This window comes from Phacochoerus africanus, chromosome 1 (assembly GCF_016906955.1).
Source record: "Phacochoerus africanus isolate WHEZ1 chromosome 1, ROS_Pafr_v1, whole genome shotgun sequence".
In the NCBI taxonomy this organism is placed as follows: Eukaryota; Metazoa; Chordata; class Mammalia; order Artiodactyla; family Suidae; genus Phacochoerus; species Phacochoerus africanus.
The window spans coordinates 19,865,753-20,154,110 of record NC_062544.1 but is presented as its reverse complement, the minus strand read 5'-3'; the positions used below and the strand labels follow the sequence as shown (position 1 = coordinate 20,154,110).

The 288,358-nt window shown below is 37.1% G+C and overlaps 2 non-coding genes across 2 annotated transcripts; one reads left to right on the top strand and one right to left on the bottom strand.

Annotated features, from left to right (window-relative positions):
* Nucleotides 1-92,051: 92,051 nt before the first annotated feature.
* Nucleotides 92,052-92,155, bottom strand: LOC125114518 (small nucleolar RNA U13). Its single transcript, XR_007131833.1, has one exon. It is a non-coding gene; the product is annotated as a small nucleolar RNA U13 (small nucleolar RNA).
* A 98,317-nt stretch (nucleotides 92,156-190,472) lies between these two features.
* On the top strand, nucleotides 190,473-190,577 carry LOC125114190 (U6 spliceosomal RNA). The gene has a single exon (XR_007131729.1). It is a non-coding gene; the product is annotated as a U6 spliceosomal RNA (small nuclear RNA).
* Nucleotides 190,578-288,358: the final 97,781 nt, after the last annotated feature.

Below are 288,358 nucleotides of genomic sequence, written 5' to 3'. Positions count from 1 at the left end.
GCATTTCTATATACTAAGATTGAAATATTGTAAAAGGAATATAAAAAAAAAACTAATTGCAGCAAAAAATTACCTAGCAATACACCTGACCAGAGATGAAAGACTTATATGCTGAGAAGTATAAAATTTTAATTAAGGAAATTAAAGAGGATTCATAAAAATGGAAAGACATTTTATGCTCCTGGAAGAATTAATATTGTAAAAATGGCCATACAACCCAAAGCCAAAGTAATACATATTTACAGTGGAATACTACTCAGCCATAAAACAGAACAAAATGCTGCCATTTACAGCAACATGGATGCAACTAGAGATTCTCATACTATGTGAAGTCAAAAGAGAAAGACAAATACCATGTGATATCACTTACATGTGGAATCTAAAATATAGCACAAATGAACTTATCTACAAAACAGAAACAAATTCATGGACATTGAGAATAGACTTGTGGTTGCCAAGAAGGAGAGGGGAATTTGGGGTTGGTAGGTGCAAACTATTACATTTAGAATGGATAAGCAATGAGGTCCTACTACATAGCACAGGGAACTATACCCAATTTCTTGGGATAGACCATGATAGAAGATAACATAAGAAAGGAGTGGTTGGGGGAGGGGGGGCACTTTGCTATACAGAAGAAATTGGCACTACACTGTAAATCAACTAATACTTGAATTTTAAAAATAAATAATTTTTAAAAAGAATGAAGACCCTACATGGATCAAATAAAATATAGCTTTAAAACTATTATAGCCAATGGAATAGATTTGCACTTGAAATTTCTACAGTTTCTATGCATTTCAAAAAGACCAACTGTTTTTACTCTGCATTCTGACAGGTATCCACATAAACATAGCAGAAGACTGTAATTACCCAACTGTCTAGAAAATTGGCAGTTAGTTCAACTCATTCATTTTACATGTAAGAAGATTGTTATCTAAACAACTGTAGCAAGATCTAATGGCAAATTGATAACAAAATTGGAACAAGAATTCAAGGTTCATCCTTCTCAGGAAAATTTTTGTACATTCTAGCCTTCTTCCTTATTTTTCCAGTATGTCTCTGATAGACAGAAAAAGACTTGCTTTCAAATTGCAAACGTGATCTTCTCATTTATGGAGCTACCTTTCCTAGGATCACTCTGTACATTATTCGCTTTGTTAATTTATATAAAATTTAATATGTAATATTAAATTATACAAAAATTATAACAAAATGTGTACTTTATGATACATCTACTTTATGTGTACATAAACTATATACATTATGTAAACTGCATAAACAACATGAGGATTTTTACCAATGTGAGTTCTCCTCAAAAAAATCTTCAATTCTGCATACACCTAAGACTTTACCTTCATCACATTCTCTGTTGTGAACAACCCAGCTTTCCTCTTCCTAAGTTCTTTTCATGAAATACATGGTTTCTCCCTCTTGGGTACTATTTAAATCACAGAGGAAGAAGACTAATCCTGACAGTTCAGTAAAATCACTTGGATAAGTCAAAATTGATCCATCCTTTTAGATGCCTTGTCATTTTAAACCAGTGGTTTGAATTTGACTTCTCAGATACAGACCACTCTGAGAAACATAAGTAGTTGATGCATGTCAAAAATTGGAAAAAAAAAAAAAAACAGCATGTCAACAAAAGATGATCTTTATTTTTCCCTTTAAAAAGTGTTTCTATATTCAGTATTTTTTAAGCCATAATTATTCAAACACTACAGGAAAAAAATGTACACATAGGTCCTTTTTATAGAGTTGCTCAACAAAAATGAAAATTAATGAATAGTAGAAATTGAAATGATTATTTTGGGGAACATTCAACCTACTTGAACCATTTTTAATCCCATTAAATTATATGAATGTGCTCAAACCTAGGGGACCAAGAAAATGTATTCCATTTCTTTTCCTGTTTATCTTTTGAGTTAAGTACTAAGTCAGAGAATGAAAACAAGGAATCTTCAGGCTAAATCTGAGCTATAAACATTTTTCTATGAATTATATATCATACAAAATATATTTATATATTTATTATATATACAAACTATATATAATCACATTTTTATTTTTGTGAGGTTATTTTTTTTGCTGAAGTTGTTATTGAAATTATTCAGTTGACAACTTTGAAATATCAGATTTTACCTATGCATTGAATCCTGACTGCTCTTAAATAATTGGAAAATCTGGAAACAACTAACCAAACCTAAGACTCCATTCCCTTTAAATGGAGGGTACACATCCAATTCACCACAGTCCTCAGTTTCCATGGTTATGTCTCCAGTAATGAACTCATTTAATAGTTGCCTTATGCTCACATCTTATCACTTATTTACTTGATTTATGTGGGACATCTGTAAGGATTTACAATTGTGAATTTTTTCTCAAATGAATGTATACTTTACTAGACCATAATTAGGCAATGTCCACACAACTCCAAAGCAACCAGCTATTTCAGTATAGAAAAATAAGGGTTAACACCAAATTGAACACTTATTTTAACAAATTTTTCAATCTATTCATTCCAGGTGGTAAAGTAGGGAGATAATTTTCCATGGATCTCTTACATCTCTGTACATCTCATGAGTAAGGCATTGAGTGCTCTTTCATTCTGGGCATCATGTCAAAGACAATTGTACAGTGAAAAACTTTGGGAGAAAGAGAGAATATTTTCAGCCATAGTGAAGGACAGTGAATCTTACAGCATATTAGAAAAGATGTATGAGTTTCCGTCTTACAATGCAACCCACTGTGTGTGCAGGCATCAACCTGGGATCATTTAGGATGCCTTCCCCTGTGTGTACAAATAGCCATAAAACTATTGCAGGCTAACTTGCTACCCTGTAAATAAAGTAAAATCTCAGACTCTTCATAGCTTTTGCCAAATCACCCCATTCACTAATTTGAATTTATGAATTAAGTGAACTTGGAATCAAGCTATATGATTTCAAATGTGTTAATTACTTTTTGTGTTCACATAAGGAAAAAGATTTAAAAAACTCCTCCATAGGTGTTCAGAATATGCTGGATGAATTGGTCATGATTAAGATGCTGATGCTGTAGGGGTAGTATGCTACAGTGACTATGCACACAAGTTTCCAATCAGATAGACTACATATTAAGTCATGGTTCCCCCAAATATTAGCTGTGTGAATTTTGAATTGTTGCTTCCTTTCATTAAGCCTCAGCTTCTGCATCCATTAAATGGGGGCAATAATTCCTATTATAATATTGTTCTAAGTATTAAATTGAATATTTTGAAGCATAATAGAAATTTTCTTTAGAAATTCATCAGTGGGATAATTTGTTGACAAAGTCTTTCTTGCTATTATAGATTTACTAGGAAGGAACCAAATAGAATTTGTAAGCTTCCTTTTTTTTTTCCTTCTTCCCTCCAATGTTCAGGCCTAGATCCCCAAGTTCTGGGTTTTCCTTAGCCTTTGAGGGTATTTTTCAAAGTTGTTTTTAAAAGACCAAGAAGTCAAATCTTAACAGTCCTTTAAGCCTATGATATTGGCATGTTCACTTGGGGAAGCAAAGGTCAACGAATAGAGGTTCAGGTGAGTTGGACGTCCTAGAACATGACACTGTGAACAGAGGAGCCCTGAATCAGACCAAAAGCCATACTCTTATTAAAGTAGCAGACACAGCAAAGGCTTTTTAAGTTTGGGTGAAAATGAAGACCAGACTATCTAGTCTTGGCATCTCAGAGAAGGCTCTCTGACAGATCTGTCCTACAAGTAGTGATGCACCAGTGGAAAAGCTAACCCTTAAATGACCACATGGGTCCTGGGAAAAGAAAAGTTCAAAGTGTCAAAAGTGGGTATAAAAACCAAGATTTCTCATTTTCATGCACTACACAAGGGAGAAAAAAGATGACCAAGGGAAAATGGCAAATATTGGAACTTAGGCCAATTTTGGAAGTAAGGCCATCAACCTAGATTTATGTTGATTTGGAAAAAAATTAAAATTGGTATTTACTTTATGAAGATAATCCTACAGCAATCTAAATCTGCTTAGCTAAGTGCCTGGGAAATAGTATGTGCTCAATAAATTGGGGCTTTTACTAATACTATTGTCCCAGTTGATACACACCATTCTCATCTGAAGATCTCAATTCTGTTACATATCTCTGCTTTATTCTCAGACAGGCATAGTTGTAACTGCTTTAAGAGACTGTCAAAATCAACCTCTTATTCAATGGTTCAACTACTTTTATAGCTTCTCTGACACATGGTTATAAACCCTTTCCTGGAATATGTTCATTGACTGGGACTACATAGTTTTACTAAGTATTCTATGTTAAATTTCCATCCACCTACTTTTTAAAAAAAAAAAATAGAATATTTTTCATAAGGGAAGAACACCAGATTCCTAGATAAAGATCATGTTCATGAAAATGTTTTGTCATAAAACATGTTGAAGATTTGTTTCTACAAAATAAAAACAATAAAAAGAAACTATGAATTTTAGTTCATTCCTTAAATGATTTGTATGAATCAAATGTGTAGGCATAACTTTCTTATATTTAATGTTACATAAATATGCATGAGCTTTGATGTGCGTAAAACTTGGGATTCTTTCTAAAAACAGCACTGAGTATAAGGAATTAAGAAACTCTGAAGCAGGATAGAATATCATTTTATCTGACAGATCATTTTTGATGTAAACTTATATAAATCTCAGTAATAACTGAAGATAAATAATAGTACAGGGAAGTCCAAAGAGGAACAAAACCATCCAATGTGAAATTTATAAATTAGCTCCCCCAAAGTCTTCTGTGACTTGAATCTAAGTCAAGGTGAATTTGGCACAAGATATACCATTGCCCAAGATAATATCTGGGCATATGGGAGTATAAGTATGAAAGTTCACCTCCTAGGGGTCTTTGTGACAGATCATATGTACTTTATTTCCAGATGGTAAAGGGAATCATGTTTAAAACTGATGGAAGTAGAAATCATTTGCACTGCATTAACTTATTTCGCACAGGCTCTGCTGAAACCTTGAGAAGTCATTTTATTGGAGAAAAAGCTTAAATTATAGGTGGTGTAGTTCCTGTACAATGAACCAGAGTTATTAAAAGCACTAACTAATCTTATCAGCCACCTATTGTTAGCCAAATTGTGAAATCCATTATAATATTTTCCCACATAAAACTTTCAAGCAATTCAACCAAATGAAGTTATTTCAATTCACCGCCTTTATTACCTATTTTTACCCTTACTAAGGCGTTATGGGGAATGTACAGATGTATAAGATTTGTCCACCCTGCCCCTCCCTACCTTTTCCCCACCTTTAAGGAGTTTTAATTTAGCTGAGGAAGTTTTAAAAGGGACACCAAATACCTATATTAGAAGGCATATTATGGAAAAGACTGTTATCTAAGAAAGTATGGGCTTCTCCAGAACAAAGCCTTGGTTTCATGCACGAGTTTATTCTATTCTCCAAGCTTAAGGCCCAATGTGTCTGTTGAAAGAAGAATTTTAAAACTGGAAGAAAGAAATAGGGACCAAAGTTGGGTAAGAGATGAAAAGCAGAAGAAAGGTCTCCAAGTGTAACTGTGAGAGAAACATACCATATGTATTTGAGCTAGGTTTTTGAAGAATGAGGAAGACTTTGATAGGCAGTTATTAAGGGAAAGGATATTTAAATGAGGAAATTCCTAAATAGGGGAAAGAACAAAGCTAATTCAGTGAAGAGCAGGGAGTTCTTTGACTAAAGACGTTTAAGACGCTCTAGAAAGGTACCACTGGGAGGTATCACATGCAGATTTCACCTGACAGAAGGCCAGGCAGTGTGCATCTTCTTCACTTTTCTTTTTCTTTTTGTCTGACCAGCATCTGTTTAACTTAATCTTATGACAGAGCTCTGATATGCCTGAGAATACCATTTCTTCCCTATATTTAACAGTTTTTGTTTTTTTCTTCAAGTTATATTGAGACGTAATTGACATACAGGACTGACTGTAAAGCTGAAGGTGATGTATGCATGACTTACACACCTCATGAAACGATTACCACAAAATGTTTTGTGAACATCCCTTATATTGATATACAATAAAAGAAAAATTAAACCATATGTTTCCTTGTGATGAGAACTCTCAGGATGTACTCTCTTGACTTTCATATATAACATACAGCAGTGTTAATTAGTCACATTGTACATCCCATCCCTAGTACCTATTTATCTTATAACTGAAAGTTTGTACCTTTTGACCACCTTCACCCAATTCCCTCTCCTCCCAACTCTGGAAACCACAAATCTGATCTCTTTCTCTATGAGTTTGTTTGGTTGGTTGGCTTTTGAAGCAAAAATGACCTACAACATTACATTAGTTCCTGGCACACAACACAGCGATTCACTATTTCCATACATTACAAAATGATCATCAGGATAAGCCTAGTTATTATCTGCCGCCATACAAAGATATTACATTGTTATCGACTATATTCTCTACACTGTATATTTCATCTTGTGATTCATTTATTTTGTAACTGGAAGTTAGTACCTCTTAAATTCCCTCCCCTATTTCTCTATTCCCCCCACCACCCTCTTCTCTGACAGCCGTCTGTTTGTTTTCTATATCTACGATTCTGTTCCTGTTTTGTTTGTTCATTTATTTAACACAGTATAGTACCCAAGTCACAAGACAATGAATTTTTATACATGTATAAATATTTATTTACCAATCAGATCAATATTTCTAGAATCTTACAGGGTCCTCTTGTTTTGTCTATTAATACTCTTAGGAGATCCACAGAAAGATCAAATATTTAACTTTCTCTGTGGCTTTCATTTCACATATATACACTTTAAACATAAGAGAACAGAACATAGAATACATTTCCCTAAAATCATCAGTAACATCTGCATGTTTACTTTTTTACCCTTTATATATAGCTCTATTTACTTTGAAACATCTCATAACTGGACTTGATTAGGCCATTTTCCTTTTATCCAGTGCATTTATTATTGATGCTGTTTTAAATTATTGATTGTGCGATTTATTTGGTATTCTCAAAACTGTTAAATAAAAGGATTTTTCCCCTAAGTAACTCACATTTAACTCCATCCCTATCTCCCCTGTAAGCATTAATTTAATCAATTATTTCCACATGTATTATGTATTTCATTCACCACCAATGAACTGTGCATTGAAATACCTGTTTTTAATTTCTTCTGAATATATTCTTTATCCTGGACCTCAAGCTTAAGTGTTGATGATTTTTACTGTTATAGAGGAGTGCCACAGATATAAATTTGTTACCATTAAAATCATATTACTAAGGATTACTTTTCAATCAGTTTGTGAAATTTAGCCTATGCACACTAGAAGGCATGAAAAATTGGCAAATGGTAAAAGCTTGATGGTCTGACTTAACAAGGTGTTAGTGTGCATTCATAGCAAAGCTATTAAATGGATTTAGAGCCTCAAAGGGGTGTTCAAAGAGGCCATAGATAAAAGGAAGAAGACTAGCTAGACATAAAATTGTGAATGACATCTTCCTAGTTGTGTTCTGACAAAAGAAAAAAGCATTGGAAAACGTCTTTTAAACTAACAATGGAGAGAAAAAGGTGCTCTTCTACTTTAAATAACACATTATTACAAAAGTCACTCCATGATTTTGGAAAAGTCCAATATGAAAATGGGTGATGAGATTTGCAAAAATAACAACAAAGGAAACTTCTAATCTCTGTTTGTTAGGGAGATTTTCTCCTGAATATAAATATGTTCTAATGGAGGAATTTACCTTTATTTATCATTTTTTTAAATGACTGAGTTTTATTGCATTTAGTATAAATGCACATCCCACAAGTTGGTGGGGTTTTTTTGTGGAATTTACCTTTAACATAGTAGGATATAATATAATATTTATAGAGAAAACAAACACTATCCCACATTATCTATTTATATATTTCTCATAAAATTATTTTGAGATCATTCTTAACCCTTTATTATTTGCTGCTCTTTTCCTTCTTGCAACAAAAAATTAATCATGTAGCACTTCAAACTTCAAAGAATCTGAAGATACAGTTTGGTTACTGATAGATCTCGATAGAGCTAGAGGTAAACTTTTCTTTCCTGTTAGGCTTTTACTAAATAAGCAATGTGCCTACGTTCTGTATTTTGAACTTCATTATATGTTATTTAATCCAACACTCTTTCAAGTTAATCCAAATGGCCAAAGCTTCCAACAATGGATCTTGAAAATGAATTTTATCCTGTGTCTAAAGGTACTCTCTCCAGGAATTTTCATATGACCCTGATTAAAGTGCTGAAATTTTATAGGACACATTTGGAGCCTTTCCCTAAATATCAATCTGTAGACCTCATCTCTGCTTAACTAAAATCACTATTTCTAGAGTTAGTCATGGCTAATAAAAAACACTACTTGGAGTTGCCATTGTGGCTCAGTGGAAACAAATCTGACTAGTATCCATGAGGACGCAGGATGATGGCCCCGCTCAGTGGGTTAAGGATCCGGTGTTTCTGTGAACTGTGGTGTAGGTTACAGACATGGCTCTGATCTGGTGTTGCTGTGGCTCAGTGGGTTAAGGATCCAGTGTTGCCATGAGCTGTGGTGTAGGCCAGTAGCTACAGCTAAGATTCGATCTCTAGCCTGGGAACTTCCAGATGCCATGAGTGTGACCCTAAAAAGACAAAAAAATTACAAAAAACATAAAAAGCACTACAAAATTTCAAGTTTTTTTTCCCCCATAAGGAATTCTCTGGTATAAGATAACTAATATAAATTCTACCTCTCCTGAAAACAGGAAAACACCGTAGATAGTCTCATTTATGAATCCTTGACCGCAGCTATTCAAGCATGTTTTTCAGCATTTTATAGCCTCCCTCTCCACACCCTCTTTGGAAGATTCCAGTCTTTTCTGATGTTAACTGACCTCATTAGTCAGAACCTTCTCCTGACCAACATAGATTTTCTTAGAAGGAGAATGACTTTTGTTCCTTTGGAAACATCGAGAAAACTTCCCCCCAAATTTATTTATAGTGTTTGCAGGAAAGGCATATTTAATAATAATAATAATAAATAATATTAAAACAATAAGAAATTGAACCCTCACAAAATGCTATGGGATACACAGTCACTTTGGAAAAAAATGTGGCAGGTCCTCAAAAAGTTAAATGTTGAGTTATCAAATGATCCAGCTATTCCACTCCTAGGTATAAATCTAAGAGAAATAAAAACATGCATCTTCACAAAAACTTGTCCCTGATTGTATTGTTCATAATACTCCAAAAAGTAGAAAACAACACAACTGTCCATCTACTGAGAATGGATAAATATAAAATGTGGCATATTCATGCAATGGGACATTATTTGGCCATAAAAATGAAAGAAGTGGAATTCCTGTCATGGCACATGGTTAAAGAATCCAACTAGGAACCATGAGGTTGCAGGTTCGATCTCTGCCCTTGCTCAGTGGGTTAAGGATCTGATGTTGCCGTGAGCTGTGGTGTAAATCACAGACGCAGCTCATATCGGTGTTGCTGTGGCTCTGGCATAGGGTGGCGGCTACAGCTCTGATTAGACCCCTAGCCTGGGAACCTCCATATGCCGTGGGTGTGGCCCTAGAAAAGGCAAAAAGACAAAAAAAAAAGGACGAAGTGCTGATACACGCTACAACTGGGATGAAATTTGCAAATATGTACTAAGTGAAAGATATGGACTAACAACAGGCACATGAAAAAATGCTCAACATCATTAATTATTAGAGAAATGCAAATCAAAACCACTATGAGTATTCACCTCACACCAGTCAGAATGGCTATCAATAATAAGTCCATAAATAATAAATGCTAAAGAGTGGGTGGAGAGAAGGGAACCCTCCTGCACTGTTGGTGGGAATTTAAATTAGTATGACCACTATGGAAAACAGTATGAAGGTCCTCAGAAAACTAAATATAAAACTACCATATGATCCAGCAGTCCCACTCTTGGGCATATATCCTGACAAAATCTTTGAAAAAGATACATATGCCCCTATGTTTATTTCAGCACTGTTCACAATACCCAAGACATGGAAATAACCTAAATGTCTCCCGACAGATTAATTTATTAATATATGGTACATATTTACAGTGGAATACTACTCAACCATAAAAAGAATGAAATGACGCCATTTGCAGCTACATGGATGCAACTAGAGATTCGCATACTAAGTGAAGTAGATCAGAAAGAGAAAGACAAATACCATACAATATCACTTAAATGTGGAATCTAAAATATGGCACAAATGAACCTATCTACAGAACAAGAACAAACTCATGGACATAGAGAACAGACTTGTGGTTACCAAGGGGGAGGGGGAGGGAGTAGGATGGACTGGGAGTTTGGAGTAAGTACATGCAAACTATTGCATTTGGAGTGGATAAACAATGAGGTCCTACTGTATAGCTGTATAGCACAGGGAACTATATCCAACTACTTGTGATGGGACATGATAGAAGATAATATGAGAAAAAGAAAGATATATTTGTAATGGGTCACTTTGCTGTATAGAATAAATTGACAAAACATTGTAAATCAACTATAATAAAAAAACAAAAACAGACAAAATATATACATAAAAATTTATCCTATTTCATTCAACTTCACATGTTTAAAAATCAAAAAAGAATACATAACCATATTAGCCATACCTGTGCACACTATAGTAGAAAAGCATTAGTGTCTAGAGCAAAACTAGATAGAGTGTCAAAATCAAAACTTGCATTTCTAATGTTATACCTATTACCACTGTTTTAAGGAAGATGTTTTATTTCTATCCTGATCAATAATGAGTGAGTCAATTTTGTTTTTCCCTAAGAGTGTTTGAATTCAATAATTCTTTTTTTTTTTTTTTGTCAAGCAACTTCATTTTCAACTCACAAAGAAAACACACTACGCTAATCTTTACTCTTTGATTTGCAGAGCAGTGAGTCCAAAGACCAGGTGTGCCTTCCTTTTCTTTGCCTTGTGACCCTGGCAAGCTATTTTACCTTCATCAGTCTCTGTTTCAGCAGCAGATGCTGCAAGTTGACTACTCAATATCTATTTTCCCATTGTCCTTAAACATAAACGCCAATTAATTTGGGGTATCAGTGTGCTCAGTTAATACTCAGCTTCCCCCAGGTTGGCTCTAGTCGTGGATAATTGAGAAGTCCTTAGTGGGGCTTCTAAGAATGCTTTCAAAAAGGGGCAAAGTCAGCTGGTATTCCATTCTGGTCCTTTGCTCTCCACACTTCCCCCTCTGTAGTTTATCTAGACTGTAGACACAATGCCTGGAGGAGCAGCAGCCATACTAGGCAGAGGAAGCACCTCACACACCACAGATGGCAAAATAGGGAGGTCAAGGGATTTCTTGTAATACCATGTAGCAAATGTACCGGTCCTGGACATTGCACCTAGAAAATAAATCTCATTTGCTTAAACTCCTGTTTTATAGGTTTTCCATTGCTTGCAGCAGAGCACATCCCAAGAGTTTCTTTTTCTTATACTATTTGAAGATAATAATTGTACCATTCCCTGTGATTTTTTGATTGGCACAATGCTTAGCACATGGTAAATACCAGAAAATGTTTACTGCTGTTATTAACAGGTATTCTATCATGAACCTTAACTGGGAGATATCTCTAAGATACCAAATGTCAGAGGTAAGACACAAGTGAGAGAGAAAGACATGTATATGAAAAACCAAATACAGAGATACACTATTAAAAATTTGATTTGTTGTTAGTTATACTTCACTCAGCTAGGGAGGTTTCTATATTATGCACTTTGGAGCTACTGCCATTTTTCCATAGTCGAAGTAGTCAATAAGTAATTGATAAATTTTCTGTCACTGTGGGCAATTAATAGGAGTTACACAGCATCGGTTATATCATTTTTCCTGTATCTGAGGAGCAAAAAATTGATTTCACAAACTTACTGGTGCATACTGATTCAATGACTATCCCTAGGCCATTTCTATTTAATGCTTTTGTTCAGTCATTGAAAAAAGTCTCAGGACTGTCAAATAAAATCTAGTTCTGCAGAGTTTTTATCTATTACTCTGCTTTGCAAGTATTTTTGGTATCAGCAATGTACTTTCAAGCTGAGGGATGTGGACCTTCTTTCTCAAAATATTTTCATATCTGGAAAATAAGAATAGGAAACATCAAAATTATTCATTTAAGTCTGAAATCTCAGATGACATATTCACAAAGGTATTAGAGCATGTGTTTTTGAAAAAGAATAGGATTTGTGTGTTTTAAGCCTCTCTCTTTGGTTTCAATAAATGGTTTGAGATAAAGGAATACAAATATATTTCCAGTACTTTATTTTTTGGGGGAGTACTCTGCTTCCTCACCTACCCAAAGAGACCTGAGGGAGTGTTCCAAGAGAAGGGAGGCATCCAAAAATATATCTGAATATATATTATATTCAGTAATAATATCTTAAAAGTAATTCTAAAAATTTATTTATTAAATTATTATCTTATCAACAAATGGAGATGAAGTATCCAATTTGTGTCAGGTACATTCTGGGTCATGGGACAGGACAGACAAGAACACTGCCCTCTACAGCTTATATTTAAGAGACGCACAGATAGATGGGGAGGGAGAAGACAGAAAAAATTAATAAACAAATAAATCACCATAATTTCAAATACTATTAATGCTGTGAGGAATGGCAATGGAATCTAGCAATGGAAGAGACAGAAAGTTGTGGAAGTGGGAATTTGCTCTCTAGATAGAATGGTCAAAAATACTTTTCAGGAGTTCCCACTGTGGTGCAACAGGATTGGTGGTGTCTCTGGAGCAATGGGACACAGGTTCAATCCCCTGCCTGGCACAGTGGATTAAGGATCCTGCATTGCCATAGGTCACATCTGTGGCTTGGATCTATATGCCACAGGGGGCCAAAAACAGAAAGAAAGAAAGGAAAAAAAAAAGAAGAAAATGTTTTTTTCAGAGGCAATGAGGAGGTGACACGAGATAAACTCCGAATGACAAGGAAGGAGCTGAACAAAAATGGGGTAAAGAACATTCCAGAAAGAAAGAAGAGATTGTGCAAAGGCCCTAAGGCAGGAAGAAGTCTGGTTGATTCAAGGAATAGACAGAAAAAACTAGTGGTTGGAGTGAGAAGTGGTGAACAGTGTAAAATGAGAGCTATCCACAGAAACTAGATCATAAAAATCTTCATTCTTAGAGTGGATTTTATTTTATATGATGTGAATAGCCACTATCAACATGGAAGTTACTAGACCCAACTCATATTTTGTTTCTTCAATCCCTATGTCCCTAATTAACTTGATATTTCATTAATCCTACATTTCAATCCTTTCTCTCTCTCACATGGGACACAGAGAGAAAGCAAGCCAGGAAGAGAAAAATCTTGATCTTGGGCTTTCCAACCCCCAGTATTGTTAGAAAATAAATTTCTGTTGTTTAATCTCCCCAGTCTATAGTATTTTGTCCTGACAGTCCCAGTGAGGCAGGAGATAGATCAGTCCCAGGCTGAGCAACTAGAATCCATTCCCTATGAAAAGACAACTTCAAGATAAAGATTATGGCAGGAATTTACAGCAACATGGATGGAACTAGAGACTCTCATACTGAGTGAAGTAAGTCAGAAAGAGATTCACTTATATCTGGAATCTAACATAAGGCACAAAAGAAAATCATGGACTTGCAGAATAGACTTGTGGTTGCCAAGGGGAAGGGGTAGGGAGTGGGGAGGTTGGGGAGCTTGGGGTTAACAGATACAAACTACTGCTTTGGAATGGATTGGCAATGAGATCTTGCTGTGTAGCGCTGAAAACTATGTCTAGTCACTTATGATGGAGCATGATAATGTGCAAAAATAGAATGTGTACATGTATGTGTAACTGGGTCACCATGCTGTACAGTACGAAAAAAAAAATTGTATTGGGGAAATAACTATTAAAACAATAATAACAAAAAATTTTAAAAATTAAAAAAATTTTTTTAAAAAGATTATGGCAGGAGCAAGGAGGAGCTGCATGCTGCTTGGATAAAAGATAGAGACCATCTATTTCTCATTCCTGAAGTCAAGAAGGCCTCTAGGAATACACATGCACAGAAAGTTTCCTCAGGGTTCAGAGAAGGGAGGGGCCCAGACCATAGTACATCCTGTCATCTTCCCAGAAACCCTCGCACTAGAATCCACCTTGGCTAAAAGATGCACACACAGGGGAGGACCCTGGGTCAGGCTAGATAGGGACTCAAGGCCAGATAAAGCAAGGTTTGGCCAGAGGAAGCCCAGAAGGACCACTCCTGTGTGAGTGATTTAAACCGCTTTCAAAGCATGTGTTGCTCTCTTCCTCTATTGCTTTCTCTCTGTCTCTCTCTCTCTCTGCCCTTCTCCTCAGCCTACTCTTATTTTCTCCACACCTATCTTCTCTCTCTTCTCACTTAATAAACTACCCTCAGTCTCTGACAAATTCTTTCTCCCAAGGGACAAGTTGTGAGGATCTACATCAAATGGTTAGGGTTCAGCATTCTCACCCCACAGCAACCTGAGAACACAAACATGCTAAGGTATTTGGATATGAGCTTTCCAAAGAGTGACCAACATAGAGAACAGCTTGAGAAACACTAACCCCTGTGATACATGTCAAAGTCATAGAGACTTTCAAGCCAATGCTCATCAAAACTATTGCATTCAATTTGATAGATAATCAAGAAATTGTCTTCCCAACTTTGCTCTGGGATGGAAACCCTACATTTATATAACACCCCTTGACTTATTAACAGCAGCACCCTCCTGAAACCAGTTATTTCCTTGATGATGAGGCAAACATTCAAACATACGGGCTGCATTCAATAAAGTGGCAGTCATTTTAGAACAACTAAATTTATAGTGTGGTATTTATTTTCTAAATGAAATTTAATATCATTTCTGCCTGAGAGTTTTCCTTAAGATGTAAAAGTATTTTATGTTTCAACAAATGCAGTTTTATTCTTCTTAATTAATAAGACAATTTTCGTGTGTTTCTCATTCTGATGCATTACAGGATCCTTGACAGTTGGAAGAGTTTGCAAAAGGTGTTATGTTGTGTTGCTTAATACTTTATTAGGAAAACTGTCTTGCCTCCAAGTTAGTTCCATTTGCTACATTACAATGAGACCATAAGTTACTTTGACAGGGGAAACAGGAAAAGGACCGCTATACTTATTAATAAGAACACAGACAAAAGAGAAAATGTAAAGTTATTCCATAACCTACATGATAATTGAGAATCCTGATCAGCATAAGCATAAAACTCAAACACAAGGCTGTTTTCTTTCTCCTCTGATATCTTTATGAACATAATCAAGATTTTGATATAGTCCTTACTAGCCAATATTATAAACACCATTAATGTTCATGACTCATTTCCATTTTTAGCATTTACATATCTCTAAAAATAAATGCCCTATAATTCTGCTCAACTTAAATATTGTTAAGAATCTACCAGAACTTATTCTTCTCTGTAAGAATAACAAAATAATCTTATTTCATGGTTATGAGTGATTATTCTAGTGTAAAATATTCATGAAATTGATTGTAATATCTTCTTCAACATACAGTCTACGAAAAAAAGAGGGTAGGAACAGTAAAATGTTGCTCACAAGGGGGATTTATTATTCAACTAAAATAATAGAAAATTAAGTGAGGGACTTTTAGGCAAAGGGAAACAAAACATCCTGATTTCCTAATGCATTATTACAGTATTAAAGTTAATCAATTTTGTTTGGTAAGTGCTCTTGTGCTACATTGTAGAGTGCAACATTAATTAATCATTTTTACTCTTGAAAAAAAATCCTTAGTTTCTGCTTCTCTTCTCTAGAAATACAGAAAGAAAAAAAGGAAAAGTATGGAGGGAGGGGAAAGAGGAAAAGGAGAGAGGCTGAGAGAAAAATAGGGAGGGGAAGAAGGGAAAGGAAAAGGAAAAAAAGAAAGGGAAGGAATGGAGAGAGAAAAGAAAGAAAAAAATAAGAGGGCTGGGAAGAAGAGCTTGGACACAGATTTAAAAAAAAAAGAAAGGGAAAGAAAAAAGGAAACAACTAGGTTTCAGGTTGCTTTAGGAGCAAGAAAAAAGTTATAGAAACCATGAAGTTAGACTGCAGTCAACTCCTCCCTTTTAGTAATGACCATTGCACCACAGGGCTTGTCAAATTTCCCAGCCTCCCGGCAGCAATGATTACATTAGCCATTATCAGATGAGTGCCCAACGGGGGCCGGCCTGCTTGGGGAGCTGATAAACCAGGTCTGCACACAAAGCTTCAGATAATTTGGATAACAAAATAAGATCTGGCCTGCTTACCTACAGTGGCTTTTGGATATCCTGCATTGCTGCACAATATGTCAGTCTTTAAAGATAAAGAAGTAATATGTGCCAACAATCGTCTTTCATCAGTCATTTGAGTCTCAGTAGAAATTAGGTTCAAGTTGCCAGGGCCTGGTGTGACTGTTCCTTTGTAAACATACCTGGGCTTCCTGCAGCTTTGTTATATGGCTACTTACATAATTTATAGCCTCAATACTTGGGCCAAGACTATAGGAAATTTTGTTCTCTCATTGGCTGAGCATGTAATTTAAAAAGAAAATTTTAATAATTCTATGTTTCCCCTTTTCTTTTTTTTTTTTTGGAGGGGGTGCACCCACAGCATAAGCATGTGGAAATTCCCAGGCCAAGCTTCAAACCTGAGCCACAGCAGTGACAACAATGAATCCTTAACCACTAGGCCACCAAGAAACTCCAAGTTTCACTTTTTTAACAATTGCTTTGTTGTTTAAACAAATTCAGGGGCTGGGGGGTGTTTGTTTTTGTTTTTGTTTTGCTTTTAGGGCTGAACCTACAGTATATGGAAGTTCCAAGGGTAGGGGGTGAATCGGAGCTACAGTTGCCGGCCCACACCAGAGCCACAGCAATGTGGTTCCGAGTCATGTCTGCGACCTATACCACAGTGCATGGCAATGCCTGATCCTTATCCCACTGATCGAGGGAGGCCAGGGGTTGAATCCGAATCCTCATGGACATCAGTCAGGTTTGTTATCACTGAGCCACAATGGGAACTTCTGTTTAAACAAATATTTAGTGCAAAAAATATATATATAAGAACTTTATTCTCATCTTGATTTTGTACCTTACTCAACTTGGCTGAGTCCCCAAGGTAGGCAAAAAGAAAAATTTCACTTATTCATGTTGCATGTTGCTTCTTTTAACCACAGGTTGATTTTTTATTTTCATAGTACAATCTCCCCTTGGTGAAAAACATGTGTCTTTTTATAGGGAGTGATAGTCCTCCTAACATCCCATGTGCCTTTCTCAAATAATGTTTTCTTTTAAAAGTACTAGGGCTCATTGCCAAACCATTAAGAATTAGAGGAAAAACTCCAAAAATGTATACATCAATGGGGTAGGTTTAAAATTGAGGTCCTGCTAATATTTATGTTGTCTAATTAAGACTGCTATAACACATTGCAATAAATTGGGTGTCTTAAACAACAAACATTTGTTTCTCAAAGTTCAAGAGGCTGGAAATCTACTATCAGGGTGCCATCATGGTTGTGTTCTTGGGGAGGGCCCTCTTCCTGGTTTAGAGATAGTGGTCTTTTCCTGTGTCATTAGATAATAGGAAAAAAATCTAGCTAGCTCTCTGCCTCCTCTTTTAAGAATGTCAACCATGTCCATGAAGCCTCCACCCTCATGATCTAACTACCTCCCAAAGCCCACACCTCCTAGTCCATCGTGTTGGGATTAGGGTTTCAACATATAAACCTGAGGGGGAGGCACAAACATTCTTTAGATAGATTAACAGAGAGATACTTTGATTTCAAGTGCAATGGGAAATAAAGGCAAAATTATGAAATATCATTGATACCTTTTATCTACTACAAAAATCATATTCAGTGCTTTTGTATGGAATCTACCACTCCCATCTTAAAAGAAGTATTTTGCTATTTATTATTACTTTAATTGCACTTTACTGAATTTTGCAAATGAAAGTGCCTCTTTTGGTAGAAATCCTTGTATATGTAAGATGATATTAGAAAAGATACAGTTTTTATCCTTAAGAACTCTTTATCTTCTCAACTAAAAGTACTTAATTTTAACATCATGTTATCCAAGCAACCAATACAAGGCTGAATAAAATGATCAAAATGTACACTCTTTTATTCACTCTTTATACAGTTACAGACTCTTGTCTGGTACACTGTCATTAAAGACAGGTAAACAAACTACTGTCATGTGGTTACTGATATATCAACACATGTGTGTGACTATTCATGTGAATTAATAGGAGAAAATGGAGTCCACTGTTCTTTTAATTTTGATTTTCCACCAAGATAGAAAAAAATATAAACTACCTTAGAGATAAATGTAATATGCAATAAGAGATAAATCACTGGCCTTTATCCAGTCATTTGCCACCATAGTACCTTCTGTAAAGGTAGAAGCAAAAATAACAGGACTGGCAAAAATCAAGCTTCCCAGAAAACTCTCCCTGAAAAAGAGTTAAGAACTAAAAGCTTTCTCATTACTCTCTTGCCAAGGAGTGAAAACATGGCCACTGTTGCATGTTTCAAGATTTCAGATAAGTGGGAAAACCAGCCCCAAATGTACAACTTCACTTCAGAACTACTGCTCATTTAGAATCCTTCTAAACATAGACATCACATAGCCTCCTATCTTTCCACTTCACTTGCTAGTCTCTTTGAAGAGTTGCACTTGACATTCAGTGACAAATCACCTCCCCTAAGGTTCTTAAGTCCCATATAACCTACTGCAGATATGAGATTTAAGTCCTGTCCAAGAGACTCACTCTCTACCATGCCAAAAATATGCTTTCTAGGAATTCTTACCTTCTCCTCCAAACATGAGCCCTGCTGCAATAGGCTTCCTTGAAGTTCTTTAAAATATAAAGTAGCTATGTTCCCCTCTCTCACAAAAGAATTCAGTACGAGGTAGTCTTTAAACTATAGTCATGGACTTTTTCTCACAGCAGTACAATACATATTAAAATATGAATTTACTATATGCTAATTACTTTCCTTTATAGGAAATTAATTAAGATTGGAAGTGGGCCAAGATGGAGGAGGAGGAAGCCTCTAAACTTACTTCCTTTCACTTTTATACCAAAGTTTAGTTGCTCTGTATAGCTGTTATTTACAGAGAAACCATTGATGAGAGAGATCAGAATCTAGCAGAAAATATCTCCTACAGCTAAAGTTATAAAGAAGGAACCATGAAACAGGTAGAAGGGGTGGAGTCACAGTCAAGCCCCATACCCCTAACCCTGCCCAGGTGGGCAACTCACAAACAAATGGGATGATAATTACAAAGGTAGAGGTCTCCCCAAAAAGCAACAGGTCTGACCCCTACATCAGACACCTTGGCTTGGGAGTCTTGTGTTGGAAAGATGAGCCTCAGAATCTTTGGCTTTGAAGGCCAGTGGAGCTTACTTTTAGGAAATACAGAGAGCTGTGGAAACAGAGACTTCATTCAAATGGTGCACACAAAATCTCATGCTGCAGAACCCAGGGCAGAAGCAATAATTTGAAAGGAGTCTGGGTGAGACTTATCTGCTGATCTTGAAGAGTCTCCTAGAGAGGCAGGAGGCAACTGGAGAAAATCCTGAGAATATAGACAATGGTGGCTGCTGTTTGGGGAATTTATTCTATCACATGGAAAATGATGTGAGCAAGCACTATTTTGGAATCTTTCTTCAACTTATTAGCCCTGGGACACAGACCCACCCACTAGCAGGTGGGCTGCCTTAAGATGCCCTAAGCCCACGCTGCTCCTGGACATGGGCCAGCCCACTAGAGGGCCCAGGACCCTGCCCCACACACCATGTACAATAAATAAATGAATGAATATAACAAAAGAGAAACAGAACCATTGATAGAGAGAAAATCTAGTGGTTATTAGGGGAAGGGGATTAGCAGGTAGAAATTATTTTATGTATAAAATATATAAGATACAAGAATGAATTGTACAGAACGGTCATATAGCCAATATCATATAATAACTTAACTGGAATATAATCTATAAAAACATTGAATTGCTATGTTGTACACCTGAAACTAACATAATATGTAAATACAATGTACCTCAATAAAAAATAATTAAAATCACAGGATCCTTACACTCTTTCTAGACAAAGTATGTGAAATAAAAAACTCAAGACAAGGAAGAAGGAACACTCTCAAAGACATTCTATGAAACCACCATCACCCTAATGCCAAAAGCAAACAAAGATAGTACCAAAAAAGAAAACTACAGACAAATATTTCTGATGAATATAGATGAAAAAATTCTCAACAAAATTTTAACCAACTGAATCCAACAAAATATAAAAAAGCTTATACACCACAACCAAGTGGGATTCATCCAAGGGTTATAAGGATGGTTCAACATACGTAAATCCATCAACTTTATACACCACATTAGCAAAATAAAAGTCAAAAACCACATGATCTTCTCAATAGATGCAGAAAAAGCATCTGGCAAAGTCCAACATCCATTCATGATAAAAACTGTTACCTAAGTGGATGTAGAGGGAACATACCTTGACATAATAAAAGACATTTATGACAAACCCACAGCAAATATAATACTCAATGGAGAAAAGCTGAAAGCCACCCCACTAAAATGTGGAGCAAGACAAGTATGCCCACTTTCACAACTTTTATTCAACATGGTATTGGAAGTACTAGCCACAGTAATCAGTCAAACAAAAGAAACAAAATGTATCTAAATTGGAAGAAAAGAGGTAAAATGTCACTGTATGCAGATGACAGGATACTATATATAGAAAACCCTAAGAACTCAACTGGAAAACTACTTGAACTGATCAAAAAACCCAGCAAAGTAGCAGGATACAATATTAACATTCAGAAATCTGTCACTGTATGCTAACAATGAAGTATTAGGAAAGGAATATAAAAATACCATACCTTTTAAAATTATACTCCAGAAAATCAAATATCTGGGAATAAACCTGACCAAGGAGGTGAAAGACTTACATGCTGAGAACTATAAGACATTAATCAAGGACATTAAAGAGGATTCAAAGAAATGGAAAGATATTCCATGCTCTTGGGTTGGAAAATTAATATCATAAAAATGGCCATACTACCCAAAGCAATTTACACATTCAATGCAATCTCTATCCAATTACCCCAGACATGTTTCACAGAACTACAACAAGCAATCCAAAATTTTATAAGGAACCACAAAAGACCCAGAATTGCCAAAGCAATTGTGAGGAACAAAAACCAAGCAGGAGGCATAATTCTCCCGGACTTCAGGCAATATTATAAAGCCACGGTCATCAAGACAGTGTGGTACTGATACCAAAACAGACATACAGACCAATGGAACAGTAGAGAACCCAGAAATAAACCCACATTACTTACAGCCAATTAATCTTAAACAAAGGGGGCAATTATATAAAATTGGAAAAAGACAGTCTTTTCACTAAGTGGTGCTGGGAAAACAGGACAGCTGCCTGTAAATCAATGAAATTGGAACACACCCTGACACCATTCACAAAAATAAACTCAAAATGGCTGAAAGACTTAAATATAAGACAAGACACCATCAAACTCCTGGAAGAGAACATAGGCAAAACATTCTCTGACATCAACAGTACAACTGATTTCTCAGGTCAGACTCCCAAAGCAGCGGGAACTAATCAAATCAACAAGCCTTTGCACAGCAAAGGAAACTAAAAAGAAAACAAAAAGACAACTTACAGAATGGGAGAAAATAATTTCAAGCAATGCAACTGACAAGAGCTTAATCTCTAAAACATACAAACAACTCATAAAACTCAACAGCAAAAAAGCCAACAACCCAATGGAAAAATGGGCAAAAGACCTGAATAGATAGTTCTCCAAAGAAGATATACAAATGGCCAAGAAGCACATGAAAAAAATGCTCAAAATAACTGATTATTAGAGAAATTCAAATCAAAACTAGTGTGAGATACCACCTCACACCAGTCAGAATGGCCATCATTAATGTGTTCCCAAATAACAAATTCTGGAGAGTGTGTGGGGAAAAGGGAACCCTCCTGCACTGTTGGTGGGAATGTAAATTGGTACAACCACTATGGAAAACAGTATGGAGGTATCTCAGAAAACTAAATATAGAACTACCTTGTGACCCAGCAATCCCACTCTTGGGCATATATCTGGACAAAACTTGCCTTGAAAAATACACATGCACCTGCATATTCATCGCAGCGCTATTCACAATAGCCAAGACATGGAAACAACCCAAATGTCCATTGACAGATGATTGGATTAGAAAGATGTGGTATATATACAGAATGGGATACTACTCAGCCATAAAAAAGAAAAAAATAATGCCATTTGCAACACTTGGATGGAATTAGAGACTCTCATACTAAGTGAAGTAAGTCAGAAAGAGAAAGACAAATACCATATGATATCACTTACATTGAGAATCTAATATATGGCACAAGTGAAACTTTCCACAGAAAAGAAAATCATGGACATGGAGAACAGACTTGTGGTTACCAAGGGGGAGGAAGAGGGAGTGAGATGGACTGGAAATTTGGAGTTAGTAGATGCAAACTATTGCCTTTGGGATAGATAAGCAATGAGATCCTGCTGTATAGTTCTGGGAACTATGTCTAGTCACTTATGATGGAGCATGATAATGTGAGAAAAAAGAATGTATATATGTATGTGTGACTAGGTCACCTTGCTGTACAGTAGAACATTTACAGAATGCTGTAAACCAGCTATAATGGAAAAAAATAAAAATCATTAAAAAAAAAAAAAGACAAGGAGTTCCAGTTGTGGCTCAGTGGTAACAAACCCAACCTATCCATGAAGACTCAGGTTTGAACCCTGTCCCCACTCAGTGAGTTAAGGATCCAGTGTTGCTGTGAGCTGTGATTTAGGTCACAGACATGGCTCAGATCCTGCATTGCTCTGGTTGTGGCATTGGCCGGCAGTTGAAGCTGGAATTAAATCCCTAGCCTGGAAAGTTCCATATGTCATGAGTATGGCATTAAAAATACCAAAAAAAAAAATCAAGACAATACAGTCTTCCCTCCAGGTCTGTGTGAATTGCCTCAGGACTCCAAAATTCTAAAATACAGACATACACGGGTCCCTTATATAAATGGCATAGTACAGTCAGCCCTCAGAATGTGTGGTTCCGAATCTGTAATTCCTTCAACCAAAGATCGAAATTCTGTGGGTTGAATCCACAGATATGGAACCTGTGAATATAGAGGGGCAACTACATACAGTTCTAAAAAAGAGGAATATATCATACATCTTTTTTGTACATGTGTGGTGGCAGAGGTAGAAGAAATGACATAATCTACATTTTTCCTTCTAATTCTAATTTGAAATGTACAAGCAATGATGTGAACAGAATCTTTCCAGGGCTTTTGCTATTCTCAATAATGTTCTTCATGTTCTTCCAAGCATGTGGATGATTGTGCCTAAATAATTTCATATCAAATTATTCAACCAGTCCAACTACTCCATTGGCTGCATAACACAGATGGCTTGTGTAATTTTGTGGGTTTAGAAAAATGAACAAACTGAATATTTTAGTTGCAGACAGGCATTCACAAAAAAGGCCAAGAATGTCCTTGGAAACATAAGAGATAGGAGCTTCTGGCAGGAGTTCTGTTGGCCTCTCCCTGTAAAAAGGCAAGAGTAGGAGAACATTTGCATGAGGTTCCCAGTTTCTGCATCCTTCTCACATTTACCACCTTGCTTGATCATCTGTTACAACTTTTTCCAAACCAATCTCTTTCTTATTTTTATGTTAGAAGAGAGGCATTCCCTAAGGAAATATACAAAATCAAGGTATTTTATGGGAGCAGTCAGCATGTAACAAATGACTTATGGCAACCATCTGAAATGTAGCAATTTTGCATTCTCTACATCCATTTACTCTACTCTGCTATACTCTTGAGACAGGACCAAGACCCTAAATGTTTCATCATGTCCAGAAGACACTCAGAGATGAACTTTCTATAAAGTAATAAGTTTCCTTGGGCATATCTGTTGCTCCCAGGTAAACTTAACTATGATAGTCATTAATATAGGGGTTGGTGGAAATGTCCTGAATGTCTCAGCCCCAAGTGAAATAAATAAAAGGATGCCAGGGGTTGACATATGACCCACTTTATCCTTTAGGGTGAACCACTTTCAAGATCTGCCTGGCGTACTTTCAATCATATGTACCTTACTCTTTAGCAAGATAATTATATATAAGAAAGACAACTTTTAAAAAGCAGCTGTTGCACAGAGAACTCGACCCAATATTCTGTGTAGATCTACATGTGAAAACAATCTGAAAGAGAATGTATGTATGTACATGTATAACTGAATGGCTTTGTTATACAGCAGAAATTGCCACCCCCTTGTAAATCAACTATACTTCAATAAAACAAAAAAATATATAAAATATGTATGTCATAAAAAATTAAAAATAAATGAAAAGCAACTGTTACTGGCAAAATCAAAATTTCAAATATACGTAATAGTTGGCAGCTGTAGCTACATTAAAACAATGACATGTACCTCTGATAACTTCATTAGTTTGTTATTAAATTGATCTTCCCAATGTTGATGATGTATCAACTCCTACTCAGAAACTAATGCTTCCTCACTAGACACTGGATAAATTCTAATCTTCTCATTTAGATCACAGGATGTGGCAGGTCTACCCTACCTACCTCTCTGAATGTAACTCTCACTGCTACACTGGATAAACTGTCTCAGGATACTTCTTCTACTTAACTACTGCAAGAACAAGATGTCACCATTCCCTTAGGAACTTTGCTTACATGATTCCTTCTGCTTTTTGGCTCTTCTCTTCTGCATTGAAAAGCATTACCTTTTCTTCAAGACTTCCCAAGATGACATCAGAGTTTGGTGATGGTAATAATAACAGCTTCTCAGTAAAGAGAACTATTATCCTTATTATCAACCAGATGCTCTGCTTAGAATATCCTCATTAGAGAAGAATTCTCATTCTCAGTATGAAGACATCACATTAAAGTCATTTCCAATTCTCATAAATTTCAGTCATGTAGTCCGCGTGTAATTTTTCAATGGCCTATTGCATAGCAACATAATATAGACCAAGACTGACATGGGCCTTGTCCTCATGAAGGCTCTCATGGTCAATGATGGGAAGTAACAGCTAAACTGTGAAGGAGGTAATATTATTATTTAATGCCAGATATTGTCAATACAAGGTTAGAAAATAAAAGTAACTTAGCTAAGTCTACACACTAAGGAGAGCTGGATTTCCTTGTCCATTTTTTTTCGATTTGTTTTCTCATTCTTTGATTTAAATGCTTTATCTAAATTCTCATGGTATGGTGTGCATGTGATATTCATTTAGCACTTACTACATGCTATTTTGAACTTATATTTAAACTTCTATATGTTCATCCTGTTTTCCCAAATAAAGTGTCAAGACTCTTGAAAGTAATGACCCCATCATATATCCTTTGCACCCCTGAGGCATAAAAAGCAGATATTCAAAAGCTCAATGATGATATGAAGAGTCTCCCACTTGTAGTTACTATCAACAGATACTATAATAAATTTACAATAGGTAGTATTTAACCCTTAGCAAGAATAAAGAACATCTGCCTAGACACTTTGTCAGTGTCAAGCATGTGATTTTAAAGCATATCAAATACATTGTAGGGCATATTAAATTATGAAAACAGTAACACAAGGCTATTTGCTCATCTATAGACTTTATTCAGATTTCGCCAAAGATTCGAGTAATATTTTTTATAGCAAAAGAATATCCAAGACTATATATTGCATTCAGGTCATGTCACTTTAGTCTCCTTTAATCTAAACAGTAATTGAGTCTGGGATTTCCCATTGTGGCTCAGCAGAAACAAACCCAACTAGTATCCATGAGGATGTGGGTTTGGTCCCTGGCCTTACACAGTGGGTTAAGGATCCAGCATGACTGAGCTGTGGTGTAGGTCACAGATGTGGCTCAGATCCCACATTTCTGTGGCTATGGCATAAGCTGGTAGCTGTAGCTCCAATTCAACCCCTAGCCTGGGAAATTTCACATGCTGCAGGTTAGTCCCTAAAAAGTGGAAAGAACAACAAACAACAAACAGTAAGTCTTTAGTCTTTATATTTCCAGTGAGTTTTTAGTCTTTATATTTTCTGACCTTGACATTTTTAAAGAGTACAGTCTAGGCAGTGTAGAAAGTCCCTAGTTTAAGTTTGTGTGATGGTTCCTCATTATTAGATTCACATTATGGACTTTTGGCAGGAGCACTTCAGAGGAGATAAGGTGATGTAACGTGCTTCTTAAAGCCTTATATCAAGAGGTTTATGCTATTGATTAGTTTCGGGCTTGAGACTAATTGGAAAAAAGTGGTGCCTGCCAGGATTCTCTACCCAAAGTGAATATTTTACCTTTTGTAATTGTTAAGTCTCATGAAGAGACACATTGAGACTATGTAAATATTCTGTTACTCCTAAAGTTTTCACCCACTGGTTTTTATATCCATGAGTAATTCTTGCCTGAATCAATTATTATTTTGATAATTGCCAAGTGATAGTTCTAACTCTGTTATTCTTTCTATGCTTAGTTGTTTGGAGAAAACAAACTGTGAGGAAGGGTTTTCTCTTTAATGTGTTTAGTTAGTTATGCCAATTTTGAATTTGTGTATTCATACTCAATAGGTCTAAATCCTTTTGCTAGCATTGTCATTTTAGTGTTCAAATTGTCCAGAATTTGGCTAGAAGAGGTGTCTTCCAACTTGCTCCTGTATCTTTTGGAAACATCCATCACTGATTACACCCTCACTTTCTGCCAACATGATATTCCATGTTCATCTTCTACTTTCTACCTTCCAGCCCTCTGGAATCAGATATTTCTCCAAGGAGCCTTGGTTCACCATTTTAGTGGAGAATGGTATTTAGAAACCAACAGGGGCCGTTCTCTTTGGAAACATCTCCAGTCAGGGTGAACAAGAGACTCCACCCTGGAAAATCAAATGATCCTTTCTCAATCTTCATCCTACATGCTCCAGCAGGAACATCTGATCTGAAGATTCACTCACTTGAAATATGCTCCTTCCTTGGCTTCCCAGATGATACTTTCTGAGTTCTCATTAGTCCTCACTGGTATCCCTTCTCAGTTTTCTTTGCAGGTTCTTCCTCATTTTTCCTGACCTTTGTTGACTGTATTACCTTAGGACAATACTTAGAGTTCTCCTCTAAATATACATAGTTCCTAGAGATTATCACCTGAGAGGCATTACAGAATGATGCTAGAAGTCATTCAGCCAGAGTCTGCAACCCAACTCAATTACTAAGTGAAAGTAGATCATAGGGAAGATACAAACCTTCCTGTACCTCAGCATCGCTATAAAATGGAAATATTAATAATACATACCTTATAAGGTCATTCTGAGTATTAAAACAATTCCTGCTCTTTCGTAAACTCCATATATCATCAAGTCCCACATTTAGAAATACCATCTTTGTATCTCTCCAGCCTCAACCTCCCCCACACTCAGAAATATTTCCATCAGCTGGACATAAAACAGTGACTAGGTGTCTAACACAAATCTCAAAATTAACATATGAAGAACCAAACATTAAACTTCACTGTAATAATTCATACCTATTGTTCCCCAGCCTTCCATCTCAGAAAATAAGAGCCAGAGGGATCCATTTGAAAATGTAAATCATATCAAATGATCGCTTGATTCAAAACTTTTAAAAGGCTTACTGATAGGTTCCCAGGAGAACTGAAGAAGCCCCCTCCCTTGGAATGTGGCCATTAGAGTTAGACAGCAAGAGACAATGGTCTACTTGGAAATAACTGCCTGCAAAGATTAACCATCTATAAAGAGTAACTACCCACTGCACATCAATTCCTGTTGTTGCAACTTATCTGGTCTTGAGACTCAGACCCAACCACCTTCTCTCATTGTTCTAATTTTTCCCATCCCCTATAATTTTCCCTACCACGATGACTGGGTCATGGGATTTGACCCCCCACCCCTTCCCCAAATTGTGGAACCTTCCTTTCCTTGTTCTTGCCACAAGTTCCCACCATAGACCCTCACCACAGATTCTCACCATGACCCTTTACAAGACTAAAGTCTCTTCACAGTCAGTGAACTCAGCCAGTCTATTTCTGATGCCTCAATAAATTTCTTGCTTTACTGACTTGGTCTCTCATGCATTCCTCCTTTGGTGAATCTAACACTTACCTTTCTAAAAACTAAAACTAAGTCCCTTACCATGACCTACAGGATCTGTGTAGCTCTGCCTCAGCTACCTCCAAACCCTCACATCTCTTCTTTCCTCCCCATTCACCCAGGGCCTTGGCACTCTCTATTCCCCCCTGCCTGAGGCTCTCTTCCTATCGGCATCCAAATGTCTCATCTGCTCAGTCTCTGTTAGTAAGGGTTCCTTAGAGAAACAGAACCAACAAGATATATACATAATTGCCAATTCAAGACCCAAGAAGAGCTAAGGTTTCAGTTTGAGTCCAAAGGCAGGAAACCCCATGTCCCAGCTCAAAGGCAATCAGGCAGGAGGAATTCCTTCTTATTCATGGGAGGTCAGTCTTTTTGTTCAATTCAGGTCTTCAAATGATTGAAAGGGGCCCACCCACACTAGGCAGGGCAAATGTTACTTGGATACAAATGTTAATTTCATTCAAAAACACCCTCACAGAAACACCTAGAATAATATTTGACCAAGTATCTACATAATCTGTGCCCCAGTCAAGCAGATGTAAAATTAACCACTATACAGTCTTTTACAGTTTTGCTGAGATATTACATCAGATAGGATGTCTCTAACCATCTATATAAAATCACAACCACATTCTGTCTGTTTCCTTTGCTTTTTATTTTTCTTTCTAGTACTTATCACCAACTGATTTATTATGTATAGGTGTTCATTGTTTATTGTCTCTTCCTTCCTACCTCCCACCCAATACATTTGATTATAAGTTCCATGAATGCATGGATTTGCTTTATTCATTGCTTTATTCCTCATGCTTGGAACAAAGAGGCAATCCTTATGCATTTTTTCTTTGATAGGTGAATATTTTTCCTCAACTGGATATTATTGAAAAGGTAAATTATCTTGTTCTTGTATCACAAAGATGAGTAATATAGCATAGAATTTAGTCATTCATATGTGACATCTTAGAAACAACTTTCTTTAAGGCAGCCATTGGTAATGCATGAAGCTGCTTTTTTTTGTTTTAGAATATTCACATTTTATGGATTATCATCATCACTGTTAAATATTCCTTAGTATTCTCTAAGGCAGTAGCAAAATCTTTTGATGAGCTCTTAAGAGATTACCAAGTTCAGCATAATTATCAAAACTATGGGTATTAATTTCTATCTTAAAGTCTTCGCTGATTTTTTTAAAAAATGGTAAATTTCTCACCTACTCAAATAACATTTTATACCAAACAGTTGTCAGTTGAAAAGTTGTGATGACTACATTTAAGTTAAAATAAGCTGGTACAGTGATCAGTTAACAAAGAGTATGTATAATGCACCTTCAACTCTGATTTCTTGTTGTTTGTCCTGACAGCCATCTCCATTCTACTGCCTAGACTCATTTTACAGATAAAAGGAAAACATTTTTCTTTTTCATTTTCCTTCTCTCAGATGCTCTCTCTTTCATTTTAGCTCATTTCTACTTTTGACTTCTGTTGAGAAATGGAATTTTCCGTATTCAATCAACCATGCTCTGTACCTTCATCAATATTACTTCAATGGTACACGATCAGGAAACTGATAACTGTAGGCTATCAGAAGGTATTTCTATAATAATGCAGAAATGTCTACAGTTCATTTTAAGGGAAGTTTCCTAATAAATTTTTAAAGCATATTTTTTTTTCATTTTTAGCATCAAAGTCTATTATTTTCATAAGCAGTTTAGGGAATGGTATACCCACATGTGAAACTTTGATAACATCCTTTATTATGTTCTTAACAAATGTAGAACTCAATTATTTCAAATCTGTTCAATTAACTCTCTATTGCTTTTTCATGCTGGTCAGTCAGTCCTTTAAGCTCTTTGCAGAAATAACAGGAGCTTAAACCACATAATACTAGGTGTTTGAGGAGGGGGTATGCTTTGAAAGGCTCAATTCTCTGAGCAAAGTAGTTCTGAAAACTGTTTTCATTTTCATGATGATAATCCATCAATTTCTACAGTCCTTAAAATAATATAAAGCAGTTAAGCCATGGAGTATCAAGCCTTACCTACCACTGGAAGCAAGCTTAAGTTCTGTTTGTAAGGATGTAAAAACATTTTTATACAAAGAAAAATTAATAGCCTTGAGCATTTGGATAAGGCCAAAATAATCCATAAACTCTAATGTTTTGGTTTACTTGGGAGGCCTTTTAAAAGCATCAAAATGGAAAAAACAAATATCTCAAAGATATCTTTAAAGAAAAATTCTAGAAATTAATTTTTTCCATCAAGCGATATAAGTATTCAGTTATATAAATATAGTTTCAAAGAATCAGAATCAAAATGGACTGTCCTAACTCAATAATGGCAGAGAAAACAGCTTGGTTTGATAATTGGAGAAATGGTTCAAGAAGCTAAGAAACAGAGACTACGCTTCTCCTATTATCTGTCAGAAATTTCAGCACAAAGAGTTCCCATCATGGCTCAGCAGAAATGAATCTGACTAGTAACCATAAGGATGCAGGTTTTATCCCTGGCCTCACTCAGGATTAAGGATTAAGGATCTGGCATTGCCATGAGCTACAGTGTAGGTCACAGATGTGGCTTGGATCTGGCATTGCTATGGCTGTGGTGTAGGCTGGCAACTGCAGCTCTGATTCGACCCCTAGCCTGGGAACCTCCATGTGTCATGGGTGTGGTCCTAAAAGGACAAAAAAAAAAAAAAAAAGAAAGGAATTTCAGGACAAGTCTGTTTTAAGGCAACAAGAACTCCAAGCTTCTAGACAGAGGGAAAGGTCAGCAAATGATGGTCCTGAATTAAATTCAGCTTAGGGCATGCTGCAGAATGGTCTTTACATTTTTTAAGAGTTGTGGGGGGAAAAAAAGTAAAAGAATAGGAATATGCAAAAGATAACTGTATGTAGCCTGCCAATCCTAAAGTCTATACCAGGCACTATACAGAAAAAAGTTTTGCTGATCCCTCTTCTGACATGCAGTCTGAAATTTAAATTTAATGCCTCTTTTTCCTTTAAACAAGAAAGAAACAAACTAGGAAAAACAGAACTAGAACCAGGAAAAAGTGAAAATTCCACACCCACCAGAAAAAAATTACCCAGGAATAAGGATTAAACACAATGATATGCTTGAGTTGGTTCATACTGGCTTTCAAGAACCAATAATTCAATTTTCAGAAGTTTTGTGAGTTAGCTGGTATACAATTGCTAGTTTGAAATCAGCCATGTGTGAGAGTATTTACACCATGGAAATTAGCAAACACTATACATAGGGCTTTGGGGGAGAGGTGATTTTTTTTCCAATTTTTCCTTTGTTTTCCAGCACGCTGGTGATTGAATGTCTTCACTGCATGAAATTTTTTTTTTTCCTTCTTATGGCTATACCTGAAGCATATGGAAGTATCCAGGCTAGTGGTAAAATTGGAGCTGCAGCTGCAGGCCTATGCCACAACCACAGCAACACCAGATCAGAGCCACATCTACAACCTAAAGTGCAGCTTGTAGCAACACCTGATCCATAACCCACTGAGTAAGGCCAGGGATCGAACCCACATCCTCATGGAGACTATGTCAGACCCATAATACATTGAGCCACAATGTGAACTCCATTTTTAACATGAATTATAAGGTGAGATTTCTGTCAAAGATTCTCAGCATTGAAATAATCTTCCCAAACCATCTATATACCTCTAATGAAGTGATCCTCAGCCTTTTTGCATGTAGGTATTCTGTTTGAGAACTTTCTTTTTGCAAGGTAGCCCATTCAATTCAGGATTTGTAAAACAATATCATAGACTTCCATTTCTACAGTATTATTGACGGAAAATCTTCTATTACCAAATTCAAAGACATTCTATACAGAATATAACAAGCACACATAAATTATGACATGCACAGACTATGTGCATGTGTTTTGTGCATGCATTTGGACCTTCCAAAGGGACAAAAACAAAATGAAAACTGGAATGTAGAGGGTATGGCATTTAAACTGACTCCAGAGAAGCTGGATGGAAAGCTACTGCTCTCACAACCAAGGGACTTAATATTTAAAGGTTGTAAAAATGGAGTTCCCATTGTGGCTCAGCAGAAACAAATTCAACTAGTATTCATGAGAATATGGGTTCAATCCTTGGCCTTACTCAGTGGGGTGGGGATCCAACATTGCAGTGAGCTGTGGTATAGGTCACAGAAGTGGCTCAGATCCCACGTTGCTGTGGCTGTGGTGCAGGCCGACAGCTATAGCTCTGATTCGACTCCTAGCCTGATAAATTCCCTATGCCACTAGTGTGGCCCATTTAAAAAAAAAAAAAAAGAAAGAAAGATTATGGGACACCAGGCAGCTCTGGCACAGGCTGCAGGCAGCAATAAGCCACCCACTAGTTTATGGAAGACCAGGCGGCTCTAGCACAGGCTGCGGGCAGCAAGAAGCCTCTTGCTTGGTTTACAGGAGACCAGGTGGCTCTGGCACAGGATACAGGTGGTGAGAAGCCCCTTGCTCATTTACAGGAGACTGGGCACTTCTTGTGAAGTCAACTGGTGGCCAGGAACCTCTTGTGTGGGCTGAGGGCACCAGGGGGCTAAGTGTGACATGGTTCCCACCAAGCACCATATGCTGTTGCTCTCACTCCCATAGGAACACACCCACCCTGCAGCTGTCACTGTCAAATGCTCTGGGCAGTGCCCAGACACTTGGTCATTGTCCCTTCCCAAGACCATACAACTAGGAGCAGCTGGTGTAGCACCTCCAGCGTGGGCTAAATGGGACAGGGTGCTTCTTGCAGGATCTGCAGGTGATGGTGGCAAACCACCACAGTTATCTCTAACTCCAGTGGTAGGCATGGTGGACGGCCACTGGGGATACCTGAACAAAAATAAATTGCAGTCCCAAGCACCTCAGAGGGCACCACAGAGAAGGTGACTGAACACACAGGTGATTGAACACCACCTGTTTTTGCTCTGACTTCCCTGGGAGCACACCAGCCCTGCTGCCGCCACTGCAAAATGCTCTGGGCAGTGCCCAGACACTTGATCATTTCCCCTTCCCAGGAAGCTGCAACTAGGAGCAGCTTGTGCAGCACCTCCTGTGGGGGCTAAGCAGGATGAGGTGCTTCTTGCATGGTATACAGGAGGCAGGGGCAAACAACCACAGTTATCTCTGGCATCAGAGGTGGGAGTGACCTGGCACCACTTGCAGCCCCAAGGACACCACAGAGGAGGGCACTGTGACCAAACACCACCTGTTGGTGCTCTTGCAGCCCTGGGAACACACTGGCCCTGATGCTGCCACTGCTGAATGCTCCAGGCAGTACCCACAAGCCTGATCTCTGTCACTTCCCAAGACTCTGCAACTAGGAGCATCCTATGCAGCACCTATGTGGGCTAGGAAGATGGGGTCTTCATTAACGGTCTACAAGTGGTGGGGGAAAACACCACAGTTATCACTGACTCCAGATTCATTTGTGGCTGCTACCACTAGAGGTCCCCGGACGGGCACCACCTGCAATTCCAGTCACCTCAGAGGAGGGCACTGCAACTAAGCACTAGTTGCTGCTCTTACTCCCCTGAGAATTCACACACTCTGCTGCTGCTACTGCCAAATGCTCTGCTCACCTTGTAGATCTGCCTAGAGCTCATTACTACTTTCGAGAGCCCTGCAACTAGAAGTACCTGTGCCACCTTCCTGCAGGTCCTTGCTGCTGTTGAGACCCCAATGACCAGGCACTGACTGCTGACCCTACCCCCTGGAAACACTCTGAGCATCCTGGGTATAACAGCTACTGATACCAAAGAAAGAGACAGCAAATACTCAAACTCCCACACCAAAAATAAATAGTAATCCCCCCAAAAAAATACAAAGGCATGCTCTTGAATAGAAGTAGCCTTCTTACAAGACTAGTTTTGCTACCCCAAACTCACAGAAAAAGAAAAACATAAGCAAGATGAAGAAGCTCAGAAATCATTCCCAGGTAAAGGAACAGGAGAATTTTCACCTAAAGCAGTCAACAATGAAACAGACCTCTGCAGTCTGATAGACACTGAGTTCAAAAGGGAAATAGTGAAAATACTGAAGGAACTAAGGCTGAATATCAAGATATTAAGAGAGGATATGACCAGTAATGCAGATTCTTTTAGAAAGGAACTAGAAAATATAAGGAGGAGACAAGAAAAACTAGAAAATTCATTTCTAGCAATGCAAACTAAGCTAAAGGCAATAAAGAGCAGAATGAATAATGCAGAGGAACGAATTACTGACATGGAAGATGGAATCATGGAAATCACCCAATCAGGACAGCAGACAGAAAACCAAAAAAAAAAAAAAAACATGAAAGCAATATAAGAGATCTATGGGATAATATAAAGTGGGCCAATTTACACATAATAGGAATTCCAGAAGGAGAAGAGAAATAAGAGGGGATTGAAAATACATTTGAAGAAATTATGGCTGAAAACTTTCCATATCTAAAGGATATTGATATCAAGGTACAGGAAGCAAAGAGGGCCCCAGACAAGTTGAACCCAAACAGGCCCACACAAAGACATACTATAGTAAAAATTGCAAAAGTTAAAGATAAAGAGAGGATTCTAAAGGCAGCAAGAAAAAATCAAAGCATTAATTATAAGGGAACCCCCATAAGGCTATCAGCTGATTTCTCTGCAAAAACACTACAGGCCAGAAGGGAGTGGCAAGATATATTTAAAGTGCAAAAGGAAAAAATTTACAACCTAGAATACTCTATCCAGCAAGAATATCATTTAAAATAGAAGGGGAAATAAAGAATTTCCCCAACAAACATACGTTAAAAGAGTACAGCAATACTAAACCCATTCTAAAAGAAATACCGAAAGGGATTCTCTAAATTAAAAAGAAAAAAAAAGTAAGAAGAAATAGGATGGGGAAACCATAATTGGAAAGAAATCACTTTAGAAAGCCAGCATACAGATCTAACAATAAAGATGTAAAAAAAAAAAATCAAAATCATGCAATGTGGGGAAGAAAAGTAAGAAACCTTAGATTCTTTTTTTTAAATTTTAATGATGAGTTTGAGCCAATATGACTATCAGGCTAAAGCAAGCAGATATAGGAAGGGGTTAACATACTTAAAAAGCAGGGCAACCACAAATCAAAATCTAGCATTACATTCACAAAAATTGAAAAGAAAAGTATTCAAGCATAAAATAAATGGAAACCATCCAAACAAAAAAAGAAAGGAAGAAAAGAGAAACAAAGAATCAACTGGAAAACAAGGTTTAAAATGGCAATAAATACATATCTATCAGTAATCACCTTAAATATCAATGTACTGAATGCTCCAATCAAAAGACACAAAGTGGAAGACTGGATAAAAAAGCAAAAACCATCAATCTGCTTTCAACAAGAATCTCACCTTAGGGCAAAGGACACATATAGATTGAAAGTGAGGGGATGGGAAAAGATATTTCATGCCAATGGACAAGACAGGAAAGCAGGAGTTGCAGTACTCATATGAGACAAAAAAGACTTTAAAATGAAGGCCACGAAGAAAGACAAAGAAGGACACCATTTAATGGTTAAAAGATCCACTCAAGAAGAGGATACTACAATGGTCAATATATATGTCCCTAATATAGAAGCACCCAGATACCTACAACAAATACTAACAGACATAAAAGGAGAAATCGATGGGAATACAGTAATAGTAGACTTTAACACCCCACTCACAACAATGGACAGATCCTCTAGACAGAAAATCAGCAAGGCAACAGAGATCCTAAAGGACACAATAGAAAGTTAGACTTAATTGACATTTTCTGGACATTATATCCAAAAAAATCAGAATATACAATCTTCTCAAGTGCACATGGAACATTCTCAAGGATTGATCACATATTGGGACAGAAAGCTAACCTCAACAAATTTAAGAGTATAGAAATTATTTCAGGTATCTTCTCTGACCGCAATGGCATGAAACTAGAAATCAACCACAGGAAAAGAAACGAGAAAAAGGTGACTACATGGAGACTAAACAACATGCTACTAAAAAACCAATGGGTCAATGAGAAAATCAAGAAAGAAATTAAAAAATACCTCGAGACAAATGATAACGAAGATACAACCACTCAGAATCTATGGGATGCCACAAAAGCAGTGCTCGAAGGGAAATTCATGGAAATACAGGCCTTCCTCAAAAAAGAAGAAAAATCTCAAATCAACAACTTAACCCAACTCCTAAATGAATGAGAACAAGAACAAACAAAACATAAAGTCAGCAGAAGGAAGGAAATCATAAAGATCAAAGAGGAAATCAATAAAGTAGAGATTCAAAAAACAACAGAAGAAATCAATCAAACCAAGAGCTGGTTCTTTGAAAAGGTTAACAAAACTGACAAACCTCTGGCTACACTCACCAAAAAGAGGAGAAAAAAAATCCAAATAAACAAAATAAGAAATGAAAAAGGAGAAGTCACAATGGATACTACGGAAATACAAAAAACCATGAGAGAATACTATGAAAATTGTATGCCAACAAATTTGACAACCTAGAATAAATGGACAATTTTCTAGAGACTTACAGCCTGCCAAAACTGAATCAAGAGGAAATAGAGAAACTGAACAGACTGATCACTAGAAATTAAATTGAATATGTCATAAAAACACTCCCTACAAATAAAAGTCTAGGACCAGATGACTTCACAGGCGAATACTACCAAACATACAAAAAGGACCTATACCCATCCTCCTTAAACTTTTCCAAAAGGTTGAAGAAGAAGGACCACTCCTAAAGACATTCTGCGATGCCACCATCACCCTAATTCCAAAAGCAAAGATACTACCAAAAAAGAAAAGTATAGGCCAATATCTTTGATGAATATATACGCAAAAATTCTCAACAAAATTTTAGCCAACTGAAATCCAACAACATATAAAAAAAGATCATATACCATGACCAGGTGGGATGCATCCCAGGGTCACAAGGAGTGTTCAATATATGCAAATCAATCAATGTCATATACCACATTAACATAAGAAAAGTCAAAACTCACATGATCATCTCAATAGATGCAGAAAAACCATTTGACAAATTCGAACATCCATTCATGATCAAAACTCTTACCAAAGTGGGTATAAAGGGAACATATCTTAACATAATAAAAGCCATTTATGACAAACCCACAGCAAATATAATACTCAGTGGAGAAAAGCTGAAAGCCACCCCACTAAAATCTGGAACAAGATAAGGATGCCCACTCTCACCACTTTTATTCAACATAGTATTGGAGATACTAGCCACAGCAATCAGACAAACAAAAGAAGTAAAAGGCATCTAAACAGAAAGAGAAGAGGTAAAATGTCACTGTATGAAGATGACAGGATACTATATATAGAAAACCCTAAGGACTCAATCCCAAAACTACTTGAACTGATCAACAAATCCAGCAAAGTAGCAGGATACAATATTAACATTCAGAAATCAGTCACATTTCTGTATACTAACAATGAAATATTAGAAAAGGAATATAAAAATACCTTTTAAAATTACACCCCAAAAAATCAAATACCTGGGAATACACCTGACCAAGGAGCTGAAAGGTTTATATGCTGAGAATTATAAAACATTAATCAAGGCAATTAAAGAGGATTCAAAGAAATGGAAACATATTTCATACTCGTGGGTTGGAAAAATTAATATTTTAAAAATGGCCATACTACCTAAAAAATCTACAGACTCAATGCAATCTCTGTCAAATTACCCATGACATTTTTCACAGAACTACAACAAGCAATCCAAAATTTTATAAGGAACCACAAAAGTCCCAGAATTGCCAAAGCAATTCTGAGGAACAAAAACCAAGCAGGAGGCATAACTCTCCCAGACTTCAGGCACTATTACAAAGCCACAGTCATCAAGATGGTGTGGTACTGGTACCAAAACAGACAGACAAACCAGTGGAACAGAATAGAGAACCCAGACACCTATGGTCAATTAATCTTTGACAAAGGAGGCAAGAATGTAAAATGGAAAAAAAGACAGTCTTTTCAGGAAGTGGTGCTGGGCAACCTGGACAGCTGCATGCCATTCAGCAAATAGTGCTGGACAATCTGGACAGCTGCATGCAAGTCAATGAAACTAGAACACACCCTCACACCATGCACAAAAATAAACTCCAAATGGCCTAAAGACTTAAATGTAAGACAAAACACCATCAAACGCCTGGAAAAGAACATAGGCAAAACATTCTCTGACATCAACCTTACAACTGTTTTCTCAGGTCAGACTCCCAAAGCAACAGAAATAAAAGCAAAAGTAAACCAGTGGGACCTAATCAAACTGACAAGGTTTTGCACAGCAAAGGAATCCAAAAAGACAACTTACAGAATGGGAGAAAATTGTTTCAAATGATGAAACTGACAAGGGCTTAATCTCTAGAATATACAAGCAACTCACACAACTCAATAGCAAAAAGCCAACAATCCAATAGAAAAATGGGCAAAAGACCTGAATACACATTTCTCCAGGGAAGATATGTAGATGGCCAACAAGCACATGAAAAAACCTTCAACATCACTGATTATTAGAGAAATGCAAACCAAAACTACCACGAGATACCACCTCACACCAGTCAGAATGGCCATCATTAATAAGCCCACAAATAGCAAATGCTGGAGGAGGTGTGGGGAAAAGGGAACCCTCCTGCACTATTGGTGAGAATGTAAGCTGGTACAACCACTATGGAGAAAAGCATGGAGGTACCTTAGAAAATGATACATAGAACTACCTTGTGACCCAGCAACCCTACTCTTGGGCATATCCACACAAAACTTTCCTTAAAAAAGACACATCCACCTGCATGTTCACTACATCACTATTCACAATAGCCAAGACATGGAAACAACCCAGATGTCTATCAACAGATGACTGGATTAGGAAGATGTGGTGTGTGTATATATATATACATATATACACACAGACACACAATGGAATACTAGTCAGCCATAAAGAACAAACTAATGCCATTTGCAGCAACATGGATGGAACTAGTGACTCTCATCCTGAGTGAATTAAGTCAGAAAGAGAAAGGCAAATACCATATGATATCACTTACATTGGGAATCTAATATATGGCATAAATGAACCTTTCCACAGAAAATAAAATCATGGACTTGGAGAATAGACTTGTGGTTGCCAAGGGGGATGGGGATAGAGTGTGATAGATTGGGATTTTGAGGTTAATAGAGTCAGACTATCACCTTTGGAATGCATAAGCAATGAGATCCTGCTGTGTAGCACTGGGAATGATGCCTAGTCACTTATGATGGATCATGATAATGTGAGAAAAAGGAATCTATACATGTATGTGTCATGCATGGGTCAGCATGCTGTACAGTAGAAAACTGACAGAACACTGTAAACCAGCTATAATGGAAAAAAATCATTATATTAAAAAAAAAGCAAGAAAGTAAAGGTCATGAGAATAAAGAAGAGAGAGATGTTACCACAAAAATTCTCAGATGAAGGCAGGATATTTAAGTGGTTTTTATTGCAGTAAAGTGCTATTAAATGAGTTACTATGGTTCAAGAAAGTCAAAAGAAAATTTAAGGTTGGATTTTGATTGAAAAAAGTCCTCCTTGAGAAGTCACAGTCCAGAAGTTCAGCTTTAAACTACTTGCTTGATCTGGACCCTAGCAAGCTGAAACATTAACATTAAAGAAGGAATGATAATCATTAAGGGCATTTGGCAGAAGCAAATGCAAACCTTCTTAAAAGATTAGTTTTTAGAGATCAAGGTTTTCTAGCAATAATCCCACAAAGCATAAAGATAAAGAATATGCATAGAAACAACAGACCATGACGAAAGTCAGTAGACCTAACAAACAAACAAAACCTTCAGACAATAAAGCTATCAGAGCTAAGTATTTTGAAATGATTTTATTCTCAGAAAAAGAAAACCAAAGGTACAAGTTATTTTTAAAAAGACATAATTTAAAAACTGGCAATATTTAAAAAGAAACAAGATAGGAAATTCCCATCATGGCTCAGGGGAAATGCATCTAACTAGTAATCATGAGGATGCAGGTTCAATCCCTGTCCTCACTCAGTGGGTTAACGATCAGGCAATATGGTGAGCTGAGGTGAAGGTCAGAGACGTGGCTTGGATCTGACATTGCTATGGCTGTGGTGTAGGCCAGTAGCTGTAGCTCCTATCCAACACATATGACATTTATTTAGCATAAATAAATAAATAAGATTGTGATGATGGTTGTACAACTATAAATATAATAAAATTCGTTGAATTAAAAATTTTAAAGCAAATTACCCAGGTAATCTATTATTCTAGAATGACAAAATATTAAAAGAATTTTCAGTAAAGAATAAAAGAGAAATAGAGAGATAAAGGGTTTGCTATAAGAACTACTGCTACAATGTATTTCATGGAAGAGGAGGTTAAATTCAGAAGGAATGAGTAGCAGAAAGGAGTGGTGAGGAGTGAAAGTGATGTGTGGACTGCTGAGTCTAAACAAGGCAACTATATGTATTAGTCTAATCTGGCTACTGTAACAAAATACCACAGACTGAGTAGCTTAAACAACAGAAACTTCTCTCAAAGTTCTGGAGGCTGGAAGTGAAAGAAAAAGGCACCAGCTGGACTGGTTTCTTGTGAGGTCTCTCCATGGCTTGCATGGTTTTTTCTTTATGCATGCCCACTCCTGCATGGTTTTTTCTTTATGCATACCCACTCCTGTTGTCTCTTCCTCTCCTGATGAGGACATCATCCTGTTAGACTAGGGTCCCACCCTTATGCTCTCTTTTACCTTAATTATCTCCTTAAAGGTCTTATCTCCAAATACATTTACATGCAGAGTTAGGGCTTCAACATATTAGGGACTACAATTTGGTCCCTAACACTATATAAGATAATAACAGAGGTAATTTCTAATGGGAAGGGAAAATAAGATAAAATTACAGAAAACAACACATAATAGTATTTATTATGTGTTTTCAGAAGGAAAAATATGTAAACTAGCTTTAGATTTGAGGTAAAATATGCATGTTAATTTTTTTGTTTGTTTTTTATGGCCTCACATGTGGCATAAGCAAGTTCCCAGATTGGGATTCAAATCAGAGCCTCAGCTGCCAGCCTATGCCACAGCCACAGAAACACAGGATCCAAGCCACATGTGAGACCTACACCACATCTCATGGTAATGCCGTATACCTAACCCACTGAGCAAGGCCAGGGATCCAACCTTTATCCTCGTGAATATTAGGTTTGTTACCATTGAGTCACAACAGGAACTCCTTACATTAAATTTTTAAAACACAGATATAGAATGTATAATTCCATTAAAAATATATATGTATATATGTACACATACATATATAAGAATATGTATACATATATGTGCATATATATATACATAAACACATACACATATATATAACTTAATCACTTTGCTATACAGCAGAAATTAACACAACATTATAACTCAACCACATTTCAATTTAGAAAATGTATAAATTCCAAATACAGGATAGAAAAGGAAAAGGAAAAAAAAATCCGCTCAATCTAATAGAATAAAATACAAAGAATCATAGATATAATACATTTAGTCACCCTAAAAATTCTAGATGAAATATAAAAATATCTTAGGTCTATTGATGATTTTACCAGGAAGTTTGAAATATTCAGGCCCCAAAATAAACAAAGGCAGAGCCCAGAAAGATCACAGAATACTGAAGCTCGCTTTTACTTTGAAGGACTTTTCTGAACCAAGAGAACTTAAGCTTTGGTTTTTATAGCTTCAAGAGGTGTGAGGCAAAGAAGAAGGTAAGCTAGCAAGTGTAGAAGTAATGATAGAAATAGAAAATCAGAATTTTCCAGCTCCAATACAATAACGAATTCAGACAAAGACTGTCAAGTTCACAAGGTAAGATATTGCTGTGGAGCAGTATATTTGCCTCTTGCTGAACAATCATCCAACATTTAAGTTACTAATTGAAAAAATAAAACCAAAGTGAGCCTTAACAGAGATTAAATATGATGGTCCCACTTTAACCAGAAGAGTAAGACTTGCATCATTGACAATGTGATCATCTCAGTGCCCCTGATGAGTGCAACAGGAGCACTTGACATTACCTATGAGGTATTCTTGCCCCAAATTGTATCCAGAATCCAATAATATCTACAGATTTACCTTCCAGTTTATAAGAAAGACAGGCCATAGACAAGTTCACACTATGGGAAAAGACAGACCAGTACGGAATAGAGATATTCTGCATAATAACTGGTCAGATCTCTTCACAAGTCAGTATCATAATGTGGATGAGAAATAGTAAAAACACTGTATGAATAATATATGTATTTTAAGAAAGAATAAAAAAAAGAGTTGCCATATGATCTAGCAATCCCACATCTGGGCATATATCTGGATAAAACTATAATTCAAAGAGATAAACTCATCCCTATGTTCACAGAAGCACTCTTAACAATAGCCAAGACAATGGAAATACATTATCCATTGACATAGGAATGGACAAAGAAGATGTGGTACCTATATCCAAAGGAATACTACCCAGCCATAAAAAATAATGAAATAATGCCCTTTGCAACAACATGCATGGTCCTAGAATTATCATACTAAGTGAAGTAAGTTAGAAAGAGAAAGACAAATACCGTATGATATCACTTGTATGTGAAATCTAAAATGTGACATAAACGATCTTACCTGTAAAAGAGAAACAGACTCATAGACATAGAGAACAGACTTGCAGTTGCCAAAGGGGAAGGGGAGGGAGGAGGGATGGATTGAGAGTTTTGGATTAGCAGATGTAAACTACTACATATAGGATGCATAAACAATAAGGTCCTACCCTATAGCATGGGGAACTATAGTCAATACACTGTGATAAACTATAATGGAAAAGAATACAAAAAACAATATCTATATATATATAACTGAATCACTTTGCTGTAAATCAGAAATTAACACAATATTGTAAGTCAACTACACATCAAGAAAATAAAGAAAATAAATAAATAATAAAAGAAACAAAAAGAAATATTAGGGACTGATCTAGATTAAATGAAACTCAGAAAGTTTGAATACAGATGTATTTAGATGATATTTTTAAATTGTTTTTAATTCTCCTAGATGTGTGAAAATTATATTTGTAATATGTACACCATGATATTTAGGTGTGAAGTGGTTTGATGTTTGGCAATTTACTTCAAAATTATACAGCATAGATAAAGTAAATATGGCAAAACATTAATACTCTTAATGTGAGGAGTATAGCGTTAGAAGTAAATGAGTCTGATCACAAGTCTTACTTTCAGCTCTCTCTAGTCCTGACTGAGTTTATTATTGCTTACAGCATTGTTGTTCCAGAAAGTGAATTCACCAGTGAATTTATCTGTGATCCAGCTTCAGCCTGACACACAGCCATTCCTGACCACTTTGCCTTCATGGGTCTCTTCCTGCAGCCATTCTTCATCACAGAATGGCCTTAAATGAGATGGGGGTTGAACACTCCCCTAAATACTACTCTGTTTACAATCTTATGCTTCAGAGGTGACCGTGACAGAGAATAAGACATGGAGCAAGGCAGGGTCTCAGACGCAGAAGCCAAGACTCTCAGTTACTCACACTAGACCATGGTGGGGGTAACAAGAAGGCATAAGAGACAATACATATGAAAAAGTCAGCTATTAGAACTAATATTTTCTTTCTAGACCCATGATTCAGCAGGCAGGGCAGGGCAAAAGCATTGGGGTGCCACTGGGATGAACCACATCACCCCTACTTGGTCCACCCTTCTGAGCATGAGGATCGCCAGTGGTAAAACAGCAGGTTCCAAGGGGCTTTCACTATACAAGGCTTTTTTGGGGGGGGATCCCACAAAACCTTTGCCTCTTTATTTGTGGTTTCCATCCTTCTTCTAACATCTTGGCCAGCAGCTGCTACATTTAGCCATTCAATACCTCTGTCTCAGTGTACATGGATGAAGATGAGAAAACATTTGGTGCCTTTGATCACTTTGGCCACAGTGGGCTGAGTAAGGGTCCAACAGGAGCTACAGAAGCACTGTGCCCTCTGGGACAGGTATAGGACCTACTAGGGCTGCATGTACGTGAAAGACACCTACCACGTTTCTATCAAACTCATGAAGATCACAAAGCAAGAGTCTAATAGAGAAAATGGGGACATTCTGTGCCTCCAAATCACCTGGTTAATTCTATCTATTCCCACTCTGTTTCCTAATTTCCCATTCAGGGTACCCATATTTTTAATTGTGATGAATAACACATAATATAAAATGGACCATCCTAGCCACTTTAAGTGTACAATTCAGTAGTCTATCAAACAACAATTTCCCACTCACCCTCCCCCCAGGCCCTAGCAATCACAATTCTCCTTTCTGCTGCTACAAATTTGATGGTTTAGATACCTCATATAAGTGGAATCATGTTGTGTTTGTCTTTTGGTGAGGCTTATTTCACTTAGCACAATGTATTCATGGTTCATCGATGTTATAGCATATAAGAGGATTTACTTTGTTAAGGCTGAAAAAGATTTCACTGTATTTATATACCACATTATTTTATCCATGCATCTGTTGATGGACATTTTGGTTGTTTTCACTTAGTAGTTAATGTGACTAGCAATGGAATGAACACAGGTGAACAAGTATCTCTTCAAGATCCTGCTTTCATTTCTTTTTGGATAGATACCCTGAAGTGGAATTACTGGATCACATGATAGTTATATTTTCTGATAATGATTTTTATTTTTTTCCATCATACCTGGTTTACAATGTTCTGTCAGTTTTCTACTGTACAGCATGGTGACCCAGTTACACATACATGTACACGTTCCTTTTTCTTACATTATCATGATCCATCATAAGTGACTAGACATAGTCCCCAGTGCTACATGGCAGGATCTCATTGCTTATGCATTCCAAAGGTGATAGTCTGAAGCTACTAACCCCAAGTTCCCAGTCCATCATACTCCCTCCCCATCCCCCTTGGCAACCACAAGTCTATTCTCCAAGTCCATGATTTTATTTTCTGTGGAAAGGTTCATTTATGCCATATATTAGATTCCCAATGTAAGTGATATCATATGGTATTTGCCTTTCTCTTTCTGACTTAATTCACTCAGGATGAGAGTCACTAGTTCCATCCATGTTGCTGCAAATGGCATTAGTTTGTTCTTTATGGCTGACTAGTATTCCATTGTGTATATATATACCACATCTTCCTAATCCAATCATCTGTCGATGGACATTTGGGTTGTTTCCATGTCCTGGCTATTGCGAATAGAGCTGCAATCAACATGCAGGTGGATGTGTCTTTTTCAAGGAAAGTTTTGTATGGATATGCCCAAGAGTAGGGTTGCTGGATCACAAGGTAGTTCTATGTATCATTTTCTAAGGTACCTCCATGCTTTTCTCCATAGTGGTTGTACCAGCTTACATTCTCACCAATAGTGCAGGAGGGTTCCCTTTTCCCCACACCTCCTCCAGCATTTGCTATTTGTGGGCTTATTAATAATGGCCATTCTAACTGGTGTGAGGTGGTATCTCGTGGTAGTTTTGGTTTGCATTTCTCTAATAATCAGTGATGTTGAAGGTTTTTTCATGTGCTTGTTGGCCATCTACATATCTTCCCTGGAGAAATGTGTATTCAGGTCTTTTGCCCATTTTTCCATTGGATTGTTGGCTTTTTGCTATTGAGTTGTGTGAGTTGCTTGTATATTCTAGAGATTAAGCCCTTGTCAGTTTCATCATTTGAAACAATTTTCCCCCATTCTGTAAGTTTGTCTTTTTGGTTTCCTTTTGGATTCCTTTGCTGTGCAAAACCTTGTCAGTTTGATTAGGTCCCACTGGTTTACTTTTGCTTTTATTTCTGTTGCTTTGGGAGTCTGACCTGAGAAAACAGTTGTAAGGTTGATGTCAGAGAATGTTTTGCCTATGTTCTTTTCCAGGCGTTTGATGGTGTTTTGTCTTACATTTAAGTCTTTAGGCCATTTGGAGTTTATTTTTGTGCATGGTGTGAGGGTGTGTTCTAGTTTCATTGACTTGCATGCAGCTGTCCAGATTGTCCAGCACTATTTGCTGAATGGCATGCAGCTGTCCAGGTTGCCCAGCACCACTTCCTGAAAAGACTGTCTTTTTTTCCATTTTACATTCTTGCCTCCTTTGTCAAAGATTAATTGACCATAGGTGTCTGGGTTCTCTATTCTGTTCCACTGGTTTGTCTGTCTGTTTTGGTACCAGTACCACACCATCTTGATGACTGTGGCTTTGTAATAGTGCCTGAAGTCTGGGAGAGTTATGCCTCCTGCTTGGTTTTTGTTCCTCAGAATTGCTTTGGCAATTCTGGGACTTTTGTGGTTCCTTATAAAATTTTGGATTGCTTGTTGTAGTTCTGTGAAAAATGTCATGGGTAATTTGACAGAGATTGCATTGAGTCTGTAGATTTTTTAGGTAGTATGGCCATTTTTAAAATATTAATTTTTCCAACCCAGGAGCATTGAATATGTTTCCATAACAAGTGCCTGCACCTGCAGCATATGGAAGTTCCCAAGGCAGGGGTCGAGCCACAGCCACTGTAGAAGCAACGCCAAGTAGTTATGCTGTGAGCCACACGGGAATTCCTAGAGTTGTATTTTTAATTTTTTAGGAACCTCCATTCTGATTTTCATAAGAGCTGCACAATTTTACATTCTCATCAACAATGTAAAAAGGTTCTAATTTTTCTTCATCCTCACCTGCATTTCCTTGTTTCTGTTATTGTTACTTGCCGTAGTCATCCAAGTGGCTATGATGAGGTGATATCTCACTATCATTTTGATTTTCATTTATCTAATAATCAGTGATATTGAGCATATTTTCATAGACTTGTTGGTCATCTCTATATTTTCTTTAGAGAATTGGATATTCAAGACCTTTTCCCAGTCTGAAGTTCGGTGATTTGGTTTTTTGTTGTTGTTTCTGTTGTCATTGAGTTAGAAACTCTTGGTAAATTATGGATATTATCCTCTTATAATACATGGTTTACAAATATTTTCTCCCATTCCATAGGTTGCTTTTCACTATACTGTTTCATTTGATGTGCAAAAGTTTTCAAGTTGGATGTAGTCTCATTTGTATATTTGCGCTTTTGTTGCCAGTGATTTTTGGTGTTATGTCCAGTGAAGCAATATCAAATCCAATTTCAGAAAGTTTTTTCCCTATGTTTTCTTCTAGGAGTTTAATAATTTTACATATTTTTAGGCATTTAATCAATTTGGGGTTAATTTTTGTGTGTGGTACAAGCAAAGGGTCCAATTTAATTCTTTCATTTATGGATATTTAGTTTTCCCAACACCATGTGTTGAAGATACTGTTCTCTCCCCCTTTATTGGTCTTAGAACACTTGTTGAAGATCATTTGGCCATATACACAGTTTACTTCCATACTATTATTTCTTTCCATTGGTCTTTATGTCTGTCTTTATGCCAGTATCACACCATTTTGATTACTATAGCTTTGTAATAAACCTTGAAATCAGGAAGTATAATGCTTCTATCTTTATTCTTCTTTCCCAAGATTTCTTGGGTTATTTGAGGTCCACTGAGATCCTATATGAATTTTTAGGATACTTTTTCCCATTTCTGCAAAGAACAACATTGAGATTTTAATAAGGATTCCACTGACTCTGCAGATAGTGTTGGGAAGTATGAACATTTCCAACAACATGATGTCTTACAATCCATGAACATATGGTGCCTTTCCATTTATTCATACCTTCTTTAATTTCCTTCTTTTTTTTCTATTCTTTTATTTTTCTTTTTATGGCTGCAAATGCAGCATACAGAAGTTCCCAGGTCAAGAATCAAATTGGAGCTGCAGCTGAGGCCTACACCACAGCCACTACAATACCAAATCTCAGCTACACCTGTGACTTATGCTGCAGCATGTGGCAACATCAGATTCTTTACCAACTGATCAATACTAGGGATCAATAAAATAAAGATTCTAAAACAGTAGGAAAAAAATCAATAAAAACTAGGGTTGGTTCTTTGAAAGGGTAAACAAAATTAACAAATCTCTGGATAGACTTACCAAGAAGAGGAGAGAAAGAACTCAAATAAAATAAGAAATGAAAAGGGAGAGATCTCAAAAGATACTGAAGAAATACAAAAAGGAAGGAAGGAAGGAAGGAAGGAAGGAAGGAAGGAAGGAAGGAAGGAAGGAAGGAAGAAAGAAAGAAAGAAAGAAAGAAAGAAAGAAAGAAAGAAAGAAAGACAGACAGACAGACAGACAATACTATGAAAAATTATATATGCCAACAAATTTGACAGCCTAGAAGAAATGGACAAATTTCTAGAGACATAAAGCACACCAAAACTGAATCAAGAAGACATGGGTCAACTGAACAGACTGATCACTAGAAATAAAATTGAATATGTAATAAAGTCTAGAACCAGATGGCTTCACATGCAAATTCTCTCAAACACACAAAGAACTTATACCCATCCTTCTTAAACTTTTCCAAACGGTTGAAGAAGGCACACCCCCAAAGACATTCTATGAAGCCACCATCACCCTAATACCCAAACCAGACAAAGATACTACCAAAAAAGAAAATTATAAGCCAATATCTTTGGTGAAAACACACATAAAAATTCTCAACAAAATTTTAGCCAAACAAATCCAGCAACATATAAAAAAGATCATGCACCATGACCAACTGGGAGTCATCCCAAGTTTACAAGGATGGTTCAACATATGAAAATCAATCAATATCATACACCACATTAACAAAAGAAAAGTCAAAAATCACATGATCATTTCAATAGATGCAGAAAAAGCATTTGACAAAATCTAACACTCATTCATAATAAAAACTCTTACAAAGTATGTACAGAAGGAACATGCCTTACCATAATCAAAGCCACTTATGACAAGCCTAAAGCCAATATAATAAATACTCAACAGAAGGAAACCAAAATCTGGAACTAAATAGCATTGGAAGTCCTAGCCACAGCATTCTGACAAACAAGAGAAATAAAAGGTATCCAAGTTGGAAGAGAAGAGGTAAAATTGTCATTCTATGTAGATAACATGATACTATACATAGAAAACCCTAAGGACTTCACACAAAAACTACTCGAACTAATCAATGAATTCAGCAAAGAGGATACAAGATTAACACTCTGAAAGCAGTTGCATTTCTGTATACTGACAATGAAATATTAGAAAAAAGGTATTTAATATAATACCTTTTAAAATTGTACCCCAAAAGACTAAACACCTAGGGATAAGCCTGACCAAGGAGGTGAAAGGCTTATATGCTGAGAATTATAAAACATTAATCAAGGAAATCAAAGAGGATTCAAAGAAATGGAAACATATTCCATGCTCCTGGGTTGGAAGAATTAATATCATAAAAATGGCCATACTGCCCAAAGTAATCTATAGAGTCAATGCAATCTCTATCAAATTACCCATGAGATTTTTCACAGAACTACAACAAACAATCCAAAACTTTATATGGAACCATAAAATACCCAGAAATGTCAAAGCAATACTAAGGAACAAAAACCAAGCAGCAGGCATAGCTCTCCCAGACAATATTACAAAGCCACAGTGATCAATACAGTGTGGTACTGATAATAAAAAAAACATACAGACAGACCAGTGGAATAGAATAGAGAATCAAGAAATAAACCAAGACACCAATAGTCAATTAATCTTCAACAAAGTAGGCAAGAATATAAAATGGGAAAAAGACAGTCTTTTCAGCAAGTTGTGCCGGGAAAACTGGACAGCGGCATGTAAATCAATGAAACTGGAACACACCCTCACACCATACACAAAAATAAACTCAAAATGGCATAAAGACTTAAACACAAGGCAAGACACCATCAAATTCCTAGAAGAGAGCATAGGCAAAACATTCTCTGACATCAACTGTACAAATGTTTCTTAGGTCAGTTCCCCAAAGAAATAGAAATAAAAACAAAAATAAACCAACGGGACCTAATCAAATTGAAAAGCTTTTGCACAGCAAAGGAAACCATTAAAAAAAAAAAAGACAACTTAGAGAATAGGACAAAATAGTTTCCAATGATGCAACTGACAAGGGGTTAATCTCCAAAATATAGAAACAACTCATGCAACTCGACAACAAAAACAAACAAAAAAATAATTGAAAAGTGAGCAGAAAACATAAATGGACATATCTCCAAAGAAAGCATACATATGGCCAAAAAGCACATGAAAAAAATGCTCAACATTACTAATTATCAGAGAAATGCAAATCAAAACTACATTGAGGTACCACATCACACAGTCAGAATGGCCATCATTAGTAAGCCTACAAATAACAAATGCTAGAAAGGGTGTGGAGTAAAGGGAACCCTCCTATGCTGTTGTTGGGAATATAAATTGGTACAAGGACTATGGAAAACCATATGGAGGTACCACAGAAAACTAAATATAGAACAACCATATGATCCAACAATCCCATAATCCTAGGCATATATCCAGACAAAGTATTCATTGAACAATATGATCCAGCATTCCATATAATCCTGGGCACTATTCACATAGCCAAGACATGAAAACGACCTAAATGTCCATAAACAGATAAATGGATTAAGAAGAAGTGGTACATATATACAGTGGAATACTACTTGGCCATAAAAAGGAACAAAATAATGCCATTTGCAGCAACATGGATGGAACTAGAGACTCTCACATAGGCAAAGTAAGTCAGAAGGAGAAAGACAAATTCTATATGATTATCGCTTACAGAATCTATGGCACAAATGAACCTTTCTACAGAAAAAAAAAACAAACACATGGGCATGGTGAAAAGATCTGTGGTTGCCAACAGGGAAGGGGAAACAGTGGGAGGGACTGGGTGTTTGGGGTTAGTAGATGCAAACTACTGCATTTGGAGTGGATGAGCAATGAGATTCTGCTATTTAGCCTGGGGAATTAGATCTAGTCACTTGTGATGGAAGATAATGGAGGATAATGTGAGAAAAAGAATGCATATATATGTATAACTGGATCACTTTGATGTACAGTAGAAATTGACAGAACATTGTAAATCATCTATACTAAAAATTTTAAAAAGAAGAAATAAAGCAACCTATAAAGTATGTATTGTTTTGCCAATTCACTGGTCTTTGTACCCCCTGGGATGAAACTGGGAATCAGTATGGCATATATGTGTCTGTGTCATGCACTAGAGGTATCATTGGCTGAGAGTTGCTCCCAGATATCATTAAATCTTGTCCCTCTCTAGCCTGCCAGGGCCATAGCCAGAAGAGCAGGCTATGGCCACTAGAGGGAATCTTCAGGAATTGGAAGCCAAGGCAATTGAGCTTAACAGTTTTAATTCCCAAAGGCATAAGGCAGAAAGCCTTAGGTCTGCTTCACATACCCTGACATATATTTAGTCTAGTTGTATACTAACCTCCCCTAGATGAAGTTTCAAATGCATCTTCTCTCTAGTTCCCTGATTCATCTACTTCTAATTGTTGAGTACTGGTCAAGAGTTCAGCCAGGGTTTTTTTATAAGGGGAATAACTATTCTGAAGCCAGGTAGACAGCAGATGAAGCCCAAATATGGCTCCATTTTTTATTTGCCTACACAGATATTCTGCTTCCAAAATCATCCTAAGTTTATTTGGCAAGTTACCTCCCACCCTCCCTACCCCCAGCCTCCATTCCCACAAGTTCTCTCTATTCCATGTGAATCAGGAAAATAAACAGGAAGTTTCATTCAGGTGTTAAAAAAAAATCAGCTAGAGCAAGTGTAAGCAAAATTTTCTGTAAAACCTATACAGTAAATATCTTAGGCTTTATGAACCAAGAGGCAAAATGAAGAACATCATATATGCAGTAATATAATAACCACAACAACAACCAATCAAATTTCTATACCTTTGTTTTTCAAAATTGAAAATATGAAAATAATTTAGAATTTTTGTAATAGAGGTTGACAAATGGAATTCTCTTCTTTTGATGGAAAGATAACATTTCACTTCAATGGTGTTCAAAGTTACTATTCCCTATAATAAAAGTCAGTTGCAAATGTTCATCAGCTAATGCTGATCTATAATGAGACTTTACCAATTTCATCTTTAAAAATGTCCTTTCACACAGATAGGTATTGTCAAGTACTGATACTAATTCGTGAACATATAATTTTAATTGTGGATATTCATCATTTGGAAGACATTTATAAATTCTATTAGATTTTTCTCCTGGTATTTGTCTTTCAGTATGTCATTAGAATGTAGATTAATCACTTGCAATCGAAGGTTAAGTGGAAGCTCCTCAGTTGTGCAATTAAATGGATTTTGAAATATGGAAATTCTCTTTTCACTTGCACTGAGATCTGAAAAATGCTGCTAGATCTGTAGTTTGAGCCTATAAAATGTATCTGCTATAAACGTGTGTGAGATTTAAGATCTTACTTGTTTAACTCTTAATAGTACAATAAAGATCTAAAGGAGCTGCTGATTCAAGCAATGTTAGCTGTCAAAATATTTTTACTGAAGTATGAATTTCATATGTAAGAGTTTTTGTAATTTTAGTTTTAATTTATTATATGACATTATCAAGTCTTCAGTAAAAGTGAATTAACTTCCAAAATGTGCAGTGTTCTGTAATAGTTGAAGATGGTTCTTTTTGTTTAGAGAAACCTTGCTCTCAGTCTTGAGCTCCCACAATTACAATGGAACATTATCCAGGTTAAGTCATCAGACTGCTGAGTGGTAGAGTAAGTCAAGATACTTAGTTTCTATTTTTGACAAAAATTCACAAAATGATAAGTCCCTGAGACTGAATGAAGTTTACCACTGACATAACCAGTTCAATAACACATGATAAATTCAAGTATTTTCCAAAAAGTTACCTGCCAATAAATAACATGACAAACTACCATGGGCTTTATATACTTCACAATCTCACAAACTTTATAATTTGTCCAACTAAAACTATTCCTGTTCCACATATATTTTTACCACCTTCATTTATAGCACATCTTAGCAGATTCCATTTCAGGTAGTACTGAATTAGTATTTTCTTATATTCCTTTAAAAAATTCTGGCCTGTAAATGTTCCATAAAGACTAATTCTTCAGTCTCTTCAAATTTTAGGTATTGTTTCCTAAAATAAACAACTGGGTACTATGGTAACATCTAAAATTCACCAATAACAAAAGAAATCCATTAAAAATTATTTGCTGGGAGTTCCCATCGTGGTGCAGTGGTTAACGAATCCAACTAGGAACCATGAGGTTGCAGTTTCGATCCCTGCCCTTGCTCAGTGGGTTAATGATCCGGCATTGCCGTGAGCTGTGGTGTAGGTCGCAGATGCAGCTCAGATCCTGCATTGCTGTGGCTCTGGCGTAGGCTGGCAGCTACAGCTCCAATTAGACCCCTAGCCTAGGAAACTCCATGGCCCAAGAAATGGCAAAAAGACAAAAAAAAAAATTCTTTGCTGGAGTTCCCATTGTGGTGCAGAAGAAATGAACCAACTAGTATTCATGAGGATGCAGGTACAATCCCTGGCCTCACTCAGTGAGTTAAAGATCCAGTGTTGCCCTGAGCTACATGGTTCAGATCCTATGTTACTGTGGCTGTGGCATAGGCCAGCAGCTGCAGCTCTGATTTGATCCTTAGCCTGGGAACTTCCATATGCCACAGATACAGCCCTAAAAAACAAACAAAAAAATCATTTGCCTTGTTTTATAATTGACTATTGACGTTGTTCCAAATGTCCTCAAATCTTTAAGCAATTGTTCTCACCAAAATGCTAATAGTCTTAAACTACTTTATTTTCTCTAAATATATTTCATTAGGTATTTTGATTGAACATGATTTAATTAGCTCACTAGCAATAAGTGACTTTTCTTACTTAGTTAACAAATGAACTATTTGAAAGTTTACTTTCTTTACAGCTCCATGTTTAGCTTTCACTTGTGAAGAATCTCCACTGAGATACTGTCTTATAAAATTTTCTAATTTTCTTTTTTTTTTCATTTATTTATTTATGTAATTTCCACTGTACAGCATGGGGACCAAGTTACACATATATGTATACATTCTTTTTCCTCCCATTGTCATGTTGCGATGTAAGTATCTAGACATAGTTCTACAAAGCAGGATCTCATTGTAAATCCATTCCAAGAGCAATAGTTTGCATCTGTTAACCCCAAGTTCCTGATCATTCCTACTCCCTCCCTCTCCCCTGGGCAGCCACAAGTCTATTCTCCAAGTCTATGATTTTCTTTCCTGTGGAAATATTCATTTGTGCTATATATTAGATTCCAGTTAAAAGTGATATCATATGGTATTTTTCTTTCTCTTTCTGACTGATTTCTCTCAGTATGAGAGTTTCTAGTTCCATCCATGTTGCTGCAAATGGCATTATGTTGTTCTTTTTTATGGCTGAGTAGTATTCCATTGTGTATAGATATCACATCTTCCTAATCCAATCATCTATCGATGGACATTTGGGTTGTTTCCAGCCCTTGGCTATTGTGAATAGAATTGCAATGAACATGCGGGTGCATGTGTCTTTTTTAAGGAAAGTTTTGTTTGGATATATGCTGTGTATTGGGAATATTGTCATGTGTGCTTATTTTGGTAATAACATGACATATTGTAGTCTTTTAGCACCTCTATATTGTCATTGCATAATAAACACAATTTGAGGCATCTAATTCAATAATAAATTAATTTACACTCCATTGTGCTTTAAAAGTATGTTATTCCGTATTAGTTTCCTCTGTAGCTGCTCTAACAAATCATCACAAACTTAGTGGCTTAAAACAACAAATTTACTCTTATAGTTCTGGGAATCAGAAGCCTGAAATAAGTCTTATGGGGCAAGACATCAAGCAGGACCGGGTGGAAGCCCTCAGAGAGAATCCATTTCTTGCTTCTTCAGCTTCCAGAACCTATGGGAATTTATTGGATTGTGGTTTACATTACTCCAGTCTTCTTCTGTTGCCCCATCACCATCTCTATCTGACTTACCTAGAGCTCTCCTAGGACTCCTGTGATTATACACACTCACCCAGATAATCCAGGATAATTCTCCCTCTCAAAATCTTCAATAAGATCACATCTACACAATCTTTTTTGCCATATAAGGTAACATACAGGTTCTGAAAATTAGGATGTGTGCATTTTTGAGATATTCAACCTACTACACAAAGACCACTTTTCTCATTTTGATGTAATGAGTATGCACTCCTAAGAGAAAGTTAAAAAAAAAAAAGACAATCCATAATAACGTACATTTTGAAATGCTATCAAGTTATAACAGCATCATTGCAATTCGTAGTACACTGAATGTTATGAGAATATGTTACAACTGCTCAACTCTACTCTTGTGACATGAAAGCCTCCATAGACAATATGTAACTAAATAAGCATGGCTGTATCCCACAGTAAAATTTAAAGTTCATGTAATTTTCACATCATGAAGTATTAATCTTCTTTTGATATTTTTAAGCATTAACAAACCTATCTATCAAGCCATACCAAATCTGTTGGCAGGGTAGATTTGCCCTGGGTAGGCCAGTTTGCTAACTCTTGGCATAACAGACAACACAACAGCAGGCAAGATCTAGACTTATACTTTGGAACACCAGGCGTTTAAAAATATATATATATTCCATTTAAAAATCAGGCAAGTTCATGTATAAACATCATTTTATTCTTCTCTTACAAAACCTGAGGATCTGGCAACACTGGACCCACATGACAAAATTCCTACCATGAAATAATATACCACTTATCTGCCTACTTTAATCTTATATTCCTTTGGGTGTGCGGTCCAGGTTTCTTATCCCCCTTAACTTCCTATTCAATTCTTTCAACAATTCCTCAACCTTCTGCTTTGTCTACTCCTTTTCTTTGTACCAGCTCCATTCTCCCCTAAAATATGGCACCCAGTACAAAATGAACTGCTTTACTCACAGACTTAGAGCAGTTATCCTTAACGTGGCTTATATATTAAAATAACCTGGAGATACTTTCAGGGTTAATTCTAATGCTTGGGTCCTACCTTAAACCATTTAGATCAGATGCACTGGGACTGGGGCCCACATGTCAGTTTTTGAAACACTCTATGTGAGTTCAGTGTGCTAATTCAGGGCACAGACACACTGAATTAGAGTAATTTAACACTATATCATCTTCTTTTTCTGGGGGGCTATGTATTTAAACCAGCTCTGAGATTTTAAACTGAGAAAAAAATGTCCAGTAAACTTCTATTTATCTAGAATAGCTAGAAATTACAGAATACTTCTGTCTAAATTGTATTTCCCAATTCCATTCATTCTTTCATTCAACAAGAATTTTTTAAGCACCAATTACTTTTCCACACACTAGGCTTGATTAGATCATTACAATGAGAATAGCTTATTAATTCAATCCATTGACTGACTGAATTTATACTACGTTAACAGCTACCATCTATTGAACATATGCCTGGGTTGCAGACTTTTACTCAGGCAAGGCACCTTTCATAGATTTCTCATTTTCTTTTTCTTTTCTTTTTCTTTTTTCTTTTTTTTTTTTTTTTGACCACACCCTTGGCATGTGGAAGTTCTGGGACCAGGTATCAAACCCACACCACAGCAACAACCCAAGACACTGCAGGACAACAGCAGATCCTTAACAGCCCCCTTCACCACAGGAGACCCCCTCTCAGTTTCTTCTAATAGCTACATACCACTGTATAGACATGCTTATTATCTCCAGAATATAAATGCTGATCCTGAGGCTTGATGAGATTGCAAACTTCTCCATGGATCCACAACTAATCATCTGTACACTCTGGAATTTGAAGCAAGATTCCAGAGCCAAACTATTTACCACTCTGCTAAACTCCCTTTCCATATGATAAACTATATCAGACTCTAAACATAATGTTTTTAATGATATAAAGTGCATCAGCATCAGGCTCAACTCTGACCAACAAGCATATTCATAGGGAGGTCATACACCCTTGTTTGCCTATGATACACCTCGTTTTATTTTCTTGGCAATTATATTAATAGACCAATCTTCACCCTCAAAACTTTAGGGTGTCTAGTTTAGACAATAAACTACAGTCACCTAGATGTGGAAGGTGAGCCAACACAGTGCCAGTAAACTTGAAGCAGTTAGGATTTGTTGTTATTTCACAAATAAAGGAATGATGGTGAAGGAAAGAACCTAGATCCTGCATTCTGCCTGTGGTTTGCCAAGTTTATTTTGAAGATAAATCACCCACAGCAGTGTGTTTATCATGTGCTGTTCTCAAAACTTCAGTAATAAGGTGTTTCTAAATATTTGAGTATTCACAAAAAAAAATTCAGTGGAGGAAGAAGAGTTGCTTTAGTTATTACGACTGCCTGTTTCTGTCAATGAAATCAATGTTATGGCTCAGCAATGCATTTGAAACGGTAAATTTTAGGAACTTCCTGCCCTCAGAGAGTATTACGCTGTTCCTGGAATTTTCCCATGTGGGAACAGGGATTTAAACATGTACATATCTCCTTCCTGCAGTGGCCAAGGAGACAACGTAGTAGAGAGGGAAGTTTTTTCACTCACAAAAGATGTTTCGTCCTGGGCTACGCCTCACACCTGCATTATAATGAGAGATACTGTCAGGTCTGCAGATGCTATCTCTCAGCCACAAGCTAAAGAGATTTGCTATTGAGTATTCCAATCACTCCTCAGAACTTATCCTCAAGTACTGTAACCTAGCAGGGTCCTGAGCACAAAAGCCTTTCTGCGTTAGCCATTTCTTATTCTTAGGAAACGGGCCTGATTCAGACTCCATAGTTTTCCCTGAGTTCCAAGGGTCAGGTTCAGAGAGTTGCTGATCAGGGAAGGAAGAGCATGCAAAGACATGGGAAGAACAGTTAAGCAACAATAACATAGTTTTGGAGCAGGATCCTCGTTCCTTCTCAAGGGATACACATAATGATATAGGCATCTTATACACCTAAGAGAAAAGTTGCTTCTTTTAGAACAGAATACTTTAAAAATAAGCAGCTTGGAGCCCTTCCTTATGCTTCTCCCTCATTGAATAATACCCTAAACACAATCACATGTATGCTAAAGTTAGGCACCCAGAGCACAATTGCCTGTGGGTTAAAGATTATTAGCACATGATGTTTCTCAGGAACTTTCCCACTTTGTTCTAATCTCTGATCAATATGTATTTTTCACAAGTATTGTTTTTCTAGGCTATAACCCAGAAGACCACCACCAGGATCACGCTGAGCTCTCTCTTTTTTTTTTTTTTTTTTTTTGTCTTTTTGCTATTTCTTGGGCCGCTCCCGCAGCATATGGAGGTTCCCAGGCTAGGGGTCAAATTGGAGCTGTAGCCACAGGCCTACGCCAGAGCCACAGCAACGCGGGATCCGAGCCACATCTGCAACCTACACCACAGCTCACACAGGATCCTTAACCCACTGAGCAAGGGCAGGGACCGAACCTGCAACCTCATGGTTCCTAGTCGGATTCGTTAACCACTGCGCCACGATGGGAACTCCGCTGAGCTCTTCTGACACCAACTGCGATGACCAAGATTCCCCCAAAGAAGGAAGGATGCATGTTTGCCCCAGTCCTCATTTTTATCCGAAACCATGTTTTTCTCCTTTTAGACTATGAAATCCCCTGCAACTCTTCCCCAAAAGAGGGCCCAGTCTTTAACTTATTGGCCTGCTTTGCCTGGCAAAGCAATAAAAACTACCATTTTCTCCTTCACCCAAAACTCTGTCTCTGTGCTTCTATTTAGTACCAGTAAACAGAGGCTACATTTGGGCAACAGTATTAGACTATTAATAAAGGCAAAAAAACAACTATCGGTGTGTTTTTAAAATCATTAAGTACTTGGGAGTGGAAAATTTGCATGTGAGTCTGCATTTATTCATGTTGTAGGTGTTTGTTATATAATGAAACAATGCACTTTTCAGAGTTCTAAGAATGTCATTGTCGGAAATTTTATATTTTCTCACATCACACTCCCTTCTCTAAAATTGTCCATATTCCTATTTGACTTGTGTTTTTCACCCTGTGACTACAATTGCATTATATATTAAAAAGTAATAAAGTGTTCGCACTTGGAAAAAAAAAAACGCAGAAAGATATGTTTCTCTAGTCACTTATGATTAGCTTTAATCTAGCTCTCCAGAGGGAAAGGACACGACATTGAACATCGAGTCTCTCTATTCAAAAAGCTGATTCTTAATAGTGCTGAGGAAAAAAAATGATTCTTTTGATCTTGTATTTTAATCTTAAATTTTAATTTGCACCATACAATTTTAATAACTGTCCTCTAGGTTTCAAAGCGAATTGAATTAAGTATTTTGCGCACGCTGCATATTACACATGTAACTTCAGATTCCTTTGTATCTGCAAGTGCTTTGAAGGCTGCTTATTAAATTAGTAATGACCACCAGTAAAGGGCTGTCAACCTCTTTGTACACTCATGAGCCTTGGCCACAAATCAAAAATAGATGCTGAACTCCTTTTTGTTCCTAAACATTATATGATATGGCCATAATTAATAAACTCTACATTTCATGTAGGGTTGTAAATAACCATATCTCTTGCTTTTTTTTCAGGCTTTGATTGACAGTCTGAAAGTATGATGTTCAACTTCAAATGCTACAAAAACAGGACCGCTCCTGGGCACCATCTGCCTATCCTTATTATCCTGAGCTAAAAGCAAAGCTAATATCCCAACGATGGAAATATATCCATACTCCAAGCTTATTTAGAGGCGGCTATTTCACTTTTTTGTTTTGCTTTTTGGTTTTAGGTAAAGATTAGATCTATTTAAAAATTAGAGAATACAGTTTAAAGAAATAGTCTCTTACATGAATTTAAAGAGTGCAAGATGTAATATAGTCTCTTACATGCATTTAAACAGTGCATTTAAACATGCATTTAAAGAGTGTAAGATGTAATATAATCTCTTACATGCATTTAAACAGTGAAGGATGTAATTATTTTAAACTGTATTCTTTAACTTTTAAATAGATCTAATCTTTACCTAAAACCAAAAAGCAAAACAAAAAAGTGAAATAGCTGCCTCTAAATAAGCTTGGAGTATGGATATCTTTCCATCGTTGGGATATTAACTTTGCTTTTAGCTCAGGATAATAAGGATAGGAAGATGGCGCCCAGGAGCGGTCCTGTTTTTGTAGCACTTGAAGTTGAACATCATACTTTGAGACTGTCTAGGTAACTGACATCTTTATTCGTTTGTATATAATAATCAAAGCCTGAAAAAAGCAAGAAATATGGTGCTCAGAAGTGGTCCTGTTTAAAATATATAAACTCTGGTGCTCAGAGTCTGAGTTTGTATATTTATAATTCAATTTGGAAGAAAACATTAAAAAGATACAAATATGTAATACAATTGACAAATATTTTATATCTTTCCAAGAAAGTACATTTGTGTTCATTAGTTCCCTCAAGGAAAATACCCTGAGAACTTGCTCTGTGATATGCCCTGTGCTAGGATCACTATAAAAAATTTTATAAAATAAGGAGTTTTGTTCAGTAATCCACTGTTTACTAGAACAGATAAACATGGAATCAGTCACATGAAAGTTTTGTAAGTGAAAGAATGGAGCAAGGGCAAGAGACTTAAAAAAAAAGGTGATGTAGTGTTGCTTTGAGGAGGCAAGAAGCTTCAGGAAGAATGGAAAGTTTTACTTAAGCTTGAAAACCTAAGGAGGAGCTCACCAAGCAGAGAAGTGGAGCAAAGGCATTCTAGCCAGATCTGGGGTAAGGGAAAAGAGAGAGGGCCATGGATATAAGTCCCATTAAGGGCTTTGGGGCTTATTAGTACTTCTGGAGACAAAGGGGAGAAATAGGAGATGATACCGGAGAGGAAATCAGTATTCTGTGTATGGAGTCTACAAGTACAGATTTTAGTTTCTGAAAAATAAAGTGGCTACATAAAGTCTCTGTATATTTAAAGTGTAACCAAGGTCAAAGAATAGGAGGAAAGAAAAGAATTCTTCCTGCCTGAGCCAAGCAAATTCTGGGCAGGCAGCAGAGAAGACAGCCAAGGCTCTAGGAACATCCTGTGAGTGGTTTTCATGGTGAACAGAAAGCAGGTTAGCAGGAATGAGCTCTGGACAGCTAACTGGAGGCTTAGGTTCAAGCTCTATCTCTGCAAACATCTGCCTGGGAAATTTATATAATATCCTCTAAGCTTCTGTTTATTCCTCTGTTAAAAAAAAAAAAAAAAAGAATGGTAATGAGACAGTGTCTACCTTAATAGAAAATAAAATGTAACCATATAGGAAAAAAGAGTGAGTGACTGCTATATGTTTCCTTCCCACCCTTAATGCCTCAAGGGACCCACCCCTAACACACATATTGTTGGCCCAGAATAAGATATTCAAGGGACAGCATCCATATCTACTAACGACCTGGTAAAACACCAATTATAATTGACTCAAGTCTCTGTTATCATGACGATTAGCAATAATGTTGATTCCACAAATTATCTGGAGTTCTTGTTGTGGCTCAGTGGTTAACGAATCTGATTAGGACCCACGAGGTTACGGGTTCAATCCCTGGCCTAGCTCAGCAGGTTAAGGATCCAATGTTGCCATGAGCTGTGGTGTAGGTCGCAGATGTGGCTCGGATCTGGCGTTGCTGTGGCTGTGCGTAGGTTAGCAGCTACCACTCCGATTAGACCCCTATTCTTGGAACCTCCATATGCTGCAGGTGTGGCCCTAGAAAAGACAAAAAAAAGAAACAAAAAACTATGTGATATAATTTGTTTATTGAGTTATAAGTTACACATTGTAAAGTTAGATATTTTTAAGTTTCTATGAGTTCAAAAAAAAGTCATTGTCTTAAGTATCATGACAATCAAAATATAGTTCTACCACCCAAAACAATTTCCTTGTGCCCTTTTTAATCACTTCCCTTTTCATCCTTCCCCACCTAATGGCAACAACTGACCTGTTTCCTGTCCCTATATTCTTACCTTCTCCAGAATGTAGTATAAATTTTTTAATTGAAATATAGTTGAATTACAATGCTGTGTTAGTTTCAGGTATACAGCAAAGTGATTGTTTTATATGTAAAACATATACACACATATATGTCTTCTTTTTTAGATTCTTTTCCATTGTAGGTTATTACAAGATATTGAGTACAGTCCTCTGTGCCACCCAGTAGGTCCTTGTTGGTTTTCTGTTTTATATATAGTGGTACGTGTATTTTAATCCCAAACTCCTGATTTATCCTCCCCTTTGCCTTTCCCCTTTGGTAACCATAAATTTGTTTTCTATGTCTGAGTCTATTTCTGTTTTGTGAATAAGTCAACTTGTATCTTTTCTTAGATTCCACATATAAGCCACATCATACTTTGTTTGTCTTTCTCTGACTCACTTCACTTAGTATGATAGTCTTTGCAGTCTTTTGAGTCTGGCTTCTTTCAAATAGCTTAATTCATGTGAGATTCATTAACACATCATGTATGTTCCCACATATGTAACCCAAAAATTCACTCACTTTTTTTAAGTTTTATTGAAGTATAGTTAATTTACAAGTCTGCAATAATTTCTGCTGTACCACAAAGTGACCCAGTTATACATATACATGTATTCATTTTTATTGCTGAGTAGTTTTCCATTCTACAGATCCACCACAAAGTTTATCCATTCATTACTTCACAGATATTGGGTTATTTCCATATTTTGTCAAATATTAATAAAATCACTATAAAGATTACATAAAATTTTGTGGGGAGGGGCAAGGCTACTATGCATCTGTTGAGCACCCCAGCTTCAGACCCTGGCAGCAGCAGAGGTGGTGAAAAAATTTTTGTAAAGATTTTGTGTGTGAACATATTTCAATTTTTTTTAAATAAGTGTTTTGGAGTAGGATTTCTGGGCTAGAGAGTAAGCATGTTTTCAACTATATAAGCAATCAACAATTTTTTTTCCAAGGAAAAATGGCTATACCATTGTTCATTCCCACCAACAATGTATGAAAGGTCCAGTTACTCTGTATCCCCCCCAGCACTGGGTTTTATCATATTTGATTTTTAAGCCATTTGCCTAGGTATACAGTATCACAATATAGTTTTAATTTGCAACTTCCTAATGAACTTCTTTTCATGTCCTTTTTGCCATCCATTTATCTTTGATAATGTGTCTATGTAAAACCTCTGCCCATGTTTTCAAATGGGCTGTTTTCCTGTTATCACATTTTGAAAGTTCTTCACATCTTTGAGTGTATGGCCTTTATCAGGTATGAACTTTGCAAAGATTCCTCTTGGCTGACAGATTTTGAGTCTCTTACTAGCATTTTTCATAAAGCAGAAGTTTTTAATTTTCATGAAGTCCAATTTATCACTTTTTTCCTTTATGATTATGTTTTAGTGTCATATCTATATTTACCTAATCCAAGATCACGAAGATATTCTTCTATATTTTCTTCTAAAAGTTCTACCATTCTAGGTTTGACACTTAGGTCTAAGAAACATTTTAATTTAATTCACATGTGAAGTACAATGCATGGGTCTAGGTTCATTTTTTTGCACATGGACATTCAATTATTCCAGGGCCATTCTTTGCAATGACTCTTCTTTCCCCCTGAATTTCCCTTTGCATCTTTTTCTAAAATCATCTGGGTGCAGGTAGAAGTGGTTTTTTACTTTTTGAAATACTTTTTAAAGTGTTAACTAATAAGATAATAGAATGCACTCTAGTTTCAAGCAAACTAATCAAATTGTGTGGGAAAATGAGAAGCCCAAATAGGTAAATGAGGAGATGGGAGAAAAAAGGCTTGACAAAACAATGATGGGTCCAAAACATGAGATGCTCTAGGCAATAACATGGAGCAATCCTTCTTTGTTAAACTGCTATTTCCAAGCATCTGGGCCACCTCTCTTTCTTAGAAATATCAGTTTGGATTGGTCTCCCTCAAAGTCACTGACTTACAGTGAAGATGATACATGACCCAGGAAAGCAGCAGATCTGACTCATGGTGAGCAGAGCCATTAGGAGGCAGCACACACCTGAGCACCATGGGATGGATTAAAAACAGCTTTTCATAGCTCTGTGCACAGATCTTGCAAGGTGTTGTTTGGATTTGGTTTTTTTTCCCCCTTTCTCCTGACTTATTTTACATACATCTGTAGCATGATGTCTCAAAGAGTATTCCACTGAAAGATTTCTCAGATTCAAACCCTCTGAGGCAACAGATTTTGATACTTAATGGTCCAAATTCAAATCCTCAACCAATTCCTATCTGTACGCCATATTCCTTTGTGTGGTTAAGGAAGTAATTCATATAAAAGTCATCTCTTTCTTTCGTAGACTTAATTAGATTATAATTAAAGGCAAATAAAAAACCATACAGATGAATAACTTCATAGCTTTTTTTTCTCTCAGAAAATAGCTACTTTTTTCTCATATAATCAGCCTAAAATAGAGTCGGAAAATGGTCTTGAGCATTTTGATCATAAATCACTGCTGCGTGCGTGTGTGTATGTGTGTGTGTGTGTCTTTCCCTGAAAGGCACTCACAGAGAGAGCATTTTAATTTTCCATGGTATTGCTATTTTGACCTCTGAGACCTTGCAAAGTAAAGTATTTATGATCCTGGGCTTTTTTATGGTATTGTTTCAATATTTTTGTAACATTTGTATTTCTTGCTGATGTTTTTGGCATTAAAAATCACTCAAGCTGTGCTGAAATATAATGGTATTCACTGAACCATACCACAGAAGGATAATTCAGTTCAGTGGGGTTATTCTAGCTCATCGTGTACACAAAGGATTGAGAGAAACTGTAGAAGATTCTCAGTTCTCTACACAGGCAGTATTGAGTCTCCTTTTTTCTCCCTCTAATAACTTGACATAGAAAAACCCTCACTTATATATAGAAATATCTAGTTTTAAGTCTTTAGAGCAAACCAAAGGAACAATACAATGGCTGAGGCTTAAGAAAGCAAAGTACTGGTGAACAGTTGCCCTAGATCACTAATTTCCTTTCCCTGTTACCCAGACAAAAATCAAAACTCAACACCTAGCTTTCATGCCCAATTTCAAGACATCTCCCTAAATAAGCCCCCAAAATTTTAAATATCAAACTTGATTAGAATAGTGGACTATGCTATAAAAGATATTAACCTGGGATGATTTAATTTCCTTATATTTAAATGATCACTAACTATAGCTATCCATAATGTCTAAGTTTGAATGCTATGCTTATACCATTTTGTATCCACTCTACAACTTCAGTCCCAAGAATGGACAAATGTAAAGCCTGTCTGTCTCTTGTCAAACTCAGCTTCAAATGTTGATTACAACAGCACCCAACACTATTTAACTTATTGGATATTTTCTCTTTGATTAGACTATAATTCAAGTTTGGCCTGATTACACAACATAAACTCCTAAGGGATGAAGTAAAAAATCTCACTGGTAAAAACACTAATATTTACATGCCAGAGAGACAGATATATAGATATACAGATAAATACAGATATGGAAATATATAATCATGTACATATATGTGTATGTATGTGTGTGTGTGTATATATAGAGAGAGAGAGAATTCCATTCCACAGGACAGATCTATTTTAATCTACAAATGACTGAGGCCTCACATTTAGTGAACTCACCTGACAGAAGCTATAAATTCCTACTGAAGATGAAAAATAGGTCTCTCAAATTTTACTCCCTGTAGATACGTAAAAGAAAATACTGTCACAATATTCAAACGCAATAGAGTGCTTAAACACATGGGCTCTGGAATCTGACAAATCTATGTCTAAATGGTGCCACTGCTATTTATCTGCTGAGTGACTTTGGACAAACATCTTTGCCTCTATAGTACTCAACTCTGTCATCTGAGAAATGGGTATAGTAGCAATTTGGCTTCGGATTTAGTTGCCGTAGAACACACTATTAAACAATATTGACTCACATAAGACCGAAGTTTCTCTCTCAAATAATATGCTGAGCATAATATTCTCATATAGCAGCTTTATAGTGCTTGGGACTGGGCTCATTCTATCATGATGCTCTGCCATCCTTAACACTGAGCTTTCATATTTTGGTCCCAAAATTCTGATCAAGCTCTTGTTATAAGGTACATGTACCATTCAATGAATAAAGGAAGAGAAGGTGAAGTACACTACAGAAATGATTATCATTCTCCACTCTCCCCTGTATTCATGCCTCTCCACAGAGTGACTCTGCAGTAACTCCCATAAAGCAGTTGATGTCCCCATGCTTTGAGTCCATGAATGCCTTATGATTATTTTAACCAAGAGAATGCACCAAAAATGACATGTATGAATTCTGATCTCAAGAGGTCTTGCATTCCTCCCCTTGCTCTCTTGGCACACTAACAGCAACTGTGTCAACAAGCCCAGGCTATCCTTCTGGATGAGGAAAGACATGGAACTCAACCATCTTCATTTCCTCAGCTGATGGGCAGCTCCCAGCCAATCTGATAGCTAATCAAATATCCATAAGCACAGATAATGCCAGAAGAATCGATGAACTGATTCTAGCCCAAACTGCCAAACTACAGAATTATGAGAAAAATAAATCATTGCTGTTTTAACTAACAAAACTTTGGTGTGGTTTCTAAGGTAGCAGGTGATAAAAGGGGAGGGGGGGAGGCATGATTTTCCTTGTAATGCCATGATACAGAATCTGTACATATCCCTGCTATTCTCCTGCCACCGATGAGAATTTAGTCATATGACCATAGTAGCTGCAAAGGAAACTGGGAAATGTAGTCTTTCACTGAATAGTTGTGTGTCCAGCTACAGTAAGGTTCCTGTTACTAAAGGAAGAAAAGGGGAATCTAGGGAAACTGTATTGGGGACAACTAGTTACATCTGCTATCTCTACCTCTTCAGCTGGTTATGAAGATTAAAAGTGAAATAAATGTAAGAGTCTCAGCCCAATAAACCCAGAAAGAATCCAATAAATGTTTGATTTTATTTATATTCAGAATCAGAAATTGATGATATCTGTTTATCAAAGGGTCAGAAAAAATAGTCAGAAGCATTAGATTCTCCATATATATTTTTAGTTTCTCTGTTATCTTCCAGCAACCCTTCCCTTGAAGCAAACTAAAGTTGGGAATCACACTGGAAGAAGATTCATAGAGAGACTACAGTGACATTGAAACACTGTGTCTACTGATATGATGTGACAAAGCCTGGATGTCTGTTAGAAAAGATTAGATGGAGCTTATGGCAGAAAGCCAAGGGACAGGACTGTCACTGTAAAATAAATAGAGAATGTCACCAGGCAACAGTCAGAAATCAGAGTGGGAAGGGCTTTTCTTTATGTCCTTTTTTTTTTTCCTGGTACTAGGTATTTTGTTAAAAAAAAAAAAAAAGTGTGGTAAGTGTGGTAGTAAGCTATTTTGGCCTTGAAGAGAGTGGGAAAAAAGCAGGTGTCCATCTCCTGCAGCCAATTATGTACCTTCCAATTTTAAGGGAAAAGAAATGAAAGACAAGAAGAAATGGGAGACGGGTTATTGGAATCTGACAGAAAATAAATCTAAAAGGAAAGCTTTTGAAAATAGTCTAACGGATATATAAAAACTAAACCCTCCAAAAAGATGATCATCACTTATTAACCAGCTAGATAATTACCTAAGAAAGCAATAATTAAATGAAACTTAATCAAGAATATCTGTTCACCTGTTTTGTTTTGTTTTGTTTTTTGAAATCTGATGTTTGGAGTCATCCTGCAGACTTCTGGATGACCTCATATTTGGTAAACAATTATTATTGCTGAAATCTCTGCAAATCATATCTCTCTCCTTCCAGAGTTGCTGCCAATTAAGAATTTGCAACAGAATTTGCAGTCAAATTCTAAAACAAGCTGAACAAGTATAATTGAGGGACACTGGATAGAAGAAAGATTAAATAATCAATAAGTAAAGTGACACTTGCACAAAAGAATGAGACAGCGGTGAGATGCAGGGCAGCTGTGGGCCATCTTCTGAGTGTCAGTATTCACTGAATATGTCCATCTGAAATGTAAGGCAGGGCTCAAGGTCAAAAACAACTAGAAAAACAGAAAGCCCTAAGACAGAAGGTTGTTTTTTGTTTGTTTTTTGTCCAGGGCCATATATGGATAAGACCCAAAAGCTGAGAGCGGTGTACTCAAAGGTGAGCCAGAAAGTACAAAAGACATTCTGGAGAGAAACTTCACAAATAAGAGAAGGATCATAGACTAAGATAATGGTACAGAGGAGAAAAGGATGAATGGCCTTAAAATAACATCTACAGAAATATTTTTACACTCAGTGTGACTAAGCAGCAAACACCCGGGTCACCTACAGTAGTTGACATCTTAAAATATTAGAAAACATCAGGATAATCCTATCAAAGGATAAGGAAATGGTAATACAAAGCATAGGAGGGATCCAATCCAAAATTAAAGTGTGATGCCCAAGCGATATGAGTCAGTATTTCCAGAGGATGTTAGAAAGAACACAAGTCTCTCCTAAGGGTAATAGATAATACATATAAAAAATGTCCAGGTTACATGTGGTTAAACAGGTTTCTTCCCTGAAGAGAATAATCAGAGCTCATGTGCACTGTGATACTCCAAAAAGATGATGTGTGGTAAATGCCTGTTGTTTGTTCCCCCATCATCGCTTACCACTTTTCCTTTGGGAAGCAAGGTGGTAGCTTGCACTGAGATTTTCCATCATTGATCAGGGCATAGGCCTCTCCCAACGTGGTAGATACATGACCAGGTCCAGCCCAGTCTGGTTCTCCCTCCTGAGAATGTGCCTCTTTGAGCAGATGAACCCAAGAATAAAAAAAATTGGTCTCATACAACATCACTGCTTTGTTCCCATTCATAGGCTTCCCCTCCATCCCAAATCCTGGTAGTTCAGATTTCCTTCAATGTTCTAAGCAGTCTCATGTCCTTCTAGTCAATTTGACTCAGGCACAGTAGCCAGAGTTGCTTTGTTTGTATTGTTTGTAACCAAATTGCTCTGAGGGGAGCAGGCTCCAAATATATTTGACTACAGACTTTTTTTCTTTTCATTCTTTCTTTCCTTTTTTTTTTTTGGCAAAATAACACTGTACAGGTTGTCTTCGGAATACACCCTGCTCTAGATAATAATGGAGGGCTTGGGGAACATATTGAGGGAACATAAACTGTACTGGATGCTTATATTTACTCATCGAAAAGCACCAAGCAAGGAGCAGTAGCACCTCCCTCTCTGTGTATTCTTGCCAGAGAGAGTGTTAAAGTATAAAGTAGCCTTGTTAATGATGGTGAAACTATCACACAAAGACAATGTACTGGCACTAAGATCATTAAAGGTCAGATGACTCTCAGTTGAAGGAGAAATGTAATGTCCTTAGCAAAGTATAGGATCTACCAGGGCATCTTATTTTTAAATGACTATAAAAGGGAAACTTGAGCTAACCACAAGGCAGCTCCTGCCTGGAGAACAATAAGTCCCCCTTAAGGGAAAACCACCCTCACTCTGGAAGGGTGTGGGGGTAGGGGGGAGTACCCCTGGCAGGCCTCTTCCTAAAGCCTAGTAATAATAAGGTGTTGCATATATATCTGAAGAAAAAAAAATAATCTCTTAAGAAAAGTAAAATGTCCCTACTATACGGCACAACAAAGGAATATTCCTAAATAGGAAAATAGAGGGGAAACAGGGTCCAAGTGGAAAGAAGGAATAAAGAGGTACTAAAAGCACATACCACATCATGTTAACTCAATTTTTGTGTTTCTTCACAATTTCTACAATGACAAGTCCAGAAACAATAGGAGTAACAGTGATAGCAAACACAAGTACTATGATGTGGTTTTTATTCTATTCACTTTACAACCCATTATCCCTGTTATAAAGATGAGAAAACTGAGGCAGGAAGATAAGTCAACTGTCCAAGCCTGCCTCTTGAGTTATTTAACTTCCCCTCAGCTAGTTTTCTTCCTATGTCTTCAACACCCTACAAAAAATGCAAATGTGATATAATCACTAATGGTGATGCAAGGAAAGTGTATATAGGTTTGCAGACATATACATATATGTGTACACACACATACATACATGCTCATACATATTCAAAAGCCCGCATGAGAAAGAAGAATAACGGAAGGAAAAAACAATGAATGGATTGAGGCCCTGCAGGGGGCAGGAAGGAGAGACGAAGAACAGTCTTGCAGAGCAATTGGGAACATATTTTTCTCCGTGTCTGCATAACAACAAAAAAAAAACTGTTTTGCAATAGGTAGGAATTTGGGGGAAATTCATATCTGAAAGCAGTCCATGGAGAAGGATCATGCAGAATGATCTGAGGAAAAAACTTGTTTTTCATCTATTTATTGATACTCTTGGTCTGGACTAGCTTCCTCTTTGCTAACAATCTGTCTTCTATCCACATAGGATATAAATATTTGTCTATGATGGAGGTTAGATGAATGTGAACAAAGTTAATCAATTGGCTGTGGTTGCACCATGTTTACATAAATTCTAACAGCCCTTACCAGCTCTTACCAGAATACTTTTAGAAATGTTACAACTTTAACAGAAACTTTCAGTTTGGTCAGGCTTTGTCAAGGGTTCCAATGTGTTTGTTTTACATTTATTCTAAAGGCATGAAGAATATTTCAAAATTGGATGTGATTTGCACCAGGTGCCCCAAATGAGATAACCCAGATCTAGGTAAATAGTTTAAGTGAATGAAGAAAATGATATGTGAAGAGAAAAATTAGATGGTTGTTTTGGTCTTGCCTCTTGTTTGCCTACTCTTCATTGTGGCCTGGAAGCAAAAAAAAAAATCTCCCTAAGAAAAGTTACCACAAAGTGCAATAATAATGACTACCCACCTTGGTATTAGTCTCAAACAGATAATAAAGAGTGGGTAGGCACTAACACAAACTGGCAAATGCATGATCATCTACAGCTGGCAGCTGCTACCCAGACTTACTTACTAGTGCCATGCCTGAAATGTGATTGGAACACTGTCAGGTGTTCTGAATTTTCAGGTAAAATATGTCTATGCCCTTTGTCATGTATCTATATGGTGCCATCATAATCTACTACAGAATCACCTATGTCACTTGCTTTGACCAACAGAATAACGCACAAGTGACAGTAATGCCAGAGTTTCTAAGGCTACAGCTTAAGTCTTGCATGTTTCTGCCCACAGACTCTTTTACTTTTACCATTAGCCTGAGAACACACCATACCTAGCCTGATGCATATGAGACAAGGATATGCAGAAAAGACAGATTGCCCTAGCTGACATAGCCAGATGAGTGAGCTGCCAAGATCAGTTAGCCACATACCTAATCCCCAACTCACCTCACACTCATGAGCAATACACTTATTTTTATATGCCACTGAAGCTTTGTGATTATGTGTTATGCAGCATTATCATGGTAGTAGCTATCTGATACACAAAACCAGGTTTTTGGGTAAAATGATTTGATTTTTTAAAATTCATGCCTGAAAGAAGTTGCTAAAGAATTATCATATGGGGAAAAAAATTATTTCCATTTGTTTATTGAGTCTATTGATCTGGACTAGTGTGCCTTTTTCTAATAACCCATCCTTCATCCATGTAAGATACAGATAATTGTTTATGATGCAAGTGCTTATTTTCCTTTTTTCGGGTTAGCAACCATTCATGTTTAAAAAAAAAAAAAAACACAGAGTTCAAACACCAGATTTCTATGGATCTGATCCAGGCCACAGACTACTATTTTATATTCTCTCTTACAGTCTTTCATTTTATAATTAAGATATTCAAAGAAAAATCAAGTATCTTTTCTAACACTAAATAATTGGACCTCAGATGTGTTACTTCACCTATTTCAGTCACTTTTTTTTTTTTTTGTCTTTTTAGGGCCGCACCCATGACATATGGAAGTTCCCAGGCTAGGGGTCTAATCAGAGCTATAGCCACCAACCTATGCCACAGCCACAGCCACACCAGATCCAAGCCACATCTGCAACCTATACCACAGCTCATGGCAATGCCAGATCTTTAACCCACTGAGCAAGGCCAGGGATGGAAACCGCATCCTCATGGATACTAGTCAGATTCGTTTCCACTGGAGCCATGACAAGCACGCCTCAGTCACATTTTAAAAAGCTGTACCTCCAATTCGATCCCTAGCCTGGGATCCAATTTGATCCCTAGCCGCACCCATATGTCACGGGTGCAGTCCTAAAAAGCAAAAAAATAAAATAAAATAAAGTAAAAGAAAAGAAAAAGAAAAGCATTTTAGAGCCCTTCTTTGAGTGCGTGGATATCTCAAAAACCATTCAAGTTTCCTCTCCCCATCCTTCCTGCCACTTTGTTTTGTCCAGAGGCTAGATCCACATGAAGGAGCTACATTGTATTCCTCTCTGCAAGCCTCATCTGAGTCCTGTCAGCTACCATCTTTTGAGAAGGGGATTTGAATTCTCTTTTTCCAGGGGAAGGTAACATTTCTAAAAATATGCTTGAGGCCACAAACTTAGTATCTTCTTTCCTTAAGCATTAAACTCACACGACGCCTTTCCATAAAACAAATGAATAAATGATGCCTCTACTTTAAAATGGAATAATTTTTACACAAAGCTGACTAAAACAAAATTCCCATGAGATTCAGAAAACATCAGTCTTGGCCAAGCATCAATTCAAGGACAAGAGCAGACAGGCAAATTCTAATAGAGCACATGTCCATTCCCTTAGCAAAACATGGTTTCTATTTCATAGAACTACTGAAGGAGAAGCCATATTGAAAGTTGTGATTACTGTTTTAGCTGGAATTCATAAGGAGATTGAACAGCTGCACACTTTATTAGATCTAATCTAAATACCTGCTCCTTGTATTTTGTGCTGGGAGATATTTATGTTATCAATTCAACTTTATACTAACCATCAGGCAGAATACTCCCTGCAGTTGTGCTGACTCAAAATAATGACTTGTAAGGGAGCCCTAATGACAGAACAAGGGGCAATTATAGACACAGCAAGAGACTTGGAATAACTGTGTGATGTATTTTGCGCACTTGATTGACCTCATGTTCAAGTTCGTTTGTGTCTCACTGTTGTAGATACGGCCTATGCCTCAGGGTATACGCCTTGTTAATTTCAATATAAGAAGACAGAATGGATTAGATCAGATGGCTCACGAAAAAAGCTGTACCAGTGCTTGGCGGAAAAGTGATGGCACATTGGAGCCTACCAGAAGGAACCATCAAATATCTTTCAGGTTTTCGAGATTGTGAAGTTAGGATAATCAATATGGAGTGTTAATTCATGTCTCCTCTTGGGATAACGACAACCATGAACATCTTCTTGGGTCTTTATGTAATTGTGAGAGGGCTTAGAATTTATTGTAAAATGAGAGAGGACTAGGAAAACAAAGAGAGCATAAGAACTCAAGATAAAATAAGGTTACCATGAAATGTCCATAGATTGTATTGCTTCAGAGTAAAACTATTCAGCCGTCTCTTCCATACATGTCATTTTGAAATACACTCCTGCTGTGCTGTGATTCACTGAATGAGAAGGGAGGTAGTGTGTCTTTTCTGATGGGTTGTTTACAATCCCAATTCCAAATATGCTTACTAAAATGCTGTGGCGGGGGGAGAGTAAAAGAAAGGGAATATAGGTGAGGGACTGCTGCTTGTTTTTTTATCAAGGTTAACATTTACCACCACACACAAAAGAAAGAAGAACAAATCTTCTTGTTTCATTGTGTACAAAATTATAGAGGAAGTTCAAGCATATAACAATACTGCAGACTGACTCGAAAACAACATGGAATAACTGGTACTTATGCAATTTCTCAGAAATATAGCTTTGATTCTAAACTGGCTGAAAAGAGGCATTCTGAAACAGTTGTTTCATCAGTCTTGGTTGTTTGCTAATAATACCATCTAGGCAACCCCACCTCCACTTTCAAAGTGGCTGTTCGAAAAACCCACAAAAGCATTGGTGAAAAACTTGAAATCGATATTTTATAAACGACCCTGGGAACTACATTTTTGCTCATCTATTGTTAACCAGGTAATCTTGGAGAAAGTGCATAGCTAATATCTAATATTAAATAAGGAAGCTCTTAACTCAGAATATATAAATAAAGTGCCAGCCTAGCAAGGAATATAGGCAAACATTGCCAAGTGATTACGCACTGGAATATGGGAATCTATTCCATATATATCTGGCCTCAAAAATTCAGGCTGAAAATGGGTCATATCTGAAACTATGTAGGAATATAAGAGCTATTATAAAAAGGGACAAGATGCTGATGTTTTCCACACTCATTTTTGCCTCCAACATTAGGAAAAGAGCAGGAAATATATGCTCAAACATGCAGCGCTTTTTAAAAAATTGATTTTCAATAGAGTTTATTTTAAAAACTAGTATTAGTAAGTTCAAGACGCTAGTCAGATAAAATATACTGATTTTAAACAGTATATAGAAGAATGGATTTTCTCTGAGAAAACAGATTTGTGACTAAAAACGGTTACTTTAGAAAAGACAGTTCTTCTCCACTAAGGCAAAGTCCTTTACTAACTCAGAGTAACTAATAAGATACGAGTAGTCCAAATAAACAAGTATAGCACATATGACTGATTCATTGATTTGAAATCACTGTCTTTCAATTTGACTTTAACAGCACTACATTCACTTGTTCTCCAAATTAAACCAAAGAGAGAATTCTCAGAAATAACACAGATAATGGTATTATTTTGCAGTATATATTTTTAAAGAAGTAGAAACTCACTCATTTAAAGTCAATAAGTTACAAAAGTAAAGCTACTTTCATGATATCAACAATTAGAAAAAAGGGATGCAGATAAAAGTTTAGTCATATAACAGGTTTTGATTGGATATATTTCAACATTTTTTTGCACTAAAGTAGAAGAATCCTAGATCAAAAACAGTCTATGATTTGGACATTTTTTGACTGGGAGGCATCTGTTCGTCATTCATCTGGCAAGGTGATTTTCCTCTGGAAACCAGCCGCCCAACTTTCAGTTCATGCATTTGGGGATATCCATGGCTCCACCTCAGCAAGGGACTCAGATCTAGCCTACCAGACCTTTCTTATTTTTCTGGGTGATAGTACTGCTTCAAAACAGAGTATCTGACACAATTAAGATCCAGGAAAAAGTCATACCCTGAAATTTTTCTACACTAATTGGGTCACTAGATTTGAACCTGGAAGTATTCAACCTGGAGCAAAGTATAGCCATTGTAACATTAAATAGTGTCTGAGAACAACTCCATAAAAATAGCTCCCCATGACAAAGTGAAAGTAAATTCTGATACATTCATTTACTTATTCAACAAATATCTAGCACTTACTTTAGACCAGGACAGTTAGAGAAAATGTAGTAAATAAAATAAGAAATGCTTTTGCCTTCATGATGCTTACTTTCTAGTGGAGTTAAGAGCACAGTTGACCCTTAAACAACACAGAGGCTTAGGATGGCCCACCCTCCGCACAGCCAAAACTTTGCATAGAATTTTACATTTGTTTAAAATAATTTCAGAGTGATGTGGGCCTGGTAATGAAAACGGATACTAAGAATGAATGATACAGTGGGTGTGCTATCTGTCAAAACATGGGTTGGCAAAGATCAAATCTGGGTTTCCACATTTCTAAAAGGCTGTTGACAGAGAGAGAAAATATTCAACAGAAACAAGATTATACATGGCTATAAAATATATACTATTCAGCCCTGTATAGAAAAAGTTGCTAGTCTACCAAGGTGGTTGCCAAAGACTTTCTCCTGTCCCTATACAATCATGCCATTGATGCTATTTTTAAAAAGGAGCCTACTTTCCCACTTTTTGCATCTTGGTTGTGCTTGTAAATAGCATTGGTCAACAGAGTGATGTAGAAGCAAATATTCCAAGACTTCTAAGCCTATATCTTAAGAGGCCTTAATAGCCTTTGCTTTTGCTTTCCTAGACCCCATATAAAGATGTCTAGGCTATCCTACCAGATTGAAAGGCCATAGAAAGAGACGCACAAGAGGATGAAAAACTTCATGAATAGAAAAGCCACATGGAGGAGAGCCGAAGCATCCTGGGTAATACTGAGGCCCTCCTCACATTAGTGAAGCCATATTTGCTCCTCCAGCCCCAGTGGAGGCACTCCAGCCAACAGCCATGATGTGGAACAAAGACAAATCATCTCTAATAAATCCTAGTAGAATTCTTGACTCAGAATTGTAGACAATAAAATGATTATGGTTTTAAGCTATTATGTTCGGGGGTGCTTTGTTTTACAGTCACAGGTAAGTGAAACAGAAATCAGTACCAAATTTGTTGCTTTGACAAAAAACTTCAACACATAGCATTGCCTTTGGAAATAAGTAACAGGCAGAGGCTTGAAAGGAAGTGAGGAACCCCATTAATGGAGGTTTGAAAAGCATTTTATAAAATGCTGTTGAAGACCAGAGAAAGAATGCCCTGTTATATACAGAGGTAGAACATTTGGGAACATTTCTAGCTAAGATTCACATAGACTGAATATGCCAATTATGTTCTTGTAATTGTATATTATAAAATATAGGAGAGAAAGAAATTAAGAAGAAATGTTTCATTTACAAACAGAATTTAGGGAAAATGTGGAAGACCCAGGACAATGTTTCTAGTCAGAAAAATGTGCTCAAGATGAGAAACTGTCCCCAAGCACAAATTAAATCAAGAATGTGACCATAAGAGCCTTTATAAAGAACTCAGATGAATTAACATGTTTATTGCACCCTTTGGCTAAATTAAGACAAGATTCTTAAGATACTGTCCCAAATCAGCCTGATATGCCCAAAGTAGAACAACAGAAAAGGTTATCAGTGTAACTTTGGGACATGGAGTGAACCCTGATAAGATATGTGAAAGGTCCACAGACATTTCAAAAGCACTACATTGGCAGAAGCACACAGGATCTCATGAGATTGAGAGATATAAAAATGGAGACCAGCCACAGGGGCCTCCAACTTTGTGTAGGTAGAAAGCAGAGGGAGGCAGGAACTAAACTGCAAACACAGGAATTCTCAATACATGTAGCCATGGGTCAAGGAAAACAATGAACCGAAGAACCACTCTTACGGAGCAGAAGAACCAGGCCCTATTAAAGAACCATTCTTTTGAATAGGAAAACAGGTGACATGTGCCTAGATGGATTTTAGAACTGCTATGGACTAGTGACTGCCATGTACCTTCCCACTTCCCACTGTTGAATGGAGTGTCTATTGCAGTTGGCCTGCCCATCTCACCATGGTATGTTGGTAGGTAAAAAGGAAAACTTGATTTTCAGTTTACAAATCTCTAGATCAATAAGAACTATATTCAAGGAATCTTACTATCTCCAGAACAAGTGAAGATTGCCAAACACCTAATCTAGTACCTGATGCTATATTTGGAGGCCATTTGGGGGTTTGAGAGAGTGAGTATATTTTACATGTGAAACAAGTGAGAAAGGGTGTAACCAGAAGGTAGACTGTGGTAGATTATCTGCAGATATGGTCACCAACAGTTATCTAATCCCTGCATGCACATGACAAACTGTACTTCCCAACCTATATAGGTTCTTCAGCTGCAGTTGATCCACGCAGCCAACACTACATAGAACAGAGACAAACCACCTACTGAGTCTTGCTTGATCAAGTCTGACACATAGAATCATGAGCAATAAGTGGTTATTTTAAGCCATTAAGCATTATGGTGGTTAGTTAGAAAGGAATATATGAAAGACACATAGTCTATTTTAGGTAGCCAAAGAAGTTCTCTGCATGAATGGCATCTGAATCAAGACTAAAATGATATGGATGAGGAAACCATGATTGAACATCCCAGTCAAACAAACATATAATAAAGCTTTATTGACTTAATCTATTCTGGAAACCCCAATAAGTTTACTAAAGCTGGAGTAGTATGGATAAAATGAGTAATGGAAAGAGATGGGGTAAATGAACAGGGAGAAACTGAAAGATATCAGATAGTATAAGGCATTTTATTCCAGAGAAAGGAATTTGAATTTTATTCTGTGTTAGAAATCCTGAATCAAGAATACTACTCTAGAACTTCTAAGTTTTATGAATCTCTAAATCACCTTCCTCTCTCTTTCTAAATTTGTTATATTTGTATCTGAAAGAATCCTAGCCAAATAATATGATTCACTGAGATTTAGTTGAAAATAGGAGCATTTTAACACATTATATTGAAATCTCAGGATAGTATTCCATTAACTATGAAAGGTAAGATAAAAATTTATCCAGATTTCTAAGTTCTTTTCTTTAATTAATTTATTTTTTAATTTTTTCACATATGATCAAGTATGATAATGTGAGAAAAAACAGATTCTAAGTTCTACATGAAAATGGGATACCCTGAAAGGAAGAACATACTTGTGATCTCCAGTGTATTCAAATTAGTCAGATCATATATGTAGGTACTTTCAAAGTTTATTTCAATTAGTTTCCAGACATACTTGTATTAGTTTCCTGTGATTACCATATCAAATTACAAATGTTGTGACTTGAAGCAATAGGAAGGCATTCCCTTACAGTTCTGGTGGCCACAAGTCCAAATTCAAGGTATTAGCAGGGCTCTCTCCAAATTTTCTAGGTGAGAAGCCTTCCTTGCTTCTCCTTGATTCTCATGGCTTCAGGTGTTCCTTGTGACTACATTACCCTAATGAGGGCCTCCATTTTCAAAGGATCTTTCACCCTCCTCTGTCTCATATGAAGATACTTCTCTATGGATTTAGGATTCAACCAGTTAGAGAAGGATGATCTCATCTCAAAATCCTTCATTACATCTACAAAGACCTTTTCTCCAAATAAGATCACAGTCATAGTTATCTGGGGCTGGAATTTGGACATAGTTTGGTAAGGCCACCAGGCAACCCACGTTGACACATTTTTAAGTCAAAAGAAAAGAAAGAAAACACTGTGGCATGCCTGAAGCGCCATTACAAGGAACCAAGTTTGAAGATTATGGCTTTAAATTCAAAGGCATATGTTACTTCATTTTATGTTTAATTTTAGAATTTCACAGGATGATGAAAAATTGAGTCTAAGGGGGATGAATAAATGGAAGAAACCAGCTTATACTTTATGAATTGTACCCAGCTTACTTAAAACATCTGAAACTGTTGAAAAAATCATTTTGAGAATCCCGATACTTCAGACGCCAACCTCCATCTCCACACATAAGAAATTTTTATGTTCATCTTGCTTTCAGTGGAGCCATCCTCACTCCATTTACAAGGTGAAATACAATTTATATTGCTGCCCTTACATGCCTGAAGGTGACTCAATAGAGAATAGAAAACGGAATCACTATAATATAGACAAGTTTGGTGCCAAACAAAAAGAACATCCAGTGAATGTTTACTGACTCCTTTTTTTATGATGCATCCACTTGAACAGTTGAATCAGAAACAATTGTAGAGAAATAGAGATTAAAAATAATTCTAAAAAGCAGTATGCTATAATTACACCAATTTAAAGCTAAAATAGCAATTTTCATTTTTGACTACAAATGCAATAATGGGTTCATATTCTTAACTTAGGAAATGTGTACATAAAACTTATTTTTTCACATTTCCCATTCTCATGTCTAAGAATACTGTTGGTCCAAATGATTTCTGTTGCAAGTGACCAGATAATGAAACTCAAACTGGATTTAGGAAGAAAAATAGAAAACAAACAAACAAACAAAAACTTTAGTAGATAAGTTAATGAAAGAGTCCAGACTTAGTAACTGACTTAATGAAGGAGTCCAACATTTTAGTTATTGGTGAAGCCGGGTCCCAACTGGAGTCTCTCTTCATATTTTAAATTGGTTTTCCTATTGTATTAGCTTTATTCTCAAAAAGGCTCTCTTCATGATAGATTTTTGAAAGTCTTAGATCACATTCTTTCATATTTAGATCCAATAGGAGAGTAATATTTTTCTCTCAAACACTCCAGGAAAATTCTCAGGTTTATTGTGGTAAGTCATGTACAGAACTCTGAACCAGTCGCTGACTGGCCAGAACTAATAGACGTGTCCAGCTTTGGAGACTTCACTAAAGTCAGCCCATCACTGGTGAAAATTTAGTTTGTTCCCTTTTACTTTCATTATCGATACCTCTTCAAGGAAGTCCCTTATGTATGCCTATGTATTATTTTCTGATTATTTTAATAAATATTAAAACTGGTATTGCCACACCAGAATAGACATATATATTTTGAAATTTAAGGTAAATGTACAAAATTGACTCCCAAGAAAGTAGTATAAATTTCTGTTTCAGTGAATATTGTATAAGTGTACTTTCACATGGTCTCATCATATCCGAATACTATCATTTTTTCTAATATTTCCCATGTTAAAGATTAAATAAATTCATGTTTATGTATCATTAAGCACACACATTTCTTTGGTTGAAAGTTTTAAAAGTCAGTTATAGACATTAAAATATTTTATATGCATCAGCAAAATTCTCATCACAATAATCATAACCAATAAATTTAAATTTTATTATATTATTTAATAAACAGTCCATATTCAAATTTTCCCAACTGAACCCAATGTCTTTCATAGCTTTTTTCAAAATCAAAGACTCAATCAGGATCACTAATTACATTTTTTTTCTTTTTAGAGCCATACCTACAGTATCTGAGAGTTCCCAGGCTAGAGGTGAAATTAGAGCTGCAGCTGCTGGCCTACGCCACAGCCACAGCCACAGCAATTCCAAGCTGCATTTGTGATTTATGCCACAGTTTGTGGAAACACCACATCTTTAACCCCTGAGCAAGGTCAGAGATAGAAACCACATCATCATGGATACTAGTCAGGTTCTTAACCTCCTGAGCCAAATGGGAGCTCCATGAATTACACTTAGATATTATGACTCTTTATATCTTTCTTTCCAAACTGTATTCCTTTTATTTCTTTTTCTTGTAATACTGCATTAGGTAGGACTTCAGTATGATACTGAAAAGAAATGATGAGAGGAATTATCCTCATCTTTTTCTTGACATTATAAGGAAAGCTTCTAATTTCTCACCATTAAATGTGATATTAGCTGTGAGTTTTTGTAGATGTTCTTTATCAAACTGAAGTTACCCTCTATTCCTGCTTAGAGTTTTTATAATGAATGGCTGTTGGATTTTGTTAAATGCTTTTTCTACATTTATTAATATGATCATGTGATTTTTCCTCTTTAGCATGTTGATGAGATGGGTTACATTAATTGTTGCTCAAATGTTGAACCATTCTTGTGTGCATGGGGTAAATCATAGTTGGTCATGGTGTATAATTATTTTTATACATTGTTAGATTTATTTTCATGCATTGTTCAGTTAATATTTTATTGAAAATTCTTACATCTATGTTCATAGAACTATTGGTCTGTAGTTTCCATCTCTTGTTATGTCTTTATCTGGTTTTGATTGGCCCCATCAGATGAGATAGGAAGCAAGCCCTCTACAACTGTCTTTTCAAAGAGATTGTGGAGAACTGGTATAATTTCTGTGTGAAATATTGATAGAACAGTGAACCAATCCGGGCCTGGTGCTTCCTATTTTGGAAAGTTATTCAATATTGTTTCAATGTCTTCACTATATATAGGACTATTCATATTGTCCATTTCTTCTTTTGTGAGTTTAGCAGAGTGTCTCTTTGAGGAATTTGTCCATTTCATCTAGGTTTTCAAATCTGTGGGCACAGATTTGTTCATTATATTCCTCTATTGTCCTTTGAAGGATCATGAGATATATATAATACCCTTTTTTATTTCTATTAGTAACTTGTGCCATTTCTTTTTATTTTTCTTAATTAGTCTGTTTAGGGGCTTATAAATTTTACTAATATTTTCAAAGAAACAGTTTTGGGGTTTTATTTTTAATTTTCTTAATGACTTCCTGCTTTCAACATCATTGATTTCTGATCTAATTTTTATTATTCATTTTTTCTATTTTTTTGGATTTAATTTGCTCTTATTTTTCTAGTTTCCAAATGTGTAAGCTTAGGTTATTGATTTTAAATCATTCATCATATAGACATAGATATATAGATGACTACAGTGCTCTGAATTTCCTTCCAAGCATTGCTTTCACTGCATCTTACAAATTTTGATAAGCTATATTTTCATTTTGTTCAACTATTTTTTCTTATTTTTGCTTGAGATTTCTTCTTTGACCCACATGTTATTTAGAACTGTTTCGTTTTTATCTCTAAGTACTTGGGGATTTTCCAGCTATTTTTCTGTTATTGATTTCTATTTTAATTCCATTTCAGTCTGAAAGGACACATATGTTTTATACTCTTTTAAGTTTTTTAAAGTGTGTTTCATGGTCCAGAATGTGGTCTTTCTTGCTGAATGTCCCACATGAGCTTGAGCAGAATGTTTATTCTGCTGTTGTTGGATGAAGTGGTCAATAGATGTCGATTATATCCAGTTGATTGATGGTGCCCTTGAGTTCAGCTAGGTCATTACTGATTTTCTGCTTGCTGGATCTGTCCATTTCTGATAGAGAGATGTTAAAGTCTCCAACTACAACAGTAGTTTCATCTTTTGTTCCTTGCAATTCTGTCAGTTTTTGCCTCACTTATTTTGACACTTTATGGTTAGGTGCACACACATTAAGAATTGTTATGTGTTTTTGGAAAATTAGCCCCATTATCATTATATATTGCCTCTCCTTACCCCTAATAATTTTCCTTTCTCTGAAGTCTGCTCTGTGTTAATATAAATAGTCCCTCTTTCTTTTAATTAGAGTTAGCATGGTATATCTTTCTCCATCCATTTGCTTTCAATCTTCATGTGGCTTTAAAGTGGGTTTCCTGTATAAAACATATATTTGGATCTTGTCTTTTAATCCACTCTTACAATCTCTGTTTTTTTTTTAATTCATGCATTTAGACTGACGTTCAACGTGATTATCAATATAGTTCAATTACTAGCTATCATAGCTGTTACTATTATTTATTCATTGCCCTAATTCTCTGTACTTATTTTTGTCTTCCACTCTTTATCTGCCTTTTGTGGTTTTAATTTAGCATTTTAGTATTTTATATGATTCCATTCTCTCTCCTTTTTAGCATATCAGTTATACTTCTTTTTTGAGGAGGCCACACCCATGGCTTATGGAGGTTCCTAGGCTAGGGGCTGAATCAGATCTACAGCTGCCAACCTACGCCACAGCTTCAGCAACGCGGAAGCGAAGCCAGTCGGCAACCTACACCACAGCTCATGGCAACACCAAATCCCCAACCCACTGAGAGAAGCCAGGGATCAAACCTGCATCTTCATGGATACTAGTCAGATTTGTTTCCAATGTGTCACAATGGGAACTCCCAGTTATACTTTTTTATTTTTATTTTTAGTGGTTACTCTGGAATTTTCGATACACTTTTACAACTAATCCAAGTCCATTTTCAAATAACACTCATCTCCTAACAGATTAGTGCCAGTAATTTATAATAGCAAATGATGGAAATTCTTCCCTCCCATTATCTCTTATATCACTGTTGTCATTCATTTTACTTATACATAACCACACATAAGTACTTAACCAAATATATTGATGCTATTATTATTTTGGACAAATTATCTGGTAGATCAACTAAAAATAAAATAAAATAAGATTTTATTTTACTTTTATTTATTCCTTCTCTTATACTCTTCCTTTCTGTACGTAGATCTGAGTTTCTGACCCATATTATTTCCCTTCTTTTTACAGAACGTCTTTTAACCTTCTTGCAAGTCTACTGACAACAAACTCCCTTGATTTTAGTTTGTCTGAGAGTTATTTCACTTGCACTTTTGAAGGATAATTTCGCAGGGCAGAGAATTCTAGATTGTTGGGTTTTTCATTTTAACGTTTAAATATTTCATGGCACTCTCTTCTTGCTTGCATAGTTTCTGAGGAGAAGCTGAATATAATTCTAATCTTTGCTTCTCTATAGGAAAAGTATTTTCTCCCCTCTGACTTCCTTCAAAATGTTTTTTCTTTATCTTTGATTTTTTTCTGCAGTTTGACTATAATATGCCTAGGTGTAGGTTTTGACATTTGTCCTGATGGTGTCTCTAAGCTTCCTGGATATGTGATTTAGTATTTAACATTAACTTGGGAGAAATTTTCAGTCATATTGCTTCAAAGATTTCTTTCATTCCTTTCTCTATTACTGGCATTCCAATTATGTTATGCTATACCTTTTGTGGTTGTCACAATTCTGAGAAATTCTGTACTTTTTTCAGTCCTTTTTTCCATTTGCTTTCAGTTTCAGAAGTTTCTATTGTTGTTCCCTCAAGCTTAAAGATTCATTCCTCAGTCATGTCTAGTCTACTAATGAGCCCATAAAAGACAGTCTTCACTTCTGGTACACTGTTTTTGATCTCCAGCATTTCTTTTTAATGCTTTCCTAGAATTTCCATTTCTCTGTTTACATGGCCCATCTGTCCTTGTGTGATGTCTACTTTATCCATTAGCATCTTTAGCATATTAATCATAGCTGTTTTAAATTTCCAGTCTCATAACCCCAACTGGCTCTGATGCTTGCTTGGTCTCTGTAAACTGGTGTATATGTGTGTGTGCGTTTACCTTCTTGTATATCTTGTAATTTTTTTTCTTGATATCCATCCCTAATATGCTGGCTAAAAGGAATTGCAGTATATAGGTCTTTAGTAATGTCATGATAAGTATGGAGGACAAGAAGAGAAGCTTTCTATATTCTTATGATTTGGTCTCAGTCTTTTATGTAGCCTGTGCCTCTGAACTGTGAATTTCCCAAATGCTTCTCAGTTTTTTCTCTCTTTTTTAGGTAGATAACATTGTTAGGCTGGAGTTGGGTATTTCCCTTCTCCCAAAGTGGAAGACAAGAGCAAGCTAGAGTTGAGTATTTCCCATTCCCTATGTTGGTTAGGCTCTAAAAAAATCGTATAGTTTAGGCTCTGGTAAAATAGTTTCTTTTTAGGATGAGTCTTGTTAAGAAAAACACAATGCTCTGGTATATGTCAAAAACCTATCATTTTATCTTCTTCTACTTGAAGCATGAAAGGATTTTTCTCCAGTACTTATTGAGGGAACCTGTTATAGCTCGTGGAGGTAAAGCTCACATATCCCTAATGACTGCCATCTCCCACCTTCCACTCTGAATTTTCTGGCTCTCACACTGAGTCTCTAGCAATTCCTCAATTAATTACAATTCAGGTTTCCTAGCCCCACCACTGGTTTCTGTAACTTCTGCTCAAGAGTTTCTGCTTCAGTAAATTGCTATTCTTGGTCTATCTGTCTCTTCAGTTTTTTTGGCGGGAAGAGCATCAGTTTGTTCCATGACCTCCTATCACTGATATATCTATAAGAAATTGTTGATTTTTCAGTTTGTTCAGCTTTTTACTTGTGAGAATGGAGTAGTGGCTTCAAAGCTCCTTATGTGCTGGATTGGAAATTGCAAGTTGCCAATTTTTATCTACTTTACCATTTTCCTAATTTCTAACAATCAACTTGAGATAGTCTGTGGCCTGCTACTTGCTTTATAACAGATATGCCTTTGCACATGACAGATATATCTTATTTCTTCTACCACAATATCTGCATTGCTGCAGGTCCAGGATTTGCTGACATGCTGGAAAGTTAGTAGTAATCTCTGATGAGAATTTAGTCTCTTTCCTACCATGAGGAACTGTAAGAATTGTCATCCCCTTATATGCCCTCTTCATGTTGGCAGAGCATACTGGAACTCAGCTGTAGATGACATAAAGTCCAAATCACATGATCTTGTGCCTATTGGCTCTTGTGAATAGAAAAATCAGAGGTGTGGAGCTCACTTCAGATACAGCTTGACATTATATGGACACTCTTCTGACCCAACCCTGTTCTCTTCTGCACATTAACTTTGTTTTTACACAGCTCTTGCTTTATGTTTCTATGATGGAGCTATCAAATTCAAATTTTCTCTTCTCAACTATAAGTCCAGGAGGAAAGAATGAGAAACGCTCTTCCAGAATTTCCAGAAAGGTTTCATTGTATCATTGATTCTGAATGATTCTAAATAGGCTGTGGACCCACACTTGATCCAATCACTGTTGCCCAGGGAATGCAAGATGCTCGTTAATTATGGTCCAGGCTATATTATCCATTCACGGACAAAGAATGAAGTCAAATCTCCTGGAAACCCTTGGAAAGAGCTGGGGTGTTGGGTAGCTCAGAGGAAAATAGGGATTCAATTAATGAAAGATGGATGAATAATACAGGCCAGCCAAAGTAACAGATGTTGTCTACCCTGGAAAACTAGGATTGATTTGTGCTTTTTATATCAGCAGGTCTTGGATATACAACTCAAAATTAATTTTACTAGTTTATGACATTTTAATTATTTTTATCTTCAGATTATATTTATGTGATTATATTGTTAGAATTTAGGTATTTATTTAACTCTTCATTTATTTTAAATTATTATTTCCCACCTCTAATAACAATGGTCTACTCATGATTAAATTTTACTTTGGAGGAGATTCTGATACCATGAACTGAAGATTACAACTACAGGTGAAAAATAAACTTTAAATATGATATGTGATTTATTGGTACCATTGCTTTTAAAAATACATAAACACTTTTCTTCATTTTCCCCCCCAAGGAAAGGATGTTGTAGTAATTAATAATAATTCATAAATGTTCAATTGCTTTGAATTTTGCTGGCACTATTATTATTTTTAATGCAAAATATGAAATAAATTGCACTATATGTAAACAATTGTTTGTACTAGAAAAATTACTGGGTTGATGAAATCAGTAATTTTGACAGGACACGTGGTCTGTAAGAACAACAACACTAAAACAGGTAGTATGCCAGGGAAAGACTGAAGATATTTTCTAATAATCAATTAAAATTCTGATAAAGAGAGTGAGGAATAATAATATAAATTAATAGGCTTCTTATATTCAGTATCACTGACATGGTTATAAGTTGTGGAAATGATGGACTACAATAAAAACTACCTCTGACAAAGAAAGTCCTGAGCAGGGGTCATTAGTGTTAAATAAATATTCAACACTCACTTTCTACAGTATTGAAATGCTGGCAGGCTGAATCCCAACGGCCCTGCAGACCTAACTCTCACAGAAGTGTGGTTTTGAATTAACAAAATATAGTGCTCAGTGAAAGTACTATAGCTCTCAGGCCCTGGGGCCATATAAGGAAAAGGGGGAGATATGCTGAGATGTCAAGTATTGTTCCTGTTCACATCCTATCCCATCAGGGGAAAAAAAGTAAAAATGAAATTGCATTCTCCATAAGCCAATGAACTATGTGCATCTTACAAATATTTACCGAGCCCCTAATACACATCAGGTGCAATTTCCAAACGTGGTAAAGTTTGAATTCGCAGTACACTGTAATCTCCACCAAGATCTCAGGATGATTTCTGGATAATGTTCATTGAGGAGACATCAGGTTGACCAAAGAGGAAGAAGGAAAAGAAAAAAGGCAGCTTTAGCTCTTCCAGGGAGTCCTCTCTAAGTAACCAACATGCCAGTGTGTTGTGATGTAGCAGGAAGAGTGAGACATTTGGAGTTATGCAGACCTGAATATGAGTCTTGACACCCACTGTTTAATTACAGACTGTAAACTCTGGTCAATTTTCTGAACTTCTTCTGAGCTTGATTGGGATAACTCATAAACGGATAATCGTTCCAACTTCAGAAGGTTCGCTTAAGACATCCCGCTGTGTAGCACTGGGAACTATGTCTAGTAACTTATGACGGAGCATAACAATGTGAGAAAATAGAATGTGTACATGTATGTGTAACTGGGTCACCATGCTGTGCAGTAGAAAAAATCATTGACCTAAAATTATGTGGGAAAAAAAATATATCTGCAAGTATATTATTTTGGATGGATAACTACATCATTACTTTTACTGGTATATGATACTCGACCAGTGCAATAAACTAGCATATTTAAATGTTGCCTATCTTTGGATTTTATTTTAAGGGGTATTTTATGTACCTATATGGTAATTCACCATCTATCCCTCTATTTCCAGAAGAGAAAAATAGACCATAATGTTACTCTATGTTGTCAAAAAATTCCTAATATCTCTGAGTTTCTGAATATAAGTTAAGGATTTGGAGTATAGGAATTCCAGGAAGCATCTCATTTTAACCAGCACCTAAGATTATTTTCCCTATGTCTAAAATATCTTACCCAGTAAGGATGAGAGGGAAAAGAAACTTTTCCATTTAATTGCTTCTTTGATTGGTATCAGCTGCCTTAGCTTTGTTGCCAATGCCACGCATAGTTAGAAGATTTGGAAGGTGAGAGATAACAGAAGAGTAGCTTCTGTATGGCTTACAAATGCAAAGCAAAGCATCTTTATTGATATTCTTTTTAAAGAGTTCACTGAGGTGCAGCTCACAGTTGTCGAATGGAATGGAAAACAGAAATCCCTTTGAAAATAAGAGATAGAATTCAAGGTCAGTCTCCCACAAGCCGGTATTCCCTCTACCCTCATCTTTTTGGAAATGGTAAATCATTTATCTGGGTTTGTTCACTGCATGCTGATGGTATCGCACCTTATCACTGTCTAAAAGAACACTTCATGAGCCTATTTTTAAAACACCAATTTATCTTCTCTTGTCCCTTAAGCTAATGTGAACCCCAAAAGTCTCACTAGAAAAAAATTTATAAGTTGCAACACTTTTGATAAAAGCTAAAACTTTCTTAGATCTGTCATTCAAAGTTAATGAATAGTAGATCATTTATAATAGATATATTTTCTCTTAGATGAGCCCACTGTGCCTTCTCCAATGACAATATTCACAGGTTTCAAGACAAGAGGAGAATTATTATACTATTCTCATGGGGATGACAACATGTTTCTAGTCATCTTTTCTCCATTATATTTTGTGTGTGTGTGCTGGATCTTTCAAGAGAGAAAATGCTAGTGATGAGTTGCTGAAACGTTCATATCACCAAAGCACGAGATACCTAAGCCAGAAGGGCTCAGTCCTTAGCTGTACACATATTTCTGATTCAGTAGATCTCAAGTAGGGCCCAAGAAATTACGTTTCTAACAAGTTTCCTGATGCTGCTGATCTGGGGACCCTACTATGATAATCATTTGCTTAAGGTATAGAGAGATAATACATTAAACACCAGCATTATGATTTTAAGGTATTACTTCATTGTAGGTTAAGGTATTTCTAAAATAAAATTTTAGAAGATAAAGTTTTTTTAAAAATAATATTTCTAAAAATGCTGAATAAAGCAGAGCCAAACCCATATGATAACTATGATAAAGTCAGTACAGTAGATGTGATTTTTTAAGATTATTAAAATATAGGTGTGCTGCATTTTAAGATTTTCCACCAACAGGAACTTAAGATACAAACCGTTCCATTATGAAAAAATAAATTATGTTGTCCTGCATACCTGTTTTGTGGTCTAAAACAGTGTTAATAGGTAAACTGAGGTGCGTTAAAATTTTCAAGAGTTTATTTGAGCTTACATTGATTCAAACTGGGCAGCACCAAAACAAAGGTGTTTAGGTGCCACTGACAGGAGCTAGGGAAGACTTTTTCTCAAGAAGACAGAAGCAGAACAAGGGAATTATTTGATTGGCTATAGCTTAAGCAGTTGCCTTATTTAGGGAAGCCTAATTGGATATCTGTGATTGGTTGTTCTTAGGTTTCATTTACGCAGATTTGAATGTACCGACTTTGGTTCAGGTTTTGGTTTGCTTATGTAGATTACCAAGGCATTAGGGCCACCCCTGTCTAGTGGCCTCCACATTTAATTACTTTAATATTAATGCAATTGGTTCATTCAATTTTAGGTGGCAGTTATTTACGGGTGCTGTCCTACTAATGGCTAATGTGGTGATTTTCTATCTCTGTGACAATTTTAATTAGTGTGTACATTGTGTATTTGCCTTGTCAAATCTTGATATATAAATTTTACATTTTACATAACTTGATGATTCGTATTATTAGATATCTATAAGTGTTTCTGTGATAAAGACTAGAGTACATTTTTAGCCAAAAGAATAGATAAGAGGCAAAAGGTTTTTATCTTTTGGTCCTGACTTGAAGTTACAACAAGTAACAAATAAAAAGCTCATGTTTCTGAAACACAGAAGGGCTCTTGTCATTAGTATGCATGAGCGAGCTGTAGGGGCAGTAGCAGTTCTCATCTAGAACAAGATGTCCTAAAAAACAAACAAGAAAAGAGGATGATTCCTAAGGATGTTTAAATTTAAAGCAAGACAAAAAGAAGTAATTAATTTATCTTCCACAGTTACAATTCAGTGTTTTGAGTCTTTGAAGCTTGCCTTGTTCCCAAATCTAGTATCATTCAAAAATACCCTAAGCACCTAAGGATGCAGAGAGAATTAAGAACTATAGCGGTAAAGTTGAATTGCATGATTTATTTAAACACAATACTACAGGAAGGATAAAGCAGCCATCCCTCACCCTTTAGTGAATATTGCTTATGAAAACCAAAGATCCTTGAACTTTGCTCCCAAAGAATCTGATTGATTTTGGGGTAGGCCTAGGAATCTATATTTAAAATGATTTCCAAAGACCAACTTGGAAACTCTGAGAGAGATGCTAATCTTGGAAAGTTCTTTCCTCTTCTATGCCTTGCTTTTTATTCTACTGTAATCACTCTCCCATCCATAAGGACTCACTGCTGGTCACTAGACTTATATTTAGCTATATTACTAGAGATAAATGTTATACTGTATATATGTTCTCACTCTTGTAGGCATTCTGCCAATTGAAATGACTACACATCAACTTTGTATTGCATAGTCCCTCTAAAAAAAAAGACAAGCAGTTCAAGACATCCCTTTCTCTGAAAAACTCAGCATAATGCTAAGGTTTGCCCAAGACTTTTCTGCTTTTAGTATTAAAAATCTTGTGGCACAGGAACCCCTTAGTTCTGGGCAAACTTGAACAATTGGTAACCCCACCAATCATCCTGTAATTGAATGCTCATGTTTTTCAGATGCTTATATAGAAGGTGAAGCAATAAAAACAAACAAAAACTCTTCAATATAGAGTTCCTTCTTCTTTTTCAATTGCTCTCTTGCTCCTATTCTGCTGATAGCCTTCACATATTTTTCAGAACAAGGAACAAAACATTAAACAGCCTAATCCAAGAGTGACTTGAGGGCAAATACAGCATTGTACTCAACTTTCTATCCTCAATGTCTAGCCTCGTATCAGACACTGTGAGAGGTATTTAATCAAGTTTGGTAGATGAAAGAGGTTAGAAGACTTTAAGATATTGTTTTTCATATGTATGAAAGAAGTCATTTCCTTCTGTGAATATGCTCAGAGTTAATTCTTCTCACTGTCAACTACCAACAAATGTATTCTGCCAGTCTTAAATTATATTCAAGGTGTATGTTCCATTTGCAAACTAGGCTTGCTCCTCCAAATGATCTTCATAAAATATTAGCTTTCAAACGTATGTGTCAGAAGAATTGTTTAAGTGCTGGAGAAGATATCTGTTATCTGTTGTGAAGTTTGCTTCAGGAAAATAAATAAATGCATGTATGTATACAATCAAAGATAAGGGCATTCATCTAAGGCTTTTTGATGTCTATCAATAAGGATACCAGGAAAGTCAGGTTAAGTTTAGATGCATTTCTCCTGATTCCTAGTGACAGACGGGAGTCATTTGACAGCCAGTCTGACAGCGGAAAAGTTTCTTACTATGAAGGAGAAAACTACAGCACAAAATAGTAAGCTAGGACACTGAAGTGCACACCCTAAGGCTTTCCAGATACTTTTTTTTTTTTCATGTCAGATGGGTAATGTGCCGATGTCGTAGCAAGGTCTGAGGAGGGCACAAGTCACGCAGGTGCGTGAACACCCAATCATCATGCTTATGAACTACAAAAGGATCCTCCAGATACTTTTTAAATTTTATTTACTTTTTAAATTAAAGTTTAGTTGATGGAGTTCCCGTCGTGGCGCAGTGGTTAATGAATCCGACTAGGAACCATGAGGTTGCGGGTTCGATCCCTGCCCTTGCTCAGTGGGTTAATGATCCGGCGTTGCCATGAGCTGTGGTGTAGGTTGCATACGAGGCTCGGATCCCGCGTTGCTGTGGCTCTGGTGTAGGCCGGTGGCTACAGCTCCGATTGGACCCCTAGCCTGGGAATCTCCATATGCCGAGGGAGCGGCCCAAGACCAAGAAATAGCAAAAAGACAAAAAAAAAAAAGTTTAGTTGATTTACAGTGTTACCGTGTTGTATCAGTTTCTGCTGTACAGCATAGTGACCCAGAGACTTTTCAATGAAGAGGCTTAGGAAGAAATTCTGACTCTTGTTTGAAACATGTATCACAGAAACAATTGAAAATTCAGAAATCAATAAAACCACTATCACTAATCCATATCACTTGAAGGTATGAAGACTTCCAAATATCCAGGAGTGTGTGTATGTACACATAGGGGGAACAAATATGCTTAGATCTGGGAAGAAAATGTAGTAGGACTTTGAAAATGATACAGGTCCCATTCTGATACAGAAGACAAATGATTTGGTAGTTGGCAGTTCACACTAATGTAGCAGATTTGAAAACTCCATTAGTAAATGGCTCTTGTTCCCAAATGTTAATATTCATCCTTGTACCAAGCACACAAATTTCTTTACACATTTCAGTCACCCATTAATAACGATGAGTGCCCTTGGAAAACATCCTTCGAGCCATAGCCTTTCAATGTGTTCTTTCAATATTCTGTTGCTCCAAATTCCACCACTCATATTTTCCCATCACCTCTGCCTGAAACTACAAGTTCAAGGCCTTTCCTCTCCCTCCCACCCATGCTTCATCACTCTGAAGCCTTTCCTTTAGCATCCTAGCTTTTCTTGGTCTTGCAAACAAACTCATGAAAGACAGAAACACATGGCAGCCACTCCCATGGCATATGGAAGTTCCCAGGCTAGGGGTAGAATCAAAGCTGTAGCTGCCAGCCTATGCCACAGCCACAACAATGTCAGATCCGAGCCTAGCCTGTGACCTACACCATAGCTCACAGCAACGCTGGATCCTTTAGCCCACTGAATGAGGCCAGGAATTGTACTGGCATCCTCATGGATACTAGTTGGGTTCTTAACCCACTGAGCCACAATGGGAACTCCTGCACATGGCTTTTATAAAGTCTCTTCACTTAGGTGGTATAGGATGATGTAACCTAGTCAAATCCTTCCAAAGAATTAAATAGGCACTGAGAATATTTCTGTTATTTCTCCCATTTCACACCCCATCTCTCTGTGCTGACAGCTGGCTTTGACAGTATGTTCCATTCTGATTTGTCACCCTAGGCATATGATAGTTAGGTCAGATCTTTAACAAGAGTGATTCAATCTGGATGAAGAGGAAACATATTGGTAATAAAATTCTGTGTGCATTTATTTGATACAACAGCCTAAGATGATGGAACCATTTATTTCTAAACACAAACAATTACTTTAATAGTGCCTCTACTATCGAGCTGTGTGTTTGTTTTGTTTTATTTTGCTTTGTGGGAGGAGGGGGGTGTTTTTATTTTGTTTTGATTTTGGTCTTATCACTCAATAGTAAGTTTTGTGATTTCCTTGGAGCAGACTAGCACCACTCACCAAAACTGCTCCACAGATTATTTTTAGTTTCCCTTGCAAAATATGTCATTTGCGTGACTTGAGAATTTCCAAGATGAATAGCAGTTTTTAGTTAAAAAATAAATAATAAAGTTTATATGCATTCTGCAGAAAACACTGCTTGCACATATTAGATATTTAGGGATAAGTCTGATTCTTTATTGTTAGAACTTTAAGACTATCATAGAATAAGAAATAATCTCACTTATAACACATCTTAGTTGCAACACAAGACTATAGGCTTGTTAGAGTCAGGAATTTTTATACATTTGGTTTAGAAAAACAAAAAATGTCTGGTCATGCATAAAATTGACTGCTATAGAGCAAAGGAGATGCAAAATTTTGGAATCTGCATGTCTACTCCTTACTAAATTCAAGCTTATCCACTCCTGGGTTAAGATGGTAAGTGAGAAAGACCCTCTCCTTTACCAAACTCCAGCCAGTCCCCTCTAACCTCTTTCTGTCCAGGTCCTGGCCTTGAGTATGTCCTTAAGAGCCAATTTTAGCAAGAATTCTGTCAAATCAGATTAGCAAGAATCCTTCACCTTTAGCCCTACTATTCCCCCAGGTGATGGCTAAGTACACTGGGTTGATCAGTAAGAATCCTGTTAGGTCAGTTTAGCCAGAATTCCTCCTTATTCCTGATGTTTCCTCTTATAAAATTCCCACCTTACGTCTTGGTCATACATTCCCATTTTTCTTGTATTCAGAGTGGAGCCCATTCTTTCCCCTAACTGCAAACCCCATTGCAGTGAGTTCAATTTCTCCCCCCAACTACAAAACCCCATTGTAGGTATCCCTATACCTATCATGACAGTCCTTCATAAAGTCAGCCTTAGTGTCTTTTAACATAAGACACTCAAAAGATATTTTAGGAAACAATGATTTTTTTTAACTTAATGCTCCAACAAACTGGTGGGAGGGTTGACTGGTAGAAAAACAAACAAACAAAAAAAATGTGCTTATCTCCCTGGGTGTATTTTTGTTGTCCAAGAAGAAGATATAGTCCTACCAAGAACAAGAGACATAGAGAAGGAGAGCCACATAGCCCTGTAATGAGTCTACTGTGGAAATTTTAGAATGAATGACAGAACAGAGAACCTAGTTAAAGTCTCTCTTGCCCAAGCAGATACTCTGGGCAATTATTAGGACTTGTGATATCATATGGAAATGATGCTGCTTTGGAAAGCAAGGGTTGTTACTAAAGTTCAAGTCACATCTCTGTCGCCATTTTATTAGAGACAGTAGTACGAAAAACTAATTTTTTCTGGCCATGGACTGAACCCAAGCCACAGCAGTGACCGGAGCCATAGCAGTGATAACACTGGGCCCTTAACCACTAAGCCACCCGGGAACTTCTGAAAGTCTATTTTAATTTTTCTATTCTCCTTCACAAATGAACCATAGCAGATTGGGGAAGGGGAGATTTATAGGTTTGGGGGAGTGAAAATGGATGATTTTTTTCAACTTCACATAGTATATATCACTACTGAGTTCACAACAACTTTTTGTACTCCTTGCCTCAAATTAATTTGGGGGAGCTGGGAATTCTTCATTTAATTTTAAATAATACTTGGATTTCAAAAGTGAAATCTCATAGAGCTGGAGTCAACTCTTGTGAATGGACAAGACTAAATCTCAGTTCATGAAGGATACAGCATTCCATCTTTGGCTTCCCTACCATCTATCGCTCTTCTGAGGTGCTAGGGGGACATTGAAAGAATATTTATGCTGTACATGTTTTGGAAGTCTATTTTCCCTCATTCTCCCTTTACTAAGAAGCTTTGATTAAGTTTCATTAATTGGTCTTTACCAAAGCCAATATTAGAGGTAAGATTACTGTTGATTCACCACAGCTGTTCCAGCCTGTGCTTCTTCCAATATTTTCCCATTTCAGCTGTTTTAAACTATGTAATGTTAATTTCATTGGGGTTTTTTGGGTCATTTGAGGGAGGAAGGAAGGAAAATATATGTTAGGAAATATTCCCATACACTACAAAAGTTCATTATAGTTCAACAATTTGCATACGTGTGTGTGTGTGTCCCATTCAAAAAATTCATGAGACAGGGGGAATTACAATATTTTATTAAAATACAAAAATTTGATGCAGATAACATTTAAATGTCCCTTTCGCTGATTTTTTTAAAGGCTTTTTATTAGTCCCCTATAATCACTATTTCATTAGGGAACATAAAATAAGTCATGGCCCTTGATCTGGCATAAAACAGACAAATATATGCACATAGAACAACTGAAGGACAATAAAATCAAGTTCAGGTTTCTGTGCTTGAGTTCAAAAGTGTAGAGAATCTTGGAGTAAGCGCTGTGGTGCAGAAGGCTAAGGATCCAGTATTGCTATAGCTATGGCATAGGTCGCAGATGCAGCTTGGCTTTGATCCCTGGCCCAGGAACTTCCACATGCCATATATGTGGCCAAAAAAAAGTGAAGAGAATCTTAATTCCATAGTGACCCTCCACTTAATGAAGTCATGATAGAAAAAGACTTGATGTGACTGACTAAAGGGCAATCCAAGGAAGATACACCATAAACACAAAGGTACGGAGGAGGCTAGAAGAATGGTGTGCACATTTTAATATATTATTGTACACAGGAGCAGAGGCCTGGTAATGGAAAAGTAAGAAAAGAAGTACAGCAGAGAGGAGAATGGCTATCTATACACTAAACATATTAAAACTAAAAATGAATTGGAAATCTTTTCATAAATCTCTACCCAATTTAGAAGCATCAGTGTAAGTTTTTCATTTGTTTGCAGAATTTTCTGCTTTTTGTGTGCAGACTCTACCATTCCCAACTGTGACCTTTATTTTTTTCCTAGGTCTTCATTTCTCTGAGTCTATGCCCGATACCCCCAAAGCAAAGATTGAGGTATATTCTCTTTTCTTTGTTTTAGCTATTTACATGGCAGCTAAAAATGCTCTCCCTTCTAAGGAAGTGAAAGTCTAAAGTTATCCATTCTTTCTCTGATTCCACAGTCAAAAGCAGCTGGAGTTTATACAAGGTCCATACAATTCAGACTCAACTGGAACAGGTTATTTTCCTTTTCCACTTCTGACTGTGAAAGACCTGGTGCCAGGTTATCATTTCCAGAAAACATCTATGCCAGAAAAACCTGCAGATAGAGACTTCTTTTTTTTTCTTTCTGAATTGTTAGTTGGTCTCTCAGCACATTTTGAATGTAACCTTTTTAATCCCTGCATTTGCAATTAGAGATTAAAATTCCATTCCAAGAGCCATTCGGCAGATGGCATAGCATGAAAAAACTGGAGGTAGTTTAAAATTGTATTTATACAGAACACCAGATGAATTTGCCAGGCTGTTTCTTCCTGAGCTGATATGTTCACTTGTGAAAATTGATTGTTTAAGATGTAAATTTCATTTGCTGGGATTTAGCATTTTTATAGGATTTGAAAGCATCAATTAATCCATCTATTTTGTTCAGCATGGTTGCTTTAAATATGGGAGTAAAAATCTATATTTAAAGAAACTGCTTCTTAAGGGGATTAAATCACCTGAGCAAAGGTTACCAAGGTCAGTTCAGAGAGGCCACATGATAACAAAATGGAAAGGGCACTGAACCAATGCATCTGTTAAGGGGAGGCCTCATTACATCTTAGGCCATTTAGGTAGTTTGATTCTTAAGAAAGATTTTTTTCTTTAGCTTCCTCCAAGAGCTTTGTAAAAATCTTTATAGCTTTTAAATGTTTATTGACATATAACATATCCAGAAAAGTGTGCAGATGATAAATGTAAAGTAAGTGTACCAATATAAACAACTCCCAGATTAAGAACCAAAAAATTACTCAGACTTCAGAAACCTCCCTCAGGCTCATTCTCAAGTGCTTTCCTCCCTATTACACAACCACTATTTTAATTCTAGTACCCAAGATTAGTTTATATCTTATAGAAATATACATAAATAGACTTATCTGGTGTTTACTATGTGGTGTCTAACTTCATTTGCACAACATTCTGCCTGAGATTCATCCATTCCATTGCATGGAGGGGTATTTTGTCCATTGCCATTGCTGAACATAAGCATATTTTATAAATATTCAACAATTTATCCATTTTACTATTGATGAACTTTTAGGATTTTTCTAAAATTAGAAAATTACAAATACGGTAGACTCCCTTATCCACAGTTTCACTTTCCACATTACCCAGAGTCAACCTCAGTCTGAAAATATTAAGTAGAAAATTCCAAAGATAAATAATTCATAAGCTTTATTTAATTGTGTGCCATTCTGAATAACATGGTGAAATCTCACACTGGCCTGGGCCATCCTGTCCAGGACAAGAATTGCCTCTTTGTCCAGTATATTCTACTTGTTAGTCACTTAGTACCCCGTCTCTTCTCAGTTACCAGATCAGCTGCCATGGTACTGCCATACTTGTGTCCAATCACTTTTATTTTACTTACTAATGGTTGGGAAGCACAAGAGAAGTGATGCTGGCAATTTGGATCTCCCAAAGAGGAGCTGTAAAGAGCTTCTTTAAAGTGAAAAGGTGAAAGTTCTTGACTTAAGGAAATAAAAAATAATATCTTGAGGTCGCCAAGATCTACTATAGAAACAAACCTTGTATCCATGAAACTGTGAAGAAGGAAAAAGAAATTCATGATAGTTCTGCCATTGCACCTTAACTGCAGGCATGGCCACAGTATGTGTTAAATGCTCAGTTTAGATGGAAAAGGCATTAAATTTGTACAAGACATTTTGAAAGACAGATAGACCACATTCACATAACTTTTATTATAGTATATTGTTAAAGATCATTCAATTTTATTATTAGCTATTGCTATTAATATCTTACAGTGCCTAATTTATAAATTAAACTTCATCATAACTATGTATATAAGGAAAAGGCATGATATATACAGGGTTTGGTTCTATCTATGGTTTCAAGAAGCTACTGGGAGTCTTGGAACATATACCCACAGAAAAGGGGGACTGCTACAGTTCTTCTGTTATCATATTTATACATGTTTTTGGTGAACATACCTATGAAATTCTGACAGGATTAGATATACCTGTGAAATTGGTACAGTTTTCCAGAATAACCATATTCACCAGCAGCACTTCAGTGTTTCAGTTGCTCCCCATGCTTAACAGCACTGGACACTGTCAGTCTTTTTCACTTCAGCAATCCAGTCAGTATGCAGAGGCTTTGTACTGCAATTCTAATTTGTACTTCCCTGGTGACTGATAAAACAGAGCACACTTTCATTATTTATTGGTCACCTTTGTAGTGTCTGTTGAAGTCATGTGGCCATGATTCAAGTGAATGCCCTTTGCAGCAACATGGCTACAACTAGAGTTATCATAATAAGTGAAGTAAGTCAGAGAAAGCCAAATATCATGATATCATTTATATGTGGAATCTAAAATATGACACAAATGAAACTATCTACAAAACAGAAACAGACTCATGGACATAGAGAACAGACTTGTGGTTCCCAAAGGGCAAGGAGTAGGGGAATGAATGGAGTGGGAGGTTGGGGTTGGCAGATGTCAGCTAATATATACACAGAATGGATAAACAATAAGGTCCTACTGTATAGCACAGGAAACTGTATCCAATACTATAGGACAAACCATAATGGAAAAGAATACTTTAAAAAGGATGCCTATGTATGTGTATATACATGAACAATCCAAATGTATGTTTGTATATGGTGTCAATAGGAATTATAATCAGGAGTTCCCATCGTGGCTCAGTGGTTAACAAATACGACTAGGAACCATGAGGTCGTGGGTTCAATCCCTGGCCTTGCTCAGTGGGTTAAGGATCCGGTGTTGCCATGAGCTGTGGTGTAAGTTGCAAACGCGGCTCGGAACCCGCGTTGCTGTGGATTTGGCATAGGTCAGCAGCTGCAGCTCCGACTGGACCTCTAGCCTGGGAACCTCCATATGCCGTGGAAGCAGCCCAAGAAATAGCAAAAAGACAAATATATATATTATATATATATATATATATATATAATATATATATATATATATGGAATATGTGGAAAATGATGACTTTAATTCCTATATATATTATATATAGGAATAAGTGGAAAATGATGACTTTAATTCCTATATATATTATATATATATATAGGAATATATATAGGAATATAATATATATAGGAATTAAAGTCATCATTTTCCACTAGATTTCCAATTGATCTAGCACCTTTTATTGGAAACACCACTCTTACCTCTTATCCTCAAGGCACTGTGTGACATCTTTTTCATAACTCAATAATTCCTATACATGTGAGTTTATTTTTGACTCCATTTTCTATACCTGTGTCAACTGAACACCACTTAATTGTGTAGCTTTATAAGTCTCAAAGCTGGGGAAAATAACTCTTCCAATTGTGTTCTGTTTCAATAGCTCACTAGCTATTTTGGTCCTTTGCCTTTCTATATGTATTTAAGAATCATCTGTGAATTTCTACAAGAAAATAGTGCCTGGAAGGATTTTGACTAAAACTGCGCTGCAAATAGGTTATTTTGGTGAGAACTGACATCTTTGCAAAACTGCATCTTTCCTCTGTTAATGTGAGTCTTAAATTTCTCTCAATAACCTTTAGTTTTTGTCCGTGTAGGGTAACTATACATCATTTAATAAGCTTATGCTTAGTTTTGCTATGCTTTGCTATTGTGCATAGTATAGCTTTAAATTGTATTTAATCATTATTTATTGCTAATATTTAGAAATGCGTGTGTGTTAAATTTGATTTCCAAGAATTTGAAAAGCCCACTCATTAATTCTAATGGTCTGCCTGCGGATTCTTTTGGATATTCTAAGCATGCAATCATATTTGCAAATTATGACTTTTTTCCTTTATTTCATATATTTATACATTTTATTTCCTTTACTTTCATTACCCTGGACATAACTTCCAATAACAAGTTTAACAGAAGTAGTCATGGGGCAATCTTTATTTTACTCTGGATCTGAGGGAGGAGGGAAGATTTCAGTAATTCTTTCTACAATAAGATGTTTATTATAGGCTTTCCTTTTTTCTGGTTTTTCATTTTAACCCAAAGCTAACTATAGGCTTTACTATACTCTTAAAAACTGTGGAAGTTCCTTTTTAATCCTGATGTATGACGAGCTCTTATCATGAATAGGAATTCACTTTTATGAAATGCTATTTTTTGCATTTATTGTGATAATCACTTTTTTCTTTTTAATTCTATTAATATGAAGTTCAGTGATTAATTTTAAAATATACACACCCCACATTATTAAATTATACATGACTTTGTTGTGTTGTATAATACTTTATATATTGTTTGTTTTGGTTTCCTAATATTTATAGCATTTTTCATTTATGTAACATAAAAGAGTTTGGTCCATAATAGGGCTATCCTGTATTACCCTTGATGAGTTTTGATATCATGGTAATGTTAGTCTTATAAAATGAATTGAGACGGAGTCTCTCTTTGTCCATCCTGTGGTAAAGTTTGGAGAAATTTGGTAATATTTATTTCTTAAATTTTTTAGAAGAACTTACTGGTAAAACTATGTATTTAATGTTCTCTTCTATAACATGTCATTATTTGTGTATTTTTTGTGGGTTCAATTTTTCCTTTAATATAGAATTGTTGAGAATTTATTTCTTCTTGTGTCACTTTTTACAACTGTATTTTTATGGGCTTTATCTATTTCACCTAAATTATAAAGTACTGTTATGGTTATTTTATAATACATTTTTTAATATTTTCAAATCTATGCAGGCTTGAAGGAATTTGATTTTCTTCATTGCTGATATTGGAAATTTGCATTCTTTTTATTTGTTAAGAGTATTTCAATTATATGGTTTTTTTAGAAAACAAAATTTTTGCTTTACTGATTTTTCTTAAAAATTTATTATTTTACTAGTTTCTCATCTATTATTTTCTTTTCTTTCTTTTAGTGTATTGCTTGTTTTTTTCCCAATATTTTTAATTTTATAATAAAACCATTGTCTTTTAAATTTGTTTTTTCTGTGTAATATACACAGGAAATAGGCTAGCTATTTTGCTATAAGTATGGCTATAGCTACATCCCACATTTTAATAAGAAGTATTTTTATCATTTCTTTTGAAATGTTTTATAAATTTTATTTTGCTTTTGCTTTGTTCCATGGTTTATTTAGACATGAAAGTTATCTTTCAAAGATATCTATTTGTTCTTGATCTTCTGCTAATTTCAGTCTGCTTGTAGAATACACTCTCTATAAATGTAATCTTTGGCATGTACAAAGGTTTGCTTTAGGAACCAACCCTTGGTCTATTTTATGTGCGTTTGAAATGAGTTAACACCGTAATGTTGGTATAGTGTTCTACATACATCAATTAGATCATGTCATGCATTGATAAAATTTTCTTAATTTCTTCTAACTTTTTATTATATTATGCATAGAGGGGGTGACTAGCTGATGTGAAGGTAACTAACTCTTACAGTTTTTCTTTATGTTATTGTATACACAAAATATAATTCTTATATTTTCCTGGTAGACCAATCCTTTTATAATCTAGAAATGTCTCTGTATATCTAGCTGTGTTTTTTCTCCCAGCCTACTTTTTGTAATGTTAGTCTAACTATGCCAGGATTCTTTTATACAGTGTTTGCCTCTTCTATCTTGTTTTAAAGTCCTCTAACTTCAGTATTTCTCTGTCCTTATATTTTATGGTATATCCCTTATAAGTAATATCCAGAAAGGGCTTGTTTTTTATCCAGACTGACATTACTTTTTATTTGGGTGATTTAATCTACTCACATTTAATGTGATTATTAATACTTTTGTATGTATCTACTCTCTTATTCTTTGATTTCTAATGACCTAATCTCTTCTCTTTTTTTTAACCATTCTAAGAGTGCTTTGAAATAACCAACCATATTTTACTCCATTTTCACCATTATCTTCTTATTTATACTTTATTATTTTTTAAAGATTATACTACCCTCTTTGACCTATTAAATGCTACTATAAGGTAGTTCTTTTGCCACTACCAGGGAAATGCATGGATGTTAGAACTCTTCAAATCCATTTATTCCTCTCCAATCTTTCTTGTCATTCTCATATATTTTGATTCTAATTGTATTTATACTTTGTAAGCCAATAGATACTGAGATTTATCCACATATTTGCTTTCACTGTTCTTCATTATTTATTGAGCCTTCACACTTTTTAAGGGATCGTTTTCCTAATAGCTTGAATAGCTCCCCTAAATATTTCTATTAGCATGAATCTGCTAACAATAAATTCCCTTTTTTTCTAATAATACTATTTTATTCACTTTTGATTTTTAAGGTCAGAAGTTATTTCCTTTCAATATTTTTTTTTTGGTCTTTTTAGGGCTTCACCCATGGCAAATGGAGGTTCCCAGGCAAGGGGCTGAATCAGAACTACAGCTGGTGGCCTATGCCACAGCCACAGCAATGTCAGATCTGAGCCACTTCTGAGACCTACACCACATCTCATGACAATGCCAGATCCCCAATCCACTGAGCAAGGCCAGGGATTGAACCTGTGTCCTCATGGATACTAGTCAGATGCATTTCCACTGAGCCACGATGGGAACTCCTTCCTTTCAGTAATTTAAAGACATAATTTTAATGTATCTAACTTCCATTATCTATGCTAAGTATCTATCTCACTCTTGTTATTCTTTTGAAAGTTTTGTATATCTCTTTCCTAGCTATGCTTAAAATATTCTCTTTATCTTTGGTTAGATCATGAACCTAGATGTGTAGATGTGTGGGGTTTTGATTTTTGGGTTTTTTAAATTGAGTCTAGAGAAAAACTTACTATATCTGTACACTGATGTAGTTCATTAGATTTGGAAGATTCCTGGCCACTATACATTTTTAAATGTCTTCCTATCTTATTCCATTCTCTTTTCTCCTTTTAGAACTATACACATTGACAGAAGTTTTTGTACAAGCCCATACATATCAAATGTTCATTTATATTTTCCCTAATGATTTCTATCTGGTTATTTTCTAGTGACCTGTTTGTGGTACATTAGTTTTCTCTTTTGCTATCAAAACAAACTATTGGGTTTAAAATTTCATTTTTACTTTTCAATTCCTGAATTTCCATCTAATTATTTGTTATTTATTCAAGTGTTTAATTCTCTATATTCTTATTTTTTCTTGAACATAATAATAAGAAATTTTAAAGTATTGAACTGTAATTTTTGTATTTCTAAAAAAAGGATTTCAATAGAAACTCCAATTAGATTTTTATCCTCCATTCCTTTCTGCTTGGGTTTTTATTTAGCCTTCTGCCCTACCCAGAATCTGATTCAATAAATTTTTCACTTGGGAAAGAACCATTGCATGTAAGGTCTATTTAGTTTTTGTTGTAGTCTTCTCTCTATAAAGTTGACCTCTCAAGTACTGACTTCCTTCAAAGCCCTGACTTTCCATCTTTTATCTACGCCATCTGAGGGGACAACCAAAAGCTCTGAGCCATTCTTCTCTTTCCATACTACTTAGGAACCAGAGAATACTTTTAAGGAATGTCCCTGTTGTGGCTCAGTGGTTAACAAATCTGACTGAGAACCATAAGGTTGTGGGTTCGATCCCTGGCCTTGCTCAGTGGGTTAAGGATCTGGCATTGCCGTGAGCTGTGGCATAGGTCGCAGATGTGGCTCGGGTCTGGTGTTGCTGTGGCTGTGGCATAGGCCGGTGTCTATAGCTCCAATTAGACCCCTAGCCTCCATATGCTGTGGGTGCAACCATAGAGAAGACAAAAAAAAAGAAAAGAAAAACTTTTAAGGAATGTAGAGGAGAATGTTAGGGTTACCTCACCTCACCCTTCTCCTCAGTATCTTTGACACTCAAGTCCTGAATATGTTGGTTGCTTTACTATGCCTTTCATATTTTTACTTATCTTTTATTATTGTTCTACAAAGTGAGTTTGTCAGATACAAGTTATTCTATCACAGCTAAAAGTAGAAATATCCTATCCTATCTCAGAGATTTGCAAAATTTCAAAGTTTGAAACTATAAGAAAGACTGGGAGAAAAATCAGTGTGCATTGGGTCACATCTCATATTTTTTAAGTCTTAGTATAGATTCAAATATACGTTGAGCCACCTCACACCAGTCAGAATGGCCACCATTAATAAATCCACAGATAACAAGTGCTGGAGGGGCTGTGGAGAAAAGGGAACCCTCCTGCACTGCTGGTGGGAATGTAAACTGGTACAGCCACTATGGAGAACAGTTTGGAGATACCTTAGAAATCTATACATAGAACTTCCATATGATCCCGCAATCCCACTCTTGGGCATCTATCTGGACAAATCTCTACCTAAAAGAGACACATGCACCCACATGTTCATTGCAGCACTATTCACAATAGCCAGGACATGGAAACAACCCAAATGTCCATCGACAGATGAGTGGATTCGGAAGATGTGGTCTATATACACAATGGAATACTACTCAGCCATAAAAAAGAATGACATAATGCCATTTGCAGCAACATGGATGGAGCTAGAGAATCTCATACTGAGTGAAATGAGCCAGAAAGACAAAGACAAATACCATAGGATATCACTTATAACTGGAATCTAATATCCAGCACAAATGAACATCTCCTCAGAAAAGAAAATCATGGACTTGGAGAAGAGACTTGTGGCTGCCTGATGGGAGGGGGAGGGAGTGGGAGGGATCAGGAGCTTGGGCTTATCAGACACAACTTAGAATAGATTTACAAGGAGATCCTGCTGAATAGCATTGAGAACTTTGTCTAGATACTCATGTTGCAACAGAAGAAACACTGGGGGAAAAAATGTAATTGTAATGTATACATGTAAGGATAACCTGGCCCCCTTGCTGTACAGTGGGAAAATATATATATATATATACATTGAGGAATTACTAAGTCCAAATTGGTAATCAATTTATTCATTATAAATATGGGGTATGGGAGGAATTATATCATATAAAATAAAAGGGCCTATTTTTAAATCTTAGTAATAAGATTCACTAGCTCTAGGATGATGGGTGGTCACATGAACTTTCTAAGGGTTGGTTTTCATCCATAAAGAAGAAGAATTAATGACATTAAATAATATTTTCATGTGAAAAATCATTTGTAAATTGAAAGGCAAGATGAAAATATGAGCTAACACCAATGTGATGCCAAAGAAATACAGAAAACTTTAGACATATTTATATTAAAAAGGATCAGATTTTGAAGATCTTAAATTGACATATACTAATCTATTTCACACCTAAGAGCAAGCATTTTATGAGTTCTAAGGAACTACTTGTCAATAGGTTTTTATTGATTCAAACACACCTAACTAAAATATAACCTATATAAAAGTATATAGAAAATATGAATATACAAGTAAAGATATTAAAACAGTACTCAAAAATATACCCACAGAAGAGAGATCAAGATGACAGAGCAGTAAGATGTGGCGCTCACATCATCCCCCAAACACATTAAAAAAAAAAAATAAACTACATGTAAAACAATTGGCATAGAACATCTACTGAACATTGGCAGAAGACTTTAAACTTCCCAAAAGGGCAAGAAACCCTCCATATAAATGGGTAGAACAAAAGAAAAAAAATAAAAAGACAGAGAAGAGGGTGAAAAACAAAAAGGGATCAGGATGGGGACAGCACTTCTGAATGGGAGGTGTGAAAGAGGAAAAGAACCTGCATCCTGGGAGGCCACTGTCCTGAAGGGTGAACCTCAACGCCTCAGAAAAAAATCAGAGCAGCTGGACTGAGGAGGGTAAGGCAGAACAAGAGCTACAGATACCATCAGTACCACCACCCTCAGACACCACAGCCTGAGAAACTCAGGAGGATTGAAAATATATTTGAAGAAATTATTGCTGAAAACTTTCCAAATCTAAAGGAAACAGATACCAAGATACAGGAAGCATAGAGGGCTCCAAACAGGCTGAACCCAACAGGTCCACACCAAGATATATTACAGTAAAAGTGGCAAAAGTTAAGCATAAAGAGAGGATTCTAAAGACAGCAAGAGAAACACAAAAAGTTAATTATAACGGAACCCTCATAAGGCTATCAGCTGATTTCTCTGCAGAAAAACTTCAGGTCAGAAGAGAGTGGCAAGATATATTCAAAGTTCTAAGGAGAGAAAATTTGAAGCCTAGAATACTCTACCCAGCAAGACTATCATTTAAAATAGAAGGAGAAATAAAGATATCTACAAGAACCAAAACCAACTGAATACAGCAATATTAAACTCATTTTAAAAGACATACTGAAAGGTCTAGGAAGAAGTAAGAAGATATAGACGGAGGAAATCACAATTGGAATGTAATCACTTAAAAAAGCCAGTATACAAATCTAAAAGGGAAAAAAAAAACCTATTTTTAAAAGTGACAATAAACACAAGGAACAGCAAAAGAATAAACATGAAGATGTAAAAAGGGACATCAAAATCATAAAATGTGGGGAAGGAAAATAAGAAATTATAGATTTTTTTTTAAGAATTTATTTGAGCCTACATGACTATCAGGCTAAAGAAAGCAGATATAGGAAGAGGTAAACATTTTAAAAACAGGACAATCACAAATCAAAACCAAACAATACATTCACAAAAACCAAAAAGAAGAGGCACAAGCACCAAATAAAAGGAAATCATCCAACCAAAAAAGAAAAGAACAAAGGAGAAACAGATCAACTGAAAAACAAGGTTTAAAATGGCAATAAACACATATTTACCTTAAATGTTAATGGAATGAAGTCTCCAATAAACAGACATAGAGTGGCAGACTGGATAAAAAAAAAAAAAACAATAAGACCCTACAATATGATGCCTACAAGAAACTCAAAGGGCAAAGGACACATATAAATTGAAAGTGAGGGGGTGGAAAAAGATGGAAAAGAAAGGAAAGTAGGAGTTGCGATACTCATATGAGACAAAACAGACTTTAAAATGAAGGACATAAAGAAATACAAAGAAGAACACTATTTAATGATAAAATGATCAATTCAAGAAGAGGATGTTACACTTGTCAATATATATGCCCCTAATATAGAAGCACCAAAATACATACAAGAAATACTAACAGACATAAAAGGAGAAATTGATGGGAATACAATAATAGTGGGAGATTTTAACACCCCACTAACATCAATGGACATATCCTCTGGAGAAAATCAATAAGGCAGCAGAGATCCTAAATGACACAATAGAACAGTTAGAGTTATTGATATTTTTAGGACGTTACATCCAAAAATTCAAAATGTACATTCTTTTCAAGTGCACATGGAAAATTCTCAAATATTGAACACATACTGGGGTACAAAACTAACCTCAATAAATTGAAGGGTATAGGAGTTCCCCTTGTGACTCAGTGGTTAACAAATCTGACTAGGAACCATGAGGTTGCAGGTTTGATCCCTGGCCTCGCTCAGTGGGTTAAGGATCCAGCATTGCCATGAGCTGTGGTGTAGCTCCTACATTGCTGTGGCTCTGGCATAGGCCAGCGGCTACAGCTCTGATTAGACCCCTAGTCTGGGAACCTCCACATGCCAAGGGTGTGACCCTAGAAAAGACTAAATAAATTAATTAATTAATTAATTAATTAATTTAAGGGTATAGAAATTATTTCAAGCATCTTCTCTCACCACTATGGCATGAAACTAGAAATCAAACACAGGAAAAGAAATGAAAAAATAATTGACTACATGGATACTAAACAACATGCTACTAAAAAACAATTGGGTCAGGAAGGAAATAAAAAGGGAAATTAAAACATACCTCAAGAAAAATGACAATGAAATTACAACCATTCAAAATCTGTGGGATGCCACAAGAGCAATTCTTAGAGGGATGTTCATAGCAATACAAGCCTTTCTCAGAAAAGAAGAATAATCTCAAATAAAGACTCAATCCACTGCTTAAAAAAATTAGAAAAAGAAGAATGAACAAAACCTAAAGTCAGCAGAAGGAAAGAAATCATAAAGATCAGAGAGGAAATCAGTAAAATAGAGATTCAAAAAAGTAGGAAAAAAATCAATAAAACCAAGAGCTGGTTCTCTGAAATGGTAAACAAAATTGACAAACTTCTGGCCAGAGTCACTGAGAGAGAGAGAGAGAACACAAATAAACAAAATAATAAATGAAAAAAGGAGAAATCTCAATGGATACTGTAGAAACACAAAACACAATAAGAGGATACTATGAACAACTGCATGCCAAAAAAAAAAAAAATTGATAACCTAGCAGAAATGTACAAATTTCTAGAGACATTCAGCTTGCCAAAACTGAGTCAAAAAGAAATGGTTAATTTAAACAAACCCATAACTAGAAATGACATTGAATATATAATAAAAATATTCCCTATCAAAAAAACTCCAGGACTAGCTGGCTTCAGAAGCAAATTCCACCAAACATACAAATAAGAACTTATACTAATCCTTCTGAAACTTTTCCAAAAGATTGAAGAAGAAGCAACACTCCCAAATATATTCTATGAAGCAACCATCACCCTAATACCAAAATCAGACAAAGATACTACTAAAAAAGAAAATTTGGAGTTCCTATTTTGGCACAGTGGAAACGAATCCAACTAGGAACCATGAGGCTATGGTTTTGATCCCTGGACTCACTCAGTAGGTTGAGGACCTAGTGTTACCGTGAGCTGTGGTGTAGGTCACAGACACAGCTCGGATCTGGCATTGCTGTGGCTGTGGTGTAGGTCAGCGGCTACAGCTCCGATTTGACCCCTACCCTGGGAACCTCCATGTGCCACAGGTGCAGCCACCAATAGACAAAAAGACAAAAAAAAAAGAAAGAAAAAGAAAATTATAGGCTAGTATCTTTGATAAGTATAGATGCAAAAATTCTCAACAAAATTCTAGCCAACCAAATCCAACAACACATAAAAAAGATCATACATTACAACCAAGTGGGATTCATCCCAAGTTCACAAGGATGGTTCAACATATGCAAATCAATCAATGCAATAAACCCCATCAACAAAAAGAAAATGTCAAAAACCACATGATCATCTCAATAGATGAAGAAACATCATCTGACAAAATCTAACATCCAGTCATGATAAAAATTCTTATCAAAGTATGTATAGAGAGATTAATATCTTAACATAATCAAAGCCACTTATGACAAACCCACAGCCAATATAATATTCAATGGGGAGAAGCTGAAAGACTTCCCACTGAAATGTGGAACAAGGCAGGGACGCCCACTCTCACCACTTTTATTCAACATAGTATTGGAAGTCCCAGCCACAGAAATCAGACAAACAAAAGAAATAAAAAGTATCCAAATTGAAAGAGAAGTAAAATTGTCACTTTTTGCAGGTAATATGATACTATATATAAAAAACCCTAAGGACTGCACAGAAAAACTACTCAAACTATCAAGGAATTCAGCAAAGCAGCAGGATACAAGATTAACATTAAAAAATCACTTGCATTTCTGTATACTAACAATGAAATATTAGAAAAGGAAGATAAAAATACAATAACATAAAATCACACCCAAAAAAAATTAAATATCTAGGAATAAATTTGACCAATGTGAAAGACTTATATGCTGAGAACTATAAAATTAATCAAGGAAATTAAAGAGGATTCAAAGAAATGGGAAGATATTCCATGCTCCTTCATTAGAAGAATTAATATCTTAAAATTGCCATAGTACCCAAAGCAATCTACAGATTTAATGTGATCCCTATCATGTTACCCTTGACATTTCTGAATAACTAATACAAACAATCCAAAAATTTATATGGAGCCACAAAAGACCCAGAATTGCCAAAGCAATCCTAAGGCTAAAAAAAAAAAAAACAACAACAACAACAAGCAGGAGGCATAACTCTTCCAGACTTCAGACTATACTACAAAGCTAGAGTAATCAAGACAGTGTGGAACTGGTATAAAAACAGACATTGAGACCAATGGAACAGAATAAAGAACCCAGAAATAAATCTAGACACTTACAGTAAATTAATCTTCGACAAAGGAGGCAAGAAAATAAAATGGGGAAAAGATAGTCTCTTCAGCAAGTGGGACTGACAAAACTGGATAGATGCATGTAAATCAATAAAACTAGAACACTACCTCACACTATGCACAAAAATAAACTCAAAATGGCTTAAACACTTAAACAAAAGACATGACATTTTAAAAATTTTAGAATAGAATATAGTCAAAGCATTCTCTGACAGTAACTGTACAAATGTTTTCTTAGGTCACTCACCTAAGGCAATATACATAAAAACAAAAATCAACAAATGTGACCTAATCAAATTTGCAAGCTTTTGCGCAGCAAAGGAGACCATTAAAGAAAAAAAGACAACCTAGAGAATGGGAGAAGAAAAGTCACAAACCATGCAACTGACAAGGGCTTAATCTTCAAAATATGTAAACAGTTCATACAACTCAACAATAAATATACAAAAAAAAAAAAAAACGACCCCATGCCAGTCAAAAAATAGCCAGAAGACCTGAATAGACATTTCTCCAAAGAAAACACACAGATGGCCAACAGGCACATGAAAAAAATACTCAACATCACTAATTACTAGAGAAATCCAATTCAAAACTACAATGAGGTACCACCTCACATGGGTCAGAATGGCTATGGCTAACAAGATTACAAATAAAAAATCCTGGCAAGGGTGTAGAGAAAAGTGAACCCTCCTTCACTCTTGGTGGTAATGTAAATTTGTATACCCACTATGGAAAACAGTATGGAGGTTCCTCATAAAGCTAATTATAGTAATACCATATGATACAGCAATCCCACTCCTGGGCATGTATCTAGACAAAGCTACCACTGAAAAAGATATGTGCACCTGTATGTTCACTGTGGCACTACTCACAATAGCCAAGAAATGAAACAACCTAAATGTCCACCAACAGATGAATAGATTAAGATGTGGTACATACACAGTGGAATACTATTCAGCCATTAAAAAGAACAAGATAATGCCATTTGCAGCAACCTGTTTAGAACTAGAGATTCTTCACTTCTCTTATTAAATGAAGTAAGTTAGAAAAAGACAGATACCATATGATATCACTTTTATGTAGAATCTAAAATATGACACAGATGAACCTATCTACAGAACAGAAATGGACTCACAGACGTGGAAAAGAGGCTTGTAGTTGCCAAGGGGGAGGTAATGGGATGGACTGGGAGTTCAGGGTTAATAGAGGCAAACTGCTACATTTAGGATGAATAGACAGCAAGTCTTGCTATATATAGCACATGCAACTGTGTCCAATCACTTGTTATGGAACATGGTGAAAGATAATATGAGAAAGACAGTGTATATAGATGTATGACTGGGTCAATTTGCTGTACAGCAGAAATTGACAGAACAATGTGAATCAATTATAATAAAAAATTACACACACACACACACATATTTCCACAAAGAAGAGCCAAGATGCAGATGATTTCATTGGATATTCTACAAAATACCTGAAAAAACATGACAAGTTAATAAAATTTAGACTGATATCTCTTATTAATAAGACAAATTATCAGAATATCAGAAAATCAAATCCAACACTACGAAAAAAAAATTACACACCATGACCAAGAGAAACATATCCCAGGAAAACAAGGATGGTTTAATATGCAAAAATCAATTACTGCAATAATCATGTACACTGATAAAACTGAAACCCAAAAACCATATAATCATCACTAAAGTGCAGAAAAAGCATTTTATAAAACTCAGCACCCTTTCATGATAAAAACACAAAACAATCTAGGAATAGAAGAAAACTCACCCGACATGATAAAGGGCATCTATGAAAAACCCACAGCTACCATCAATTTAATTATGAAAGACTGTATGCTTTTCTCTAAAGATCAGGAACAGGTATGAACATTTGTTCTTTCCTTCTACTAAACATTGTACTTAAAGTTGCAGTCGCGATATTAATACAAGAAAACAAAATAAAGGGCATCTAGTTTGGAAAAGGAGAAATAAAACTAACTATATGCACAGATAACATGATCTTACACATAGAAAATTCTAAGGAATCTACTATTAAAACTAATAAATAAGTTCATCAGGGTTGCAGCATAAAAGATCAATATAAAAAGTCAATCACATTCCTTAGATAGGAACCAAGCATAAGCAAAATTTTAAATTTTAAAAAGATAAATTTAATTCTATCAAAATAAAAAACATTTGTGCTTCAAAAAACACTACTAGGAAAGTGAAATTATGACCTACAGAGTAGAAAAAAATATTTGCATATCATATATCTGACAAATTACTTATAGATAAAGTATATAAAGGGCTCTTAAAACTCAATAATAAAAAGACTAATAACCCAATTACAAAATGAGCAGAAGACTGAACAGACATTCCTCCAAAGACCAAAAAGCATTGCAAAAGATGCTCAATTTCCTATTAGGGAAATGCAAATCAAAACACACAGTGAGATACCACTTTCTCCCCACTAGTATGGCTACAATCAAAAAGTCAGATAACATCAGGAGCTCATTAAGATGGAGAAAACTTGGAACCATTGCTTGTGGGCATGTAAAGTGGTGCAGCTTCTTGGAAATCAGTTTAGTTAATCATCAAAAAGTTAAACATAGAATTATTATTTTTACCAAGCAATTTCACTCAGGTTTATAATGAAGAGAAATGAACACATACATCCACACAAAAACTTATACTCAGATGCAGTATTATTCACAATAGGAAAGATGTAGAAACAACCTAAATATTCATTAATATGTAGTATAAGTGGATAAACAAAATGTGATACATCCATGAAATGACATATTATTCAGCAATAAAAATAAATAAAATCCTGAAACATGCTTCAACATGGATTAACCTTGAAAACATTAAGTTATGTGGAATAATACAGTTACAAAAGACTACATATGATTTGATTCATTTTTAATGAAATGTTCGAAAAGGCAAATCTATGGAGACAGAATGTCAGTTAATGATTCCCTAAGGATAAAGAGAGGGGTGGGGATTGGATACTAACAGCTAAAGGGAATGGGCTTTCTTTTGGGGGTGATAAAAATGTTCTAAAATTGTGGTTGTGATGCTTGCACAGCTCTGTGAATTTACTAAACATCATTGAACTTTATAGTTTAAATGGGCAATTGTATGGTATATAAATCATATTTTAATAAAGCTGTTATCACCATTCATAAAAGCACTTATATATTGAGCACTGGTACCAGGTACTGCAAGAGCTTAAAATATATTAATCTCTGATTTTGATAAATATAAGATAATCTACAGAAAGAAAATATAAATATGACTTTTAAAAATTCAACACAACACCAACAAATACAAATTTGCCTCACTTTTTAAGGGGTTTTAAAAATCTTCACGTGTCTAAAAGTAGGTTATATCTTAAAATCAAGATATGATTTAATGCATGCTTTCACAACTCATAAGAACTATGAGTTATTCTTCTTCAGTAACTTAGAGTCAAGTAAATACTGAGGGATGTAATGGAAAATAATTTCTATTTTACAGATCTAATCTCATTGTGAATTCATGCAAGAAGTCCCATACCACTGAGATTTGAAATGGTCAGAGAAGCCTTTGTCAAGATTTGTGCTCAAAGAAGTCTTTGAAGACTGGGCAAGACACAGATTGGAGGAAAGCGAGAAGAACTTTTCAGGTACTTTTCATGGAATTTTTGCAAATGCCTTATACTTTCATTCCTTTTTGCTTCTGTTTCTATGCCCTTGCTTTTAACCATATTGGACACACACATCTGCTGCATATAATTATCCAAATAAAAAATGAGATCCATATCTTTTCTTTTTATAAATCATATATATAACCACACAAATACTTCATACTGTTCAAGATAAAATGAATAAAAATAGAGAATTTTAAATTAAAAAGGAGGAAATTACAATGATGCTCTGATAGTCTATTATTTTATTCATACATGAGTGGCAATTGTATTTATAGAAAATCCAAATTCATACAGGGATTTTACATTTTACATAATTTAAATGTTATACTACCAGCTACACAACTAACTAATCCCACAGAACAATATAGGGTAAGTCCAGGCATTCCTTCCTTTAAAAACTAGACAGAGGAGTGTAAATGTTAAGAGCTCGGGCTGATTTCAAAGCCAAGATTATGTCATTACTATCTGTAAAACCTGTGCATATTCCCTCATCTATGAGTCTCAATATTCTCATCTTAAAAGTGAGAAGAATGATATATCCAGCTGTGAGGAAATGGATTGTTGTCATGGTCCTCATAGGAACTTAGTATCAGAACCACACAGATAAAACACTATTACGCCTTGAAGTTCCTGTCGTGGCACAGTGGTTAACAAATCCGACTGGGAACCATGAGGTTGCAGGTTTGATCCCTGGACTTGCTCAGTGGGTTAAGGAGCCGGTGTTGCCGTGAGCTGTGGTGTAGGTCGCATACGTGGCTTGGATCCCGCATTACTGTGGCTGTGATGTAGGCCTACGGCTACAGCTCCTATTCAACCCCTAGCCTGGGAACCTCTATATGCGGCCCTGAGAAAAGGTAAAAAAACAAAAAAAAAAGACTATTATGTCAGAGTTGAGGTAGATTTCAGAGAAATGGATTTATGTTGTTCGAGAAAACTGAAGGAAGCTATAAATCTACTTTTTGCTTCCAGGTGAGAATATGAATTTGATATTACTAAGTCTGGATTCAGAATAATGAGTGCCCCATTATTGTAAAGATTCCCTTTAAAAGGGAACATAGATACTGTTTGTGCAATTTTCTGAATGGTAACAAAAAAAAATGACCGTGGCACAGCAAAGATAATAATCTCAGTCTGACAAAATCTTATCAGTTGATCTGTGTTAGGGACTATGGAACACAGAGAAAACTGTGCTAAGATATGTCAAAACTGGCCTGGCTTTCTCTCAACATCCATTCTCTCATTATCCAGATCAGTTACACAAAGACTTGGCATCCTTGACTAATTAATAACTTAGGTTCATAATATAACATTAAGAGTATGTCTGGGTAAGAGCCAATCTCTTCCCTGGATCTGTCACCTCATAGGCTGCTGTGCACACATAACCAAATAATGCATTTAAAGTGATTAGCAGGATGCCTGTTATAGAGTAATGCTCAAAAGAAATACTCATCAGGACTACAATGAAGGTGATGATGTTAATTATGAAAGGAACAGATGCATAGATGATGCCAGCATTCTATGTTGGTGGATGATCAGGAAGACAGGGGTAGGGGAGATGCCGCCTTCACTCTTCTAAAGCTCCTGGCATAGAAGAATAGGGATTTTCATCCAAATCGTACTCACCCTCATTTTGTTAGAATTATCTTTAAAGTAAGATAATTAAAGGTGCTGTGACGTGATCCAGAGATGACATCAAGGCACACTTTAAATTTCCTTGGTTTTTAAACTAAAAATGGAGTGATGTATATTAAGTTGGACTATGACATTCCAAGTGTGGTCATTTTGGTGATTCAGAGACTGTGTTCAATGTTTAATACAATGGTTCACTCACTCACTAGACAACCCTGCAAGATCATCTGGAACACAGAGACAGATGATCTAAAAGCCCCCTCAGAGTAAAGAAATACCTAGGGAAGAATGACCACAGCCCTCTGCCTCTGTCTCCTCTTATGTTAAAGCTTTGCCATTACCAGCTCTGTGTCCTCAGACAAAATACTTCACCTCTCTAAGTCTCATTACACACTTCTGTGAAGTGGGGAAAGTAGAAGCTACCTCATAAGGTGTGTGTTTATTATTATTACCAAGTCACTATTGTAAGTATTATCAAAATGTCTTAATTTAAAAGGATGGAATAAAAGGAAACCAATATCATTCAGAAGTCATGGCATAGGATCCATTCTAGCTTCATCCATAAAACAACCCTCAGAATATTAGCTGTTCCCATAAAGAGAAAAATGTTGCCCACCATCCAGTTCAAGCCATTAGCCACTGCAGGTGCCCACCAACAGTGCACCCCATTCAGGATGGAGAAAAACAGGAGCCGTTACATTCTATGGATATACTGGCCATTACATAATTAAAATACATATCTAAGGAAATTTTTCACTGACCCCCAGATTCCTTCCTCTTCCCACATGTAGAAAAGCACTAAAATCATTAACTTGAGATGTCTATTCTTAGTGACTTGCAATAATCTTTTTATGCTTGACTACACGTTTTTCCCTGCAGCAAAGAAAAGTCATACATAATTTGGCTCCTCCCTTATTTCTTGGAAGCAATCCCTCAGCTATCTGAGAGGATATTTCCTGTGCTTTCATCCTGGCAAAGTCCACAGACAAAATTTAACTCACAGCTTTTACTTCTGTGTCTTTATTTCAGACACTCCTTAATTACACCTAATTCATTCATTCTCAAACATTAGTTCAGCACCTACTATCTTTCATGGCACTGAAATACAACAGGGAAACAACTTGGACCCTGTCCTCAGAGAATTTACAATCTAGTAAAAGCCAATTACTATACCATTATTGACTGTGCTCTGAATTGAAACATAATTCTCTACTGCCAAATCCACTCAGGAAACATTTTACAACACACCCAAAGGGTCTGGATCTATCCACCTCCTTTTCTTATAACATTTTACTTTGACTGTAGCACTTAAGACACTGGGTCATACAGAACAGTTAACAGTATATGCAGTAAATTCCATTATGGAAAAGATGATGTCTTTTTTCTATGGGGTCTCATTTCTGTGTATTCAGCAGCACTAGGAAACTATATCTATCAGCAAGACATTACCCTTAAAAAAAATATATGCACTCAAATAATAATACCTATATTCCTTTGGAGCTTTATATTTTCAAAACACTCTTCTCACACATCTCTTCTCTTAACCTCACAATAACTTCTAAAATGTATTAATGTAAAAGAAAATAAGGCTGCTTTAACGAGTTGCCAAAAGTCACCAAAAATTAAGAGCTGGGAAATCTGGAACAACAGATTTCCAACTCCAGTTCAATGGTTTTAATACCTTGATCCCACTGCTTTTAAGAGCCATCCTACAAATTTGGCAATTTTCAGGTGAGTTTAAAGAAACATTTAGGCAGGAGATGGGAAGGTAGAAATGAGAAATATCAGGAGAGTAAAAGATTTATTATACTCTTGAAAAGGATGAAAAGTCATTGTTAGCATATGACAAGACTAAATGTGAAATGTAATTCTAAATAACTTCTGGCACTGTTTACCTAGTCGAATATGATGTGAATCCAAAACCTTTCCACCTGTAGGAGCTACTAATATTTTTGACTTTCTATCTCTAGCCCCAGGGTTCAAGACTAGGTTCATTGCCCATTAAAAAAACTTATGATACCAGTTACTGTGTTCTTAAAAGATGACTGGTTTCCCTATATATGTATACATATATGTATGTGTGTGTGTGTGACTTTGTCATTATACAGAAGAAGAATTAGACAAACTACTAGTTCAGAGGGCTCTCACACCAATTACCTCCACTTACAACAGTGTAATTCTCATTGGAGAAAGCGATTAACTGAAAAGAACTCAATGACCTGAGCCTAGAAGTTCCTGTGCTAGGAGTCAAATCAGAGCTACCACTGCCAGCCACAAACACAGTCACAACAATGCCAGATTTGAGCCATACCTGCAGCCCATGCCACAGCTTGCTGCAACACCAGACCTTTCCTTAACCCACTGAGCCAGGCCAAGGCTCAGATTCACATCCTCATGGACACTACATGGGGTCTTTAACCCACTGAGCCACAGTGGAAACTCCAAGAAAATTAGTTATGATTTAAACAGTGACTTTTCAACAGGTATGTCTTGCCGCTTGATGTTGGTACTAGAAATGTATGCTTAAGGAGGAAAGGGGAATATAATGAATTTTAATAGACTAGGATGGTATTGCCAAGCTTCTACATTGTCAAAGACTAATAGGCATGGACTCCTGAATCTCACTGACCTCTGCACTTCCACCTAGCCACTGTCTCTATAGGCACTAGGACAGGCCCACCCCATGAAGTAGGAAATTCCCATGGATGCCAAGCTCAGCACTTTCACTTTAATTTCAGAGTGACAGAGAGAATGCTACTTTATTGGCTGTTTAAAAAATGGCTTTGAAAAGGGATAAAAAGAGAGAGATACAAGTATAGATTCTAAAACAAGAAGATATCCCTACATCTTAAAAATGTGCTAGGTTCAATCACACTCAATATTGTTCGTTATTCTGCCTCCCTAACTCCGGACATCCATTTTCCAAAAGGATCTTTGTCTCCAGGTGTTTTTCTAGGCTCTCTTACGGTTTAATTATCAATTTCTATGATAGGTCAAATCAAGTACACAAACAGATTTACTGCTATGGGGACATGGCTTTGTACAGAGAAGAGCAGCCCTGTTGGCCAACTGGCCAGTCTTTTCATACACTCTTATAATTACTTTCAGGTCACTGGGTCCATGTTGAGTAGATATTTTACCATCATTAAGAAAAGTGGTGTAATGATTTCAGTGATTTCATGATTATGGCCATAAAAGAGGGTGAGAGGTTATAAGAAAAAATATTAAGAAGGAAATTAGCATTATTCTATATTAATTATCAATAGAGTGTTTTATTCAACAAAAAATATATTGAAAGTCTACGGTTAGCCAGACATTGTTCGAGGTACTAGAGGATAGAGCTATGGAGAAGATAGACACTGTGCCAGAATATATTAGTTTTAAGTTGCCATGAAGAAAATAAAACTAGATGATGTAGTAGAAAATGACTAGGGAGCTAATATACTTCTCCCTAAATCATCACAATGAAACTTAGACCCAAATGACAAAAAGTTCCCAGTCATTTGGAAATCAAGTAAAAGCTGGGACAGTTGATAAAAGCCTACAAAACAGGTTTAAGTTTAGCATATTTTAGGAATAATAACCAAAAAAAAAAATCAGTTTGGCTAGAGAATACTGACCTAGATGGAAGTACTGGAGAAACAGTCATGGACTAGATCATTTAAGGCCTGGTAGGCCCAAGTAATTGTACTAAGTATTTATTGAAAACCTATGGCGTTCCTGTGGTGGTGGTGTGGTGGAAACTAATCTGACTAGGAACCATGAGGTTGCACATTGGATCCCTGGCCTCACTCAGGAGGTTAAGGATCCGGTATTGCCATGAGCTGTGATGTAGGTCACAGATTTGGACCTGATGTTGCTGTGGCTGTGGTGCAGGCTGGCAGCTGTAGCTCTAGTTAGACCCCCAGCCTAGGAACCTCAATATGCTGCAGGCCCTAAAAGGCAAAAAAAAAAAAAAAAGAGAGAGAGAGAGATAAAAGAGAAAGAAAGAAAGAGAGAGAGAGAGAGAGAGAGAGAAAGAAAGAAAAAGAAAGAAAGAAAGAAAGAAAGAAAGACAGACAGACAGACAGACAGACAGACAGACAGACAGACAGAAAGAAAGAAAGAAAGAAAGAAAGAAAGAAAGAAAGAAAGAAAGAAAAGAAAGAAAACCTAGTATGTACCCAGGCAGTATTTTAGCAGTGAACAAAAAGAGCAAATTTCCTGACCTCAGGGAGCTCATTTATAATTGTGAGAGACAGACAATATTTTTTTTTAAGTGCAAGGCTATGGGAGTTCTCTGGTGGCCTAGAAGTTATGGATCAGGCATTGTCACTGCTGTGGTTCTGGTCACAGCTGTGTTGCAGGTTCTATCCCTGGTCCAGGAACTTCTACATGCCAAGGGTACAGCCAAAACAAACAAATGAAAAAATGCTATGGCAAAAAATAAAAACTGGGTTAAAAAAATAGCTGGTATTTGGTGGGGGAAGGCATGCTAAATTACATAGACTATTATGGTAAATGAAGGATGACTGTAAATTCTTTGTCACCCCATCTATGAGATGTTGAGTCTGATTCACTGATTCCATTACCCTTGAACCTGAGCTAGCCTTAATGATTTTCATGAAAAACAGGGTCCAGTGAAAGTGATTTTCTGAGACTTGTGAAGCTAGAACCTATCAATTCTTGAGGCTACTGCCCAGGTCTCTTGAGATACTCTTTCCAGGAACTCTGAGAGCATCACATTGGGTGGTCATATGTAGATACTGTGGTTATGGTAGACAGCCTCTAAACTGGCTCCCAATGATCTCAACTTTCTAACACTCATACCTGTGTATATTCCCTTCCCTTTGAGTATGGGACTAGACCTAGTGAGTCACTTCTATATAAGTACTGAATGGTAACTGACTGCACAACTGGAGCTCTGTGACTCACTCTAACAGAGAATACCACACACATGTTGAAATGACACAGCCACTCCTTAGGTTCCAAAAAACCTCTTGCTTGATTGGTCTCCCTCTTTCCCCAACACCCTTCAGATCCCTTACTCCAAGGTATGCAAGTTCTCATGTAGTGGTCAACCTATGGAGAGGCCAATGTAGCAAAGAACCAGCAACCATCAAGGACTTAAGACCTCCCCACAGCTGCATGAGTTTGCATGCAACTTCTCCCCCAAGTGAGAGGAGATGACTGCAACCCCAGAAAATACTTTGATTGCCTTCTCTGTGTGAAAATCTGAGCCAAAGAACTCTGCTAAGTTCCATCTAGATTTCTGACCCACAGAAACTATGAGATAATAGTATTTGTCATTCTAAGCCACTATGTTTTGGGGGTAGTTTGCTATACAGCAATAGCTAACAGAAATACCTGACCAGGAATCCCTCTTTAATAAAGTGACATCTAAGCAAACATCTGAAGGAAATAAGGGAGTAAAACACGCCAATATCAGGTTAAGGGAACAGCAAGTCAAGGACTGAGGGGAAAGCATGCTAGGTATGCTTAAGGAACATCAAGGAAGTGGCCCTGTGGCTGACGTGGAGTAAGTAAAGAAGAGAGTGGTAGGAGATGAGCTCAGAGAGGAAGCAAGATAGCAGGTCACAAAAGCCATTTAAGGACTGGCTCTTGCTGAGACTGAATTTCAGAGTTTTGAGCAGTGGCTCAAATTTTGAGTGGAACATTCTAGCATAAAATTCTGTCCAACTCCCTTCACGTATAACAGCCAGCCATGTCCAAAGAGTGAACAGTACAAGCCTGTAACAGACACCTTTCATAGCATCAAGCACCCCACAACAACCAGTCATTTTCAAATGTTCCCTAAGGAATGGCCCATGGACCCTGGAGTCTGTGTGTGGCCTGTACCTTTATTTCTTCCCAGTCTTCTTCTTTGCCCAGCCATATTTGCAATTCAGCACCTGGCGCTTTCATTTTCCTAGTGTTTACATTAACTTGAAGTTGTTAACCTAGTTGTGTTGCAGAATGTTTCAGACAGTGCCAGAGGCTATAAATAAATAACAGTTATTTCAGGTCTGCCTGGCAAACAAGCGGCCGGATTCTGCTGAGGCCCCAGAGACTACGACTGCGGCAGTGCTGAAGACCTCAAACAGGGCTAAAAGCAGGTATTCTCAAGGAATACTAAGCAGATGCACTCCAGGTGACACAGTTATGTCTCCCATCAACATACATCTCCTGATTGCCTTGGAGACCAAAAAATAGACCTCTCTGTCATACCCACTCAGAATAAACCACAGCTACCCTGAGACCATATTACTGACCAGATTTCTTATCTCTCCTGGAACTTTAGCTGAAAAATAACCAAAACAAAGTCTTTCAAGGAATTTTTTTTAATGTGTACTGTCATCTGGAGCAGTGGATTCCCCAGTTTTTCAATTAGGAAGACCTAATTTCTAACATCTCATTAATTACCGTATATAATCCTATACACATGGACCTGCTAATTCATCTCTCTATGCCTCGATTTCTCTACTTGAAAAATGGAAATGAAACTACATATGTCATAGTTAATGAGAACTTAAAAAATACAGATAAAGTGTTTCAGAAAAGTGCATGACCTTTAGTTAGCAGTCAATAAATATCAGTTTATCACCATTTAAAAATATTACTGACTGTTCTCTGCACAAAATAGCAGTTGTGCTTAGATCCAGTTTTTCTAAGGAAAATTGTCATGACCATGTTACAATGAACTTAGAAACACTTTAAATGAATTAATAATTATCCATTAAAGAACTGCATATACTTAAACCACAGGACATGTTGGAAAAAGACCATGTCTATCAAGTAAGCCATGCCTCAGGGATACATGGCCGTCACTGAGTCTGGGAATCTCTGATCCAGAGGTCAGGGCACATTTATCTCCATTCACTTATTTATATCTCAAGCATTATACAATGAAAATTACTATTCAGAATTAAAATATAGTGGCCCAGGAAAAGTCTCATCTTACCAAAGATTAAAATTAAAAATTTCATCTAGGGAGTTCCTGTTGTGGCCCAGCAGGTTAGGAACCCAATGTAGTCTCTGTGAGAATGTGGGTTTGATCCCTAGCCTCACTCAATGGATTAAGGATCCAGTATTGCCACAAGCTGCACTGTAGGTTGCAGATGCGGCTTGGATATGGTGTTGCTGTGGCTGTGGCGTAGGCAGACAGCTACAATTCTGATTCAGCCCCTAGCCCAAAAACATCCTAATGCTGCAGGTGTAGCACTAATAATAATAATAATAATAAACTAATTTAGTACATTTTAAGAGAAAAATGCAGGAAATTTGAATGTGGATCTCGTCAGCAACAAAACTGAAACAAAAAATATGTTCTGATTCATTTTCCATTAAGTAAAAAATTCAACGAATCAGAGCTCCTCTTTCTTTGGCCATCTAGCTGGTTAAGATTTTGTAACAGTACCATTTCACTGAAGTACCTCGCGATGCAAACTGGCAGACCATTGGTTGGTCTATATACTTTCTAGTTTTTGCAACTCCACCTTTTAACGAAATATCACTATACAGACTAAGGGCCTTGGGAAATGGCTAAGGGTGGTCAATTCTCTCCTTTGGTAGATTTCTGATCTGCTTATAACTAAGTACACTATTTATGGAAAAAATAACATCTATTTCACCCCACTGTTAGTTTCCATATTAATTTCAAATAGAAATAGAAGTAAATACTTTTTCCAGTTTACTAAACATTAACTAGGTTTCCGTGTAGGAGGGAAAGGAGAGATAAAGAACTGAAAATGTCATGCAATTCGTATTCATAAGTTTAGCAATGAAATTACATAATATAATTGAAATTGAATAAAGGCAAAGTCTTAGTTACTAGGTAATAATTGTCTCTATCTAATTTAACGTCATTAACATGTTTTTGGACTTAACTTTTCATGGTAGTGGAGATATATAAGTGTATATCTCCCAATTAATGGCAAGAGAACAAGGTTGTAAAGGAGCAAAATACAATATTTTAGAAAAAGGGGAAAGAAGACATTAATAAGGTTTTAGAGTAGTATCATTAATGAATCTACACATCTTTAATAATATTTCCTTCATAACCATTTTCACATTTGCCATTCTTAGGAATATAAAGGATTCCTTATAGATAAGCCAAAGTGCAAGATTAAAAGCTATCATGACATCTCATTACTAAGAATAACTCTGTTTTATGAATAAGGGAACTTACTACTTCTAATCTTCAGTCCTAACCTGGATCAAAACACTGTTTTTTCTTTTCCAAATTTGCTGACCATACCCATGTAAAGTCCCTGCCTTTCTTTTGTTTGTTTTTGTTTTTGTTTTTCTGCTTGTCTTGGAATGCCTATATCCCTAGTTGCTCTTTGCAGGCTAAGGTTGGACCAGAAATGTTTCACCCAGGTCATTACTCTGAGAAACTCTTGATAGTATGAGTTACTAATCTCTCATATTACCTCCCGTTTCCACTCACTCAATTAAATACAATTTGAACTTAAAAAAGCAGTTTTCTTCTCACACAAATGTTTGTATTTAGCCTAATGTACTTTGTAAGTAACGGGTTGCCATGGTGGCAGGCACTTTGGACAAAGTGAATGAAGATCATTAAAAACGACTAATTAGCCGTCAAATAGAAAGATGCTATTTTCATGCTCAGGTGAAAACCAGAAATTCTCCTTGCATATTTCATATATATGCACATAAAATAGGAGCGGGATAAAGGTAAAGACAACATTTTCTCTTATCCTTCTTTCTTCCCAACCAGGACTCTGTATCAAAAACATATTATAGGCTACAAAAATTATTTAATTCTCTTGGTTACCTGAGTAAAAATTACTGCTGCCTTTCTAGAATATCTATCAAGTATCCACCCTTTCATGGGTCAGTTGCTTGTGAGGTATATGAAAAGAATGTAGGCACTGGTACTTCAGCAATAATTAAATTCTGCTACTCTCCTCAGCAATTCAAAACTCACGATTGTATTTCCAGAGAAATGTTTCAAAGCACAGGTCATAAAGACACTACAATTTCAGTTTAACCTGCCTCTTCAATTGACTACTTAACTGACAACTCTAATTGTCCACTAGTGGACACATTTATGCATTAAAATGTCTGGTTACATTGTTCTAAACCAAAGGATAATCTGACTTCAATAATCAGGTCTGAATTTAGAGGCTAATTGCATCTCATCCTTTAACCTCTAAAATGAGTTGCCCTTATAATTTAGCAGAATCCTCTGCACATTTGTCTAAAACTAAGATTCTAAAGAGATGAAAATGAAAAGAAGAGATTATTCTCTGTGACTGAAAAGCGACAAAGCAATGACCCCCTAAGTCTTCAATTTCAAAAGGGTTATGGAATCTATGTTCATATTGTGTACTTGCTGGATTTATAATTTGTTCATTGCCCATTGCTTTGATTTGCATGAAAAAAAAGGAGGGAAAGGTCAATATGTTCCTTTTAAAGTGTCTAAACATCAATTTCAGAAAGTGCTGTTTAATGGATTGTCTCTTTCCTCTCTTTCTCTCACTCTGTCTCTGTCGCTTTCCAAAAGATACAACTCCACGATGTAGATTTATATTTAGTTTCCAAAAAACAATGTGAGTTTTATCCTAACATTACCTTAAGTCAAAGAACTCAGGGAAAATACGGTTTTTTTCAATATTATTTGTCTCTAGAACATAAAGATTATTTCTATTCTACTCAGTTATTAGCAGTATCTTGTATATGGTTAACAGATTCGTTAGATGTCTGTTGGCTGCCATATCATTGCGTACATCTGTAAAAACCTGAATTGAAATGAAGCAAATTATATATGTTTATTAGGGATCACTGTTGCTGGCTGCCCTCAAAACAGATTATAACCATATATCTATCCAGAGTAAGGAAACAATGAAAAGTGTCCTCAGAGAAGGCTGAATCCATATTAAACACTGGTGAGTACTTTAGATTTCTCTATCACTTGTCTATGCTGCTATACAAAACAAACAATAACTCACCATACACACACTTTTCTTCTGATTCTTGAACTGACTCTAAACTGTAGATTATATCATTCTGATTCTTTCCATATGCAATTTAACTTTCAAGCAGGTAATAGTGGTGGGGGAAAAAAAGAAAGTAAAGTACAAATATGTCTATGCCTATTTACTTGGACCACTGAGTTGAATGTATTTTGATTTTTTGATATTTTGCCTATTTGAATGGAATTTAGAGAATTCCTCTTCTCTTATCAGAACTCTACCAAAAATCTAGGAAAATCAAAGGGAAGGGGAGTTGCTGTTCCATAGGCATAAAAATTTGGTCATGCAAGAGGAGAAAGTTCTGGGGATCTGCTGTACAAGATCATGATCATAGTTAACAATAATATAGTATACACTTAAATTTTTGTTAAGAGGGTAGATCTCATGTGTTTTTCAATATAATAAAAACATTAAAAATCTAGAAAAGTCTTGAATCCATAGATGATTTAGAAACCACTGGGATTTGAAGAAAGCATTTAAATAATCAACTATTTATCACTGATAGCTTTAATGAAAATCTGCTGACCCCCTTAAGTGAAAATGCTATTATTTTTGGTCTCTCACAATGAGCTGACTAGACTTGGTTTGCTTGATTGACATGTAATTTCTAGAACTCCCCAAAATTCTATTTCAGTAGGTCAGCTTAATGATTCCCACATGTGCATTTTCAACAGCATTTCAAGGATTTTTAGGCAGAGGTCTATAGTTCATGCTTTGAAAATTCTGGGGGTGGCACATGCCCTTCTTACCCCAAATGCCAAGGGGTATTTGATGGATTCATTTATAATACCTTTCAGAGTTTCTGCTGAAACATGCACTTAGAAGACATTGGCCTGCACATACTTGGTAGTATAAAATAGGGTAATATTAAGGGGTCAATTCTGGGAATAAAATCCATAACTCTAGCAGTATTAATACCAACAACTGGTTGCCATGGTGATAGGAAATATGGTCAAAGTGCCTAACATAGAAGGAAAACTTCATTTAAAATGACTAACACATCATCAATAGGAAATTTGCTAAAATAGCTATAATTCATGGGCAAGTTAGCTAAATAAAGGAAGAAATAAAGAGGAAAGAAATGAATCTTGCATCTGTCAGATCTCAGAGCCTCTATTTTTTTAAGCTCCTATAAATACAGTGAGGTATCTGAATGGTGATACTGCAAATGTAGCTGTTCATTTGGCTCCTTTTCGTTAAGGCACCACTAACTTTGATTAGAATATTAAAGTTCCAGGAGTTATTGCAATTTAAAAAGAAAACATATTAAGACAGGCAGATGATAACAAAGACAGAGATAAAATATATTAGCAGGCCATAGGACATTTCAAGATTACAATTCTCTTCTTTTTTCTTTTATTAGAATGAAGACCTTTTTCCATTCAGAAATCTTTAAATCACATTCATTACATCTTGGTATTCTTGGAATATCCTTCTTTTCTATATAAGGTCCAATGACTATAAATCAAAACCATCAAATAGAATCTTACTCCTAGACAATAATTTCCTGGATAACTAACCTTGTATATTTTAAGATATCTTAGAATATGTAAAAATTCTCCTTCCCTAATCAGACTTACTTCAGCAGAAGTCTAAGAAAGTCTTTCCTACCATGGGTGATTAAGAAACCATTGGAATGTGAAGGAAGGATTTAAATAATGCAATCTCTACAATGCCCAATGCCAGAAAGTTGTCAAATCATTCACAGATCAGTTGCATTTCTGTTCTTCATTCTTTGTATATGTGAGCTTCAGCAACACTCACAAGCTCAAGTTATCAATTAAAAAAAAATCAATCTCAAGCAAAATTTACATCTAGATTTTGATGGATACATGGGACTGATTAATTTATATTTCTCTGCCTTTAAAAAAGTTTGTCACAGCTTTCTACTTGTCAAAAATACAGTACTACCATCAAAAGAGATGTTGCAAACCATAAACGCTATAAATGGAGTCTAAAATTCATGTTCCATCTTTATAACCCAAAGTAAAGGTTTTTCAAATTAAAGACAATAATTTAGCTATTCTAAAGATTTTGCTTCCATTAAGATAGCAGACACTGATTAGGAAAATAATGCTTGTTGAATGATGTAGATGTATTTTATGTTATCTCCTACCCACAATGCCCTTCTTTTTCCACTTACCCAAATGCCATACCCATTTCTGTCCTGCAGAATTAACAGAATTATCATAGAAAGTGGTGGGAAAAAAGTTGGAGACTATAAGACAAAGGAATAGCATATAACAATACTTCCCAAAGTGGTTGCCTGCTCATCAATGTTCTACAGATTATGAGTAAGTGTGTTACAAAAATGGTCTAGCTCAAATATGCTTGAGAAAGGCTGATTTAAACTGAGTAAAAGACTTCTTTATGTTATTGTTTTGTGTGCGTGTTTTTTAAAACAATGTGGGAATTTTCAGAGCCTTCAGCATGTTCTTGCACAATGGGAATGTATGAAAGAAGGACAAGGTACAATATTTCCCCAAAATAGTTGACCATGGAGCTCTAGTTAACATAGCTTGAAATTAATAAGCCATAGAACACAGTTTGGGAAACACATTAGAAAAGAAAAAAAAAACTCTCAGAAGTTCCCATTGTGGCTCAGTGAGTTAAGAACCCAACTAGTATCCATGAGGATGTGGGTTCAATCCCTGGCCTCACTGAGTGGGTTAAGGAGCTGACATTGCCACAAACTGAGGTGTAGGTCACAGATGCGGCTCAGATCCAGCATTGTTGTGGCAGTGGCATACACCAACAGCTGCAGCTCTGATTCTACCTCTAGCCTGGGACCTTCCATATGCCACAAGAGCAGCCCTAAAAAGATGAAAAAAAAAAAAAAAACCCACAGAGGTGAAACAAGCATTATCTAGGGAGACACACACACACACACACACACACACACACAAACAGAGAAACTTAACTAGAGCATCTATAATGAAGATTTGTGAAATCTGATGGGTAGAGGGTAGGAGCAAAACCTTCAAAGGGAGTTGTTCTTGATGTGTCCACGAAGAGACCATTTTCATGGAGTATACTATTATAAAGTATTCAGTCATATGATGATACACAAGTTTGGCTAGACTACCTGTATATAAAGATCCTGGTATATCACTATTGTTTTTATGCAAGCATAATACAAGCAAAAACGCTTGGCCTTCTGACATCATTTATTTCCTATGCTGCACAAATAATTCTATAAATTTGAATTGACAACAGAAAAAAATTGGTTTGTCTGTTCAGTGGAAAATGACATTATGACTTTATTCAGAAAGGTTGAGGTATAAATTAATTTTTCAGATCACCAAATGAAAACTAGCTATTGCTTTCTGAAAACAAATAGGCATGGAAGATAGAAGACTTTCCAAATTGTCATTCTTGGTATAGCTATATCATTTTTTTTAAAGGTATGCAGGCTAATCTTGTTATTTAAAGACACGGAGGTAAATCCCAGATGAAACAGCTAGAAGAGATTAAAATAAATTTTCTGGAAAGTGATGCAGCAGCAGGAGGTTGGTAGGGAAAGATCAGGGTATAGCTGTTTTAGCTGTTAGGTAGTTGAACATGTGTAAATTACTTTGTCAAAGAATTTAATACCTTTTGAAATGTATTAATGTTCATTTGCTAAAACATTTAAGTGCAGAAATATTTAACATGAAGATGATATGGTTATTATATATGGCTAATGCTGTGATATGGGGCTAATTTAAAGTTTGATTACCAGTGCAATATCTGCCCTCTCTTTAATGAGCGAAGAGTTTAAAATAAAGTCAGTGATGTAGTCCATTTGTTTAATCAAGAAACTTTGAAAACTTGAATAACTTCAGATGCAGCTTTCCCCATTCAATTTGAGAATATAATTTACTTCTTTCTCCCTAGGCTTTTATTATCTGTGTTATTTATCAGACAATTAATCCTTTACAATTAGTCCTAAAGCCCCTTGATGAAAGGTTCATACTCCCTTCAATTCTCATCTCATATAGTCACTTCAAACTGTAGATGTAAGATGAATGATGAAACAAAGGAGAGAGGAAGGGCAGTTACAAGAAACAAGCTGGGCAGTTCCTATGAAGGGTTTTTATGAACAAAAGTGTTTTAAAACCATCTTGAACTTTAGCAGCATGGCTTTTTATTCTTTGGGTGTTTTTATTTCATTATACAAAAATCATCTCTGAGGCTCATGGTTTCAATTTATCTGATAAAAAAACAAGAGAATTACTCTTCATAATATTTAATTAAACATTTTTATCAATTACACTGAATAAATATACAGTCACAAGTACCGCTGGTTCAGTTGATGTTTAAAAAGCTAGCATATATTAAAGCCCCAGTTTGGCTCTGCAACACATTAGTTTCAGATAGCAAACATAGCAATTTTTTTCCTAAGAAAATTGTTTCTTTTAATTAAAGCATTTTCTCTTCTCTTAGCACTCTACAATGTGTGACGCAAAATAAACATAAAATACTGACTACAAGATTTTTCCTTAGCTTTTTGAGTCCAGATTTTTCCTTAGCTTTTTCAGTCCAGATTCAGAATAATGTGATTCTGAATATTTTCTCAAGGGTTTATATACTTGGAATGGGAGGAAAAAAAATACTACTGGTAATTCTGTTAATCAGCAAAGCCACTTTATCAATAAAGCATACTGCTTAGCAAACTCCTATAGAAAACATGATGAGAAATTATGAAGTGGGATCTTATACCTCCTTTTCAATAAACACCTAACAATGAAGTCTCCAGTTATATATTTGAGATGTCTGTTGAAAAAAATTGAATCACCTGGGAACATGACTGTTTCAAACACTGAAATCAGGTAAAGACTAAAAAAAAAATGCATCTTGAAACTAAGGTTATTTACCAGAACTGGGTGTTCTTTCTCTTTGAAATATTGCAATTAGTCAAGGGTGAACTACTTTTGAGTTCATTTTGATATTTTAAACTAATCTCTGATCATAACATAAACTGACCTATTCTTCAATTACAATTTAGAAATAACTGCAATTCTTTCGTCTCCTGTCTCTTTCTTTCTCTCCATACATATTTAACTCATGTTCCAGATCCACTTTTTAAACTTGAATATTTGATGAAAGAATGTTCATATAGTACGCTTGAAGAAATAAAAAAAAAGTGGCTTTTCTCTTCAAGTGGATGTAAGAGATTTTAGAAACTCTGGAATCAGTTCCTCCAATAGAATCACTTGCAATGGAAACAAAGTATAGAACTGTCAGTCTATACACTCACCTGTGCAACTGATGTTTTTAGAGAAAAAAAATTCAATGAAAACATTTATGGTCCTAGGTAATGCCAAGTATAGGATTGACCCTTTAAACAGGTTTTTAGAATTCACTGGACATTTTTAACTATGAATGAAAGAAAAGCCCACTCCACCCTTCAACAATGTGTTTTTGTATGTGCATAAAGCTAAAAAAGTAGGTCACAAAACTAGAGACACAAAGTGCATCTTCTCTGGTAAGAACCAATTAGAACCAGAAACTAGACCTTCTGTCTACCCCCTTTCTAGGGGCAAGCACACCGGCCACCTGCCTGTGCCTTTCGCTTTGCCCATTCTTTCTGATTCTCTCTTCTAGATAATGGAAGGAGAGTCTCACTTTTCATTCTGAACGAAGCCTTACATTTACTCCTTCATCTTGAAAAAACAAAATTGGAATGTGTAGAGTTTGTTTTACCACCTAATACAAAAAGCTCTGTCAAAATTCCAACGGAGTTAAACCAAGTCTGTGAGCACTGTGGTGTCCAGTCGAGAGAGTCACTTGAAACAAGGACTAGGTGATATAAGATGGGCCTTTCATGGACTCATATTCTGCAGATGCCAGCCACACATGAAAGATGACCTATTCCTCTTATCCATAAAGAAGACCCCCCCACCCAGGCACTACATACACTCCACAAGCACAGAACTAAAGGCATGTATGACCCTAAAGGACTATAATGGGACTAAAACAACAGGAATCCAGTTTGAGGTGGGACAATTAGCTCTAAAATTAAAACAACTTGGATTCAGTTTCTGACTGAATTATTATTAGCCAAGTAAACCCTGGGAAAATAGCTTCACCTATGTGTGTGACTGTTCCAACATTTGTAAAATGGAGATAATATGATCTACATGGTAGAGCTGGTGAAGTAAATGAGATGAGGCACATAAAGCTTATGACACAGTGACAGTCTTTACCAAGTGTATGAACGGGCTCGATGGTGGCAGAGGTACACCATCAAATGTCATTGAATGCAGAAGAGTATGTGGCATTCCCTAATCTAGCCAAGGCCCTCTAGATTGTCTGTCCCTATAATTTCCTCCCCAAAGTGTATAAAGTCCAGAAGAAAGGGCACTTGTACAACAGGCAGCTTAAAGACCACATGGAAACACCTGTCTTTAACAACCCCAAGATTGGCTAATTTCTATTTGACCTTTCACTCTGAGCTTAAGTATTCCAAGATACTTTATCTTATTCACTGGCTTGGCTCCCAAAAAGGCTAGGCCAGTGATTCCTCTAGTTGGTCCAGAAGCTATACCCTGTGCTCTAATATAAATCACTATTCTGTCCCATCTTTTTTAACATACTGGGAGATTTCTTTAGCGCATAGAATATTTCTTGGTCACTACTGCATCTCTAGCAATCCAAACAGAATCTGACAAATGAGTGGCCAGAGTGAACATGCGCCATTTGTTTTTTAGTAAATCTGGCATCCCCAAACCCTCTGACTTTTGGTGAAAACACCAGTTCTTGAGTATCGGTAGTAGTGAGGGCTGATAGAAGCCACATGGTACCAGAAATTCTAATTTTCTAATACCTGGAAGTTAGGCCTTGATCATGACAACTAGGCTTGGCCACCTGGACACTCTTGCCCAGGACTCTGAAACCACAGAAAAGAAAGCAAAGCACGTGAGACAGAGATTCTTCACTTCAGGAGTCTGATACTAGCAATTTTAGTCATAAAAAGACCACAGACAAGTTCTGGCACCTACCTTGGCAAGGTCTATGCTGTCATCTGCCTTCTGTCCTCAGTCCAGGGCTTTGATTCTATGAATTGAACAGTCTTCCACAAAGAAGTTAATTTTGCTTCTATTACTCACTCGTGACTTCCATTAAACAATACACCTAAATAAGGAAAGAATTCAAAACTTCCATAACCGAATGGTCATATGGAGAGATGGGTGCACAAATAATTAAATCAGCAAATGAATAAGTAAAATCATCAAAGGAAGGCGAGACTCAATTTCCATGGTATTTGATATTATTTCTCTCCCTCTTCCCATGAATTGGCCTCCCAAAACTTTCCTTAATAACAATTAATTTTTAAAACAAATAAACCTTCTAGTTTCCTAGAAATCCTTAAGGTTTTTATATAACTTATAATAATGATTCCTAAGATATTGGTTTAATTATACTCAATTTGACTGTGAACTATTTGAAGGAGAAGCCCTGCGTCCTCTCCTTGAAGTTCACTTATCTATCTATATATCTATATTTATATGGTATAAACATGGGAGTTTTTTGGCCACTCCCATGGCACACAAAAGTTTCCGGGACCAGGGATCGAACCAGAGTTACAGCAAATCATAACCACTTGGCCACCAGAGAATTCATTTATATTTTTGAAACTGAGGAAGAGATTAGAAGAAAGGAAAGGAGAATCTTTTCATTTGCAAAAATGAGCTAAGCTTCATATTATGTTAAAGCTTGAGTTTCAATAAATAATTCTATTCATGGTTCTAAACAATTAGAGATCTTCCTGTGAGTATTCCCCAGGTACCTTAAATTCAATAAGTCTTTGAAAATTAATTTACCTCTTTGATTCTAAACATGGTTTAAAATTGTTTACTCTTCATGTTCCAGATGAAAACATGAACCTACAGACTCCACCACTTTTTACCTTCAAATTTCCTTAAAATTAGTTAAGAAGTGGGATAGAACAAATCTGTATTGCTACTAGAAGAAAAAATATATTTTTAACTGCTTCATACAAGTGCTAAATATTTTGAGGCAACTATGTAAATACTGGAAGGAAGGAATAGAGACTGGAATTTCCATTATGTGAAGAAAATGCCAAGATGGGGAGTAAGTGAAGGAGTCCCCAGGAGAACCATTCTTAGACCTCATACTCAGAAAAGCAAATAGACTTGGGGAAAAAAAAATCAATCCTATTCGAGCAGACTTTTTACATGGCAGCACTGAAATGCAGGGATCTATGAAATCTCATTGTATTTATTTATTTATTTGTTGTTTGTTTGTTTTTATGGCTGCACCCACAGCATATGGAAGTTCCCAGGCCAAGGATTGACTCCAAGACACAGCTGCAACCAGGCATTCATGCCAAGGTGCCAGACGTGTGACTAAATCCAGTATTCCCAACGAACTCTTTTACTAGCAGAGTAACATGGAAGTGACCTCCACCAATGTCCTTTTTGTGAAAAGAAAAATCAAGCCATGCCTCTTCTAAATGCCTGACCCAGACATTTGAGAAGTAATAAAAAGGCTGGTGGCTTAAGTCCCCAGGTTTTGGGGTAGTTTGGTATGCAGCAACAGAATATGGTAACAAAAGTGGTAAAACTGAAGGTACATGTGGCATGGATCTGGGGAACAGGCAATGAATGAAAGCAAGATAGGACTTGAGCTGGCTGTCAAAGGGCTTGGTAGAAAGAGAAAAAACATGTTTTGAAGACTGGAGGAAAAGAAATGGTTAGGCAATAGCAGAAAATTTGGCCACACTGTCCTCTAGAGTAACATGGGAAATAGGACATAATACTTAAGGAATTTGATGACTTACTAAGGAGATTACTGAAGAGTGTTGGAGATACCATCTGACCCATCACCAATATTTCTACTAAAATGAAAGGGGAACGCAATACATCAAAGAATAAACTCTTCGGTTTTTGAATAGAATTTGAAGGAAATATAAAGGGTCTAGGATATTCTTTCCAAGCAACCCAATGTTCTCAAAGATAGAGCCTTGGGGAAAAAGTCAAATTTAGAGCATTGCAAATAAAACACAGCCTCAAGGAATCCAAGTTTGGGCTGAAAGATCCTTTCTTAAGATGTGACAAAGATTTAAGTCAATACCCTAAATACCTTTTCACTTATATAGGGAAGCTTCTAAAGAACACTAAGAGTGTGCCTTATATTGTCAACTAGACAAAAGTGTTTCTAAGACTCATAAGAACCCCCAATTCTTAGGAGGACAAATGAAGAACGTTACTTAGCTGTGATATTGGCCATGATTTAGGGAAAGTACTATTCAGAGGGTAGGACTAAGAGTTGCAAAATTTCTGCCCAGAGACCACTTGTGAAATTGACATTACTCAACCGAATTTCAAAAATACTCTACTGTGACTGCCACATACCTCCCATTCCCCTCCTTTATTGAATAGGGGTGTGTAATGTGTCTAATTCCTATCATTGTGTCTTGCCCATGTGTTTGTTGAGGATGGGAGGGAGACAAGGCATTATTCCTGAAGTTCACAATTTTTCAGAATCAGAATTATACCCAAGTAACTGAAACTCAAGGAGTTTCATCTGCTCCTGGACATAATTTAAAATGCGATCCTGGACCTCAAACCAGTTCGAAGGCAAATTGTGATAGTTTAAACAGTGGATGCAAAATCTCGAATATTTCTCTCATTAAGAAGTCAGGCATACAAACCCTCCCTCAGAAGTGAAGTAATCAAGTGGATACTTCAACTAATAGCATATAGTAGAAGTGATGCTAAATGGCTTCTAGAGAGTAAATCATAAAAGCCATGCATCTTCTGCCTTATTCAATGGAAGTCTGACCACTGTGAGGAGACACCATCTATGAGCAATCAGGTGGACAGTTCCAGCTGAGTTCTGCCTTCCAACCATCCCCACCAGGGCTCTGGAATGTCAGTGAAGCCATCCTGGAGTTGCCACAGTAGCCCTCCATCTGCTGAACACTGTGAACACCGCCCTTGACACCACATAAGCATCACTCAGACAAGCCCTACCTAAATCTGCAACTCAGAAAATCATATGATGTAATAAAATGTTATTGTTCAAAACTGCCAAGTTTGGGGGTCATTTGTTATGTAGCCACAGTTAAGTGGAGCACTGAACTGAAGCTTCTAGGGTGTTTACCAGGCACTGCAGGCCATGTATCAGAAGTTTCACTGTGAAGATCACAACTAGTACCTGTTACAAATAATAAACTTGTTGCAAACAATAAACTAAGTAATACAGGGGCTGCTGCTGGTGATGCCAGTAAAACAAGGAATTTGTCCCAGATAATTTTAGCAAACCACAAATAAATCCTTTTCTCTTTGAAGAATCACTGCCCCCCCCCCAGATATATCCAGCCAGCTACAATCTTCTGTACTCTTCACCAAGCTTCAAGATGGGGAAACTAAATTACAGAGAATTCTTCTCTTTCTCATTTTTTGTATTTTTTCAAATAAATGCATAAGTGTTCAAAAAAAAAACCTAACAGAATTGAATTTAAAACTATATTCCTGTCAAATATCAATATAAACAAATAGAAAATAATCTCTGGTCTATTGGAAAGCTTAGAAATTTAAAACATGGGGAGTAACTTCCTCCCTGACCCTACTGGATTAGTTTACTTTGGAAAAGCCTCCTCCTGAGAAGAAATAGAAACCTGGATACAATTTTTTATCCAGAGTCCAACATTCGGGGTCATTATCAAATCATCTCTATCAGCATTTGTCAATAACTTCTATCAAGAGGCAAAAAACCTGAAAATCTGAATAGAAATTTTTATTTCAACTCCTTTATGCATCCAAGAAGAAAATCTGATGGATCATAAAATCAAAAACAAAAAAAAATTCGGAGTTCCCGTTGTGGCTCAGTGGTTAACGAATCCGACTAGGAACCATGAGGTTGCGAGTTCGATCCCTGGCCTTGCTCAGTGGATTAAAGATCTGCTGAGTCCGTGAGCTGTGGTGTAGGTTGCAGATGCAGCTCAGATCCCACATTGTTGTGGCTTTGGCGTAGGCCGGCGGCTACAGCTCTGATTAGACCCCTGGCCTGGGAACCTCCATATGCCATGGGAGCAGCCCTAGAAATGGCAAAAAGACAAAAAAAAAAAAATCAAGAATATTTCTGTGATCAAAAACAAAAAACTTTAAGAATATAGAAGAATATTTCTGTGATAGGCTTGGGCAGAACACAAAAACACAAAGAATAACAAAAACTGATAAACCAAACTTCAACAAAATGCCTGCCCATAAAAACACACGAAATAAGAAATAAACAACCCAGAGACTCAGAAAAAGATTCACAGTACATATATTTGACAAAGCACTTATATTTGAAAGAAAGAAATCTGGCAAATTACCAAAGAAATGCCCCCAAAATTCCTAATTTATAAAATAGATATAAGGAGTTCCCATTGTGGTGCAGCAGAAACGAATCCAACTAGTATCCATGAGGATGCGGGTTCAATCCCTGGCCTTGCCAAGTGGGTCGGTGATCCAGAGCTGCCAAGAGTTGTGGGGCAGGTCTCAGATGCAGCTTGGATCCCACATAGCTGTGACTATGGTGTAGGCCAGCAGGTGCAGCTCCTATTTGACCCCTAGCCTGGGAACTTCCATATGCTACTGGTATAGCCCTAAAAACAAAAAGAATAATAATAATAACAGTTATAAGACTTAAACAGATCTTTAACAAAATAAATTGGCCAAGAAAAACAAACAAAAAAATGTACTCAACATTATTGTCACCAAGGAAAAACATATTAAAAATCACATTGAGACACTACATTAAACCTGATGGGTAACTAAAAACAGAATGTTGGTGAGGACGTGGAACGACAATCTCTCTTTCTTTGGTGATAAGAATGTGAATGATACAACCACCTGGGAGGGCTCTTGACAACTTTTTGATAAATAAAACATAGGTCCACCTTATGATCCAGCTGAGTCAGCATGTCTTCTCACAGGTATCTACTCAGGAGAAAAGACTTGTACAAGATTAGTTACAGCCACTTTATTCATAGTAGCCAAACAACCGAATTGTCCAGGAACCATAAACGTGTGGTTTGGCCACACACTGGAATACTACTCAACAATAAAAAATAAAGGACTGACACACTGATATTCTTTGTTTCATAAATTCCACTTCTAGAAATAACAGAGGAAATGAATTAGGAAGATATACAAAATTTAACTACAAGATAGTCATTACAGAATGTTTATAACAGCAAATAATTGAGTCAATTGAAGTTTCTCAAATTAGGAAATGGAAAAAATTAACTCTATTTTACACATGCAATGGGAACATAAAAACTAAAAAGCGGATCCAGTTTCATGGAAAATGGATCACAATGTATTAAATGAACAAGCCAACTCAGAGTATAATATATATAGTATAAAATGTTATAGATGACGGGTGAATGGCCATATAAAGTTATACTTAACAATATTTGTGTATTTATATATAAGTATGTATCCCTGGGTGTGATGTACTTGTGTCCCAAGCATAGGTGTGTGTGTGTGCACTTGTGGAGAGGCTGAGAGATGAAGATAAGAAAGTCATGCTAGAATAATGTTTTGGAGCTTCTTCAGTAACATCGCTGAATCTTGTTTTGTTTTTAACAGATGTTAATTGCCAATATAACAAAAGCAAACCATAAACTAATAAAAATTCACTGTACATGGCAAATAATAAAATATGCTTAATTATATGTTATGTAACCTATTCAATAAAATGAATCATAACTTTTTATTAGACACTTTTTAGACAATCTATTTACAACTGTCATTTCTCCTAAACCTGTCAGGGAGGCAGCCCATATTTGTACTGGTACGTCTAGCAGGCAGAAGGTACCATTTTCATTGACTGAATTCTCCTTAGAAAAATCACCTGTCCCCTACACAAGGGTTGGAAAACTTTTTCTGTAAAAATCAAGACAGCAAATATTTTTGTCTTTGCAGGCTATCTATCAGTCTCTATACAATTTGGCATACAGGCCACAGTTTGCTGACTCCCGCCCTATATAACATAAATAATCACAATAATGATACAAAGAGTAATGAAAGGGCAGAATGCAGAGAAATGACATGGATAAATAAGGATTAATAAGTTAAACAGATTTTAAACATTGAATACTCATTTTGTAGATGTGAAATATTTTACAAAAATGTTAGTAATGTGTTTTTTTCTTATATTAACATGCAACCTTTAGCAAACATTTAAAAATTTTTACATCAAAGTCAGGATATTATACTCAAATGTAAATTATATTACATTGTAAATGTAATTCTTCTTCTGACTATAAGATCCTTCCTTTTAAATACACATACAAACTTTGAAAAGATATATAGCTATTTGCTAATGGCAATCATCTCAAAATGTTAAACTAATGAGTTACATGTCCATGTAAAATAATTAAAATAATACATTTTGAAATATAATTTATTTATCAACAATTTTGCTTCATTAAATTGTTAGACTAAAAATAGTTCTATTTAAAGCTTATTCCTAAAAATGAATAAAATTATTTCTAAAACTAAAAACATCCATGCATGTTAATTTAAGCAAATGTGTTTCTATTAGCTGTACATTTAAACACAGCATAAGAAGAATAATCATTCTTACTTGATATAGCTCTCATATCATCATGTCACCAGTATTGTTCTAAGTATGTAATTTTCCAAAATAATCTTATTACTTTATTAAGAAAATTAATTACAATCTTCAAATTTGCATTTTACACTTAATAGATTTTAAACCTGTTGACACTGAATTGATTCCTGTCATTCTCTGTTTAGGTCCCAGGGTAAGCAGAACAAACTCTGCTAAATGGAGAACATTCTCCTTCTTAACATTTCAAGTTGAACTTTGTGCATATTTCAGCCCAATATATTTATAGGTACAGAATTTTTGCCTCTATTAAGAAAATCTTTCTTGACAACCATTTTTACAAAATGAAAATCTTCCAATAAGTATTCTTTCTGTTTAGTTATTCTTTACATCCTTCACTAGGTATAAATGCTGAAAATTCACAGAACTACTCAAAATCGATTTGTTTCAGTACAGAATATAAACTTATATTCCTATTCAGTTAAAAATAGGAGCCCCATCAAAAACATTTCCCACAGTTTGAAATATTCCAAAGTATAATTACAGAATTCAAATTGAAATCCTTTGGGGAATAATACTGTATTTTTTTCTGATCATCCCTTGTTTTTATAGATACATATTTTTTCAATTTTATGGCTGCACCTGCATTATATGGAAGCTGTCTGGCCAGGTAATGAATCCAAGCCACAGCTATGACCTACACCACAGCTACAGCAACACCAGATCCTTTAATCCACTGCACCAGGCTGGGGATGAAATCTAAACCTCCGCAGCAAACTGAGATGCTGCCATCAGATTCCTAACCCACTACTCCACGATGGGAACTCCTGTAGATATACATTGAAATTGTTTCCTGTTCAAAAATTTTGTTTCAAACAATTACAATTTGCCAAAAAACATTGACAGCTGATGTTTCCTGGTGCTTCATTCATACATACATTGAATAAATATATAATTTTATTCAAAACTATGATTTTGAATAAAATTTAACAAAATTTAGATGACTCATTATCAAAAAAAAGTTCAATATCATGGGAGAGCATTTACATTTATTTCCAAATATTTCAGAGCCTAAAACATTTCTAATACCTGATTGATGGTGCGTAGCAAAAATGGAAAACACATCTGCCAGTTGAAATTACTTTTTTGTTCTTATTCAGAAGAGCTTCCCACATAAAAATTTTGTAGTTCAGTTACTCTAAATTGTGTATGTGTTTAAATCGTATCAATTTGACAACTCTTGCTTCTGTTACCATTGATAGACCAGGAACAATGATAAATTACATGCTTACTATGACGAATACCAACCATTTTGCTCCAAGTTCTCTTAATTTAGTAACAATGTTGTTTTCCTGTGATGCTATGCTCCACTATTTTTAGTAATTCAGCAAAACTGAGTAATTGTATTTTGAATGGTGAATCTTTTAATTGAATGTTACAAAAGCATTCACCATAATATCAGACATTTCACATTTGACAGAATGAATGTACAAAGACTTTACCTTGATTCCATAAATCATATAGGGGAAAAAACTGATCAATTATTGGAATTAACTATTTTTCTACCTGAAGGACACTCTGGTATAAATCTGACCTCATTTAATGACTGGAGATAGTCTTCTGCTAATACAGCCAACACATTCATAGCTACTGCCTTAGTTTTCAGACATGCACAAAATAATCCAGGATAAAAACTGAATAAAAGCTATTTTAAACAGCCATTTAATCTAAATGATAAATGATATTTCACAGAGTGATATGTAAACATACCATCTGCAGCTGCATATTAAATCACAGTCTTCAGGCACATTCTCCTTAATATAATTATTAACTTTTGAAATAATTCTGATGTTTCCTCAGCATATTTGTATTCTGTTTACTATTTAGTCATAGATACCACTGTGGGCCCCATGGCAGGTAATAACTGTCAACAAATATTTTGCATAAGCTAAATGTTCCTCATCAACTTTTTTGAAGAACAGAAATTTAGTACTTAATTTTTTTAAGTATGTAGTTTCAGTTTTTGAGCTCATTGCACCCAAAAGGATTTATATAAAACTTAAATATTATCAAATAATAAATACATATTTGTATATTGTCCACATAATAAAAATCAATATCACTGTAGCAATAATGTTCAGAATATTTTCAATATTCTCGGCCTATTTTTCCTGAATATATTTCACATACACTTAACTAGTAATTGTCTATGCTACCCAGTGATTCCTCCAACTGGTGGTTTGGCAACTATTGGTCTCATTTGGCACACAAAGTAGGGAGAACAATGACTATTTCTTCCATCTGTACCAAGAAATGAGCTAGCAGTCCTTAACTAAACTTGGGAGGTAGTTGTTACCAGGTAAAGGAAAAGAATTAAAAAATATAAACAGATCATAGCTGAGTATTTTGTCTTATTTTTCTGTCTCCCATATTTAATCTTGTAATAAAGCAAAACCTCTACCACATGGTATAAACTGGAAGGTCAAAGTGGAAGTCTATAAAACCTTAATAGGTGTACTTTTCTAACAGCTGGAAATTGGAATTAAAGAAATAATCCCATATATAATAGCATCAAAATAAAAAACATACTTAGGGATAAATTAAACAGGATATATACAAAAGATATACACCAAAATCTATAGAGCATTGCTAAGAAAAAAAAAATTAAAGACCTAAATAAAGGTAAAGACCCAAGAAATCAAGATCACAGTTTAGAGGAGTTCCTGTGTGGTACAGCAGGTTAATGAACCAGCTTGTCTCTGTGGCATTGCTGGTTCAATCCCCAGCCTGATGAAGTGGGTTAAGGAGCCAGTACTGCAGCAGCTGTGGCGTAGGTCACATAGGTGGCTCGGATTTGATCGCTGGCCCACGAAATTCCATATGCTGTGAGAAAAGCCATAAAAGGAAAAAAAAATCATGGTTTAGAAAACTCATTATTAGTAAGATGTCAATGCTTCTAAAGTTGGCCTATAGGTTCACTACAAACTCAATCAAAATATAAGCAAATGCTTTGTAGAAACTGAGGAGCTGATTCTAAAATTAATGTGGAAAGGCAAGAGAAATTAAAAGCCCAAACAATTTTGAAGATGAAGAACAGAGTTATAGAATTTATATGACTAGATTTCAAGATATCCCAGAAAGCAAGAGTTATCAAGACAGTGGGGTACTAGACAGACACATAAATCAAGAAACGAATGGAGGGATATACATATATATGGATATGCATAAATTCTTTAATGTGACATTCTGAAAAAGGCAAAACTATTGGGTCAGAAAAGAGATAAGTGATTTCCAGGGACTAGGACTAAGAGTAGAAGCTTGACTGAAAAAAGGCAAAGAGAACAATTCTAAGGTGGTGGAAATATTTTATCTTGGTAGTGATGGTGGTTATGCAACAGTATACATTTGTCAGATCATGGAACTGAACACTTGAAAAGGTGTACTTTATCGTCTATACACTTTACCTCAACGAACTTACTGTTAAACAAGAACAAGAGAAAGGAAACCTTGACTGAGTATAATTTCCTCTCGGAAATATTTCTTGCCTTCATTATTTTCAGCCTGGTGTCTCACTCCAGCAGTGAAGCAGCCACTCTCTGATGTGCCTCTAGCCTCCTGCTTAGTCCTCCAGGTTAAACTCACTGCTGTTCCTATCTGTTCTCCCACTGGATTGGGCTCTGTGAGAGGTTTATTTCCCCAAAGCTGCATCCTCATGCTTAAATTCACATCTGATACATAAAAATAATCCCACATTGTTGGGAAGGAGAAGAAAAGAAAGAATGGATGAAGGGGAAAAGACTCTCTTTTCATTACTCATTTCTCTCCCAACTACCCCTGGGTGGGGGCGGGGGAGGGCATGTTTTCTTCAGTCATTCCGCACATACCAAAGCTAATTAACTATAAAAATGTCCTGGATTTATGTTTATAAATGAATCTGAGACAGTGTTTTCATTCACGTACGGTGAGGTCAACAATTAGGAAATGATTGCTGTTGAAAAGATAGCTTGTTATTCACTGTTCCCAAGAGGAGGGTGCATGTCATGCCAGGCAGGGCCACACAGAGAAGCACCAGGGTCAGTCAAGAGGTAAAATGAGTGAGGGAGTAGGAGGAAAAGGTGAGCAAAAGCCTTTATGGTGGTTACCAGGAGGGCATGGGCAAGGCCAAGTAAGCTGCTGAGTTAGCTTTGAATTGGATGGTTTGAATAACTTTGGTGGGCTGTGGGATATAAGGAAGTTTTTCAGTTTTTCTCTAGTTTTCTAGTTCCTGGTCTTGAGTAAGTCAGTGCTAGCGGATTGTGTCCCAGATTTCAGGAACCTGATAAAAGGAGGAAGAAGGGGGTATGGACACAAGATTGGTTGTTTTGCATATCAAAGGGATGCAGACAGGCAAGTGTCCCTGTCTCTAGGAACTGGGCAGTCTCTTTCCACCTACTCCCTCACCCCCCAAGTTCCGTGAAGTCCCATACATCATACATGAAGAATTCAGAAAATATAGTGAACACAATTTACATAGGATCATTCCTTTATACATTACAGTTTATTCCATAACCTTAGAATAAAACTGGATGTGCACTGCTGATTATCTAGGTGTTATCACTATTTTCAGTCTATAAAGTCTGTCTAACATCTTGCTAAATATCAAGTAAAAAATTGCTTAGATGATGTGCTAAGACATATTTCTCTGTATTCTGCAATAAGCACTTTGTAAACACTGAGAAAGATATTTAATTTGTGTATGGAAAGATGGATTACATAGTCAACTTCTTTAACTTTTATTTCCTACTGTGAATCAACAAAAGCCACGCTTTAGTGCCTCACAGGATAAGTAATAGAAAATGCCACAGACACAAACTGCTGAGTTATCTTCACCCTTGTTCTCTTAGTTAATATTATGTTATTTCATTTAATAAAAGATACAAGGGCTGAGAAAACACAATAGTGTGTCTGTGCATGTAAAGATATAGGAGAAATCAATTACAAGAAAATAGAAAGCATTATATTTTCTTATATACATTTTGTTTCAAGTATCAGGAAAAGGCCACACTATACTAGACTCCAAAATGTTTACTTTAATATAAACTCCATGAGAACAAGATAACAAGGTATTTATCACTGTTCTAAGCCCACTGTTACGTTTTCATTTCTGATGTCTCTTCTACATGTCAGTTTTTAGCATCACTCAGGGTTTAAGTTGAGAACAACAATAATTTAAATATAAAACCATCAAATACTTTCATCATAAAGTTCTCAACCGCTGGGTAAATGCATAAAATAACATATTCATTTAGGAAATTGTGTTTTGTGCCTCAAATGGCCTCTCTCAATTGCCCTCTCATTTTCAAGAACATAAATAAGAAGGTTGGCAAACTCTAAAAAGAGTTTTTAAACATAACCTATAATAACAATAATAATATTCAACAGCTAATACTTGATATCTTACTATGTCTTATTAAATGATTGACATGTATTATTCCATTTAGTCCTCCAAAGACTGCATGAGGGGTGTACTTATGCCATCCCCATTTGCAGATGGAGAAACTGGAGGACAGTGAGATTAAGAAACTCAGTGTCACTCAGCTACTAAGTGGTAAACCTGGGATTTAAATGAAAGACTGAATTACACAGTGAGTCTGAACCTACACTTTTCACCACTCTATTATGCTGGATCTCAAGTCTGAACTACTTGTTTGGAGAATTTTCCCCTAGAAACAGTGTTTATCACCCCATGATTACCCACAAAAGCATATTGTACTGATATAAAAATATGAATACTATTATTAAAAATCTGACCATAATGTGCAGTGTTGCTTCTGTGAGACAATATATTCTAAGATTTTTATTCCTGGCATAGCACGAATATATTTTTGTATTTACATAACTGGACAATGGAAACTTCCCCCTTTCCCCTGTGCCCTATTATACCTGAATTCAGGTGATCTCATGGGCTTCTGCAATATGAAAAGAAAGAGAAATAAGAATCATTTTCCCCATTGAGGGGACAGAGATAGGTAATTCTGGAAAGACTATAATATATACTATAATTATAATGGGTACAGCAGAAGATGAGACTAGTACAAGTTTGTTTTTGAGAGAACACATTACTGTCATATATTACGTAGCTATAGTTTCTAAGCTCCTGGTAGATATTGTAGATACTACTTCTAATCCTCACAACATTCTTATAAGGTAATATAGATATTCTTATTTTATAGTTTAGGGTGAGTTGAAATGACCCAAATGAAAAAGTGGTTCATATAGCCACAGAACCAGTAGAACCAGTCTCTGAATTCCTGGTGTGTCCAGAGCCAAAGTCTTCCCTATGGCATGTCACTGCTGATGAAAGATCTCTGATGAGGGTGGTTAATTTTCAGCCTGAATGTCAAGGTTGTTCCACAGTCATATTTTACTTGGTGTACCAAATGCTTCAAGTAATTTTTAACTTAAGTTCCCTTGTTCACCAATATATTACAATTCCCCCACACACCATCTCTTATACTCAGCTTCCAACCCAGTGGCATTGAGATTGGGCTCCCAAAGAACTGAAGAAGGCTGGAGGAAGATGATGATGATGATGATATTAAGATACTATACAGAAGCTCTTCACTAAAGGCTTTACATGGATTATCCCACATTTTTGTTTTGTTTTGTTTTGCTTTGCTTTTTAAGGGCCTCTCCCATGGCATATGGAGATTCCCAGGCTAGGGGTCTAATCGGAGCTACAGCTGCTGGCCTATACCACAGCCATGCCAGATCTGAGCCATGTCTGCAACCTCAGACCACAACGTCAGATCCTTAACCCACTGAGTGAGACCAGGGATCAAACCCACAACCTCATGGTTCCTAGTTGGATTCGTTTTCACTGCGCTATGATGGGAACTCCAATTATCCCACATTTAATCATTATAACCACCCTATGTGTTATATGAATATTCTCATTTGACAGATAAGAAAATTAATTTGCCTAAAACCACACAATTCTCTAGCGATGGAACTGGGATTTGAATCCAAGCCTATATCATTTGGATTGTGTGCTCTTGATTACTAGCTGTATTGCTTCTACTACAGAACTATGTTATGTTTCTATTAAAAACAACTCTGAACAGAGTTCCCTGGTAGCCTGGTGGTTAAGGATTTGGCATTGCCACTGCTGTGGCTTGGGTTTCATCCCAGGCCTGGGAACTTCTTCATGCCATGGGGGCAGCCAAAACAAACAAACAACTTCTGAACAACAGCTAAAAGCATGAGAATATGCCCTAAGAACTAGCAAAGAAAGATGATTAATCAGTGGACTCTCCCTTCCTTTAAAAAAGAATCAACCAAAATTTCAATTTCACACACCTTCCATGGAGAAAACCTTTACCCAGGGAGGTTGATTTAATTGTCCAGAGGATATAAGGCTATACATTCTGTCCTTCGATTTCATTCTTGAATCAATGGCCCTTGTGTCCTTCTGTCATTGTGAAGACGACAGCATCTCATCTCCAGACAGCAGAAAAGCAAGTGTGCTAGGAGGGAGGAGGCTGATGTATTAAAGAGAATCGCAACCTGGGCAGAGGATTGATGGTGGCTTCAAGAGAACGTGCTCTCCCATCCACTCACAAGTGTAATTTAAAGAGGATTTTTCAAGGCGTGGATAGACATCATTACTCATATCAATTCCCACTGCCTTCTCCCTCTAGAACTCTTTACCAATTCTGGTCCACAGTTACTCTGCCCTGTTTAATCAACAATATGCATTTGAGACGTATTCTCCAGCATCCCCAAATGAATTTCTTATAACACAAATTGAGTGAAGTGGTGAAAATGATAAATATGTCTACAGTGTAACAGATTTGTTTCAAGCTGTAAGATCTGCCCGAGGGTAAAAGGGACTTCCCAAACAAACTATGTCAACTTCAGATCTGAAATGATCTATTTTGACCAACATCTTACTCTCAGTTTTTCTCCCATGAATTGTTTTCTTCTGTGAAAGTTTTTATCTACAATGTTTAATGATACTGAGGTCAATTCTTTGCTTTGAAAGCAAGTTATAAATAAGTACAAGGATATCAGTTCAAGCAAGAAAAATATTTCATAAACTAAAATGCATTTGCAATTTATGATGTTTTCTAACTCTTTCTCTATGTGAAAATTGTGGTAGACAGAATAACATACCCCCAAAGATGTTTCATATCCTAGACCCTAGAATCTGGAAATATTTTATATTACATGTCAAGGGTATTAAGATTGCAGATGGAATTAAGGTTATCAAACAGGTGACCTTGAGATAGAGAGATTATCCTGGATTATCTGAGTAGGTTTAATGTAATCACAAGGGTCCCTGTAAGTGAAAGAGAGATCCAGGAAACTGAGCGTCAGAAGGATGTTAAGAAAAGCAGGTGCCATGAGCTGAAGAAGGTAAGTGGCCAAGAGAATCTGGAAAGGGCAAGAAAACAAATTCTCCCCTAGAGTCTTCAGAAAACAATGCAGACCTACCCACCCCGATTTTACCAGTAAGATCCTTTTAAGATTTCTGATCTTCAGAATCATAAGATAATTTTTTAAGCCATTATGTTTGCAATAATCTCTTAGAGCAGCAAAAGAAAACTTAACACAGATACTGGTACCTGGAAGTAAGATGATGCCATAATAGACATGTAAAAATGTGAAAATGGTTTTAATTGGGAAATGGAAAGAGTGGAATGGATGGGGAGTTTGGGGTTAGTAGAAGCAAACTACTACTTTTGGAATGGATAAGTAGTGAGGTCCTACTGCATAGCACAGAGAAACTATATCCAATCTCTTGGGCTAGACCATGATGGGAGATAACATAAGAAAAGGAATATAGATACAGATAGATATGTACAACTGGATCACTTTGCTGTACAGCAGAAATTGTCACAACTTTGTAAATCTACTAATTAAAAAGATGAAAGAAATTTGGGGATCATAATGTAAATCATTACCACTGGGCATTACAATGCATTCGAAATTCCTTCCCATAAATGTGCACATGTGTCTCTTTGTCTACTTATTTTTAATTAGAATATAGTTGATTTACAGTGTTGTATCAATTTCTACTGTACAGAAGAGTGACTCAGTCATTCATATGTGTGTGTGTGTATATAAATATATATGTGTGTGTATATATATAAATATATATATGTGTGTGTGTGTATATATATATAAATATATGTATATGGCACAGGAACTCCCATCACGGTTCCCTGACCCCACTCAGTGTGTTAAGGATTCAGCATTGCTGTGAGCTGTGATGTAGGTCACAGATGCTAATCCGATCCCGCATTGCTATGACTGTGATGTAGGCCAGCAGCTGCAGCTCTAATTTGACCCCTAGCCTGGGAAATTGTATGTGCCATAAGTAGGGCTTAGAAAGAAAAAAAAAGGAGAGAGAGAGTGAGAGAAAGAAAGAAAGAGGCACAAATGAACCTATCTACAAAACAGAAACAGACTCAGGATATAAAGAACTTGTGGTTGCCAAGGTGTAGAGGCGGGGAGTGGGATGGAGAGGAGTTTGGGGTTGGTAGATGCAAACCATTACATCTAGAATGGTTAAGCAAAGAGGTGCTACTGTACAGCAAAGGGAACTATATCTAATCTCTTTGTCTACTTTTAAAGTCTTTAATTCAGAGAGCATTCTAGACACGGAAACAGCAGCAGAGAATAAAAGCATTCTAAAATATGTCGCTGTGTCCATTATCTCTGTGATATTGGACTTGGCCGCCGCAGTTAAAGACACTTACCTAAATAGGGAGGGACGAAAGGCCCATGTTTTTCAAGCAATAGCTCTTCCACACATAGTGCACATGAACAAGTGAATAATTATAGACTAATAGAATCATACTTATTTGTCCTACAAGTTACTGAACTAATTCTTCCATCTCTCAGCAAATGAATATTACATGGCCGTTATTATCTCTAGTAGCAGTTTCAAGTGCCCAAAGAATAAAGCCAAAAAACCCAACTGTCTGATGAGACCTTTAAATGTATTTCCTTGGTACAAGGGAATGCAGTATCAGTATTCCATGTGTGAATAAGTTCAATTAACAACAAGGTATAATTGCAAAGGGAGATGAAAATTAGTTTAAACAAGTCAATTAAATCATAAACATTTCAGAAATAAGAGGATGTGTTTGTAATCCAATTAGTGTGTTAATATACTAATAGATTTACTTATTTGAATGGTATCTTAATTGTATAGTAGTGCACCAGAAGAAAAAAAAAAACAGTATATCTTAATTGTCATAAAGGGAGCTTTGGCTGCAGTATGACTACATAAGTTTGGAGAAAATTATCCATGCTAATGAGATCAAAATGTTTCTATCTAGAATAATAAATAAGGTTACTTGATGGTTTGGCTAATAAAAATGCATCCAAGGGACAGGGGAAATGACTGAGCACAGTGTTGTCTGCCAGACACTAATTACACTAAGTTCCTGAGGAGAGAAAATGGGACATTTTACACTATGACCAAAAAAACCATTTTCACAGTTTAAACACTCAGATGATCATGGGAATAAAATATTCCAGGGACAATTCTTTATTGCTACCTCAATTACCACAAATTAAGCTGATATTAATATACTTTACTGCTGCTCAGCCTTAAGTGAAATCAGTTGCACTTCACATATAACTCAAGGGAATGAGCTGATCTCCTAGTTCTGCGTAATTACCTGTAATTTATGGAGCACAGAGAGACCTGAGAGCAGCCTAGTCAAGGTCACCCAAGAAAGTTGACTTGCATTGTTTTTAATCACCATCTGTGATCTGGGCTGAGGCTGCCATCTCTCCAACTGCCATAAGAAGTGACCCCTCCCCAACGCAGAGGTCACAGGACCAAAATCTTTAGTCTAAGGGGCAGAATGATCATGAGCTTGATACAAAGTGTACATTTTAATGAACGGATGGCATTCTGATGAAAAGGCTGAAATAGATAAATAATGGGTTTTAGTGCTAATTGCAACAATTTAAATCAATTGGAATGCCTGCAAAGAATTTTGACAATCTGTTCTAGATAAATTCCAACACACTCTTACAAATCTGGCCCACTTCTCAAGCTGTCCACTCTATTGCAAAAGATATGCAGCATCCCCCCCAGATCTCCCTGACTCAGCCAAACCTCCAGCTATTCTGAACATCACCAAAAGACACTGTTACATATAAATATTTCTCAGTCTTTGCCTCACTCTAATAAAATCCATTATGAATATTTTCTATTTGCTGATATGCTTGCTTTCTTGCTTTATGGAAAAAAAAAAGTCAAATGGAAAAGCATTTGGGAAATGACATGCGGGATCAATCACTAAACCCAATGAGGAACCAGAGAGTAGCTGAATGTGTGGGGAAAAGACAATCTGGGGTTTCTTGGTGAGCACTAGGTGCAGCATTGTAATAAAATGATAGCATTTTCAAAAAATGATGGCGTTCTGTAAGCCAAAATCAAGGTAGAGAATGACCTCCTATTAATTAATTTAACAAATAAATAATAAGCACTTGCTTTGTGCTGACCACTAGACCACAACAGGGCCCATAATGACCTGGGGTTCACAACCCCAAGTTTCTGGCTTAGACTACAAATGGTAAACAAATAAACAGGAGTAAATATAAAATATAAATGATAAATGAGGAGAAAAATAAGATAAGGAAGAAAGGAAAAGCGATGGGGGAGGGGTTATTTATGGTGATAGAAGAAGGCTTATCTAATAAGCAATACTTGATCACAACTAAGAGAGAGAGCCATGTGCCTACCAGAGAAGGGATGTTTCAGTCGGAAGGAAGAATATGGGACGTTGGACCATGATGTGGAGTGAGCTTGGCAGGTTTGAGGGAGGAGGTCGGTACAGCTGAAGTTTGGGAGGCACAGTGGAAACTGAAGGACATGATATGTGAGAGATTACAAAGGACCAGACATCAAAAGATGTTGTAAGCCACTGTAACGAAGCGTTCTTTTGCTCTGAAACGGTATGCCTATGTTATTGGAAGCCACTGGAAGATGCTGTGATCTAATGTGTTTAAAAGAATCACTCTTACTATTGGGTTGCAAATGGGTGTCAGTATAAGAAAAAAACAGGAGGCTATAGCAATCATTCAAGTGAGAAATTATGGTTGTTTAATCAGGAAGATAGTAGAGGAAGTTAGAAAATTCAGGAATTCCGTATGTAAATTAAAGGTAGAGCCCACTAGATTTTTTTCGTTGGAAGCAGGATAAGAGAAAAAGTCAAGTGTCATGGACAAATTCAAGATTTTGTGTATAAGCAGCTGGAAGGTTCAAGTTATTCTTTACTGAGATGGAGAAGACAATAAACAGGTTGGGATGGAGAGAGGAACTGGCAGTTAAAGTGTGGACACATACAGTCTGAGATGCCAATTTGTCGTCCGAATGGAACATTTGAGAGAGCAGCCAGATAGATGAGTTCTTTTTGGTCCAGGCCAGAGATACAGAATTAGAAATCACTGGTTTTTTTACATAGTTTTCAAAGTAAGGGTCCAGATAAAATCACTCTGGAGTGAGAATAAATACAGAAGGGAAGAGAACCAAGGACTAAATGAAGAGATGAGGAAACATTAGCAAAGGAGATGAAGTACCTAATTTCTAAGAGGAAAATAGGACTCCAGAATCTACGTGTTATATCTGAGGTTAAGAAAGATGAAGATGGAGTTCCCAATGTGGCTCAGTGAGTTAAGAACCCAACACAGTGTCCGTGAGGATGGGGGCTTGATCCCTAGCCTCACTCAGCACATTAAGGATCTGGTGTTGCTGCAAACTGCAACTAGGTTGCAGATGCAGATCAGATCCTGTGTTGCTGTGGCTATGGTGTAGGCCAGCAGCTGCAGCTCTGATTTGACCCCTGGGAAGTTCCATATGCCAAAGGTATAACCATAAAAAGACAAAAAAAAAGGGGGGGATGAAGAAGAAGAACAAAAAGAAAGATGAAGGCTAAGATGTGACCACTGGATTTAGTGAAGTTCACTGATTTCTGACAAGAGTTTTCCGTGGAGTGGTTGGAATAAATTGCTTTGAATATGCTGAAGGAATTTGGGAGCAAGGAAACAAATACCTCTTTCAAGGAGTTTCAGAGGAAAGAGGGTTAAAAAATAGGGCAGAAGATAAAGGGAAATGTGAAAACAGGAAATGATTTTTCAGAGGTGAGAAATCAGTAAAAAGGAACTGAGAGCATATACTAACCAGAGTAAGTAGGGATTTAGTCAGGGTTAAGTGTTACCATTTAAACACATAAAGGGAGAGAGGAAGAAAAGGTAATTTGTTGAGAGTACATTTGGGGATATGATTAAAATGGCAGACCTGTTAAAGCACAACCAAAGACCAGAAATATCAAAGCTGAATCTATTAGTCTGCCATGCAAGGGAAAGTCACTCTGGAGTGGCCAGTGAGTTTTCTAAGTGTGAAGTCTGAGGATAGATACAGAGCAAGAAAGAAGAACTGCTATCCAAAGAAGATAGGATTCTGAAAAGCACTCTTTGATTATCATCAAAACAACAATCAAAGAGGAAAGCAATGAAAGCCTTTCTTAGGATTAATCATTATCCCAACATGACTGATCATTTGTGTAAGAATAAAACAGAGGCCTAATTCTCAACAAGTTGGTATAAAGTAACTTAGTGTCAAACTAGTTTAGGGTTAAGAGTAACAGTCCTAATGAGCAGGTACAAGACTGAATCCAGCCTAGGGTCAAAGCAATGGTCAAACCCAGATGTGCAGTACAAGGTGTGAGCAAATATGCAACATTCTTAGGCCAGAAAACTCAATTTAGTTAAGGTTTGAGGGAGAGAATAACAATGAAAATGTGATATTAGTGTAAAAACAATGGAGTGAACAAATTGTAGGTGAGTATATTAGAGAGCATGAACAAGAAAGATGATGGCTGGAGAGTAAGATACTTGTAATTTAAGTTAGGGAAGGAGTATAATTTTAGAAAATCTCAGAACTCCCGTCATGACTCAGTGGTTAATGAACCTGACTAGTATCCATGAGGATGCTGGGTACGATCCCTGGCCTCGCTCAGTGGGTTAAGGATCCAGTGTTGCCGTGAGCTATGGTGTAGGTCGCAGACGTGGCTCAGATCCTGTATTGCTGTGGCTATGGCATAGGCCGGAGGCTACAGCTCCAATTGGACCTCGTGCCTGGGAACCTCCATACGCCATGGGTGCAGCTCTATTTAGACAAAGAGAAAAAAAAATTTTTTAAAGGAAGAAAATCTCAAAGTCTGGGGTTTGACTAAGGGAGTATATAGTTATAGACAGTAGAAGAGAAAATCCCTGGAACAGAGTCAGGTGGTAGAAGAATTATTAGTATAAAAATGAAAATCAATCACATTGATGATGGGAAAGTATTAGAGAAAATGTCAGTGCACTAGGAGCTAAAATCTTCACACAATGAGAAGTGATGTGTCTATCAAGACTACAGCAAAGGATGGGTAGCAGAAGATGCATTCTGACCCTTTGGACTTTAAGTCTGCAAACATTTGGGAGGAGAGAGAGCCAGTAAACTCTAACTGACGATAATACAGACACTACAGCTTTAGAAAGTAGAAAGAAGCCAAAGAGGATGAAGATGATCTAAGATTGGTAGATATACAGAGCCAAATAGAAATGAGAGTACAGGTCAGGAAAGATGACCTGGGAAATCTTCCTGAAGAGTCTGAAGCATGTTAGAAATGAAGAGCATATGGGATTATTCCTCGTGGACTCAAGTCATATTGCAGAGGAGAGACTACAACTAGGGAGAAAAAGAGAGAAGTGGAGCTCTTGACATATCGAGCTCTGGAGCTCCATTATGATGTCTTTCAGCTCTTCTCTTTTAGCTTTCACTGTTTACCCCTGGAAAAAATGATTCAATACTTTGTTAAGGGTTTCCCATAGTCCTAGGCAAACATCCCCTGCCTTAAGAAACCCTTTGCATAAGAAAACAGGTTCTTGTGTAGAATCAGATATTACATACCCTCAAAAGAGGCCTGAGTTACTTACCACTTTTGTCCAGAGCCCTTGAATATGCATTATTAAACAAGCTGCATCTTATAAACCCATATTTTTCACCAAAGAGAGATGAAGAATTCAACTAAAATCTGAATCTGTAATTTCGAGTTTTCTGCCTTTTACTTAATCATTATTCAGTGAATTCTAAACCAAATTTTCCATTTTATTTCCACCTCTTAAAACTTGTCCTCACTTTATCACCTCCCTAAATGTAAAACTTTGTGGAATGTGACATAATAGAGGATGTCAAAACACAGGTTATCTCCAGACTCCAGAATTGACTTCAAAATTGATAATCAAAGTTTTTATTGCCTTTTTAAAAAACTTATTGGCCATTTTCTAAGTCAAAATAGAAAATATGACTTTCTTCTTTCTTGTATTCAATGCCTTGCTTGTTTATAGCAAGAATCCAGAGTTCCAACACCCCCAGTTGTGCATCCAAGACTACTTGTTGGCAATTATCAGCCATTTAACCCCTTCATACAGGTTTGAGTAATTACAGAAAAAAATAGAGTGGAGGGGTGACATCAGCATCACGGCAGTATGAGACACTCTCTTGGTCTCTCCTCCTCAATCTACAACCAGTAAAACACTCAAAACTCAATGAAAGTGCCTCTGCCCAACATACCAGAATGCCAGTGAATTCCAGATATCTATACATCTAAAAGTGTGAAGAATGGGACACAAAGAGCAGGCAGAACCAGTAGAAAGGTGGAGAGGGCCTGTGATCCCAGACCTTCGGCTTTTGTGGCTAAGCCTGCAACCCTAAAGAACCCAGGGGAGGCAATGGACACAACTCTGGTGTCTCAGCCACAGTGGTGTCCACAGCCACAGAAACTGGGCAGTAGCAACAGAGGAACTTGCCATCTCATCCCTTTACTTATGGAGGCACTCACAATTCTATCTCCCCACTCTACTCACAACTGTGGCACCCCGGAACCTGAAAACCCCAGACAAAGCAGAGGCACCCACAATACCAGCTCTCCTTCTACTCCCTCCTCTCCAGCAGCAGTGGAACCTGTGACTCAGGAGATGGGAGGTGTGGAAGAAGCACCCACCATCCCAGTGTCCCAAGATGTGATACCAGTGACATCACCAGCAGCAAGACATCAATGAGCCCAAGGGCACAGCAGCAACAACCAGGGCACTGTGTGACAACTTTGATGGAAGCAATGCAGTATTTGAAGTGCCAGTTCTCAAAAAATATAACAACAGGCAGCTCAGGAAAGGGAAAACAAAACACGTGCTATAACATACCTATTGGGGGAACAGAAAAAAAAAAGAGGCATCTAATTTCTAACTTGTTGAACCTTTAGAATCCAGTGGGGAGAGGGGCTAAAATAAATAAATAGTTAAGTAAAGACATAAGTACATAAACTGAAAAAGATTTACCTAAAAAAGAAAGGAGTTTTCAAATTCAAATGTGCTGGCACAGAAATAACCCATCAAGCACCATAAAAAAAAATAGTAATACTATATCACAAAAGAAAAAGACAATTCCTCAGAAACTAAATTTAAGTTACAGAATATTATGATCAAATTGATAAAGAACTCAAAATATCTGTCATGAAGAAACTCAACAAGCTATAAGAACATTCAGAAAGACAATTTAATGACCTCAGGAATGAAATTAATGAACAAAAAAAATTACCTAACCAAAGAGATTTAAACCCTAAGAAGAAGCAAACAAATTTTGGAAGCTAAAGAACTCAATAAATGAGATGAACACATTAGAAAGCACTGGAAACAGAAATGACCATGCAGAAGAGAAAATGAGCAAACTCAAGGATACAAATCTAGAAATGATACAGGTAGAAGAGGAGAGAATTAAGAGCTGAAAAGAATGAGGAAATATTAAAAAGAACTATACCAAATGCTTTTAGGAAGGATGATATAAAAAAAAGGGTATCCCGGAGGGAGTGGAGAGGGAAAACAGAGTTTATTTAAAGAAATATTAGTCAAGGCAGTTCCATTGTGGTGCAGCAGAAACAAACCAGATAGTATCCATGAAGATGTGGGGTTGATATCTGGTCTCACTCAGTGGGTTAAGGATCCAGCATTGCTGTGAGCTGTGGTGTAGGTTGCAGACACAGCTCAGATCTCACATTGCTGTGACTGTGGTGTAGGCTAGCAGCTGTATCTCTGATTCTACCCCTATCCTGGGAGCTTCCATATGCCAAGGGTGTGGTTTAAAAAGAAAAAGAAAAAGAAATAATAGCCAAGAAATTCCCAAACCTGGGGAAGGAACTGGACTTACAAGCCTATGAAACTAAGAAAATAATACTCTCAACACAAAAAAACCTTCTCTAAGACACATTATATTAAAGCTATCAGAATTAATGACAAAGAAAGAACTTTAAAGGCAGCCAGTGAAAAAGTATGATAACCTACAAAGGAACCCTCATTAGCCTATCAGCAGATTTCTCAGCAGAAACTCTAGAGGCCAGGAGGGAGTAGATTGACATTCTCAAAATACTGAAAGATAAAAACTTTTAGCCAAGAATATTCTCTCCAGCACAATTATTATTCAGGTGTGAAGACCAAATAAAGCTTTCTTAGACAAACAAAAGCTGAGGGAGCTCATCAACACTAGATCTGCCACAGAAAATATGTTTAAAGGAACTCTTTCATCTACAACAAAAAGGCAAGAGGTAACAAAATTTTGAGCAGGGTGATAAAGGGATGGCATCAAAAAAATGCATCTATATAATAACAGGTCTTAAACAATTAAGACATAAAGGTTAAAGGTAAAAAAGCTATAAAAATAGCTATGGCAACTTCAATTTGAAAACAAACTCACAACACAAAAAGTAATAATTGGAGACAACAAAAACAGACAAGGGGAAAGAAAAATGATAAAACCCATATAGGTAATTGAAGATAAGATGATTTCAGCAGAAAAAGGACTGTTTTATCTGAGACATTTATACAAACGTCATAGTAACCACAAAACATAAATCTAGAGCAGAGGACAATAAATATTAAAAAAGGAGGAAAATGAAAGAAACATCACACAAAACCACAAAATCAAAATGGAAGACAGAATCACACAAAAAAGAAACAATGGAGATACAGAGCAACCAGAAAACAAAGCATAAATGGAGTACTGAGTCCTCATTCATCAAAAAGCTCTCTAAAAGTATGGATTTAACTCATCAATCAAAAGACACAGAGAAACTAGATGGATTAAAAAATAAGACAACTAGGAGTTCCCGTCGTGGCGCAGTGGTTAACGAATCCGACTAGGAACCATGAGGTTGCGGGTTCGGTCCCTGCCCTTGCTCAGTGGGTTAACAATCCGGCGTTGCCGTGAGCTGTGGTGTAGGTTGCAGACGCGGCTCGGATCCCGCGTTGCTGTGGCTCTGGGAACCTCCATATGCCGAGGGAGCGGCCCAAGAAGTAGCAACAACAACAAGACAAAAGACAAAAAAAATAAATAAATAAGACAACTATATGCTGTCTCCAAGAGACTTACCCAAGCTCTAAAACTGAACAGAGGCTCAAAGTAAAGGGATAGAATTTGATTCTCCAAGCAAATGACAGCCAAAAGGAACTGGGTATAGCCATATTCATATCGGATAAAATAGACTTCAAGCTCAAAAATTAACAAAAGACAAGGATGGATAGTTTATAATGATAAGGAGGACAATTTATCAAGTACGCATAACAGTTATTATTTATATATGTACAGGAGCACCAAAATAAAGCAATTATTAACGGACTTAAATGGAGAAACTGACAGCAAGACAACAATACTAGGATACTTTAACACTTCAATTTTATCAATGGACAGGTCATCCAGACAGAGTAAATGAGGAAATTGTGCCTTTAAATAAAATATTAGATCAAATGGACTTAATAGATTTATATATAATATCCCATCCAAAGGCAGCAGGATATACATTCTTCTCAAGTGCACAATAGAACAACCTCAAAGATAGACTATATACTGGACACAAAAGAAATGTCAATAAATTTAAGAAGACTGAAATCCTACCAAGCATTTTTTCTGACCACACTGGTATGAAACTAAAAATCAACCACAAGGAGAAAGCCAGAAGAAGCACAAATAGGTAGATACTAAGCAACATGCTATTGATAACTATTGGGTTGAAAAAGAAATTAAAGAAGATTTAAAAATACCAAAAATCATATGAAAATGAAAATAAAATATATCAAAATCTATGAGGTACAGCCAAATTAGTACTCAGAAGGAAGTTAATAGCAATACAGGGCTACCTCAAATCACAAGAAAAAGCTCAAAAAATAATCTAACCTTATACCTAAAGGAACTAGAAAAAGAGCAAATGAAGCTCAAAGTCAGTAGAATGGAGGAAATAATACAGATCAGAATGGAAATAAATGATATATATATTTTAAAAGACAATAGAAAATATTAATGAAAATAAGAGCTGGTTCATTGAAAATATAAACAAAACTGACACACTTTTAGCTAGAACCACTAAGAAAAAAAGAAGGCTCTGATAAATAACATCAGAAACAAAACAGGATAAATAATAATGGATACCAAAGATATAAAGGATTAGAAAAGAATACTATGAACAAACTGGACAGCCTAGAAGAAGTGGATAAATTCTTAGAATCATACAATTTACCAAAACTGAATTTAGAAGAAATAGAAAAGCTGAATAAGCCAATTACTAGTAAGGAGATCAAACAGTAATCAAAAAAAACTTTGAAAAAACAAAAGTCCAGGTCAGAGAGCTTCACTGATGAATTCTCCCAAACATTAAAAATTTAATTCCTGGGAGTTCCCGTCGTGGCTCAATGGTTAGTGAATCTGAGGTTGTGGCCTTGCTCAGTGGGTTAAGGATCCGGTGTTGCCGTGAGCTGTGGTGTGGATTGCAGACAGAGCTCGGATCCCGTGCTGCTGTGGCTCTGGAGTAGGCCGGCGGCTGCAGCTCCAATTCGACCCCTAGCCTGGGAACCTCCATATGCCACGGGAGTGCCCAAGAAATGGGAAAAAGACAAAAAAAAAAAAATTAATTCTTATTTTTCCCCAAATTCTTCAAAAACTTGAAGAGGAAGGAATGCTTCCTAACTCATTTTATGAGGCCAAAACTAGATGAGGAACACATACAAAATAACTACAATCCAATATCTCTGATAAACACAGATGAAAAAAAATCCCAACAAAATATTAGCAAACCAAATACAACAATACATTAAAAGGATAATATATCATAATCAAGTGATATTTAATCCAGCATGTAAGGATGATTCTACATCAGCAAATCAATCAACATGATACACCACATTAACAAAATGAAGGATAAAAATCATATGATTATCAAAAAACATGCAGAAAAAAACATTTTACAAGAGTCAACATCCATTCACAATAAAAAATTCTCAATAAGATGGATATAGAAAGAACATACCTCATCATTTTAAAGGCCGTATAGGACAAACCCACAGCGAACATCAGGTTCAAAGGTGAAAAGCTAAAAGCTATCCTCTTAAAGTTAGGAACAAAAAAAAGGATGCCCACATTTACCACTCTTTCACTATAGTATTGAATGTCTTCACCAAAACAATTAGACAAGAAAAAATAAAGAAAGAAAAGATATCCAAATTAAAAAGGAAGAAATAAAATTGTTACTATTTGTGGATGACATGATTTTACATATTAAAAAAATCCTAAAGATTCTACCAAAAAAACTATTAGAAATAATCTATGAAGTCGGTCAAATTGTAGGGTACAAAAAAACAACATAAAATGTGTTGCATTTTTGTATGTTAACAATGAGTTTACAGAAAGAGAAATTAAGAAAACAATCCCATTTACAATCACAACAAAAAGAATAAAATACCAAAGAATAAATTTAAACAAGGTGGCAAAAGACCTATACATTGAAAACTATAAGATATTTTTGAAAGTTAAAGAAGACACAAAGATATGAAAAGATATTTTGTGCCCACGGAAGAATTAGCACTGTTGAAGTGCCTACAGCAATTTACATATTCAATGTGCCCCTATAAAAACTGCAACAATGTTTTTCACAGAAATAGGAAAAAAAAAATCCTAACATGTATATGGAACCATAAGACACCCAGGATAGCTAAAGCAATCTTAAGAAAACACAGATACACAAATCCAGTGTTGCCGTGAGCTGTGGTGTAGCTTGCGCGGACACGGCTCGGATCCCGCGTTGCTGTGGCTCTGGCGTAGGCTGGCGGCTACAGCTCCGATTAGACCCCTAGCCTGGGGACCTCCAAATGCCACGGGAGCAGCCCAAGAAATGGCAAAAAGACAAAAAAGAAAAGGAAAAAAAAAAACAAAAAACTAGACCATGGTCTCACACTACACAAAAAAAATTTCTCAAAAGGGATTAAAGACTTGAATGTAAGACACGAAACCATGAAATTTCTAGAAGAGCACATAGGCAGGATCCTCTCTGACACAAGTCTTAACTTGATATGTCTGGATATGTCTCCTCAGCCAAGAGAAACAAAAACAAAAAATAAAAAAGCTAAAAAGATTCTTCACAAAAAGGAAACAACCAACAAAATGCAAAGACAATCTTCTGAATGGGAGAAGATATTTGAAAATCATTTATTCAATAAGGGGTTAATACCCAAAATATATGAGTAATTCATACACCTCAACAACAAAAATACAAACCAGTTAAAAATGAGCAGAGGATATGAATAGACTTTTTTCCAAAGAAGGCAAGCAGATGACCAACAGGCACATGTAAAGATGGCTAACATAACTACCTTTTAGGGACATTCAAGTCAAAACCACAATAAGGTATCACCTCACACCTATCTAATGGCTATTATTAAAACAAATAAGAAATAACAAGTGTTGGCAAGGATGTGGAAAAAAGGAAACCCTCCTACACTGTTGGTGGGAATTTAAATACTGAGCAATGAATAGCCATTAAAAAAAAAGATAAAATCTTGCCATTGCAATAACATGATTAGGCCTTGAGGGTATTATTCTAAGTGAAATAAGTCAGGTGGAGAAAGACAAATACCATGTTTTTATTCATATGTGGAATATAAAAAACAAAAAAAACACACAATAAATGTACAAACCAAACCAAAACAAACCCATAGATACAGAGAACAGAGTAATGGTTACCAGAGGTGAAGCAGTGAACTGTACAGTGACAAATGAAAAACTAAATTTTTGATGGTGTTCATACTGCAGGGTATACAGAAGTAGAAATATTAATGTTGTACACATGACATTATAAACCAATGTTACTTCAGTTCAAAAAATCAGAATGGAAATTGAAAACAAAGGACTTTACCCCAAATCTTACTTTACATGATAACTCATGCATTCCCCTTTGTACATTCTTTTTTTTTTTTTTTTTAGGGCCATACCCACGACATATGGAAATTCCCAGATTAGGGGTCAAATCAGAGCTACAGCTGCTGGCCTATACCACAGCCACAACAATGCAGGATCTGAGCTGCGTCTATGACCTACACCCCAGCAGAGGGCATCCCAGGATCCTTAACCTACTGAGTGGGGCAAGGGATAGAACCAGCATCCTCATGGATTCTAGTCCTATTCGTTACCACTGTGCCACAATGGGAATGCCCCTATTCATTCATTCTTTCATTGATTTATTCAGTATCAACAATGATTAAATAAGACCTATGTGGTAGGCACTGAACAAGGTTCTGCCTAGTGCCTAATGAGAATAAATCAGGGGACACTTCAGATGACTTATGCTTTCTTGGGAAAAAAATATCTCCAAGTAGAAAGACATTGGGGGTCAGATGAAGTTCCATATATCCTCTAACAATTCATTACAGAGAAGCATTTGCGAGTCGCAAGGTATCAAATGAGAATAACTTATTTGAGGCTAGTCTGGACATGAAGTGTCCTTGCAAGAGAGAGTTCACTGCTAGCCTACAATTCTAGTCAGAAAAAGAATTTTCCCTTGTCTAATGTTGGGGTTTGAGCCACATAAAGAATGGTACTTTGGACCCTTCATGACACGAGCAGCATGGGATTACCGGTTTAAGGGTAGCAAGTAGTGAGAATTTCCACTGGATGATTTCAATTTTCTTTCCGTAACTGCTCATAGCAAAGTAACAAATGATCTTCCTGCTCTTGACTCTAGTGAACGCTTTGGTGTTTTTGTCTTCTTTAACCTTTTAGCTCTAAGTGCTCCGTTACTCCCTGTTCTCTCTTGGCTTCCCTGACACCTCACTCTGCTAGATATTTTGTTGTTCTTCTTCAGTCCTTCGAAAGTAGCGTGCCAGTTAGGTCTACAATACAGTGCCAATACACACAGGCACTAGAGTGGTTCAAATAAAAAACATGAACACAATTTGGTGTAGGTGAGGATGGGAGGCAGCTGGAACTTTCGGATGGATACTACCCGGTAGAGTATAAAAGAAGAGAGCCCCTTGGAGGCTGGTGGTTCCATGGTGTGATGGTGAGTACTCTGGACTCTGAATCCAAGACAGCACTTGGAAAAGTTTAGCAGTGGCTTCTTGGAACTAAAACATTCATGTGACTTGGCAACTCTGTTCATGGGTATTCACCCCAAAGGAAATTAAAACACTGATTCATAAAATGACTGGTAAACAAAATCTCACAGCATTTTTATTCAAAATAGACAAAAACTGAACAAGAAAAAAAAATCATCCACACATGAATGAAAAATTAAGCATGGTATATATACATTGGAATACTATCCAGCAATCAAAAGAAATAAATCACTGATATTGGATATATGCAACAATATGGATGGATCTCAGAAGTATTACATTGAGCAAAAGAAGCAGTATGTTAAAGACTATTATTCCATTTATAGGAAATTCTAGAACAGGCAAAACCAATCTACAGTGACAGAAAGTAAATCAATAGTGGTTTGGGGCCAAATATGGTGCTATGCAGCAAAGCACATGAGGGAACCTGTGCAGGGAAGAGTGTGATCAGTTCTGTGCTGGCGAATGCTTAACCAAGTCTCTGGGCAGGGCAGAAATATATATATATTCTACTGATATAAAGTTCTACTGATATAAAGAATGCACCATACACAATTTACAAACAATAAGATATACATTTTATTTTGAATTCCATATAGGCAGTTAATTCTCACAGAATGCTTTCATTGGCTCTTGGCCAAACTCTTACATGCCTAAACTACCTATGATTTCAATTTAACCAAGTTTTCACAAATGATGTTGAATTGCAATTCTCTAATTCTTTTCCCAATCATTTCATGACATCTGATATGTCACATACTGTTATATTCCTTTTCATTCTCTTGCAAATTACATATATTAAGCATCAATACAGTGCATGTTGGGACCTAACTTCTTCATGAAAGACATGAGTAGTTTATTTTCTGAACCAGATAATAGTTTTCAAATATGGAGGAATATATCCTCAAATAGCCTCAATTTTTTGGGTGCTCTTCATAAGGGTATAGATGTGGCACTTTCAAAATCAATCTATATTATGAACATGTTACCCTTCACTTACTTACATGAGGACAATCACCTAAAAAATGACAAGCCCTGATTTTCAGAGTTTGCCAAATTCCATGACATTCATACTGTCACCACGGTCCATTTCAGGTCACCAGCATGCTATCACTGAACACATACCAATGTACAATATCTCCTCCATCCATTCATATCTCCTCCATTGTATGAAACACATAAGTAACTCCAAGATCATAGCAGTATTAAATACAGTAAATAACTAGGAAGTAGGTTTTGAGTATGGCTTTTTATATAATGTATTTAATTATAAAATCACATAGTTTTAAACTAATGGCTGAATTTAATAACCAGCATCCAAAATTCTTAAAAATTAAATAATCAGAACTAGTAAGGCAGAGCCAGCACAACACTAGATATTTTCTATATCCTGATGAGTGTATTGTTCACCAAGATGTACACACTTGTCAAAATCATTGAAATGTTTACTTAAAATAGGTACACTTTGGAGTTCCAACTGTGGCACAGTGGACTAAGAATCTGACTGCAGTGGCTCAGGCTGCTGCAGAGGCATGGGTTTGATTCTGTCCATGCACAGTGGCTTAAAGAATCCGGCCTTGGCACAGGTGGCATGGGCTGTAGCTGCAGTTCAGATTCAATCCCTGGCCCAGGAACTTCTATATGCTGCAGGAACACCTGCTTAATTAAAAAAAAAAATGGATGCATGTCATTGTGTAAAAATAACACTTCAATAGAAATGATTTAAAACAAAAAAACTTGCATCCTTAATAGTTCTGTGTTAGGTCTCCTTTTTACTCCATATGACTTCCAAGGCCAGTTTATTTCCTCCCGTGATTTCAATTAATATCCATATCTTGATAGGATATGGATATATATATAGAAGATAGATACATACATACATACATACATAGATTTGTTTCTTTTCTCCTGACTGCCACTTTCATATCATTAATCTCCACTTGGATATTACAAAGACACTCCAAGCTCAGTACATTTTCTTTTTTTGGTCTTTTTATGGCCACACTTGAGACATATGGAGGTTCCCAATCAAGGGGTAGAATCAGAGCTATATCTGCTGGGCTACGCCACAGCCACATCAGATCTGAGCCACATCTGTGACTGACATCACAGCTCACGGCAATGTTGGATCCTTAACCCGCTGAGCAGGGCCAGGAATCAAAGCTGCATCCTCATGGATGCTAGTCAGATTTGTTTCTCCTGAGCCATGACAGGAACTCCTAAACTCAGCAAGTCTTAAACTGCACTCAATATCTAATGCTACTATACTCCCTTCTGGCTCCCCAATTCAAAAAATAATACGTTCACCCACTACAGTGCACAAGCCAAAAATCAACGTGAAACTTAAATCTCCCCCCACCTCCCTAATTCCATATCTCTAATCAAGCAACACCATTCATTTCTACTCCTAAATCTCTTATGCTTATCTGGTTTCACTGCTCTCAGACCACAACTATCTCTCACATGGGTCATCCCAAAAGTTTCCTATGACCTCTCAGTGTTTAGTCTTGGCTTATTTTTTTTTTTTTGTCTTTTTTTGCTATATCTTGGGCCGCTCCCGCGGCATATGGAGGTTCCCAGGCTAGGGGTCTAATCGGAGCTGTAGCCACCAGCCTACACCAGAGCCACAGCAACGCAGGATCTGAGCCACGTCTGCAACCTACACCACAGCTCACGGCAACGCCAGATCATTAACCCACTGAGCAAGGGCAGGGACTGAACCTGCAACCTCATGGTTCCTAGTCAGATTCGTTAACCACTGCGCCACGACGGGAACTCCCTAGTCTCGGCTTCTTGAATCATTCCTCAGACTACAAAAAGAGAGGGTTTTATTTTATACATGCAATTCTTACCTTGCTGTACAGTTTTTTTTGTTTGTTTGTTTTTTGTGTTTTTTTTTTTGTCTTTTTTTGCTATATCTTGGGCCGCTCCCGCGGCATATGGAGGTTCCCAGGCTAGGGGTTGAATCGGAGCTGTGGCCACTGGCCTGCGCCAGAGCCACAGGAATGCGGGATCCGAGCTGCGTCTGCAACCTACACCACAGCTCACGGCAACGCCGGATCGTTAACCCACTGAGCAAGCGCGGGGATTGAACCCGCAACCTCATGGTTCCTAGTCGGATTCGTTAACCACTGCACCACCACGGGAACTCGCAGTTTTTAAGTACCTACATGACGAGTACTGATTATGTCTCCTATGTATTTCCTTGCCATTTACCCTCCAAGATCACAGAATTTAGCCCTCCAACTTCATTGAAATTTTTCACTTTCTCTACACAAAATAGTTCTTTCTCCTCTTTTTCTCAAGTGATTTCCCATTCATCCTACGGATGCCAGCTTAGGCATCATGTCCTGAGGGAAGTCTTCCTTGACATCTCACCTGGGATCTCGCCATTGCTCATACCACGCAATAATATTGCCCACACAACTGTCTGTCTCCACTGACAGACCAATTGCTCTTCTTTAGGTCAGGGATTTTTATTGTTTTCTAAAATACTAGTTCCTATCAAGTTACCTGATAAAGCAGCAGCTAATCACTGAGTATTTATTGAATGAATCTTATCAATATTACAGACTGAGAGGTTGTTGTCAGGTACTGCTAACTTTTTTCATTATCTCATAAACATCAGATTTTAGGCTTTGCCATCTCAAATGGTACTGAAGTTTCTTGATGGGTTTAGGGATCCACTTTAAATTTATTTAAAAACCTACATGAGCTTCCTACAGCACTCAGCACATAATTTACTAAATGCTTGACCAATTTCATAGATTCCTTTTACTTCCAAAGCCCAAATCCCTACCAACTTTTTCAAGTTAACATTGAAGACCTTCTCAGCAGACTATACAGCATGTTTTGAACTCTCTTTCTAAACCACTTTCTGTGTCTTATTTTTAGCCTATGTTCAAATATTTTCTTCCTTGGGTGAACTCCTAGCTTACCTCCTTCTCTTCCTTCCTCTCTGCCCCCCACCTTGAACTTGAACTTATTCTGCTGCCAGTATCTTGAATGTCTTCATCTCTTGCAATTAAGTCCACAAATTATCTTCAAAAGACCACTTTAGTTATTGATTTCTTCCTGCCTTCCATTCCTTCTTTTAAGAACATTTTTCAGCTCTCTCTCTGCCGTAAGAATAGCAGTAAGTACTGAGGAAACAAAATTAAGTCATAGACCAAGCCATGCTTGGATGCTGGGGATGGAGGTGGCTGTTATTTAAATACATAGTTTTAATATAACATGATAACCTTCTACTATGGAAGGTGCTGAGGCAGCACCGAGAGAGGAACACTTTCTAACTGGGCATGGGATGTAAAGAAATGGGAGAAGTCATTAAGAAAATTGTGATAGCTCCTTTCTCTAGATCCCTGTAATAAAATACTATGTCACATTCATTCTAGCCCTTTCTGTGGCTAACATCTGTTGAGCACACCCATTATCTCATTTAATTCTCATTACAACTCCATGAGTTATCATGATATAGATCCTATTGTAGTCAGCATTTTATACCTGATAAAACAGACTAACAGACACTGGGTCAATATGCAGGCTCTTAACCACTATGCTGCAGAACCCCAATTATCTATGGATGATATAAAATACATTGGGGCAAGGGAAGGGGGTACATGGTCACATGAGTTCTAAGACAATACTAGGAAATTGTCTAGTATTGTCACACAGTAAATTGTTTGAAATGAAATCCATCAGCTTCTTCTGATATGTGAAATCCACATATCAGACCTGGCTCATTTTCTCCTTGTTGTACATTTAATTGTTTTATTTGAGTTGGAGTTGGGCATGTGTTTATTTAATGGAGGAAATCTTCTCAAGGAGAGGGGAAAAAATACAATACCTGCTCCTATAGAAAATAAAGCCAGACATGAAAATTTGCCATCATTTCCCCCATTTTCATTAGAAAAAGTCTCTCTAGCATTTCTCAGTTTAGACAATGAGCCAGTCAGGCCAGCCCATGGATACCCCATCCTCTGTGCACACCCACCAGGCAAGGCTACTCTGCAACTGCCCTTCTGATACTTCTCTCACTGTTTGCATGAAAGAAAAGCTTGAAATAAAATTTACTCTTTGCTCTCAGCAAGAACTAATACTTATCAAATGCCCTGGTCAAACACAATAAAATCATACTGTGTAAGGAAATTGCTTTTGTAATTGATTTACTAGTTTTCATAGAGGAAAAAGCATTTCAGTAGCATTTTCATTAAACTGCTTGTCTACAACAACCAAAAAAATCTAGTTTTCAGTTTTTAAAGACCCAGTACCTCTGTCACTTGGATTTTTTAAATAATAAAATATGGAAAAATCCCAAACTTCATGGTGTACTGTATGGTAAATAAAAGATCTGGACATGTCCTTCATTGGAGAAAAGTGCAGAATTAGAGGTTATTTCTAGGGAAACCAGTGCTTTTTGTTTTTGCTGTCTTAGTTTGGAAAACAGAAACATAAAATGAGAAAGGAGCAGTATGGCTTTCTTGGTATTTAAAAAAAATGCCTTAACCCACTTGCCTGAGCATCAAAGGAAGGTCTAGCAGTCAAAAAAACAAATTCGACTGCTCAGATTCTGCTCCCCAAGACTCTTAGGTCCACACAAGACACCACGATGAGCCCGTAAGTGCCAGCGAAAAGCTTTTAAAATATACCCGGTTCAAATGAGATCAAGCTAACGAACTGCATCCAAATTTCCTATTGGTGAAATTACTTGACATAAAACCAAACCACAGAGCCTTTGGTTAAGAATCTGTATGTAGTCATTTCTGTACTGTAAGCACCATAAGGACAAGGTCCGTGTATGTGTTTGTGTGTGTGTGTGTGTGTGTGTGTGTGCGTGCACACAACGGTATCCCTAGGGCCAACCAAAGAATGTGATTCACAGTTAATGTATGCCTTTTGAATAAATAAAATTTTAATTTCCCACTGAATCAAATAAAAAGTATCTTTGAATGGATGTCAAAACAATGTCTTTAACCAGTAACCTCTCAGGGGGAGAATCTTCCCAAGCTCCCGCTTGGATCTATCATTTTCAGGGTACTTCAAAGAAAAAAAAAAAAAAAAAAGATTTGGAGCCAGACCAAAAAAATGGGAATGTTAGGAAAAAAAAAGCTATAGAAAATGGAAAAAATGTCACTTGGCACAATTATGTCAACGCTTGAGCTCCAAATCCCAAGTAGCGATCTTAGCTTACCTACAAATATAAATACTGTTGGTGACTTATTTGGCCGGCACTGCAAGAAACTAGACCACATAAAAAATGTTTCCTTTGGACAAACTAGAGTTTTCCAGGAAACCCATGATATGTTGACACAACTTGAAAGCATTCATTAAGCCAATAAAGCTGGATAGAGAGCTACTATTTGCTAATAAGCACTGCGCTAGGTGCTGTGGATTCAACAGTGAACCCACAACACATATCTGAGATTTTTTTTTAAAGCTCCTGAATCAATTTAAAAATCTGATATATAGGAGTTCCCGTCGTGGCGCAGTGGTTAACGGGTCCAGCTAGGAACCATGAGGTTGCGGGTTTGGTCCCTGGCCTTTCTCAGTGGGTTAACGATCCGGCTTTGCCGTGAACTGTGGTGTAGGTTGCAGACTCGGCTTGGATCCGGCGTTGCTGTGGCTCTGGCGTAGGCCCGTGGCTGCAGCTCCGATTAGACCCCTAGCCTGGGAACCTCCAATGCCGCGAGAGCGGCCCAAGAAATAGCAACAACAACAACAACAACAACAACAAAAGACAAAAAAAAAATCTGATATATAGATCCTCTCCCAAGAGAAAAAAAAATTCAACAGGTACATGTTTTACATACAATTTCAGGGAAGTTGTAGAACCACCAAAGCCAATTCACATATCCAGAGTATACATACATATATAACAACCTACCAATTCCATCACCCTCTGCCCAAGCAGTCATCTAAAACACTGCTGAATTTTGTCTTTTTGCATTTAAATGAAATTCAAGTTATGTTCTGGACAGAAGCCTCTTGGTTAGAACAGATTACAAAAGGAGGCTTGAAAAAGCAGGGCAAGATGGCAGGTAATTTCAACCCCGTCCCAAATTTAGAGCTTTCTGAAGTTCTAGTTTAGAGAAATTAAATAAATCATTCTAATATTGTTTTTAGAAACCTTCCCTACCATGATTAATCAACTTAGAAGCCTTTCTATTTCAAAGGTTTTACTCATTTACGACACCTGCATTTTCTTTTTTTTTTTTTTACTAAAGTATAGTTGATTTACAATGTTTTGTGGAGTTCTGGTGTACGGCAAAGTGACCCAATCATGCACATTTCTGTGCTATACAGTAGGCTCCCACTTCATATCCATTCCAAACATAACAATGTACATCCAAAAAAAAAAACCCCAAATGCCCATCCATACCACTCCCTCCCCTTCCCCCACTGGGAAGCCCAAGTCTGCTCTTCTTGGCCATGATCCGTTTCTTTTTTTTTAAGATAAGCTCATCTGTCCCATATTTAAGATTCCACAAATAAGTGATATCATATTATATCATATGGTATTTGTCTTTTTTCAAAAATACCTTCATTTTCAATATGCGGATAACAAGCCAGATATAATACAGAAAAAAAATCAAGCAGGGGTGTCCAATAGAAAGAGAATGCCAAGTTGACTTTTTTTTTTTTTGCTTTTTAGGGCCACACCCGTGGCATATGGAGGTTCCCAGGCTAGAGGTTGAATCCGAGCTACAGCTGCTGGCCTATGCCACAGCCACAGCAACATAGGATCCAAGCCATGTCTGCAACCCACAGCTCACAGCAATGCCAGATCCTTAACCCACTGAATGAGGCCAGGGATCAAACCTGCAACCTCATGGTTCTCAGTCAGATTTGTTTCCACTGTGCCATGATGGGAACTCTAAATTGACATTTAAAATACTTATTTGCACAAAGGACTTTTGGGGTCTTTTTAAAAAATTAATTATCCTGCTCTCACTTGCTTTATGTATTATAATTCATGGGTTATAGGAATTAAAAATTGAATAATACGGAGATGTCACCTAGAGGTGCTAAACCAATTCTCCTACTTGGAATTGCCTGTCCAAATAAGAATGACACTAACTTTAGCATTTTCTCTCTGATTAGAGGCACTATAGATTTGCAGTCGCTTCCATGTAATATAAATCAATAAAGAATAATTTTCCAGACAGTAAATCAATTGTCAGTTCACAGACCCTAATACCCCTGTGCAGGATTTATTGAAAAAAATGAATGGCAGTCTTGTTAGGAGATGTACAGCAGCATGCTTTATAGGGACATAATAGTGTAAACCCCAGACTATTGCATGCACCACAGTGAGGAATCCAACAGCACTAACCCTTTCCTTTCCAAGCAACACACACTTAAGTGGTTTTTCTAATGACAAAATGGAAAAAATATAAACAACAACTGAAAGAAAACATATGTCTAGAAATGGCAGGCTATGTCAGTCTTGGGGATACCATAACACATTTGCTAGGGCTTTCTGCACTTGGGGTGTGGTAGGCTGGAAAAGTTAATATTCTAAATCTTTGCCATCCAGCAGATCATTCAATAGCCACATAGGGCTTTTGAGTTCTTACAACATGGATAGTCTAAAGTGAGGTACGCTCTAACTAGAAAACAAACATTAGAATTCAAGGACTTAGTGCAAAACAAAAATAATAAACTAGCTCATTAATCATCCTACATTAATTATATGTTAAAATAGCAATAGTTTGGTTATATTAGGTTAAATACTATAAATTATTGAAATTAATTGCAATCATTAAAAATTAATTTTATGGGACAACTAGAAAATGTAAAAGTACCATTTCACACAATAAAGTACCTACGTGACTGACTAAGAAGTTGAATCATAGTCAGCCAATGACGAACAGTAAAGCCTCAGAGAATCAGATAGTTAAGAAATAGAATGACAGGAGTTCCCATTGTGGCTCAGCATAACAAACCTGACTAGTTTCCATGAGGATGCAGATTCAATCTCTAGCCTCGCTCATTGGGTTAAGGACCCGGTGTTGCTGTGAGCTGTGGTGTAGGCTGGAAGCTGCAGCTCCAATTTGACCCCTAGCCTGGGAACTTCCATATGACAAAAAAAAAAGGCAAAAAGTAAAAATAAAAAGAAAGGAAATGACAAAGGGAGACTCCACTTTGAGGAGGAGAACAATATTTGGGTTTTCTGAAGAAATGGGGAGAACGCAACAGCTTGATGTTCCTGGATGGGAAGGAGGTCTCTATAGGTCATTTGGTGCCTATTATTATTTACAGTGTTTGGCAAGTGAAACGAGAGTCTAAAAGAAGAGAAACTTCAGACCTACTAATGGCTGCAAAATCAGATTTCAGCTAACGAGAAGCATATAAAAGAATAAACCTAAAGAGGTTTGATTAATACCCTAGGAAGATATGTTAAGTCTATTTGTATCAAAAGTTATTTTGGTACAACAGTTACAAGCCACCTCATTCCTTGCTAAATGCCCAGAATCTTGTACATGGCTTGATACTAGAAAATACACAAAATACTTAATAAATTAATAAATGAAAATATTAAATATAAAAAAGGCCTAATGTACATGATATAAGTACACAAAAAAGTGTAATAATTTTTCTACAGCACTAAACTAGAAACACCCATGGAGCCAAGTGGAGAGGCTGGAACTCTAGACAGTGAGAAAGAACTACTGAAAAAAGGTGGATAAAGAAGCACAAATATTTAGACTTAAGGGTAAGGAAAAATTAAAATGCACAGGAGCATTAGTGAATCATAAAACAGGGTAAACGATGATCATGAGATGTAAAGAGCAATACCATCCTATGTTTGAATGAATCAAGTCATAGCTTTTCCAAACTTGATTTTGAATTTGCATAATGAATGAAGCTTTGGGATTAATTCTAAAATTTCAGTAGCCTAAAATATTAATACTATGAGGAAACCAATCATTCCCAAATTTTCAGGAAGTCCTTTGACAGATTTAAAATGAAGGAGATGATGCATGTAAACTTTGGTGCTTCTCAACTAGGAATGATTTTTGTTCCCCAAGGGATGTTTGGAATATCCGGAGATGTTTTGGGTTGTAACTAACTCAGGAAGTACCACTGGCATCTAGTGGGTAAAATCATAAATGCTATTAAATATCCTATAATACACAGTGCAGCACCCCCAAAAAAGAATTACTGAAGCAAAATATCAGTAGTGCAATGTTAAGAAATCCCAATCTATGGTAATAAAGAAAGAGTACTGACAGAAGCCAATGAAGGAGAGCCAAGAAAATTCCAGAAATTTCAAAGCCATGCACTGATAGAACAAAAAGAGTTTGTCTAAGTCTTGGGCTTAAAAACATGAAATAACACCTAAATTCATCATTTACCCTTGGTTCTCTTCTCTCAATAGCACTTCAGAGTTCTGCTGGAATTCGTCTTAAGAAATCATCATCTCTTAGAAAATGAGAAAAATAATTCAAATTTATATGGAAGATGTATGTGCATTTTATGCAGAGGAAGTAAAAATTATGCTTTATTCTATTATGAACAAAGAGATGTCATAAATTTAGACTAGGTTTATTTCTTTATGCTTAATAAAGCCTACACACAAGCACTTGAACAGAAAATAGATGGAAAATGCACCCATTAAAATATTTACCCTTCCAAGTAACCTAAAGTTGTAAGAAATATAGGCTTAATTATGCTCTAATATTTTCAGCTAGCACATGAATTTGTAGTTCTACTATACTTGAAATATAGAGAACACATTTAATACAAAATTTAAATCTACTGCTTCCAAAATACTTTTCTTTGGACTGCAAACTATAATCAAGTATACTATATCACCATGAGTTTTAGGATATTAATGTGATACCAAGTATGTTTTAAAGATCTAGTCATGATTTACCATAATTGCAACTCTCAGAAATTAAAGCCAGGAGCATTTGACTTTTACTTTCAAAAACCCTTGCTCAAATCCAGTTAAAATACTCTGAAGGAGCCTAAGATCTTCTAGAATAAAATGTTAGAAACAATTATCATTTTTTTAAAAGAACACTGCTATTAAGTTTTTGTTGGATATGTTAGTCTTCCCAGGTAACATATTTTTATTTTGATAGAAATTATGTCATAGGAACAATCTGTCTCATGCCTCTATTCCAGCTTCTGGTGATTGCTGACAGTGCCTAGTACCCTTGGCTTGCTGCATCTTTTAATCCCAGCACCTGCCTTCATCTTCACATGGTTTTCTCCCCTATATCTCTACCTCCTCTATGCCTGAGTGTCTCTCCATGTGCCTGCTGCTCTTAAAAGGGTAATCACAACTGGATTTTGGAGCCACTCTAATTCCAAGATTATTTCACCTCTACACTCTTAACTTATAGATCTGCATTTCTAGACCTTTAACTAATTACAGCTACAAAGGCCCAATTTCCAAATCCATTTGGAGGTTCTGAGTAGAAACGAATTTTCGGAGGACACTATTCAACCCAATACACTCACTGCACCCTATTTGTGGTAAACTATTTTGTTTAAATGAAGGTCTAACTCTGTCTGTGTCACCCTCTCTCACTTTCCTTAGGGTGTCAAGCCTGAGGTTATGTGTCGTCATCTAAAAAATGTTACTGGTAGCAACAGATGTCAATGAAAGAATCCAAACAGACTGGGAATGAAATGGTCCATGTACCAACTGTGGCTTTTTCAGCAATTACCTGGGAACATTAGATAAGTGGTTTCACTTTTTTTTTTTCATTTGTTTGTTTTTTTGTTTTGTTTTTGTTTGTTTGTTTGTTTTGTCTTTTTGCTATTTCTTGGGCCGCTCCCGCGGCATATGGAGGTTCCCAGGCTAGGGGTCTAATCTGAGCTGCAGCCACCGGCCTACGCCAGAGCCACAGCAACGCGGGATCCGAGCCGCGTCTGCAACCTACACCACAGCTCACGGCAACGCCAGATCGTTAACCCACTGAGCAAGGGCAGGGATCGAACCCGCAACCTCATGGTTCCTAGTTGGATTCATTAACCACTGCGCCACGACGGGAACTCCGGTTTCACTTCTTAATGGCTCTGTTGTCGGAAAGATAAAATGAATGAACCCGGACATAGAGTACTTGGAGTTTGATCCCAGCTCTTCCACTGAACAGCTGTTTGACCTTAGCCAAGTTACCCAATCTCAGGTCTTTTATTTGTAAAAACCAAAATAATGTAGTGCCATATATAATGATAAAAGGAAAATCCTGTATATGAATGTGCCTACCACAGTAGATACAGTAGTTAGATTTTTGTTTTGTCAACAAAGTAAACTTTACTTTTTATTTGAACTTAAATGACTTTAAGCAGAGAAAGCATTCTTCAATTTGCTATAGACACCACTCTCCACTGCCTTAAACTGGGTTTACCTCTGAGTAACGAGGAAGCCTTTGAGTTTATTACCCCAATGTAGACACACAGCAAATATTCCATAAATGAGAATGATATCAGAGGTTATCTGTCCCAATACAGATCATCCAATTCAGCAACAGGGAATTCTCCACCTACTTAAAATAATTCCTTTTTGGAGTTCTCACTGTGGCTCAGTGGTAACAAATCCGACTAGCATCCATGGGGATGCAGGTTCGACCCCTGGCCTCACTCAGTGGGTTAAGGATCTGGTTTTGCTGTGAGCTGTGGGTGTAGGTCATAGACTTAGCCTGGATCCCACATTGCTGAGGCTGTGATGTAGGCCAGCCACAGTAGCTCTGATTTGACCCCTAGCCTGGGAACCTCCATATGCCTTGGGTATGACCCTATAAAGAACAAAAATAAAAATAAATAAAATAACTCTTTTTTTTCAAGGTAATTCCATTTTCTGGTAAATTCTCCCATGTATTTCTGTAAGTTTTATCAACTGACCTTAGTTCTTACTCCTAAAACAATGTTAAATAAATCTAGTCCTGTGTGTAATCAACTGTTTTTCATTTACATGAACACATCTACTGTGACTCCCCAAAACATGAGATCATTTCTATGACAGCATTCAAAGGCATAATTGTAAATTACAATTAGTATACATCATTGAGCCATTCATTTCACCAGTGTCAAAAATTGCCCAAGGAAATTTTCTTGCCATGAGATGATTATATTTCAAGCTTATAAACAATCAGCCCTCCTTCAGTCTTGTGTCTCTGTGAGATATGGTGGAAAAACCCCAATTAATCACTTCCAATGTTTATAGGAAAAAGAACAGAAATATACCCTTGAGTGTACTTAACAAGGGCTCTCCATAATCTACTTTTCTTGGGCCCAAGGATCATATAATAAGATTAATGGGCAATTTTCCTTCTTATAAAATTAATATTTAAAGCAACCTTAACCTTCGGATTTAGCAATTGGTCGTGGTTAGCTTCCCTCCACCGCTCACCCCCAGATCACCTTTCCAGCTCCAGGAATCCTATAGAAAAGGTGACATTTGGAAGTACATTGAAAATGCTAACTTGAAACTACTGACGAATGGTCATATGTCAGGAGTCTGGAGAATTTGACAGGGACTCTGAATCAGCCCTGGTATTCCCGGTATTTAGAATGATGCAAAAGAAATACCAACCACCTTGGACAGCAACTTCTCATGCAAAGTATGTAACTGCCAAGTGACCAGATGTCAATATAGTCAGCTCTCTGCAATGGCTATAGGACTTTCATGGGGTCTGGAATGCTGAGATACTTACTTATCCTGCTAACAGCAAAATAAACTACTGTTACCAAGTCCTTGATATTCAGGCCCTGTAAAAGCTAATTCTCTTTGAAGGTATGACAATCTGAAGTGCTCAATACATTAACTATTGGTAATGGGAAAAACAAAAATGCCATTGCCAGTAATTTCCAAAGTATGTCATGTTTACATTTCTTTTCTATTCCTCTTTTCTAACCCAATTTGCTAAACTTACACAAATAATCCTTTGGTTAATGAAATGGTTGCATTTAAATCTTCTAAAGAAAAAAAGCTATGAAGTTTTGGGAGTATACTGATATATGGATTACAAATTAAGAAAACATTTCCTGGTATACCAAAGGGTTTTTAACTAATTTTTTAGAAAACTACAGAAGAACTACACATGCATTGTATACAAATACAGCAAGTGGGAGGGGAGAATTTGAAAAAATCACTCATAATCAATCTTGACCATCAGAGATAAGAGGTAATAAAATTCTGGATTTTGCAACTTTCGGACAACAAAGACTTATAATGATAGGAAGTAAAATGATTATCAACCCCACATGGCATGAATACAGCTCTAATTGAGGCAGCATTTTCAACAATCATTTTTATCCAACTGGACACTCTGTCTTCAGGTCAGCCTTAAGATTTTCTTCCAGACTGGTGGAATGAATATAGTCTCAAAACTTCTTGATTGTTATTTATGTGCAATTCCTCATATATTTAGAATAACTAATAAAATTAGCCTACGCAATAGCCACATTTTGTTAGATACAGTAACTAAGTCCATATGACTCAGCTTTAAAATTCCTCAGGTTTAAGAAATCCAATTCAATAATGTGAACTGGGTCCAAATTAATGTTTGATACTTGATTCATTCATCTAGATATTTAGAACCACAGATGCTTATTAGGCAACCATAGGAATATGAAATGAGATATATTTTATGAGATTTTTTAAAACATTAAAATAATAAGTGCATAGTCATAACAGCATTTCTTTTTCCTTTTTCAGCCACCTCCAACAGCATATGGAAGTTTTCAGGCCAGGGACTGAATCCAAGCCACATCTGTGACCTATGCCACAGCTGAGGCAACACTGAATCCTTACCCACTGTGCCAGGCCAGGGATCAAACCAGCAATGCCACAGAAACAAGCCAGATCATTAACCCAGTGCACCATAGCAGGAACTCCATAACAGCATTTCTTAAAGAAAAAAAAATGATAAATTTAACAAAAATTATTCCTCCATTCCAGTGCGCTGATGAGCTATGAATGTTCCAAAGGGTGAAATTAAAGAATTAAAACAAGTGATTAAAAAATCCTGATAATTGTAGCTAAGAAGTTATATGCTTTTTTTTGTCTTTTTTTGTCTTTTTTGTTGTTGTTGTTTTTGTTGCTATTTCTTGGGCCGCTCCCGCGGCATATGGAGGTTCCCAGGCTAGGGGTTGAATCGGAGCTGTAGCCACCGGCCTACGCCAGAGCCACAGCAACGCGGGATCCAAGCCGCGTCTGCAGCCTACACCACAGCTCACGGCAACGCCGGATCGCCAACCCACTGAGCAAGGGCAGGGACCGAACCCGCAACCTCATGGTTCCTAGTCGGATTCATTAACCACTGCGCCACGACGGGAACTCCAGAAGTTACATGCTTTTAGAAAACTGTATAACCTGGAGTTCAAAATTTTCATGCCATAATTCAAAAAGATGAATCAACCCTAAAAATGACACTCAATAGTATTTAATAAATAATCAACATTATATTTGGATAAGAGATAGTAGAATAATTAAGGGCCCCAGCAGCAAGTCACAGGCTAGGACTGGAAAAGGTGAATCAAAGGTGAAATTATGGGGTGTCTCCTATAATGGATACAGTCTCCAGATATGAGAACATCATACTCAAAGGAGTTGAAGACATGCCCCCAGACACACGCATATAAAACTGCCTATACATATTTATGGCAAATTTATTCAAAACTTGGAAGCAACAAATATGTCCCTCAGCAGATGATAGATAAACCATGGTAAATCCAGACAATAGAATATTATTCTTTTAAAAGAAGAGAGCCATCAAGCAATAAAAAGATATGAAAGACCTTGAACGCATGTTACTGGGTGAAAGAAGCCAGTCTACAAAGGCTACATCCTGTATAATTCCAACTATATGACATTCTGGAAAAGGCAAAACTATGGAGACACTAAAAATAAATACATAAATAAATAGATGGTTTGGGTTGTTTCCAGGGGCTAGGGGAGGGAAGGACGAATAAGTAAGAGACACAGAAAGTTTTTAAGGCAATGAAACTACTTTTTATAGTACTGCAATGGTAGGTACATGCCACAATACATTTGTTTAAATTCAGAATATGCAATACCAAGAGCAAACACTAAACTGTGGACTCTAGGTGATAAAAATGTGTCAATGCAGGTTCATCAACTGTAAGCCAGGTACCACTCTAGTGGGGGATGTTAATAGTGGGGGGATTATGCATATGCAGGGGCAGGGAGTACATAAGAAAATTTTTTACTTTCTTCTCAATTTTCTTGTGAACCTGAAACTGTTCCAAAAAATAAAGTCAATTCAATAAAAAATGAATGCAAAATATAGGCTTTTTCAGACATACAATAGCTGAAAGAATTCATAGGTAGCATATCTGCACTACAAGAAATGTTACAGAAAATTCATCAGACAGAAATATCAGTAAATAATACCAGTTGGAAATATAAATCTACACAAATAAATGAAAAATACAAGAAATTGTGGCTATCTGGATAAATATGCAATCCTTATTATTATTCAGATCTATATAAATAATTGACTGCCTAAACAAAAATAGTAGTTAAAATACAGTATGATGTTCAAAATACCCAAAAGTAAAAAAGTATGACAAAAAATATCGAAAGACCGGGAGTCAAAAATAGAAGTATACTATGGGGAGTTCCTATAGTAGCTCAGCAAAAATAAATCTGACTAGCATCCATGAGGACATAGGTTCAATCCCTGGCCTCGTTCAGTGGGTTAAGGATCTGGTGTTGCCATGAGCTGTGGTATAGGTCACAGATGCGGCTCAGATCTGGTATTGCTGTGGCTGGAGGCCAGAAGCTACAGCTCCAATTCTATCCCTAGCCTGGGAACCTCCATATGCCATGGGTCTGGACCTTAAAAAAAAAAAAAAGACACAAAAAAAGAAGTATACCATGGTAAAGTTCCTATATTATATGTGAAGTGGCATAATATCACTTGAAAGTAGACAGTGATGAGTTAAATACTGATGCCACAAATTGTAAAGCAACCATTAAAATAAAAAAGCAAAGAATCACATCTAAAAACTCAACAAAAGAGGGAATTATAAATACTATCCAATTATTACAAAAAAAGTCAGGAGGAAAAAAAGAGAGAAAAGGCAAGAAAGAACAGGTAGGAAGATAGCAATTTGATAGATCTAATTTTTTTCAATCATCACATAAAATATAAATGTTCTAAATATTCCAAATAAAGGAAAATCTTATCAGATTGGAAAGCACAATCCAGTTATGTGCTTCCTTTGGAAATGCACTTCAAATCAAAAGCACTAATAGGTTAGAAGCATAAGTGAAAAAAAAAGGATATGTACCATGGTAACACTAATCAAAAAAAAAGGTGGATTGTGTGACATGAGCATCACTGTGGCATGAGCTTCGTTCACACTCTCTTCAATATATAATGAGTAAAACACCTATAACACAATAAATGTTCCTCTGCCCAACATAGAGTGGAGAGTTCCACATATGTGTACATTAAGGTAGATGGACTGCGACACAGAGAGGAAGCAGAAGAAGGAACAGCAGAGGTGGTGTCTAGGATCCTGACCACCCCAGCTGACCCTGTGGCCCCAGAGAATCCAGGATCAACAGGGGAGGCAATGCACACAACTCCAGTCTCCTGGCTGCAACAGTACCCTCCATTGCTGAGAACAGATCAGGAATGGTGGGGGGGAGACTGACACTCTATCCTTCCAGCCACAAAGGTACTCCTGACTCCAGCTACCAAGTCCACAAAGGCTGAGAGCATGAACCTGACAAACTGGATATAGGACAACCACCCTTGAGACCAGTTTCTCCCTCTTCCCTCTTCCTGCATCAGAAGAGCCTGTGACCCAGGCTACCCCTGAGGCAACACAGGTGCTCACCATCTGGGTACCCCAGGAGGCAACAAGAGCAATAGAAGCAACACTGGTCACAGCAAGTAAAAGGGTACAAACAGCAACAATAAGGGCAGAGGGCAAGACCTCTGGCAGAAGCTGTAGAAGGTGGAAAGTAATAAATTCTCAAATATAACCAGAGGCAGCTCAGGTAAGAGAAATCAAAAACTGGTGCTACAGCTCCACCTACTGAAAAACAAAAGGCCACTAATTACTGATCTGTTGAATTTTTAGAATCAAGTAAAAAAAGCTTTATGTAAAGAAGTAAGGTGATTGCTACTCCAAATGCACCAGCAAAGGAACGACTCATAAAGCACCATAAAAAATCCACAGCAATACTATATTACAAAAAGAAAATGACAATTTGCCAGAAACTAAACTTAAAGTCATGGATAAGAGTGATCTAACAGATAGAGAATTCAAACAGCTGTCATGAAGAAACTCATGAGCTATTAAAAAACTCAGAAAGGCACTTCAATAAGCTCAGAAATAAAATTAATAAACAGAAGGAATAGCTTACCAAAAAGATTTAAAATCTAAAAGAGAACCAACAGAAATTCTTGAGTTGAAGAATGCAATAAAGGAGATAAAGAACTCATCAGAAAGCATTATAAATAGAGCAGACCATATGGAAGAGAGAATTAGCAAGCTCGAAGATACAAATCTAGATGTGATCCCATTAGAAGAGGAGAGAGAATTAAGATCTAAAAGAAATGAGGACATCCTAAGAGAACTATCCACCTCTTTTAGGAAATGCAACATATGGATAATGGGTATCCTAGAAGGATAAAACGGGGAGAAGGGAGTGGAGAGTTTATTTAGAGAAATAAAAGCTGAGAAATTCCCAAACCTGGGAAAGGAAGTACATTTACAAGTCAATGAAGTTAAGAGAAAACCTATTAAGAAGTCTCAATGCAAAAAGACCTTTTCCAAGATACATTATATGAAAACTGTCAAAAGTCAGTGACAAAAAAAAAAAATTAAAAGCAGACACAGACAAAAAGGATGGTTACCTATAAAGGAACCCTCATTAGGCTATCAACAGATTTCTCATGCCATGATGGAATGGGATAAAATTCTCAAAATACTGAAAGATAAAACTGTCCGTGCACACACACACACACACACATACACACACACACACACACACACACACACAAATACACTATCCAGCACAGTTATCATTCAGATAGGAAGGAGAAATAAAGGCATTCCAAGATAAATAAGAGCTGAGGGAGTTCATCAATGCTAGACTTCCTTTACGAGAAATGTTGAAAGGAACATTTCTACCTGAAACAAAAAAGCAAAAGGGTAAGGTGATAAATAGACAAAATCAGGAAATTGAAACTCTAAATCAGACTAGGTTTTAAACGCTTTATTAAAGTATAAAGGTTAAAAGGTCAAAAGCAGTAAAAATAACTATGGCTACTCCAATTTGGTAAGAAACTCACAACATAAGAAGGGATAATTTGAGTGCTCTTCTGGCTCGGTGGGTTAAGGATCCAGAATTGTCACTTCAGGAGGTTGAGTTACTGCTGTGTTGTGGGTTCGATTCCTGGCCCAGGAACTTTCACATGCTGTGGGTGAGGATAAATAAAGGGGGAGGGGATAATTTGAAATAACAAAAACATATAATAAGAGGATATAAAAGATAGAATAGATAGAGGCAACTATAAGATGCAACCAGCAGGAAAAGGACTATTTTCTCTATGCAATGTTATAGACAAAGACTATGGTACCACAAAACATAAGTCAGGAGAAGAGAAACATTAGAAAACAAAAGTAAAAAAGGAAACTGAGAAAAACATTATAGAAAATCACCAAATCAAAATGGCAAAGAAACACAAGGAAAAGGAAACAATGGAAATACAGAGCAACAAGAAAAAATAAAAATAAAAAAATAAAGTGTCAGTACTATCTTAACTTATCAATCATTTACATTTAGTAAATGAATAGAATTCATCAAGACAGAGGAACTGCATGGATTAAAAAAACAAGACTCAACTATACACAGCCTCAAAAGACTCATCTCAGCTATTCATACAAACACAGGTTCAAAGTGAAGAGACAGAAGGTAATACTCTAAGCTAATGGCAGCCAAAAGAAAGCAGGTGTAGCCATATTCATATAAAAGACTTCAAGGCAAAAAAAAAGGCAGCAAAAGACAAAGGTGGACAGTATAAAATAATAAAATACATAATTCCTCAAGAAGACAGAACAATGATTACTACATGCATCTAACATAGGAGCACCGAAGTATTTAAAAAATTATTAACAGACATACAGGGAAAAATTGACAGCAACAATATAATAGTAGAGCACTTAGCCTCACTTACATCAATAGATGGGTCATCCAGAAAGAAATTCAACAAGGAAATAGCAGCCATAAATGAAATATTAGACCAGGTAGATTTGATAGAACACACAGAACATTCTATCCAAATACAACAGAAGACACCCTTTTCCAAGGATTGACCATATGTTGGGACACAAAACAAGTGTCATTAAATTCAAGAAGATTTAAATCATATGAAGCAGGAGTTGCCATCATGGCTCAGTGGTTAACGAATCTGACTAGAAACCATGAGGTTGCAGGTTCAATCCCTGGCCTCGCTCAGTGGGTTAAGGATCTGGCATTGCTATGAGCTGTGGTGTAGGTTGCAGATGTGGCTTGGATCCCACGTTGCTGTGGCTCTGGTGTAGGCCGGCAGCTACAGCTCCGATTATACCCCTAACCTGGGAACTTCCATGTGCCCTGGGTGTGGCCATAGAAAAGACAAGACAAAAAAAATAAAATAAAATAAATTACATTAAATTTAATTTAAAAATTAAAAAAATCATACGAAGCATCATTTCCAACCACAATGAGATAAAACTGGAAATCAACTACAAAAAGAAAGCTAGAAAAATCACAAATACCATGGAAACTAAAGAGCATGTACTGAATAACTCTTGGGTCAACAAACAAATCAAAGGATAAAAAGAAAAAAAAAAATACCTGAAGACAGATGAAAATGAAAATACAAAATACCAAAATATGGAATGCAGCAAAAAGGGCAATTTGTAGAAATAAAGGCCAACCTCAAGACAATAAAAAGCTCGAATAAACAATCTAACCTTACACCTTAAGAAACTATAAAAAGAAGAAAAAATGGAGTGAAAAAAAAAAGAAGAAAAAATGGGATTTCCTGCTGTGGCTCTGAAGTTAATGAACCCAACTAGCATCCATGATGATGTGAGTTTGATCCCTGCCCTACTCAGTGGGTTAAGGATCTGGCGTTACTGTGAGCTGTGGTGTAGGTCACAGATGCGGCTTAGATCCCACATTGCAGTGGCTCTGGTGTAGGCCAGTGGCTATGGCTCTGATTGAACCTCTAGCCTGGGAACCTCCATATGCCTCAGGTGAGGCCCTAAAAAGACAAAAAAAAAAAAAGAACAAATTAAACCCAAAGTTAGTAGGAGAGAGGAAATAATAAAACCAGGAAGGAAATAAATAAAATAGCAACTGAAACAATACTAAAAAAGATAAATGAAAACCAGAGTTCCCGTCGCGGTGCAGTGGTTAACGAATCCGACTAGGAACCATGAGGTTGCAGGTTCGGTCCCTGCCCTTGCTCAGTGGGTTAACGATCCGGCGTTGCCGTGAGCTGTGGTGTAGGTTGCAGACGCGGCTCGGATCCCGCGTTGCTGTGGCTCTGGCGTAGGCCGGTGGCTACAGCTCCGATTGGACCCCTAGCCTGGGGAACCTCCATATGCCGCGGGAGCAGCCCAAGAAATAGCAACAACAACAACAAAGAAAAAGACAAAAGCCAAAAAAAAAAAAGAAATGATAAATAAATATAAAAAAGTTTCAAAGTACAAAATCAACATACAAAAATAACAAAAGAATACTAAAATTTATATGGAACCATAAGAGACCCAGCATAGCCAAAGTAATCTTGAAAAAAAAATTGCAAAGCTGGAGGAGTCATGCTCCCTGATTTCAAACTGTACTACAAAATAATCAAAATAGCATGGTATTGTCAGAAAAACAGACATTGATCAATGGAACAGAACTGAGAACGCAGAAATAAATCCACACATATACAAACAAATCATGACAAAGGAAGAAAGAACATAAACAGAGAAATGATAAATGGTGCTGGGAAAACTGAATGGCTACAGGCAAAAGAATAAAACTAAACCACTATCTTACACCATACACAAAAATCAACTGAAAATGTATTAAAGACTCTAATGTAAGACCAGAAAAATATAACTTCTGGAAGAAAACATAGCAGTATGCTCTTTGACATCAGTCTTAATAGTATATTTTTGAATATGTTTCCTCAACCAAGGGGAAAAAAAGCAAAAAGAAACAAATGGGACTACATCAAACTAAAATGCTTCTATACCACAAAGGAAACAATCAGCAAAATGGAAAGACAACCCACCAAATAGGAGATTATATTTGCAAATCATATATTCGATAAGGGGTTAATATCCAAAATACATAAAGAACCTATATAACTCAAAAAAAGTACCTGAATTAAAAATGAGCAAATAATTTTTTTTTTGTCTTTTTGTCTTTCAGGGCCACACCTGTGGCATATGGAGATTCCCAGGCCAGGGGTCCAGTCGGAGCTACAGCTGCTGGCCTACATCACAGACACTTGGAATCCAAGCCACATCTGCAACCCACATCATAGCTTGGCAATGCTGGATCCCTAACCCACTGAGTGAGGCCAGGTATCAAACCCACACACTCATGGATGCCAGTCAGGTTTGCCAACCACTGAGCCACAACAGGAACTCCAGCAAATAATCTTAACAGATATGTTTCCAAAGACATACAGATGCCCAACAGGTACATGAAAAGATGTTCAACATCACTAATTATTAGGGAAATGCAAATCAAACCCATAATGAGATATTACTTCATGCCTGTTAGAATAGTTATTACCAAAAAGTCAAGAACTAATATGCGTTAAGAGTGTGGAGGAAAGGGAGTCCCCCTACATTGCTGGTAGGAATATAAATTGGTGCCACCACTATAGAAAACAGTACGGTGATTCCTCAAAAAATTAAAAATAGAACTACCATATGATCCAGCCATTTAACTTCTCAGTATTTATCCAAAGAATATGAAAAATGAATTTTAAAAGATTTTGCACCTCTTTGGTTATCACAGCAGTATTTACAATAACCAAGATATGGAAATGACCTCAGTGCTCAGTAGTGAATGAACGGATAAAGAAGAAGTGGCATATATAGACAATGGAGTACTACTCCACCATAAAAATAGATGAAATCTTAACATTTGGAAGCTTGATATTATGCTAAGTGAAATAAGTCAGCAATGACAAATACCGTATGATTCCACTCATCCGTGGAATATTCAACAAAACAAAGTAAGTGCACAAACCAAATCCAACAATAACAAACACACAGGTACAGGCAAGAGAGTAGTAGTTCCAGATGAGATTGGGCTGTGCGTAGGGTGAAATGAGTAAAGGAGGAGATCGCCTGTATAGTGATGAATGAAAATTAAACTTACGGAGGTGAGCACACTCAAGTGTATACAGAAGTCAAAACATAATGTTATACACATGAAACTTACACAATCTTATAAACTAATGTCACCTCAATTTTTAAAAAAAAGAAAAAAGCTAGAATGAGTGTGTAATATTGGACAAAACTGAAACCAGAGAAAAGAATATTACATAGGATAAATACATTTACTTCAAATGTATTTTGTAGAGATGAATTTATTAGGAAGAACTGATGTGCTAAATAATTGTACACTTAAGAAGAGAGCTTTCTACCGCATTTTTTAAAAAAAGTAGGTTGCAAGGGGAAATAGGCTAATCCACAATTACAGTTGGAGATTTTAATATTTATTTTCATAAATAATTAATAGAACAAATATATGAAAACAGTTGACACAAAAATAACCACACAACTTGACCTATTTGACATTAATAGAATTCCACCCAGCTATAAAAGAATAAACATTCTTTTTAAGTGCACACAATAGATTTACCTTCATATCACATTCTACATCATATACAAAATATGTTCCGTGACTATAATGATTATTAACTAGAAATCAATAAAAATCTCTAGAAAATCCTGAAAATTTGGAAACTAAATAGCATACTTCCAAATATCCCATGAATCAAAGAAGAAATCAAAATTGAAATTCGCAAGTATTTTGAAGTGAATGAAAATTAAAACAAAGCATACAAAATTTCCAGGCTACCTCTAAAATAATAATCACGTAAAATCTAAAGCATTAAAAAGAAATATCTCAAATCAAATTTCTCAGATTTCACCTTAAAATACATGAAAATACCAGTGGATAAAACCCAAAGTAAGAATAATAAAGGAAGTAATAAAAATTAGTGCAGATATCAAAAAAGAGGAAGACAAAAATTTTTTAAAATCCAGTAAATTAAAACGAGTTCTTGAGATCAGTAACACTGATATACATCTAATTAGGCAGATGATATACGAAAGAAAGAAGACACAAATTAACAGTATCAGGATTTATGGGGGATATTACTGTAAACTCTGTAGATATTAAAAGAATAATAAAGTTACAAAAGAACAAATATTTAATTGGATTACATCAAATTTAGACATTTTTATCACAAATAATACCATTAAAAAAGTCAAAAGAGTTCCTGGTGGCTCAGTGGTTAACGAATCTGACTAGGAACCATGGGGTTGCAGATTCGATCCCTGGCCTCGCTCAGTGGGTTAAGGATCCGGCATTGCCGTGAGCTGTGGTGTAGGTTGCAGATGTGGCTCAAATCCCGAGTCACTGTGGCTGTGGTGTAGGCCAGCGGCTAGAGCTCCAATTAAACCCCTCACCTGGGAACCTCCATATGCCGCAGTTACAGCCCTAGGAAAAAAAAAAAAAGTTAAAAGACAACCCACAGAATGGGAGAAAACACTTGAAAAAAAATATGTATCTGTTAAGGAACTTGCATATGCCATATGTTACATAATGATGAAAGAACAAATGCTGCTCCTCAGATGAGGATTAGACAGGATGTCCATGCTCACTACTCTTATTCAACAGTGTACTAAAGGTTCTAGGCAGTACAATATAAGAAGGAAAAAAATAAAAGCATCAAGACTAGACAGGAACATGTAAAACTCTTTTATGACAGCCTCCATACAATCCACTGAAATCTACAAAAAGCTACTAAAACAAATCAGTGAGTTTACTAAGGTGAAGGATAAAAGATTAGTATGTAAAAACCAACTGTCTTTCTCTAGTCTATCAACAAATAACCAGAATTTCAATTTTTTTAAAAAATACCATTTACAATAGCATAAAAAGTGTGACATATTTAGGGGTAAATCTTACCAAAGATGTAAAAGATCTATACATTAAAAACTAAACAATTCAACATAGTACTGAAAGTCCTAGCCAGAGCAATGAGGCAAGAAAAAGAAACAAAAGGAATCTAAATTGGAAAGAAAGAAGTAAAACTTTCTCTATTTGAAGTGGACAGGATGTTACATACAGAAAATCCTAAAGATTTTACACACACACACACACACACACACACACACACACACACACAGTCAGAACTACTGAACAAATTCAGTAAAGCTGTAGGGTACAAATCAATACACCAAAATAAGTTGTTTCTACTCAGCAAATACAAAGTAGTGAACTCCTGTTTAAACTGTAACATGGCTGAATCTTTCGATTTTATATGAAAGAAACCAGACAGGGAAGATCAAATACTGTATGATTTCATTTACATAAAGTTATTTAAAAATGCAAATCTATACTTATATAAAACAGATTAGTGGTTGCCTTTGGTAAGGGAGATGGATAAGGGCCAGAGGAATTAAAAGGGAGAATGAAGAAACTTTCAAGAGTGATGAATATTTTCACTATCATGACTGTGCTGATCACTTCACTGGTATATGCATATGTCCAAAGAGATCACATTTTACACTTTAAATATGTGCAGTTTATGTCAATTTCATCTTAATAAAGCTGCTCTTAAAAATTAAACTAAAAGCAAAGGAAAAATTCCTATGGAAATTTAATTTAAAAAGAAGTATTACAATCAACATCTGGAAATAAGCCAGGATTACATTAAAATGTAACAATAAATTATTTAATTGATAAGGATATTGAAAAGTTCTAGTCATTTCTATTTACTTTTAAAGAGTATCAAAAAAAATCCACTTTATCCAATTAGGGTTTCATAAGTCCAATTATACTGATAACAAGACGCATTTTTTTTTTTAAATCAACATTTGATTTTACAACCTAACAATTACAATATTTTACTCTTGGCCTCTTATTTTTAGTATACGTTTCATAAGTTTCATAGTTTGGAAATACAATTCTAATTTATGTTCTTCATTTTTAGGATTTATTGCTTTGTATCCGGGAATTCTGAAATGTAAGCACCTTATGTTTTATAATACATGATATACTTTAAACAGCATAAGTAATTCAATTTGCATGTTTAAATCTATCATTCAATGTAAACTAAGTACAAACAAATCTCACCTGCTCTGTCATCACATTTCAGTATTTTACGTAGACAAAGAAATAATTATGTAATGCATAGGAAAGATTCCCAAAGGTAAAACATAGCTCTCCTATAAACCGGCAGGCATTTAATATGTACTTTTTATATGAAATATTGAGGGCTAGAGGTTCTAGAGTATATTCAGTGGTATAAGTGTTTTCTGCCCTCAAGGGGTTTATAATCCAATAGAGGAAATAAGATTAACACACAATAGTAAAAATCAGTTAGGTGAACAGATAAAAATAAGTAATGTAATTAAGTGGCCAAGGAGTTATCTCCATGGCTTCAAAGGGGCCAAACCGGTTTGGAATGCTTTCCTTATGATGATGAGATGGAAGTTTATCACATAATACCATGACTGCCTGTTTACTTGTCAGAGTTCCCATTATAATGCAAACTCTGTAAAAGCAGAGTTCTTGCCTTGTGATGAGCCAAGCACTAAAAACACAGATGTCTAGCTCAATACTGGCACACAGAATACACTCAATAAACAGTTGATAAATAATGTACAAATAATGAAATAAACCTCAAAGGTTTTAGGCATCAGGGATTTAAATATGCAGGTAACACAATTTAATTTCTGGTAGAGCTAGTAATGTTAAGCAAAAGCACATGGTTGGAAAAGCAAGAATGATTCAATGAGAGTGTGCAGGCCAATGTACCTGGAGGGTAAGATGAACGCACAACAGTCAGATGAGATAGAATTGGAGTGGTTGGTACGACCTCAACTGGGACTGAAGGTAATAACACCAATTAGGGGGCTGAAAATAATGCACATATCTAAGCCAGGGTCTGGACAGAACAAAAGGAAACGTGTTATAACCCAACATCTACTAGTAAAGAAGAACTCTGCTGGCTTTGGCAGTACACACTAAAATTAGAATAATACAGAGAAAACTAGCATGCCCCCCTCAGCAAGGATGGTATACAAATTCACAAAAACATTCCACATTTTATAAAAAATAAAAACTGCCAGTATGTGTTGACTCAATTGAGAGAGAGTATAAAAACATGTGAAATGTCAAGAACGACCAAGCCCTTCAACTCTGGGTAACAAGAAATAGAGTTGTGCCTTTTCAACATAGGATGGGGGATAAATTTTGACAGGAAAATTATGAGTTACATTTTAGTATTAAACTTAGATTTTTGCACATCAAAAAAATTTCAAGGAGAAAGTGTGAACATTTAAAACATCATTGGAGAGATCAGAATTAGATATATCTTCTCACAGAAGACATAAATCAGAGCTTTTGGCTCAGTCTAGAAGAGAAATCTGAGCTGTAGTAAATATCCTTAATATTGCATGAACATGGGAAAAAGAGAAAAAGACCAATGAGAGAAGGAGGACACCCAGGATGCTGTAGCATTAAGAATACTAAAGAGCAGTCCTAAGGCAGGGGGCTGCTAATAGAGGAAATACTATGAGAAGGTTAAGGAAAAGGCTGTGACCACCATGGAAAACATCAGCTACCTTTGAGAATTTAAATCAGGGTTGAATATCCAGTTTCCCATTTTACAGGAGAACAAATGATGAAGAAGCATAATAGGTACATAGTACTGCCTCAAGAAGTGTGGATGTAAGAGATTACTTTAGTGCTTAGCAATGACAGCAGAGTGAAATAGGGCATTGTGTGTATATGTTTAAGACCAGCAAGAGGAAAGAAGTATCAGGAGAGTGGGAACTGGTGCACATTTAAACACAAGAAAATGTACTGATAATCAGAATCTAAGGATAAGATAATTTAATCTGAAGACAGCATAACCAGATGTTGACTTTTTTTTAAGTATTTCTTCAACATCTCTTTAGATCTGCTCTGTCAAAAATGGTAGCCACCAACCACATGTGGCTATTTCAACTGAAATTAATTAAATTAAAAGTTCAGTTGCTCATTCACAGGCATGACATTTCAAGTGCTCCCCTGCCACAGGGAGCTAGTGGCCACTATGTTGGACAACATATATTTCAAATATTTCCCTAATCCTGGAAATTTCTATTGGACAGATCATGCCTTTTTGAAAATATATAAATTAACTATTAATTTTCCTGAAATGTTTTGGATTATAATGGAACAATGTATTCACCCTCTTTGGTCCTTCTCCATAGTCCCCACAAACATGTGCAGGCACCCTCACATACAGTATTTTATCATGAAAGACATAAATCAACAACAGAATCCAGCTCACGTAGAGCCATAAGCTTGATGACAAATCCCTAGCAGTAACTGGTCAATGTTTTCTTTTTTAGCTATTTTTCCTGACACATCAATATATCAAGCATTTTCAATAAACACATTTCACAGATGGGTTTCACAGATGGGCAGACTGAGGCCTAATGTGAAGAACTGTTATCGGGAACCATTATGAGGAGTGGCAGTTGCTCCAGTGTGTTTCTCTCTCTGAGGATTCTCTTCTCAGCAGCCAGAGCTCAGTCTGCTCCCTCCCCATGTACTTCTAGAGATAGCATTTCCTTTGATCTCTCTGACAGGTGTCAAAAACGCCACCCATGGGCTGTCAGATGCCCGATGAGAAATCAGCCATAGACCACATTCCTCCTACAAGACATATACTTTGTATGGAGGTAGATATTTCATCTGACACAATTACTTGCCACACTCTTATGGCTTACAAATGCACTTGAATAGCCGGTCTTATATTGCTTTTCTGCCAAGGACCCAAACGAAGACTCTTCAAAAAAAAAGCATCTTCTTCAGTTCCCCTCTCTCTCTAGTCACTACAAATGCCATTACTCATGTTTATTTGCATGCATTTAATAAAGTTAATTCATAAATGCATCCGGAGTACACTCCACCAAGTCTAAAAAATATACCTGAATAATTGAAGAACATACATTTTGAAGGGGTGGAGAGGAAAATAAATGCGGCAAAATAACCAAGATTAACTCCACTTTCTCAACTTTCCACAATGGAAGATTGGGTTTTTCTAGCATATGACTCCCAGTGAAGTTCTGTTTGGCCTTTTAGGAATGTGTGAGGATAAAGGTAGTCAGTAGGACTCAACGAATCTGAATTAAACTTCTTGATTATTTTTTTTAAACATTCTGCTTTTTGTCCATTGTGTTGACATCCCTGCACCCAGTCAGCAAAAAAATATGGGCAGCTACTAAGAAAAGGGAATAGTCTCCATGATTCACTGGAATTATTATCTGATTGATCAACACTGTTCCCACCAACCCCCGTACAATAACTCACATGATTACCTTCCTAAAATTATTTCCCCAATCTCCCTGCTTTCCTTCAAGAAACTCATGAAATTCGGCATCCTCCAGGAAGTCTTTGTTTCAGTCAGTGGATTTATCAGCAGACTGATTTTCTTCACCCCTACCTCCCACTATCATGGCAGCTCAAATTTCACCTCCACATTGAGTTCCTGCTCGACCACTCCCTCTTCAATCACCTATCACTAACTCACTGTCAAATCATCATACTTAATTTTCATCATAGCACTTACCATTTCGAGAAGTTATTTTGATATAATTTAAGCATCATAAAGAGCAAGAATTTATGTGTTTTGCTTACCACACTATGACTGGCATATTCTGGGCAAATAGCTATTGAATGAAATCCAATTGAGTCTCGAGACCTAGATTCAGTGAATCTAGAGAATTTAGAGGCTACAACTATATATTAAATGACATTAAGAATAAATAATCAAGCCAATCAAAAATGTGGGAGATTACCCATAGTAACTGACTTGACTGCTCAATAAATCAGTGTCATAATGAAAACAAAGTGGAAGGATTATCTAAGGAGGATTTAGTTGTTTGATGCTTTATGGAACTGCTGTTTTCTTAGAAATGATAATGTGGTAATTTAGCCAAATGTCCCTATTCTAAGAGATCCGTGCTAAAATATTAATGCATGAATGTTTAAATATCTACAACTTAAGTTTTCAAATAGAATGGCAAAGTAATGTGTGTGTGTTGCGGGGAGTAGACAGAGAGGAAGTGCAGATGGTAAATTCTAAAGGATATTTCATAGGTGATTGTTGTACTTATCTTTTGACTTATGTTTTATTATGATAATTTTCAAAGTGGAGAAAAATAGCATTTGAATAAAGGACTAGCTAGATAAAAATCTGCCAACGCTTACTGATTCTAGCCTACCTAACATCAAGTACTCAGCACCCACTATTTCTCCAGTTTTTCATGATAAGGATGTTTATTTACACTTACTCAATAGTTTAAAGCCATCTGTCTCTTGACTGGTAACCAGTTGTATATCCTTTTATATCGCTTGGTTCAATGACAATCCTTATAGAATAAGAGCCCAGATGTCAGGAATCATGCCAATCGATTCATTTCCAGTGCCCACACTAGAGTGTCAAACACAGAAGGATGACTAATAAATTGTTGGAGGAACAAAAATCTATGCAGATCAACTGCCCATTCAGGTAGATCATGGATGTTGAGCATCTAGATAGAGACCTGGGAACCAGTCCCAAGACAGCTGGCCAGGAAAGGGAAAGTAGCTAAGATTGTAAAATAAAGTAAGTCTCCTGCATTTCCCAGCTGTTGACAGTGCCCACCTTAAACACCACGGTCACTGAAAAGGGCATCTTGCATGGACCAAAATGGCATAAAGCAAACTAATGAATTTCCACTTCCTTTGACTTTCCAAGACTGCTCATTAGAATATAAAATACAAAACAGCAAGAGTTTGACGCTTAGTTCACACTGCTCTATTACCATTGTCTAAAAAGAGTGGCGAGCATTTATTAAATACCCAACAAATATCTACTGAATAAATTAATGAATAAGTTCTGGCAAAACAATGGTTCTTCAATTTTAGCATTCATCAGCATCACCTGAAACATTTGCTCACAGATTGCTGGACCTCACTCCCACAAATTTTGGTTCAGGACTTCTGGAGTGTGGCCTGAGAATGTGCATTTCTCACAAACCACTCTGTAATGCTGAGGCTACTGGCCTGGGCACCATGCTTTGAGAAGCATTGCTGTATGAAAAATCTCTTTTAACTTTCCCCTTACTTCAGACAGCTGCTGCTTCAGAAACAAGCACAGGGAGTTCTCATTGTAGCTCAGCAGTAATGAACCTGACTGGTATCCATGAGGAGGTGGGTTTGATCCCTGGCCTTGCTCAATGGGTTAAGTATCTGGTGTTGCCGTGAGCTGTGGTGTGAGGTCTCAGATGCAGCTTGGATCCTGCATTGCTATGGCTGTGGCATAGGCCAGGAGCTGCAGCTTCAGTTTTACCCCTGGACCGAGAACTTCCATATGTCTCAGAGTTGGCCCTGAAAAGCAAAAAAAAAAAAAAAAAAAAAAAGAAAGAAAGAAACAAAAACAGTACTATGCAGTCCTTTTGTATAAGACACTTAATATACCTCATTGTTTATCTGACCAATAATCCTCTTACAGTATTACAGAAACAACTGAGTTTACATCAGTCAAAATTCAGACACTTCCCCATCAATCAAGCCAAATATTTACCATAGGTGTTTTTCTCCCTGCCAGGGAAGCTAGAATTCCACATTAGCAGCTCAGCATACCACTCCTCCAGCTCATATTTGTGTATTTGAAGAAGGCTGGAAAAATATACACTATCTCTTTGCAGCATGATTGCTCTGTGAAGCATGTCTGCCCCCAGAGAAATCAGGTGCCTCGTGCACAGCAGAAATTTATGTTAAAGAAAGTCTGTTTATGAGAGGCGAACGTGTAACCCAAATTTATCTCCCAGTGACAACTTCAGAATCTGAAAATTTCCAACTTCTCCCCTTGTGAATTGCTTGAAATTGCTGTTTTTCAAGTCAGGAACACCTGTTTAGTGTTTTTCTCCTCGCCCTCCCCGGTAAATGAAGCCTCTAGGAAAACAGCATCTGAAGGTTTTAATGAATAAGATACACCAAGTATTGACAGATTTCAGCACATTATCCAACCCTTACCCTGTCCCCCTAATGAGGTAAGATCAAAAAGGAAGAAAACCGTTGCGATATTGGGCTCTGGAGTTTGTTTTTTAACTGCTGCAAATGAGCTGAGATAGAGCACCATTCTACCAGGTACAGTCGTAAGCAGTTTGCACATTGCTGTGAAATAACATACACAGACATGACTTTGGTAAGTGAATAACTAAAGGTTTGATGTTCAGCATCAGGCACCCTTCCAAATAAATTTCCATCTCAACTATACGACACTCTGGCAATCAAAGTTACACTTGTGCCTTTACCACTGGGTCAGATATAACTACAAAGCAAAAAACCCAAAAACAAACAATCAAAAATGCTGAAACCACTTACTGAACCTTATTCTAATTCAGTAGTTACTGAGCACCTACTCTGTACAGAGTACAGGTTTTGCTAACATAAAAGGAAAATAATAGCTATGGCTAGGTGGGATGAGCCATCAGTGACGGATTCATGGTGGGACCTTTATTCATTCAATTACCTGTTATAGAGCACTCACTTTGTGCTCTAGGTGCAAATATTTATTTGATGGTCACAGTCCCTGTACACCTTTGTGGATCTTGGTCTAGTTACAGTGACAAATAGATCAACAAATAAGTGGGTATGTAATCACAAGTTAAGAAAAGTATACTAAAAGGACAGAATAGAAGGCCTTTCATTCAACCAACATTTGATGTGCAACTGCAATAAGTCACATCCTGTGGCTTGAGGGTTGGATGAAGTTTGAGAGACAGATAAAGAAAAACTGAAAAAGAAGGGAAAACAGGTAGTCTATGTAGAATGAATAACATGAGGAAAGGTATAGGATATAAAATTACAGGTGAGTCATCAAATAGAAGTGACATCTGAGAAGGCTTTGAACTCCATACAATAGAGCATGGATTTTATTCTCTAGTACAGAGGTCTATAAATTGGGGTTTATAAAGTAATTAAACCATTGAGGGTAGGAAGAATAGCTTAAAATACCTACTTACATTTCTTATCTAAAATGTTTAAGACAAAGATCACTATAGCTTTCCTTACTTGACCCATACATTGAATCCACATGAACCTTGAAAAGAATCTTGACAGAGCAGGCATTTCCTTCAATCTGGTCCTCACTAGCAGTGCTTGTATAGCTTCCCTGAAATGTTAATTGATGTGAATGTGTTTAACTAGTAGAGTTCTTAGAACACTTTACAGTAAGATAAGGACTAATCAGGGACATTTTATATATCACTCAGTTTGTTGGTAATCTTAAAGGAGAATATTTAAAAGAGTTGTAGAGTGATCAAATTAAAGATGAATTATACTTTTTTTCTTTTAGACAAATTCCAAATTTTCAGGCCTCTTCTAAGATAATAGATTTAAAACATCATACATGCCTTAACTATTCCATTAAGGTAAATGTAAATATTTTAATAAATAAGAAAGTAATTTCTTTGAGGAGAGGAAAAAGTTATAGAGTAAGCATTTAGAATATTAATGTTTGGGAATTTTCCCGCTTAAATTTTTTTTAACAAAATGATTTAGGTATACCACATAGTTAAATATATACCAACACATTTAAATTTGGAAATGGAGTTTTCCAGTCTGTGTATGAATCTTCTGAGTTTCAATGGTTTACAGTCACTTTCTAATAATTTGAAAATGATTGGTATTTTTGTTGTTGTTGCCGCACCCATGGCATATGGAAGTTTCCAAGCCCGAGACTGAATCTGAGCTGTAGCTGTGGCAATGCTAAATCCTCTGACTCGCTCTGCTGGGCTGGGAATCAAACCCGTGCCTCCATAGCAACCTGTGCTGCTGCAGTGGGATTCTCAACCCAGTGCACCACAGCAGGAATTCTGAAAATGCTTATTTGATTAATTTGTAAGATTAATTTAATTAATCTGCAAGAAAATTAAATGTTAAAGGTAGAAGTTTACATGTCAAATTTCAGCCAAAAAAAACCTCATTTTCATACAATTGCAATGCAGATTGAAAATAATTACCATGACAATGTAGTAAACAATATATTCCCTCATATGTATGTTATGAGAACTTTTTTATTGATAACATCTATAACAAATACCAAAATAATCTGGATGTAGTCAAAGATATGTAATATATTAAATCAAGGTGTTAAACTAAGATTTTCATAAAATAAAGGTGCATAATTTCGCATTTCTCTTACTGATAATATTAATAATTTTTATTGAGAATTAGGAATTTTGTACTACACACAAAAATTTGTAGATACCATAAAATCTTGTTTGTTTCATCTTTTGCACATATTTTTAAAAATTTTATATATGTTTAGTAGAGAAAGACAAATATCATGATATCATATATATGTGGAATCTAAAAAAATGATACACATGAACTTATTTACAAAATAGAAATACACTCACAGACATAGAAAACAAACTTATGGTTACCAAAGGGGAAGTGGGGGAGGAATAAATTTGGAATTCTGAATGAACAGATACATACTACTATATATAAAATAGATAAACAAGGACCTACTATATAATACAGGGAATTACATTATCTTGTAAGAACCTGTATTGGAAAAAAATTTGAAAAACTGCATATATATATGAATCTCTTTGGGGTATACCTAAAACTTATAAATCAATTATACATCAATAAAAAAAGTAATTTAAAAAAATTATGTGTTTATAAGTCTATAAGATACAATTAAAATAGCATATGAATAAAAATTATAATTAAATAAACAATATTAATGTGCCCACAAATGTATACAGATATGTTACATAACCAAAAGAGCTTGGTAATACTGCCTTACTGAAAATGCTGCCAGTGAAACTTTTTGAGGATAGATATAGTACTCTATCCTAGGCTTTATGGAGATGAATTGGCCAGTGGAGATTTGTTATGTCTGGAGAGATGAAAAACTAATGACAGAGAAGAAAGTCAAAAGGCTATTGCCATGATCCTAATAAGTGAGACTAAAATAACAGGAGTTCCTGTTGTGGCTCAGAAGTAAAGAACCCACCTAGCATCCATGAAGATACAGGTTCAATCCCTGGCCTCGTTAAGTGGGATAAGGATCTGGCGATGCCATGAGCTGTGGTGTAGGTCACAGACATGGCTCAAATCTGGCATTGCTATGGCTGTGGCATAGGCCAGCAGCTGCAGCTCCGACTCGACCCCTAGCCTGGGAACTTCCACATGCCACGAGTATAGCCCTAAAAAGAAAGAAAAGAAAAGAAATAACAGATTCACTCACTAATGATAAAGGAAGGAATGGATATGATAATTATTGTGAAAGGCAGAATAATGGCTCCTCAAAGATAACAATATCCCAATTTCTAGAACCTGTGAATATATTCTATTAAATGGCCAGAGAGAATTAACATTGCAGATAAAATTAAGGTTGGCTAATCAGATAACCTTAAAATAAAGAGCTTAACATGGATTATTTTGGTAGGACCTATATAGACACAAGGAAAAAGGAACACAGCACTACCAACATCTGATTTTATCCCAGTGAGACCAACTTTGGACTACCGACCTCCAGAACTATAAAATAACGAATTGGTGTTGTTTAAAGACAAGTCCTTGGAAATTAGTTATAGCGATGATAGGAAACTAATATAGGTATTATGGAAGAAACATGATGCACAGTAACTAGAGGGAAGACTAAGGAGTTAGAGATGACTTGGATGTTTAAAGCTCACAAGATTCCAAGGGTAAGGGTAACAATTCCAGAATCAAAGAAGAAAGAAGAGGAAACACATGTTGGGAGTAACACTAAAAACAACATTGTAAAACCATCTGGTTCTATATTATGCCCTTAATAAATATTAATCAGTTATAATAAAGAAACTTCACCACGTCAGTGAAATTTTCCATAACCAATGTCATATTAAACTTTTACAATAAAATATTTAGTTGTTAAAATTGGAGAAAATGCAAAAGCAAGCAGACATCTGATTGGCCGATGATCAATTGCTATCCTATGTAGACACCTATTTTAAATATAATCTCAGTATTAAGAAAAAGAACATGGGAGTTCCCACGGTGGCTCAGTGGTAATGAACCCAACTAGTATCCATGAGGATGTAGGTTTGATCCCTGGCCTTGCTCAGTGAGTAAAGGATCCAGTGTTGCCATGAGCTGCCAAATAGGTCAAAAATGCAGCTCAGATCTGGCATTGCAGTGGCTATGGCATAGTGACCACAGCTCCAATTTGACCCCTAGCCTGGGAATTTCTATATGCAACAAGTGCAGGCCTCAACAAAAAAAAAAAAAAAGACACTAAAGATAAAGAACATAATACTAACATTAATACTAATCTTTTCACTGTTCTTATCCTTGATATTTTTCTCCTGCCTCTAATGCATTGTATCCCTATAAATTACAAGATGATCTGTACTAAATTTAACATACTAATATCACGATGCTGCTTTGGAATAGAACCAAGAAATTAGTGAGAGGGTTGAAATGGATTAGTCCAATAAATGTACAACAGGTGTCTCTTCTGTCCTTTTTGTGTCATGTCCTCTGAGTTACTTACTAAATTACCTGATTGGAGGATCAGTGAAGACTGGATGCTATTGAAACCCAACAAGCAAGTGCAACTTTGAACTAGATAATGCGGCAACACACAGGGTTTTTACATGCTGACAGAACACTTGCTGTGGGATGAATATAGACTTAAGGATAGAACTAAAGTAACAGCCACTGTGCTATAGAGCTCTCCATTTTACTTACTGGCTGGAAAATCTGGGTGATGTTCAAAAACTCTCCATATGCTAGCAGTTTGGCAAGATGCTACAGGAGCATTTAACGTACACAGTCTCTGACCCTGTAGTCTCACTGCTAGTAGTCTGTACTGAAAAACTAACAACCTGTGGGAAAGTGTGTGTGTCTGTGTGTGTGTGTGTCTGTGTGTGTGTGTGTGTGTGCACACACATGTGAATAATTTCTACAAATGTTCATTCAATTTGGTCTTTCTACATTTCCTTCACCTTCCCCCAGTTTCACACAATGGCCAGGCTATTGTTTGCTTCCTCAACTCAAGTAATTTTCAGGGCAAAAAGCAAAAGAAGCCCAAGTCTAGAGTTCTTTCTATAAGTGGTAGATTCATAAAAGAAAAGTGTGGAAAGGGACGGGATGGAAAGAACAAAATTTAAAGGCAGAGAAACAAGAGAAGTTTACTTACACCAGAACAAGGAGAGAATACAACTACATTCAAGCATTTAAAGGAAACCACAACATAATGAGAGGAAGAGATGATTTAAGATCCAAATGGAACTTACTGACATGAAAAAATAGAATATCTAAAATAAAAAATTCACTAGAAAGTCACTCAAAAAAAAAAAAAAGCCAGGGAACTCTGTAAACTAGAAATAAAATATGTTGAGATAAAGCGCAGAGAGAAAGAAGAGAAAAACATTAGAACCATAGTAAACGGTAGGAAAATACCAAGCAGAAGAATGGCAGAAAGAATGAAAAATAATTTGAAGAAACAATGACCACAATTTATCCAAATTTGATGAAAACTTTCAGCACAGTGATTTGAAAAGATCAACAAAACTCAAGCAGTATAAATACAAAGAACATCATATTGATACACATAATCAAATCAAAAACAGTGATAAAGAGAAAATCTTAAAATCAACCAGAGAAAGATAAAGATTGGGAGTTCCCGTCATGGTGCAGTGATTAACGAATCCGACTAGGAACCATGAGGTTGCGGGTTCGATCCCTGCCCTTGCTCAGTGGGTTAACGATCCGGCGTTGCCATGAGCTGTGGTGTAGGTCGCAGACACGGCTCGGATCCTGCGTTGCTGTGGCTCTGGTGTAGGCCGGTGGCTACAGCTCCAATTCGACCCCTAGCCTGGGAACCTCCATATGCCGCAGGAGCGGCCCAAGAAATGGCAAAAAGGCAAAAGAAAAAAAAAAAAGATAAAGATTATGTACAGAGGAGGAAAAAAAAGGAAGAAATGTAAATGACTTCTCATTAGAAACTATGTAAGCAGAAAGAAGATGAAAACGACATCTTCAAAGAAGATAAAGAATATCAGCATTTGGGAAATCCCTAATAATAATAATAAATCCAGGCAATGATTATCTAGGCTACTACCATCACACAAAGACAAACAACTTATTTTTCACCTATTCGAAATAAACAAACCACATATATTTGACTTTTTGCCAAAAAATAAAAAGCTAAATCAAATGAAATTTCTGGATGCGAAATACAGACATAGGGGACAGAGGAGCATACTAAATAAAGTTTAATAGATGCAATCAGCAAAACCTGTAATGAGGGAAATACTACATAACAAGCAACATATTTCCTTAGCCAAAGAAATCTTAAGAAAAATAGAGACTTGAGACATCAACCAAATTCAACATGTGGATTTTAGTTACATTCTGACTTTAACTGATGAACTAATCAAAAAAATTACACTAATTGGATATTTAATGATATTAAGGAATCAGATATTGAAACTAAATTGTTTATGGTATATGCAAATTTGTTTGTGAAGGGTGAAGGGTATATACAGCTATAAATGAAACCATTAGTTGATGTTTATCTACAGCTAGGTAAATGGTACATAGTGGTTCATTGCTCTCTGCTTTTATTTATAAATTTACATGACAAAAAATTAAGAACATGAAATGAAAGAAATGCAATGTTGTTTTTGTTATTTCTCTTTTCTTTTTAGGGTGGCACCCTCGGCACATAGAAGTCATATAGAAGTTTCCAGGACAGGAGTCAAATTGGAGCTGCAGCTGCCAGCCTACACCACAGCCATAGCAACACCAGATTTGAGCTGCATCTGTGACCCACACCACAGCTCATGGCAACACTGGATCCTTAACCCACTGAGCAAGACCAGGGATTTAATCCACATCCTCATGGATATTAGTTAGGTTCTTAACCCACTGAGTCCAGAAATGCAATTTTTTTATATAACTAAGTTTAAGGAATAAAATTCAGTGTCTATAAGTATAGACATGTTATCTATAATAGCATTACAGAATTGAAATAGGGGTGGGTAAGGATATAAACATGTATACAATTTGATCTCAAATTTAAATATGTACAACTATTTACACATGCCTATAAAAGAGAGGAGAAAAAAGAAGACAACAAAAAGAATGCCAAAATATTAGCTGTAATTATTTCCAAACAGCAGAATTATACTATTTCATTAAGAAGCTTTTTTCCAAACATTGCATACGATTTATTACTATATTTAGAAAAAGTATAAATTATTTGAAATGGAGAACAAAACAAGTGTATCAAAATCAAATTCACAGTAAGAGTGTGATTAAGAAAATTAAGTCTGCCCTTTACTTTGGAGTTGATGAATAAAGGGATAATCCAGAAATATTCAGTCCCAGTACCTGTCTATCTCCTATGAGGTCTTCTCCAGAGACACATAATCCTTTCTTTCACTGTTTTTTGAAAGTACATTGTACATGTCTCTTTTTTATTGATTCTTTATCTCATTATATTATCGTTTTTAAGTGCCTCTCTTTCTCCTCTTGCTTAAATTCAGGACCTTAAAGATCAGAGACCACATCTTACTCATCTTCATAGCTCAGCAATGACTCATAGATGTTCACTAAACATAGGTTAGACAGATGAATAAGTTATTAATGTGCTTTTAAAAATATCAACACGAAACTAACAGAAGCTAGAGAAAAGAGCAAGAAAACAGGGACTCTCCTTATACCCCAAGATGTTTTGATAAGATCTGTGAACCAACTGTTCAGGTTTTAAATAAATATTTATTAAGCTTCAATCTTGTGCTAGGTAGTTGGATAAAATATTAAAAATCAGATTGCCTTCCCTCAAGGACATAAGACTCAGACAGAGGTAATAAAGTCATGAATAACTGCACTAACAAGATCATAGGTGGAAAGAGCTATGGATGGTACCAAGAGCCCATATCGTGGAACAGTAGAAAATATTTGCATCCTAAAGGGAATACAAGGCAAAACTCTAAGGAGACGAAAGTACTGGCACTGTCTTGAAAGATGGCTGGAAAAAAAATATGTGGTAAAGAACAGCATGAGTAAAAGACGTAGACATATGCATGCTGTGGCACCATCAGTAAAAATGAAAAAGGTAGACAGTAAGTGGTTGGAAGTTTTCATTTAATAATTAAAAGCCCGTAACTGGCCAGATATTCATTAATTCCTCCAGTAAATATTTATTAAAAGATCCTAAGCATTAGGCATCATGTCCACCTTTACTGTGTGACCCCTACTCACCTGTCCACTGCAAATGCTTCTTTTCCCCACCACACATGCAATGTCTTAACCCTCTCTCTACTTTTACTCCTTCTTCTCTCTTCCCTGCTCCTCTCCTCCCTTTCATCCCTTCCCAACTTATCCAACAAAACCCTCCTTGGAAGTCACTTTTTCAGCTAAATCAATACTTCCCGCCACCTCAGATGTTTTGGGTAGGTACTCCCCCCACAACTACCAGCACCACTGTCACTATATCCACATCATAATTCTATACCAACCAAGAATATCAGTACCACGTGACATCAGTGCTTAATCTCTGATGTGTCCAAGTCAAGAGAAAAATGTTATTAACAGCAGGTGTTTGTTAAGGAAGTCTGGTAGATGGAGCCCTAAATGGTTTAAACTACAAAGCCCAACTTGCTGTGATAAAGACTGGACAAAGAATGCAGAGGCAGAACAAGGCAATATTGTGTGAGGTTTCTTCATCTCCTCCTTTCTTTCTTCTACTGGTAGAAATGGGGAGGGGGGAGAAGCCATCAGAAAGCATCGTATCACACTAAAAGTTTTCCCTTCAGAATTCCCACCCATTACAAATCTCAGCAGACATGGGAACAATTTCCTGTAGGCAAATTAGTCTTGGTACTGAGTGCCTCTTTACAGCAAGGTATTCTAATGGCATTTTGTTCGTTCCTTCACAGTGGGAGCCAGAATATCTGCTCTTTGTCTCCAAACTATTCACACCTCAGCTAGGGTCAGATTACTTCTTGCTCTCATGATTGACTACCCCCACGTTGTGAACTTAACAAATCAAACTTACCCAAACATCCCCAAATATGGCCCGGAAGGAGAATCTCAATTTTTTTTAAATAAGCACACACTCGCCTATCATTTAGACGCCTTTGCACTTCTGGAGCTAAGGAGACATTTCCATTACCACACAATGTCCCCTATTAGTTCTCTCTGGTTTTATTAAAACCTTTTCTCTTTCATTAAAATAAAAAGCTTCTGAAAAACTACAGTTACAGATTTTCTGCAACCCACAATTTATGGCTGCTACTTGCAACCTTCAAAAGCTTTTAAAAATAGTATTGGCTCTATTATTCTATATTATGGTAATTGTAGCAAAGATTTAAGAGGCACTTTAAGACTTTTTAGCTCTACAGTATATTTCTGTTCCAATTTCTTGCTTAGGCATTTGGGAGAGAAGCCTTATTTAAAAGCTTTACCCTCTGCCCTCTGATATACGGCTTCCTTCTTAACTACAGTAACTAGCCCTCACCACACAATTAGGGAAGCTAGGTCTCCAATTAGAGCTCAGCAAAACGTGGGGCAAAGCACATCTTTCCAGAAGCTCATTCTATTTATATGCTCCTGACAATAATCAAAATTTTTCTCATGTGCCAGGTCCCTTTGACCCCTTTGTTATGCTTCACATCCCCTTGTTAACTCCCTACCCCTCCTTTGCTCCCATAGGAAATCAGCGAAGATAATCACAAGATTAAATAACTCCAATGCCACCGCTAGAACATTCAAAGCCATTAATATAACAAACGCCCAAGTGGCCAAAGGGATTTATGTAGTATTGAAATTAAACTGACCTCACCCTATCTTCGACGTAGATCTGTTCTTCCTAGTTAACCTGTGTTTTTCTTCTATTGCCTAGCCTAGGATGGTTACAATTCAAAACAACCAAGGAAATAACTAATGGAATTTCCACAACTGTGAGCATGCACAAAATCCCAATCTAAAGGTTGCCCTGTCATTGTCCTTTGTATTCAATGCACCAAATGCGATGAGCATCTTAAACACAATTCCCTCCACAGACCACATGGCTAAGGCATTTTTCTTGGGCACACACCATATGGAAACATCACACATTCCCTGCTCCTTCCCTTCTCCCCTTTAGGATTTCAGTAGCATCTGGACCACACAAATCTGTAACAGTCCCCAACTCTGCAAAGGACAGAGTCAAGTGCCAGACTTTCTCGGCTCTGACTGGAGTCTTCCCACTGCAGAGCCGCAATTTTTTATTATGTCAACAGTTATCAGCTGGGGAGCTTTTCACATGAACTTCCTCATGGAGCGCATGTTCCCCCAACTGCCAGCTTTCTTCCAAAGCAAAGGAGAGTTCTATTCCATCCCCCCAGTAAATAACCTTAAGTGTTTCCGCTTTGTTTTTGCCTTGCTCCAAGTTTCCATGTAAATTTCAGAATAGTGAAACACACCGTGATTCCTGCCCACTGGTATTTTATGTTTTTAATTTGCTCAAAAGCTCTGAATTTCATTATATTTTCCCATTTGGTGCATGGGATTTTTACAGTTAACAGATGTTCACTTAATAGAGCCTCCTAGCAAGCAAATCAGTTTTTTCCCTCCGGTATTCATGTAACTTTCTAGTCCTGCAGTAGCTGTTTCTGGCGTCTGCCAAGTTATCTGGCAGCGGAAGCTCAAATCGAAAAGCGCAACGGCGCTTTAGAAATGTATACTCTCATTCCTTCAGTCCCACTCATCCCAACTTAACTCTTGCCTTATTATGACCACTCGAGAAACATCCCCAGGGGAAAACACCAGCCTCAGACAGGAGACAGGTTTCATACATGGATGCCAAGGTGTTCGGTACTCAATAAATATTTTCTCAGCCTACAGCCAAAACTTTTAATGCATCCCAAATACTAAAGGAAGAATTTCCCAAACAACTGTCCCAGGCCAATATCCAACTCATGAGTTGTTGGAGTTTTTAACTCAAATACATCTCAAGACATTAAAATAAGTCACAGCTCTAAAAAAGAGTCTCTATCCCAGGAATCCCAATATGTCTGCTTATAGCTTCTTACTAAAAGAAGAAAGGTTTTATGGGTGTCTGCAGAGGCTGTTATTAGGTTACAAACTTGACCTCACAGTTTGAATATACAACGTCCCGCCAACCTCCTATTTGATTCAGGACACAAAGAATGATCTCTCTTGAGAGTCTATTTGAAATGCCAATTACCCACTAAGTGTCAGAAATAGAGGAGACATTTCTTTACAAAGAAATCAAATCTCTCTACTTGCTAAAAGTCCTCATGGTTACTTCTTGGTAGGACAACTGATATTAGGGCTTGGGAGAGAAGTGAAGGATAAAGAAAAGATATCAGAGGAATTTGAGGATATCATTCAATCTTACTCCTTCTCTCCTAAGTGACGATTCCTAGGGAGTTACCTGGTTGTACAGCAGTTAAGGATCCAGCATTGTCAGCAGGTTTGATCTCTGGCCCTGGAACTTTTGCATGTTACAGGTGCTCCAGAAAAGAAAAAATATATATATTTCTAAACTTCTGCAATAGATTTGCTCCTCTTTGGTTCCTATCAAGACCTATCTGGCTTTCTAATGTGTGTTCTCTCCAATGCCCTTATCTAGAATGTTTATTTCCAGACCAGCTTTCCAGTTTGGCTGTGACATCAGTAGTCTTTGGGTTAGTCATCATTCAGGACACAGAAGAATTTCGCTTCATGAAGTTCTCCCTAATCCCAACCATTTATCCTTAGCTGAATTAATACCTACTTTTTGTAGCTGAAAAATACCTTACTTCTCATATGTCTTACCAGACAGGTATGTAAGCTGAGGTCCTCAGCACTTAAGGCACTAATCTAATTTCTCATAGATGGCTTATCCTAGGGACAGAAATTAAACCCAAAGTGTCTAGACTCTCACTGGAAGCACTTTCTACTGTCTCAGTTACAGTCTACTTTATTGTCATCTTTTAATTTTTACCTTTCTCACTATCCCTGATCCTTAACCATTTTGAGGCTTATTGAGCATCTCTCATATTCCAAATATTTTAAATGTGTTCTTTACTTAGTCCTGAAAGATTAAGTCATTGTCTAGTTAGAAAATCAGAAAACACTTCAGGTGTTCCAAACCCAGGGCATTTAATGTAGAAAATCAGTCACAAAGGTGGTAAAAGAGTTGAAAAGCCGAAGAAGGGTAGTAAGGCTACCCAGAATTTAGCCAAAACAGGAATATGTGATCTCAGGGCTGGAGAGACAAAAGAAAGGTCACGTGTCACCAGAGCTGACAGGTCAACATCAGTGATGAAAGCTGAAGCCATGACTGACATGTGTGCTTGGACTTGGAGCCTGGGAGAGATGCAGCTGCTGCCACAGAGGCTGCAGGATACAAACAGAGGGAAAAATACTCTAACTTCTCCATTCCTCTAGCCCTCCACTCTCCCACCAGTTCATCCCATGTCCCACTGGCAAAGCTCAGAGCAAGTCAGCTGACAAGGACTGTGCAGGGGCCAGTTCCTGCTGGGATCAGAGCAGAAGAGAGAAGAGTGAAGAATGGCTCTGAGAGCAAATGGGAAGCACAAAAACTATCCTCGACCCTATTTACCAGTTCAGGAAACTTAGGCTGCAAGATACACACCCAAAGTTAGATATCACGTAACGGATGGATTGGTTCTGCATTCTGACTTCAACACTGTGCCACTGATTCCAGTGCCCCTATCATACAGTGGCCCCTAATCCAATCCAAGGCCCATAATGTCTGCCTTCAACCATGAAGGGGTGACCAACAAATTAAACATAATGCCAAACAAACAGCCTGGTTCTGTTCCCATGTGAAGGCCTCCCTACATGAGTTTCCAGAGGTTGTTGATTCTGTTTAGGGTTAGAGAAATCTAAACTTACTTCCCATTTGTTGAAAAGAAAGATGCCATTATGGACACTCCCAAATCATAAACTTCCATGGATGATGGCTTTTGAGCCAGTCCTAAGTGGCTCATCTCTTAAATAATACAGGATACAGTTGTGTTTCATGAACAAAGATTTTGAAATTAGGCTAAGCTGGACACAAATATTGGCTTTGCTACTCAGAAGCTGTGTGTTCCTAGGCAAATGAATTTCCCTCTCTGAGTATGAGTCTTCCCATGAGTTAAATGATAATAATATGTACTATATAGTGTTGTTTTAAGTTGACTAAGGTAAGTTACATAAGACAAATAATATGGTACCTAACATACTTCAAATGCTCAATATTACAAAAGATAATAAATATTCAAAAAAAAATTCCCTGGGGGAAATACAGCTTTACATGGATAGACCAAAGAGTAAGGCTTCTCTCAAGTATTTCCACCATAACTTGTGGTTCTGTGGTGATTAAACAATAATTTGGCAATAACAAGCCAGCATCCCTGATCAACAAAACCCAGGGTCCATATTACTGCTGTGGAGAGTATTTAAAAATTTTTTTTATTCTTAATTGGCAACAAATCAGTAACCCAAGAATTATAAAGAACTGTATTCATCTGTATCCAGCTGATCAATATTCATTCAGCATGCTTCAGCTCCTTGCATCTCAGAGGAATAAAATAAATTGTCAGTCAGTAGCACAATTTTGTTGTGATGCTGTAGTAATTTTTTCTTTTTGCTATATTATTCACCTTCTTGAAAAGCAATTTGATAAATGTTTATTTCTTCATAATACATTCTAACAACCGCTGATTTGTGACCCTCACTGTGGACTGAATTTAAATGGGAAGGGAGGTAAGAACTCCACGAAAATGCCAAAACAGGGCCACAGAAAACCTCCAGGGCTCTTTCTTGCTCTCCGAGAGCTCACTGGCCTCCCACTGCAAGAGGGCACTAATTGAATTTAAGAGAGTAATAAGCGAGAAGGGAATACCAACACAACCTGCAGTGCAAACACCAACACTGTGGACTTGGCAGGAGACAGGATGTGGGGCAGCCCCCAGCCAGGCCAGAGACCAAGACTGGCAGCTGTGATGACACGTGACCTAGGAGACAAGGAGATGGGAGGGAGACCAGGAAGGCAGAAATCTGTGCACTCCCACCATCAGAAAGCGTTTTGACCAGGAGAGCACCACTAAAACAGGACAAAACCTATATCTGGTTATTTTTACTGGCTCCTTCTTCTGAATAATCTCTCTCCACCATGCCTCTACCATCATTTAGACAGCTTCTCAGTTTGAGAAAAAGCACATGCTTCTTGCAGGCAGCAGGGTAGGAAGGTGGCACACCCCAGGGATCCTTCTCCCCTGAATGCTTCCCCATCATCTTGATATCCTTGATAGTAAACGCCTGAGAGTTTCCACAGTTTTCTTCCACACATTTAGTAGGATTTAAATTAAGAAGAACTGAAGCTCAGTGTGCCAGGAGCAGCAGGACAAAGCATTATTTTCCTTCGCACAGGCAAACTACAGAAGTGAATGCATGCTGCTTGGCAGTTGTCCCTGCTCTGTAACCAGGCAATGGAAATTCCCTCTCAGGGAAGGACCCTTCACAAACATCCTGACTTTTGTCCTATCTGCACCCTGAGGCAGGTTGCTCGTGTTTAGCTTGGTTAGGACTGCAAACTTGTATACAATCACTCATATTTCCCATTTTCAAATCCTCTGAGAGACAGTTCTGGGAAAAGACCCACAACAAATTCTTTCATGTATAAGCTTCTGAGCATTAAGATTGGCGTTTTTTTTCCCCTCAACCACCATGTTTTACATAGTAACTTTTAAAACACCACAAGAGAATTTTTTTCCTAAGCAAGACAGGTTCCCAAGCTTTTGCACTCATGGTTGGTATAGTTTTAGTGCCAGTCTCTGAGCACTTGATTGGTTCATCTCTTAGATCATGGACATAAGCTCAAATACCTACATAGGTCAGGAATAAATACACAAGTGAAGCCAGATAGGTCAGGCAATGACATGGATCTCAGGAAACTTGAACACACAGGTTCCGTTCACTGAGGCAACTGCAATGAGCTCCCCAAAAACTGCCTTCCTGGAGAAATGAAGTCTTGGCATTGCCAGTTCTAATTTTGCCAGAGAATCGCCAAGCTCTTCAAATTCTTCAAGAAACGCTAGGAATCTGGATTTTTATGTAAAATGAAATGGCAACAAATTCAGCAACAATAAAACAAATACAACACGCACCAACATGTGCAGCTGCAATTTGTGATGACTGACCAGTATTCCCTGCCCCAAAACCCATGGTACTTTTATTATGGCTGCAGTAGGAAATTCAGCCACATAGCCCGTGGCTCAACACAACAAAAGATTATTTCAGACGCACGTAACAATCCATGGCAGGTCCCAATAGGTGGGGATGGGTGGAAACGGCGGAGGCGAGGAGCAAGGTCCTGCTCCATACGGTCGTTTACGAAACCAGGTTGAGGGGCTCTGCCATCATCAGTACATAAATTTCAAGAGCACCCTGGGAATTACTCCATCCCAGTCAAATATTAGCTCCTCTCTCCTGTTCCTTGTACACAGAGGCAAAGGGGGAGAGAGAGGGAAGATGGGAGCAAAATATAAAACCTGACTTCCTCCTAACATGACATTTTCTATTAAGGCTATGGGTGGGGGGAATCCTAGTGTAGGCAAATCTGGAGAAAAGCTACTATCTTATACCATTGTTCCTTCTAATATTTAAAAGCAACAGATCAAAGATTTCATCATATTAAGTTTGACAAGGCATACAAACATTGTATCCATTCTCAAATGGAAAAAGAGATAAAGTTAATAGCAATTGCCAATAATAGGCATTATTTCATGAACATCAAGGAATTAGAGCTGGAAGCTTAATTAAAAGACAAAACACGTATCCCTGGAGTTCCTGTTGCGGCTCAGCAGTAACAAACCCTACTAGTATCCATGAGGATGCAGGTTCTATCCCAGGTATCATTCAGTGGGTTAAGAATCTGGCGATGCCCTGAGCTATGGTATAGGTCACAGACACAGCTCAGATCTGGCATTGATGTGGCTGTGGCTGTTGCATAGGCCAGCATCTGCAACTCTGATTTGACCCCTAGCCTAGGGATTTCCATATGCCTCAGGTGTGGCCCTAAAAAGACCAAAAAAAAAAAAAAAAAGTGTATCCTAGCCTCATCAATTGAAAGACAAGTGTTTGTCAATAGTCACACAAGTCATGTGAAACAGAGAGACAATTAGGAAAAAAATCCCAAACCACTGTTTTCTCCACTACTCTATATACTGTCCAAGCTACAATGTAAATTACCTTTCCACAGAGTTTAAAGAATATTATTGTAGGCTGATCCTTTTTTATAGAGACTTCAAAAGCCAATAGTAGGAATTCCCGTCGTAGCTCAGTGGTTAACGAATCTGACTAGGAACCATGCGGGTTTGATCCCTGGCCTCGCTCAGTGGGTTAAGGATCCAGCATTGCTGTGTGCTGTGGTGTAGGTCGCAGATGTGGCTCAGATCCTGCGTTGCTGTGGCTCTGCCATAGGCTGGCAGTTACAGCTCTGATTAGAGCCCTAGTCTGGGAACCTCCATATGCTGCGGGTGCAGCCCTAGAAAAGGCAAAAAGCCAAAAAAGATAAATAAAAATAAAAAGCCAATAGTAAAACAAAAGGGCAGAGGGAATGTGGTAGACATCTGCCTTTTTTTTTTTTTTTTTTTTCCTTCCTAGTACCCTTTTTCTCTCTTTCTGGCAACAGCATCCTGCTTTTCCTTTGAGGAACTACCTGTCCCCGATTCTGAATGTGGTTTGATCCCAACTTATCCCCCAGCTCCAGCAATGAGCAAATGCCCCAGACCCAGCCAATCAGAGCATTTCTACTGTGGCCACGGTGTCTGATTCAGAGATAAACACATGTTCAAGAAAATGAACATTCAGTTCAGGGATGCTTATGAGATTGCATGGGAAAAGAAATAAAATTTCTATTATATTTGTAGGTTAAAAAGAAGGTGTAAGCCAGGAACTGTGAGCCTAGAGAACAGGAAAATCCTGCTTAATCATGAAGCTAAGACAGGAGAGCAGTTACCCGATAGAAAGGCCTCCATCCTCTAACATCATGTGAACCTCTGGCTCTAGCTGTTCATAACATCAATTCTTTTTTTTTTTTTTTTTTGGCTTAAGTCAATTTGAGCTGAGTGATAAAAAGTCCTGCTAACAGAAAAAAGTATTACAGAGAAATCAGATACCATACCCAATGGTAAAAAGTCTAAAGCGACAACTTATTTACTGCTTGTGAGGAAAGCTCTTTGTAGGAGAAAGACACAAAGATAAAGCAATAAAAAAAATAGTCACAGCAGTTAAGTACTCAATAAATGTGAACTCTGTAAGGTGCTGCCCCCCAGTTTGTACATTTATTAACTTACTTAAATTTCATAAGCCTGTGAGGTAGGTATTTTCATTACCTATTTTCATTACCAGTTTAACCAACAAAAATTTTAAGGTTTATGGTGGTAATTCAAGTGAAGTCCTAAAATCAGGGAGAGGTAGAGCTAGGAATCAAATCATCATTTTATAAAATTTGAAGATATATACCTCATTCCTGCTGTTATAAGGAGTGCTTTCCTCACAGACAACATTGGTTAAAGAAAACCTAATAGTTCCTATAAGGTGTTGGCCAGAAAACAAGTGGTAGTTCCATTTATCTAAAAGATAATACTCTTCCTCATTGGGGATTTAACCTAGTCTGAAAATAAGAAAACTAAAATCAGAGCTAGTGCCAGCCTATATGCCCTCTTGCTTCGGGGCCAATTATCACACATCATGCTCTCAGCCTAGTGCCTGTGGGCAGTGCTCCAACTGCACAACCAAACCCAGAAGCCCTAAGTAAAACCCAAGTTCGTTCAATGAATTACTCAACATTAGAAATTTGCAAAGAAACAAAGACAGAACCATAACCAAGGTTTCCAAATGTCCATGATAGACTAAGGGACAATTCAACCTTCTGGGTCTGAGGTAAGAAATAGGTGCGCTCCAGGACAGCCATTTACACCAGCCACCTGTTTATACTTCACGATAGAAATAACAGGTGCAAGACAAATAATTGGTACTTGACTTCTGTGGACATGTTAAACAATGGTGATGACAGGATCAGAAGAGGGGGCCAAGCTCAGCTTGAGCAAAAGACCAAGAGGTCATATAATTCCCACCCTCAGGATGAGAGAGACCCTATCTACACATGTGCAGAGAGGCCCCTCTAGATCAGAAAAGGAGGGGATGCCAAACCATAAGTCTAGATAACCTTCTCACTATGCTTGCTTTGGAATCCATCTTGGCCAGAAGATACGCAGGCAGAGCAGGGAGGGCCCTGGGTCTGGTCAGGTGTGAAAAATAAAACAAGATAGTTGCCCAAAGGGAAACAATGACTCAGAAGAACTATTTCATATAAGTGGTTTAAATCACCCCTCTGGCATGCTCCTCATTCACGGGGACAGGCACACCCACACTTCTCCTTTGGGTATGTATTACTGCTTTGCTTCTGCCTTAGATTAACTCTCTGCGGTGCTCTCCCACATGCTGTAATGTGTTTCTCACAAAAACTTTGTCCCTGTTTTTACAGTCTTTGCCTCCTTGAAACATTCCTGCTTTGAAAGGGGGCAAGACTCAAGGCAATTCAGTTCAGCTCCTGAGCAGAGAATGAAGACCTCACTTCAAGCCATCACTCACAACTGTCTCCTAGATTAGGTCCTTCTCCTCACCCCAGTGTGTCTCACACACTCTCAGTGCTAGGAATATCTGCATCTTTTTTTTTTTTTTTTTTTTTACCATAGCCAACCACAAAGAATAAAGGCAGCAAGGAGTAATGGATAGACCAAGGGTTTTTCTGTCAGGCTGTAATTCCACTGCCTTCTTTTGCTATTTATGTGGCTTTGAGCAAGTTGGTTAACTTTCTAAGCATCACTCTGCTCATCTGTAAAGCAGGAAAAGATACCTAATCCACCGGTTGTTAGCATGGTGATTGGCACATAGCAAGTACCAAACAAATGACACGTCTTCCTCTTCCACTTCTGCACACACCCCAGGATCTCTGCTTAGCTCAGCTTTCGGAACAAGGCCCACACTTTGGGAACATCCAGCTATAGTATCCCATGGTCTCTGTTTTGATTGATGAGGAGCATGCAAAGTTCAGTGGAGCATGGCTGGGGTGTTTGGATATACCAATGGCATTCCTCCTTTTCCTCACATATATTTTAGAAGACCCAGATCAGACACTCCAATCCAGTTTGCTCCCACAGGACAGAAGTGACCTAGAAGTGTAAAGTGAGAACTTCAGAGATAATTCTGCCAGAGAATGATCAGTGAGAGGAGAAAAAAGCACTTCTCAGCTGAAGTAGAGGGCAAATGGAAAAGAAAATCAAATAACCAAAAAGACCTTTAGGGAGTTCCCATTGTGGCTTAGTGGTTAACGAATCCGACTAGTAACCAAGAGCCTGTGGGTTCGATCCCTGGCCTTCCTCGGTGGGTTAAGGATCCGGTGTTGCCGTGAGCTGTGGTGTAGCTCGCACAGGCGGCTCAGATCCTGTGTTGCTGTGGCTCTGGTGTAGGCTGGTAGCTATAGCTCTGATTAGACCCCTAGCCTGGGAACCTCCATATGCCACAGGTGTGGCCCTAAAAAGACAAAAGACAAAAAAAAAAACCCTTTAAAATATCCAGATAAATTAATAAAGAATGTAGTTAAATGATATTAGCTTGTATATAAGTAAATAGAAATATCTTCCAAACCCCAGTGTGGCAAATAACAGTCATGGCTGCTTCTCTACAAAACAAAACAAAAAAGAAACAAAGCCAATGTGAATATGTTTTCAGAAAAAGAAAAAAAAATTGCTATCTTTCTTCTTAGCATCTACTATGTACTTTCTGTGGTGCTATATAAAGCAGAAACTAACCTTCACCCCTGCCCCCCCCTCCAAGCCAGGAGACTTATGTGTAGAGAAAAAAAGGAAGGGAAAATAAACTATATGAGATAAATATTTTTAGCTATCAGACACTTGATGCATTCAAAGTGTGTAGGGTTGGAAAATCATTCAGATTTCCACCCCTCTCTTCCCTTCATATCCACATCCAATCAAACACCAAATCCAATTTTCTTCCTCTTCTTCATCTCTTTCCAATGCATTCTTTCTTTCACCATCATCCCATCAAGAGTGAGGGCCCTACCATCTCTAGCTTTGACTACTTCTCCCTTGGCCCCTCTCCATACTTAATTTGAATTCGTGTTTTTTAATGCAAATTGAATCAGTGTTTAAACGAATTCGATGATGCTGAATAGGCTTCAGAATAAAATCTAAGTAATGTCAAATAAGACAGTCCTTTGTACTTGGCCTACCTCTTCAGTCGTATCTCCTAAAAACCTTTCCTTTGCAAATTCAAGGCCACACTGAATGCTGAGGTCCTCTGTCTAGTCTTTAACACATTCTCTTCTCTCTGCCTGGAACAACCTCACTGTCATTCACTTTCTTTTATTTGGATTATTCCTATTAATCTTTCTGGATTCAGTTTTAGATGCGAGCATCTCCTCCACAAAGCCCTCTCCACCCTTTACACAGACAGATAGGCAAAGAGTTGGGATCCTACCCTAGGGTCTCCCCAGAATACTGTATTTACCCTAATCATGACATTATATTGGAATTTCTGTTTGCTTTTCTATCTCTCCATTAGAGTCAAAGATCACTGAGTCTGGGAGCTTCTGAACTACAGGTTTCCAGGGCCTCAGAGAGATTCTAACAGACCTTAGGCACTCAGAAAATACAAATTACATAAAGGAGTGCATGGAGTTGCTGGGAAAGGTATTTATAAACCAGTTTCAGAGGGATCTACACAAGTAAAATGGAGTTAAGTGTGTAGTGGTCCATGCACACAGGTTAGTAAAAGAATTTTCCAGCATCGCAAAGTGAAGAGGAAGAGTTTATTGAGACAGAGCAGTGGGGCAACTTCCTGACAATCGGGGACAGCTTACCCCAAGTATGGAGTCCTGTCTGTTTTTATAGCCCAGGGAAAGGAGAATTCTTATATATACTTGCTGATCTGCTGACTGGTGAAAGAGGGGTCTGCCTATATATTTGCTGGTTGGTTGGGGGCCTATATTGCCCCTATAGGGGCAGGGTAAGGAGTGGGCCACATACCTTTCCCAGTAGGGGGCAGGAAGGACTAGGCCAAGTTGCTCAAGGTGGGAGAAGGGGCATTACAGTGACATGTGTGGAATGATCATTAGAGTCTGGTAATTCATGTCCTGACCAAAGGCTTTGAGTTCTATCTCCCTGAAGAGGCCTTGAAGTCCAACAAAGGGGACTTTCCAATAATTTTTATCATCAATGGAGCTTAATAACATGCAAATATCATTACCGGCTGGCTTCAAAAAGTATTAACTGTTTATCACCAAACATGTTCCAAATTAAAGCTAGGCTCTATATACATAAGATAGAATATTGGAGGAGATAAACTTCTGGAGAATAAAATGTTAAAAAACAAAATTCAATGAAGTAAATTTGAAGATCTAACTGGTTTTCTTTAACTACAAATGAATTGGGCAGCATCTCACTTAGCAAAGACAAGGGGATTCCAAGGAGTTGTATAAAGTAGAAGGATTTTATAAGTAGAAAAACAGGGAGGCAAGAAGAAAAGAAAGGAAGGTGATAGGCCAGGCCATCCAAGGGTGGGAGGACATCAGGGGTCTTTATCACGCAGATTACCCCACAGGTGTGGATCAGGAAATTCCAGACGGATGATTCTGAAGGTCAATTCTGGGAGAGGCGGAAACTGCAATTTAGTCTTGGTTTGTCATTGCAGACAAAGGACCTCTATTTTTTTTTCTTTTTAAAAGAGTGAAAAAAAACAAAACCCTCATTCTTTCTTTCATGGTTTTTTTTTTTCAATATCTTATTTTATTTTTATTTTTTTGTTATTATTATTCTTTTTTTAACAGTTATTTCCCCAATACAATTTTTTTTCTACTGTACAGCATGGTGACCCAGTTACACATACATGTACACATTCTATTTTCTCACATCATGCTCCACCATAAATGACTAGACAGAGTTCCCAGTGCTACACAGCAGGATGTCATTGCTAATCCATTCCAAAGGCAATAGGTTGCATCTATTGACTCCAAGCTCCCAAACCACCCCACACCCTCCTGCTCCCCTTTGGCAAACACAAGTCTATTCTCCAAGTCCATGATTCTCTTTTTTGTGGAAAGTTCATTTGTGCCTTATGTTAGATTCTAGATATAACTGGTGTCATATGGTATTTGTCTTTCTCTTTCTGACTTTCTTCAGTCAGAATGAAGCTCTAGTTCCACCCATGTTGCTGCAAATGGCATTATTTCCTTCTTTTTTATAGCTGAGTCGTATTCCATTGTGTTTATATACCACATCTTCCTAAATCAATCATCTGTCAATGGACATTAGGGTTGTTTCCATGTCTTGGCTATTGTGAATACAGCTGCAAAGAACATGCAGGTGCATACGTCTTTTTCAAAGAAAGTTTTGTCTGGTTATATGCCCAGGAGTGGGATTGCTGGGTCACATGGTAGTTCTATGTATAGATTTCTAAGGCATCTCCATACTGATTTCCATAGTGGTTGTACCAGCTTACATTCCCACCAACTGTGCAGGAGGGTTCCCTTTTCTCCACACCGTCTCCAGCATTTGTTATTTGTGGACTTATAAATGATGGCCATTCTGACTGGTATGATGTGGTATCTCATGGTAGTTTTGAATTGTATTTCTCTAATAATCAGGGATGTTGAGCATTTTTTGATGTGCTTGTTGGCCATCTATATATCTTCCTTGGAAAAATGTGTATTCAGGTCTTTTGCCCATTTTTCCATTGGGTTGTTGGCTTTTTTGCTGTTGAGGTGTATAAGTGGCTTGTATATTCTAGAGATTAGGCCCTTATCAGTTTCATCATTTGAAATGATTTTCTCCCATTCTGTAAGTTGCCTTTTTGTGTTCCTTTGGATTCCTTTGCTGTGCAAAACCTTGTCAGTTTGATTAGGTCCCACTGGTTTATTTTTGCTCTTTTTTCTGTTGCTTTGGGAGACTGACCTGAGAACATATTCATAAGGTTGATGTCAGACAATGTTTTGCCTATGTTCTCTTCTGGGAGTTTGATGGTGTCTTGTCCTACATTTAAGTCTTTAAGCCATTTTGAGTTTATTTTTGTGCATGGTTTGAGGGTGTGTTCTAGTTTCATTGATTTGCATGCAGCTGTCCAGGTTGTCCAGCAATACTTGCTGAAAAGACTATCTTTTTTCCCATTTTATGTTCTTGCCTCCTTTGTCAAAGATTAATTGACCATAGGTGTATGGGTTTACTTCTGTGTCCTCTATTCTGTTCCATTGGTCTCTATGTATGATTTCGTACAAGTACCACACTGTCTTGACGACTGTGGCTTTGTAATATTGCCTGTAGTCTGGGAGAGTTTTGCCTCCTGCTTGGTTTTTGTTCCTCAGAACTGCTTTGGTGATTCTGGTCTTTTGTGGGTCCAGATAAATTTTTGGATTGTTTGATCTAGTTCTGTGAAAAATGTCATGGGTAATTTGATAGGGATTGCATTGAATCTGTAGATTGCTTTGGGTAGTATGGCCATTTTTTACAATATTAATTTTTCCAAACTAGGAGCATGGAATAGCTTTCCATTTCTTTACATCTTCTTTAATTTCTTTGAATAATGTTTTATAGTTCTCGGCATATAAGTCCTTTACCTCCTTGGTCAGGTGTATTCCCAGGTATTTGATTTTCTTGGGGTGCGATTTTAAAAGGTATGGTATTTCTGTATTCTGTTTCTAGTATTTCATTGTTAGTATACAGAAATGTGACTGATTTCTGAATGTTAATACTGTATCCTTCTACTTTGCTGAATTTGTTGATCAGTTCAAGTAGTTTTGGGATTGAGTCCTTAGGGTTTTCTGTATATAGTATCATGTCATCTGTGACAGTTTTACCTCTTATCTTCCTATTTGGATGCATTTTATTTCTTTTGTTTGTCTGATTGCTACGGCTAGGACTCCCAGTACTATGTTGAATAACAGTGGTGAGAGTGGACATCCCTATCTTGTTCTAGATTTTAGTGGGAAGGCTTTCAACTTTTCTCCATTGAGTATTATATTTGCTGTGGGTTTGTCATAAATGGCTTTGATTATGTTAAGGTATGTTCCCTCTACACCCAGTTTGGTAAGAGTTTTGATCATGAATGGATGTTGGAATTTGTCAAATGTTTTCTATGCATCTACTGAGATGATCATGTGGTTTTTACTTTTCTTATGTTAATGTGGTGTATGACATTGATTGATTTGCATATATTGAACCCTCCTTGTGACCCTGGGATGTATCCCACCTGGTTGTGGTGTATGATCTTTTTTATACATTGTTGGATTCAGATGGCTAAAATTTTGATGAGAATTTTTGCATCTGTATTCATCAAAGATATTGGCCTACAGTTTTCTTTTTTGGTAGTATCGTTGTCTGATTTTGGAATTCAGGTGATGGTAGCATCATAGAATGTCTTTGTGAGTGTTCCTTCAACCTTCTGAAAAAGTTTAAGGAGGATGGGTATAAGTTCCTTTTTATATGTTTGGTAGAATTCACCTGTGAAGGCATCTGGTCCTGGCCTTTTTATTTACGTGGGAGTATTTTTATAACATACACAATTTCATTTCTAGTGATCAGTCTGTTCAGTTTCTCTATTTCCTCTTGATTCAGTTTTGGCAGGCTGTAAGTCTCTAGAAAATTGTCCATTTCTTCTAGGTTGTCAGATTTGTTGGCATACAATTGTTCATAGAATTCTCTCATAGTTTTTTGTATTTCTGTACTATCTGTTGTAACTTCTCCTTTTTCATTTCTTATGTTGTTTATATAGGGTTTTTTTCTCTCTTCTTCTTGGTGAGTCTAGCCAGGGGTTTTTCAGTTTTGTTTACCTTTTCAAAAAACCAGCTCTTGGTTTGATTGATTTCTTCTATTGTTTTTTCAATCTCTACTTTATTGATTTCCTCTTTGATCTTTATGATTTCCTTCCTTTGGCTTTTAGGTTTTGTTTGTTGTTCTTTTTCTAATTCATTTAGGAGTTGGGTTAAGTTGTTGATTTGAGATTTTTCTTCTTTTTTGAGGAAGGCCTGTATTGCCATGAATTTCCCTTCGAGCACTGCTTTTGTGGCATCCCATAGATTCTGAGTGGTTGTATCTTCGTTATCATTTGTCTCGAGGTATTTTTTAATTTCTTTCTTGATTTTCTCATTGACCCATTGGTTTTTTAGTAGCATGTTGTTTAGTCTCCATGTAGTCACCTTTTTCTCATTTCTTTTCCTGTGGTTGATTTCTAGTTTCATGCCATTTCGGTCAGAGAAGATACCTGAAATAATTTCTATACTCTTAAATTTGTTGAGGTTAGCTTTCTGTCCCAATATGTGATCAATCCTTGAGAATGTTCCATGTGCACTTGAGAAGATTGTATATTCTGATTTTTTTGGATATAATGTCCAGAAAATGTCAATTAAGTCTAACTTTCTATTGTGTCCTTTAGGATCTCTGTTGCCTTACTGATTTTCTGTCTAGAGGATCTGTCCATTGTTGTGAGTGGGGTGTTAAAGTCTCCTACTATTACTGTATTCCCATCGATTTCTCCTTTTATGTCTGTTAGTATTTGTTGTAGGTATCTGGGTGCTTCTATATTAGGGACATATATATTGACCATTGTAGTATCCTCTTCTTGAGTGGATCTTTTAACCATTAAATGGTTTCTTTCTTCATGGCCTTCATTTTAAAGTCTTTTTTGTCTCATATGAGTACTGCAACTCCTGCTTTCCTGTCTTGTCCATTGGCATGAAATATCTTTTCCCATCCCCTCACTTTCAACCTATATGTGTCCTTTGCTCTAAGGTGAGATTCTTGTGGACAGCAGATTGAAGGTTTTTGCTTTTTTATCCAATATGCCACTCTGTGTCTTTTGATTGGAGCATTTAGTCCATTGACATTTAAGGTAATTATTGATAGACACATATTTATTGCCATTTTAAACCTTGTTTTCCAATTGATTCTTTGTTTCTCTTTTCTTTTTTTCTTTTTTGGGTTGGATGGTTTCCATTTATTTTATGGTTGAGTACTTTTCTTTTAAGTTTTTGTGAATGTAATGTTTGGTTTTGATTTGTGGTTGCCCTGTTTTTTAAGTATGTTAACTCCTACCTATATCTGCTTACTCTTGCCTGATAGTCATATAGGTTCAAAAAAACTCATTCTTTATAAACCATATTCCTCCATTTCAGTCTGTTCACTCTGCCAGGCAGCAAAACTTTAAACACTGCAGCTGGGAAAAAAATGCCTTAGATAATAAAAAAAAGTTTGTTTGCAAAATATTTTTTTTTCCCACTGTACAGCAAGGGGGTCAGGTTATCCTTACATGTATACATTACAATTACATTTTTCCCCCACCCTTTCTTCTGTTGCAACATGAGTATCTAGGCAAAGTTCTCAATGCTATTCAGCAGGATCTCCTTGTAAATCTATTCTAAGTTGTGTCTGATAAGCCCAAGCTCCCGATCCCTCCCACTCCCTCCCCCTCCCATCAGGCAGCCACAAGTCTCTTCTCCAAGTCCATGAGTTTCTGTTCTGAGGAGATGTTCATTTGTGCTGGATATTAGATTCCAGTTATAAGTGATATCATATGGTATTTGTCTGTGTCTTTCTGGCTCATTTCACTCAGTATGAGATTCTCTAGTTCCATCCATGTTGCTGCAAATGGCATGATGTCATTCTTTTTTATGGCTGAGTAGTATTCCATTGTGTATATAGACCACATCTTCCAAATTCAATCCTCTGTCAATGGACATTTGGGTTGTTTCCATGTCTTGGCTATTGTGAATAGTGCTGCAATGTTTGCAAAATATTAAGTGCTATATTGTGACAGATATAAATGCATGCTCCAGAGAAGAAACAATATTCAGTGGCTCACACTGTAGCATGAAGTCCAGATGTCTTAACCTGACACTTCACAGTTTCCCCCATCTTTTTTTTCTTTCGAATTTCTTTCTTGTTACTATTCCTTTCTGCACTCTTTCTAATCCCATGGGATAAAATATACTCCTGGATAAACTATAGTTTTATTTTTGTATCTCTGTCTTTCCACCTCTTGTAACTTTTTCCAGACCACCCCTTCTCTTTCCTTAGCTGGTGACCCCACTCATCAGTGACCAATTCAAATTCTTACCTCCTCTATGAAGACATTTCCATCCCCTTCAAAGGTCAATTAATTCCCATCTCCATTCTGCCATAGCTTTCTATTTATCTCTATTTAAACACTTTCTGAGGACCACTAATTTCATAGAACATCAAGAGTTTATACAGGGACCAAGGGTTTCCATTTTCATTAAGTATGAAATACTGGGCTAAAGACACACCATTTCTGTAGCATTTCTCAGTTCTTATATGTACTCTAAAACTTGAAAAGATATTATAGTTTAATGTAGTTTTTAAATTTATATAGTCATTAAATTCTTGAAACCAGGAATTTTTTTTTTTTGGTCTTTTTGCCTTTTCTAGGGCTGCTCCCGCAGCATATGGAGGTTCCCAGGCTAGGGTCTAATGGGAGCTGTAGCCGCCAGCCTACACCACAGCCACAGCAACGCGGGATCTGAGCTGGGTCTGCAACCTACACCACAGCTCTGGCAATGCCGGATCCTCGACCCACTGAGCAAGGCCAGGGACTGAACCCACAACCTCATGGTTCCTAGTCCAATTCATTAACCACTGTGCCATGACAGGAACACCAGGAAGCCCTTTCTTTACAAAATAATTTGTAGAGTTAATGTTCTGCAGAATATTTGAGGAACTATGGTTTATTTTGTCCTCACATGTCAGTCTCCCCAAAGGGTCTGTATCTGTATGTTCATTGTCAAAGATGAAATAGAATCGTTTATGTAAATGGGTTTTCAAGTGGAGTCAAAAGGCCATTAAGGAAGTGAGCTTTATCCATGTCCTCACAAGGTAAAACATGAACTTCTGAAGTGGCCCACACCACAAATACTCCAAATATTCCAAGAACTCTACAAGAGTACCTGCAATTTGTTACAGGAAATGAATTTTGTCTAGTGATGGCCTTAGCAACCAAGAAGTGTGGGTCAAAACTAGCTTTCTGCCATCAACACCAATCAAAATTATTTGTGGAGAGAATTATGCAGACATTCCCTTTTTTGTCTTTAAAAATCTCTGACTTTTGTTCCCTAATGGAACGCTCTTTGACGTGCTACCCAAATCTGTGTACCCCAAATTGTAATTCTTTGATGACAAATAAATGATTTTGCTTGACTGTTGCCTCTTAACATTTTTAGTTTGACATAACTGGTGTCATAAGTGGGATCCATAGCACTATCACTGCCATGGGACCAGCATCTCCTAGAACCAGGTGTAATACCCATCCGAGTCTTTTGTGCTTAGCACTTCCACCAACCATTTCCTTCAACAGAGGGTCTTCCCAGGTTCTGGCCTCCTTCCTTTGGTTGAGGTTATCATTGCCTTTCTTTGGGATCAAGTGGGCAGCTTCCCTGGGAGATGTTGGTCTTGTGGTGATGCTCATGGCCACACAGTCCTCAAGGGGTTTCTCAACTGGCGAGTTCTATAATTTTTTTTTTACATGCTCCTTCAATTATGGAATTGTTTTTTCTCTAAGCCCTTCCAAGAGGATTATTCTTCCTCATGTACCCCAGCTGATTGTATGTTTTAAAACTATGGGCCTTTACCTTAAAAATTTATGCCTCAGTGGACTGATAGCACCAAGGATGATTTAAAATTACAATGGCTACCAAGCACATGAAAAAATGCTCAACATCACTAATTATTGGAGAAATGCAAAGCAAATCTACTGTGAGGTACCACCTCACACTAGTCAGAATGGCCATCTTTAACAAGTCAACAAATAACAAGTTCTGGAAAGGGTGTAGAGAAAAGGGTACCCTCCTACACTGTTGGTTGGAATTTAAATTGGTACAACCACTATGGAAAACAGTATGTAGATACCTCAGAAAACTAAATATAGAACTACCGTATGACCCAGCAATCCCACTCTGGGGAATATATCTGGATAAAACTTTCATTAAAAAGATAAATGCACCCATATGTTCATTGCAGCACTATTCACAATAGCCAAGACATGGAAACAAATTAAATGTCCATCAACAGATGAATAGATTAAGAAAATGTGGTGTATATATACACAATGGAATACTACTCAGCCATAAAAAGAACAAAATTATGCCATTTGCAGCAACATGGATGAAATCAAGATGACTCTCATACTATGTGAAGTCAGTCAGAAAGAGAAAGACAAATATCATATGATATCACATATCTGGAATCTAATATATGGCATGATTGAAACTTTCCACAGAATAGAAACTCACAGACTTGGAGAACAGACTTGTGGCTGTCAAGGAAGAGGGAGAGGGAGTGGATGGACTTGGAGTCTGGGGTTAAAGATGCAAACTACTGCATTTGGAATAGATAAGCAATGAGATCCTGCTGTACAGCCAGGTAACTATGTCCAGTCACTTGTGATGGAACATGATGGAGGATAATGTAAGAAAAAAAATTTATGAATGTATATGATAAATATAATACATCTATATATATGTATGTATGACAGGGTCACTTTGCTGTACAGTAGAAATTGACAGAACATGGTAAATCAACTATAACGGAAAAAATAAAAATCACAAAATAAAAAAATAAAATAAAAATAAATAAAATTATAATAGCCATAATGAGGCTCTTTTAAATTCCCCAAAATTATCTTCCTGTACAATAGACTTAAAAGCCATAGAACGAAACAAATTAAATGGAATGCTTACTTTAATTTGATATTTAGAAGCCTCTAAATAAGTTTAAGACTCTAAAATTACTTCCCTCCAATACATAAATTCTAAACTCTGTGAAAATATTTCTCAATTACATAAGACTCATAACACTTCTCTGCCACCTCCTCCTGCTCCACAAGTCTGTACTCCACCCTCCCCCTCTCCTCCTCTTTACCCTTCTCTTGCTGAGTTTCTTTTTTTATCCTCAAGACCTTGAGGGCCCATTGATCCTCCAGCCTCAACCTTTTCTGCTTAAGTGGTTTAGATTTATCCCTTTAAATTAAGACCTAATAATAAAGGCAGTCCTTTAAATGTAGCTGATACACCTTGAACTAAGGCAGAATTACAAGTTATAGCCAAGGAATTTTTCCAGGGTTACTGAGGACACTAAGAGGAATTTAACATGATTATTCAAATATATGAACCTGGGTTTTACTGTTTTTATCAACTAATTTACATTCTCATGGGAGAAAGTCAGGCCTAAAGCTCACTGAATCATCCTTTAGAGGAGCTTCAAAAACCCTTATCAGACGATAAAGTCCAAAGAAAGGTTAAAACCTTGTTGTTACAAGCTATCCCTCTGGCCTCCCAAAACCTGTTGATAGGAATACAATCCAAGCATGCACTTAAAGGACTAATGAACTTGTGTATAAGTATTATAACAGACTTAAGATTGTTTTTAAGGAAAACTTTGGATGACCTTCAGGGCTTTTGATTCTATGTTTGTAAATGGCCTCAATAAAGATCCTGCATTTCTATAAAATGAGCTCAACTTACTTGGGAAGCTGTGGCAATTCCTGATTTGGTTAAATTGGCAAACCACTGGCTCAAACTATTCAAAAAAATCAAATAAGGAGTTCCCATCGTGGTGCAGCAGAAACAAATCTGACTAGGAACCATGAGGTTGCAGGTTCGATCCCTGGCCTCACTCAGTGGGTTAAGGATCCGGCATGGCTGTGGCTGAGGCATAAGCCAGCAGCTGTATCTACAATTTGACCCCTAGCCTGGGAACCTCCATGTGCCTCAGGTGCAGCCCTAAAAAGCAAAGAGAAAAAAAAAGCCACTAAAATCATAAATTTTATTTTCAGCTTCAACAGCTATCAGCCTCCTCCCAAAGCACTTGGCATAGTAAATCAAAGCCTTCCAACTCTAAATATATTTGTCATTTTTTAAAAAAGAACCTTGTCATTTGAAAAAGAATTGTCTTAAAACACTTTAAACAATTTTCCAGTGTTAAGACTTTACCTCTTCTCACAGACTGAAGCTACTCTTGAGAGCAAATAAGGAGTTTTTCCAATATTTCTCCTTACTCACCTGGGTAAAACTACCCTAATGATCAGAAATGAGGTCATTACTGCTTTAATCAATACTAGAGGCACACTTTCCATGCTCAATCCCATCAACCTCAACACCTTCCTCAGAGTACTGAAAACATTCAAATGGTGGGAGCATCTAATAAACCCTTAGGACTGAGAAATCTTTTCCTTTAACTTCCACCTAGGCCCCCTTCTATTCCTTCTTATTGATCACTTCTGTTCCTGTCAACCAACTAAGATGAGACTTTTTAGAAGAATACCATGCTGCCATCTTTTTTTCTCAAAAAGGAGAAATAATTCTCATACTCAACTCAGCCTTCATTTCACCTGGCATTACTGAAAACCTCTCAATGTCCTTAGCAGTTTTGAACCTTAAACCAACTAAGAAAAACAACAAGACTTTACCCTCTTAGAGCAAGTTCCTGAAAAGCTTTGGCAAAATCCACCATAGACATCCAGTGAATTCATTCAGCACCCCCAAAAACAAATAAATCCAAGTAAGCCTTACCCCAACATCAGACAACACCCTTTTAACCATGTGGCCCTTGCATAAAATAAACTTATTATAAAAGAATATAGGCTGAAGATCTTATAATCCTTTGCACTACATCTTGTAACACATTCATCCTCCCTATTTAAAACACAAACAAACAACACGCATAACAATGGAGACTTGTTCAGGACCTCGGAGCCATAAATAACATTGTCATTTCTCAATATTTAGTTGCCACCAACCCCCACACTCTCCTAATTTCCATTCCTGTGGAAAGCAAATTCTTTACTGTAATTTATCTTTGCAGGACCTTCTTCAGTCTCCCTGTAGATTCTGAAAGTCAATTTCTATTTGCCTTTACTTGGGAAGGACAATAATCTACTTGGACTGTCACACCACAAGCTATAAAGAGTCCATCCTACTTTTCACAGATTTTAAAAGTCAGACTTGTTAGCTGTTACTTCCCCCATATGAATCAAAACTCCTGAAGATTCTGCAGGCCTACATCATAGCCATAGCAATGCATCTGTAACCTATACCACAGCTCACAGCAATGCTGGATCCTTAACCCACTGAGCAAGGCCGGGGTCTGAACCCTCATCCTCATGGATGCTAGTCAGGTTTGCATCTGCTGAGCCACAACGAGAACTCCTAAAGCTCATTATTAAGGATGCCCAATCTAGGGCACCTCACAAGGAAAAATTTTATTGGGCTGACAATGGTTACCGGTTCAATCCACCAACCAATTTATGGACTCTTGCCAGAGTGCATAAAATGACCCTGATAGAATGGCCTATCAGATGACTCATTGAGCAGCTGATAAACTTAGAGGTTTCATGAACTTACAAGCATTGACTGGTGGGGAAGTATTTCTGGGACAGTCAAAGAGGCAAGACTGACCTATACTAATAAATATATCTTTTTTTTTTTTTTTAGGGCCATACCAAAACATATGGAAGTTCCCATTTGGAGGTCCAATAGGAGCTGCAGCTGCCAGCCTACACCACAGTCAGAGCAACACCAGACCTGAGCCATGTCTTTGACCTACACCATAGCTCATGGTAACTCTGGATCCTTAACCCACTGAGCAAGGCCAGCGATCAGACCCAAATCCTCATGGATACTAGTCAGGTTTGTTTCCAATGAGCCATGACAGGAACTCCAGTAATAAATACATCTTAAATATAATCCAAGGAGGATTATCTACACAGCCCCTGAACATTTTGACTTATCTAAAGGACTTTCCAAAGTATGTCAAGTGGATTTTATCCAGCTTCCTTCTTTGGCTGGAACATATCCCTAAATTCCTATCAAAGAAATTGTCAATAACTGCACTCTTGGTGATGTACAATGTATCCCTTCTGTTTACACCTTTGTGTGTGATTACAGAGAAGAACCAGGAGCTTATGAATGTCTAGGCAATTAGAATATGGCAGGATAATGTCTTTGGGGTTACCATCACATTCCATTTCAAGTTTTTGTTAAAAAATCCAACTGCTGTCTCTTAGGTCCAAATAAAACTTAACAACCCGCTTTACAACCCAATCTACTCTCCACTCACTACCACTGCCAAAGAATATGTTCTTTGAAATGGTGTCATCCATAATCACCTACTGATAAAGAATTTATCCCTAAACCTGGCCGAATTAGCACACCCCACTGTTTGAGCCTTGGCAACAATCCTTGGATACCCTAACAAGGGTTGGATAAGATAATCAAAAAACACTTGATTTTCTCCTTGCAAAACAAGGCAGCATTTGTGCCATAACCAACAATCCTGCTGCACCTCGATCAAAACTTATGGTAAAGATGAATTACTTGAGAAAATCAGAAAAATAGCACAGGACCTCTTCATTTCAATGCCTTTTAATGGCACCCTTTTCTTGCCTATTGATGTTTATAACTGGCTTCCTTCAGGTATTGACAATTGGTTAAGATCAGGACCTCAAATATTATTAATGGTTAGTTTGGGAACTTTGCTATATACTTGTATTTAAACTTCTTATACTGCCACTTAGCTCTGCTCCAGAACCTCTACAACCACCAAGATTACAGTTACTCAGCAGGTTGAAATGATAAATAAAGTTTATTCATTTGAACTTCTAGGTAGCTCAAGGAAGTTCCCAAATAAGGAAACTACCTAATGGCCATTTCCTGACTGCCTCCTTGTTGCTCAAATGTGACCCAACCCTTAAGACAATGAATCCTTGAAATAACTACTAAAAATTTCCCTGACATAGGATATAACTGTTTGGAAGAGGTTCATCTCAGCAACATGGGGACAGTGCAAATCTATATTTAATCAGCAATGACTTCAGAGAAGGATCTTGATCCTAAAAGGGAGATGTGAAAGATGAAATAAAATAGAGTCACTCAGGTTAAGAGGTTTTTAAAACAGAGGGCATTTATGAGTTCCCTTGTGGTGCAGAGGATTAAGGATCCAGTGTTATCATTGCAGAGGCTCTGGCCACTGCTGCGGCATGGGTTCAATCCCTGGCCCAGGAACTTTCACATGCCATAGGCACGTCTGAAAAAAAAATGGGAGCCATTTAATAAATGGGCCTTTCATATCCTCCCAGGGTAAAATATGAAATTTTGAACTTGGCCAAATCAAAAATATTCCAAATATCCCAATAATTCCACAAGATTACCTGCAATTTGCTCCAGGAACAGACTTTTGCTTAGTGATAGCCTTAGTAACCAGTCATATTTAGGCAAGATTAGCTTTCTGCCACCAATACCACTCAAAATTCTCTGTAAGCTAATTATGTAGAAATTCCCTTTTGTCTTTAAAAAACTTCAACTTTTGTTTCCAAATCTGTGTACTCCAAATTGCAATTCTTTAATTCCAAATAAATGCTTTTGCTTGATAATTGCCTGTCAACATTTTCAGGGTGACATCATTAAGAGTAGAACCAATTTCATACTGGTCTTTGAAACTTCAATAACCAGGACACAGTAGTTAATGATTATCTCTTGAATTAATTAATAGAAAGAAGATAAAGGTGCTGGGGGGGGGGTGAGGTAAATAGGGATGGCCAGTCCCATGGATCTTTCATGATAGAAGGAAATACACATGGATATCCAGATTCCCATGCAAACCAATGTAACATGACTTAGTTGCAAGTCAAGCTCCAATCAAATTAAACTTTGCAAAAGAAATGTGTTGGCGTTGTACCTGAATATTGGAGTAAGTTACAGAATTGATGGAAAGGCCACAAAAATCTAGTACCTGGGGGAAAAAATGAGCAATTCCTTCTCCCAGTATCTGTATATCTACGTCAAGTAAAGATTCCACTGGTCTTTGCACAGTTCATGAGCCCATGCTTAGGATCAGTTTCTGTTGCCAGGGAGATGGGTAATGGAACCAAGCCCTGACCACAATTCCAGCAATTCCAGCTTTCAGGTACATAGGTTCATTACACAAAACAGGGAGAAAGGAAGGCTTGATGAGCAGACCAGCAGAGAATTACTACCATCCACTCTAGCTGACTAAACATGGCCCAAATAAAAGGCCATCCAGACATTTTACTCTTGGTAACAGAAAAATAATACTTCGTTATTGTGGGGAGAGCAGTGTCTCACATTGTTTTGGCTTCAAGCATCTCTCTCCCATTGTGAAGGAAGAAATTTTCAGACAGCAAAGCAAAGAGACATAGAGAATACATATTTAGCTTATTGAAGCGGAAAGATGCTGAGCTCATCCTTAAAATGCAAATATCAGAACCCTTTAAAAACCCCTGGAAGCTAGGTTACAAGAGAAACATCTGTCTGATAGGTTAACCATGTCAAGTTATATCTTCATTTCATATGTCTTTTTCCTGGTAGAAACACAATTTGACCTCTAGACTACCCACAAAATCTAGGTGAAAAAAGGCTGTTATACACAAGATTGTTCCAATCGACATAAATCTAACATCACTTAATGTTTATCTTTTCTGCTCTACCAGGAAAAAATTTGGAAGAAGCCCTTAAATTTTACTTTCCTTTACTGCTTAACCCAGAATTCTCCAGCCATCAACAGAAGAGAGTTTAATTTTTTAAGAGATGGCAAAAAAAAAAAATGAAGAATTAAAATTGTAATTAGAAAAATTGCTTCAATTAGAATTGCACTTCAAGATGCTTGAATGGATAGGCTAAATAAGTTCAGGCATCCATTAGTTTCCAAATTGAATTAAAATATATTGAGTGCTAATTCAAAAATCTAAAGGCAGCCAGCTGGAAGAGTATGGGAATAATCTGGGTCTAAGAGGGGAGTGCAGACAACACAAAGCAAGGAAAGATGATGGCATTTTTGCTGACCTGAAAGAACAAAACAGAAATCTTAAAAAACTGCTAGTAATTTATTACAGCCCATTATACTAATATTGCTGTTTACTCCAGGCCTGCATAATAGGGGGTCCCTTTTGATTCTGCACAGCACAACAGCCAGTTCTAACCCTTCTTTCTGCTCCTTCTCACAGGAAGCCCTTTTTCTCTGCCATTTGCTGTGAGCAGCAGAGATGACCTGTGGTAATTGCTGAAGACATTTTCACCCATATTTTTTAGTAAATGTAATTTCCTTTTGATGCTGCCACATCTTTTCCACACCCTGCTGTGACAACGAACTCCAATAATCATGCGAGTAACATTCAGATAGAGATCAAGTAATGCAGCCAGCTGTATCACAACTTTTGACTTTCAACTTTGTACTTACTTGGGTGCACATATTACCACAGTTGAGGAAATGAAAAACATTTTTTTTCTCTAATGAAAATAGCTCTTGGCCTGGGGTGAGGCTGGTGGAATTGTCCAGCATTTAAAATTTTTTTTTTTCTTCACATAATTTGGCTCTAACAAAAGTCCTTTAAAAAATAGTAGTAAATGCTTTTCTATAACACACATTTTCAAAGCACCCCATGATTAAAATACTCATTAATTGTGGATTTGCAGAAATAGTCTTTGTTTTTAAGACTATCTTCCAAATATTCTGAATCTTTCTTTTTTTTTTTTTTTTAAGGAAGGGAAGGAGGTAGAGAAAAGAGGGAGGGAGAAAGGGTTGCCTATCAAGGAATATTTAACAAATTACTCAAAAACTTAGAGGAATAAAATAACCATTTGTATGCTCATGGATTCTGGGGGTCAAAATTTCAACAAGACACTGCAGGGATGGTTTGCCTCTGCTTCCTGTCAGCTGAAGCCCTTCTGCAAGACTTGAAAGTGGAGGTCTGAAAGCATCAAAAGCTCACTGACTCAGATGTCTGGCAGACAATGGTGGCCATTAACTGGAGGACCTCGCTGTAGCTACTGTCAGCTAGAAAACTTACCCTTGGCCTTTCTGCTTGGCCTGGGCTTCCTCACACAATGGCAGTTTGAAACCAATATGGTGTCTTCCAAAAGATCTAACACTCCAGGTCTTAATATCACTTTCCCAGAGATCCAGTGAGTCAATGGGCCAATACCTCTTTGGAGGCCAGCCAAGAGAGTCAGTATCACTTGAACCAAGGTCACCCCCCACACAATGTCATCTTGAGAAGAAAGAAGACAGGCTGCTTAAAAAGAAAAATAGACTAAATAAGCCCCAAACTCTGAACTGACTGAAGATGTATCTGAAGAAGATAGTTTTATACCCAAAGACTCTGAGTTCATTTTAAACATGAAGTTTCAGTATTTTCTGTTGTCAGCAGAAACAGGAGTCCAAACAAGATGAGATCATTTATAAAAATCAACAAAGGAGTTCCCCTCATAGCGCAGCAGAAATGAATCCAACTAGAAACCCTGAGGTTGTGGGTTTGGTCCCTGGCCTCGCTCAGTGGGTTAAGGTTCCAGCGTTTCCATGAGCTGTCGTGTAGGTCACAGACACAGCTCAGGTCTGGCGTTGCTGTGGCTGTTGTGTAGGCCAGCGGCTACAGCTCCAATTCAACCCCTAGCCTGGGAACCTCCACATGCCGGGGGGCAAAGCCCTAAAAAGACAAAAGACAAAAAAAAAAATTCAACAGAGCCCCTTTATTTTGATGACTGAGTTGAAATACATGACCGGCCCTACTAAACTAGGAATTTAAGTTTTCCGTATGTTAAGAAGCTAGCTCTTCCTTAGAGTATAAGCTACTCAAGGTGATCAAGTGTGACTCTTTTCATCTATTTAATCATTTTTCATTGAATATCTACATGAACAAGGCTTTCTAGTAGGCACTAAAAATATAGACGTGAAGGGTATAGTCCCTTCCTTCAAGGAACTCAGGAGTCCCTAGTACAGAAGGAAAGCAAACAATTATTTTAATAGGGGAAGCCACTGGTCCATTCACATCAAAAAAGATCCTGTACATGCTTTTAAAACTTTAGGAGAGAAAGAAAGAATTATCAAAGATGTGCATGAATTAGGGAAACATGCTAAATCCACAAAAGGTCTATTACTATCTGATTAGCTCTGGCAGTTAGTGCAGAGTAACAATGAATAAGGGGTAGTGGATTCATTCATTTTGTGCCTAATTAGCACTGCACATAACAAACTCTGCCCCAAACCCATAACCCTCATTTCTCTCTCTCTCTCTCTCTCTCTCTCTTTTTTTTTTTTTTTTTTTTTGCCACACTGACTGCATGTGGAGGTTCCCAGGCCAGGGACTAAACCTGCATCGCAGCAGTGAAAGAAGCCACTTTGGTGGTAATGCCAAATCCCGAACCCGCTGCTGCACTAGGGAACTCCCATAAACTACATTTCTGCTTTCAGTCAGTCATCATCTTGAAAATATATGATTAGGAGCACTGACAACCAAGGGTATATGGTGGAAAGGCATTCATTCTCTCTGTGAGAAAATATCTCAATACTTAACAGCTTCTGACTATTGCTCTGCGCTATCAGGTTACTGGGTCACTGTGCAGCTGGGGAGATGGGAGAGATGTCGACCATGAAGCATTTTGGAAACCTTGAATGTGCCGTATTTCACCAAATCTAAAAATCTAAGATGTTCCACCCTTTTATTTACCACCCGGGAAATGCAAATGGTACCAAATAAGCTATGACACTGTGCTAAGACATTTTCACAACCCAAATTCAGAGATATAAAAAAATACAAAAAATATCTCATCTGATAATCAATAAAATCTTATCATATTTGAAGCCCTGGTAGATTCCCAGGGAGAAATGATGATGAAGCAAGGTCTTCAGAAGACTTCAGAAAGCCTTACCTACATAGGAATGATCTTTAATAGTTGTAGGATCATACTCCTTGACTGGTCTGCAGTTTCCACTCTGGCTCTTCTAAGCCACCCTCTCCTCTACCTGTTCTGCTCCAGCCTCCCCTGGTCTTCCAGGCTCATTCTGGGCTTGTGCTGTACTTTGCTCCCTCCACCTAAAACTCCCTTTACCCAGGACTTCACAGAGAAAAATGCTTCATTTCATTCAGGTTTACAATCAACTGTCACAATCTTTAATCATCCTGCCTAAATATACCTCTCTCTCCTATAGCAGTTCTTGTTTTATAATCAGCTCTGCCTTTCTACATGACACTCTACATCTGGCATTTATCTCTCTGCAAATATTTACACATTTATTTGTTTTCATGTTATTTTATATTTCCCCTGCTGATATAAGTATTTCATTAGGGCAGGGAAAATATCTTTTCTCAGTGTTAAAAGAATGCCTGACATATAATAAACATGATATAAATACATTTGAATAAATGGCATAGTCCATCTAAAGTAGAAAAAGAGATAAGGTGTTTAATTCAATCCTAAAACTCTGATCAGCACAAATGGAAAAATTATGAAGTTGGGTGATACCACTTGAATTACCCTCCAACAGAGCCCCTAGATTTATTCTCAATTTTATCAAAGTTAAGGACAATTAGAAATTGAAAAAGCAAAACTAGAGTTACAAGGTAAGTAGCCAAATTAAAAAGTATTAATGCTTCTCTATAGACTCATCTATATAGATAAGTATTTTTTCTCATCCCCACCAGGAGACTCAACACCATTGGTTCTATTGGCTTTGGGAAGAACCAAGTCACCACAGATAAAGACAAGAGAGATGACAACAAAGTGATTAACTTTTAATGCCTGGGACAACAAGGATCATTTGAGCATCAGGAAAAGAACATAAATAAGGCAACAAGAAGCCCCTAAAAGGTACCAGGATCATCCACCATCATGAGAGCAATAATTTCCTACATGCAAATAGGTACCAGGTACTGCAGACATTACAGAATAACTGGGATAGGTGAACTCCATTCATGTCCCACCATTTCCTACCTTTCATTAGGTCACCCACATGATTTAAGAAATTAAGCAGTTTTTAAACAGGCCACAAAAAGAGAAAAGAAAATAAATAAAAGAGAAAAGAAAAAAAAAAAAAGAAAAGCTCATTTATTTGGTATGTTAGAACAAAGGAGAAAAAACATAGAACTACCACCAATCTTCAAGCCCCCTTCACCAATTCTTCGATGCTTGGTTTCAGTAATCAGGCATGTCATGCTTTGGGGTGGATGTGGCTTAACAGTGAGCCTTATGTTATGATTCTTCTAGAAACAACTTTCTCATCCCTGGAGGAGCTAAAGGACTTGAGTAGGGTCTTGGGGCTTTTTCTTGATGTAGTGGATATAATAAAATTTTCAAAGACGCTAGTCTGTATCTAGAGTTCAGAGAGTTTAAAGGGCCTCTCACCACTTCTTTCCACCTGAGCAGAACCAGCTTCTCCCTGGTGCCTTTCCTCCAACGATAACACACCGGAAAGAAAGTAAGGAAAATTCCTCATGGAGTTGTTTCATCCTAAGACCCAGGAGAAAACAAAGAGTTTGGAATTATTGGCTCAACTACTTTATCTTATTCAGAGATTTAACAATGAAAGCTTAATACATGACAGCATTTCTCTGATAGTGTACTATTGACTGTCACAAAATTATTTTTAAATTCTGCAAAAGCCACCATCAAAAGCCCTGGATATGAAGTATGACTAATTCTGCAAAGCCACCATCAAAAGCCCTGGATATGAATTATGACTAATTCATGTTCTAGGATCAGGAGAAAAAATAAAATATAAAAGGAAGTTCTCATGAAACCAAGCATGGGCACTGGGAAATAGGTAGGCAGTGTAGGCTTAAACAGTTTGGCTTCAGGGTGAATCATAGTTTGTGGGGAGTTGGGAGATACACCCAGTCACTGCTGTCAAGCTCATCTCCATCTCAAAGTCCTGCTTCTTCCTAAAGGAGAAAGAACTCATGCTTTGCAGATGGGTCTCTCATCATCTCTTAACAGCAATTACCCAGGCACAAAGAGAAATTCAAGATTAGCTATCATAGGAGTTCCCATTGTGGCACAGTGGTTAACGAATCTGACTAGGAACCATAACGTTTCAGGTTCGATCCCTGGCCTTGTTCAGTGGGTTAAGGATCCAGTGTTGCTGCGAGCTGTGCTGTAGGTTGCAGACGCAGCTTAGATCCCACATTGCTGTGGCTCTGGCGTAGGCTGGCGGCTGCAGCTCTAATTCAACCCCTATTCTGGGAACCTCCATATTCTGTGGGAGCAGCCCTAGAAAAGGCAAAAGACAAAAAAAAAAGTAGTTATCATAATAATGGGCATGCCTTCCACTCTGAAGATGGAGACATGTTCCCAGAACCATACAGGTGATAAATAGCAAAGCCCAAAGACAACACACCTCTGTGGTCTTCTGCCTGAGCCTCCATGTCAAGGGGAGAAACACCAGAGACAGACAAGGTCAAGGGCAGGGAACAAAGAGGCTGCACTGCCACCTTATGACATTTGAGAACACATGTAATAACTCAGAGCTCTACCAGATGAGGGAAGGATCTAAGAAGGAGGAGTTTACACTTACAAATCTACAATTCATACTGGACTCTAGGGAGTTTGTTCAAGAGCCTCTACACATGTCTTAGAGAAGGAATAGAAATGAATCTTTACCACCCCCCCCCAAACTTTATTGCTTTAATTTCTGGAAAATGATACCATTACTAATAAAAATTAACACTATAGAGAAAAATCAGGAGGATTACACATCAAAAAATAAAGATTAGGTTTGTGGGGATAGGGAAGGGAGAATGGGAAGTTATTACAAGCACCTATTAATCTCCACATTATGTATCTCTATAACGTTTGAATTTTTGACATTGAGCATATATCACAGTTCTATTTGGAGGAAATCAAGGTGATTTGAATTTTTTTAATCATTGCAAAAAAAAAAAAATCAAAGAGCACCAAATGTTTCCAATGTAAGAGACATTAAAGAAAAGTAAAAGATTTTTAAAGTTTAAAAAGAGAAGTGAAAAACATATTGAGGCAAGGAAAAATAGCTGGTCTTTTAATTACCAGTCCTCTCGCCTTTCATTTTCAGAAAAATAGATAAGGTACAGCAAGAAGGACATAAGAGGAAAAAAGTCACTTTCTTATTACTTAGCAGAGGAGGATTCAAAAAGAACAAAGGAGCTCACTGACAGGTCTAACAGTAGACATGTTATTAAAAAGGGTGGGGGGAGAATTTGGAATCACAGGCATTTGTTTTATCTGTCACATTTCCTTCTTCATGAAGGCACAGTGAATTTGCAAGCCAGCTGCTGAAGAAGAGTGGCCAAGTAAAATAGAGGGAACAGGAACCAGCCATTCCCCCTAGGAACTCAGTCAATTAAATGCAGCCTAGAAGGGATCTAATCTAATATCAAAGAGGCTGTCAGGGGATCAGTTCCCCAGAGTTTAGGGTTAATGATGTAGAGCATGGCAGCCTGGCCAGGAGCTGAGAAAAAGAAACCTCCCTGAGATCAGGTGTAACTAGCAAAGACCAAAAATAAAATAAGCATTTCCCAGAGTAGTGGAGGACCCTGGCCAAAACCTTCTGCAGGCAGGTCACAACATTCTCTACCTGCAGCAGACTTCAAGGGATTGGGTTCTCCGAGGCTTAGCATGTTTCACTGTAAATTGAGGTTTCTGTGTCCAGAATCATCAGCAGCATTGAAGAAGGCCTCCCATGATATCATTCATAAGCCCTGGGGTTTTAGTCTGGGAGACCCCAAAGTAAGTTCCTCTTCCGCCCAGGGTACAACCAGAAGCCACATAGTAATCTTGAAGTTTTTACAGAAAAGGGATGTCACATGAAGGTCACTGGGAAAACTGTACCCAGAAGTCTTATTGTCCACTTTGGGGAAAATCAGTGACCAACACAAAAGGAGACACGGTGAACTACTAAAGGCTAGGCTTTCTCCAGCTGTGGCCTACAGACTCCTCCTGCCAAAGGGCTGTGGGTCTGCAAAAAGATTCTCCCACTGGCAGAGCCTCTTTGCCTGCCTGCTTTCTCTCTCACAAGCATCTTATCTTAATAAATCTAATTCTTGCCTATCAAAAAAGAAGATTTTCCCACTATTTCCCAAGATGAGTGAGAGATGAAGTGAGAAAGAAATGCAACCTATTCAAAGAAACAGGCAAAGAGACTACAACCCATGTTCAGTATTTAATCTTTAATGAGTTTGTGAAATTCATAGGCCACTGGTTGTTTTGTCTTTGTAAAGTTCATTTCCAACAACATGGTAAACTAGGTATCTTGAAAGTTCTAGCCACCTGAAGCACAGTTCCCTTCCCCTTCTGACCTCCTCCTTCCTAATCACAAACCAGGAGGTATCCTAACAATTAGTATCTCTCTTAATTGAGTATACACTGAGAAAAAAAAAAAGAAGGCCCCCTATGCCTTGAAGCCTTTGATAGATGCTATACTTCCCATTTTATTCAATTATTTTATTGAACTATTTTATTAAACTATTTAGTAATTTAACTTCTTCATAATCAGTAAATGTTAAGTCAGAGAATAGAAAGGCAATATGAGAGTCAGAGAAAGGCCCTTGTTAACCTTTGCCGGAATTACGCTCTCTGATGGAAATCCAAGAACCAACAACTCGATAGAGCTGTAATGGGCCCTTTGAAAGGAGAATAAAAAAACCCATAGTGTATTCCTCAAAGCAGTCATGGAAGCCTTACCATTCCTTAGAGTATAATGGGTCTGAAAATAGTAGTGGGAAAGGAATAAGCTATTTTTTTCCGTTTTGGAAAAAAAGTGTTACCTCTTTCAGGATATCATTTAGAGAGCCAAGTGAGCCAGTTTACTCAACAGTGCATACGTGACCTCTCAAATCTAATGGACTTTTCAGAGCTTGCTACTTCAGTGGTTGCCTGATGCTAGGTCTGGGGTATTGTTGAGGGGGAAAAAATGTGGAGAAACACAGATGCTCATGTAGGCAAAGTAAAAATGAGTGTGAGTTTTGCAATAACCTGTTATCTAATTCCAAGGGTATAAATGGCTTCTGTGGATGACATTTATTTAGCACTTACTAAATGTCACATATCAGGTTCACCCCTTACATACGTTAGCATATTTAACCTTCACTTCGTTCTACAGAAAGAAACTGAGCCTTGAAAAAAAATTTTTAAATGGTCCAACAAATCCCTGCAAAGGAAAATTTATGGGCACAAGAAAAGAAAAATTACATAGTAAGAACACTACGCATTTCTGTTTCTGAACAACTGCTCAGAGGCCAAAATCCACTATGCCTCTCAAGATAGTAAATGGCAAGTCAAAAATGCATATTAGTACACAATCTCAGGACTATTGTGAATTCCAACTGCAGAATTCAGAATAAACCACAAATAGCAAGGGAGAACTTAACACCAAGGGAAAACCACAAGGAATTAATATTAATAACCTCACGTGGACACTATAAAACCATATTTACGAGTCTCAGACACAGACCCTCGGGATCATGACCCTAGGAGTTTTTGTGATGGCAATAAAGCAGGATCTGATTAATGTGAAACTAAACTGTCACACTCATGCCCTTTTATTTGACAATCCATCATGTAAATGCAACAGAAATAAAAGAGAGAAATTTGTCCACGTTCACAGTGTTTGGCTTGGAACTTCTCTACAGACCCAAAACTCCTAAATCTGTTTGAAGTTTCTCACTACTGTCAAGCTCCCAAGTCCTTAACAAATCCTTGACAAGAGTAGGGTAGTCACTGCACCTGATCCACTGGATTTTCACTTTTACCAACAAAGGTTCTTGGAACTAGTTATGGACTATTTTCACCTAAGGCTATAGAACAAGAGAGATTATTTTTCAGCAAGGGACTTAAAAATAGCAGGGTGAAATATACACACACATGCACATTTGCACATATGTATGTATACATGTCTACTTGCTTGTATAAAAATAACATCAGCATGGTAACAGTTTCAAGTGTTTATAAGAGCAACAAGCCAAATCCTACTGGTTACCCACATCAAATGACCCCAGAAGTAAATAATCTGATCCTCATCTTACGTGACCATCTAGACAGAGGAAGAGATTGCCATGGGAGCACAGCCTGCAAAACTTGACTTGCTTGGAAGGCTGTAGAAGGACATTCCCCGAAATTTTAAAAATCAATGGTGTGTACAAGATAATGGATTCATTTAAATTTCAAAATGCTAAAGCAAAAGCACTAGTGAAATGCAAATGAGTTAAGTGCATGACAAATAAAAGCATTACTTCATATAGAATGTAACAATCCTAGAAATATAATTACCTTTTCCCAAAACTCCACATCCCAAAAAACAACCTCAAGAGATAAGAAAACTAAATCATCCTATCCTTGATGGGATACTAGAATAGAAAAACAAAATGCATTAGGTAAAAACTGAGACAATCTGAATAAAGTATGGAGTTCGTCAATCATAATGTACTAGTATTGGTTCATTAATTGTGGCAAATTCACCATACCTGTGGAAGATATTAAAAATAGTAAAAACTGGGTGTCAGGTAGAACTCTTTGTACTTTCTTTGCAACCTTCCTGTATTCTAAAAGTTTAAAGTTTATTTTTAAAAATCTAGTAGGGATGGTACTTTTTGACAGCCTCAAACCAATAATCTCTACATCTGTCTAAGGCATGAAGGGAAATGAAGTTTATCTTGCTTACTTCCCCAGGCTCACCTCAAATAACTTTATCCTTTTTTTTTCTTGTCTTTTTGTCTTTTTAGGGATGCACCAGCAGGATATGGAGGTTCCCAGGCTAGGGGTGGAATCGGAGCTATAGCTGCTGGCCTACACCACAGCCACAGCATCATGGGATCCGAGCCACAGCTGTGACCTACACCACACCTCAGGGTAATGCCAGCTCCTTAACCCACTGAGCAAGGCCAGAGATCAACCCTGCATCCTTGTGGATAGTAGTCAGGTTCGTTAACCACTGAGCCATGATGGGAACTCCTCTCCTTTTGAAGCGAGAGATAGATAGGTCCCAGGCTGAGCAACTGTAATATGTTCCCTGCGGACAGGTAACTTCAAGATAAATACTATGGCAGAAGCAAGGAGGAGCTGCATCCTGCTTGGAAAAAAGATAGAGACCACCTCTATCTGATGTCAAGGAGACCTCTGGAACTACACATGCACAGAAAGGTTCCTCAGGGGGTTGAGAAATAAATAATACCAGACCACAGTACATCCTGCCAACTTCCCAGAAACCCTGGCACTAGAATCCATCCTGGCTAAAAGATACACCCACAGAGAGGAGGGCCCTGAGTCAGGACAAATGTGGGCTCATGGCCAGACAAAGCAAGATGATTGGCCAGAGGAAGCTCTGAAGGACTGCCCTCGTCCAAGTGATTCAAATCACCTCCAAAGCATGTGTTGCTCTCTTCCTCTCTTGCTGCTTCTCTCTCTCTCTCTCTGTCTCTCTGTACCACCCACCCCATGACCGGAGCCTGCCTGTGCTTTCTCTTCACCTATCTTCTCTCTCTTCTCTCTTAATAAACACTTATTTGCCTCACTACCCTCAGTTTCTACCAAATTCTTTCTCCCAAGGGGCAAGTTTTGTGGACCTACATCAAATTGTTAGGGTTGAGCTTTCTCACCCCACAGCCATCTGAGAACAACTTCTACTATGGCTGACCTTTCTCCAGGCTTCAAAAAATGGACATCTCCTAAGATTCTGGATATTCCACTGCCAGAAAAACTCTCCTGATTTTTACTTTCTTTTCTGACACTTTCTTTTTTCGTTTGAAATAATCTGAAAGTCCTATTTCAAATGTTTAGCCACACATAATACAAAAGCCATTCTGGAAGAGCAGAGTGACACATCCTACCTTTGACCTTGGTAGGAACTGGCAGAAAAAATAGTGCTAATTCATAAGGCAAACAGACAATGGGACATTCTCCCAACAAGAGATCCAGAAGAAGCTCTGGTGTTTTGAAATATTAACTTCCTATTCCTGCCTTATTTTTCACTTTTGATGTCAACCACGCTTTCCCTGCTACCTAGGGCCCAAAGCTGCCCAGCTCCTTTGTTCAAGCTTGCAACTAGAAAAGCAACAGATATAGCCATGAAGAGGCCAGGAGCCATTTAAAAGGTGAAAGTTTCTGGTCTGCAAAAACCCTGGAACTGATCCTAACAACCAGAACCTCAAGTTGGTGGCAAGCAATGCAAAGCTGGACACTCTTTTCTGGTTTAAGTGCCAGGCTGTGGATACCAACACTTTTGATTTTCACAAATCTATAGAGGAAACATAATCCAAATTTCCCCAAAGGGATTTTAAAAAACATTAAAATTCAACAGGGACTGGTTACCAAAGCTGAGGTGAGTAGTTGGAGGGTAGATAGGCATAATTTTACATGGCTTTCCCACCCTCTTTTAGAATAAGTGTCAGATTACAAGGGAGGCAAGAACATAAAATGGGAAAAAGAAAGTCTATTCAGCAAGCATTGCTGGGAAACCTGGACAGTTGCATGCAAAGCAATGAAACTAGAACACACCCTCACACCATGCACAAAAATAAACTCCAAATGGCTGAAAGACTTAAATATACGACAGGACACCATCAAACTCCTAGAAGAAAACATAGGCAAAACACTCTCTGACATCAACATCAGGAATATTTTCTCAGGTCAGTCTCCCAAAGCAATCGAAATTAGAGCAAAAATAAACCCATGGGACCTCATCAAACTGAAAAGCTTTTGCACAGCAAAGGAAACCCAAAAGAAAACAAAAAGACAACTTACAGAATGGGAGAAAATAGTTTGAAATGATGTAACCGACAAGGGCTTAATCTCTAGAATATATAAACAACTAATACAACCCAACAGCAAAAAAGCCAATCAATCAATGGAAAAATGGGCAAAAGACCTGAATAGACATTTCTCCAAAGAAGATATACAGATGGCCAACAAACACATGAAAAAATGCTCAACATCGCTGATTATAAGAGAAATGCAAATCAAAACTACCATGAGATATCACCTCACACCAGTCAGAATGGCCATCATTGATAAATCCACAAATAACAAGTGCTGGAGGGGCTGTGGAGAAAAGGGAACCCTCCTACACTGTTGGTGGGAATGTAAACTGGTACAGCCACTATGGAGAACAGTTTGGAGAGACCTTAGAAATCTATACATAGAACTTCCATATGACCCCACATATGACCCCACAATCCCACATCTATCCGGACAAAACTCTACTTAAGAGACACGTCACCTGCATGTTCATTGCAGCACTATTCACAATAGCCAGGACATGGAAACAACCCAAATGTCCATCGACAGAGGATTGGATTTGGAAGATGTGGTCTATATACACAATGGAATACTACTCAGCCATAAAAAAGAATGACGTAATGCCATTTGCAGCAACATGGATGGAACTAGAGAATCTCATACTGAGTGAAATGAGCCAGAAAGACAAAGACAAATACCATAGGATATCACTTATAACTGGAATCTAATATCCAGCACAAATGAACATCTCCTCAGAAAAGAAAATCATGGACTTGGAGAAGAGACTTGTGGCTGCCTGATGGGAGAGGGAGGGAGTGGGAGGGATCGGGAGCTTGGGCTTATCAAACACAACTTAGAATAGATTTACAAGGAGATCCCGCTGAATAGCATTGAGAACTTTGTCTAGATACTCATGTTGCAACAGAAGAAAGGCTGGGGGAAAAATGTAATTGTAATGTATACATGTAAGGATAACCTGACCTCCTTGCTGTACAGTGGGAAAAAAAAAAAAAAAAAAAAAAGAATAAGTGTCAGATTAAAGATTTTGTCAGTTCCCTTGTCTTTTTTTGTAGCTCTCATAACCCTTGTAATTATTACTATCTATGTTTCCTCCTATAATACGGCAGGGATCATTACATTCTGTTAAATCCTCACAACCTACCTTAGTATTGTTACATAGTAAATGTTCAGTCAACAAACTTCCTTATGCCTCTTATCTAGTTTAACTGTTTTAATGCAACTAAGTATATATTTCTTAAACGCTACTTCCTGGTCTTAATAAAGTACATAAAATCAGATCAATTTTCCTTCATAGGCTCAGCTGTCTTTTCAATGGAGTTAAAAAAAAAAAAGAGGTTTTATTTTTAATTTCTCAATCTACATTATACCCAATGACAAAAGACTTTAATGAGAAATGCATTTATAGTAAATTTGTCTTTTATTTTAAAAGGCATAGAAAACATCTATCAGTCACTTTTGAGAGACCTGGCTAAATGACTCTTAAACATTTCTGTTAATCCAGCCACAGGGAGTATTAAATATTTAGGAGTGTGGTTGCGTCTAGTTTGTCAGAACGGTTCCATTTAAATTACACTCCCCTGTTACCAATTGTAGCTGATGATTTAATTAGGTGGATGGAGTGAGTTACAATGATCATTAATAAGCTGTGTTAATGTCATCAAAATTCCTATTCTCCAGAGCTGGGGGAACAGCAAAAAACCTGCCTAGTGAGGAAGATAGCCTATTTCTCATAAAATTCATTCTGTTTTTTTCCCTTCTAGCAATTAGCCTTGTTTTGTTTGGTATGCACTCACTAATTACAACAACAGCTTTATTTTGCTTTGTATAAAAGATTGCTTCATTTGATTACATTTGCAGAGAGAGTTTGCATAGTGTAGCTATTATAAAGTGTCCAATAGGACACTGTTATGTTCTTTTTCTTTTCTTTTTTTTTTTTTTGTCTTTTCCAGGTCCACCCCCATGGCATATGGAGGTTCCCAGGCTAGGGGTCTAATCAGAGCTGTAGCCACCAGCCAACACCATAGCCACAGCAACGCCAAATCCGTGCTGTGTCTATGACCCACACCACAGCTCACGGCAACGCCAGATCCTTAATCCACTGAGCGAGGCCAGGGATTGAACACACAACCTTATGGTTCCTAGTCAGATTCATTAACCACTGCACCATGACAGGAACTCCTCTTGTGTTCTTTTTCTAAGACATTCATAAGAGTGGTACTCTTTATTTGAGTATCAGAAAGCTAAGTTCTTCAAAGATTACCTTATTTCGAAGCCCCTCAAAAAGTTTTCATCCTCTAAATGAAACAGAGATAGAAGAATGTCTGAGAATATTATGATGTAGGACCCTGGGTTGGCTTCAGAGGCTGACAGCTCCAAGAGAATGTCCCTGCATCCTGCTAGGAGGGCAGACAGAAACTATCGCTGAGTGGAAAGACAGAATCCCATACCCAGTTGTGACCAGACCTATTGTGACCTGCTGATCATAGTGAGTTCATATGCACCCACAAATGAAGAGGTTTTCACTTCTTATATCTGTTTAGCTGAAAATGATCTCAGCAATGAGGAATCTATCCACCTCCCCAGTTATCCTATCCATAGGACAAACTTCACACCATTTGCTCAAAGGGACAAGAGGAAAGTGGAAATAGGGTTAGTCCTCTGAATAAGGAACACAGCAGGCTTGAGGGGTAGGCTCCCCAAAAGCCCACATATCCAAAGAAATTTCCTTTAAACCTGACAGGAACCTCCCACAAAGGATTCATTATTTATAGGAATCTCTGCAAGAAAATGGATTAAGACTGACTTGTCATCAATGAAACACCTGGCAACTAATTCAATAGAAAGGATTCATTTATCTCTTGAAACAATTAGAGTCATTACCACCTGGAAAAAAGTAAGGTTTCCTGAAAAATGCACCACAAGGCCAACAACTTTTACCTGAGAGGAGGAGGGGCAACGTTAGGAAAATTTCATGCCAAGAGGTCAATGAAAGACACACTTACTGAGTTGCGTCAACAAGAGACCCCATGGACATTCATTTATTCTTTCCTCAATTTTTTTTATCAAATATGCAATATATCTAAGGTCCTGTGCTTGTACTACGTGGGAGAAGAGAACGTAGCACTGGGTGATGACCATTTATATGCCAGCAGCTTAACTTAGGTTTCCTTGTTTCTCTCTCACCACAGCCCCTAAGGTAGGTTGTCATCTTCTTTTTACATGTGAGGAAACAGATACATCAAGCACTGAGCAGTCTGCTCAAGATTACAGCCACCAAATGGCAGAAGCAGCATCTAAACTTAATTTTGCTGACTCACACCCCCAGGCAGACTCCTGAAGGAGAAATAAAGACATCACTTACCCTCCAGAAATGGCTCCCTGAGCCAGGGAGAAAGGGCACAGATGAAGATCACTCTAATAAATGCTTCCATGACAGTACTATCAGGAAGGGCACATGCAGTGACTTAGGAGTTGAGAAATAAGGGAAAATTTGCAAGAAATGACATACCCACTGGGCATGAGGTAGACTATGACATGTGACTCACAAAGTACTCCAAAAGAAAAAGTATCAACAAAGACACAGAAACAAACAAATAGGAAGTAAGCATTACGGCTCAGTCGTAACGAGCCAGACTATTGTCCATGAGGATTCGGGTTCAATCCCTGGACTCCTTCAGTGGGTTAAGGATCTGGCATTGTCATGAGCTATGGTGTAGGTCGCAGGCACAGCTTGGATCACATGTTGCTGTATCTGTGGTGTAGGCCGGCCGCTACAGCTCTGATTCAACCCCTAGCCTGGGAACTTCCATATGCCATGGTTGCGGCCCTAAAAAGACAAAAACAAACAATAAAGTATAATGTAGATTTAGAACAAAATGAATGACAGATGATTTGGGCTTCAAAATAGGGTACAGGTAAGCAACATGTAGTGGGTAATTTGCAACACTGGCTTTGGAATGAGGCTATCTAGATTCAAATTCCAGCTTATCACTTGTCAGCTGTGTGAACTTTTGAAAATTATTTAAGCCCTCTAAATCTCAGCATCTTCAACTGTAAAATAAGGATAATGGTACATATCCCAAGATTTGTCTAAAAAATTAAATGAAATGATACATATCAAGCTCTTAAAATGATGCAATGTACACAGAAAGTGAGTGTTAGCTTTTGTTATTATAGGATGGTCGTGGGAGATAAGCTTGAGAGAGAAGGTTGGAACCATACTGACAACTGGTATGTACACCTCTGAGAAGAGTCTGGACAATATCATGGGCAATAGGGAAATAATGCTGAAAGTTTCTGAGTCAAGGGATTCTATGATGAGAGTTGTACTAAGAAAGAATACTGTGGCAGTGGTATCCAGAATGGACTGGGGAAAAAGAGACTAGCATAGGAGAATGAATTAAGAAAAAAAAATAAGCAAAGGTACAGGAGGGATTCACAACCAATTCCATCACCTAAGGTGGTAGTATGGAAATAAGTATAAATGAGGACACCAAAGATGTTCTACAACTAGCCCTCATATCCTACTAAAGAGACAGTCTGTACTGAGCTAAATATTAGCAGATCCTATAAGCTAACTAACTCTGCAGTAAGAGGATGCATAAATGAGATCCTACAACAGAAACTTATTATATAACTCTGCAAATATGAATTGAGTGTCTCCAGTTTTTTATGCTTTACAATAGCTTTTTTTTTTTTTTGTCTTTTTGCCTTTTCTAGGGCTGCTCCCATGGCATATGGAGGTTCCCAGGCTAGGGGTCTAATTGGAGCTGTAGCCGCCGGCCTACTGCACAGCCACAGCAATGCGGGATCCGAGCCTTGTCTGCAACCTACACCACAGCTCACGGCAATGCCAGATCCTTAACCCACTGAGGAAGGCCAGGGATCGAACCCGCAACCTCATGGTTTCTCGTCAGATTCGTTAACCACTGTTTAGAATACGGTATTGATACTGACTGTGATGTTATTCCCACCCTCAATACACTCAGTCTAGTATGAATTCGAATGATAGGTCTATCAGTTGCTCAATAAAGAGTGAATGGAAAAATGAAGTGCAGCTACGTCAACAACACTTTTAATGTCAAAAGACCAGCATTAAAATCTCAGTCCAGGCACTTATTAAATTTGTGACTTGGGTGAATTAATTTGTACTCCCAGCCTTAGTTTTCCTTATCTAGAGATCGGGATAATGAATGTTACAAGCTGACATAATTATGGCACTGATTAAATGAAAGCACTCATTTGAACACTGTAAAGACTGGAAGATCTAGAACACAAATTAAGAATATTTAAGTGTTTAAGAGTTCCTTGGACTGGCAATGAGGTCCTACTGTATACCACAGGGAACTGTGTCTAATCTCTTGGGATTCAACCAGATGGAGGATGATACGAGAAAAAGAATGTTATATATACACACACATGACCGGTTCGTTTCACTGTACAGCAGAAACTGGCATTGTAAATCAACTATACTTTAATTTTAAAAAAAATTTTTTAATTTAAAAAGAGAGTTCCTTGGTGGCCTAGCAGTTAAGTCACTGCTGGAGCTTGGGTTTGATCTTTGGCCCAGAAACTTCCACATGTTGTGGACATGCCCCCCCCTACCAAAAAAAAAAGTGTTTAAGAAACTGGAAAAAAAAAAAAAGAATTGAAAGCACAAAGAGGGGAAAAGGAGATTATTAAAAATTATCAGGAATATTTGAAAAAGAACCAAAGAGAAGTTTTAGAAATGGAAAGTAACAGATAAAATTTTAAATATATTGAATCAAAAATAAATAAATAAATAAATATATTGAATCAGCAAATTAGACACCTCTGGAAAGATGATTAAGGAACTAAAAGATATAAATATAGAGACAACTCAGAAGCATACATACATAGAGTTAAAGAGAAACAAACATGAAAAAAATTACAAAAGAAAAAGTATAAATTTTAAACCATTTAAATGTGGAGTTCCAGAAATAATGAGGAAAAAAGTGAGAGAAAATATTTAGGTGAGAATACTTAAGATGGCTTTAGAACAGCAATACTCTGGTTGGGGAAACAAAAATCTAAAGCATGAATGAAAAGAATCACCAAAAAAGACAGGTATTAGTAAAAATGGAATTATACCAAAGGCAAAATGAAAATATTATAAGCAGCCACAAACCTATGGCTGACATCACTTGACCTGCAACAAAAGCCAGAAGACACAACAATAAAATCTGTACAAAATTCTCAAGTACTGTTACTCCAAAACCAAATTTAGCAAATTTACAACTTCAAGAACAAAAAACAAATACATTTTTTTCCAGACAAAATGTTTACAACCAACACACACTCACTTAAGTTATTTGAAAGAATGTACATTAGGAAGTTGGAAAATGATTGCAGAAGAAAAGCTTAAAATGCAAGAAGCCTTGCTGAACAACAACTAAATAAGGATAAATGAGGATAAAAATTTACTCTAAGACCAAATTTAAAATAAAAATCACTCTAGTGATCATGATAAAAATACCACCTAATTTATGTGGTTAGAAAAACAGCATATAAATAAAATATTTGATAATGTATTTGTTGGTAATGGGCAGTATATGCTGAAGTATCAATAAATTTTTGTAATTATTGAAAACAGGCAATTTAATTTGTTAAATGAAATTTTAAATAAATAATAATACTAAATAATAGGAAATAAATCCAACATACAATATTGAGTATCAGTATTAGTACACTCATAATAAAAGCAAAAAAACTCTCAGAAAAGAAAGGAATAAAATTGGATACACCAAGTAATTAGCAAGACAAATAAAGTCAGGAAACAAATTTATTTTGGATAACACACACCTGAGAGAGGAAAATATCAGATGGAGCCCAAAAAAAAGGATATTATAAATACATTAAAGAGAAAAAAATCAAAACAAGAAAAAGTGGTGGAAAGGAGGGAGGGAGGGAAAGAAGGAAATAATGAAAGACAGGAATCAATGAAATGGAAATAACCAACAAAACCAATAGTTAATATTAGCAAATCACTAGCAAGACAAATCAAGAAAAATAATTGTAATGTACATATCAAATTAAATTGGGTAAATTATTACAACATAAAAAGTATTAAAAATATAAAAATGCTATAGAAAAGCAAATCACAGCTAGTGATTTGCTAATTAGCAATGAGATCCTGCTGTGTAGCACTGAGAATTATGTCTAGTTACCCATGACGGAGCATGATAATGGGAGAAAAAAAGAATGTATACATGTATGTGTAACTGGATCACCACGCTGTATAGTAGAAGAAAAAACTGTATTGGGGACATAACGATTTAAAAAAAAAAAGGTAACAAATTTGAAAGCCAGACAAAAAGATACATTTTTTGAAAATATATAAAATGTCAAAATAGGAAAGTTGAACAGGCCAAAAGCCATCAAATAAATTAAAAGTGGTAATTCTGGCAGTGTGTTTTCCGTTAAGCTAAAAATGATGTGTTAAGCTAGAAGATTCCCAGAATCGCCTTTCCTGAATGATTCTGAGGTAGTATGTGCCAAAAGAAAAATGTGTAAAGGATTTGGAAGGTGGAAATGAAGTAGTGTCAGTACGCTCTGAAGGTTGTCTCAGTCAGATGTGGTGACAGACCAATGGTGTGCTAAGCCAGCTTGTGCCAATTCACAGGAGCTCTTTATGCTTATTTCTTCACACCTTCTCCTTCAGAGACTTCATATCATCAACTAGAAATCAGGACAGAGTGGCAATATTTACACCACAGAAATCGGCAAAGATTTAAATCGGGAAACTACGCCCCCAACCTTGAAATCGGCCCCCCCAAACTGAGAACCTATTTGTTAAATATTTTCAACACACCACTATCACAGATACAGAGCTGTCAGTAAGTTTCCTGCTGATCTTATGTAATCCTGGGCCCATTATCAAATGCATTGAAGGCAGCGATGATCCCTATCTTATTCCAGAAATTCGAGAAAGAATAGGAAGAATGTAAGCTCCTTGATTATATTGCAAAGCTAAGTATTAACCTAAAACCAAACCTGGATACAAGAAAATGACATTATAGGATCATTTCAACACACGAAAATAGACGCCAAAATCCTAAATAAAATACAAGCTAACAGTTCTAGTTATATATTAAAATTTGTACATCATAACCAGACAGTTAATCCCAGGAATGTAGCAACAATAGCATCAGAAAATATAATCATCATAATGCACTGTATTAATGGACAAAAGCAGAAAAAAAGACAATCATTTCAATAGATGCAGAGAAAGTGTTACACAAATCTCAGTAGTTTATTGGATTATTATTTAAAAAAATAAAATAAAAAATTAGAAAAAACTTAGAAAGCCATAAATAGAAGGGACTTTTTTAATTTGATAAATATCTGTCCAAAATTCTATAGCAAATACATAATTGATAGCACAAGTTGAGACATATTCCCTTTAACATCAGAAATACTTCCACACACCTCAATGTATTAATAGACACCATAAGCCCTAAGAAAGCCACAGCCCCAAGTTGTGGCACAGTGGAAATGAATCCAATTAGGAACCATGAGGTTGCAGGTTCGCATCCTGGCCTCACACAATGGGTTAAGGATCTGGCATTGCTGTGAGCCATGGTGCTGGTCATAGACACGGCTCAGATCTGATGTTGCTGTGTTTGTGGCATAGGCCTGCAGCTGTAGCTCCAATTGGACCCCTAGCCTGGTAACCTACATATGCCATGGGTGTGGCCCTAAAAAGAAAAAAAAAAGACACAGCCCAATACCATGAGCCAAAGAAAAGAAACTAGATGTATGAGATTTCAGAAGAAGATAAAATTATTATTATTTAGTAAATATTATCTCTTGGGTAGCCAAGCCAAGAGAGTTAACAAAAATAATTTTATTAAGAGTTTAGAAAAACTTGCAAGTAAAATATTAACATGAAAATCCAGAGATTTATCTTGAACAGTAACAACTAAATGATATGAGGAAATAATATATACTAGTGACAGTCACATGAAAAGATGCTCAACATCACTAATTACTAGAGAAATGTAAATCAAAACTACTATGAGGTACCACCTTACACCAGCCAGAATGGCCATCATCAAAAAGTGTACAACATCACTAATTACTAGAGAAATGTAAATCAAAACTACTATGAGGTACCACCTTACACCAGCCAGAATGGCCATCATCAAAAAGTGTACAAACAACAGGTGCCAGAAAGGGTACAGAGAAAAGGGAACCTCTTACTCTATTGGTGAGAATGTAATTGGTGCAACCACTATGGAAAATATTATGGAGGTTACTCAAAAAAACTAAAAATAGAACTACTATACAATGCAGCAGTCCCAATTGTGGGCATCTACCCGGAGAAAACCAAAATTTTTTAAAAGATACATGCACCTCAATGTTCACTGCAGCACTGTTTACAAGAGCCAAGACATGGAAGCAACATAAATGTCCATTGAAAGAGGAATGGATAAATAAGACATGGTAATTATGTAGAATGGAATATTACTCAGCCATAAAAAAGAATGAAATAATGCTATTTCCAGCAACATGGATTGACCTAGAGATTATCATACTAAGTGAAGTTAGTGAAAGACAAACATTTGAGATCACTTGTATGCGGCATCTAAAGAAAAGGGTACCAATGAACTTATTTGTGGAACAGGCACAGACTCATTGACTTTGAAAAATGTATGGTTACCAAATGGGATAGGTGGTGGGGAGGGGGATAGGCTGTATGAATTTCACTTCTCTGTGAATTTCATACAAAAATATAGAAAAATAAAACTATAGAGGGCAATAATTGTAACAGAGATTATTTTCTCATTTGCCTTGCTACAAAAAGGCTTTCTCTATATGGAATAATGGGCCAACAAAGGCCTGTTGTACAGCACAGAGAACCCCACCCAATATTCTGTAATAATCTATATGGGAAAAGAATCTGAAAGAGAATGGATGTGTGTCTATGTATAACTGAATCACTTTGTTCTACAGCAAAAATTATCACAATCTTGTAAATCAACTATACCTCAATAAAACTTAAAATAGTCAAAATTGGAGTTCCCTTGTGGCTTCAGTGGGATAAGTATTTGGCATTGTCACTGCTGCAGTCTGAGTCTAGGCTGTGGCATGGGTTGGATCCCTGGCCTGGGAACTTCTACATGCCATAGATGCAGCCAAAAAGAAAAAAAGATTTTAAGTAAAAATAAAAGTAAAATAAAAATAGTTAAAATTACCCATTGTGAAAGTAAGATCAGATTATGATACTCTTAGGAATGTTCTTAGATGCTCTAAGGAAGTCATGTCTGAAACTAAAGCATTTCATCACTTCTCTGTGAAATTCATACAAAAATATAGAAAAATAAAACTACACAGGGCAATAATTGTAACAGGGATTATTTTCTCATTTGCCTTGCTACAAAAAGGCTTTCTCTGTTTTATTAACAGACCTGATCAAGCTGTACTAACTTCACAGAATGCATTAAAGGATTTCATTTTGTCTTCCTAACCTTCATTCCCTATAGCATGACAGTCATTGATCAAACTCTAAGTTCTAAGACTATGGCCCATGATAATATCACTTGCATCTCAGCTGTCCTCCAGGACTGGAAAGATAAGGGCAGATAAGGGCGACTGAGGAGCTTGTGACTTGGATGACCAAACCAGCTACACATACTTCAAGAACCTCCTGTCTCCTGAGAAAATGCTGCAAGAAGATGCCGCCTTCCTTCTCCTAGCATAAAAGAAATCTAATCAGACACAACTTAGAATAGATTTACAAGGAGATCCTGCTGAATAGCATTGAGAACTTTGTCTAGATACTCATGTTGCAACAGAAGAAAGGCTGGGGGAAAAATGTAATTGTAGTATACATGTAAGGATAACCTGACCCCCTTGCTGTACAGTGGGAAAATAAAAAATTTTAAAAAATTTAAAAAAAAAAAGAAATCTAAATTCTGTTCTAAAGGAAGATGGTTCTTTAGGATGTTAGTCTGCCTCATCTTCTCAGGCCACTGGCCCTCTGAATAAAGTTGCTATTTCTTGCCCCAACAACTCATTTCTTGATTTATTGGCCTGTCCTGTGGAGAGGAGTACAAACTCAGACTTGATAACATAATCTGGTCCTGGTGGGAAAAAGGAATATCGTTATGTTTTATGAAATATCCTTGCTCTGCTGACATGGAAGTGACATCATATTCCTTTTAAAATATCTTTCATAGTACTAGAAATGTAAACATTTCTCTTGGACTTCCTCCCTCCAAAATGCTCTTCACCTTATTTTTGGTCTTTTTGCTCTTATCTGCCATTTCTTCCATCTCTTCTTTGCCCCTCAACTCTATCACTTTGATCTACATTTTCTTATAATTTTCACTCCATTCTTCTTTTTTTTTTTAATTTTAAGGCAATTTTATTTCAAAGGTTCATTAAATTTTTTTTTTTTTGGTTTTTGGTTTGTTTTCCTTTTTAGGGCTGCACTTGTGCCATAAGAAGGTTCCCTGGCTAGGGGTCGAATCTGAGCTACAGCTACCAGCCTACGCCACAGCCACAGTATCTTGGGATCCAAGCCGCGTCTACGACCTACACGACAGCTCACTGCAATGCTGGATCCTTAACCCACTGAGTAAGGCTAGGGATCAAATCTGTATCCTCATGGTTCCTAGTCGGATTCGTTTCTGCTGCACCATGATAGGAAGTCTCGGGTCATTAACATTTTTGTAAAAAATAAAATCAGCTTATAACAGTTAAGTCATAAAAATAAGTGGACATTTCAATTTTACAAGCTGTATATAAATCAAATTGCTACATCACTCTGTGTGTATGCATGGTTCACATACAGGAAAAAAAGCAACACCAATATTCTGGGGATCATATGTTAAAAAATACTGACTTAAGTCATCAAGAAAGAATTCCTATAATTTCCTCCCATCATCCACATCTGTAGCCACAATTTCCTCTTAAACATTTCCACTCAAGGATAATCCTTCTACTTATGTGAGTATGCTGTATCATACTTTAATTTGAAACTTCCTCCTTTATTTCTCTAGTGTCTTTTCTCTACTGCACTAAAATCTTTCTTTTGAATCAAATAGTCACATTGATTTTGAAAAAGAAAACGTCAGGGTCAGATTTGCCCTCTGCCCTTAAATAACCAAAAAACACAAACATAAGCATTAAAATGGTTTTCTTACTTTAAAAATAGTCAAAATTACATACTATCAACAGAAAAAATAATTTCAATGCAAATTTCATGAGAGATTCCTGTTCAATGAAAAACTTCATCAGCAAAGTATGAGTGACAGACTGAGGGCAAACATTCACAATAATTAAAACAGTCAAGGGACTGATTATGATATAAAAGGAATCCTTATAAATGATCCAGAAAAAAAGTGGAAATCTATAAGTAAAATGGGCAAGGATATGAATAGGCAATTTACAAAAAGAAAAACCTTTAATGGCTAATAAGCATATAATGTTTGACTTGATTAGTAATCAGAGAAATGTACAGTAAAAGAACAGAATGTCACTTTACATACATTAGTGTGGCAAAATTTAAAAGATCAGACGACATCAATTATGAAAAGCCTCATGAACTATTAGTGGGAGAACATTAAGTAAGAGTACATCCTGACCCCCATCAATCAATCATGTTTCAGGAGTAAGGAGATACCTACAAAGTTAATTGTTGAAGCATTGTTCTCATACCAAAATGCTGGAGGCCTTGAGGTTTCCATACTAAAAGAATGGAGAAGCAAAATTTAATAAGTATGTGTGATGGAAACAAATAATGAGGAGTTCCCATCTTGGCTCAGTGGTTAAGAACCTAGAGATTGCAGGTTCAATCCCTGGCCTTGCTCAGTAGGTTAAGGATCCAGCATTGCCATGACCTGTAGTGTAGGTGGCAGATGCGGCAGAAAGAAGAGAAAAAAGAAAAGAAACAAATAATAAATAATATACTTTGAAATAAACGAAATGTTTTTAAATGTTGCGGGGGGGGGGAATTAGGAGTGTATTTTATAGCATAGTACCATGAATGTACACTAAAAACTTACACACAAAGGTAGCAGCATGTTTCTTAAGAATACACACTTGAATAAACATATGAACCAAAGATTAGAAAAACCTATGTTAAATTCAACAAAGTGAGTGCTTATAGACAGAATGAAGATAAAGAGAGAACACGTCATTAAAAAAAGATAAAAGATATTAAGAAGGGATGAGACTGTCATAAATTGAGGAAGATGAACTCAATTCTTGCACCTGAAGTTCACACTAAGAAAAACAAATGGTCTGTGGCACACATTCACAAGTTAAAAGATAAATGAACATCTATGTCATGTAACTAAATGCCAACTGACAGATTCTATTCTCCCAAACTCATTTCCAGGTGGGTGAAACATTCTTATGTCCCAATTATAAACTTTCACACCCAAAAGAAAGGAGAGGAACATTATTTCTCCTTTCTCCCCTGCCCTGTACTTTCAAAAAAGATAGTCAAACACTGGTATTGGCATAGAAAGAAGCTGCAACCTCTAAATAGCATGCAATTTTTCAAATCACAATTTTATTGTCTTTATACTTCTGTAAATTCCCAATCTCCAAAGAGGAGTAACTCGTAGATCTCAGATTCAGTCAGGGGATAAACTTAAAATAGAAGTAAAACAAAACCTAGTTTGTCTAGAGAAATTTCTTTACAAAGCATAAACTACTCTATGCAATTATGTTAAGAATTGAAAACTGCTACAGATGGCTTACTAAGACTATTAATACCATAAGATCATTATATGCAATTTTGTTATTAATTGCTAAAATCCCATTGATTTTAATCTACAAAAGTAATAAATCCAACATACTATAATTGCTTGTATTTTTAAACCCTAAGAGATTAGACATTTTAAGTCTTTTTGTCTCTGCCCTTAACCAGGGAATTTAAATATGAAAAAATAAATTTGAAGTTTCTGCTCTAGGAAGGAAAAAAACAAAAACAGATGAATTCAGTGTGCACTATTTACCTCACTAAAGAGTTTCTATAAAAATTTCAAGGTAAAACTAAACATTAGCACAATTTAATATCCTTGACTCAGAGTATGACCTGATGTGTTTCTCAGGTAAAATAATATTGTAACCTTGATAGATTTTTTTAAATATATTTTCTCAATTGTGATTATGGTTACACATATTTTGCTGGTATGCTTATGTCATGCTTATGTCTTAAAATAATAGTATTATATAAAATATTTTCAAATATATAATCATAATGTAAACACTTTTAAAATTACTTTTTACTAGGTTTTGATTTTATAATTTAATAGGAGTCAAACACAGAAATCCTAATAATTCTAGAGCAGGCTCTCTACTTAATGGATATACAAAGAATGGGACAGAGTAGGATTAAAAAACTAAAGATTTACTTTTGATATTAAATTATTCTGATTTTATTTAATATTTGCATGTATAATTTTGACAAAGAAAGAAACATGCAGGCATTCCCATCGTGGCTCAGTGGTTAGCAAACCTGACTAGCATCCATGAGGACACAGGTTTGCTCCCTGGCCTTGTTCAGTGAGTTAAGGATCCAGCATTGCCGTGAGCTGTAATGGAGGCTGCAGATGTGGCTCAGATCCAGCATTGCTGTGGCTATGACATAGGCAGGTGGCTAGAGCTCCGATTGGACCCCTAGCCTGGGAACTTCCATGTGCCATGGGTGTGGCCCTAAAAAGACAAAAAAGACCAAAAAGAAAGAAAGAAAAGTGCAGATTATAGGTATGTCTGTGAAGTAATATTACAGGAGATATTTGATTCTCTCCTTCATATTTTGTATGCTTTTCTAATTCTCTTCCAAAAAAATACATTTGTTTTCTACTCAGAGGGAGAATAAACCTTTAAACAAACAGGTTGGCAACTGGCAATAATATAGCTAACCAGATATCTAGGGTACAGATCAAACACAAAACACCTAAATTTCTAGGTAAAATATACTTTTAAGAAAGAACAATTTTTGTAGTTCCCACTATGGCACAGTGGGTTAAGACCCTGAGCGCAGTGGCTCAGACGGCTGCTGAGGTGTGGGTTCAATCCTCAGCCCCAAGCAGTGGGTTACAGGATCCAGCATCCCTGTAGCCATAGCATAAGTCACAGCTGCACCTCAGATTCAATCCCTGGCCTGGGAACTTCATTAAAAAACAAACAAAAAACACCTCTTTTTAAAACTCATGGCTAAGAATTTTACACAAGAGGAAATGGAATAAGGCACCAGACAAGAAAAGGTTAAGCTGGGGTGTGATAACTAACCACCATATGAGCAAATATTGCAAGTTCTAAGGGAAGCTTATTAAATTCTGATGAAAGTATAAAGTTAACTATGTGAATTTGACTTTAACATTTTACTGTAAGTTCTAAAAAAATAAAAAAATAGAATGCCCATTTTCAAACCAGCTTTTAAGTGATTTTAGTATCACCTCAGGATATGACAGAACTATCACTGCATATTAATAAAGAAGAAATTTTGCCTCATTCAATAAATGTTACTGAGACAATGAGTTGGTCATATGGAAAGGAAGAATTAAACTGAATCTTTTCCATGCATGACAAAAGTCAATTTCATGCAAATTAAAACCACCCTGAGACAGTACTCCAGACACATTCAAATGCCTAAAATTATTAAGACTGACAATACTAAGTGTTGGCAAGAACGTGAATAAATTGGAACTTTCATGCACGGTCAGTGGGAATGCAAAAAGGTACAACTGCTTTTGAAAATAGTTTGGCAGTTTTTTGTGAAGTTAAACATAAACTTATCACTCCTAGCTTGATTCACAATAGTTAAAAAAAAAAAAAAAACAGAAACAGTCTATCAACAGGTAAATGCATAATGGAATGAATAAGATTTAGCAAAAAAGAGGATGAAGGAACTAACTAGGGCTACATAGAACAACATGGGCAAATCCCAAATATATTTTCCTGAGTGAAAAAAGCTAGGAGCAGAATTATACGTATTTTTTGGTTCCATTAATAGGATGTTCTGAAAAGATAAAACTAACCTCTGGTTACAACACAGATCAGTGTTTGGTGGGGGTCAGGAGAGTTAGAAAAACTAACTGCAAACACACACAAGGGTGCTTTCTGAAGTGATGAAAATGTTCTCTATCTTGAGTGTGGTGGTGGTTACATGAGTATATACATTTGTCAGAACCCAAACTGTATACTTTGAATGATATATTTTATTCTATGTAAATTACAATGTATATAAATGTATATATATCATTTAATATGGATTAAAAACAAATAATAAAGATAAAACATTAAACACCTTCTGGGGAAAAAAAAGAAAAATAGCTTTATATTTTCTGAATAGAAAAGGATTTCTTAAATAAATCACAGAAACAAATATCATAAGTGGAAAAAACAAATGGATTTGAGTACATTAAAGTTATAAACTTCTTTTTTTCTAAGATACCTCAGAGTGATCAGAAACATTACAAGCAGCAAAAAGATATTTTAAATATAAAATGACAAAGGATTATTATCCAGAATTTTTTTTGTTTGGTTTTTTTTTTTTTTTTGTCTTTTTGCTCCCATGGCATATGGAGATTCCCAGGTCAGGGGTCAATCAGAGCTGTAGCCACCGGCCTACACCAGACCCACAGCAACGTGGGATCCAAGCCACTTCTGTGACCCACACCACAGTTCATGGCAATGCCGGACCCTCAACCCACTGAGCAAGGGCAGGGATGGAACCCGCAACCTCATGGTTCCTAGTCGGATTTGTTAACCATTAGGCCACGACAGGAACTCCTATCCAGAATATTTTAAAGCTCTTATGAATCAAAAAAGACAACTCAAGCTAACTAGGGAACCTCCATATGAGACGGGTGTGGCCGCAAAAAGCAAAACACGCAAATTAAAAAATACAACCTGATACCATTTCATACCCACCAGATCTGTAGAAATTATGGTGTCCAACAAAGTTAGATACAAAGACAGTAAGACTTTCTGTAAGACTGGTAGTAATCTAAATTGACACAAGCACTTATGAAAGTATTCAGCATTACCTAGTAAAGGTGAATAAGTCCATAGCTTGTACTTGGCACTTCTACCCTAAGGAGTAAAATATTTTAAGTAATTAATAGCGGCCTACATAATTTGGATATACTAAATTTCCTTTAGAGCAGTAGTTCCAAGATCTTGGCATGAAGATTGTGGAGCTTTTAAAGCACAGATAGATCCCTGGGCCCATCGTAGGGTTTCTGATCCAGTCGCTCTAGGATGGGGCCCTAGAATCTGCATTTCTAACAAGCTCTCACATAATCCTGATGCTGCTAGTCTGAGAACCACACTTGGAGAAGCACTGCTCTAGAGTAATGCGCTCTCCCAGATTTACACCTTGACACATGCATACAGTAAAGACTTTCCTCCCCTGCTTTAAAGATCTCCTGTGTCATCTCAAGGAAAAGCATGATCTCTGAGAAACAAAAATGAAATGAGCGAAACAAGTTTACTTCAAAACGGAGTGTGTCGCAAAGGAATTGATCACCTCTTTGATCTTAATACAAAGAAGATCGTCTGGGTTAAGGTTCTTGCTTAACAATCAGAAAATGACACTAGCACTTTATCAGTTTCAACAAACTAATCAATCCTTTTCTAATTGAGAGTCCTTTCTGCCAACGTTTCTAATTTCTTAGTAATCTGTATACTGCTTCTTATAGAGCATTTAGTAAATTATGCAAGAGACCTAATTACATCTATTTTCCAGAAGACAAGATGAGTAAACCATGGACTTAAGCAGCAAGAAATGAACATCTGATTTTAATTTACTTGCTCTCAACATCAGGAAAAAGAAGAAAATTCCAATTACAGGTTACATTCACAAAATCTAATACAGACTGACAACCTCTAAATAATTTATTTCAAAAACCATTGTTTTACAATTCCCAAAGATTCTTCCCCTGAGATTTCCCATGACAGCTTTAAAATTGTAAAATTATGTAAAAATTGTACAAAGCATATAATGTTGGACCAGATTTGTCATTTTATGTTATGCCATCATCTAGCAATTTAATAGAACTTAATAACCTTCTATGACAAATGAAAGAAGATAGTTACTCAAAGAGCTTCAAGAGTTTTTTTTTAAGAAGAATGATTTTTATCAAAAACAGGAAACCCATATATATGAGCTTTTCGTGTATCTGAATGCAAACAAACTCATTCATATAGGATGCTAGTAACTGGTCATTTCATCTAAAACCAATTTCAACTACAAAGATAAACAGAATTATATAAGGTTCCATGAACAAATAGTAACTATAATAGTCATTAATAGTGTAATAACTGAGAAAATGAGTTCATGTGAATAAATCAATCAGAAGAGAGATAAACCTGAATATTTATATAAGAGCAGGTAAGTAGATCATAGGAAAGACACAAAACTTGAAGAGTATAATCAAAAACTGCTTAGTCACGAACATTTCTTCACAGATCTATCAAAGATGCTAGTGAATAAAATTCTATTGTCAAAAGCCAAAAAATGCCCCATCAGGAGTTCCCATTGTGGTGCAGCGGGAAACAAATCTGACTAATACCCATGACATGCAGATTTGATCCCTGGACTTGCTTAGTGGGCCGGGGATCTGGCATTGGTATGGCTGTGGCATGGGCTGGCAGCTGTAGCTCAGATTTGACCCCTAGCCTGGGAACTTTCCTGTGCCACACCTGAGGTTCTAAAAAGAAAAAAAAAAAAGGAAAAGAAAGAGAGAAAAAGAAAGAACAAAAGAAATGCCCCTATAGCATGAGTGAGTTGATTCACTCCTCTACTGCAAAATGGGCACAATTGACTAGACTGCCTCACCTACATGCAAAAAGATATACTCCACAAAGGGGCCTGCTTCAGGGAAAAAGGGGCCCAAGAGCATCCCTGTTCTACTTAGCCCGACTTGTCCTTCCTTTCCCTCCAACAGAGGGGCTTCCTTTCTATACTTCACACAAAGGCACCATATAGACTAATAGCTGCCCTGTTAATACAGCCTATCCCATGCTCTTATTTTAAGATTTAGCTAAAGGAGATAATGTATGTCAAATATGTATAGAGGTCAGAGAAGGTAATTTATGTCAAATAGAGTAGTGACTAGAACACAGTAAGCACATGATAAATATAGGTATTATCATAATTACATCTTTTACTAATATCTGATAATCAGGACTATGAATATATCATCATGGACAGAAGGATTTCAACACTGTGCCATACCTGTATCTATTAAAAAGGAACATCTCTTGTGGTTGCCAAAGGGGAGTGGGGAGGGAGTGGGGAGGGAGTGGGATGAACTGGGAGTTTGGAGATGAATTGAGAGTTTGCCTTCTAAATGCAAACTATCACATGTAGAATGGATAAGCAATGAGGTCGCACTGTGTAGCACAGGGAACTACATCCAATCTCTTGGGATAGGCCATAATGGAAGATAATATAAGAAAGAGAATGTATATATCTGTATGACTGGTCACTCTGCTATATAGCAGAGATTGACAGAACATTGTAAATTAACTATATTTTTAAATGTTTTTTAAGTTTTTTTTTAAAAAAGGAACATCTAAATGTTTTGAAGTAAAGTAAGATTCTATGTCATGATTATGGTGTTGATCACATGACTGTGGACATTGTGAAAATTTAATGTATATCCTAATTTGGTGAATTTTACTGTAAATAAATTATACCTCAATGAATTTTCCAAAAGAAAATAAACAGATCTAATAGAGATCTGAGATTTGTTGGTGCCTGACAGAAAGATAGAGCATGAGATCTGTCTCATTTGTCACCCTGGCAGAACCTCTACTCCTTGAACAGAGAGTCATGTCATAACTTGATTTCAAGGCATTTGGCAGCCATTTTGTGTCCAGGAGGTAATATGCCTCAGAAGGGAACAGAGTAATTATAGAGAATAAAGGGGAAGGAAAAGACATAAAGCATGGAGGTTCTATAGATATCAATGAGCTGTCAAAGTAACCTGTTTTTGTGTTAATCCAAGAGGCAATGCTCTTATATTTGAGTACCATATGACTTGCAGCACGCAGCATTTTTACACATACCAAATTCAGAAGGAAACATTGCGTAGGGAATATCAGATGACATGATGGACATAGTCTTCAACTACAGAGTAGTAGATATTTACTGCTGTGCCTTCCTAGTACATCTGCCTCCTGGAAACAATATGCTTTGAGGAAACTTGTTCCTTGCCCATGGGATCAATGCCCCAGCTCTCACTACCATGGGTAAATTAAGCATTCAAACAGAATTTTAAAAAAAAAATCTGTAATTTTAAGTTAAACCACTATGGATCACTCCTGGTTGAACTTTCATGTTTGCCTTTCCACTCATCTCAAATTCTTCCCAAACATCAGGATCTATCTTGACTCTCCTTTCTAATGGAGCTGTTAAACTATGACTTTAGCTTTTTTTTTTCTCTTCCTTTCTACTTGAGCCTTCCCCTCCATCAAGCTGTCTCCTAATCTACCTACCCTTGGTCCCCATCACTCAAGTCTTCTTTTGCTTTCAGCCCAGCTACCTTCCTCCCTTTCTTCACGATCTAAGATCTTGAAAAAGAAGTTCACATTTTTCCCCACTCTTAATCCATAGCAATCTGTGCCAACTTCATACCACACTGCCCCTCAGAAGATTTCTAATGGCCACTTCATCACAAAATCCTAAATATATTTCTCAATCTTCTATCTTCTTAATCCCTATGTAGCAGTTCCATAGTCTTGACAACTCACCTTCCTTAGCTCTCTTATCTTATGGGACCATTACTTTCCTATGCATCTGACCCATTACAGGTCCTCTTCCTGCTCCCTAATCAAATTCGAGCTACGCTGCGGAGTATCCTGACCTCCCCCTTGCTCTTTCTACTTCTCCCCCTACCTCCTTGTTATTCTTAGTACATTAATTCAGTCTCATGGCTTTAAATATCATCAGTATTGAGAACACTATCTGATCTATACCTCACCTCTCTCTTCATAGCTCGGATGCCTCTTCCAAATTCCAGTCTCCTTCCTTATCAATTCAACTTCCAAAATTTCAATCTCTACATACTCTGGGAAGTGGCAGGGATTGAGAAATTCATACAATAAAATGTTTCTACTTTCAAATGTCTCTGTAAACATAACTACAGAATATCTTTTCTAGGGGGTGGGCCACCCCAAGGCACGTCAAAGTTCTTGGGCCAGGGATCAAAGCCGTGCCACAGCAGCAACCAGAGACATACTGGATTCTTAAACCACTGAGCCACAGGGAACTCCCTACAGAATACTGAATGTGTCCTGCTGCTACATCTAAAGCTGAAACCATCTTCCCATTAGCCAGATATGTCCCATCAACCTTCCCATCACCATTTGAAAACATATTCTGTGTTCATAATTTTGATTATCTTCCTCTCCCCTGCTTCATACTTATATATAAGTTTTGGAATCCACCTCCTCTGCTTTCTTCCCTCTAGAGCCTGATTTGCAACATCACTGTTTCAGAGATGCAGCAGAGCAAAGCAGTTAGAAGGACAGACATTGCAATCAGTGTTCACCAAATTCCTCAGCTTAAGAGAGGGCCATAGTGGGGAACAATGAGGAATCCACAAGAATATAACCAGCAACATTCATGGCCCATCTCTTGAAGCTTAGGACAAACTCATGGCAAGATGACAGGCAGAGGCAATTACTACCAGAATAGGACTCTAATGGGTAGTAAGAAAAGTGTTTTAGTTAGCAGAATACTCATCAATGGAAAAGCAGGGGAAAGAGAAGACATAGAAAGAAGAGCACCTCCTCCAATGATTAAGGCTCAGAGTGAATACAATTTTTACCATCTTTTTCACTGGTATTCATGATATTGGAACTGCACCTTAATTTCTCTCCCTAGAACCTAGCCCACACAACAGGTATTCAAACACCTTTTAAAAATTAACAGCAACCATTATAAACCAATTATCAAGTACTAGGCACAGAAAAAGGCATGCACATAGAGAAGAAATTATTTCATTCTAATTAGATGAGGGAAATGAGTCTCAGTGACGGAAATATTGTGCTCAGCATCCCACAATTTATAAATGATTGGGTCAGAATTAAAACCCAGTTATATCCAATATCAAAGTCTCTACTCTTTCTCCTGCATCATATTGAATAATTCTTTAAAGATATTAAAAGATGTTTTGCTCAGCCATAAAAAATAAGGAAATAATGCCATCTGCAGAAACATGGATGAAACTAGAGATCTTCATACGAAGTGAAGTCAGTCAGAAAGAGAAAGACAAATACCATCTGATATCACTTATACGTGGAATCTAAAATATGGCACAAATGAACCTGTCTACAGAACAGAAATAGACTCACAGACATGGGAAACAGACTTGTGGTTCCCAAAGGGGAGGGGGGAGGGAGTGGGATGGACTAGGAGTTTGGGGTTAGTAGATGCAAACTATTACATTTGGAATGAATAAGCAGGAGTTCCCATCATGGCGCAGGGGAAACAAATCCAACTAGGAACTGTGAGGTTGAGGATTTGATCCCTGGCCTCTCTCAGTGGGTTAAGGATCCAGCGTTGCCGTGAGCTGTGGTATAGGTCTCAGACATGGCTCGGATCCAGCATTGCTGTGGCTCTGGTGTAGGCCAGAAGCTACAGCTCTGATTAGACCCCTAGGCTGGGAGCCTCCATATGTCGTGGGTGAGGCCCTAAAAAAGACAAAAGACAAAAAAAAATGAATAAGCAGTGAGTCCCTGCTGTATAGCACAGGGAACTATATCCAATCACTTGTGACAGAACATGATGCAAGATAATATGAGAAAAAGAATGTATCTGTATGTGTGACTCGGTCACTGCTATACAGCAGAACTGACAGAACAGCAGAATATTTTGAAAGATCCCTCAAGACCTCAACTGTGATCTATTGTTTGAATGAAATTTCACCATGAAAAGTAGAAAAGTTATGGTGTGGGGAGAAAGAGTTAAATTTGAGCTGTTTTTATTTTTTGTTTGCAGAAAGGAACAGAGAAGGGGTTGTAAAAGTAAGTAAGTAAAAAGAGGGTGGAGAGACAGTGAGAGACTGAGAGAATCAAAGATTCCTAACTCAACATATTTGACAATTTTGCCTAAGGCCAGCCCTGAATTATCATCTCCAAAAATCCTATAAATAAGACTTATCTCAAAGAACCAGCTGTCTTCATTAAATATAGATGAACAGGAAAGAGAATATGTAAGAATGGAATAACCCAAGTCCTACTTGCCCAAGGCAAAAACTTGGAGGAAAACAATATAAGACCATTTTTTTCTCTGACCTGTGACATAATTCTGAATGCAAGCATTCTGGGTGCCCAGAATTTAAGATCAATATGTTGAACTTTATCATTGTAAGGAGATAATGTGAATTATTCAAACCAACCACATCCTCCATCTCCAATGTTTCATGTAGAAAACAAAATTAAGCTAAAGCTGAGTGGTTCTCTTTGACTAAAGCCCCATCAGGCACTAACTACACATTAGAACAAGTAACTTATTCTCTATCTTAATTTTCTTCTCTGCAAAATGTGGATAATAGCAGGGGTGCTGTTGTTATTAAAGGATTTCTTAAAGGTGGTACCAGAAGAGAGTTTAGCAATGGTAAGCATCAATAAATGTTAATTACAGTATCTCCACCTCTAGAAAGTTCTATAAGGGCAGGGATGTTAGTCTTTTCTACGCATTGCTATATCCCCCTGTGTCTATGAAGTACCTATTATATAGAACACGTTAATAAATTTTCCAATGAGTGAATTTTTTAAAAAAGAGAAAAGAAAACATGTTTGCCTGAGTCCTTCAATACAAATAAAAATGAAGTTGCCTTTTTAATTAGACAGTCAGCCAAATGCTCTCCTCTCCCTCTATTGGATTTCTGAGTACTGCTTTAAAGACCTAGGGGGTAGCGGTTCCCTGTTTTCATAATTAGAACTGTTTAAGGTAACTTTGGCCCAACTCCTCATTTATCCTCTTGGTGCTTAATATCGCCCATCTGCTCACCAAGTCGGTCATATCAGTTATGATCTCCAGAGAAAGAAAACACCAATTTCATTTAGGAGTCTGACTTTTATGAAAAGAACATTGCAGCTACTAAAATAATAATAATTAATGGAATATAATGAATGGAGATGAGTCATCATCCTTACTTGCATTATGAATCCCTTTTCCCTGACCGGCCAGGTGTTTGATGGGCAGTCACTTCAGAGTTCAAACCCCCACTGTTGAGAAACTCCTACCCTGAATGTAAATTCAGCTGTACTTGCCATGGGACGAATGGCAAGCAATTAACAAATGTTCACCAAGTACTTGGAAAGAGATAATGGTGCTATATAAATGCTACAGATTATTGCACCATGAAGCTTATAATCATAATTGACTGTAAGATGGGTTAATTGGAAAGGTAACAAAAACTCTCTCAAAAGGAGGCTCTTTCCAGAGGAATATCAAAAAGGCATTGCTTTCCTACGGTTGATAAACCAATACCAGATCTTTGCTCCTCACCCATACCATAGGAAAATCAGGATAACAGGAAGCTACATGATTAGGGTGAGTAGGATGGGAGAAAGAATACTGATAAAAAGCAAAAATAAACGTAAAATCACTACCTATACAAAATTAGAGAAAAAAAAATGTAAGAGGCCTGGTTTTATACTAGGCGACAATGCTAGGGTACCACAAACAATTTTTATGCAAGTCACAAACAGCATAACATAGAAGACAGTGTGCAAAAAAAAAGGAAAGAGCATTCTGACTATTCCCTAACATAGATCTCCAACCTAAGCCCATTGTTCCCAGTATCCTTTTCTGATCTCTGTGGTCTATTAAATAGGCATCTCAAACCCATCAAGTCAAAAACCAAGGTTCTGATCCTCCCTTTAAAACCTGGACCCCCAGCCACAGTCCCTCCATTCTCTGCAAACAGTACCTTCCAGTTGCTCCAGCCAAAAACCTCAGACTCATCATTAACTCTTCAGTCTTACATGCCACATTCAACGTGGTGGTAAAATTTGTTGGCTCCAATTTCAAAACATACCCAAGAGTCAACTTCTCACCACTTTTACAGATACTGCTCTGGTCTAAACCACTATCTCCACTGGCCTGGATTATTAAAACAGTCTCTTAATTGGTCTCTCTGCTACCTCCCTTACACTCCTTTAGTATAGTCTTAGAAAGTCAATTCACTGCATTGCTCTGCAGCAATCCTGAAACAACTCTCCACTTGACTCCAGCTAAAACCCAGAGTCTTTATATGGCTTACAAAAACCTACATGATCTCCTTCTCTCATCTTCTCTGAGCTCATCTCCTACAACCCTTTCCTCCTCCCCACCTACACTAGACATTCTGGCTTCCCTACTGCTTCTGGATGTACCAGGTGTGCATTTGCCTCAGGGTCTTTGCACTTGCTGCCCCCATCTACCCAGATATCCACATTGGCTTGCTCTCTCACCCTTTTCCCTTCTATAATCAAAAGCACTAACCAGTAAGAATCTTTCCAGCCAATCTTTCTCCATTCTAAAACTGCAAACCTTATCCTGGCCCTGACTCTCCCTTTAATCCTCCTCTATAATTTTTCATCTTAGTATCTATCTCCATCAGGCATTACTTTTTGAGTTTTTATTGTTGAATACCTTCCCCATTTGAATGTTTTCTACATGAGATCAGTAATTTTTGGCAAATTTCTTTTCTTTTATGTGCACTGCTGCCTCTTCATCTCCAGAAAAAAAAAATGTCTCACATATAATAAAGGCTGGATAGATACTTTTTAATTTATTTTTTTGCCACTTTACCAGGCCTTGAAATCACAAGTACTGGAATTATTGCACTAATAATCTGTGCTAAAGAACCACCATCATTAAGTAAAGATATCAGGAATGTGGTTGGCTTGCTCTCAAATGTTCAAATTATACGACTTCTGGGCATGAAGATATTAAAGGGTAAAGCTGGAATTTGATTTTTCCATAGTTATTAATATTGAACACTAGCCCTCTAATCATAAAATGCAAGGCTGGTTTTTACTCGGGAATCAGACTGGAGGGAAAGAAATCAAACCAAGATGCACATTTCATACTCTGGCACCGTCCCTTAGATGTAAGAGACAGTTTTGTTCAATTGCTAAAACAATGTTTTTAATGTGTAAATTCTAAAAGAAAATTAAAACTGGCAGCTACTTGATGTTTAGCAAAAAAAAAAAAAATTTCCTATTCAGCAATCGTTAAGATCTAGAGCTGCAGTAATTCCCTCTAATAAAAAAGAATTTATGATTTTCTTGGAGCTGAGAAAATGATGGTGCACCTGAGTCTCCAACATAAAAAATGCATCTCCAGCTCTTTTTTTAAAACTGTGTCTTTGTTTCCATTTTACAGTTCTTCAGTCAAAGCACATCATAATTGCAAGCCTTCTAGGAGAAGGTAGAGGCCACAGAAGGAGGTCTTTTCTAAATTTCAGGGGAAAGGGAGTGGATTTGCATAAATACTTTGAAAGATCCTCTCAAATGTGACACAGTGGCCTTCCTTGACCACCCAACCTGAAGTGTCCCCTCCAGCATTTCCCCCTCAGCCAATTTTAATTTTTGACAAAACAAGCATCCCTCCCTGTCTATGTATTACTCGTCCCCAAACTCCAGATGCTCCCAAAGACAAGGACCTGTCTGTCTGGCCCCACCAGTGTACTTCAAGTGGTCAGAATGGCATCTGGCAAATAGGTACCTAGGAGAAATATGCTCCATGAATGATTGCATTCAACATTTGAATTTTTCCCTCTTGCATTCTGACCAAGTAGCAGGAATGAGTTCAACTCTTGCCAATTAATAAATTAATCTGAGCAGCTAGGAAGATTCTAGAGAAATGCATGCTTTTGTAAGGTCTAAGTTCTGCCCGTACAAATTAGTGCCAAAGAAAAGGGAATCCTGTAAAGAGCAAGCCCATCCTTGCTCCCCTCCCCAATTCCCAATACAATAAATGAAATGTACATTTCTGTTGGCTTCTATTTGCTGGTGACATTTAGTTTTAATTTGAACCAGTCTTCATAAATTCTGGTACTGTGCACGACATCTTAAATGGCTCTATTCTTTATTCAAAATCATCCCTCTCATTCCCAGAATTGTAGTAAATAGATCTTCTAAAGGGAAAATAAAACTATTTCAACAACAGGCCTATTTCAGCAATTTTTCAAAAGGTATTTCTTTCATTCCCTTGGCTAGAATTTTCGTTTTATGCTTGGAAAGTTGTGTTATATATACATGTATTTTAGTCCAAATGGATGTGGCATTTTTTTTTTGTTATTGTTGTTGATTCTGGCTTTTCTATTTTCCACTTCAGTATGTTTGCAAAAGCAAAACTTCATATTTCTCTTATTTCTGCTTTCGTGAGTCTCTATTACTAAACTAATGCGCTTTTTAAAGAAAGAATACTCTGTGATTCATATTTCCCCAATGGAAAAAAAAATCAAATTTATAGATCAGAATACTTATAGCATATAATTATCTCAAATAACCTTTTATTTTCCTACACATCTTTTAAGGATTGACTTAGATGCATAAGAAGTACTTCTTTTTCTTCCCATGTACCCTTACTATCAACTATGGGTCCTCAGAATTATAATCAAGCAACAGCAACTCCATGCTATTTCCCACAAAGCTGGGAGAGATTACTAGAACAAAGGAAACTATTTTAAAAGTCATCACTCCAGAGTTCCCTTCATGGCTCAGTGGTTAATGAATCCAACTAGGAACCATGAGGTTGCGGGTTCAATCCCCGGCCTCGCTTAGTGGGTTAAGGATCTGGCATTGCCATGAGCTGTGCTGTACATCGCAGATGCGGCTCGGATCCGACATTGCTGTGGCTCTGGTGTAGGCCAGCAGCTACAGCTCCGATTAGACCCCTAGCCTGGGAACCTCCACATGCCACAGGAGCAGCCCTAGAAAAGACAAAAAACAAAAAACAAAAAACAAAAAAAAAAACAGTCATCACTCCTTCCCTCTTCAAATCAACAACTTCAATATCACCAATCTCTTTCTCCAACCCCAAGACCCACAGTGATTCAGCAATTTCTGAGGAATTAATTTTAATTAATCCTAAGGAAACTATCAGAACGGTATAAAAAATGTGTCTACTGAAGTGTTATCACACCGCTATTCTATTACAGCTTAAAAGTGTATACATGTATACCCATATTGGAGAGAAAAAAGACTGGAATGAAATAAAACTATTTAGCACTTAGCCTTTATTTATTCCTGAATAAAGGGATTATCATTCATTCTTGTTTTATTTTTACTTTATCTGTTTCTGTTTTTTCAGCTATCATATGCTCCATTAAAAATTCCTAGTTTCATGTTTAATAAAAAGTCTTTTAACCAAAAAAGGGCCCTCTGATGATAACAGTCTTTTTATATTTGTATCCACCTTAATTACCAAATTAGAAAGAACAGAGTGTCATCCTGAGAGATACTGAGAGATGCAGTATCATAGAGTAAAATACATCTTCTAAAGACCACCTACCAACAAGCTTGTGGATATAAAAGTGAAGATGGGAGGAGGTGGGAGAGAGATGAGGAAGACTTCTCTGATGCTAGGGAATGTAGTTTTCATAACTTTCACCCACTGCTTCTTTCCTTTTCTCTTAGAGGCCTATCTATGGAGCAACTTGGGATTTCTGATTGATTATATTTATGAGTCAACATGATCAATGACTATTTTTCCAGCCAAATCTTTTGACAGATAACCAACTCACAGCTTTTCAGAAGGATCCAAATGAAATCTTATCTAAAGGCCTCTTTTGGGAGTTGCCATCGTAGCGCAGTGGTTAACGAATCCGACTAGGAACCATGAGGTTGCGGGTTCGGTCCCTGCCCTTGCTCAGTGGGTTAACGATCTGGCATTGCCGTGAGCTGTGGTGTAGGTTGCAGACGTGGCTTGGATTCCGCGTTGCTGTGGCTCTGGTGTAGGCCAGTGGCTATAGCTCCGATTCGACCCCTAGCCTGGGAACCTCCATATGCCACAGGAGCGGCCCAAAGAAATAGCAAACAGACAAAAAAAATAAAATAAAAATAAAAATTAACAATAAAGGCCTCTTTTCCCCAGTTTTTATTTATTTTTTAATTAAAATACATATCAGCTTACCATCTCTCATATTCACTACTTTCATTTTTGTTTTTCCCTTCAATCATAATCTATAGTCATGTCTATCTCATGCAGTTGTAAACATGTTGAAAGATTTTGCATTCTGCTAATTTTTTAGATTCTTCTTTTAAACTATTGTGCAGTTTCAATTCAAAGAGCGAAAATAATCCTACAAGAATTTGACTAAAGATATCTTTCCACCCAAGTATAAACCCTAAAAGTAAATCCAGCTATAAAAATTAATTACACCACATTGCTTGAGCAAGGTAAACAGAAAACCCAGGGCCAAGTGCTAAAAACTTGAGTCAATTATCAAGCTATCTAGTAAAAGCCTCCAAAAATCAATAATCCTCCAGCCTTACTTTTACGATGACATTAGAAATAACACTTAATTTTATATATATATAAGGAACAAGATCTCATGGAAAACCGGCCTATGCTAATCTTTTAAACCTATTACCAACATTTTATGCATCATAATCCTACCTAAACCAGAGTATATGTATCTATTTAGGTTCTCCTAACAACAGCACTTTCTAAAAGGGTCCCTGCCAGGCAGTAACACCATCCATTTACTAAATATTGCTTGGGGACCCAGCCATGCATGACTCACATTAATGCAGATGGGAGTTTCACAGTCCTATCCAAGGTCTGTGGAACAAATGGAGTAACTCATTATTGGTCCTTCTGCCTTCATATCTATTTAACGTGGATCATAAAAAGAATTCGGTCTGCTATGCCTTACTCAATTGCCAAATACCATTAGGTCCATATTTTTATAGTTTGTTTTCCCTTTAAACTCAGGTGTCATTTATCCTCATGAGTTTGCAGGTAGGCAGCAACAACTTAAGCTGTTATCTTAAGACTATTTTTTGATCAGCCTCCTATAGTTTTGTAATTATTTTATTGGCAAAATTACAAGTAAATTTGATGCATAATCTGAAAAGTTGTTACATAGGATGTTAATCTATAGTCTATTAACACCAAATACTGCATATACTCACACCACAGACAATAACTGTTTTATAACAGAGCAGTCTGTCAATTACTCACCCAAATAATAATGTTCTCTTAACAGCTACACAAACGAACAAGTAAAAGGCACTTGTTTCTGAGCCTTCAAAAATATGATGAAATAAATTACAGCCTATCCATCTAGGAATATGTGCCAAAGCCACTAAATATAATATATATAGGTCCAGGACATATGACCAATGAAAAATTAGACAATTGGTCAATATGGTAAATGACCCAATTTTGTGTGTTTAAATGGAGCAGAGTAAAATATACCCCAAAATCTTATCAATGGTGATCTCTAAGTGATAAGATTACAGACATGGAGTTTGTTTCTTTTTATCTATCAGTATAATATAATGATACATTTAAGTTTATATGCTAAAAAGCATAGGGAAAATGTTTGGGAGACAGAGAAACTGAAAGAGAGAGGTTAGTTAGGATGGAGGGAGACAACCAGCCTGTCCTTTATTTCACTATCAGACAGATAAATGCCACTTCATATAAAGGATAACTTTGTAACAATCGGTTTGCAACTTCCAGGACACAGACAGTTAAACCTTAGCATACTAGAGTGTTTTTGCCATTCTTTTGTCCTGTGCTGCAGACTGGTTCAATTTCCTTACCCACATGTCCTCCATTAATTGCCTTTTCAATGGATTACTAATAAGTTTTTGATGTTAAGCAAACATCCTATTAAAGTGAGACCAAACACTGTGACTATTTGTTTAATAACACAGTCTGAATGAAGGACGAAGTTCAATTAGCACTGGGGCTGATACAGGCTTCATTAGGAAGGAGAGGCAATTAAAAAGTGGAAGGCTGCAGGAGGCACTGATGTGCACATCATGCAGCAAGTGGAAAAGGACAAGCAGCACAGAGTTCCTTTGAAAAAAAACTGTAACCTGAAGACTTCAGACAGAAAGAAGGATCATTAGCACAAAATTAAGCACCCTAATAGGGTGATCCTTATCCCATCAGCGCCAGAAGAAATATGAGGCCAAATCACATAATCTAAATAAACTGCAGGGAGTCAGGACAATGGGAAGGAACAGGAATTATCTAGCGGGTAGAATCTCATTTAGCACAGAGCTTGGTTCATAGACACTGTTCAGTGGATACTGCTGAGCACCGTTTTGGGAGTCAGAAGACCCGCCTGTCCCATTAACTAGCTGTGTGACCTTGAATAAGTCACCCAATCTCTGTGGATTTGTTTCCCTTTTCTGAAAGTAGGGGATTAAATAAATTAGCCCTTTTACAAAAACTCCTCAATTTTCTGATTCCAATGAATGACTTGTTATTTTAGTAATCCAGGAGTCAATGAAAATCACAAATTACCTAATATTGGTAAATGTTATGATCTTAAAAGGGTTGTGGTAAAAGATAAATAAAAGTGCTCTATTTTGCTTTAAATCCCAGGATATCTTTGATCTATTCCAATACATGTTCTAGAAATTTTAAACAAATATGATAAACCAGGCTTTTTTTTTTTATAACTTTTCTTTGTGGTATTGAATATTTACAATTTAGTGCCAGACATTTGGGGAGAAATAAATGTGACTGAAGTGCAAAGAAGAAGATTCTTTTCATCTATTAAATTGTTTAATGACAACTCTGTCATACCTCAAGGTCACTCTTGAAATCACAGCCTTGGGAAGAGGCCCACAGGGATCAGACCAGCTGCCTAGTACCTGCTTTTCCTCCAGGGATCCCAGGAGGGAAAGAAAGCCAGCCAGCCTTCCACTGTAGAAACCACAGACAGACTCACAGAACCATTTTGAAGAGGGGCATGAGGACACGAAAACAAAACAGGCAAGGGTGTGGGAGGGAGGAAAGTAATAACAAAGGATTTGGAAAAGACAAATAATTGCAATCAGTGCAGAAGTAAGCAATTTTGCTTCTAGAAATTTATTCCACACAAGCACTTACTCAAATGGATAAAGAGAGGTGCATTCAACACTCCTTCCACAAATGCAACATTTGAACAGAGATCAACAGGAGAAAAAAAAGCAACATTTGAACAGAGATCTAAAGGAAAAATAAGTGAGCCGGTCAGGCAAATACAAAGGGGAGATAAGGGGCTTAAAGTTTTCTAGGCAGTGGAAATGACAAACGCAAAGACACGAAGGAAAAATTGTGTTTATTACATTCAAGAAGCAGCAAATATTTTAGTGTGGCTGGTGTACAGTGAATATGAGGAAAGAATGGTGGAGATCAAGTTCAGGAAAGTAGAAGGATGCTGGTGTGTGGGAAGTCTTAAAGACCACACAAACATTTTGGATTTAGTGAGTTAGATGGGGAGACAATGAAGAGCTTTGAGCAGCATGATTTCTATCTGAGTTTTAAAGAATGGCTCTTGACTGCTGTTGGGAAGAAGAGACACAGCTGGAAGATGCTGACAATAATCTACATAAGAGACGATGATGATTTGGACTGGATGTCAGCAGGAAGAGGTGCTGAGAAATGGCCAATATCTGCATATATTTAAATATAGCATCAATAGGATTTGTTGTTGAATTGGATACACTGTCTTACAGAAAGAGAAATATCAAGGACAATGCCAAGATTTGGGGCTTAATCTGGAAAAAATAAAATTTCCACTTACAACAGAGATGGGAAAGACCAGGATACTCATTTCCATATAGGTTTCTTTTTCCCTATAATTACAAATAATCTAAATAGTGGTGAACAGTAAAATGACTAAATAATGGTTTAGCCATACTATAGAACCAGTAAAATAAATTAAGACAGAACCAGACATCCTTTCATGGGAAAATATCCATAATATATAATTAAGTTAGTCACAAGAAATGCAAAAAATAATATACAACAAACGTTAATGGCAGCTATCTCTATGGAAACTGGTAGGTGAGGAGGGCCTGTCATTACCAATTTTATCAAGTTTAGCATAGTCTGAGGTTTTAACAACTTATATATCATAGTATTGTCTGTTAATAATTAGCACGTATTTACATTTTATCATAGAAAAATTTACTTTCTTTAAGTAAACATAAAGAAGAACATCTAGCCAGTAGAGGGCTATACCAAAGTCGGTAAAAGCTGGAACTCTGAAGCGAGACCCCGCACTCAAATGCTGGCTCTGTAGCTTATGAGCTACGTGACCAAGAAAAAATTGCTCAACCTCTCTGTGCCTCAGTTGTTCATCTTTAAAAAGGGATATAGGAGTTCCTGTCATGGCTCAGTGGTTAACGAATCCAACTAGGAACCATGAAGTTGCAGGTTCAATCCCTGGCCTTGCTCCAGTGGGTTAAGGATCCGGCATTGCCGTGAGCTGTGGTGTAGGTCGCAGACGTGGCTCGGATCTGGCATTGCTGTGGCTGTGGCGAAGGCCGACAGCTACAGCTCCGATTTGACCCCTAGCCTGGGAACTTTCCTATGCCACAGGTGAGGCCCTAGAAAATACAAAAAGACAAAAAAAAAGGATATAAAGAGTATCTATCTAAAAAAGCGGTTGTAAGGGCTAAATGGAAAAATAACTGTACAGTTCTTAAAACAGTACCTGGAGCACAGAACACGCTAAGCAGAGGTGAAATATGAATAAACTCTACCATGACAGAGTTTATGAGATAAACTACCATAAATTGTATACAGTTTACACTGTTTTTTGGTAGTTCAAGGAAGTGTATGTTTATGTGTGAGCAGTACAAAGTGTGTGTGTGTGTGTGTGATTGTATATATATTTAAAGTTGGTGAGTTTAGGAGTTACCATCGTGGCACAGTGGTTAACGAATCCGACTAGGAACCATGAGGTTGCGGGTTCGGTCCCTGCCCTTACTCAGTGGGTTGACGATCCGGCGTTGCCGTGAGCTGTGGTGTAGGTTGCAGACGCGGCTCGGATCCCGCGTTGCTGTGGCTCTGGCATAGGCCGGTGGCTACAGCTCCAATTAGACCCCTAGCCTGGGAACCTCCATATGCCTCGGGAGCGGCCCAAGAAATAGCAAAAAGACAAAAAAAATAAAAATAAATAAATAAATAAATAAAGTTGGTGAGTTTAGACAGGAGGAAAATGAACACGATGGGTTTTAGTGGTTTTTTTGTCTTTTCAAGGCCACACCCATGGCATATGGAGGTTCCCAGGCTAGGGGAAGAATCAGAGCTGTAGCCACTGGCCTAAGCCACAGACACAGCAGCACAGGATCCAAGCGCATCTGTGACCTATACCACTGCTCACGGCAATGCTGGACCCTTAACCCACAGAGGAAGGCCAGGGATCAAAACTGTATTCTTATGGATACTAGTCAGATTCGTTTCTCCTGCACCAAGACGGGAACTCCTATAGCTTATTTTTTGGTAACTCATTACCATATACACCAAATAGATGGTAACTCAGAATATGATTCCCCCATTTTACTCAATAAGAAGATTCCTAATTTTTTCTTCTTTTTTTTTTTTTATTTTTAGGGCCGCACCCCAGGCATACGGAAGGTCTCAAGCTAGGGGTCCTATCAGAGCTATAGCTACTGGCCTACCCACAGCCACAGCAAGGCAGGATCTGAATCTTGTCTGTAATCTACACCATAGTTCATGACAACACCAGATTCTTAACTGAGCAGGGTCAGGGATCAAACCCATGTCCTCATGGATCCTAGTCAGGTTCATTACCACTGAGCCATGATGGGAACCCTGCTAAAATATTTAGGCCAACTTGAGCACATAAACTTTTACATTAAGATAGGAAGAGTTAAATATTTACTCCTAATGACTGACTTTTTCATTTCTTTACATTCATGTTTAAAACTACATATTATATGGAGTTCCCATTGTGGCTCAGTGGGTTAAGAACCTAACACAGTGTCCATGAGGATGCAGGTTCAATCCCTGGCCTGATCCTCAGTAGGTTAAGGATCCAGTGTTGCCGCAAGTTGCAGATATAGCTTGGATCCACCATTGCTGTGGCTGTGGCTTAGGCCAGCAGCTGCAGCTCCGATTCAACCCCTAGCTTGGGAACGTCCATATGCTGCAGGTGCAGCTGTAAAAAGAAAACCACATATTATATGAAATATGTTAATTCAGAATTACTCCTCTTGGGGTTCTGAATGTGGCTCAGTGGTAATGAACCCAGATAGTATCCATGAGGATTCGGGTTCAATCCCTGGCCTCCCTCAGTGGGTTAAGGATCTGGCGTTGCCATGAGCTTTGCTGTAGTCATAGACTCGGCTCAGATCCATCATTGCTGTGTCTATGGTGTAGGCCAGCTCCAATTCAACCCCTAGCCTGGGAACTTGCATATGCCACTGGCGCCCTAAAAAAGATTTTAAAAAATAGTATTACTCCTCTTTACTACCCTCATAGTACTTGAAATCATTTTATTCAAATTCGTCACATGTATCTTTGTCATTTTATCTTTATGAACTCAAGTTTTCTTCCATCTAAACTGTTTGAATTTGTGCAAATGCAACTGAAATACTCATCAGCATTACATCAGCACACTTACTCATCTCATCATCCTGTAGGATCATACTCCTAATTTCCAACACAAATACACAGAATTTTCCTTTCGTAAGGACTAAAATTTTGGTTTACAGTGGCATACAATGCTTAAAGTTGTGAGGTCAAACCTCTAGGAACAATTCCTAAAGCTGTGTTAAATTGTTTTACTTCTTTCTAAAACCTCTCATGGCAGATGAGCTCTTTAAGCAACCCAAACTAGCATTCAATGATGCCATTAGGGCTTTTGAGTTTTCCCTAAATCTTGACATTATTTTACAATGTATCCTTTATTAGAGGCTTCAGAAGAATTTTTTACTCAATTCCACTCAATCTTTTTATAGATATTAAAGAAAGCCTTTCTTATATTTAAACATCAATCAAGTAGTATGCTAAGCATCTCTTTTATTTGTTTGGTTTGGTTTGGTTCTGGCTGCACCCACGGCATATGGAAGTTCCCAGGCCAGGGACTGAATTCCAGCTGCAGCTGTGACCCACAACATGGTTGCAGCAATGCCAGATCCTTAACCCAGTGCACTGGGCCAGAAATCCAACCTGCTTCTCTGCAGTGATTTGAGCCACTGCAGTCAGATTCTTAACCCTGTGACACAGCAGGAACTCCTCCTAAGCATTTTATTTGTAATGTCCTTTAGGTAAAATATTCAGACTAACCCTCTGAGGTATATAATATTATTGCTGCCATTTTCCAGATGAGAAAAAGGGAGGCAGGCAAGTAACTAGCCCAAGATCACAGGGCTAAACAATGATGGACTGAGTAGTTGAAATCCCCAAATCTCATGCTCTCAGCCATTACATTCTATGGTGCTCCCAGTTAAGACTATTGGCATCAGATCCATTCTGAAGAAAGGCTAAGAAAAATGAAAGAGAAGAATCCAGAAAAAAAGCATGGGTCTTTTTATTATCAAAGACCAAGAATTCAACAGGAGAGGAAAATATGGCCAAAGTTGTGTTTTTTCAAAACCAACATAATTAAATCTTCATGGACCAAAGGAAGAGCAATATTTCAGAGACAAAGAGGCATAGCTATTTCGAGATATTTTTCTACAGAGGACATTACATTACAGAAGCACAGGGATTTAAGTTGAGTAAAATTTTTCTGAAGATCCAACTTTTTAGAACCTAGAAGGTTTTCTTGAGAACGTTAGAATCTCTCCTTTCTCATTTCTTTCCTCTTCCTCTTTCTCTTTCTCCCTCCCTCTCTCTCTCTCTTCCTCCCTCTCTGGCTGCATCCAAGGCATGCAGAAGTTCCCAAGCCATGGGCAGTGACCAGAGCCACAACAGTCACAACTCCAGATCCTTAATCCACTGAGCCACCAGGGAACTCCTTTCTGGTTTCTTTTTTAAAAGTAAAGGGGAGTTCCTGTCATGGCACAGTGGAAATGAATCTGACTAGGAACCATGAGGTTGTGGATTCAATCCCTGACCTTGCTCAGTGGGTTAAGGATCTGGCATTGCTGTGAGCTGTGGTATAGGTTGCAGACGCGGCTCGGATCTGGGGTTGCTGTGGCTCCGGCGTAGGCGGGCAGCAACAGCTCTGATTCGACCTCTAGCCTGGGAACAGTCTTTGGCATTAGTGGGTAGAAAACTTCACTTTTGACAGTAGGCTGTGTGGGAAGAAAAGGAAAAGCTAAATTGGTAGAGTCAAGAAACTATGATGCAGGAGTGTCCGTCGTGGCTCAGTGGTTAACAAATCCAACTAGGAACCGTGAGGTTGCAGGTTTAATCCCTGGCCTTACTCAGTGGGTTAAGGATCCGGCGTTGCAGTGACCTGTGGTGTAGGTTGCAGACGAGGCTCGGATCCCACATTGCTGTGGCTCTGGCATAGGCTGGAGGCTACAGCTCTGATTAGACTTCTAGCCTGGGAACCTCCATATGCTGCAGGAGCGGCCCTAGAAAAGGCAAAAGGACAAAAAAAAAAGAAAGAAAGAAAAGAAAATATGATTCAATTTCCTTGTGAGTTGTTCAATGGTGCTTTTGTGGAATGCACTAGATTATTCAATAAAAATACCTTGAGTATTCCTTATTTGACAAGAACTTTATTAAACACTTACAGTTTACAAAAAGGGTCTCTGTCCTCAATCTATTTAAAATTTAAGAGTAATTATTATTGGATGGTAGGATTATGTTGATTTTCATTTTCCCCTTTTGGACTATATTTTCTACCAACACAGGCAACTTAATCTCTCTAAGGCTCCATTTCCTCATCTATAAAGCAGGAACAGTAGTAATATCCACCTCATAAAATTCATGTGAGAAATAGGTGAAATAATGCTGCATAGTAAGTGTTTTTCAATAAATAACAGCTCTTACTTCACTTTGTTACTTTACATGCTTGCTATGTTTAATGGGACTGCTATAGTCCAACTGTGGTTGTGGAACAAGACAATACTTATTCAACATTAAATAGCTCTTATTTAGCTAATTTATTGCTACCACAAAGCAGTATGTAATTAAGTACCTAGTGAATATCAAACAGAATCAAGAACTCAGAGGAGAGATCACTTTTGCCTAGACTGGGAAGAAATGACTTGAAAGGCATGGAAACCAAGTTTCCACGAATGAAGAGGAAGCAGGAGAAAAATTAGGCAGCCCATGTCAGAGGCCAAGGAAAAATTAAGCTCAAATCATGCAACTCGGAATAGAAGCAACCAAGGTGTAGTAAGAAAACAGCATAGATCATTAAGGGTGTCCCTTAGTCCAAGTCCCAGGTTATCAAAGCCTTTCCCTTTTAAGTTGTTTCTATCCTGCCATTTCCACGTCCACTTCTTAGGTGAAAAGAAAAGCTATTATCTCTTTTCCTACAGCCCAAGATCTAGCAATTCTCTCTCTGTTCCTTTTCTACCTACAAGTCTTCTAAGAATCAGTAAGCTTGCCTACTCTTGCAGTAGGAATAATAGGTAATCCTGTCTAGCCAGAAAGAAATGCAAAGATTTTCTCTGTACTAGGTGCTGTAGTAGAAAGAACATAGGCAAAGAAATGAGCCTGAAGTTCCAATCCTGGTCTTGCTTATCTAGCTTAAGTTTCAGGGCCTCAATCTTTCCATCTATAAAATGGGGTGGTAACACCACAGTAGTTAAGAATATTACTTTGAGGAGTTCCATGATGGCCTAGCGGTTAAAGATTTGGTATTGTCACTGCTGTGGCTAGGGTTCAGTCCCTGCCCCAGGAACTACCACATGCCATGGGCACAGGCAAAAAAAAAAAAAAATTACATATATATTTATATGTAATATAAATTTGATTAAGTGGATAAAAGTACTTAATATACTGGTATATAGTTAGAACTCAAGAGAATGGTTATGAAAATGGAGACAAAGAAGAAAAGGAGGAGGAGATTAAGTGAATTTGAAGAAAGAACTACATTGCAAACTTTTTTGTGTGTGCAACAGTTTTTGCGAAGAGAGTCAAAAACAAATGGATCATTAGGAAACCAAAGGAGGAAAAAAATGTGTTTCAAAGTTTTATTTATCCTGAATTCTAGTCTAAACATTTTTAGCAATAGATCTCTACATTGTTTCATAACTTGAAAATTTTTTAATGTTCCCTAATGACTTATTCGGAATCTGTTAAATCCCATACTAATTTAATTGCCGTTATATTCTAGTGAGAGAACCCTAGTCTCCTTACACTTAATGATACAGCCCTTAAATTTTTTTTCTGCACACAAATATTTGTAGCCACTTCATCTATGGTAGCCAGAAACTGGTAACAACCTAAATGTCCATTAACAGCTATTATAACCATACAATGGAATACTACTTAGCAATAAAAAGGAACAAAACGCTAATACCCACAACAAGGACAAATCTCTAAAACATAATGCTGAGTGAAAAAAAGTTAAACAGGAAACATTACACACTATAGGGGTCCATTTATGTAATATTTTAAATAAAATAAAACTACAATGATAAAAATCAGATCATTGGTTACCTGGGGATCGGGCTCTTGCAGAGTCATGAGAAAATGTAGGGTGATAGAAATGTTCCTATGTCTTGTTTACGGCAGGTGGTTGCACCACTGTATACAATGCCATAATTCAAATGCTACACTAAAAGGAGTGAATCCTAATATATGTAAATTACACCTCGATAAGCTGGGGGGAGGGGGAAATCTCTAAAGCAACTGATGCTTCCTAAAAAAGTAACAGGAACCTTCTCACACACAGTTTCAAATAAAAAATGATGCAATTCCAACACAGCAAAATCAGGTCCTAGTATTTTTTCACTGTCATTTGAAAAGGTTACACTGTAGTCCCCAAATACTTGCCTACTACAAATATAGTATCTTTACCTTCTCTATCCGACTTCAAGGGCTTTGATAGCGTCTAGGTTTGTATAACCTCAGCTACTTCCCATACATCATTGGTTTCTGCCCCGGTAACATTAATTTTGCTGTCTACCTGACCACAATTAAATGACAAAGGGCCCATTCTCCTAACGCCTTCTATCTCCACCCAAAGTTCGTGAGTCAACTGAAAGAATTTGAATGAGAGCTTACCTCAAGCAGCCAAAAGAGCCTTCTGGGCCTAAAGATGGTGTTTCCGACAGCGAAACGGAGTGAGGTTGCAAAACTGGTCCTTGCTCTCTCGGTTCAGTCAGTCGGTCCAGCATCGTTTCAGGATGGCGCTTTGACATCATTTGGCCTCAAAGGCCATCAGCTTGCTGTTTATGTACTGCATCCTGCGGTGGGTTCCTGAACTTGACACCCTGATACTGTCTGAGCGCTGACCCTGGAGGGGACCATGTACCATCCCACCCGCCCTACGTGGTGGGAGGGGGTGGGGCTTGGGGAGGCAGGGCGAGGGCGGGGGCCCCCTGCATGCTGGGAACAGGCTGCGAGGGGGTGGGGCTGTTTAGAACCTGGCTGAGCCCGGGACATGGATACTAAATCAGTGCCCTTCCTCCTTCCACCACCCCATCTGACACCAGGTTTGAGGGCTTCTGACCCTGCTCTCAACATTAGTCCTTCAATTTTTGATGATAGGTCTAAGCTTTTCCCCAAAAAGTAAACTTTTCTTCACCTTTATATCAGCCAAATATCCACTAAAACTGTCTTCACTCATGCAGTGTTTTGCATTTATTCCATTGTATTTCTTCATACAGCCCATATTTAGTGAGCGAGTTCTGGATCATGGAATGTACTAGTTGCTAGGGCGGTAACACAGACCGAAGAAAATGCAGGCCCTGCCCATCCCGGACCTTGTGACTCTGTGGAATCACAAGCTGCCCATCGCTGTTTTCTGTGATGGCAGCAAAGGGAGCATCCCTGAAGGTCTACTGCTCACTAGACTGTACAAGGCATGTAGCCCACAGCCGCACTTAACCCGGCAACAGACAGATGAAGCAGCACTCTTATTATTACCCAAATTTACAAACAAGGACCACCAAGCCCAGAGATTAAATCATTTTTCTAACATCCTGGTAGAGTCAGTCCTAGGTCAATAAATAAATAAACGTAACTGTGGCATAGCTAATGCACAGTACTGTCTTGACCTCATCTTGCCACAAAAAGCCTTTTTCTGTTTTCCATGACTGCCGCTAAATGAAGGATCATCCACACACCCAAACTGGTGCTCATTAAAATTTAAGCCAATGAGTAACATTTCCCTAAAGTACAGTGGTTCTCAATTATAGTCACATTAGGATTGTTTGAATGGATGATTGAAACACAGCCTGCTAGGCCCCACCCCAGCATGTGCTTTAGTAGGTCTGGGGCAGAGCCCAAGAAATGATGCACCTACCAAAGGATGATGACCCTGCTAGCTTGGGAACATTTTGAGAACCACTAATCTAAAGTAAAGGAATGACTAGGGCTTCTCACCCATCAAACATAAAGAATTCAAGGTTAACAACAACAAAATCTGCAACCATCTTCTTGGAACCTGCTTAAAACATGGGGAGAGAAACAAGCAGGGGCATGTGAGAGATATTTGCGCCCTTAAGCCATTTTACAGGTGAAGCAAATGAGGGTTAAAAAGGTTGTAGGGACCTTAATATAAACTTGTTACTTCTCTAACAAAGGATAAACTTAATTTTTTTAAATGTCATGTGGTCCTTGGTTTTCTATAAGTGACAAGGCTGAGGCCTGTAGTCAAAGCTACATGATATAGAGGCCAAAGAATGCTCTTATTTCTCTGCCAGAGTTTTGCCCATGGAGAACAGTGAATATATTATAGGTATCAGATATTGCTCCCCTTAGTGCCCTGGAGGAGGCAGTAAAGGGGACTTGTAGTGGCCTGGACCCCATGAACAGCCTCTTCTAGACCAAGTCCAGTTGAATCACCCAATGCCTATGGTATATGACAGGGATGTCTGATCTGAGGAAGGGCCCAAAAATCTAAATTTCTCCCATCACACTGAATTTTGAGAAATATTAAGTGGTTGTTAAGGCCTCAGGGAAATAATAACTATGTCCAAAGCAATCCTCTCTGCTATGACTTCTTCAAGTGTTCTGACTAGGCATTAAGTACCAGGGTCAACAACAAAGCCCAGCAGGCAGCAACACTCTCTCCATCACTCAATTTTCCACATGGTCAGTGAGCTCTGCAAATCAGACTCATATTGGGTCAGTGGCTCTTTAATCTCTTAGATGATCTGAACAGGAAAGATGGCCCAGCAGCAAGCCAAGACTGAATTCATTTCCCTTAAAACCTGCATTCCAAATCTGGTTATGCCTAATTCTCAACTAAGGCACTCTAGCCACAGCCAGAGCATCAGCTCCCTCAAAATGGTTCTATTATTCAGGGAACCTGAATCCAATTAAGCCTTAAGCATGTGTGTGACTGTGAACAAAACGAGGAGATTAATTGGTACGTGTTAGAAGCTAAGAAACTGTTGTCCTACCCAACTCATGATCCATTGATCAAATGCCCACTTTATATGTGTGCTCCATGCTAGACCCTGAAATCCCAAAGGAGTACAAAACTGTGCAGTCTTCCCTCACAGAGCTTGGAGTCTAGTGAGCAAGAGTCTGCTATCCAGCAGAAGCAAAGGGGAATATCCTTTGCCTTGTTTACACATAGGTGGGAACCCCAAACCAGTAAAACCAAGTGAGAAAAAATGACAAAGTAGTAAAGTAGATGGATTTAGCATCTTCACTTCAGAAAGGAGGTGCTGTGTACATTACCCAGTAACGTAATTGCCGAGACCAACTCAGCAGGTGAGGGCTGAAGAACGGGTGCTGTGAAACTTAAGAAAAAGTTAACATAAAACAAGACACAGAGACATTTATCTTAATTAAAGGTGGGAACCAGGGGACTCAAAGTCTTGGGGACTTTGAGGAAACCACACTGCTTTTATTGTGCTCTTTAGGATTACATCAAGTGAGGAGGGGGTTGTAGATGCAGGATATAGTTCTTTTTATTATTTAAAAAAGTTCTTTTATTATTTTAAAAGTCACACAGCTGGTAGATGGTTAAGATTTTATTCTGACCTTTCAGCATGTAACAATCATTAGCACTGAGAAAGCCTGGCCTCACCTGTCTATGCACAGTATCTAGAGAATCATCATTGTGCTTCCCCAAACTGGCATGCCTAGGTTTGCACCTTGGTTCTCCTTGCTGATGCATATCCTGTTAACGACCCCTCATAAACCCCTTGGGGCCAGGAGGCTCATCTTCCTCTTATTCTTTTTTTTTTTTTTTTTTGGCTTTTGCCTTTTCTAGGGCCGATCCCACGGCATATGGAAATTCCCAGGCTAGGGGTCAAATCGGAGCCATAGCCACGGGCCTATGCCAGAGCCACAGCAACACGGGATCTGAGCCGCATCTGCAACCTACACCACAGCTCACGGCAATGCTGGATCCTTAACCCACTGAGCAAGGCCAGGGATCAAACCAGCAACCTCATGGTTCCTAGTCAGATTCGTTAACCACTGTACTGAAATAGAGTTTTAACTAAAGAACAACCCCCCTTGGCAGCTGCAGGCCTTTCCAGCTATGCTCGTCACTATACCACCCTTCTTGTAATAATGTAACAACTGTGTGTCCTTTGTCCAAGCCAGCAGCCCTGCTAATCAGGTACCCAGCATTGCTTATCAGTTCTGCTTCTGTAACCTTGCTTGCTCAGTTTCTTAGGGAGGTCCGGGATGCTTACATGGGAAAATCAAGACCTTGTAGTGTATAAAAGTTACTGAGAACAAAGGCCTGGTGCTCAGACTCTGGAGGTGACTCCTCTGAGCCCGCACTGGTGCTGAATAAACCTTGCTTTTCCATATCTCCGAGTGCTGTTTGTCTCCTTCCACTGCCACGGTTTTTGCAGTTTCCGCAACAGTACCACGATGGGAACTCCATCTTCCTCTTATTCTTAAAAGGACATAGCATGCTGCGCAAAGGGTGTGCCTATCTGCACAGGTCCGGCGTGCCTAGACCAACACAGTATGTCCTCATTCAGCTGACCATATGAATAACTTTTGCCTTTAGGTCTTTGTTCGTAAGCTTAAGTCATCTGCCAGCACTGCGACTGTTTTTCAAGCAGGAATATAGGGTAAAGGTAAAGCAGGACAAGATGGAGTTTTTAGCATAGAAAATAGAAACAGAGAGGCTAAGAAAAGATTGTAGAAACTTGTCTCCTGACATGTAGTGAATCAATTGTCCATGTTCTCCATTCTACATAGGATTCAGGAGGGCCCTGATCACATCATACCCTGCAGTTGCCTCCAAATCTCTCCCCAGCAAAACAGCTGTGATACCTGAATCCCTCCACTACTCAACCCCTCCTTGGGTTATGCTATTCTCCCTGATCCTTTTATAAAGACAGTTACCCCTGGGGGAAGATTTATGTCTTAAGCTAGGAATTCTCAGACTTTGGTGAGTGTAAGAATTTCCTCGAGCTCTCTTAAAAATGCAAATTCCTGCACCTTTCCCTTAAGATTCTGAGTCAATTGTCCAGAATAAGATTCAAAAATCTTCACTTTTAACAAGTATCTTAAGTGTTCCATCCAGACATTGAGCTTTAAATGTGGCATTTCAATTACTGCTCAAAATAGCCCTATTTATAGATGTGGACATAAAGTGGGGGAAAGTTAAATAATTCACTTAAACTTACAGAGCAAGGGAACAACTGAATGGCATCCAGAGTTTCCGGACCCCCAAACCCAAGGATAACCCCAAGCAGGCAAGCCTAATGCCAGAGGCAGGTAAACTGAAAGCTAGCAAGGTTTACGGGGAAATGAAAGGAAGGCTTAGGTTCAGTTTGAGGAAAAGTAAGCAATGAAATCAGAAGGGATTCAGAAATAGACTTTGCCAGCCACTCAATTTTGCCGAGGGTCAGTTCCACCCATGCTAAGGCCAGCAGAAGTGTATGGACATAAACAAGGCAAAGCAGTTTCTATAAATGTGTCAGAAAAAAACTTGAGGTTTTACATGCAATTAATTGCAAAGACATTTCTTAATGGCAGCCTCCTCTTGCCTTTCCAAATTAATGAGTCAGAAAAGCACTGCTCTCAATAGCATCTTTACAAGTGGGCAAGCCCCCCTCCCGGTCTCCCATTAAAACAGAACACAAGACCTTCAGCTAAATGCTGCAATGTCCTCCAATTTAGAAAGTCATCTCAGAGCTGTAAAAGCCTGTGCACAGA